The sequence below is a fragment of the Salmo trutta genome, chromosome 3 (assembly GCF_901001165.1).
Source record: "Salmo trutta chromosome 3, fSalTru1.1, whole genome shotgun sequence".
NCBI lineage: Eukaryota > Metazoa > Chordata > Actinopteri > Salmoniformes > Salmonidae > Salmo > Salmo trutta.
Window position 1 is genome coordinate 22,911,277 of NC_042959.1, and position 232,352 is coordinate 23,143,628.

The 232,352-nt window shown below is 44.3% G+C and overlaps 1 protein-coding gene across 1 annotated transcript; it reads right to left on the reverse strand.

The window, feature by feature from the left end:
• Window positions 1-67,294: 67,294 nt before the first annotated feature.
• LOC115170583 (rap guanine nucleotide exchange factor 2-like) lies at window positions 67,295-220,300 on the reverse strand. The gene is given in 35 exon segments (XM_029726850.1): window positions 67,295-67,826; window positions 68,482-68,784; window positions 71,953-72,088; window positions 72,090-72,377; window positions 72,379-72,466; window positions 72,788-72,993; window positions 76,211-76,380; window positions 77,307-77,333; window positions 77,336-77,443; window positions 77,446-77,478; window positions 77,723-77,801; window positions 77,804-77,948; window positions 79,216-79,239; window positions 79,742-79,865; window positions 87,972-88,183; window positions 88,481-88,864; window positions 89,213-89,453; window positions 90,855-91,012; window positions 91,451-91,569; window positions 91,824-91,990; window positions 92,847-92,955; window positions 93,817-94,020; window positions 94,647-94,754; window positions 96,632-96,796; window positions 96,939-97,091; window positions 98,007-98,165; window positions 103,594-103,730; window positions 105,197-105,374; window positions 108,362-108,493; window positions 133,090-133,257; window positions 143,585-143,660; window positions 153,286-153,369; window positions 166,550-166,606; window positions 167,114-167,184; window positions 219,618-220,300. Coding segments are annotated over 35 exon segments (4,908 nt in total). The 5' UTR covers window positions 219,687-220,300; the 3' UTR covers window positions 67,295-67,800.
• Between the last annotated feature and the right edge of the window lie 12,052 nt (window positions 220,301-232,352).

The following is a 232,352-nucleotide window of genomic DNA, read 5'->3' on the forward strand; positions in this document are numbered from 1 at the left end:
CAGTGATGCAACCAGTCAGGATGCTGGTGCAGCTGTAAAACCTTTTGAGGATCTGAGGACACATGCCAAATCTTTTCAGTCTCCTGTGGGGGAATAGGTTTTGTCGTGCCATCTTCACAACTGTCTTGGTGTGCTTGGACAATGTTAGTTTGTTGGTGATGTGGACGCCAAGGAACTTGAAGCTCTCAACCTGCTCCACACATCAATGCTCAATAGGAAATGCTAGCAGCCATGACTGAAGCGATTCGATTTTCTGGCCCGGGTTACCCCAGTAGGAGGAGTTTGACAGGGTGAAAAGTGATTGGACTTGTTTTGGAACCGGGCTGCCTCCCCATGCAAAGCCCATGGCGAACTCATCTCAAAACAAAAGTGACGTAGCCAAGGCTAGATTAAGCATGTGGAGTAATGAGTTGGATTCTGTTTTCACATGCAAAAGTGATTGTTTTTGATAAAAACCCTAATCTGCCCTGCCAAGAAAACTAGTTCAAAAAATGAAACATATATTTTACGGAAAAGAGATGTATGTTTCTGAACAATGCAAGATCCTGCCTTGTTGTGCCAACATGACAGAGTGGCACAGATTACTGTTCAACTTGAAAGGGTGCTCCTCCCTCACCGCTTTGTCCCGTTCACATCACGGGCCGCAGACCGGTGCACTCAGGTTAGTAGAACTCCCTCACTGAAGGCAAACAAGACTTGTGGGGGTGTGGTTTGATGTGGGTGATTCTTGGGGGTGTCTTTGCCATTCCCTCGTAATTTTTCTATGGCTGGCCATGCATTCCACCTGGCTACCCCTACCCCTGTCAATATCTCTGCACCCCCCACAGCAACTTGCCCAAGCATCCCCAATTTCTCCTTCACCCAAATCCAGACAGCTGATGTTCTGAAAGAGCTGCAAAATCTGGACCCCTACAAATCAGCTGGGCTAGACAATCTGGACCCTCTCTTTCTAAAATTATCCGCCTAAATTGTTGCAACCCCTATTACTAGCCTGTTCAACCTCTCTTTCGTGTTGTCTGAGATCCCTAAAGATTGGAAAGCTGCTGCGGTCATCCCCCTCTTCAAAGGGGGTGACACTCTAGACCCAAACTGTTACAGACCTATATCTATCCTATCCTGCCTTTCTAAAGTCTTCGAAAGCCAAATTAACAAACAGATCACCGACCATTTCGAATCCCACCATACCTTCTCCGCTATGCAATCTGGTTGCCGAGCTGGTCATGGGTGCACCTCAGCCACACTCAAGGTCCTAAACAATATCATAACCGCCATCGATAAAAGACAATACTGTGCAGCCATATTCATCGACCTGTTCAAGGCTTTTGACTGTCAATCACCGCATTCTTATCGGCAGACTCAACAGCCTTGGTTTCTCAAATGACTGCCTCGCCTGGTTCACCAACTACTTCTCAGATATAGTACAGTGTGTCAAATCGAAGGGTCTGTTGTCCGGACCTCTGGCAGTCTCTATGGGGGTGCCACAGGGTACAATTTTCGGGCCAACTCTTTTCTCTGCATACATCAATGATGTCGCTCTTGCTGCTGGTGATTCTCTGATCCACCTCTACGCAGACGACACCATTCTGTATACTTCTGGCCCATCTTTGGACACTGTGTTAACAAACTTCCAGATGAGCTTCAATGCCATACAACACTCCTTCCGTGGCCTCCAACTGCTCTTAAATACAGGTAAACCTAAATGCATGCTCTTCAACCGATCGCTGCCTGCACCTGCCCGCCCGTCTAGCATCACTACTCTGGACGGTTCTGACTAAGAATATGTGGACAACTACAAATACCTAGGTGTCTGGTTAGACTGTAAACTCTCCTTCAAGACTCACATTAAGCATCTCCACTCCAAAATTAAATCTATAATCAGCTTCCTATTTCGCAACAAAGCATCCTTCACTCATGCAGCCAAACATACCCTCGTAAAACTGACTATCCTACCGATCCTTGACTAAGGTGATGTCATTAACAAAATAGCCTGCAACGCTCTACTCAGCAAATTGGACGTAGTCTATCATAGTGCCATCCGTTTTGTCACCAAAGCCCCATATACTACCCACCACTGCGACATGTATTCTCTCGTTGGCTGGCCCTCACTTCTATTCGTCACCACACCCACTGGCTCCAGGTCATCTATAAGTATTTGCTAGGTAAAGCCCTGCCTTATCTCAGCTCACTGGTCACCATAGCAACACCCACCCGTAGCACGTGCTCCAGCAGGTATATTTCACAGGTCACCCCCAAAGCCAACTCCTCCTTTGGCTGCCTTTCCTTCCAGTTCTCTACAGCCAATGACTGGAACGAATTGCAAGAATCACTGAAGCTGGAGACTTATATCTCCCTCACTGACTTTAAGCATCAGCTGTCAGAGCAGCTTACCGATCATTGCACCTGTACATAGCCCATCTGTAAATAGCCCACCCAACTACCTCATCCCCATGTTGTAATTTTTTTGCTCCTTTGCACCCCAGTATCTCTACTTGCACATTCATCTTTGCACATCTATCACTCCAGTGTTTAATTGCTAAATTGTAATTATTTCACACTGTGGCCTGTTTATTTTCTTACCTCCCTAATCTTACTACATTTGCACACACTGTATATAGACTTTTCTATTGTGTTATTGACTGTACATTTGTTTATCCCATGTGTAACTCTGTATTGTTTGTGTTGCACTGCTTTGCTCCATCTTGGCCAGGTCGGAGTTGTAAATGAGAACTTGTTCTCAACTGGCCTACCTGGTTAAATAAAGGTGAAATAAAAATGTTAAATCAATCACAACAAACAAGGCCAGTAGTGAGTACAGCGAGGTAAGCTAAGATACAATAGCTTTGCTTTGGAGAGAACAACATTTTGAAATGTAGAACTTCTCCTGACTGACTGGCCATCTCAAGATGGTCAGCTAATTCAGTTCTATGTGTAGGCTAAAGCCTGCATTGACCTTGTGTTTAGCCAAGCTGACAGCAGCTAGTTAGCATAGCTTGGTGATAGCTGCAGCTGGCTTTCCTATCTAATAGATATTTCTGTCAAATCAGTTATGGCAAGATAGTAAGAGCCAGTGTCTGGAATGTTTTTCATAAGACACTTGTTCTACAACACCTTGCTACGAAATTAACTTTCAACTTAGTTTCAACGTTTCGACACCTCATGTAAATTCAACTGCAAGTTGAGAAAGGTAAAGGGGATACCTCGTGAGTTGCGCATCTGAATGCATTCAACCTAAATGTCTCTTCAGAATTTAACCCAACCACAAATTAATTATCAAGTAATGTATAACCAAAGGTAGCTACTAGCTAGCTCATACCAGCTATCTACTAGCTAAGGCACTCACCAACACCAGTGGTTTGATTGTTGAGGCAGCTGAAGTGACCTTGTCTGTTGTAATCCATTCCTGCCTATCTGGTAATATTGTTAAAATGCATTGGAAGTTTGAACCAACTTTATGAACGCCCATTTTCACTCCTATTTGCCGAGCAAAATGTGTGTGCATTGCACTCATATGCAGACTTAAAAACAAATGGAAGCTGTGGGAGGACCACAACATGTTGTCTCTGGGCAATTGGGCATCATTGGCGTAAGTGGGCATGTAAGTAATCCATACTCAACCCTCCAGTAAGCCGTGACAAACTCACTTACAAAACTCAGTTTTGGACGAGACTGACTATATGACCAAAATAATCCTATTAAACTTTGTAGTCATTTTGACACTAGAATGGATGTTTCTGAATCATATTGCCACATAGGCTGTTTAAAACCAGAGAAGTTGGTTCTAAGGGGCAGTTGACCTGTAACTCAGAGGAGCTTTAAAAAACCTGGTGTTACAACAGAAATTCAAGCAATGATGACGGTTTGGATTCGGCGTCAACTCTCCTGAGACGCCAGCTATGTGAAGGGGCTTTCGTAGCTCCTCCTCCTCCTCCTCATTTGTCTTTCTCTGGGAGCATCCAGATGTTATCTTTGAGGGATCCCAGGCAGAAGCCTGATTGAAGTGCAGGGCTAGATAAAAAGCACACACTGAAGATTGATGGCTGAAAGACAGGTTCAGTCTGCTTGATGACAACTGATCAATTATTTTCTTCAGAACTTTTTTCATTGTACTGAGTAATAGCAGAAGTTCAACTAGAAGGGGTGCATTGTGAAGATGAAACTTTTCCTGTACTTTAGGCAATGAAGGACAGGAGGATGATATTCACATCCTAAACTTGAGTTTAGACATTTAAACATTTCAAAGAGCATGGGAAATTGGCAAGCCTCGTGCACCTAAACATTATTCAGTTTTGAAACAGGTGTACCTAGCTAGTCAACACGTATACACAGTACCTCCCCCTAAACTACTTTATACCTCTTTTCCCCTGGTGTCAAATGTGGATATAATTTAATTGACATACTGTAAGTTATGTCACAGTTAATACCGTCACAAATGATTGACCATTTGGAAGTGGGCCTTTTAAAGTATGAAATCATGGCATTGACGCTATGTCATTGTAGTGTAGCCCAGTTTCACAAGTACACTCTGCTTTAAGCTCAACCTTGCATAAAATGACATGTTGAAAATTCATTATGTGAAGCTTTTGAAGTCTTATCAATTGCTTTCTATTCCTAACCCAGAGACTCAGTTTAAGGCTTTCATTTAATTAACATTTCAACAAATATGCTTAAAAACGTAATAATTGTATTGTGCTTGCCTTCTGGTGTAGGCCTATTTTTAAAGCTGAGTGTCACGTGCGCTCCCTCTCCGGCCTCTAGGTCACCAATCTGCTTGTCATGGCACACACCATAGTAACGCGTAATCGCATAGAATGACGACTCACCAAAGGGAAGTATGAGGAAGTTTTTTTTGCTTGTTTTTGTTTTGGAGGCGATGTCGGGTCCGGGTGTCTGGGCCAGAGCTACCTGGGAAGCCTCAGCCGGTTTGTCGGATTTCCATGCCTCGGTGTGTTCGACGGGTTCTCGTGCCTCGACCGAGGCAACTGGGGAGGTCTCAGCCGGCTCATCAGGCTCTCATGCCTCAGCCGGTTCATCAGGTTTCTGCACCTCAGTGGAGGCGACCGGTCCGCTCATCATCCCTGGGATCGTCCCTGTGGTTGGCATCCTGCGGCTGGAGGGGGGGTACTGTCACTTACAGTATGCTCTCTCTCAGTTTGACACATACAACAACACAGAGTTACACATGGAGTAAAACAAACATACAGTCATAGTAGAAAAATAAGTCTAAATACAAAGTGAGCAAATGAGGTGAGATAAGGGAGGTAAAGGCAAAAAAGGCCAGGGTGGCGAAGTAAATACAAAATAGCAAGTAAAACACTGGAATGGTAGATTTGCAGTGGAAGAAAGTGCAAAGTAGAAATAGAAATAATGGAGTGCAAAGGAGCAAAATAAATAAATAAATACAGTAGGGGAAGAGGTTGTTGTTTGGGCTAAATTATAGATGGGCTTATGTACAGGTGTAGTAATCTGTGAGCTGCTCTGACAGCTGGTGCTTAAAGCTAGTGAGGGAGATAAGTGTTTCCAGTTTTAGAGATTTTTGTAGTTAGTTGCAGTCATTGGAAGCAGAGAACTGGAAGGAGAGGCGGCCGAAGGAGGAATTGGCTTTGGGGGTGACCAGAGAGATATACCTGCTGGAGCGCGTGCTACAGGTGGGTGCTGCTATGGTGACCAGCGAGCTGAGATAAGGGGGAACTTTACCTAGCAGGGTCTTGTAGATGACCTGGAGCCAGTGGGATTGGCGACGAGTATGAAGCGAGGGCCAGCCAACGAGAGTGTACAGGTTGCAGTGGTGGGTAGTATATGAGGCTTTGGTGACAAAACGGATGGCACAGTGATAGACTGCATCCAATTTATTGAGTAGGGTATTGGTGGCTATTTTGTGAATGACATCGCAGAAGTCGAGGATCGGTAGGATAGTCAGTTTTATGAGGGTATGTTTGGCAGCATGAGTGAAAGATGCTTTGTTGCGAAATAGGAAGCCAATTCTAGATTTAACTTTGGATTGGAGATGTTTGATGTGAGTCTGGAAGGAGAGTTTACAGTCTAACCAGACACCTAGGTATTTGTAGTTGTCCACATATTCTTAGTCAGAACCGTCCGGAGTAGGGATGCTAGACGGGCGGGCAGGTGCAGGCAGCGATCGGTTGAAGAGCATGCATTTAGGTTTACCTGTATTTAAGAGCAGTTGGAGGCCATGGAAGGAGTGTTGTATGGCATTGAAGCTCATCTGGAGGGTAGTTAACACAGTGTCCAAAGAAGGGCCAGAAGTATACAGAATGGTGTCGTCTGTGTAGAGGTGGATCAGAGACTCACCAGCAGCAAGAGCGACATCATTGATGTATACAGAGAAAAGAGTCGGCCCAAGATTTGAACCCTGTGGCACCCTCCTAGAGACTGCCAGAGGCCCTCCGATTTGACACACTGAACTCTATCAGAGAAGTAGTTGGGGAACCAGGTGAGGCAATCATTTGAGAAACCAAGGCTGTTGAGTCTGCCGATGAGGATGTGGTGATTGACAGAGTCGAAAGCCTTGGCCAGGTCAATGAATATGGCTGCACAGTATTGTTCCTTATCGATGGCGGTTAAGATATCGTTTAGGACCTTGTGCGTGGCTGAGGTGCACCCATGACCAGCTCTGAAACCAGATTGCATAGCGGAGAAGCTACGGTGGGATTCGAAATGGCCGGTAATCTGTTTGTTGACTTGGCTTTCGAAGAGTTTAGAGAGGCAGGGTAGGATAGATATAGGTCTGTAGCAGTTTGGGTCAAGAGTGTCCCACCCTTTGAAGAGGGGGATGACCACAGCTGCTTTCTAATCTTTTGGAATCTCAGACGACACGAAAGAGAGGTTGAACAGGCTAGTAATAGGGGTTGCAACAATTTCGGCAGATAATTTTACAAAGAAAGGGTCCAGATTGTCTAGCCTGGCTGATTTGTAGGGGTCCAGATTTTGCAGCTCTTTTAGAACATCAGCTGACTGGATTTGGGAGAAGGAGAAATGGGGAAGGCTTGGGCGAGTTGCTGTGGGGGGGTGCAGTGCTGTTGACCGGGGTAGGGGTAGCCAGGTGGAAAGCATGGCCAGCCGTAGAAAAATGCTTATTGAAATTCTCAGTAATAGTGGGTTTATCGGTGGTGACAGTTTCCTATCCTCAGTGTAGTGGGCAGCTGGGAGGAGGTGCTCTTATTCTCCAAGGACTTTACAGTGTCCCAGAAGTTTTTTCAGTTTGTGTTGCAGGAAGCAAATTTCTGCTTGAAAAAGCTGGCCTTGGCTTGTCTAACTGCCTGTGTAAATTGGTTTCTAACTTCCCTGAAAATGTGCATTTCACGGGGGCTGTTCGATGCTAATGCAGAACACCACCGGATGTTTTTGTGTTTGTTAAGGGCAGTCAGGTCTGGAGAGAACCAAGGGCTATATTTACGATGGTGAGAAAGGCATTTAAAAAAAATAAAGGTCGATTAGAACGGCCTGTTCGCTGAAGTGTTTCAGGGATCGTTTGACAGTGATGAGTGGAGGTCGTTTGACCGCTGACCCATTACAGAGGCAGGCAATGAGGCAGTGATCACTGAGATCTTGGTTGAAAACAGCAGAGGTGTATTTAGAGGGCAGGTTGGTTAGGATGATATCTATGAGGGTGCCCGTGTTTACGGCTTTGGGGTGGTACCTGGTAGGTTCATTGATATTTTGTGTGAGATTGAGGGCATCAAGTTTAGATTGTAGGATGGCTGGGGTGTTAAGCATGTCCCAGTTTAGGTCACCTAGCAGCATGAGCTCTGAAGATAGATGGGGGCAATCAGTTCACATATGGTGTCCAGAGCACAGCTGGGGACAGAGGGTGGTCTATAGCAAGAAGCAACGGTAAGAGACTTGTTTTTAGAGAGGTGGATTTTTAAAAGAAGAAGTTCAAATTGTTTGGGTACAGAACTGGATAGTAGGACAGAACTCTGCAGGCTATCTCTGCAGTAGATTGCAACACCGCCCCCATTGGCTGTTCTATCTTGTCTGAAAATGTTGTAGTTAGGGATGGAGATTTCAGAGTTTTAGGTGGTCTTCCTAAGCCAGGATTCAGACACGGCTAGGACATCCAGGTTGGCAGAGTGTGCTAAAGCAGTGAATAAAACAAACTTAGGGAGGAGGCTTCTAATGTTAACATGCATGAAACCAAGGCTATTACGGTTACAGAAGTCATCAAAAGAGAGCGCCTGGGGAATAGGAGTGGAGCTAGTTACTGCAGGGCCTGGATTCACCTCTACATCGCCAGAGGAACAGAGGAGGAGTAGGGTCAGGGTACGGCTAAAAGCTATGAGAATTGATCATCTAGGGCGTCCGGAACAGAGAGTTAAAGGTGCAGGTTTCTGGGGGCGATAAAATAGCTTCAAGGTATAATGTACAGACAAAGGTATGGTAGGATGTGAATACAGTGGAGGTAAACCTAGGCATTGAGTGATGATGAGAGAGATATTGTCTCTAGAAACATCATTGAAACCAGGTGATGTCATCACGTGTGGGGTTGGAGCTGAGAGGTTGGATAAGGTATAATGAGCAGGGCAAGAGGCTCTACAGTGCCTCTACAGCTCTACAGCCAATAAGCACTAACCAGAACAGCAATGGACAACGCATATTGCCATTAAGGAGAGGCATGCTTAGCCAAGTATTCAAAGGGGTCCAGTGAGTAGTGAGGTCGGTTGCGGTCACGGCGATTCAGACAGCTAGCCGGGCCATGGGTAGCAAGTTGGCAGAAGATGGTCTGTTATTAGCCACCTCGTGCGTTTCCGTCGGTAGATTACTGGCATTCCGTGTGGTAGAGGGGACCAATCCAATTGGCAAAATAGTTATAGTTATAGTAGCCCAAGGAAATTGGCCGATAGACCTATTCACATAGCAGCCGATAAGACAACTAACGATTAGCTGGCCGCAGATGGGCGTTCAGGTTACGTCGCGATGGAGGGGCCAGTTGGATAACTCCCTCGGGCAGATAACGTCGGTAGTCCAGTCGTGAAGGCCCAAAGGGGCTCCGCATCGACAGTAAAACGGGTCCGGATAGGTGTGTGTAGCCCAGGAGTGGCTGATGGAACTCTTCAGCTGGCTAGCTCCGGAATAATTGATGTTAGCTCCGGGACCGACGTTAGCCAATAGTCACTCGGATAGCAGCTAGCTAGCTGCAAGATCCAGGTGTAAATGGCCAGAGCTTGCGGTAGAAATCCGGGGATATGGAGAGAAAATAGGTCCGGTATGCTCTGGTCTGAGTCGCATTGTACAAAACTGCCAATAGCTTTTCGAGCTAAGGGATAGCTGATGACCGCCAACCATTGTTAGCTGAATTCTAACATTAGCTAGTGAACTGGCTAACTTCTGGCTAGCTTCTGTTGTGGATTTCAGATTTGAGGTAAATAATACTTTTTTAAATTGGTGAGGCGGGTTGCAGGAGAGTGTTTTGAAGTTGAGTTTTTAGAAAAAAATATATAAATATAAATATATAAATATATATATACACGGGACACAACAAGATGAGGACAAAGGACGTCTGACTGCTATGCCATCTTGGATTGGAATGAGTTTAAAAAAAATAGAGTTAAGAAAATATTTACTAAATAAACTAAAGTAAAAAACAATAATAATAACACAATAAAATAACAATAATTAGGCTATGTACAGGGGGTACCGGTATCAAGTCAATGTGCAGGGGTACAGGTTATTCGAGGTAAATTGTAAATGTAGGTAGGGGTAAAGTGACTATGCATAGGCCTTCCTGTGTTTAGACCATGATAGTTTGTTGGTGATGTGGACACCAAGGAACTTGAAACTCTCGACCTGCTCCACTACAGCCCTGTCGATGTGAATGGGGGCGTGTTCAGCCCTCCTTTTCCTGTAGTCCACAATCATCTCCTTTGTCTTGCTCACGTTGAGGGAGAGGTTGTTGTCATTGCACCACACTGCCAGGTCTCTGACCTCCTCCCTATAGGCTGTCTCATTGTTGTTGGTGATCAGGCCTATCACCATGGTGTCGTCATCAAACTTATTGATGGCGTTGGAGTTGTGCTTGGCCATGCAGTCATGGGTGAACAGGGAGTACAGGAGGGGACTAAGCACGCACCACTGAGGGGCCCCCATGTTGAGGATCAGCGTGGCAGATGTGTTGTTGCCCACCCTTACCACCTGGGGGTGGCACGTCAGGAAGTCCAGGATCCAGCTGCAGAGGGAGGTGTTTAGTCCCAGGGTCCTTAGCTTAGTAACAAGCTCTGTGGTGTTGAACGCTGAGCTGTAGTTAATGAACAGCATTCTCACGTACAGTGCCCTCCAACTTGGTAAATATGAGCAAAACGGGCTGTGAAAAAAAATATGTATTGTTTATCCTCGTGGTCTTTCATTCAAAATATTCACAAAAATCTAACCTTTAATAAAGTAAAATAATAAATTCTTAAAACAAATATTTTTCTCAAATACAGTGGCTTGCAAAAGTATTCACCCCCTTGGATTCTTTTCCTATTTTGTTGCCTTACAACCTGGAATTAAAATAGATTTTTGGGGGGAGGTTGTATCATTTGATTTACACAACATGCCTTCCACTTTGAAGATGTAAAATATTTTTTCTTGTGAAACAAACAGGAAATAAGACAAAAAATAGAAAACTGGGGCGTGCATAACTATTCATCCCCCCCCCCAAAAAAGTCAATACTTTGTAGAGCCACCTTCTGCATCAATTACAGCTGCAAGTCACAAGGCAAAACTGCTCCAGCTCCTTCAAGTTGGATGGGTTCCGCTGGTATACAGCAATCTTTAAGTCATACCACAGATTCTCAATTGGATTGAGGTCTGGGCTTTGACTTGGCCATTCCAAGACATGTAAATGTTTCCCCATAAACAACTTGAGTGTTGCTTTAGCAGTATGCTTAGGGTTATTGTCCTGCTGGAAGGTGAACCTCCGTCCCAGTGTCAAATCTCTGGAAGACTGAAACAGGTTTCCCTCAAGAATTTCTCTGTATTTAGCACCATCCATCATTCCTTCAATTCTGACCAGTTTCCCAGTCCCTTTTGATGAAAAACATCCCTACAGCATGATGCTGCCACCACCATGCTTCACTTTGGGGATGGAATTCTCGGGGTGATGTGAGGTGTTGGATTTGCGCCAGACATAACGTTTTCCTTGATGGCCAACAAGCTCAAATTTTAGTCTGATCTGACCAGAGTACCTTCTTCAGTATGTTTGGGGAGTTTCCCACATGCCTTTTGGCGAACACCAACCGTGTTTGCTTATTTTTTTCTTTAAGAAATGTGTCACATCTGCTCCTGCTATGCCCTTTGGTGTTCATCCGGTGTCTTCTTGACCTGCAGTTACTCCCCCTGTACACTCACTCTCTCTCCCTCTCTGTGTGATTGTGTGGTTGGAGACAGGTATGCTGGAGTCAGAGCAGATCCCTACCAGCTGCAACTCGTTCCATAATCAAGACCTCTACAAATACTCAGTCCTGCCACTTCCACTCTGCCAGATCGTAATATCTGCTCAGTCAGTTCATGATTCTAGCCATTTATGATTACTCAAGATCCTGTTACTCTGCTGTGCCTGTTTCCCTGCCTGACACCATTTATCTTCCAATTGCAGTTACCGCTTTGTCTCTGGCTCCGGTCTACTATTCCACATCTCACCACCCAACTACCTTGCTCTGGATTTTACTCACCACCACTACCTCGGATTCCCCTCAGGACCTGTTTACCCTATTCTACTCAGCCAATTCCAACCTCAGTCTCCACATCTGTTTTTTCTCCAACTCATCCTATCTTCCCCGGATCTGCACTCCATATCTCTCTGTGTAACAATAAATATTTTGGTTCATTCATCCCTGTTTCCTCATCTGAGTCTGCTCTTGGTTTACCTGTGTCACTCCGCTTAACACAATGGCTTTTTTTCTGGCCACTCTTCCGTAAAGCCCAGCTCTGTGGAGTGTACAGCTTAAAGTGGTCATGTGGACAGATACTCCAATCTCCGCTGTGGAGCTTTGCAGCTCCTTCAGGGTTATCTTTGGTCTATTGGTTGCCTCTGATTAATACCATCCTTGCCTGGTCTGGGAGTTTTGGTGGACGGTCCTCTCTTGGCTGGTTTGTTGTGGTGCCATTTTTTAATAATGGATTTAATGGTGCTCCGTGGGATGTTCAAAGTTTCAGATATCTCTTTATAACCCAACCTTGATCTGTACTTCTCCAAAATTTTGTCCCTAACCTGTTTGGAGAGCTCCTTGGTCTTCATGGTGGTGTTGCAGACTCTGGGCCCTTTCAGAACAGGTGTATATATACTGAGATCATGTGACAGATCATGTGACACTTAGATTGCACAAAGGTGGACTTTAACAAATTATGTGACTTCTGAAGGTAATTGGTTGCACCAGATCTTATTTAGGGGCTTCATAGCAAAGGGGGTGAATACATATGCACGCACCACTTTCCATTAAAAAAATTTTTTTTTTTTGTTGAAACAAGTTATCTTTTTCATTTCACTTCACCAATTTGGACTATTTTGTGTATGTCCATTACATGAAATCCAAATAAAAATCCTTTTAATTTTCAGGTTGTAATGCAAAAAAATAGAAAAGAACTCCAAGGGGGATGAATACTTTTGGCAAGGCATTGTACATGTGTGCCACAATTATTGGCACCCCTTCATTCTATACTTTGTGCAAATCCCTTTGCCAAGATAACAGCTCTGAGTCTTCTCCTATAATGTCTAATGAGGTTGGAGAACACATGGCCAAGGATCTGAGACCATTCCTCCATACAGAATCTCTCCACATCCTAAAGATTCAGAGGTCCACGCTTGTGGACTCTCCTCTTCAGCTCACTCCACAGGCTTTTTATGAGGTTTAGGTCAGGGTACTGGGATGGCCATGGCAAACCTTGATTCTGTGGTCAGTGAACCATTTTTATGTTGATTTTGGATCATTGTCCTGCTGGAAGATCCAACCAGAGCCCAGTTTAACCCTTGTGTAGTCTTAACATTCTCTATCTTCAAATTGTATTGGTCACATACACATGGTTAGCAGATGTTAATGCGAGAGTAGCGAAATGCTTGTGCTTCTAGTTTCAACAGTGCAGTAATATCTAACAAGTAATCTAACAATTCCCCAACAACTACCTAATACACACAAATCTAACAAGTAATCTAACAATCTAATGAGAATATGTACATATAAGTATATGGATAAGCGATGGCCGAGCGGCATAGGCAAGGTGCAGTAGATGGTATAAAATACAGTATATACATGTGATATGAGTAATGTAAGATATGTAAACATTAATAAAGTGGCATTATTTAAAGTGGCATTGTTTAAAGTGACTAGTGATCCATTTGTTACAGTGTCCAGGAATTGGGTCTCAGTGTAGGCAGCAGCCTGTCTGAGTTAGTGATGGCTATTTAACAGTCTGATGGCCTTGAGATAGAAGCTGTTTTTCAGTCTCTCGGTCCCCGCTTTGATGCACCTGTACTGACCTCGCCTTCTGGAAGATAACGGGGTGAACAGGCAGTGGCTCGGGTGGTTCTTGTCCTTGATGATCTTTTTGGCCTTCCTGTGACATCGGGTGCTGTAGGTGTCATAGAGGGCAGGATGTTTGCCCCCGGTGATGCATTGTGCAGACCGCACCACCCTCTGGAGAGCCTTGCGGTTGAGGGCGGTGCAGTTGCCGAACCAGGCTGTGATACAGCTCAACAAGATGCTCTCGATTGTGCACCTGTAAAAGTTTGTCAGGGTTTTTGGTGACATGCCACATTTCTTCAGCCTCCTGAGGTTGAAGAGGCGCTGTTGAGCTTTCTTCACCACACTGTCAGTGTGGGTGGATCATTTCAGTTTGTCTGTGATGTGTACGCCCAGCAACTTAAAACCTTCCACCTTCTCCACTGCTGTCCATTCGATGTGGATGGGGGGTGCTCCCTCTGCTGTTTCCTGAAGTCCACGTTCATCTCCTTTGTTTAGTTGACGTTGAGTGAGAGGTTGTTTTGCTGACACCCCACTCCGAGTGCCCTCACCTCCTCCCTGTAGGCTGTCTCGTCATTGTTGGTGATCAAGCCCACTACTGTTGTGTCATCTGCAAACTTGATGATTGAGTTAGAGGCGTGCATGGCCACGCAGTCATGGGTGAACAGGGAGTACAGGAGAGGGCTGAGCACACACCCTTGTGGATGGGTCAGCATAGTGGAGATGTTGTTTCCTACCTTCACCACCTGGAGGCAGCCCGTCAGAAAGTCCAGGACCCAGTTACACAGGGAGGGGTTGAGACCCAGGGTGTTGGTGTTGAATACTGAGCTATAGTCAATGAACAGCATTCGTACATAGGTATTCTTTTTGTCCAGATGGGATAGGGCAGTGTGCGGAGTGATGGCAATTGCCTCATCTGTGGACCTGTTGGGGCGGTATGCAAACTGAAGTGGGTCTAGGGTGGCTGGTAAGGTGGCGGTGATATGATCCTTGACTAGCCTCTCAAAGCGCTTCATGATGACAGATGTGAGTGTTATGGGGCGGTAGTCATTTAGTTCAGTTATCTTTGCCTTCTTGGGTACAGGAACAATGGTAGCCATCTTGAAGCATGGGGGGACAACAGACTGGGATAGGAAGTGATTAAATATGTCTGTAAACACACCAGCCAGCTGGTCTGCACATGCTCGGAGGACGTGGCTAGGGATGCCGTCTGGGCCAGCAGCCTTGCGAGGGTTAACACGTTTACATATTTTACTCACGTCAGCCACTGAGATGGAGGGGGGGAGGTGCAGTCTTTGTTAGCGATCCGCTACGGTTTCACTGAATTATCCTCAAAGCGGGCAAAGAAGGTGTTTAGTTTGTTTGGAAGCGTGACGTTGGTATCCGTGACGTGGCTGTTTTTGTTTTTGTCTCATGTCTGAGCCGTTGAATTGCGACTCCACCTTGTCCCTGTTCTGGCATTTCGCTTGTTTGATTGCCTTGCGGAGAGAGTAACTACACTGTTCATATTCAGCCATATCTCCAGACCTCTTTCCATGCTTAAATGCGGTGGTTCGCACTTTCAGTTTTAGGCGAATGACACCATTCATCCACGGTTTCTGGTTAGGGTAGGTTTTAAATGGTCACAGTGGGTACGACATCTTAAATGCACTTATTTATAAACACACTCACTGAGTCAGCGTATAGGTCAATGTTGTCCTCTGAGGCTGATTGGAACATATTCCATTCCGCGTGATCAAAACAATCTTGGAGCGTGGCTTCTGTTTGGTCAGACCAGCGTTGAATGGTTCTCGTCACTGGTACATCCTGTTTGAGTTTCTGCCTATAAGCCGGGACGAGGAAGATGGCATCGTGGTTGGATTTGCCGAAGGGGGGGCGGGGGAGGGCTTTGTATGCATCGCGGAGTTAGATTAGCAGTGGTCGAGAGTATTAGCCCTACGTGTCGTGCAATCAATATGCTGATAACATTTAGGTAGCATTGTTCTCAAATTTGCTTTGTTTAAATCCCCAGCTACAATAAATGCAGCCTCCGGATATACAGATTCCAGTTTACATAGAGTCAAGTGAAGTTCCTTGAGGGCCGTCTTGGTGTTCGCTTGAAGGGGGATGAACACAGCTGTGACTATAGCTGACGAGAATTCTCTTGGTAGGTAGAATGGCCGACATTTGATTGTAAGGAATTCTAGGTCGGGTGAGCAGAAGGACTTGAGTTCCTGTATGTTGTTATGATTACACCAAGAGTTGTTAATCATAAAGCATACATCCCCACCCTTCCTCTTCCCAGAGAGGTGTTTATCTCTGTCAGCGTGATATATGGAGAAGTCGGGTGGCTGAATCGATTCCGACAACAAATCCCGAGAGAGCCATGTTTCCGTGACACAGAGAATTTTACAATCTCTGATGTCTCTCTGGAAGGCAACACTCACTTGAATTTCGTCTACCTTGTTGTCAAGAGACTGGACATTGGCGAGTAGTATACTCGGGAGCGGATAGCGATGTGCCCATTTTCGAAGCCTGACCAGAAGACCGCTCCGTCTGCCCCTTCTGCGTCGCCTTTGTTTTCGGTCAGCTGCTGGGATTAGACCCATTGTCCTGTGTGGTGGTCCGAAGAGAGGATCTGCTTCGGGAAAGTCATATTCCTGGTAGTAATGTTGGTAAGTTGACGTTGCTCTTATATCCAACAGTTCTTCCCGGCTGTATGTAATAAGACTTAAGATTTCCTGGGGTAACAATGTAAGAAATAATACATTAAAAAAAAATACTGCATAATTTCCTAAGAATGTGAATTGAGGCAACCATCTTTGTCGGCGCCATCTAAGGGTCCTAAGGGTCAAAAATGACCCGCCTTCACTAAACCCCTAAAATAAAGCAACTGATTAATTGAACTTTAATCCCCAAATCTTTTTTGCATGAAGAAACAACCTGTCATTCATCACAAACTTTGTGAATATCTGGGTTTTCCCTCTTCACAATGCAGAAAGAAAGACTGCACCACTCGTTTTTATTACAACACACCTGTCATAATTATTTTCTTTAATAATAATAAACCTCTACTTTAGTATTATTACTGCTAAAGGTACTGTGTGGTTGTAAAAAAAAGTAGCAGAAATGTGCAGAAAGTAGTTTTGAATGCATTTTATTGAAGGGAAACAAAAGTAACTTTTTTTGGAAACAGTGATTTGTTCTTATTTATATAGTGTATATATGAGGAATGCAACTACAAAATACTAGTCTTCTCCCATTTTTTAAACCATTGCCCCCACCCACAAGGTGTATAAACAACACCAATAAATAATAATAAAATAAGATAATAGATACAAAACAAACATGTGAAGAACATACAGTTGAAGTCCGAAGTTTACATACACCTTAGCCAAATACATTTAAACTACATTTTTCACAATTCCTGACATTTAATGCTAGTAAATATTCCCTGTCTTAGGTCAGTTAGGATCACCACTTTATTTTAATAATGTGAAATAGCAGAGAGAATTATTTATTTCAGCTTTTATTTCTTTCATCACATTCCCAGTGGGTCAGAAGTTTACATGCACTCAATTAGTATTTGGTAGCATTGCCTTTAAATTGTTTAACTTGGGTAAAACGTTTCAGGTTGCCTTCCAGAAGCTTCCCACAATAAGTTGGGTGAATTGTGGCCCATTCCTCCTGACAGAGCTGGTGTAACTGAGTCAGGTTTGTAGGCCTCCTTGCTCGCATACGTTTTTTCAGATCTGCCCACAAATTTCCTTTAGGATTGAGGTCAGGGCTTTGTGATGGCCACTCCAATACCTTGACTTTGTTGTCCTTAAGCCATTTTGCCACAAATTTGGAAGTATGCTTGGGGTAAATGTCCATTTGGAAGACCCATTTGCGACCAAGCTTTAACTTCCTGACTGATGTCTTGAGATGTTGCTTCAATATATCCACATAATTTTCCGTCCTCATGATGCCATCTATTTTGTGAAGTGCACCAGTCCCTCCTGCAGCAAAGCACCCCCACAACATGATGCTGCCACCCCCATGCTTCACGGTTGGGATGGTGTTCCTCGGCTTGCAAGCCTCTCCCTTTTTCCTCCAAACATAACGATGGTCATTATGGCCAAACAGTTCTATTTTTGTTTCATTCGACCAGAGGACTTTTCTCCAAAAAGTACGATCTTTGTCCCCATGTGCAGTTGCAAACCGTAGTCTGGCTTTTAAATGGCGGTTTTGTAGTAGTGGCTTTTTCCTTGCTGAGCGGCCTTTCAGGTTATGTCAATATAGGACTCGTTTTACTGAGGATATAGATACTTTTGTACCTGTTTTCTCCAGCATCTTCACAAGGTCCTTTGCTGTTGTTCTGGGATTGATTTGCACTTTTCGCACCAAAGTACGTTCATCTCTAGGAGACATAACGCGTCTCCTTCCTGAGCGGTATGACGGCTGTGTGGTCCCATGGTGTTTATACTTGCATACTATTGTTTGTACAGATGAACGTGGCATTTGGAAATTGTTCCCAAGGATGAACCAGACTTGTGGAGGTCTACCATTTTTTTCTGAGGTCTTGGCTGATTTCTTGTGATTTTCCCATGACGTCAAGCATAAGAGGCAGTGAGTTTGAAGGTAGGCCTTGAAATACATCCTCAGGAACACCTCCAATTGAGTCGAAGGATGTCAATTAGCCTATCAGAAGGTTCTAAAGCCATGACAGAATTTCTTTCTGTAATTGTCCAAGCTGTTCAAAGGCACAGTCAACTTAGTGTATGTAAACTTCTGACCCACTGGAATTGTGATACAGTGAATTATTGTCACGGTCGTCGTAATGGATGGACCAAGGCGCAGCGGGTATGTGAATGCTCATTTTATTTAACACGAAAAAAACAAGAAAATGATGAACAGGTGACAAACAGCCTTGTAGGCTCACACAGCAGTACAAAGAACAATCTCCCACAATCCCCAAAACAAACAAACTCCTAATTAAAGGACCTTCAATCAGAGGCAACGATAACCAGCTGCCTCCAATTGAAGGCCCCAATCCCAAATACTAAACATAGAAATAAACACCCCAGAAACAGACATAGAACTGTACAACATAGAACTAAACCAAAAACCCCGGAAACATAAATAAAACGACCCTCTACATAAACACACACTCAAAACCATATAAAACAAATACCCCCTGCCACGTCCTGACCAACCTATAATAACAAATAACCCCTTTACTGGTCAGGACGTGACAGTACCCCCCCCCCCCCATAGGTGCAGACCCCGGATGCACCTGACAACAAAAATACCCACAAAAAAAACCGCTAAACTAAAGGGAGGGAAGGGAGGGTGGCTGCCATCACCGACGTCTCCCGTGCTACACCCCCCCTCCCCAAACCTCCTACAGTGGAGGTGGCTCAGGCTCAGGCCTTAGTCCCCTACCTGACCAGTCCACCCCCACTGAATAGCTCTGCCTGAAGCCTGTCACTGTGGACCCTGGACTGTACTCTGGGACCTCCAGACTGTAGGACGACTCTGGGAGCTCCGGACTGTAGGACGACTCTCTTGGTTCCGGACTGTAGGATGACACTCTTGGTTCCGGACTGTAGGACGACTCTCTTGGTTCCGGACTGTAGGACGACTCTCTTGGTTCCGGACTGTAGGCCGTCTCCCCTGGTTCGGAACAGTGGGCCGTCTTTCTTGGTTCCGGACAGTGGGCCATCTCTCTTGCTTCCGGACACTCTGGACGAGGCACTGTTGCCGGACACTCTGGACGAGGCACTGTTGCCGGACACTCTGGACGAGGCACTGTTGCCGGAAGTTCTGGACGAGGCACTGTTACCGGACACTCTGGACAAGGTACTGTCGTCGGAAGCTCAGGACTGGGCTGACGCACTGGAAGCCTGATGCGTGGGGCTGGTCGTGGAGGTACCAGACTGGGGACACGCACCTCAGGGCTAGTGTGGGGAGCAGGAACAGGACGTACTGGACTGGGCTGATGCACTGGAGGCCTAGTGCGTGGGCTGGTACTGGAGGTATCAGACTAGGGACACGCACCCCAAGGCTAGTGCGAGGAGCGGGAACAGGACATACTGGACTGGGCTGACGCACTGGAAGACTAGTGCGTGGTGCTGGTAGTGGAGGTACCAGACTGGGAACACGCACCTCAGGGCTAGGGCGGGGAGCAGGAACAGGACGTACTGGACTGGGCTGATGCACTGGAAGCCTAGTGCGTGGGGTTGGTACTGGAGGTATCAGACTAGGGACACGCACCCCAAGGCTAGTGCGAGGAGCGGGAACAGGACGTACTGGACTGGGCTGACGCACTGGAAGCCTAGTGCGTGGTGCTGGCTTAGGACACGCACCTCAAGGCTAGTGCGAGGAGCGGGAACAGGACATACTGGACTGGGCTGATGCACTGGAAGCCTGGTGCGTAGTGTTGGCTTGGGATGTGCCAGACTGGAGACACGCACCTCACAGCTAGTGCGAGGAGCGGGAACAGGATACACTGGACCGTGAAGACGCACTGGCGGTCTCGAGCGCAGCACTGGCTCCACCCTTACTGGCTGGATGCCCGCTTCCCCCTGGTAAATGCGGGGCGCTGGCACCGCGTCCCCCGGCCTGTAAATACTTGGCCTTGACGCCGTGCGCATTTCTCCGAAGCACGGGACCTGTCCAGTAATAGGTTGCCTCCAAAAAGCACGGGGATTTCGCTTGGGGCTTAATCCTGGCCCTGCAAAACTAACCGTGTGCCCCCCCAAAAAAATGATTGGGGCTGCCTCTCAGGTTTAAACGCCAACCGTGTACTCCTGTAACATTCCCGGTCCTCTTTAACCTTCCTCCATGGGCCCTCTCCGGCTATAATCTCCTCCCAGGTCCACGACTCCCGATAGTCCACCTGCTGCTCCTTCCTCCGCTGCTTGGTCCGTAGTTGGTGGGAGATTCTGTCACGGCCGTCGTAATGGATGGACCAAGGCGCAGCGGGTATGTGAATGCTCATTTTTATTAAACACGAAAAAAAACAAGAAAACGATGAATGGATGACAAACAGCCTTGTAGGCTCACACAGCAGTACAAAGAACAATCTCCCACAATCCCCAAAACAAACTCCTAATTATAGGACCTTCAATCAGAGGCAACGATAACCAGCTGCCTCCAATTGAAGGCCCCAATCCCAAATACTAAACATAGACATAAACACCCTAGAAACAGACATAGAACTGTACAACATAGAACTAAACCAAAAACCCCGGAAACATAAATAAAACGCCCCTCTACATAAACACACACTCAAAACCATATAAAACAAATACCCCCTGCCACATCCTGACCAACCTATAATAACAAATAACCCCTTTACTGGTCAGGACGTGAGAATTATAAGTGAAATAATCTGTCTGTAAAAAGTTGTTGGAAAAATAACTTGTGTCATGAACAAAGTAGATGTCCTAACTGACTTGCCAAAACTATAGTTTGTTAACAAGACATTTATGGAGTGGTTGAAAAACGAGTTTTAATGACTCCAACCTAAGTGTATGTAAACTTCCGGCTTCAACTGTAAATCAATCAACTCTAATTAGCACATGTAGGACAGTATGCAAGTGTGTGTGCATGGACTTTGCAAATGTATTTCTCACATGTGCAGCACATAGTATTTGTTTTACAGTCCTTCTTTTGGGGCCAGAATTGGCATCTCCTCCTCTTGCCTGCCCCAGCTGCAGCCTCAGGTGGATCAGGACAAGATTCAGCCCCCTGAACAGCTTTCACAAGTGGTGCAGAGGCTGCTGTGCGGGGGAGGCGCTCCCTTCTTTGGGGTCACAAGTGCCTTTCCCAGCTGCTCCAGGAACACCCTCCTCTTGTTCCGCTTATCAGGCATCCAGGTAGGGTTGATCTTGTTCCATATCACGAAGGCATTGTATAAGGACACATCAATGATGTTATGGAAGATGACCAGGGGCCAGCGGGCAGTCATCCTCCTGCAGCTGTAAGTTTCAATCACCTTGTCCAGGTTGTCCACACCTCCTTTGTTGTGGTTGTTGTCCAGGATGCTGGCTGGCTTCCTGTCCTCACAATCACTGATCTCAGCCATTTTGTGCAGTGTGCTCAGGAGGACCAAATTCTTGTTCTTCTTTGGAAGGTAAGAAACAAGAGTGGTGGTGAAGGCAAACTTTGATGAGAAGGCCTCTCTCCCCCTTGTTGCTAGGAGTGCAGGGTAGAGCTCAGGCTTGTTCTTCCTAACTGTGCCAACCATGGTGATCTTCCTCTTCACGAGCTGCTAGCTGAGTTTATAAGAGGTGAAGAAATTGTCACACGTGACATTGTGCCCCCTCAGTCCATCTGTTACATCAAGCACAACCCGCATCCTCTGGTTCTTCCTATCTGGGCCTCCACTGGTCGGCTTCCCTGTGTAGACTTGCATCTTCCAAGCATAGCTGGATTAGGTATCACAGGCCACCCTTATCTTGATGCCATACTTTGCTGGCTTGCTGGACATATACTGCCGGAAAGGACAGCAACCTTTTGACAAAATAAATTACTATCAGTAGTTAGTATCATTGTCACAGAAAACAATCACATAAATCAATGATATTACAGCAATGCATAATCAAATTAACAGTGAAAATCACTTACATTACAGATATGAAGGTAAAAATGTACCTCTGAATGGAACCAATTGCTCATCCTCTGTTACTTCAGACCCAGGTTTGTAGAGGTATGGCAGACGCTCCACCCACTTTTCCCAGACCTCTCTTATGGTCGCCAGTTTGTCTCTCACACGTCCTGCAGGTCAAATCGTAGCATTCTTGAGAAAGTGTGAAAGACTTTCAGTGGCATCGTGGCACGGAAAATCGCCCTTCCACTCTGCATTTCAGAGGCTACATGTAGCCTCGCCTCGGGACCTATACACACTCACTAAGATTAGCAGCCCTGTGTGGGCACGCAGGTCAATCAATCAAATGTATTTATAAAGCCCTTTTTACATCAGCCTATGTCACAAAATACTATACATAAACCCAGCCTAAAACCACAAACAGCAAGCAATGCAGATGTAGAAACACGATGGCTAGGAAAAACTCCTTAGAAAGGCAGTAACCTAGGAAGAAACCTTGAGAGGAACCAGGCTCTGAGAGGTGGCCAGTCCTCTTCTGGCTGTGTCGGGTGGAGATTATAACAGTACAAGGCCAAGATGTTCAAATGTTCCTAGATGACCAGCAGGATCAAATAATAATAATCACAATGGTTGTAGAGGGTGCAACAGGTCAGCACCTCGGGAGTAAATGTTAGTTAGCTTTTCATAGCCGATCATTCAGAGTTAGAGACAGCAGGTGCGGTAGAGAGAGAGAGTCGAAAACAGCAGGTCCGAGACAAGGTAGCACGTCCGATGAACAGGTCAGTGTTCCATAGCCGCAGGCAGAACAGTTGAAACTGGAGCAGCAGCATGACCAGGTGGACTGGGGACAGCAAGGAGTCATCAGGCCAGGTAGTCCTGAGGCATGGTCCTAGGGCTCAGGTCCTCCGAGAGAAGAGAAAGAGAATGAGAATTAGAGGGAGCATACTTAAATTCACACAGGACACCGGATAAGACAGGAGAAATACTCCAGATATAACAGACTGACCGTAGCCCTCTCACACATAAACTATTGCAGCATAATTACTGGAGGCTGAGACAGGAGGGGTCGGGAGACACTGTGGCCCCGTGCGACGATACCCCCGGACAGGGCCAACCAAGCAGGATACAACCCCACCCACTTTGCCAAAGCACATCCCCAACACCACTAGAGGGATATCTTCAACCACCAACGTACTACCCTGAGACAAGGCAGAATATAGCTCACAAAGATCTCCCCCACGGCACGAACCCGAGGGGGGCACCAACCCAGACAGGAAGAACATGTCAGTGACTCAACTCACTCAAGTGACGCACCCCTCCTAGGGGCGGCATGGAAGAGCACCAGTAAGCCAGTGACTCAGCCCTCGTAATAGGGTTAGAGGCAGACAATCCTAGTGGAGAGAGGGGAACTGGACAGGCAGAGACAGCAATGGCGGTTCGTCGCTCCAGTGCCTTTCCGTTCACCTTCACACCCCTGGGCCAGACTGCACTCAATCATGGGACCTACTGAAGAGACGAGTCTTCAAATAAAGACTTAAACGTTGAGACCGAGTCTGCGTCTCTCAAATGGATAGGCAGAGCATTCCATAAAAATGGAGCTCTATAGGAGAAAGCCCTGTCTCCAGCTGTTTGCTTAGAAATTCTAGGAACAATAAGGAGGCCTGCGTCTTGTGACCGTAGTGTACGTGTAGGTATGTACGGCAGGTCAATCTCATCCATCATTTTTCCAGTTGTCTCCATATTTACGGAAACCCTTCAAATTTGTCATCTCTAGGATGATTTTGCGATGGCTGGTGTGATGAACATGTAGAATGTTGAGGCGACGTCCTGGGCATGGGCAACTGCATGTCTTGTGGGCCCTGTGGTCATCCTTATGACATTTTGTGCTGCCATCCGTGGTTGTCATATGGTGACACGGACCATATTATTTTGCTGTTCTTTGACAAACATGTCTCTCTTTCAGCTTGGGGGATTTCTTCTTCATCTGAAGTTGATGCATCATGCTCTGGGTTGTATTCTTCCCCATCTTCTTTAGATACCGCCTCCACTTCTAAATCATTGTTCTCTTGTTCCTCCTGGACATCTGAAAAAAATCTGATCTACGACCTGTTGGGCACTGAAACGTACACTTATGGCTTCAGCAAAGAGAGAACTGGGGGGACTGTCATCTGCAGCACCTTTATGGCCTCTGACTGCATTCCCCAATAGTCAACAATTCTTTCAAGAAATGTTTATTTTCTCTGAAATGTTGTTTATTTAGTCTGTGAACTTGAGTCATGTGTGGCGTCGTGGAGGGGAGATGCTGCACATGCACAAGAAAGTTTTCAATCAGTAGCACACAATCTCAATTTCTCATTTTGTGTGTGTGTGTGTGTGTGTGTGTGTGTGTGTGTGTGTGTGTGTGTGTGTGTGTGTGTGTGTGTGTGTGTGTGTGTGTTTTGTGGTGTGTAAATGATTTTATAACTGCCGGGTCAAAAATGACCCTAAGACAATCGTTGTACCTTGATGGTGTACAGCTTCCACTTACGGCTTTGTTTCACTTTTTCTAATGTTGGGGTCACTCTAGGAACAATCATCAAATTTCAAGTTGAAAAAATATTAAGCTTCTTAGCAGAGGCCGTCAGGATTTGATTTAATATCTGCTGGTACTTGATAGAGTCCATTATACCATGTATCCTTACAACTTGACCAGGGCCTTTGGAAGAAAAACAGCCCCACAACATCAAAGATCCACCACCACACTTCACAGTGGGGATGAGGTACTTTTCTGCATGGCTATCTTTCTGTTTACGCCAAACACACCTCTGGTGTTTATTTTCAAAAATATCTATTTTGGTTTCATCTAACCATTGAACCGGTCCCATTGAAAGTTCCAGTAATGTTTGGCAAACTGTAGGCGGTTGAGTTTGTTGTCTGTCTTTTTATGGCAACCCTCCCAAACAACTTGTGGTTATGTAGGTGGCGTCTAATCATAGTTTTGGAGACTTTCTGACCCCAAAACCCAACTAACATTTGCAATTCTCCACCTGCGATCCTTGGAGATTTTTTGGCTACTCGAACCATCCTCCTCACTGTGCGTGGGGTCAATATAGACACACGTCCTCTTCCAGGCTGATTGTTAACATCTCCAATTGCTTTAAACTTCTTAATTATTGCCCTGATAGTGGAAATGGGCATTTTCAACCATTGAGCTAGTTTATTATAGCCATTTTCTGATTTGTGCAGCTTAATAACCTTTTGTTGCACATCATTACTGTATTCTCGGGTCTTTCCCCATAGTGATGGATGACGATGGGAACTTGTCCTGTGTGTCACATATTCATACGCCAGTGAAACAGAAAGTCATGGTTTACCACTTAAGTGTTCCTAATCATGCAGGTGAACTTAAACATGTAATATATGAATGGGAACGGTGAGGGGAACGGAGCTGTGAGGGGAACGACACCTCCGTACCTTCAGGCTCTGATCAGGCCCTACACCCAAACAAGGGCACTGCGTTCATCCACCTCTGGCCTGCTCGCCTCCCTACCTCTGCGGAAGCACAGTTCCCGCTCAGCCCAGTCAAAACTGTTCGCTGCTCTGGCACCCCAATGGTGGAACAAGCTCCCTCACGACGCCAGGACAGCGGAGTCAATCACCACCTTCCGGAGACACCTGAAACCCCACCTCTTTAAGGAATACCTGGGATAGGATATAGCAATCCTTCTAACCCCCCCCCCCCAAAAAAAGATAGAGTGGTTGTAAAGTGGCTGTTCCACTGGATATCATAAGGTGAATGCACCAATTTGTAAGTCGCTCTGGATAAGAGCGTCTGCTAAATGACGTAAATGTAAGGTAAACATATAGGGCCAGTTTCCCGGTCCTAAATCTACTCATGGAATGCAAAGCATGCTCAATGGAGAATCTCCAGTCCGGGAAACTGGCACTGTAATATGTTAGCCAGTGCTTGGCAGGGTCATGTGGGGGCTCTCATCCCTCTTGTGAAGTGACCAAATAGAGGACAGAGGTGGGGGACACAGTAACTCCTGGAACACAGTCAAGCCTTAATAGGCAATGAAGACTACCTGAGGCAGCTGCATCGAGTCATTGTATTCAGGCCTGTCCATCTGCTAGCTGAGGCAACTGCATCAGAATACATGAGGAGCAAGGGGAGGTTGACTGTAAAAGTGACAAATTGAAAATATAGGCTAGTCATTGACCTTAAACATCACTATGTTTGCCAATTCATTGCACATAGAATACGAACTGGATTGAAATCAGAAGGCTGTTGTACTGCTTAGGCATGTCTTACTGACTTCTCACATTAAAAAGTAAACAGCTATGCTATGTCAAGAACAGAACCATTCAAATCATTGTTGCAGGGCAGGTTGAGGTACGTTCTCTGCTTAGCTGTTGATCAAAGAGGATCCTCCCTTGTCCCAATGTAAAAAATGTGCAGGTATTACTGACATGGTCAGGGAAAATACACTGATATTAAGTATTTATTGAGTATAACATTCACAATACACAGCATATTGATAAAATAATTTCTGCCTCCGTCTCTCATTCTCTCTGTGAAAAATCCTCACGTGAAAAAGCCAACAATCCGAAGATGGACGCCAAAATCTTTCTTTCTAATTTATTCTGCAAGTCTCAGGGAAGACAAGACACATTATGAGGCCACTCCGACAGATGACAGGTTGCACAAAGTCAGCACTCCATCACCAGGAAAGGAGGCAGCAAGCAAATGGCATAGATTTGATATTATTTATTTATATATTTTTGTATTTTGAGACACTGGCAAGGATATGAGCTGTGGTCACCCAGACGGTAAATCTGAGAGGGGGGGGGGGGTGAGAGAGAAGGGGAGAGAGAGTCCACAGTTCCTGGCTGTAAGTAATATGGATGCTATATGAGGATGGGTTTTTTCATCTGTTTTGGCCCCGCCCCCTGGCTTCCTGTCTTATCTCAGCACATTTTCAGGTGCTTTGTCACAGAGGGACCACAGTGCACTTCAGTCAGAGAGCGGGGTTGGGAGAATGGGAATTAATCAGCCTGCTGTCTTCTTGTTGTCAGTACCTTCAGACAAATGGACCAGAAGATACTAGCTTTGAGGATATTATCAATGATGAGGAGGGTAAAGGTGGGAGTGATGGTGGAAATTATGATTTTGTTGTTGTAATACTATTGTGGGAGCAGTATTGTAGCTTTGCCATTACAATTAAATATTATACATTCAAATATATAAAGTCATCTCTGCACCCAGACCCAAACCAGCTACTCGATTGAAACATTTTAACGTCAGTCTCATAAGAGACTACACATTAAGTAAAGCTCTGTGTATAATAGATGTATTGCCTTTGTCGTTTATTTCGCCACATAAACCTGAAATGTAGCCTTGTAGCCAGTATACCTTTTCTTTGTAGCCTATTTTTACATTCCATGACTACATTCCTTCTCTATTAGGCCTTCAGACAGAGCCTGGTGAAAGGACGTGACATCTCCACTCTCCTCAGCTCTGTGCCAGTGCTGCCATCTTAATCAAATTTAGCATGAACGGTTCCCAGACATCCCATTATATTGCCCACAGTATGCCTATTGAACACAGTCGACAATGCTAGAGCCCAGGCTTTACACACATAACTGGCCATTGCTCTGCAGAGTAATGTGGATGTCTGGTGCTTCATGATAAGGCCTGCTGGGAGAGGGAGAGATCACTCACCCAGACAATATTTACTGGGAAACAGTGACTCCATGTGGTGGGGAGTACACACTCAATTTGGAAAATAGGTAGTAAATCTATGCAGTGTCTTTCTGAATACATCAGGCCTTGTACCCAAATAAGAGCAAAACTGAATTGCAATGGGTTCATATTGAATGACCCTGTTAAAACATGTCCACATGCATGGTTCGTGTGCAGTAGTTGGCACTGGTATTCAAAGGTCTTCATGTTGCCTAGGAAACAACGGTTGGGGTTGCAAAATATTCTGTCAAAATACATGTGGGACTCACATATCAGGTTAGATCATCGAAGCTGACAAAATGAGTAAGCTCTTCGTATACAGTACCAGTCAAAAGTTTGGACACAAACTCATTAAAGGGTTTTTCTTTATTTTTACTATTTTCTACATTGTAGAATAACAGTGAAGACTATGAAATAACAAGTGTTAAACAAATAAAAATATATTTTATATTTGAGATTCTTCAAAGTAGCCACCCTTTGCCTTGATGACAGCTTTACACACTCTTGGCATTATTTCAACCACCTTCATTGGAAAGCTTTTCCAACAGTCTTGAAGGAGTTCCCACATATGCTGAGCACTTCCTGGCTGCTTTTCCTTCACTCTGCAGTCCAACTCATCCCAAACCATCTCAATTGGGTTGAGGTCGGGTGATTGTGGAGGCCATGTCATCTGATGCAGCACTTCATCCCTCTCCTTCATGGTCAAATAGCCCTTACACAGCCTGGAGGAGTGTTGGGTAATTTTTCTATTGAAAAACAAATGATAGTCCCACTAAAAGCAAACCAGATGGGATGGCTTATCGCTGCAGAATGCTGTGGTAGCCATGCTGGTTAAGTGTGCCTTGAAAAAAAAATCTCAAATTTGGAGTCATCAGACCAAAGGATAGATTTCCACCGTCCATTAGTGTCCTTTAGTAGTGGTTTCTTTGTAGAAATTCGACCACGAAGGCCTGATTCACGCAGTCTCCTCTGAACAGTTGATGTTGAGATGTGTCTGTTACTTGAACTCTGTGAACCATTTATTTGGGCTGCAATTTTTGAGGCTGGTAATGAACTTATCCTCTGCAGCAGAGGCAACTCTGGGTTGTCCTTTCCTGTGGCAGTCCTCATTAGAGCCAGTTTCATCATAGCTCTTGATAGTTTTTGCAGATTAACTGACCTTCATGTCTTAAAGTAAAGATGGACTGTAGTTTCTTTTTGCTTATTTGAGCTGTTCTTGCCATAAAATGGATTTGGTCTTTTACCAAATAGGGCAATCTTCTGTATACCAACCTTATCTAGTCACAACACAACTGATTTGCTCAAACACATTAAGAAGGAAAGAAATTCCACAAATGAACTTTTAACAAACACACCTGTTAGTTGAAATGCATTCCAGGTTACTACCTCATGAAGCTGGTTGAGAGAATGTGAAGAGTGTGCAATGCTATCATCAAGGCAAAGGGTGGCTACTTGAAGAATTTCAAATATAAAATATATTCTGATTTATTTAACACTTTTTTTGGTTACTACATGAGTCCATGTGTTATTTCATAGTTTTGATGTCTTCACTATTATTCTACAATGTAGAAAATATTAAAAATAAAGAAAATCCATTGAATGAGTATGTGTGTCCAAACATTTGACTGGTACTGTATTTCGTTCTATTTATTCTGTCAGTTTTACAAGGCTGTCTCCAATTGATACAAGAAGAGAGCCAGAATGACAAACCAACAACTTATATGTTCATCAAACAGCACACACTTTGTCCTTGGATATAGAGTTTAATAGAAATCTATAGCCCCAGAGACCAAACACCTATTTCCCCACATCTTCCCTTATTTACTTTCAACAGTCTGAAACAAAAGATCTCTATCGACAGTATATTCATAATGTTTCCTTTAACTACACAGAGGTTGGAGGAGTGGAGAACGTTTTTAATTACTGACTAAATAGACTTTGCCAGATGGGTTCTGTCTCACTCTCGCACACACACACAAGCAGACACACACACACACATTGTTCACTCTCCCACAATTTCTCCTCCAACTCCCTCTCTTCATCTGGCTCCTGTTATTCACTGTCTACTCCCAACACACCACCATCCTGATTAGCTCCCATTATGTACCCACTCCAACACACTCCACACACACTCTCCTCCAACACGCCCCACTATCCGACACAATTACAACAGCTACCCACATTCAAAATTACACACCCACGCATGCACCCCTGCACACAAAGGCCCACAATCAACTCACTCAATGCCATAGTCTCCTGGCACAACCATGGTTGAAATGAAATGAGACGGCAATGCGACAACAAAGAGAGAGGCCTGAGGACAAAAACAAGTTGTTTGGCAACCTGTGTGTCACGAACGTCAAAGGCTGGGTTTGAAGCAAGACCTTAGGGAGGATATCATGTTTATTAGTGTCACGAAATCACATCCCCCTTCGTAGATGTGACGGAGCCAAATAGTCAGTTGGACACACAATAACTAGAAAGTAGCTGCTACAGCTAGTGTTATTATGGAGATGGTACTTAACGTCTATCCTTCAACACCACAACTAAGAGTAACAATGAGGTTTTGTGGACGGCTTTAGAAGTAAAACACAAGGGAACTACACATATTAATTTGAGAACACCATTTTTTGTGTTCAAGATGTGGCCTTGTATTGGCAATTGAGGAATGAAGGTACTATTATACACTGGGTTTAACATCACAATACAAAATAGCATTGCAATAGAGAACAGCATTGCAATAGAGAACAGAATTACAATACAGAACATTATTACAATACAGAACCAATTTATAATACAGGACAGATGTAAAATACAAAGCAGAATCACAATACAGAACAGCATTACAATACAGAACAGATTTACAATACAGAACAGATGCACCGCTTATGGTTTTGGAATGTTTTACCGAAGATCACAAACACAAAAGAACAACTCCAATTCCAGCATAGGGGTGTTTGTTATTATGTACTTCATGGTTACTGGCAGGATCTAACCTAAATGTAGCTCAAGTATTATTTTGTAAATTGTACATTTTATGTCAAGGCAGCTATTCAGTGTTGATGAAGTTTGCGTGAAAAAGGAACTCTAGAAACAACAAAGAGGCTTACACATTAAGGTTTCAAGCAGGGCTGTTTAATTCCATTAATGGAGGGCCGAAACAGTTCAGTTTTTTGTTTCTACCTGATAGTTAATTGCACTCACCTGATGTTTGGGCTCCCGAGTGGTGCAGTGGTCTAAGGCACTATAGTCTCTGGATCGAATCCAGGCTCTATCACATCCGGCCGTGATTGGGAGTCCCATAGGGCGGCGCACAATTGACCCAGCATTGTGAATAACAATTTGTTCTTAACTGACTTGCCTAGTTACATTTTTAAAAATGTTATTTTACATATAAGTCCCAGATCTGAATTAGTCCCTTATTAGGAGAGAAGAATCGTAAATGTTTTGGCCCTCCATGACCGACATTGAACAGCCCTGGTTTAAAGGAACTGAACAATTATGGTTTACCACAATATCAAAACAAGGATAATGAGAACAAACTCAAAATAATGTTATCTTGTTATGTCACTCCAAAATAAGTTTCTGCAGTACTGATATGTTGCTGCTGATATGTGTTCTCATATTCCAGGTCAAAGAGTTGATGTTTTCCGCTCATACTAAACTCCCACATAGACTATCCACATTTCCTGGACTGACACCTCCACCAGTTCTAGGGGTACAGAAGGCAAAAACAGGCTCACAGACTCTCATTAGTGGCATAACAGCAACTCATTTCAAATGGCAGGTGTGTGTGTGTGTGTGTGTGTGTGTGTGTGTGTGTGTGTGTGTGTGTGTGTGTGTGTGTGTGTGTGTGTGTGTGTGTGTGTGTGTGTGCGTGCGTGCGTGCGTCAGATGGGGAACCAAGGCTATCTAGCATATTTTCTTAATGTAGAATAGGAATGTCTAGTTCAGAGCTACAGGGTAACTGAAACGAAGGAGACCAGTCAAAATGACTAAGCCCTATAGCCAAGCTAGTACTCTCCATATTGACACTTCCCTCAGAGTATGCCGTTATTTCTTAACTCACAGAATGACAAACTTTGACTCAAATTATTCAGAATAACAAGTTAATAGTCACAACTTGCAGACTTGTTTACGCTGCTGTGCGTTTTTGTTGCCGATCTTACTTTGCTACCTAACGGTTTTTACTTTTTCATTACCGTATATTTTTTACTTTTTACCCTCACTCAACTTTTTTCATTCAACTTTCTTACCCCGGAGGTTTTATCTGGACATGGTTCGTCAGGACTTCAAACAGCCGAAGCTAAGTAACATTAACATGATGCCTTCTAATTGCAGTCGTTGTACTTATAATATACAGGAGAACGATCGCCTTACGGCAAGGATAGCTGTGCTGCAAGCCCAGCTTCAGACGCAATCGTTAGGCAAGGGTAATTTCAGTGTAGGAAAGGATGAAACAGCGTCTGTGCCACCAGCAAGTACAGATAGTAACGTTAGTATAAACCCCCTCGCACGGTCCCCGCAGCCGGAGAACTTTCTCATGGCTTCTGGAGGGAAACGCTGTAGGAATGCTCAACCGGTGTCGCTTATTCAGCCGACAGAAACTTTCAACCGGTTCTCCCCATTAAGTGAGTCGGAGTCGGAGGCCGAGACTTCTCTGGTCTCTACTCCTCCCGCTGTGGGGTCTGAGACGCCGACGGCTCCCACCATTAGCTCTGACAAATTGAAAACCCTAGTCATTGGCGACTCCATTACCCGCAGTATTAGACTTAAAACGAATCATCCAGCGATCATACACTGTTTACCAGGGGGCAGGGCTACCGACGTTAAGGCTAATCTAAAGACGGTGCTGGCTAAAGCTAAAACTGGCGAGTGTAGAGAGTACAGAGATATTGTTATCCACGTCGGCACCAACGATGTTAGGATGAAACAGTCAGAGGTCACCAAGCGCAACATAGCTTCAGCGTGTAAATCAGCTAGAAAGATGTGTCGGCATCGAGTAATTGTCTCTGGCCCCCTCCCAGTTAGGGGGAGTGATGAGCTCTACAGCAGAGTCTCACAACTCAATCGCTGGATGAAAACTGTGTTCTGCCCCTCCCAAAAGATAGAATTTGTAGATAACTGGCCCTCTTTCTGGGACTCACCCACAAACAGGACCAAGCCTGGCCTGTTGAGGAGTGACGGACTCCATCCTAGCTGGAGGGGTGCTCTCATCTTTTCTACGAACATAGACAGGGCTCTAACTCCTCTAGCTCCAGAATGAAATAGGGTGCAGGCCAGGCAGCAGGCTGTTAGCCAGCCTGCCAGCTTAGTGGAGTCTGCCACTAGCACAGTCAGTGTAGTCAGCTCAGCTTTCCCCATTGAGACCGTGTCCGTGCCTCGATCTAGGTTGGGCAAAATTAAAAATGGCGGTGTTCGCTTTAGTAATCTCACTAGTATAAAGACCTCCTCCATTCCTGCCATTATTGAAAGAGATTGTGATACTTCACATCTCAAAATTGGGTTACTTAATGTTAGATCCCTCACTTCCAAGGCAGTTATAGTCAATGAACTAATCACTGATCATAATCTTGATGTGATTGGCCTGACTGAAACATGGCTTAAGCCTGATGAATTTACTGTGTTAAATGAGGCCTCACCCCCTGGTTACACTAGTGACCATACCCCCCGTGCATCCGGCAAAGGCGGAGGTGTTGCTAACATCTACGATAGCACATTTCAATTTACAAAAAAAAACAATGACGTTTTCGTCTTTTGAGCTTCTAGTCATGAAATCTATGCAGCCTACTCACTCACTTTTTATAGCTACTGTTTACAGGCCTCCTGGGCCATATGCAGTGTTCCTCACTGAGTTCCCTGAATTCCTATCGGATCTTGTAGTCATAGCAGATAATATTCTAATTTTTGGTGACTTTAACATTCACATGGAAAAGTCCACAGACCCACTCCAAAAGGCTTTCGGAGCCATCATCGACTCAGTGGGTTTTGTCCAACATGTCTCTGGACCTACTCACTGCCACAGTCATACTCTGGACCTAGTTTTGTCCCATGGAATAAATGTTGTGGATCTTAATGTTTTCCTCATAATCCTGGATTATCGGACCACCATTTTATTGCGTTTACAATTGCAACAAATAATCTGCTCAGACCCCAACCAAGGAGCATTAAAAGTCGTGCTATAAATTCTCAGACAACCCAAAGATTCCTTGATGCCCTTCCAGACTCCTTCTGCCTACCCAAGGACGTCAGAGGACAAAAATCAGTTAACCACCTAACCGAGGAACTCAATTTAACCTTGCGCAATACCCTAGATGCAGTTGCACCCCTAAAAATTAAAAACATCTGTCATAAGAAACTAGCTCCCTGGTATACAGAAAATACACGAGCTCTGAAGCAAGCTTCCAGAAAATTGGAACGGAAATGGCGCCACACCAAACTGGAAGTCTTCCGACTAGCTTGGAAAGACAGTACCGTGCAGTATCGAAGAGCCCTCACTGCTGCTCGATCATCCTATTTTTCCAACTTAATTGAGGAAAATAAGAACAACCTGAAATTTATTTTGATACTGTCGCAAAGCTAACTAAAAAGCAGCATTCGCAAATGGAGGATGGCTTTCACTTCAGCAGTAATACATTTATGAACTTCTTTGAGGAAAAGATCATGATCATTAGAAAGCAAATTACGGACTCCTCTTTAAATCTGGCTATTCCTCCAAAGCTCCATTGTCCTGAGTCTGCACAACTCTGCCAGGACCTTGGCTCAAGGGAGATACTAAAGTGTTTTAGTACTATATCTCTTGACACAATGATGAAAATAATCATGGCCTCCAAACCCTCAAGCTGCATACTGGACCCTATTCCAACTAAACTACTGAAAGAGCTGCTTCCTGTGCTTGGCCCTCCTATGTTGAACATAATAAACGGCTCTCTATCCACCGGATGTGTACCAAGCTCACTAAAAGTGGCAGTAATAAAGCCTCTCTTGAAAAAGCCGAATCTTGACCCAGAAATTATAAAAAACTATCGGCCAATATCGAATCTTCCATTCCTCTCAAAAATGTTAGAAAAAGCTGTTGCACAGCAACTCACTGCCTTCCTGAAGACAAACAATGTATACGAAACGCTTCAGTCTGGTTTTAGACCCCATCATAGCACTGAGACTGCACTTGTGAAGGTGGTAAATGACCTTTTAATGACGTCAGACCGAGGCTCTGCATCTGTCCTCGTGCTCCTAGATCTTAGTGCCGCTTTTGATACCATCGATCACCACATTCTTTTGGAGAGATTGGAAACCCAAATTGGTCTACATGGACAAGTTCTGGCCTGGTTTAGATCTTATCTGTCGGAAAGATATCAGTTTGTCTCTGTGAATGGTTTGTCCTCTGACAAATCAATTGTAAAGTTCGGTGTTCCTCAAGGTTCCGTTTTAGGACCACTATTGTTTTCACTATATATTTTACCTCTTGGGGATGTCATTCGAAAACATAATGTTAAATTTCACTGCTATGCGGACGACACACAGCTGTACATTTCAATGAAACATGGTGAAGCTCCAAAATTGCCCTCGCTAGAAGCCTGTGTTTCAGACATAAGGAAGTGGATGGCTGCAAACTTTCTACTTTTAAACTCGGACAAAACAGAGATGCTTGTTCTAGGTCCCAAGAAACAAAGAGATCTTCTGTTCAATCTGACAATTAATCTGGATGGTTGTACAGTCGTCTCAAATAAAACTGTGAAGGACCTCGGTGTTACTCTGGACCCTGATCTCTCTTTTGAAGAACATATCAAGACTGTTTCAAGGACAGCTTTTTTCCATCTACGTAACATTGCAAAAATCAGAAACTTTCTGTCCAAAAATGACGCAGAAAAATTTATCCATGCTTTTGTTACTTCTAGGCTGGACTACTGCAATGCTCTACTTTCCGGCTACCCGGATAAAGCACTAAACAAACTTCAGTTAGTGCTAAATACGGCTGCTAGAATCCTGACTAGAACCAAAAAATTTGATCATATTACTCCAGTGCTAGCCTCCCTACACCGGCTTCCTGTTAAGGCAAGGGCTGATTTCAAGGTTTTACTGCTAACCTACAAAGCATTACATGGGCTTGCTCCTACCTATCTTTCCGATTTGCTCCTGCCGTACATACCTACACGTACGCTAAGGTCACAAGACGCAGGCCTCCTTATTGTCCCTAGAATTTCTAAGCAAACGGCTGGAGGTAGGGCTTTCTCCTATAGAGCTCCATTTTTATGGAATGGTCTGCCTACCCATGTGAGAGACGCAGACTCAGTCTCAACCTTTAAGTCTTTACTGAAGACTTATCTCTTCAGTAAAGATTAAGTGTAGTCTGGCCCAGGGGTGTGAAGGTGAACGGAAAGGCACTGGAGCAACGAACCGCCCTTGCTGTCTCTGCCTTGCCGGTTCCCCTCTTTCCACTGGGATTCTCTGCCTCTAACCCTATTACAGGGGCTGAGTCACTGACTTACTGGTGTTCTTCCATGCCGTCCATGGGAGGGGTGCGTCACTTGAGTGGGTTGAGTCACTGACGTGGTCTTCCTGTCTGGGTTGGCGCCCCCCCTTGGGTTGTGCCATGGCGGAGATTTTGTGGCCTATACTCGGCCTTGTCTTCGGACGGTAAGTTGGTGGTTGTAGACATCCCTCTAGTGGTGTGGGGGCTGTGCTTTGGCAAAGTGGGTGGGGTTATATCCTGCCTGTTTGGCCCTGTCCGGGGGTATTATCGGATGGGGCCACAGTGTCTTCTGATCCCTCCTGTCTCAGCCTCCAGTATTTATGCTGTAGTAGTTTATGTGCCGGGGGGCTAGGGTCAGTCTGTTTCATCTGGAGTATTCTCTTGTCTTATCCGGTGTCCTGTGTGAATTTAAATATGCTCTCTCTAATTCTCTCTTTCTTTCTTTCTCTCGGAGGACCTGAGCCCTAGGACCATGCCTCGGGACTACCTGGCATGATGACTCCTTGCTGTCCCCAGTCCACCTGGCCATGCTGCTGCTCCAGTTTCAACTGTTCTGCCTGCGGCCACGGAACCCTGACCTGTTCACCGGACGTGCTTGTTGCACCCTCGACAACTACAATGATTATTATTATTTGACCATGCTGGTCATTTATGAACATTTTAACATCTTGACCATGTTCTGTTATAATATCCACCCGGCACAGCCAGAAGAGGACTGGCCACCCCTCATAGCCTGGTTCCTCTCTAGGTTTCTTCCTAGGTTTTTGGCCTTTCTAGGGAGTTTTTCCTAGGGAGTTTTTCCTAGCCACCGTGCCTCTTTCACATGCATTGCTTGCTGTTTGGGGTTTTAGGCTGGGTTTCTGTACAGCACTTTGAGATTTCAGCTGATATACGAAGGGCTATATAAATAAATTTGATTTCATTTCATTTGATAGTAACTTACAGCAGTGTAGGAATCAAATCCATTTTATAGTAGGCCTAATAGTAGTACTGGTAGCAGCAGCAGCAGCAGTAGTAGTAGTAGTAGTAGTAGTAGTAGCAGCAGTAGCTGCAGTAGTAGTAGCTGGAGTAGCTGCAGTAGTAGGAGTAGTAGTAGTAGCAACAGCAGAAGTAGTAGCAGCAATAGTAGTAGTAGTAGAAGTAGCAGCAGTAGCTGCAGTAGTTGCAGTAGTAGGAGCAGGAGTACTAGAAACAGCAGCAGTAGCACCAGTAGTAGTAGTAGTAGCAGCAGCAGTAGTAGTAGTAGCAGCAGCAGCATCAGCAGTAGTATTAATAGTAGCAGTAGCAGTAGTAAAAGCAGCAGCTGCAGTAGTAAGAGCAGTAGTAATAGTAGTAGTAGTAGGAGTAGTAGCAGCTGCAATAGTAGGAGCAGCAGTAGTAGTAGAAGCAGCAGTAGTAATAGTAATAGTAGCAGCTGCAGTAGTAAGAGCAGAAGTAGTAGAGTAAGTAGTAGCAGCAGCAGTAGTAGTAGTAGTCGTAGCAGCAGTAGGCCTAGTGGTATTAGTAGTAGTAGCAGCAGTAAAAGTAGTAGAAGTAGTAGTAGTAGTAGTAGTCGTAGCAGCAGTAGGCCTAGTAGTAGTAGCAGCAGTAAAAGCAGCAGTAGTAGTAGTAGTAGTAGTAGTAGTAGCAGCAGCAGTTGTAGCAGGAGAAGGACTAATGCAGCAGCAGTAGTAGTAGTAGTAGAAGCAGCAGCTGCAGTAGTAGGAGCAGTAGTAGTAGAGTAAGTAGTAGCAGTAGCAGCAGTAGTAGAAGCAGCAGCTGCAGTAGTAAGAGCAGTAGTAGTAGTAGTAGCAGTTGTAGAAGCAGAAGGACTAGTAGCAGTAGCAGTAGTAAATGCAGCAGCAATAGTAGTAGAAGCAGCAGCTGCAGTAGTAGGAGAAGTAGATGTAGTAGTAGTAGTAGTAGTAGCAGAAGCAGCAGTAGTAATAGTAGCAGCTGCAGAAGTAGTAGAGTAAGTAGTAGCAGCAGCAGTAGTAGTAGTAGTCGTAGCAGCAGTAGGCCTAGTGGTATTAGTAGTAGTAGCAGCAGTAAAAGCAGCAGCAGCTGCAGTAGTAGCAGCGACTGCAGTAGAAGTAGTAGTAGTTGTAGTAGTCGTAGCAGCAGTAGTAGTAGTAGTAGTAGTAGTAGTAGTAGTAGTGTTAGCAGTAGTAGTCGTAGCAGCAGTAATAGCAGCAGCAGTAGCAGTAGTAGTAGCAGCAGCTGCAGAAGTAGGAGCAGTAGTAGAAGTAGTAGTAGCAGTAGTAAATGCAGTAGTAGTAGTAGAAGCAGCAGCTGCAGTAGTAGGAGCAGCAGCAGTAGTAGTAGTAGTAGTAGTAGTAGTAGCAGTAAAAGCAGCAGCAGTAGTAGCAGCAGCTGCAGTAGAAGTAGTAGTAGTAGTAGTTGTTGTAGCAGCAGTAGGCCTAGTAGTAGTAGCAGTAGTAAAAGCAGCAGTAGTAGTAGTAGCAACTGCAGTAGTAGGAGTAGTAGTAGTAGCGTTAGCAGTAGTAGTCATAGCAGCAGTAGCAGCAGCTGCAGAAGTAGTAGTAGTAGTGTACGTAGTAGTAGTAGTAGCAGTAGTAACAGCAGCTGCAGTAGTAGTAGTAGTAGTAGTAGTAGTAGTAGTAGCAGCAGCTGCAGTAGTAGTGGGAGCAGTAGTAGTAGTAATAGTAGTAATAGTAGAAAATTCATCAGCAGCAGTAGTAGTAGTACTAGTAGCAGTAGTAGTAGTCATAGCAGCAGTATGCCTAGTGGTAGTAGTAGAATATGTAGGAGAAGTAACAGCAGCAGCAGTAGTAGTAGCAGCAACTGCAGTAGTAGTAGTAGTAGTAGTAGTAGCAGCACCTACAGTAGGAGGAGCAGTATAAGTAGCATTAGTAGTAGCAGCAGTAGTAGTAGCAGTAGTAGCAGCAGCAGCAGCTGAAGTAGTAGGAGCAGTAGTAGTAGCGTAAGGTGTTGTAGTCACAGTAGTAACAGTAGCATTAGTAGTAGAAGTTGTGGTGGTAAGAGCAGCTGCAGTAGTAGGAGCAGTAGCAAAAGTAGTAGTAGTAATAGCAGTAGCAGCAGCAGCAGCAGTAGTAGTCATAGCAGCAGTAGGCCTAGTTGTAGTAGTAGTATTAGTAGTAGTAGCAGTGGTAACAGCAGCAGCAGTAGGAGAAGTAGTAGCAGCAGCTGCAGTAGTAGGAGCAGTAGTAGTAGCAGAAGTAGTAATAGTAGTAGCAGCAGCAGTAGCAGCAGTAGTAGTAGTAGTAGTACTCGTAGCAGCAGTAGGCCTAGTAGTATTAGTAGTAGTAGCAGTAGTAAAAGCAGCAGTAGTAGTAGCAGAAGCAGCAGCAGTAGTCGTAGTAGTTGTATAAGTAGTAGTACTCGTCGCAGCAGTAGGCCTAGTAGTAGTAGTATTAGTGGTAGTAGTAGTAGTAGTAGAAGCAGTAGTAGTAGCAGCAGTAGCAGCAGCATCAGATGTAGTAGTAGTAGAAGTAGCAGCAGCTGCAGTACTAGGAGCAGCAGTAGTAGTAGTGCAAGTAGTAGTAGCAGCAGTTGTAGTAGTAGCTGCGGTAGAAGTAGTAGCAGTAGTAGTAGTCATAGTAAAAATAGCAGTAGTATTAGTATTAGTAGTAGCAGGGTGTTTGTTTTGTGTGGTTCGAGTTTTTTGGTTTATGTTCTACATTTTCTATTTCTATGTGTTCATCTAGATTTTCTATTTCTATGTTGGGATTTTGGTAGGACCTCCAATTAGAGACAGCTGGTTGTCGTTGGAGGCCATATTTAGTTGGGGTTTGTTTCACTTGTGTTTTGTGGGTGGTTGTTTCCAGTATAGTCTGTGCACCTTATTGGACTGTTTTCGTCGTTTGTTTTGTTTAAGTGTCTTTCCTTTAATAAATAAGAAGATGAGCACTTTACCCTGCTGCATTTGGGGGGGGGGGGGGGGGCACACGGGTAGGTTGGCTGGGTCAGGGGTGAGTAACGGCCCACAGTCCGGAACCGGCAGAGACGGGCCACAGTCCGGAGCCTGCAGAGACGGCTCACAGTCCGGAGCCTGCAGAAACGCTCCTCAGCCCTGAGACTCCAGCGACGCTCCTCAGCCCGAGGTCTCCAGCGACGCACCTCAGCCCGAGGTCTCCAGCGACGCACCTCAGCCCGAGGTCTCCAGCGACGCACCTCAGCCCAGAGCCTTCAGCAGTGGTCTACAGCTCTGAGCCTTCAGCGGGGGGTGGGCAGGTTAGAATGGGGACTAAGGCCGGAGCCAGAGCCACCTCCGTAGTTGGAGGATTGGGGGGGGGTGTAGCACGGGAGCCGTCGTTGACGGTGGCCACCCTCCCTTCCCTCCCTTTAAGTTTGGGATTATTTTTTGTTGGTTTTTTGTTTTGAGGTGCATTCGGGGTCTGCACCTTGGGGGGGGGGGGGGGGGGGGGGGGGGGGGGGGTTCAAATAAACCTACCATTAAAATTATAGACTGATCATTTCTTTGTCAGTGGGCAAACGTACAAAATCAGCAGGGGATCAAATACTTTTTTCCCTCACTGTAGTTGTTTTTACCCAGTGTTCTCTGCAGGCTTGAGACTGAAGCTCAGCTGGTTCTCAACATGCTGCTTACCAGGTCACTGAGCTCTCTGTGTCCCCTGAGCTCTGAGAGAGCCTGAGAGAGAGAAAGAGAGGAGGAAATACTGTATGTTAACAATATTAACACTGGATGGTGTTGGAAGGGATAACCACCGTTTTATGTTCTATTTTGTGTTTTATTGTGCTGATTAACTTTTTTGGTATATAATGTTTCTGCCAATCGTTTCCTATGACAGAAAAGAAGAGGAGAGAGATGAGAAATAAATTGACAGTTTGGGTCGGATGTAGCCCTGGGTAGATTTAGGCTATGCCATGTTGCCTTCAGGAGATTTTCTGTTTAATATATTTCTTTCACATTAGCTGATGTAAGTCAGTGGAACAATTCCTATTCCTTATGATGGGCTATCATATTATAGGATAATTAGTGTGCCTGTCAGCAAGAACAGTACTGTTATTCCTCATTCTTGTTTTATTTTTCCACTTCTTCCCAATTTTGCTGTCGTAACTACTTATTTGAAATCTAATATGCCTACTTGTGTCTTTGAAAATAAATCACAAGAAGCTATGCATTTTTTTGTAGTCATTCATGTAAGTAGTCTATGTCATAGACATGTTGACTAAGTCATAAAATGAGTATAGGCTATATTGGAATTTGCTTCTTCCCTCAATTATTTTGTCATTTTAGTAGTGTGCACAAGCAGATATACAATAGCAGTGTGTACAAGCAGATATACAATATATTGTGTGTGTACATATGGAATAATAATGTAATAATTAAATTATTCAATCAATAAGTTAAAATAAATATTGTATTTAGGGTTGCAAAAGTCTGGTAACAATCCCCAAATTGTTCAATTTAACACCTCTTGGGTGTTTTGACAACATGGATACTTATTGTAAAAGTAGAGGAAGCTTGCGCAAGAGGTAAAACAGATTTTTTTTATTGATGATCATTTGGGAGTTTGAGTGAGAGAGCGAGAGAGAGAGAGAGTGTGAGTGAGTGTCAGGGCAATGTCTGACCAACACAGGAGAAAGAACCAGAATACACATACCAAAAATTATATATTTTTTTATTTTTGTAATATGGATAAGAGCGTCTGCTAAATGACGTAAATGTAAATGTAATACAAAAATTCATTAGAAATCACATTGGAACCCAAACAAGAGAGGGAGAAAAAAAGAGGGGGATAAATAAAGGAGAAATGAAAAAAAAGCTAACCATAAACATTTGCCACTCATACTGCACTCCAGGTAACTTTTTGACCTCTTGTCACCATGAGCCACTTCTTCTTCTTCTTTAAGTTTTATTGGTGAATCGCAACCAACTTACAGGTGCATACACCGTCGTCTACGGTACTGGAGTGTGAGGCCGGTCACAACCTATTTATACTACTATATTCTCTTAACTGTGAATTATTCCCATCACTCCCACCCAAAATACCACTCACTCCCCATTCCCGTCCAAACAACCTCTCTCTTTCTACATCATACATTTCACAAAATAATAATACATGTTCAACCGTACAGCCATTACACATTCCAGTACCATGTTTCCCGATCAATTTCAAAGATGAATTCAATCCCATATGCCCTAATCTCATCCTACACAACATCTATCTCAAGTACAGATTTCCTTGTACTATAAAAATGTCTGCCCTTACTACTTTCATCCCATTGTCTCTGCCAGCAATCTAACCTATTTTCAGAATCAATGTTAATTTCCCCTCTACCCAACTGCACCTGTATATCCACAATATTATTTTTCACTGCTCTTTATGCTATTATATCTACTAAATAATTTCCATAAACACCTGTATGAGCCGGAATCGCACAGAACTGAATTTCAATACCATTTCTTTGTAACCCAAAAACAGCATCATTATTTCTACTCCTAAATCCTCACGTTCTGACTTTCCAGATCTTAAACTACACAAAACTGATTCAGAGTCAGAACATATTACTACTCTTCATGGTTGCACATCCTCTATCCATTGCAATCCAACAATTATCGCAACCATTTCTGTTGAACATAGAAATAAATCATTTGTTAGTCTCTTGCATAGATTAACATCGAAATCAGGAATAAATATACCTGCTCCTGTCTTCCCATTTATGGGATCCTTTGAACCATCTGTACAGTCGTGGCCAAAAGTTGAGAATGACACAAATATTAATTTCCACAAAGTTTGCTGTTTCAGTGTCTTTAGATATTTTTGTCAGATGTTACTATGGAATATTGAAGTATAATTAGAAGCATTTCATAAGTGCCAAAGGCTTTTATTGACAATTACATGAAGTTGATGCAAAGAGTCAATATTTTCAGGGTTGACCCTTCTTTTTCAAGACCTCTGCAATCCACCCTGGCATGCTGTCAATTAACTTCTGGGCCACATCCTGACTGATGGCAGCCCATTCTTGCATAATCAATGCTTGGAGTTTGTCAGAATTTGTGGGTTTTTGTTTGTCCCACCCGCCTCTTGAGGATTGACCACAAGTTCTCAATGGGATTAAGGTCTGGGGAGTTTCCTGGCCATGGACCCAAAATATCGATGTTTTGTTCCTCGAGCCACTTAGTTATCACTTTTGCCTTATGGCAAGGTGCTCCATCATGCTGGAAAAGGCATTGTTCATCACCAAACTGTTTCTGGATGGTTGGGAGAAGTTGCTCTCGGAGGATGTGTTGGTACCATTCTTTATTCATGGTTGTGTTCTCAGGCGAAATTGTGAGTGAGCCCACTCCCTTGGCTGAGAAGGAACCCCCCACACATGAATGGTCTCAGGATGCTTTACTGTTGGCATGACACAGGACTGATGGTAGCGCTCACCTTGTCTTCTCCGGACAAGCTTTTTTCCGGATGCCCCAAACAATCGGAAAGGGGATTCATCAGAGAAAATGACTTTACCCCAGTCCTCAGCAGTCCAATCCCTGTACCTTTTGCAGAATATCAGTCTGTCCCTGATGTTTTTCCTGGAGAGAAGTGGCTTCTTTGCTGCCCTTCTTGAAACCAGGCCTTCCTCCAAAAGTCTTTGCCTCACTGTGCTTGCAGATGCACTTACACCTGCCTGCTGCCCTTCCTGAGAAAGCTATGTACTGGTGGTGCCCCGATCCCGCAGCTGAATCAACTTTAGGAGACGGTCCTGGCGCTTGCTGGACTTTCTTGGGCACCCCCCTGAAGCCGTCTTCACAACAATTGAACCACTCTCCTTGAAGTTCTTGATGATCCGATAAATGGTTGATTTAGGTGCAATCTTACTGGCAGCAATATCCTTGCCTGTGAAGCCCTTTTTGTGCAAAGCAATGATGACGGCACGTGTTTCTTGCAGGTAACCATGGATGACAGAGGAAGAACAATGATTCCAAGCACCACCCTCCTTTTGAAGCTTCCAGTCTGTTATTCGAACTCAATCAGTATGACAGAGTGATCTCCAGCCTTGTCCTCGTCAGCACTCACACCTGTTTTAATGAGAGAATCACTGACATGATGTCAGCTGGTCCTTTTGTTGCAGGGCTGAAATGCAGTGGAAATGTTTTTGGGGGAATAAGTTCATTTGCATGGCAAATAGGGACTTTGAAATTAATTGCAATTATTCTGATCACTCTTCATAACATTCTGGAGTATATGCAAATTGCCATCATACAAACTGAGGCAGCAGACTGTGAAAATGTATATTTGTGTCATTCTCAAAACTTTTGGCCATGACTGTATACACTGCATGACAAGAATATAACTGGTTACTAATATATTGATCCATTATTGTTCCTACATTATCTTCTTCACACCACTGTTTCTTTTCTTCGATCAGGCTAAGAACAACATGTGGTCTTGTATAAAACCGCAGTGGCATGTTTCCTATCGACACAGATGACCCTATAACAATATCTCTAAATCCATATTCATCAACCCTTTTTTCCAATCTCTCAGCCAAATCCCCTCTTCTGATATTGTTCACATTCCCAACAATCTTCTAATACAGTCAGTGTATGATGATCTACCGTACAACCCTTCTGTCTGACCCAGTATGCCAGGGCTAGCTTAACTCTAAGGGATAGTGGCATTTCTCCAGTATCTACTTGTGAGCCTCAACCGGTGTAGTTTTCTATCATCCTATCAAGGCACAACAGTGATGTAAAAGCCGCAGAACCATATACAAAGTACTCAATCTATTAACGAACTCATCAAAATATGATAAATATTCAGTAAAGATTGCCTATCTGCCCCCCAATCATACCCAACTATTGCCTTCATAAGATTTAATACTTCTTTACAATTTGTCTCAATACATGTAATCACCGTGGGCAGTCTTCAGCTGACCTTTTAAGGAGCTCTTTTGATTGGCTGAGACAGAGCCCAAGCAAAGAGAAAGCAATGAGGTATTGACCAATTCCAAATTGGGATGAGTCACAACAAGATGGCAGGTACGCCCAAATGGTTGCCGGACTTGGAGATGGAGTCAGGGTAACCCATAGAGGTCGGTAAGAAGGCAGGCAAGAAAAAAAGGAAAACATATTAATAGAAAATATGGAGTGCTGCAGAAGGAAATTGAACATGACGAGAGTGAGGATGAATTTACTGCGGTGGCAGGTGCGGTGAAGAACGTTGAGTTTGAGCTTCCTCCTGATGGTGATAGATGGTTTTCCCCAGTGGGAGTGAGATTTTTGGAGAGAATGGGTCCTTGAAGTGAAAGTGACTCGAAGTGGAATCGTGTGGATTTGTTTTGTCTCTGCCGTCCTGAGCGTGCGCTCTGCACCACACAACTGGGGAACTGTGACTTGCTTCCCTCTCCAGAGCAAGGCAGCGTTGAAAGGAATGATAACTGGAGTGGCATTAAAGGAGAATTTCACCCTGGGGGAATCTGGGATTTTTTTCATAATGTCCGAGGCATTTCTAGGTCAGTGAGATGTGTGTGAGATGACGTTTTAGGCTAAATGGGACAATTCACTTGGAATAGCTTTCAGGAGGATTTTGTGATTGTAGGGGCTCAAACTATGTGTATTAAGGGGGGGGGCGGTACAGATGGTAGTCCTTGTTCGATAGAGCCATTGGACATCTTTCAGCGATCAGCGGATTCATTGCTAAATATACAAGCTGACAAATGTTTTCTAATCTCTGAAAGACAACTCGTGTGGGGCGGTCTTTCGTGCTCTGGCCCGTCCCTCCCCCAAGGCAGGGAGGCGGACACTAACTAGACAATCCTTTGCAGGGTTGCCATGTCTGCAGTTTTGCTAATTGTTATTTTATTTATTTCACCTTTATTTAACCAGGTAGGCCAGTAGAGAACATGTTCTGAACAAGTTCTCATTTACAACTGCGACCTGGCCAAGATAAAGCAAAGCAGTGCGACAAAAACAACACAGAGTTACATATGGGACAAAACATACTTACAGTCAAAAATACAGTAGAAAAAGTCTATGTACAGTGTGTGCAAATGTAGTAAGATTAGGGAGGTAAGGCAATAAATAGGCAATAGAGGTGAAATAATTACAATTTAGCATTAACACTGGAGTGATAGATGTGCAGATGATGATGTGCAAGTAGAGATACAAAAGAGCAAAACATTTTAAATAATATGGGGATGAGGTAGTTGGGTGTGCTATTTACAGATGGGCTGTGTACAGGTACAGTGATCGGTAAGCTGCTCTGACAGCTGATGCTTAAAGTTAGAGAGGGAGATATACGTCTCCAGCTTCAGTGATTTTTGCAATTCGTTCCAGTCATTGGCAGCAGAGAACTGGAAGGAAAGGCGGCCAAAGGGGGTGTTGGCTTTGGGGATCACCAGAGAAATACACATGCTGGATCTCGTGCTACAGGTGGGTGTTGCTATGGTGACCAGTGAGCTGAGATAAGGCAGGGCTTTACCTAGCAAAGACTTATAGATGACCTGGAGCCAGTGGGTTTGGCGACGAATATGTAGCGAGGGCCAGCCAACGAGAGCATACAGATCGCAGTGGTGGGTAGTATATGGGGCTTTGGTGACAAAACAGATGGCACTGTGATAGACTGCATCCAGTTTGCTGAGTCGAGTGTTGGAGGCTATTTTGTAAATGACATCGCTGAAGTCAAGAATTGGTAGGATAGTCAGTTTTACAAGGGTATGTTTGGCAGCATGAGTGAAGGAGGCACTTCACTGAAAGGTCTACACCTGTTGCATTCGGCGCACGTGACAAATAAACTTTGATTTGATGTGAAATAAGAAGCCGATTCTAGATTTAATTTTGGACTGGAGATACTTAATGTGAGTCTGGAAGGAGAGTTTACAGTCTAACCAGACACCTAGGTATTTGTAGTTGTCCACATATTCTAAGTCAGAACCGTCCAGAGTAGTGATGCTGGGCGGGCGGGCGGGTGCGGGCAGCGATCGGTTGAAGAGCATGCATTTAGTTTTATTAGCATTTAAAATCAGTTGGAGGCCACGGAAGGAGTGTTGTATGGCATTGAAGCTTGTCTGGAGATTTGTTAACACAGTATCCAAAGATGGGCCAGAAGTATACAGAATGGTGTCGTCTGCATAGAGGTGGATCAGAGAATCACCAGAAGCAACAGCAACATCATTGATATATACAGAGAAAAGAGAGTCTGCCCGAGAATTGAACCCGGTAGCACCCCCATAGACACTGCCAGAAGGCCGGACAACAGGCACTCCAATTTGACACACGGAACTCTGAGAAGTAGTTGGTGAATCAGGCGAGGCAGTCATTTGAGAAACCAAGGCTACTGAGTCTGCCGATGAGGATGTGGTGATTAACAGAGTCAAAAGCTTTGGCCAGGTCAATGAATACGGCAGCACAGTATTGTTTCTTATCGATGGTGGTTATGATGTCGTTTAGGACCTTGAGCGTGGCTGAGGTGCACCCATGACCAGCTCTGAAACCAGATTGCATAGCGGAGAGGGTGCGGTGGGATTCGAAATGGTTGGTAATCTGTTTGTTGACTTGGCTTTCGAAGACCTTAGAAAGGCAGGGTAGGATGGATATAGGTCTGTAGCAGTCTGGGTCTAGAGTGTCTCCCCCTTTAAAGAGGGGGATGACCGTGGCAGCTTTACAATCTTTGGGGATATCAGACGATACAAAAGAGAGGTTGAACAGGCTAGTAATAGGGGTTGCAACAATTTAGGCGGATAATTTTAGAAAGAGAGGGTCCAGCTTGTCTAGCCCGGCTGATTTGTAGGGATCCAGATTTTGCAGCTCTTTCAGAACATCAGCTGTCTGAATTTAGGTGAAGGAGAAGCGAGGGGGGGGGCTTGGGCAAGTTTCTGCAGGGGGTGCAGAGCTGTTGGCCGGGGTAGGGGTAGCCAGGTGGAAAGCATGGCCAGCCATAGAAAAATGCTTATTGAAATGATTGATTATCGTAGATTTATCAGTGGTGACAGTGTTTCCTAGCCTCAGTGCAGTGGGCAGCTGGGAGGAGGTGCTCTTATTCTCCATCGACTTTACAGTGTCCCAAAACTTTTTGGAATTAGTGCTACAGGATGCAAATTTCTGTTTGAAAAAGCTAGCCTTAGCTTTCCTAACTGACTGTGTATATTGGTTCCTGACTGCCCTGAAAAGTTGCATATTGTGGGGGCTATTCAATGCTAATGCAGTTCGCCACAGGATGTTTTTGCGCTGGTCAAGGGCAGTCAAGTCTGGGGTGAACCAAGGGCTATATCTGTTCTTAGTTCTACATTTTTTGAATGGGCATGCTTATTTAATATTGTGAGGAAAGCACTTTTAAAAAGATCAACCAGGCATCCTCTACTGACGGGATTAGGTCAATATCCTTCCAGGATACCCGGGCCAGGTCGATTAGAAAGGCCTGCTTGCTGAAGTGTTTAAGGGAGTGTTTGACAGTGATGAGGTATGGTCGTTTGACAGCGGACCCATTACGGACGCAGGCAATGAGGCAGTGATCGCTGAGATCCTGGTTTAAGACAGCAAAGGTGTATTTTTGAGGGCAAGTTGGTCAGGATGACATCTATGAGGGTGCCCATGGTTACGGATTTAGGGTTGTACCTGGTAGGTTCCTTGATAATTTGTGTGAGATTGAGGGCATCTAGCTTAGATTGTGGGACAGCCGGGGTGTTAAGCATATCCCAGTTTAGGTCACCTAACAGTACGAACTCTATTGGGATACTTGAAAACAAGGTTGCATGTTAAAATGAAGTGGTCGTGGGTTGCAGGTTTTTGGGCTATTTCTAAGTTGCACCACGGCCGCCATGGCGTTTCTCTTCAAAATATATTTAACTCTGACCTGCTGCTGACTGTCAGGTGGTTGCTGTTGCCGAGTGAGTCCTGACAACTTTTTATCAGGTGTATGTAGGCTATTTAGATTGTCATTATGGAGACACATATTTCCATTCCTTTTTCCATAAAACATTAACACGCTAGAACTGATGCACATCAATAAATGATAGAGACAAAGCACTGGAAAACGACTTGGACGCACTAGAGCGCCTTACATAAATTCACTCGCAGAGGTGGTTTTAACTGCATTCTAATGTTGACTATGCAAAAAAGAAAACGGTATCAAGGAAGTGTTTTATGCAAACTGACATTTAATGTGAAGAATGATACATTTGCATCTGTTAGCCATTAAGTAGCCTATTAATTTATATGCCATTGTTGGCTACCATTTATTGTATGTTGACATGACGACATCACTGGAGTATTTGCAAATCGATTTGTGCCACTTGTGCAGCCTACCTGGAGCTAGCAAACCGATTTAATAAATAGTCTACAACTTCAGTTTTTGTTGTCGTTTTGTGTAATTATGCAATTATTAATGACCATGTTTACTTAATTAAATGGGAAGTTATCAAAATTATTGAAATTGCGGATCAGTTGTTAGAACGCATTAGATTGACGGTATCAGTCAGATTATTCTAAAGCTAAATTAATAAATATAAACTGGATGTTGTTGACAAGCATATTCAGTTCATATACAGTTGAAGTCGGAAGTTTACATACACTTAGGTTGGAGTCATTAAAACTCGTTTTTCAACCACTCCACAAATTTCTTGTTAACAGACTAAAGATTTGGCAAGTCGGTTAGGACATCTACTTTGTGCATGACACTAGTAATTTTTCCAGCAATTGTTTACAGACAGATTATTTCACACATAACTCACTGTATCACAATTCCGGTAGGTCAGAAGTTTACATACACAAGTTGACTGTGCCTTTAAAACCTCTTACATCTAGATGTTCCGCTAGCGGAACGCCTCGCCAATATCCAATGGTAGAGCGTGGCGCGAATTACAAACTCCTCAAAAATCCAAAAACTTCAATTTTTCAAACATATGACTATTTTACAGCATTTTAAAGACAAGACTCTCCTTTATCTAACCACATTGTCCTGTTTCAAAAAGGCTTTACAACGAAAGCAAAACATTAGATTATGTCAGGAGAGTACCCAGCCAGAAATAATCAGACACCCATTTTTCAAGCTAGCATATAATGTCACAAAAACCAAAACCACAGCTAAATGCAGCACTAACCTTTGATGATCTTCATCAGATGACACTCCTAGGACATTATGTTATACAATACCTGCATGTTTTGTTCAATCAAGTTCATATTTATATCAAAAACCAGCTTTTTACATTAGCATGTGACGTTCAGAACTAGCATACCCACCGAAAACTTCCGGTGAATTTACTAAATTACTCACGATAAACGTTCACAAAAAACATAATTATTTTAAGAATTATAGATACAGAACTCCTTTATGCAATCGCGGTGTCTGATTTTAAAATAGCTTTTCGGTGAAAGCACATTTTGCAATATTCTGAGTAGATAGCCCGGCCATCATGGCTAGCTATTTTGACACCCACCAAGTTTGGCACTCACCAAACTCAGATTTACTATAAGAAAAATTGGATTACCTTTGCTGTTCTTCGTCAGAATGCACTCCCAGGACTTCTACTTCAACACCCAATGTTGTTTTGGTTCCAAATAATCCATAGTTATATCCAAATAGCGGCGTTTTGTTCTTGCGTTCAAGACACTATCTGAAGGGTGACGCGCCGGCGCGTATCGTGACAAAAAAATTCTAAATATTCCATTACCGTACTTCAAAGCATGTCAAACGCTGTTTAAAATCCATTTTATGCTATTTTTCTCGTAAAATAGCGATAATATTCCGACCGGGAGACCTTGTTTTCGTTCAAACACTGAAAATAGAAAATGGAGTCTTCACATGCGCCCGTGTCATTGTTCTCAGATCAACCACTTTCCAAAACCCCTACTGTTTTTCGCCCAGGGACTGCAGAGTCATCATTCCCCATTCTGGCGCCTTCTGAGAGCCTATGGGAGCCTTAGAAAATGTCACGTTACAGCAGAGATCTTCTATTTTCCATAAAGAGGCTATAGAAGGACAAGAAATGGTCAGAGAGGGCACTTCCTGTATGGAATCTTCTCAGGTTTTGGCCTGCCATATGAGTTCTGTTATACTCACAGACACCATTCAAACAGTTTTAGAAACTTTAGGGTGTTTTCTATCCAAGTAAAATAATGATATGCATATTCTAGTTTCTGGGCAGGAGTAATAACCAGATTAAATCGGGTACGTTTTTTATCCGGCCGTGAAAATACTGCCCCCTATCCTAAACAGGTTAAACAGCTTGGAAAATTCCAGAAAATTATCTTATAGCTTTGAAGCTTCTTATAGGCTAATTGACATAATTTGAGGTGTACCTGTGGATGTATTTCAAGGCCTATCTTCAAATTCAGCGCCTCTTTGCTTGACATCATGGGGAAATCAAAAGAAATAAACCAAGATCTTTGGAAAAAAATTGTAGACCTCCACAAGCCTGGTTCATCCTTGGGAGCAATTTCCAAACACCTGAAGGTACCACGTTCATCTGTACAAACAATAGAACGCAAGTATAAACACCATGGGATCACGCAGCCGTCGTACCGCTCAGGAAGGAGACGCGTTCTGTCTCCTAGAGATGAACGCACTTTGGTGCGAAAAGTGCAAATCAATCCCAGAACAACAGCAAAGGACATTGTATCTATATCCACAGTAAAACGAGTCCTCTATCGACATAACCTGAATGACCGCTCAGCAAGGAAGAAGCCACTGCTCCAAAACCGCCATAAAAAAAGCCAGACTACAGTTTGCAACTGCACATGGGGACAAAGATCGTACTTTTTGGGGAAATGTCCTCTGGTCTGATAAAACAAAAATAGAACTGTTTGGCCATAATGACCATGGTTATGTTTGGAGGAAAAAGGGGGAGGCTTACAAGCCGAAGAACACAATCCCAACCGTGAAGACCGGGGGTGTCAGCATCATGCTGTGGAGGTGCTTTGCTGCAGGAGGGACTGGTGCACTTCACAAAATAGATGGCATCATGAGGAGGAAAATTATGTAGATATATTGAAGCAACATCTCAAGACATCAAGTCAGGAAGTTAAAGCTTGGTCGCAAATGGGTCTTCCAAATGGACAATGACCCCAAGCATACTTCCAAATTTGTGGCAAAATGGCTTAAGGACAACAAAGTCAAGGTATTGGAGTGGCCATCACAAAGCCCTTACCTCAATCCTATAGAAAATGTGTGGACAGAACTGAAAAAGTGTGTGCGAGCAAGGAGGCCTACAAACCTGACTCAGTTACACTAGCTCCGTCAGGAGGAATAGGCCAAAATTCACCCAACTTATTGTGGGAAGCTTGTGGAAGGCTACCCGAAATGTTTGACCCAAGTTAAACGATTTAAAGGCAATGCTACCAAATACTAATTGAGTGAATGTAAACTTCTGACCCACTGGGAATGTGATGAAAGAAATAAAAGCTAAAATAAATCATTCTCTCTACTATTATTCTGACATTTCAAATTCTTAAAATAAAGTGGTGATCCTAACTGACCTATCACAGGCAATTTTTACTAGAATTAAATGTCAAGAATTGTGAAAAACTGAGTTTAAATGTATTTTGCTAAGGTGTATGTAAACTTCCGACTTCAACTGTACATGTTAATAATTCTTAATTCAGTGATTGATATGTAGCCTTTTCCAGCAGGCTATTAGGAAACACAAGCACTTACCTCTTAATCGCCTGGATATTCATGTAGAATAAATGTGTCATTTCATTTGAATTTGTCAGGTTACATCTTGCACACATATTGCCTAGGCTACTGTAGCATATCTGAAATGAGATGTAGGCCTATCAGAGGTTATAGGCTATCTGCATTTATCTAAGCAAGCTATGGCAATATTGAATTACATTCATAAACCCAGATTTTAGTCTGTAGCCTATGCCTATTGAAATGACAAGTCAATCTCGCAAATGGGCCATTTATAACGGTTTGAATTCCTTAACATCGACACATAATAAAAGCACAATTGACTGAAAATAGCCTAACATTAGTTTAAGATCATCCAAGTGTCTCTTGCTCAGAGATTGAAATCCGCTGTCCAACTTTCATCACTCAAACTCTCCTATAAGATTTATCTACAGTGCATTCGGGAAGTAATCAGACTCCTTCCCTTTTTCCCCATTTTGTTACCTTACAGCCTTATTCTAAAATTGATTAAATAAATGTTTTCCCTCAATCTACACACAATATCCCATAATGATAATGCAAAACAGGTTTTTATAAATTGTTGAAAATGTATTAAAAATAAAAAAACATACCTTATTCACATAAGTATTCATACCCTTTGCTATGACACTCAAAATTGAGCTTAGGTGTATCCTGAAATGTTTATACAACTTGATTGGAGTCCACCTGTCGTAAATACAATTGATTGGACATGATTTGGAAAGGCACACAACTATTTATATAAGGTCCCACAGTTGACAGTGCATGTCACAGAGCAAAAACCAGGTCGAAGGAATTGTCCATAGAGCTCCGAGACAGGAATGTGGGGAAATGGAAGAGTTTTGGAACCACCATTTTTAAATGGAAGAGGTTTGGAACCACCATGACTCTTCCTAGAGCTGGCCGCCCAGCCAATCTGAGCAATCGGGGGAGAAGGGCTTTGGTCAGGGAGGTGACCAAGAACCCAATGGTCACTCTGACAGAGATGGAGATTGGACGACCTTCTAGAAGTACAACCATCTCTGCAACACTCCACCAATCAGGCCTTTATGGTAGTTGCCAAACAGAAGCCACTCCAATACATTTTTATAGAAAGTTAGCAAAAATAGATAAGATCTTGCTACCATGGAAAGGAAAATACCTGTCTATTTGTGGAAAAATCACCCTGATTAACTCTTTAGTCATATCAGTTTACCTATTTGCTTATGGTTTTTGCTACACCTAGTGACCTGCTTTTTAAATTATATGAAAAAAAATATTCTAATTTTATTTGGAACGAAAAGCCAGACAAAATTAAAAGGGCCTATTTCTATAATGAATTCGGAGGGCAGAAATGATTAAATATTAAAGCATTAGACCTCTCACTAAAGGCATCAGTCATACAAAAGTTATACTTAAATCCAAACTGGTAAGAATGTCTCATCCTATGTTCAAGAGGGCCTTTTTCCCTTTATTCAGATTACACCTGCTCACTTTCGGTTGTTTGAAAAGGAAATAATCTCCAAAATATCGTTATTTTTTAAACAAGACTTAGAAAGTTGGTTGCAATTTCAGTTTAATCCACCTGCAGAACAAATAATACAACAAATATTGTGGTTAAACTCAAATATAGTAATTGATTAAAAAAAAAACATTTTTTGAAGAAATTTTTAAAAAAAAGTATAATTTTAGTGAATGATATCATAAATAGGACTGGTGGAGTTGTCACACATACAGCTAACACAGATATATGGAAATGTCTGCTCTACCCAAAATTACAACCAATTAATTGCAGCATTACCACAAAAAATGGAAGAGGCAAGTAGAAGGTTAAAAAAGTAAGGAACTTGTATGTCGGCCCTGTATTAAAGAACATACATGGTTAAAGAAAAGTGTGATATACCAATTTCATTTATGTTTTTATTTAAGGACCAAAAAACTGACAGTTGTGCCATATAAATTGCAAAATAGTTGGGAAGAGATTTTTGATGTACCCATTCCATGGCACATGGTTTATGAATTGATACGCAAAACAGCGCCGGATTCAAAACTTCACATTTTTCAATTTAAATTACTATACAAAATTCTTGTAACCAGTAGAATGTTATATACATTGGGGATACAATCATCCCAGCTCTGCAGATTCAGCTGTGAGGAGGCCGATTCATATGTAGCTCGTTTTTGGTCACAGGTCCAGGAATGGCTGAAGAATTGCAACATTTGCCTAGAACTAACGCTGCAGATAGCAATACTGGGTGATTTGAAAAGCCATAGTCAATCAATCAATAAATAATATAATAATTATTTTAGCAAAAAAACTTCTTTTTTTTATTTACAATCTGTAGAAGCTATGAGAATAGAAAGGTTCAGTAATTTTGTGACGCATCACAGCACAGTTGAAAATAAATGGCAAATAGAAATCCAAAATGGATGGTGTTGAGAGATAGATGAGAGGGATTGAATGGAGCTGAAGGGTGGGACTAATAACAAGATAACCAATGTAAAACATACGGGGTCTGTAAAATGTATATAGGTTCAGAAATTTGGTGAAATAGCACAGTTACAAATATAAATCAAACTGGATGGACATCAGAAATAGAGGAAGGACTAAAAACAAACAAAATATAACTATTGTAAAATTGATTGTGTCTGTAAAATGTTTATAAGATGTATAAACTGAAGGTAGAAGCCTAAGTGTTTATTAGTTTACTCCAATTGGGGGAAGGGTGGTAGGGTTTGCGGGGAATAATAAAGGTATATTCTTAAAAAATATGTATGTCTATATAGGTATGTGTATGTATATATGTATGCATATATATATGCATATGTGTATGCATACACACACATACATATACACACACATACACATATATATATATATATACACACACATGCATATACATATATATACATATATATACACATATATACATATGTATATATACATATATATACACATATATACATATGTATATGTATATATATATGTATATATGTATATGCATACACATATACATACCTATATAGACATACATACTTTATATATATATATGTATATGTGTATATATATGTATACACACACACACACACACACACACACACATACATACATACATACATACATACATATATATACACACACACACACACACACACACACACACACACATACACACATATATATATATATTTACCCCAAAATATATGGGGGATTGGAAATGATGCAGACAATTACATTGATGGAAGCAACAACCTTTCCGCAATATTAAGATGATCCACCCCTTAAAAAAAAAGTAGTAGTAGTATGTTCAATAGGAAAGGAAAATTAATAAGCGCGCGCACTCTGTGGTGGTTCATTTCTGCATTACCAAATGAGGAGAGTTACAAACTTCACACACCAGTCAGAGTTATACTTAAACTACATCTTTAATAATAAGAGCTTTGCAATAGCACTGACATTCAGTGATGCGCCATTTCTAATGAACCATTGAAAGTGACAACACAAAAGTACAAAGATCTTTTATTGCCAAGATAAACCCCTCTCAACCTACATGACGAACCATAGATCTTAGGAACAGTTCACAAAGAAAGACTTTTACTTGAGAGAGGAGTATCCCATAGCCAGATAGCATTCGCTATAAATTATCGTTCAGTTTGGTCCCTAAGACGAGGTTCTAATCCCGTTCCTGGTACTTCATAGCACAAAAACACCATCTCATCCAATGGCATAAATCAATTGTCAACTCTAGATACTCCCATCTCAAGTAAACCCCCTCTTGACACCACTCATGGACTAGCTCACTGAGGGGAGTGAGCCTCTAGGTCATACACTATCCCAGGATAAGTGCAACATCAGAGAGGACATACAATGGTTCCAGACACTGCCATACACCTCCCCCCAATGCCAAAGGAGGGAGTTACTTGCGCACAGACATTGTGGAGACAAGTAATTGGTTCCCCGTTAATCACGCCATCCCTTCACATGGTTTAACAGATACATTCCCATATGAAGACAATGTTCCATCCTGTCCTCTTCCCTTTCTGATATTCTGCATAGCACCAGGGATATGTGAAAGACAAGCCTGACCTCTCCCCTCTCTGGGCCCCAAGTGACTGAGCCCCAGCTGAAGGAAGAAATGCAACTGCCAACACTAGAGTCTATTAGAAATACATTCTAATAGACACATATATCACATAAACATATTATGCAATACAAGCATTATAACATAATCTTGCAATTTTCCACGACACCTCTCCCTACCGCGCCAAAAGAATGATATTGTTCCGGTGCTCTTCTCACCAAAAAACAAGCCTGAAACCTTGAACAAAGACTGTTGACATTAGTGGAAGCCATAGGAATTGCAATCTGGGAGACGGATTTACATAGAAACAATAGGTTTCCATATCTGGGACCCAAAAAAATAAAAAATTATTCTTCGGATTTTCACCTGCCATATCAATTATGTTATAGTCTCAGACATTGTTTTAACCGTTTTAGAAACGTCAAAGTGTTTTCTGTCCAATGCTACCAATTATATGCATATCCTGGCTTCTGGGTAGTTTACTTTGGGCACATCAGTCAGGCGGAAATTCAGGAAACTAGACCCTATCCCAGAGAGGCTAATGTCCTCGGCCACTAGGAGCACCACCTCTGGATGAGCGTTTTCCTGTTTGCTTATGGCCGTATACAGCTCATTGAGTGCGGTCTTTGTGCCAGCATCGGTTTGTGGGGGTAAATAGACAGCTACGAAAAGTATAGACGAAACCTCTCTTGGTAAAAAGTGTGGTCTATAGCTTATCATGACATACTCTACCTCAGGTGAGCAAAACCGAGACTTCCTTAGATTTCGTGCACCAGCTGTTTACAAATATACATAGACAAATATACATACACCCCTTGTCTTACCAGAGGCCGCTGATCGATCCTGCCGAAAGAGCTTAAAACCCGCCAGCTGTATGTTCTTCATGTTGTCATTCAGCCACGACTTGGTGAAACATTTTCCCGTTGGTAGGATATACACAACCATTCAAAAGTTTGGGGTCACTTAGAAATGTCCTTGTTTTTGAAAGAAAAGCACTTTTTCTGTCCATTAAAATAGCATCAAATTGATCAGAAATACAGTGTAGACTTTGTTAATGTTGTAAATTACTATTGTAGCTGGAAAATGGCTGATTTCTTCTGGAATATCTACATAGACGTACAGAGGCCCATTATCAGCAACCATCACTACTGTGTCCCAATGGCAGGTTGTGTTAGATAATCCAAGTTTATCATTTTAAAGGGCTAATTGATCATTAGAAAACACTTTTGCAATTATGTTAGCACAGATGAAAACTGTTGTCCTGATTAAAGAAGCAATACAACTGGCCTTCTTAGACTATTTGAGTATCTGGAGCATCAGCATTTGTGGGTTCGATTACAGGCTCAAAATGGCCAGAAACAAAGAACTTTCTTTAGTCTATTCTTGTTCTGAGAAATGAAGGCTATTCCATGCGAGAAATTGACAAGAAACTGAAGATCTCATACAACGCTGTGTACTACTCCCTTCACAGAAGAGCGCAAACTGTCTCTAACCAGAATAGAAAGAGTGGGAGGCCCCGGTGCACATCTGAGCAAGAGGACAAGTACATTAGAGTGTCTAGAAATGGGATGGGTCAAAGAACCCACACTGGACAGAGGAAGATTGAAAAAAAGTGTTATGGACAGACTAATCTAAGATTGAGGTGTTCGGATCACAAAGAATGACATTCGTGAGATGTAGAAAAAAATTAAAGATGCTGGTGGAGTGCCTGACACCAACTATCAAGCATGGTGAAGGCAATGTGGTGGTCTGGGGGTGCTTTGGTGGTGGTAAAGTGGGAGATTTGTACAGGGTAAAAGGGATCTTGACGAAGGAAGGCTATTACTCTATTTTGCAACGCCATGCCATACCCTGTGGATGGTGCTTCATTGGAGCCAATTTCCTCCTACAACAGGACAATGACCCAAAGCACAGCTCCAAACTATGCAAGAACTATTTAGGAAAGAAGCAGTCAGCTGTCATTCTGTCTATAATGGAGTGACCAGCACAGTCACCGGATCTCAACCCTATTGAGCTATTGTGGGAGCAGCTTGACCGTTGACAACTAGAATGCCAAAGGTCTGCAAGGCTGTAATTGCTGCAAATGGAGGATTCTTTGACAAAAGCACAGTTTGAAGGACACAATTATTATTTCAATTAAAAATCATTATTTATATGGTTTTAGACCCCATCATAGCACTGAGACTGCACTTGTGAAGGTGGTAAATGACCTTTTAATGACGTCAGACCGAGGCTCTGCATCTGTCCTCGTGCTCCTAGATCTTAGTGCCGCTTTTGATACCATCGATCACCACATTCTTTGGAGAGATTGGAGAACCCAAATTGGTCTACATGGACAAGTTCTGGCCTGGTTTAGATCTTATCTGTCGGAAGATATCAGTTTGTCTCTGTGAATGGTTTGTCCTCTGACAATCAATTGTAAATTTCGGTGTTCCTCAAGGTTCCGTTTTAGGACCACTATTGTTTCACTATATATTTTACCTCTTGGGGATGTCATTCGAAAACATAATGTTAAATTTCACTGCTATTGCGGGACGACACACAGCTGTACATTTCAATGAAACATGGTGAAGCTCCAAAATTGCCCTCGCTAGAAGCCTGTGTTTCAGACAATAAGGAAGTGGATGGCTGCAAACTTTCTACTTTTAAACTCGGACAAAACAGAGATGCTTGTTCTAGGTCCCAAGAAACAAAGAGATCTTCTGTCAATCTGACAATTAATCTGGATGGTTGTACAGTCGTCTCAAATAAACTGTGAAGGACCTCGGTGTTACTCTGGACCCTGATCTCTCTTTTGAAGAACATATCAAGACTGTTTCAAGGACAGCTTTTTTCCATCTACGTAACATTGCAAAAAATCAGAAACTTTCTGTCCAAAAAATGACGCAGAAAAATTAATCCATGCTTTTGTTACTTCTAGGCTGGACTACTGCAATGCTCTACTTTCCGGCTACCCGGATAAAGCACTAAACAAACTTCAGTTAGTGCTAAATACGGCTGCTAGAATCCTGACTAGAACCAAAAAATTTGAATCATATTACTCCAGTGCTAGCCTCCCTACACTGGCTTCCTGTTAAGGCAGGGCTGATTTCAAGGTTTTACTGCTAACCTACAAAGCATTACATGGGCTTGCTCCTACCTATCTTTCCGATTTGGTCCTGCCGTACATACCTACACGTACGCTACGGTCACAAGACGCAGGCCTCCTAATTGTCCCTAGAATTTCTAAGCAAACGGCTGGAGGTAGGGCTTTCTCCTATAGAGCTCCATTTGTATGGAATGGTCTGCCTACCCATGTGAGAGACGCAGACTCAGTCTCAACCTTTAAGTCTTTACTGAAGACTTATCTCTTCAGTAGGTCCTATGATTAAGTGTAGTCTGGCCCAGGAGTGTGAAGGTGAACGGAAAGGCTGGAGCAACGAACCGCCCTTGCTGTCTCTGCCTTGCCGGTTCCCCTCTTTCCACTGGGATTCTCTGCCTCTAACCCTATTACAGGGGCTGAGTCACTGACTTACTGGTGTTCTTCCATGCCGTCCATGGGAGGGGTGCGTCACTTGAGTGGGTTGAGTCACTGACGTGGTCCTTCCTGTCTGGGTTGGGCGCCCCCCCCTTGGGTTGTGCCATGGCGGAGATTTTGTGGGCTATACTCGGCCTTGTCTTCGGACGGTAAGTTGGTGATTGTAGACATCCCTCTAGTGGTGTGGGGGCTGTGCTTTGGCAAAGTGGGTGGGGTTATATCCTGCCTGTTTGGCCCTGTCCGGGGGGGTATCATCGATGGGCCACAGTGTCTTCTGATCCCTCCTATGTGCCGGGGGGCTAGGGTCAGTCTGTTTCATCTGGAGTATTTCTTGTCTTATCCTGTGTCCTGTGTGAATTTAAATATGCTCTCTCTAATTCTTCTTCTTTCCTCTCTTTCTTTCTTCTCTCGGAGGACCTGAGCCCTAGGACCATGCCTCGGGACTACCTGGCAATGATGACTCCTTGCTGTCCCCAGTCCACCTGGCCATGCTGCTGCTCCAGTTTCAACTGTTCTGCCTGCGGCTACGGAACCCTGACCTGTTCACCGGACGTGCTTGTTGCAACCCTCGACATACTACAATGATTATTATTATTTGACCATGCTGGTCATTTATGAACATTTTAACATCTTGACCATGTTCTGTTATAATATCCACCCGGCACAGCCAGAAGAGGACTGGCCACCCCTCATAGCCTGGTTCCTCTCTAGGTTTCTTCCTAGGTTTTTGGCTTTTCTAGGGAGTTTTTCCTAGCCACTGTGCCTCTTTCACATGCATTGCTTGCTGTTTGGGGTTTTAGGCTGGGTTTCTGTACAGCACTTTGAGATTTCAGCTGATATACGAAGGGCTATATAAATAATTTGATTTGATTTGATAACCTTGTCAACGTCTTGACTATATTTCCTAATTTCATGTATGTTCTCATGGAAACAAGGACATAGTGTACGTAGTGTACGTGATCGTAGTCCATCTATTTTATTTTCCATTGATTTATGTTGGCTAATAGAACCGATGGTAAGGGAGATTACCTGCTCGCCGCCGTATCCTTACAAGGCATCCGGACCTTCGTCCCAGATAATCTCCATCTCTTCTCCAGTGAATGACGGGGATGAGGCCTTGTCGGGCATCTGAAGTATATAGAAATATATAGAAGCTTTTCCGGGTCATAAGTACACAGTGGCAGAAACATTATGTACAAAATAAGTTACAAATAAACGCAAAAAAAACACCACAGTAGCACAATTAGTTAGGGGATTGTAAAACGGCAGCCATCTGTTCCCGCGCCATTTTATATGTTGATCAGATTCAAGTCTGGGCTCTGGCTGGGCCACTCAAGGACATTCAGAGACTTGTCCCGAAGCCACTCCTGACGTTGTCTTGGCTCTGTGCTTTGGTTCGTTGTCCTGTTGGAAGGTGAACCACCCCACTCTGAGGTCCTTAGTGCTCTGGAATAGGTTTTTCATCAAGGATTTCTCTGTACATTGCTCCGTTCATTTTCCCTTGATCCTGACTAGTCTCCCAGTCCCTGAAAAACATCCCCACAGCATGATGCTGGCAACCACAATGCTTCACCGTAGGGATGCGGCCAGGTTTCCTCCAGACGTGACGCTTGGCATTCAGGCCCGAGTTTCAATCTTGGTTTCATCAGACCAGGACTCTGTTTCTCAAGGTCAGAGTCCTTTAGGTGTCTTTTGGCAAACTCCAGTGGGCTTATCATGTGCCTTTTACTGAAGAGTGGCTTCTGTCTGGCCACTCTAAACCAAAAAAGGCCTGTTTGGTGGAGGTGCTGCAGAAGATGGTTTGTCCTTCTGGAAGGTTCGCCCATCTCCCCAGAAGAACTCTAGTGCTCTGTCAGAGTGACCATCGGTTTTCTTGGTCACCTCCCTGACCAAGGCCCTTATCCCCCGATTGCTCAGTTTGGCTGGGCGGCGAGCTCCTTGGAAAAGTCTTGGTGGTTCCAACTTGTAATTTAAGAATGACTTCAATGCTGCAGACATTTTTTGGTAGCCTTCCCCAGATCTGTGCCTGAACACAATCCTGTCTCGGCCGCTTTACGGACAATTCCTTCAACCTCATGACTTGGTTTTTTTCTCTGACATGCCACTGTCAACTGTGGGACCTTATATAGACAGTTATGCTTCCAAATCATGTCCACTTATTTGAATTTACCACAGGTGACTCAAAATCAAATTGTAGAAACATCTCAAGGATGATCAAATGAAACAGGATGCAGCTGAGCTCAATTTCAAATCTCATAGCAAAGGGTTTAAATACTTATGTAAATAAAGTATGTTTTTTATTTTAAATAAATGTGTTAATTTCTAAAAACCTATTTTCGATTTGTCGTTATGGGGTAGTGTGTAGATTGATGAACTTTTTTTTATTTAATCCATTTTAGAATAAGGCTGTAATGTAATCTCGGAGTCTGAATACTGTACATGGTGACATTCAACCATACATGTTTCTACCGGAATATATATATATATATATATGTATATATACACCACACAACACACACACACGATTCCAAACCAAGTATTGGATTTAGCTAGAAACTCAGCTATAGCCGATGCCAGCACCAAGAGTGCAGATACGGTGGCCGGGGTGGGGGGGTGGGGGGGGGGGGGGGGGGGGGGGGGGGGGGGGGGGGGGGGGGGGGGGGGGGGGGGGGGGGGGGGGGGGGGGGGAATCACATAACTTTTGTTTGCTAACTTAGGTAGCTAGCTAGTTAGCTAAACAATGGCAGGTAGCCATATCTATGACTGAAAATAGAAGAGGTTTTACAATCGGAGATCTATTGCATCTACCTACCTGACCTACCTATCCAACCTACCTGCCCGTGTTGTGAGCTTATTTCAGTCTTAGTGGCTGCATTGGCTACACTTAGGTCACACAGGAGGAAGGATGGGCATGTCAGAGCCTTCCTTCCCACTACATGAGGGGCTCCGAGCCTTCCATTTAGACTTTGGCTGGTCTGAAGTCAACTCATACCTCCATAGCTTGCTTCTGGATCTTCTGCCCTGGTCCTATCTGTTTCTGGTCCTGTCCCCGAGGTAAAGAGTTTTAAAGAGGGATTGAGCATGGGCCTACTCCAAGAGACAGTGTGGACAAATTACCACGTGTGATTTACATAAACCAGACCTGGACACTGGATCACCTTGTACAGACTTGGAAGGCTGTCTACTTGGCTCTAACCGCAGCCTAAAACATATCATTTATGTATTACTGAAATAAATGAAAACCAGCTATTTATGTGAAACTGATTTTAATAAATAGTAACAATTTTAAAGTTTGCTCATTCACAGTGGATAACATTTAACCAATGTCTAATAAAAGGGTCTGAATGTACTCTAATATCAAAGAAACAAGGGGGTTTCAAGAAGCCTTGAACATATTACATTGCTAAGGCTGGCTTCAGTCAATGTCCATGAACAGTTTTAGTTCTGAAAAGTTTAAGGCGTTGTAGAAAATATTTGTGAAATAAATATGATCAGTGAAGATAAAACGTTATCTCCTGGTGTAAAAACCTGGCTAACTATACCTTACATTGCTGTATGGTATCACATTTTAGTAATTATTATTCCAACAAAAAATGACAAAAGTTAAAAAAGAAACAAGTGGAGACTTATATTTTATTAATTCTGACATACACTGTTGTCATTAGAAAAGTATGAGGGTTACACAGTTCAAGTTACTTCCATGTCCTTATCTTGTGCAAACACTAGATGGGGCATAGGAGAGGTCTTGGAAAGGAACAATATTCAAGAGACGAAAACCTCCAAATGCAGGAAAAAAATAAGTGCATTTAAACCTATGAAGTGATAACTTTTGTAGTATTATGTGATTTCCCAGCTTCATACAAACTGGATGTTGAGGCATAAACATAGTACATTTCAACAAAAATATAACCAATATTTACAATATTGTATTAAAAATACAAAAAAAAACTACTGATACTTACTCCACCAATGTCTTTTTAAAAGACATACAGGTCAAAGTAGTATAAGAAAGTATGAGAATCATCACCAGTTAAATATACCTTCTCACTTGACATCACATCAAACCGAGTAGCAGTTCTACCTACTACAATTATCTTTATGCTTGTACATTGTTGTGCAACGTTTTGTTTTTCGAAATAGGACTTGGTCTGCTAAGAGTTGAAGGAAAGTGAATGATGATGATGCATGTTACCACTGAATTACAAACGCATTAGACAATCTATTGGCAGCCATAGAAAAAATTTATCATGAACAAAAAACATGAACAAATGATTATAGTGTAATGACAAACCACAGTGAAAAAACACTGCACTCGTTTATTTCTACTTCTCAGTCTATAGTTTCTAACTACTGATCAATGTGATCAGCACAACTCAGTGATAAAATAAGTGACACTTTCACAATTTGATTACTAATAATCTGATTAGCAGCCTTCAAAGTTAATTATTTAATCTAGGTAACTTCCCCACTGGAGTCAAAAAACAAACATATTCAATAACCTTCTTCAGTCAATTCCAATGATGTTGCGAAACAGTGGAAAACAGGTTGTTCTACTAGCCTAGCACTGCCCTAGTCATATACACATCCACTATTCTTGATGCCTGTAACAGTGAAGGACTTCTCCAAGTGGCTTTGCAATGAAGAGGAAGGGATGTCTCCAACAGCAGGTTGGAGAGAAGGTTTATTTTAGTTAATTCTCGTGTATTCTAGTTCAGTTTAAAAGGACAATCCTTAGTTGAAACAATAAAGCATTCACGCCGCCTCTGTTTTGCTACAAAGTTGACGGGTGGGCCTGGAGAAATGTAACCACTCAAATTAATAGACGGGATATGCATGCAGGACTGACCAATCAAGATATCAAAATTAGTTTAAGCGTGTTTTTGAGGCTATACAAGTCTGTTTACATTTACAAACATTGAAGTAAACAGATTCTATTTTGGGGTATGATGGGGTGTGACAGTTGAACTAAGCTCATGAGGCATTTATAAGTTATATTCTTCAAGAATCATGGAATATATCATTAATTTATAAGTCCAAAATGGACATAGCAACAGCAGATTGCTCCTTTACATGTGTGACAAACCCAGGGAAAGAGTTTGTTATGCAGCACCACTAAAGTACCGAGACTCCATTACCTATATAGGATTCAAGCCTTTGGGGTGCATAACTCAAACACGTCCCCAAGTTGGTTCATTTTAAAATCAGGTATAAATCACCTCTGTACTTATCGTTCAACATCACCATTAGGGACAAGACTAAGCCAATATAAATCTCATGTAGTTGTCCAAAACATACTGTCTAAATATAGAATGAATATAAGTCACCAAGTGACCTTCCAGTTAAAACCTGGATGTTCCTATCAGCGGATTCATTGCTAAATATACAAGCTGACATTTTTTCCAATCTCTGAAAGACTAAAAACGTGTGTGGGCAGTGCTTCCCTTCTCTGGCCCCGTCCCTCCCCCAAGGCAGGCTTTTTGAAAGGGAGGCGGGACAGTAAACAACACAATCCTTTGGGCAAAATTCAAAAAAATTGACCAGACCACAAAGGCTTCAAGTGATTCCTCTCATCAACACGAATTCAAAGATGGAGCATTTTTGTTACCCTACATGATGACTTCAGCCATACAAGTTTCAACCGGAATATAGCGAAGAGGATTCAAAACAAAGAATTTGATTAGCTAGAAGCTCAACTACAGCCGATGCCAGCACCAAGAGGGCAGATGACAAACACGGTGGCTAGCTCAGTATGTTATATTTCCTGCAAGCCACCCTAGCTAGCAAGCAAACTTAGTTAATCTACTGAAACATGTATTGCTGACTATCATACTACTTACTGTGTTACAGTGGGGGGGGGAAATCATTTTTTTCTGTTTGCCAACTTAGGTAGCTAGGTAGGTAGGTAGCCAGCCTAGCTAGCTAAGTTAGCTAAACAAAACTATAGGCAGCCATATCTATGACTAAAAATAGAAGAGGTTTTACAATTGGAGATGGGACCCGGCCGACCAGCTAGGTCCAGCCAGATGGGAGCCGGCTGGACAGGTAGGGCCACTGCTACGCCTCACACCGTTAAAACTGTACATTACCATAATTTCCGGACTATAAGCCGCAACTTTTTTCCCACGCTTTGGACCTCGCGGCTTAAACAATAACGCGGCTAATATATGGATTTTTCCCACTTTCAATTTTTTTTTGAAAGGAGGATGACTTCAGTGGTTTCAGTGCACAGGAGGAGGAAGATAGTGACCAATGACTGTTCTTGGTAGGCTACTGTTTACTGCAATTTTTTAATTTTTGTTACAAGCTGTGTTTTCGTTAAAGCCTATTTATTTTTGTTACAAGCCGTGTTTCATTAAAGCCTGTGTAAAGTTCATTTGTTTCAATGTACCGGTAGGCACCTGCGGCTTATAGACATGTGCGGCTTATTTATGTTCAAAATAATAATTTATTTAATTCAGTGTGGGTGCGGCTTATATTCAGGTGCACTCAATAGTCCGAAATTACAGTACTGTATATGACCTAGAACTTACGATGTGGCTGGGTCGTATTGGAAAAAGAGACCGATATCCAGGCCAGGTTTGGGAATGGAGGGTGTGTACTAAAACTTAAGGTTTTACTGAAAAGTGCTGGAGCCAAACTGCCAGTGTGTCAGTACATTAGATTATGAAGGTGCATGTTGGTTACGCCAAATGATTTCTCTCATTGTGACTGTCCAGTTAGCAGTGGGGTGGAGCCACCACTAGGTCATGTCTAATATGTGAATGACCAGATAATACTGTAATTGTGGAATAAAACACCCTTCTGACAGATTTTTATTCCGAGTCCATAGATATGAGACGTGGGTATAGTCTCTTTTACCCCCATAGTGCAATAGTTCTGGAAAGAAAACCCCAAAAACCTAGCAGGAATTTGAAAATCCTTAAGAGTTCAAAATCGATCAATGTTCTTTTATTAAATCAGCATTGTCCGTTTTGTTCACGTTTATAAAGTAGAAAAAGAAAAAGTGCAGACAAAGCTCAACACGTCATGATGCTGTGTGTAAAGTGAGGTGGGGTTGGGATAATAGTCCTGGAAAGCTGTTCCAGGACAGCTGTGTGTTTGTGTGAGCGTGGTTGTCACGCGTCGCCGTAGGTTTTTCCAGCAAAACAGTTTCACTTGTTTTTCTTTTTTCCAAAGTGCCAGGTATTGTATCTTTCTTTTCTGTCTCTCCTTCTTCTACTTCTTCACAGTATTTTTCAAGCAGGGTTATTCAACCCCTGATAATGCGTTAAGGCAGGGGAGGGAGATGAGGCAGAAGGAGTCTACCAATCAGGAGGGAGAGTCCGACGGAGGAGGCAGGCACGTACGTACTGGAGTTGCTTTGTGCCGGCCATCAGTGTCTTTTTTTTACGGCTCCATGGAAGCGACGTCAAGTCTTCTAGCAGAAGACTGTTTCTCTCTCAGACTGCTGATACCTGTTCATCCTCTGAAGAGAGAAAGAAAAAAAATAGCCATGTTGGTTACAAAGATGTTAAAACCCTGTGAAAGAATTAGAGGCAGAAAGCCCCCCACAACATCACTAACTGGTCTCTATGTGAACTTACTGTACCATGGTCTACTATCAAAACATGAACATTAAGTGAGAAAAACACTGCTGGGGATGTAAGAGCATGTGTGCAAGCATTGACACAAATAAAAATAAAAATGGGTGAGCAAACCTAACAACTTGTGCCCCCAGATGAATGCCATTCAACACAGAGTGAGGAGCTAATGCCTGATAGCTTGGTCAGCTTTGGTCCAAGCATGATGACATCATGCACATGAGATGCCATGGTGGGTTGGTGCTAGCCCTGGTCCCAGATCTGTTTGTGCGGTCTTGACATCTCCTCAATGCCCATTCCGCATAGAGTTGGCAAGACAGTACAAACAGATCTGGGACCAGGCTAGGTTTGCAGTGGAATATGAGGGTAGTCTGTTGTTCCTGGTGGGCATGCATGTTATCATTGGTATAAATCAGTAATTTACCTCAGCCTGGGGGGGGCTGCCCTTTAAACCCGTACACTCATCTCAGGGCCTGGTTGTCTCGGTGTGTGTGCCACTGTCTTCCTCAGAGCGACTAGTTTGGGAGACAAGGACTCACCCCTCTTTCCTCCTCCGGCTCTTCATCCTCGCTGGCGATCGGGTGCGGTGGAGCCCATGGCGCTTTGTGGTTCCGGAACCTGGGTGTTGTTGGGACTGGTGGTGATGCTGGGAGTCGGGCGACTGGGTGACCATGCGCGAGCGCTGCAGGGCCGTGGAGTAGTCGGGTGGGCGGCGGCCAGAGTGGGACGGGGCCGTGGGCGGGGGTGGCGACTGCGTCTGGCCCTCACTGAAGTCAGAGATTGTCAGGGCGGTGTAGCCTGGCGGGGTGGGAGGGGGCTCGCGGTACCGGCTCTCCTTTCGTGCTAAGGGGGTGAAAGATGGTGGGGAAAAACGCAATTAACATTTTAACTGCATCTGCACCACACACTCCATCCAGAAAAAGTGTTGGCATGGAGATCTACATGCGACATAATTCAGAGGACATGCACTTCTCTCCATGGATGTGTCATGACGTTGGCCTGTGGGTAAGGTTTATGACCTCCCCATAAATAACCTTTCTCCTTCCCTCTCTCTCTCTCTCTGACTCTACTGAAGGACTCTTGAATAGCCTTTGTTAAACATAGAGAGTCTGGAACATCAAACAAGTGGGGGAAAGGAACCATATTTCGGTAATAGAACCAGTTGAAAATATGCATTGGTACTTAATGAATATGATGTCTGTTCAGTTGTCATCTGAGACATTATGACTGATGACAGCACGACATAAACTGTATGTGGGAAAGTCTACACATTATAGTTATCAGATTCACATGGAATTGTTGTTCAATTAAATGCAATTTAAATGAAACTATTTGTGAAAAGATTAAATGTAATTTTAGCTTCCAAATGAGAGAATTGGGTTTTCATAAGGTTAGAGCCCTGCTCAATCAGTGGCCCGTCGCTGTGAAGAGACATGGGTTATAAACTATGAAACACACCCTTCTCTCCCTCCACTATATAAGCCCTTGACGAAAATGTAACCTCCTGTTCCGAGGACGATAGGACGACGGTCCATACGTTAAAAAGGATTAACATGTCAACTACAGAACTAAGCCAACCTCAGCTTGAGCTTTGGTTGTGAATGGTATGAACTTTGAACTCTTATTCACTAAAGAAGTGAGACATCCTAGCCGTTGAGTTAGCAACAGCAGCTGTAAACGTGGGCTAGGAAAGGACGGAACGACGTATCCAGTCTAACACACAACGAAGATACTACAACGTATCCAATTTACCACCAGAGACATCTTCCTGTCCTCGGAAGAATCTCTGTTGCCAACACGGCCAGCATCTACGACCAACCTAGCGAAGCGCAGCTCAGAGTAAATATTTATTGCATTTTCCTTTTCCAAATGGGCGGTCATTTAGGAATGCATAAGATACTGTATTTACAATAGCACAGCTTCTCCCTTTGTTTCTCAGTCTTCCCGCTCTTTCATTCAAGCCCAACCCCCTCTCTCTGTCCCCCAGGGACGTTTTCTGTATGACATTATCTGCATTCTGTGTATATGTATTCTGTGTGATTAGTTAAGTATTTAGTAAATAAATAATTAACACCAATTTTGTATGTGATGATTCAACTTGGTTAGGCAGGGTTCATGAAGATAACCAAGAATGTATAACTTTCCAGATGAGACTGAAATAAGGTGAAGATTAATATTGACTGCTATTAATGTAAAATATTACTAGGTCTTTCAGAGTTTATTCGGAAGATAACAGCTCTATAAACACTTCGTGGTGCCCCGACTTTCTAGTTAATTACATTTACATGATTAGCTCAATCAGGTAATATTAATTACAGAGAAAGGATTTTATAGAATAACATGTCATATCACTTAACCTGTTTAGGATAGGGGGCAGTATTTTCACGGCCGGATAAAAAAACGTACCCGATTTAATCTGGTTATTACTCCTGCCCAGAAACTAGAATATGCATATATTGTTTGACTTAGATAGAAAACACCCTAAAGTTTCTAAAACTGTTGAATGTGTCTGAGTATAACAGAACTCATATGGCAGGCCAAAACCTGAGAAGATTCTATACAGGAAGTGCCCTCTCTGACCATTTCTGTGGCCTTCTATAGCCTCTTTAATCGAAAACAGAGGATCTCTGCTGTAACGTGACATTTTCTAAGACTCCATAGGCTCTCAGAAGGCGCCAGAAACGTTGAATGAGTGACTCTGCAGTCCCTGGCTGAAAAACAGTAGCGCATTTGGATAGTGGTCGATCTGAGAAACAATGAAACGGGTGCACGCGTGCACGTGAAGACTCCATTTTACATTTTCAGTCTTTGAAACGAAAACAAACGTCGCCTGGTCGGAATATTATCGCTATTTTACGAGGAAAAATTGCATAAAAAATTGATTTTAAACAGCGTTTGACATGCTTCGAAGAACGGTAATGGAATATTTCAAAAAAAAATTGTCACAATATACGCACCGGCGCGTCACCCTTCGGATAGTGTCTTGAACGCAAGAACAAACGCAGCTATTTGGATATAACTATGGATTATTGGAACCAAACAACATTTGTTTGTTGAAGTAGAAGTCCATTCTGACGAAGAACAGCAAAGGTAATCCAATTTTTCTTATAGTAAATCTGAGTTTGGTGAGTGCCAAACTTGGTGGGTGTCAAAATAGCTAGCCATGATGGCCGGGCTATCTACTCAGAATATTGCAAAATGTGCTTTCACACGAAAAGCTGTTTTAAAATCGGACATAGCGGATTGCATAAAGGAGTTCTGTATCTATAATTCTTAAAATAATTGTTATGTTTTTGTAAACGTTTATCGTGAGTAATTTAGTAAATTCACCGAAGTTTGCGGGGGGTATGCTAGTTCTGAACGTCACATGCTAATGTAAAAAAGCTGGTTTTTGATATAAATATGAACTTGATTGAACAGACATGCATGTATTGTATAACATAATGTCCTAGGCGTGTCATCTAATGAAGATCATCAAAGGTTAGTGCTGCATTTAGCTGTGGTTTTGGTTTTTTGTGACATTATATGCAAGCTTGAAAAATGGGTGTCTGATTATTTCTGGCTGGGTACTCTCCTGACATAATCTAATGTTTTGCTTTCGTTGTAAAGCCTTTTTGAAATCGGACAATGTGGTTAGATAAAGGAGAGTCTTGTCTTTAAAATGGTGTAAAATAGTCATATGTTTGAAAATTGACGTTTTGGATTTTTGAGGAGTTTGTAATTCGCGCCACGCCCTATCATTGGACATTGGAGCGGTGTTCCGCTAGCGGAACATTTAGATGTAGAGGTTAATCCGGCATAGCCAAAGACACGACAGATGTACACAAATCATAAAAATGCATACACGTGAGCAGGGTTTGGCATGTTCAGACATTCTAAATCCGACCTTTCATCAGGAACCTGTTAATTTGTTGAGGAACAGGTATGGACAACCCTAACATTAGCCTATGAGGACAGCTTAACCCTTCCATCAACACAACAGACAAACAAACATGTCAGAGGTCAACTCACTGATAAGACCCTTGTTGCCGGCGGTGATGGGCGATGGCCTTCCGTGCTGCTTGGCCTCGTCAGACCCCATGGACGTGATACTACTCGTCTCTGGGTCAGCGTTCACGTCTTTCCCGCCTCGGCGTTTAATCGTGCCCAGTGTCACCCTCTGAGTCCTCGCCCCAGTACGCTGCAGAGGAAGATGAAGAAGAGGCCGATGCCCAGCTCCCTCTAGCCTGAGATGCCCACAGTCCAAGGGGACCCCTATAACGCTTCAGGCCCCCGGGAGGATGGACACCCATGCTGACCACACCACCCGGCCCGAAGGCCAGGGTCTCCCAGCTGCGTCCCTGCTGCATGGTCTGGATGTTGTCGTGGGAGCCCGAGGAGCACGAGGTCCAGGAGCCGCGGCCACTGTCTGCAGCATCCAGGGAGACACGGTCCCCCTTGGTCCTGGGTCAGCTCTTCAGAGCTGGGAGATAGCACCGTGGCACAGGTATACAGACCCCGGCAGTCCTGCATGGACGAGTAGGAACTGTTTGTGGGGTTGGGGGGGGCAGAGAGTTAGAGACAAGCTATAACTTTACAATTGGGGGTTAGCGATTAGAGGCAAGCTACACATTTACAATTGGGGTTTCCACTCATCAAGTGGAAAAATAAAGGGTTGGGATTGGATCTCTTCCTTTTTCCATTTTGAAATTAAAGCTCATCACTGTCCTTAGCTGTTAAAATAGGATGTGTACCAAATACTACATTTCAAGTTAACCACTCAACAATTTTATAACTAGGGTACATTATCCCTTTAAACAAAGTTTTTGGGATGATGATCATTAGAATGGGCAGTGTTGGTTCCTACCCGAGGCTGTACTGGTCCGGGTCTGTCGTAGCCCTCCTCTCCAGACGCACCCCTCCAGCGTGGGGGTCTCCCACCCCTCCGGAGTGCCTGAGCCCCCTCCTTTCCTCCTGGGCCATGTCAAAGGAAGAGTTGCTGACCAGGCTGGAGCGCGATGAGATCTCGCTGTGACCTGAGTCTGAGTAGGCATCTCCTGTTCTGGGGGTAGCCTAGAGAGTAGGGGGGTGGTCTATTAACTAACTGATCAATCATTATTAAACCCTTTTCAGATCAGCAGATGTCACACAAAGTGCTAAATGATTCCAATCTACTCGTCCAGGGGTTGTGTTCAGAGGGTTGAATCGTTTAGAACCTCCTAACATGGATTTACAGCAGGTTGGATAGGAGAACACATAGGTTCATAGGCTCACTGCAAGAAACTTCTCTTTCTAACTGCACCTCGAAAACAAAACCTCTAACCTCTCAAATCCCTACCATCACTCTGCACGCCAGATAACTTACAGCTTGAACACAGTCATACTCTGTGACCTACAATGAAAGGAGAAATTAAGATTCAAGGAAGCCACTACACAAGCCCACAATCACCTAATCAGCCTAATAAAAGGATTGGGGAAATACACAGCAAGTCCTAACTTTACAACAAAACTCAGAACGTGCAGTGATTCAACCAAAAAAAATGAAGATCCTCACACCTTTAGTTTGGAGTCACAGAAGGACTGACATTTCAAAGCAATCCCCATTCACACACACACCAATACCCTCATCTCAAAGCCAGAAATCTCATCAAATGACTGCTCTCTAACATTCTGGGCACAAGTAATTGGAAATTGAGTGTTCTGTGACATTAAATCATTGGCAAACCAACCGCGAGCTACCATTCAGAAAATGGAGGATTGCTCTTCCAAGTCAGATAGCCTAGCGTCAAGTCAGTTCCTGAAACCCATCCAATAATAAGTGAATTAGTTTTCACCGGTGGACCGAAGGGCTTCTACCGGCTTCTAAACACACAGACATGAATCAAGCGGAGTAGTGGATGTCGGTGAAGCAGCAGCATCTGAGCCCATCTATCTTCTGAAGCAACTGTCATACTACGTGTAATGCTACTAGACATCCCAGCAGCAACCCCGCTACTAAGACAAGTGGGGCGACAGACAAGCCCGCAGGACACCCTATATACACTGAACAAAAATATAAATGCAACATGTTAAGTGTTGGTCCCATGTTTCATGAGCTGAAAGATCAAAGAAATTTTCCATATGCACAAAAAGCTAATATTTCTCAAAAATGTTGTGCACACATTTGCTTACATCCCTGTTAGTGAGCATTTCTCCTTTGAAAGATAATCCTTCCATCTGACAGGTGTGGCATATCAAGAAGCTGATTAAACAGCATGATCATTACACAGCTGCACCTTGTGCTGGGGACAATAAAGGCCACTAAAATGTGCAGTTGTCACACAACACCAACAAGTTTTGAGGGGGCTGCAGGGATGTCCACCAGAGCTGTTGCCAGAGAATTGTATGTTAATTTCTCTACCATAAGCCGCCTCCAACGTTGTTTTAGAGAAATGGCTGAACGTCCAACCGAACTCAGAACTGCAGACCACATGTATGGCGTTGTGTGGGCGAGCGGTTTGCTGATGTCAGCGTTGTGAAGAGAGTGCCCCATGGTGTGGGCGGGGTTATGGTATGGGCAGGCATAAGCTACGGACAACGAACACAATTTTATTTTATTGATGGCAATTTGAATGCACAAAAATACCGTGATGAGATCCTGAGGCCCATTGTGAGGCCCATTTTGTCCCACATCTGTATTCCCAGTCATGTAAAATCCATAGATTAGGGCCTAATTTATTTATTTAAATTGACGTATTTCCTCACTTGAACTGTAACTCAGTAAAATCAAGGAAATTGCATGTTGCATTTTTATTCAGTATATATACAGGTCCCAACCACTTCGTACTTGTAAGATCCAACTGGGTCGTGTTCATTAGGGCATGCAACATAAAACATTTTGCAATGGAAAATGAAATGTAATTTCTTAGGTTTCAAGTTTTAATGTCACATGCACAAGTACAGTGAAATGCCTTCTTGCAAACTCAAAACCCAACAACGCAATAATCAATAATGTATTACTAGAAAAAAAGCACACAAGGAATAATAATATAGAAAGTAAGTAAGCATACTATATACAGGAAACACTTAAAGTAAATCCCAATACTATATTTACATGTGCAGGGATACTGGAGTGATAGAGGTAGATATTTATAGGGATAAGGGGACTAGCCAACAGGATATAAGATAAACAATAGTAGCAGCAGGTTGTATGTGAGTGGTGTACGGGTGTGTAGAGTCCGTATAAATGTATGTCCATATTATGTGTGAGTGAGCAGATGATGGAGTGAGTGTTTGTGTGCGTGTGTGTTTGAGTGACAGCATGTGTGAGTGTGTAGGGCCCTGTGAGTGTACATAGAGACAGTGCAAATACTGAAATAAAAGGTCTAGGCCAGCAGCGTCTGTTTAGGTCTAGGGCCGGTCTGGGCCAGTCCCAGTTTACCTGTGGCTGTCTGTTTACTGGTAAAGGTAACCTTCCGGACACTTTGGCCCTTCAGTGTCCCGAGCCCTGCGTGCAGCAAGGCAAAGAGACATCACACACAGATAGGACACAGGACAGCATCACAGTATGTAAGGAGTGAGGTAGTTGGGATAGGAGGTAGGGGTGATTGATAGCTGATTCCAATATGGAACAGTGTAGACTAGGCAGTCTAGGCAGACACATTGCATATGCTCAGAACGACAAAATGGAACCCTTTACATAGCCTTTCTCCCTTGTCTATAGGAGACTCACGCTGTTTAAATTTGATTAGACGTTCACAAATTTACAGATTTGACTATCACTAATGTGATGACATGTTTGTAAAGTAATAAAGGTGAAATATCTTGGGTAGATGTTCCTAAAACAGATTATAACTATATATGGACATATATGGCGTAATCATTAATATTATTGATCATAACATCATATTTGTATATGTTTTATTATACTTTTATTGTGTACTAGATCATATCGGTTGAAAAGTGTTTTTTCTCAGACATAAATAAACTATTCAGGTGAAAGCCAAAGGCCATAGCTTTCTGGGGGGGGGGGGGGCACCTACTACATGTATAAATATTGCCCTCCTGCTAGATTGATGACTAAAACCATAGCGAAACACTGCAAGCTCCGTCAGCTCAACTTTCCTTTTTCATGGGTCACAAGAAAACTCTGTGTTCCATGGCCCTAAAAACCTTGAGTAACCGTTGCTACATCAGTATTATTATGACATCACAGGAGGCTGAACTGGTAGTTTCACTATGACCACCAGGTGTCAGCAGTAATCTTCTAAATCTCTGTGTGAGTGAGAGGGGCACTGGGCTGAGGTTAGACTGATGGGATTATTAGCTTACCCTTCTTGGGCGAGCTCTGTGGTGAGGTGGGCGGGGAGGAGAGCTGCGAGGTGGTGTTGGATACAGTGTCCTCAGTCTGACGCTTGTGACGCTCGCTGGCCTCCTCTGACAGTGACAGGATCTTCTTCAACGACTGAGGGGAACTCGTGCCTTCAAAACAAAACAATAGCCAAAATTAGCGTTGTGGAGTGAACGTCAATGGGTGGGGTTTTAAACGTAGCCATAGCCTACATTGTCTGGTGAGTTTTTAATCCTCACTTGGCCAGACGGCCTCTAGGTGGTGCTCAAGTCACAGTGAAAGGAGAGGTAGTACTACAGAGGTTTTATCTATTGTCTAAGAATTTAAATGGATGGAGAAAAACAAACTTGGCAGAGTGGATACTACTGTAGCAACACAGTGAAGCACAGCTACATGAGCTAATGTCTCCCTCCAAAGCAGGTTCTTCAAGAAATAGTTCCCACTTCCCACAGTCTTCTTGAATCCTGAACTACGCGTAAAGATGGAATCCTCAGTAGCCACCCCACCACCGCTGGTCGCCCTACCACTATTGTTATAGTTTTTTGTTGTTGAGCTAAGGAGCGTCGTGCAGCATGGTAAAAAATATTGCTGTACATATTGTGCTCTTCTACCGCGCGTACAATAATGTCTGAGGGGGAAAAAAACGGTTTGTTGTTTGCAGTAACTTCTTTGTTGTTGTAATATCACATCGGACGTGGCTGATTCACCATTAAGGATTCCAGCTTTAACCCTCAACCTAACCCATGTTTAGAGTAGGATAAAACTTCAGCAAAGGCCGGTTTCCCAGATGCAGATTAATCCTTAGAATCTCCATTGACAGTGTTTTCAGTTCAGGAATAAACTTAATCTGGGTCTTTGGGAAACCTGCTCATAGCGTCTAACTAGCGTAATGCCACACTAGAAGCAACATTGTGATCAGGTGCGCTTTACCTGAAATTGAAATAAATCTGTTTTCCTGAAAGGAGAAACACAGATTTGTGTGGTGTCAGGAAAGAAACAATGTACTATAACGTATATTTTCAAGTATATTTTCCCCCTTACTTGTTCAAGTTCTTACCGAATGGTGGCAGGTCCTTGACGGGTACTTCTTGCGTGAGGGGTAGAGGGCTACGGCGGGCACCTGGAGGGCCTGGTTGCCCTTCTGCAGATGGCTCCTCTGCTGGCTGGCAGCCCTGGACACCACCGGAGACCGTGTCTGGCCTCTTTACTGCCACCAGCATTCTTGGGCACTGAGAAAATGGTTGAGGAGAATGTGGTACTGAACAACAAATACTACCAGTGAGAAACCGAGTGTTGCTGCTAAGCCCAAAATGGCCACCTGGACCACTCATGTGTGCATCAATCACATGTTGATGGAGGGCTCATATTGCAGTTAGATATCGCAAGGGTATGTACTCCCACACTAAGTGCGAGACAGCGAACACAAGCAGTGTGTGTGTGGTGTCCACAGCATGTACTCTCTCCACCACTTACGTGTGTTGATGGAGGGCTCACACTGCAGCGAGAGGGTCTGCAGCGCCTCTTCGTTGGTCTCCAGGCTGAGGTTTGGACAGGAACCTGCTTGACCCTGCGGGCCATTTGGGCATCCTCATACAGCTTCTTGGCGTTCAGGAAGGAACTGCGCCTCACCCGCTTCTTGTGCCCGCCCGTCTGGGTGACGTCTAGCACCGCCGCATTGGCACTGCCCTGGCTAAGTGAACTGGTCACACACGCGCGCACACACGGGCGCATACGCACACACACACACACACACACACACACACAGAGAGAGAGAGACAGAGAGGGAAGATAGTGACCACCATCAGACTATGACCGTGTGTGTACTACTATTTAGGTAACTGTGTGTGGGGGTACTATTCCTGGAATGTAGTTCAGAGGAGGGCCGTTTGAGAGGCAGACATGCAGAGACTGAGGCTTTGGGGGCATTCCTCTCAGCTCCAGAACATTACATGCATTCCAAGGAAGAAGGGGAGGGAATAGGGGCCAAGGGGTCAAGAAGCAGGGGAGGTGTGTGTGTGTGTGTGTGTGTTGGGGCATTTCTAGTGATGATAGTCAGTTAACATTTCTGTGGTCTAAAACCAAAGTAGCTGCAGTGAAATGCCTTTTCATCAGAACCTATGGTACATCCAGAGTACATGTATAGTGTGGTGGAATTGAACACAATAATTGTTCTGTAAACTACCTCCTTGGCCTCTGATGTAGACCAGGGGTTCCCAAACTCGGTCCTGGAGACCCACCTGGGTGCATGTTTTAGGTTTTACCCTGGAACTACACAGCTTTCAAATAACCAAAGCTTGATGGCGAGTTGGTTGTTTGATTCATCTGTGTAGTGCTAGGGTAAAAAACAAAAAACATGCACCAGTGGGGGACCGAACAGGACCGAGTTTGGGAAACCCTGATGTTAAGCATGACTAGTTTGGCTGTCCTTGTAGCACACTATACACTTTCATGTTGAAGAAAATATGTTTAGTCTGGAGACTGATACACAGAATAAATCCACACTATGACAAACTAATAGAACTGAAAACAAGATGGAAGTTGGCATGCTGTTTTTGTTAAGTAGGTGGGAAGACAAAGTAATCCCTTTTTCTAGTTCATGGATTGTGAATTGAATGGGATGCAAATTGCTATATCAGTTTTAATGAGTAATTGAGAAATATTTTGGGCAGAATAAAGAAATGTGACTTGAAACTAGCAAAAGTCATGTTCATTTCCATTTCTAAAGAACGTTTTAGCAGAGCCAAGCAGTGTTAGAAGGGTATGAAACCAAACGGGTTAGTTAAATCACCACTAAGTAACAGGTTAGTTAAATCAGCGCTAAATAAAAGGTTAGTTAAACCAGCACCAAATAACAGGTTAGTAAAATCAGCACTAAACCAAACAAACGAGGCGTCAGAAATGAGGGAGAGCGCATAAATTGGCCAGAATAAAATAGCATCGAAAGATCGTAGGTCACCAAAACTTACCCTAAACTCCTCCATTTCTTCTTCCTAGAAGGGATAGCCATGAACAGTGAAGCGTGGAGGGCAAAGAGTGGACGGAGAGAGAGAAAGGAGGGAGACAAGCTTAGACAGGATAGACCACTAAGAGCCACCAAGATCAGCAAGGTTACCAGAGGCCCACAATTGAGAGAAAGAGAGACAAACATTGATAACAAACAGACACCCAAAAATGACATGGCAGCATGGTGGACATGCAAAGTCTCACACACTTTCACATGGGCACTGTGTGGTTTCACATGAGCACTGTGTGGTTTCTACGCCAACAATAAGTAGACAGTACAGGAAACAGCTGGGTTGCCCGGAGAAACGTCTGCTCAAGAAAAAAGCCTTGTAGCGGGTAATATTGACAATCTACATGTAAACAATCAATCAATCAATCAATCAATCAATCATCGACAATCCACAGGGATTTGATTGGACCTAAAAGGGGATGGTGAAGCATTGTTAGTCTTCCGGGAATATTGGATTTCCGTGTTTTTCCCGATGTTACCTGGTTCTGAACATGAGCGCTGGGTCCATGTTGACGGAGGCCATGCGGCCCACGTGGCGGATCTCTTTGGCGATCATCCGCAGCTTCTCAAAGTTCACCAGGCCATCCACTTTAGAGTCATTCCCTGGGGAAAGACAAGTGACTATTAGTTATAACAGATTGATTAAGATGCCTTATATATATATATTTTTTAACCTTTGTTTAACTAGTTAAGTCAGTTAAGAACAAATTCTTATTTTACAATGACAACCTACACCGGCCAAACCTTCCCCAGACAACACTGCTAATTGTGTGCCGAACCTACGGGACTCCCAATCACGGCCGGTTGTGATACAGCCCGGGATCGAACCAGGGTTTGTAATGATGCCTCTAGCACTGAGATGCAGTGCCTTAAACCACTACGTCACTCTGGACAATAATAGTGCAATATTGGCATACAATTTAACTTAGTGCAACATCGTATACAAAAATGGTAGACCCAGCCAATGTTTTGCTGGTCTCTTGTCAAATCAAATTGCATTTGTCACATGCGCCGAATACAACCGTGAAATGCTTGCTTACAAGCCCTTAACTCATATTTTTCTTAACGGCACTGTTGGTTAAGAAAATATTTACTAAATGAACTAAAGTTTGAAAAAGTAACAAAATAACAATAACGAGGCTATATACAGGGGGTACTGGTACCGAGTCAATGTGCGGGGGTACAGGTTAGTCATGGTAATATGTACACAGTACCAGTCAAAAGCTTGGACACACCTACTCATTCAAGGGTTTTTCTTAATTTTTTACATTGTAGAATAACAGTGAAGACATCAAAACTATGAAATAACACATACGGAATCATGTAGTAACCAAAAATGTGTTACACAAATCAAAATATATTATATATTTGAGATTCTTCAAATAGCCACCCTTTGCCTTGACAGCTTTACACATTCTTGGCATTCTCTCAACCAGCTTCATGAGGTAGTCACCTGGAATGCACTTCAATTAAATAGGTGTGTCCTGTTAAAAGTTAATTTGTGGAATTTCTTCTCTTCTTAATGCGTTTGAGCCAATCATATGTTTGGTGACAAGGTAGGGGTGGAATACAGAAGATAGCCCTATTTGGTAATAGACCAAGTTCATATTATAGCAAGAACAGCTCAAATAAGCAAAGAGAAACGACAGTCCATCATTACTTTAAGATATGAATGTCAGTCAATCTGGAAAATGTCAAGAACTTTTACAGTTTCTTCAAGTGCAGTCGCAAAAACCACCAAGCGCTATGATGAAAATGGCTCACGTGAGGACCGCCACAGGAAAGGAAAACTGCAGAGGATAAATTCAAATAAAATTAAATCTTATTGGTCACATACACACGGTTAGCAGAAGTTAATGTGAGTGTAAAGAAATGCTTGTGCTTCTAGTTCCGACTATGCAGCAATATCTAACAAGTAATCTAACAAATTCACAACAACTACCTTATACACACAAATGTAAAGGGATGAATAGAATATGTACATATAAATATATGGATGACCGATGGCGTGTGGCATAGGCAAGATGCAGTAGATGGCATAGAATATAGTATATAGATATGAGATCAGTAATGTAGGATATGTAAACATTATTAAAGCGGCGTTATTTAAAGTGACTAGTGATACCTTTATTAAGTCCATTTATTTAAGTGGCCAGAGATTTGAGTCTGTATGTTGGCAGCAGCCTCTCTATGTTAGTGATAGCTGTTTAACAGTCTGATGGCCTTGAGATAGAAGCTGTTTTTCAGTCTCTCGGTCCCAGCTTTGATGCACCTGTACTGACCTCGCCTTCTGGATGATAGTGGTGTGAATAGGCAGTGGATCAGGTGGTTGTTGTCCTTGATGATCTTGTTGGCCTTCCTGTGACATCGGGTGCTGTAGGTGTCCTGGAGGGCAGATAGTTTGCCCCCGGTGATGCATTGTGCAGGCCGCACTACCCTCTGGAGAGCCTTATGGTTGAGGGCGGTGCAATTGCCATACCAGGCGGTGATACAGCCCGACAGGATGCTCTCGATTGTGCATCTGTAAAAGGTTGTGTTTTAGATGACAAGACAAATTTCTTCAGCCTCCAGAGGTTGAAGAGGTGCTGTTGCGCCTTCTTCACCACACTGTCTGTGTGGGTGGACCATTTCAGTTTGTCCGTGATCTGTACGTCGAGGAACTAAAAAACGTTCCACCTTCTCCACCTCTGTCCCGTCAATGTGGATGGGGGGGGTGTGCTCCCTCTGCTGTTTCCTGAAGTCCACGATCATCTCCTTTGTTTTGTTGACATTGAGTGAGGTTATTTTCCTGACACCACAATCCAAGGGCCCTCACCTTCTCCCTGTAGGCTGTCTCGTCGTTGTTGGTTATCAGGCCTACCACTGTAGTGTCGTCTGCAAACTTGATGATTGAGTTGGAAGCGTGCATGGCCACACAGTCATGGGTGAACAGGGACTACAGGAGAGGGCTGAGAACGCACCCTTGTGGGACCCCAGTATTGAGAATCTGCGGGGTGGAGATATTGTTTCCTACCTTCCCCACCTGGGGGCGGCCCTCAGAAAGTCGGGTCTCAAGCTTAATAACGAGTTTGGAGGGTACTATGGTGTTAAATGCTGAGCTGTTGTCAATTAACAGCATTCTTACATAGGTATTCCTCTTGTCCAGATGGGATAGGGCAGTGTGCAGTGTGATGGCGATTGCATCGTCAGTGAACCTATTGGGGCGGTAAGCAAATTGGAGTGGGTCTAGGGTATCCGGTAGGGTGGAGGTGATATGATCCTTGACTAGTCTCTCAAAGCACTTCATGATGACAAAAGTGAGTGCAATGGGACGATAGTGATTTAGTTCAGTTACCTTAGCTTTCTTGGGATAGGGATTGCTTGAATATGTCCGTAAACACACCAGCCAGCTGGTCTGCGCATGCTCGGAGGACGCGGCTAGGGATGCCGCCTGGGCTGGCAGCCATGTGAGGGTTAACGCGTTTAAATTTTTTACTCACGTTGGCCACGGAGAAGGGGAGCCCACAGGCTTTGGTAACGGGCTGTGTCAGTGGCACTGTGTTGTCCTCAAAGCGAGCAAAGAAGTTGTTCAATTAGTCTGGGAGAAAGACGTCGATGTCCGCGACGGGGCTGGTTTTCTTTTTGTAATCCGTGATTGACTGTAGACACTGCCACATCAACTCAGCCAAAAAAGAAGCGTCCCTTTTTCAGGACCCTGCCATTCAAAGATAAGTATATTTGGATTTTTACGAATTCACAGATCTTCATTGTAAAGGGTTTAAACACTGTTTCCCATGCTTGTTCAAATAACCATAATTAATGAACATGCACCTGTGGAACGGTCGTTAAGACACAGACCGCTTACAGATGGTAGGCAACAAAGGTCAGAGTTATGAAAACGTAGGACACTAAAGAGGCCTTTCTACTGACTCTGAAAAACACCAAAAGAAAGATGCCCAAGGTCCCTGATCATCTGCGTGAACGTACCTTTGGCATGCTGCAAGGAGGCATGAGGACTGCAGATGTGGCCAGGGAAATACAGTGCAATGTCCGTACTGTGAGATGCCTAACACAGCTCTACAGGGAGACAGGACGGACAGCTGATTTTCCTCGCAGTGGCAGACCACGTATAACACATGCACAGGATAGGTACATCCAAACATCACACCTGCGGGATAGGTTCAGGATGGCAACAAAAACTGCCCGAGTTACACCAGGAATGCACAACCCTCCATCAGACTGTCCGCAATAGGCTTAGAGAGGCTGGACTAAGGGCTTGTAGGCTTGTTGTAAGGCAGGTCCTCACCAGATATCACCAGCAACAATGTCGCCTATGGGCACAAACCCATCGTCGCTGGACCAGACAGGACTGGCAAAAAGTGCTCTTCACTGACGAGTCGCGGTTTTGTCTCACCAGGGGTGATGGTCGGATTCGTGTTTATCATCGAAGGAATGAGCATTACACCAAGGCCTGTACTCTGGAACGGGATCCATTTGGAGTTGGAGGGTCCGTCATGTTCTGGGGTGGTGTGTCACAGCGTCATCGGATTAAGCTTGTTTTCATTGCAGGCAATCTCAACGCTGTGAGTTACAGGGAAGACATCCTCCTCATGTGGTACCCTCCAGCATGACAATGCCACCAGCCATACTGCTCGTCCTGTGCATGATTTCCTGCAAGACAGTGTTCTGCCATGGCCAACGAAGAGCCCGGATCTCAATCCCATTGAGCACATCTAGGAACCTGTTGGATTAGAGGGTGAGGGCTAGGGCCATTGCCCCCAGAAATGTCTGGGAACTTGCAGGTGCCTTGGTGGAAGAGTGGGGTAACATCTTACAGCAATAACTGGCAAATCTGGTGCAGTCCATGAGGAGGAGATGCCCTCGAGTACTTAATGCAGCTGGTGGCCACACCAGATACCGACTGTTAATTTTGATTTTGACCCCTCCTTTGTTCAGGGACACATTATTCCATTTCTGTTAGTCACATGTCTGTGGAACTTTTTCAGTTTATGTCTCAATTTTTGAATCTTATGTTCATACAAATATTTACATGTTAAGTTTCCTGAAAATAAACGCAGTTGACAGTGACAGGACATTTCTTTTTTGCTGAGTTAACATCTCGTGTTTGAGCCATTGAATTGCGACTCTACTTTGTCTCTATACTGACGCTTTGCTTGTTTGCCTTGCGGAGGGAACAGCTGTACTGTTTGTATTCGGTCATGTTTCCGGTCGCCTTGTCATGATTAAATGCGGTGGTTTGCGCTTTCAGTTTTGCGCGAATGCTGCCATTAATCCACGGTTTCTGGTTAGGGAAGGTTTTAATAGTCACAGCGGGTATGACATCTCCAATGCACTTGCTGATAAACTCGCTCACCGAGTTAGCGTACACATCAATGTTGTTGTCTGAGGCTATCCGGAACACGTGATCGAAGAAATCTTGAAGTGTGGTTCGATTGGTCAGACCAGCATTGTATTGACCTGAGCACGGGCCTTTCTTGTTTTAGTTTCTGTCTATAGGCTGGGAGCAACAAAATGGATTCATGGTCAGATTTGCATGCATCGCGGAAGTTTGAGTTGCAATGATCCAGAAATCTTCCAGCTCGTGTCGTGCATTCGATATGCTGATAGAATTTAAGGAGTATTGATCTTAGGTTAGCTTTGTTAAAATCCCCAGCTACAATAAATGCAGCCTCAGGATGTATGGTTTCCAGTTTACATAAGAGTCCAGTGAAGTTCTTTCAGGGGCGACGAGGTATCTGCTTGGGGGTGGATATACACAGCTGTGACTATAATCGAAAAGAGAATTCTCTTGGAAGATAATGTGGTCGGCATTTGATTGTAAGGAATTCTAGGTCAGGTGAACAAAAGGACTTGAGTTCCTGTATGTTGTGATTACACCTTGAGTCGCAAATCATAAGACATACACCCCCGCCCTTCTTCTTACCAGAGATGTTTCTGTCGGTGCGATGGGTGAAGAAACCGGGTGGCTCTACTGACTCTGACAACGTATCCCGAGTGAGCCATGTTTCCGTGAAACAGAGAATGTTAAAATCTGTGAAGTAGCTCTGGAAAGCAACTCGTGCCCTAATCCCTCATCCATCTTGTTATCTAGAGATTGGACATTGGCGAGTAATACGCTAGGAAGCGGTGGATGGTGTGCTCGCCTTCTGAGTCTGACCAGTAGGCCGCTCCGTCTGCCTCTCCTGCGGAGACCGCGTTGTTTTGGGTCGGCCTCTGGGATAAGATCGCATGTCCAGGGTGGAGGTTCGAACAAAGGATCCGCTTCGGGAAAGATGTATTCCTGGTCGTAATGATTAAGTTGACATTGCTTTTTAAATCCAATAGTTTTTCCCGGCTGTATGTAATAACACTTGTGATTTCCTGGGCTAATAATGTAACAAATAGTATATAGAAAACTATGCAGTTATTTCTTTTTTTAAGTACCTGAAGCAAGGCGACCATCTCTGTCAGCGCCATCTCATTTACCCGCCTCAAATTGCAGCCAAAATAAATGCTTCACTGAGTTCAAGTAACAGACATCAACTGTTCAGAGGAGACTGAGTAAATAAGGCCTTCATGGTCGAATTGCTGCAAAGAAACCACTACTAAAGGACACCAATAAGAAGAAGAGACTTGCTTGGGCAAAAAAACACGAGCAATGGACATTAGACCGGTGGAAATCGGTCTTTTGGTTCTGATGAGTCCAAATGTGAGATTTTTGGTTCCAACCGCCGTGTCTTTGTGAGACGCAGAGTAGGTGAACGGATGATCTTCGCATGTGTGGTTCCCACCGTGATGCATGGAGGTGATGGTGTGGGGTTGCTTTGCTGATGACAATGTCTGTGATTTATTTAGAATTCAAGGCACACTTAACCAGCATGGCTACCACCCCATCTGGTTTGCGCTTAGTGGGACTATCATTTGTTCTCAACAGGACAATGACCCAACACACCTCCAGGGTGTGTAAGGGCTATTCGACCAAGGAGAGTGATGGAGTCCTGCATCAGATGACGTGGCCTCCACAATCACCCTACCTCAACCCAATTGAGAGGGTTTGGATCGCATAGTGAAGGAAAAGTAGCCAACAAGTGCTCAACATATGTGGGAACTCCTTCAAGACTGTTGGAAAAGCATTCCAGGTGAAGCTGGTTGAGAGAATGCCAAGAGTGTGCAAAGCTGTCATCAAGGCAAAGGGTGGCTACTTTTAAGAATCTCAAATATAAAATATTTTTGATTTGTTTAACACTTTTTTGGTTACAACATTATTCCATGTGTGTTATTTCATAGTTTTGATGTCTTCACTATTATTCTACAATGTAGAAAATGGTAAAAATAAAGAAAAACCTTGAATGAGTAGGTGTGCCGAAACTTTTGTCTGGTACTGTACATGTAGGTGGTAGGGGGGGTCCAATGTAAATAGTCCGGCTAGCCATTTGATTAACTGTTCACCAGTCTTATGGCTTGGGGGTACAACCTGTTAAGGAGCCTTTTGGACCTAGACTTAGCACTCCGGTACCGCTTGCAGTGCAGTCGCAGAGAGAACAGTTTATGACTAGGGTGGCTGGAGTCTTTTTGGAAGCTAACCATTATTTCATCCCTACGTTATATCGGCATTGAACAAGTCACCCTCCCTTGGAGAGGGGGTGACCTTGACAATGTATTGTTAAAACTAGAAGCTGCCTGGATATTTCATTTAAAGACCATTGCTACCTTCAGTCTCAACGTAGACTTTGTTCTGAAGCCACTCTTGTGATTTTGCTAGGCCTATGTAGCCAAATTCTATCTATCTATGATCGTATGCTATCCATTCATGTTTTGTATGTGTTCTATTTATATCTGTAAATTAACCAATGACACCAAGCCATACCTGGCCATGATTACAGACAACTGTGTGTCCTTTGAAACTATATAAACTAGTGACCTGCAGTGTTTGTCATTATACCCTGATGAAGACAGCTTGTCTGTCGAAACGTTGGTTATTAGGTTATTAAATTATTGTATCTGAGCTCCTAAAGTGTACGTCTCTCCTTTTCTTTTTCAAGTGTTCTACTCCGTTAGCCAGCACCTCGCCTAAACAGGTGTATCTTTCTTTCACCTCCAGATGGCTGGAGTCTAACAATTTTTAGGGCCTTCCTCTGACACCGCCTGGTATAGAGGTCCTAGATGGCAGGAAGCTTGGCCCCAGTGATGTTCTGGGCCGTATGCACACCCCTTTTCTCCTGAGGGGGAATAGGCAACACTTGCTGAATCTGACATAGTGGAAAGGGAAGAGGAGAGGCTGGGGATGAGCTTTGGCAGAAGCTTTGAGAAGGGCAATGGTTTTTCTTCCTTCAAATCCTACTCCACTCTCCTTTTCACCTCATTTAACACCTGATTTACATAACAAAAGGCAAATCTCAATAGGTGATCCAGGTATCATGTCATGGCACAAGTGTGAGGTTGGGCCTATCCTCTTTTGCTCCACTATTGTTCTTCAAGTAAGGGGGAGGCCAATGACATCAGAGGGCACCATCAGCCCAACTCCTTGAATGACCTACTACATTAAGTTTTGCTCAAAAACATTTTTTTTTACCCTTAAGTGTGTGTACATTACTGTATTTATACGTGGGATATTGTTTTTCAACGGGAAAAGTTAAAATATAGCTGGAGTGAGACAGCTTTGGATGTGGGTTCCAAGATTGTTTGGAACACATTTTGTGATCCAAAATGACTAGGTGTGTGGCTGCCTACCTTCGTGCAGGAAGGTGAGGTCCTTCTTGATGACGGGGAACAGGGGGATGATGGGTGGCTGGAGGTTCTGGTTGTTGAGCACGTTGCGATACTTGGCCATGTTCCTGGATGGATCAAACAGGTCTTGCAGGTCCCCGAACAGCTTCTCGTACTTACTGGGCAGCTTCTCCCACGTGCCCCGGAGTCTAGATACTGGGGCCAGGTTCAGACCACTGTTGGGGGGAGGACCACAGAAAGACAGTGAAGTTAGAATACTGAGAGTGTAGAGAAGGGGGCTAACTCTGGTTCCAGGCTTTTGTTCCAACCCCACACAAACACACCTGATTCAGATAATTACATTTCAGTGGGCAGCTGTTCAGTAGAATCAGGTGTGCAAGATTATGTTTGGAGTGAAAGCCCGCATGCCTAACTGCTGAATTTGGTTTAAAACTCTTCCAAATCGGTTTAACCCATCTACATCACAACATGGCCGCTGGGTCTCCTCTCGTACTTCTCTTCTCCGACCTCACCTAATGATGGAGAACATGGAGTTGAAGTTCTTGCACTCTCTACAATGGAGAGCTATCTTGATGAAATGCTTGACCGTCTTCATGCGCTTGAGCTGGTTGGGCTCCCGGGTCACCTCCGACGCCACCCAGAAGGTTTCTTGGTTGATGATCTCCTCGAAGCGCTTGAGGCAAAACGAGCCCGTCTTGGACTTGAGCTTGAACAGGTCGTCGATGTACTCGGTGGGCTCGATGGCGCAGAAGAGTTCAAAGGCACGCATGGAGAGCTGCGTGGCTACTTCCATAGTGGACAGCTGGAGGAGGGAGATCTGGCCTTCACGAAGGAGGTCCTGGGCGTCCTCGTCTGAACAGAGGGTCTCTGTCTCCATGTTGCTCTTCAGGTAGTATCTAGAGAAGAGCAGGGAGTTTCTTTACTATTCGCTCACATACACACAGGTATTCTATTGTACATAAATAAATGGTCTATCTCCATTTTGCTTCTCAAAACAAAGCACATATTTAAAATAGGTGTTTTTGTTGTTGGAGTTATTCATCAAGTTGAGTAACTTAACAAACACCTGATGTACTGTGACTTAAGTAAAAGTAGAAAAAGACAAGGTCTTTAATAAGAGGTGGTGATTAAGATGGGTATGGTCAGGAGAACATCAGCACAAGAGAAGGGGACTTTGCTATCTCTTGTAAAAGAGATGGGACTAACCTGTATAAAAAAATGTGATCAATAAAACCAGTCCTTACCTGCCACTGAGCTGTATCCTGTCTGCCAGCTTGGACAGTTGCTCCGGGAGCCGGCGTTGCTTGATGACGCCTTCCGGTGTGATGGACACCTCACACAGCGAATAGGCTTCGGGTGCTGCGGTCAGGGCGAACTCCCGGATGGCCTGGGCCACCACCTCTTTGGCCGTGGTGTCCTTACCGATCATGATGTATCGACTTTGCTGGTCTGCCTTGAACACCCGCAGCACCTGGTCTGACATGTCTGGATGGGGTGGGGGAATATAGTTACAACGTCAACACAACATTGGACAAACATTAAGGGCAGAATCCTCACTTTGGATATGGAGATTAAATAGGAATTACCCACACAATTCTCATGTCAGCAATTTCTTTTATTTTTTTTACCCCTTTTTCTCCCCAATTTCATGGTATCCATTTGGTAATAGTTACAGTCTTGTCTCATCGCTGCAACTCCCGTACAGACTCGAGAGAGGCGAAGGTCGAGAGCCATGCATCCTCCGAAACACAACTCAGCCAAGCCGCACTGCTTCTTGACACAATGCCCATTCAACCCGGAAGCCAGCCGCACCAATGTGTCGAAGGAAACACTGAACACCTGGCGACCTGGTCAGCGTGCACTGCGCCCAGCCCGCCACAGGAGTCGCTAGTGTGCAATGAGACAAGATATCCCTGCCAGCCAAACCCTCCCCAACCCGGATGACACTGGGCCAATTGTGCGCCGCCCCATGGGCCTCCCGGTTGCGACAGAGCCTGGACTCGAACCCAGAATCTCTGGTGGCACAGCTAGCACTGCGATGCAGTGTCTTAGACCACTGTGCCACCCGGGAGGCCAGAATTCAGCAATTTCATCATGGACAGTCACATCATTCAAGTACCATTGCTTTTTTTTACCCAAGGTTACAAAATCGTGGCATCCCCACAACTTTTTGAATTCACCATACCACCCAAAACATACCAAAATTAGAATGAATGAGTCACTGCTAGCCACTTACCCTCTCAAAAGTTTACAGGATCAATTAGTTTCAAACTGTACTCCAAACATTTCAACAAAAAGGTCAACAACTGATGTCTGCTAGAAGCCACGCTGACATGCTCAATGATCTACGGTGAGTTTGCGTAACTCATTTAGCCGACTACAACATTGAAAGACAGAGGGGCTGACTGACAGCATTGACAAGGACATGATTGTGCTTTCTACAGCCAAGTTAGATTCAGGCCTACGTAACCCATTAAAACACACTGATTTGCAGGCTGCTGTTATCAAGACCAACAAGCCCAGACCATAACCACAGTTAGAAAACATTAACCCTTAAGACCCCAGATTTAGAAACACCATAGGAAGCTTGTGAAAGAAACAGCAGTTAGCTTGCAAAGAGGACAAGCGTTGCGTGGGCAGAACAAAAGCAGACTGATACTCACTTGTCACGACTGGGGCTGAAGGAACACAAAGAGTATGTGTGGGAGAACATTAAAACGTGGGTCAAACATCTGGCGAAGAATTTCCCCGGTTAGCAATGTATGAAAATAAACTGCCTCAAGAGAGATGAAGACAGCCAAGTGGTGCTTATAGATGTGTAATGTATGCTTTATAATATACAGTTGTATATAAAAGGTTCAAAGAAGAGTGTGTGTTTGTCCTCACCAGGCGGGTTGTTGAAGTCCAGGATGCGGTGGTGGGACTGCAGCAGGTCAGGGTTGCTGGACGACAGGCTGCCGCTGACTGGCAGCGCGGCCGGAATCTGTTTGGACTGCTTCAGGCCCACGATGCTGTCGTCCTGCGACTGGCCCACACCCACGTCGCTACGGAAACAGAGGGAGGGGTTGGAAAGTTCCACTTTCAGAGGATAGAGGGCAATGTTTTTACAGTAAAGTATATCAGTAATAGAGGTTACACTGCTCAATACATCAAATTACATTTTATTTTTCACATGCACCAAATACAACAGGTGTGTTTCACCTTACCGTGAAATGCTTACTTACAAGCCCTTAACCAACAATGCAGTTTTAAAAAAAAAAGTTAAAATATTTACATTAAAAAAATAAAAAATAACCGGCATTGTAAATAAGACTTGCCTAGTTAAATACATTTGTTATAAATAAATCTTCATAAGAGGTTACACTGCTCAATACATCATCAATGCAACACAAAAAACATGAATAAGTCAAACCGATTTTATTCCACACTCCTCTCCTCTAACTTTGAAGCAACCTTTTCCATTGGTCTCTGACGTCTCTTACTTGTATGGTTTTGGGGGCAGGATGCTGGTGAGCGTCTTGTCAAAGATCTTCTTGAGCTTGTTTCTTCCCCCCACCGTGTTGGCTTTGGCCTTCTTGCTGGCCTTCTCCAGGCCCATCACCTGCATTGAGGAGGAGACGGGACACCATTACATTAGGCTTTAGGAACATCTTTACAAAGATAAAACCAGGGACATATTCATTAGGGCACACCATAGCTAAATGTTTTGCAACAAAAAATAAAAACAAGCATTTCTGATTGGACAATGTCAGGTAGTACCTTCCTGTTTCAGTCTGTTTAGTGCCTAATGAATACATCCTTGATAACATACACAAAACAAAGCATTATGGGTACTGTAGTCCATCATAACATCACCTGCTCAACATCCACCGCCAGGTCAGGGATGGAGTATCGCGAGCCCTTCTTGATATCCCCGATCTTGGGCAGGTGTGCCGGGGCGCCATTCTTGCGGTCCACCTCTGGCGTCTCCTCACCCTCTGCCTCGTGGTCGTGCTCTGGTCGGGCTAGGAGCTCCTTGAACACTGGGTGGATGAAAGGGGTGAAACGCTATCAACAAGGCAGGTCCTACAGGCCGCTAGTTTTGTCGCACCTGGTCTACTGTTCAGTCGTGTGGTCAGGTGCCACAAAGAGGGACTTAAGAAAATTACAATTGGCTCAGAACAGGGCAGCACAGCACAGCTGGCCCTTAAAAGTACACGGAGAGCTAACAATGATATGCATGTCAATCTCTCATGGCTCAAAGTGGAGGAGAGATTGACTTCGTCACTACTTGTTTTTGTAAGAAGTGTTGACAAGCTGAATGCGCCGAGCTGTCTAAACTACTAGCGCACAGCTTGGACACCCATACATACCCCACAAGACATGTCACCAGAGGTCTCTTCAGAATCCCCAAGTCAAGAACAGACTATGGGAGGCACACTGTACTACATAGAGCCATGGCTACATGGAACTCTATTCCACATCAAGAAACCAATGCAAACAGTAGAATCAGATATAAAAACACATAAAAATACACCTTATGGAACAGTGGGGACTGTGAAGAGACACACACAGGTACAGACACGCATTCGCCCACAAATGCTAGCACACGAACTCTACACAAACGTACATTGTAATATTGCTTTATGTTGGTATTATATATTTTGTATTGTAGATATGTAGTGGTGTAATAATGTTATATGATGTACTGTTTTTTATTATGTTTTATGGGTAATGTAAGCATCTTAATGTGTTTGGACCCCAGGAAGAGTATCTGCTACCTTGGCAAGAACTAATGGGGATCCTTAATAATTACAAATACTGTGTGGAACATAGTGTTACTGTTACTTATATTCTTCTATTAGTATTAAATTCATAGTTAGCCTTAATAACTCTTACCTAAAAGATTCGTTTTCACAGAAATTGACAAGTGGGTGTTGTTCCTCAGGATCTCATTGGCTTTCGTGAGCTGGACATTCTCAAAGTTCTGCCCGTTCACCTCCAGAATCTGTTCAAAGACAAAGATACCACAACATTACATACTTTATCAGCCACATGCTCAATTCTTTTAATTCAAGCAGAAGTCAAATCCACAGCTCTGATGTAAGCACCAAAACGCCAACCAACTGAGCGATGTGAACTCCTCTATGACATGACACTCATACCATCCCCCCTTCTCTTCTGTTCCCATCTCCCTAACCTCTACATTACTGGTCTCCATCCCACTTCTCTTCTGTTCCCATCTCCCTAACCTCTACATTACTGGTCTCCATCCCACCTCTCGTCTCCCTAACTTCTACATTACTGGTCTCCATCCCCCTTTCCCTCCCATCTCCTTAACACTACTGGTCTCCATTTCCTGTTAGCTGCCTTATGAAAGCTGCTGACTTGTCATGAGAGGGGAAGGACTTCTTGTTTACACATGAGCCTGCCACTGAGTTTTCCTCTGAGTGAACCAGGAAGTGAATGGTGATCCCATTCTTCCTCTGCAGTCATTTGAGCCACTTATTGAGAAGGTTAGACAAGAGTATTGCAAGAGCAAACATACTTTGCAAGATGTTATGGTTCACATTTCCTTTGGGAAGCAGCTGCAAGAAAGAGTAAGTTTATGCCAAAACAAAGGACAGCAGAGCAGGGTTTTCAAGCTGGCATCCTGGATTTAACATAGGATCTTTGCCACCCTTGATCTTTGCCACCCATCGTGGTAGCTGTCTGATGCGTGGTGAGCTTTCAGATGCAAAACATTGCCCTGGCATCAATCAGGTGGGTGCTACACTGCTAGGGGATGAGGGAAGTTTCCCATCCTATGTAATGCATTTTGAACATATGAAAAAACGCTATATAAAGAATATCATTCTCGTTACTTCACCTGGTCTCCTCGTTTAAGGCCGGCCTCCGCGGCCTTGCTCCCGGGCTCCACACTGTCGATGAAGATGCGAAAACCCTTCTCGGAGCCCCCCAGCAGGGTGAAGGCTAGCGGGGCCTCCCTGGACGGCTTGGTCAGTGTCACTAGTCGCAGTTTGGCTTTAGCAGCGCAGGCAATGTTTAACAGTCTAAGGTGGCCGTACATTTTCTGTAAAGGAAAATTATGTTTAGTACCGGTATATTGCTTAATTCAGGGTTTGTGTATCTCAACATTGTTACTATGTGGAATGAAATGAAAATTATAAATTAAATAATCTATAGCATTTTAAATTGTGAAATAAGAGGCTAGCACAAGGCAAACATTTGGACAATTTGAATGCTTTGACTGAATGTATAATGAGGGCAAATTAGGAGTAATGTTGAAACTGGATATGAAACACGCTGTAATGTTGAAACTGGATATGAAACACACTAATGTTGAAACTGGATATGAAACATGCTGAAATGTTGAAACTGGATATGAAACATGCTGAAATGTTGAAACTGGATATGAAACAAGCTGTAATGTTGAAAATGATATGAAACATGTTGGAACTGGATATGAAACACGCTGCAATGTTGAAACTGGATATGAAACATGCTGAAATGTTGAAACTGGATATGAAACATGCTGTAATGTTGAAACTGGATATGAAACAAGCTGTAACGTTGAAAATGATATGAAACATGTTGGAACTGGATATGAAACACGCTGCAATGTTGAAAATGGATATTAAACATGCTGTAAAGTTGAAACTAGATATGAAACATGCTATGCTTAACTGAGACACGGACCTCTCTCTCCAGATTGTTCTCAAACTCTTCAAGAAAGTGAGTCATTGCAGGGTCGCCTTCAAAGTCATTGAAGTGATTGTTCACCCACAGCAAGACTACCCGTGTAACCTGGGGATGCAAGAAGAAAGTAATCAAGATTCATTCAAAGTAAAAAATAAGTGGATGAGCATGGGCTTGGATTGAATGTTAGCTTGTTATATACATTTCTTCACATGAAGTTGTGTGTGTGTGTGTGTGTGTGTATGTACACTACCGGTCAAAAGTTTTAGAACACCTACCTCATTCAAGGTTTATTTTTTATTTGTAATATTTTCTACATTGTAGAATAATAGTGAAGACATCAAAACTATGAAATAACACATGGAACAATGTGGTAACCAAAAAAGTGTTAAACAAAAAATATTTTATATTTGAGATTCTTCAAACAGCCACCCTTTGCCTTGATGACAGCTTTGCACACTCTTGGCATTCTCTCAACCAACTTCATGATGTAGTCACCTGGAATGCATTTCAATTAACAGGTGTACCTTCTTAAAAGTTCATTTGTGGATTTTCTTTCCTTCTTAATGCGTTTCAGCCAATCAATTGTGTTGTGACAAGGTGGGGGGGTATACAGAAGATGGTCTTTTAACAGATAGGGCTTAGTCCATATTATGTCAAGAACAGCTCAAATAAGCAAATGGAAACAATCGTCCATCATTACTTTAAGACATGAAGGTCAGTCAATACAGAACATTTCAGGAACTTTGAAAGTTTCTTCAAGTGCAGTCGCAAAAACCATTAAGCGCTATGATGAAACTGGCTCTCATGAGGACCGTCACAGAAATGGAAGACCCAGAGTTGCCACTGTTGAAGAGGATTTTTATTTTTGTATTTATTTTTTATTTTATTTCAGGATAAGTTCATTAGACTTACCAGCCTCAGAAAGTGCAGCCCAAATAAATGCTTCACATAATTCAAGTAACAGACATCTCAACATCAACTGTTCGGAAGAGACTGCGTGAATCAGGCCTTCATGGCCGAATTGCTGCAAAGAAACCACTACTAAAGGACACCAGTAATAAGAAGAGACTTGCTTGGGCAAAGAAATACGCGCAATGGACATTAGACCGGTGGAAATGTGTCCTTTGGTCTAGAGTCCAAATGGGAGATTATTGGTTCCAACCGCAGTATCTTTGTGAGACACGGTGTGGGTGAACGGATGATCTCCGTAAGTGTATTTCCCACTGTAAAGCATGGAGGTGGTGGTGTTACGGTGTGGGGGTGCTTTGCTGGTGACACTGTCTGTGATTTATTTAGAATTCAAGGCACACTTAACCAGCATGGCTACCACAGCATTCTGAGCGATACGCCAACCAATCTGGTTTGCGCTTAGCGGGACTATCATTTGTTTTTCAACAGGACAATGACCCAACACACCTCCAGACTGTAAGGGCTATTTGAACAAGGAGAGTGATGGAGTTCTGCATCAGATGACCTGGCCTCCACAATCCCCCGACCTCAACCAAATTGAGATGGTTTGGGATGAGTCGGACCGCAGAATGAAGGAAAAGCAGCCAACAAGTGCTCAGCATATGTGGGAATTCCTTCAAGACTGTTGGAAAAGCATTCCAGGTGAAGCTGGTTGAGAGAATGCGAAGAGTGTGCAAAGCGACATCAAGGCAAACGGTGGCTATCTGAAGAATCTCACATTTTATTTTATTGGTTTAACACTTTTTTTGGTTACTACATGATACCATATGTGTTATTTAATAGTTTAAGTCTTCACTACTATTCTACAATGTAGAAAATAGTAAAAAAAAAAATCTATGAGTAGGTGTTCTAAAACGTTTGAAAGTTAGTGTATGTAAGCATGCATGCATCTGTGATATTTTCTATGCTTTAGCTATTACTGATGTTAAGTACCGTCTAGCTTCCATTACAATAAAATTACAAAAAAGACTTATCTGAAAAAGGATAGTAAAGTGTTTGAACTGGGATCTGACCTTGTCCCTGAGGCTTGGGTCGTGGAACCACTCGAGGAGCTTGTTGCCCACGACCATGGGGCTGGAGAGGAAAGTCCTGTAGGTCAACAGGAAGTCCTCGATGTAGGTGGGGTCCACCACAGAGTGCTCCTCTACCAGGTGCATAGTCAGACGCTCCTTCGTGCCCTATAGGAGATGGTGTATAATCCTTTAGATAACACTAAACGTCATATACATGGGCATTCATAACACCTAATATGTCATGACATCTTTATTAGGAAGATGTGGTTTGGAGTCTAAAGGCTTACTCAATAATGAATTAACTCACCTTGATGACGATGTGTCCCTTCCGGGTGCCGGTGCGGTCCAGCTCACGGTGCTCCTTGACCATGACGATCTCGCCCTCCTCCTCCACCTTCTGCATGTTCTTCTCCACCTGGTTGAGGATGCAGCAGTAGTCCTGCTGCGCTATGCACACAAACTGGAACAGAGGTGGAGGGAGTGAGGGAGGGAGAGAGAAAGTGAAAGAGCGGAGTAGTTAGCTTGGGGACATAATGCTTTTTAGACCAACATGGCTGAGAGACATTTTGAGCGAATCTATTTTAAGACACCAATGAAATAAACACTCTCAGTGAATTAACCCCAGCGTCTTCATTTAATTGGTTGGTACCTACTGGACAATGTATACTGAACAAAAATATAAACGCAACATGTAAAGTGTTGGTCTCATGTTTCATGAGCTGAAATAAAAGACCGTCAAAATGTTCTATACACTCAACAAGCTTATTTCTCAAATTTTCACACATTTGTTTACATCCCTGTTAGTGAGCATTTCTCCTTTGTAGCATATCAAGAACATGATTAAACAGTATGATCATTACACAGGTACACCTTGTGCTGGGGACAATAAAAGGTCACTCTAAAATGTGCAGTTCTGTCACACAACGCCACAGATGTCTCAAGTTTTGGAGGCAGAGTACAATTGGAATGCTGACTGCAGGAATGTCCACCAGAGTTGTTGCCAGAGAATTTAATGTTAATTTCTCTACCGATGTCGTTTTAGAGAATTTGGCAGTACATCCAATCCGGCCTCACAACCACAGACCATGTGCAACCACGCCAGCACAGGACAGGACCACAATTGGCCCAGTGTCGACTGGGTTTGGCCAGTGTAGGCAGCCATTGTAAATAAAAAAATGTTTTAACCGACTTTCCTATTTTAAATAAAATAAAACATATTTAAATGTCAAGCCTGCATTAAAATGCAACAGACTAATTGAGTAAGTAACAGGGGTGGAGTATATAACACTGTTCAATATATGGGAGAGAAGGCCCATATCACAGGCCAATCAACCGATAGTCCATCATAATAGCCAGTCTCAGTGCTGAGCCTTACCTGACAGTCGTCCACCTTAGTCTTCATCACTCCCTTCATGTACTCCTTCTCTATGGTGGGGGAGACCCCGAAGCTGTTGCCCATACACAGGATCTCAGGCCTGCCCTCAGGGTACGTCACCTCCACCGAGCCATTCAGGATCACTGACCACGAGTCCAGCTGAGTGGGGAAAGACCACAACCACAAAAAGTTAACATTCAGAAATACTCAGTTATCATTCAGTGGACAATGGTTTAATACAGGGACAGGAAACTGAAGTCCTCTGGGGACGTAGTGGTGTCACTTTGTCCCCATCCCGAGTGCAAAACAGCTGATGCATTCTAAAGTGAAGATCATGATTAGTTGATTATGGAGTCAGGTGTGTTAGTTGGGACTGGGGCAAAAGTGTGACACTAATCAGGCCCCCGAGGACTGGAGTTGCCCATCCCTGGTTTAATATCAGGCTAGGATCAAATGTTAGTGGAAAATAAAGAAAGCTATGATGCTTTAAATAAATGGTTTAATATCAATTAGACTTAAGCAACTAGTTAGCCATTTGCGATTAGTTAGCCGTTAGTTAAATCAAATCAAATTGTATTAGTCACATGCGCTGAATACAACAGGTGTAGACCTTACAGTGAAATGCTTACGTATGAGTCCCTAACCAACAACGCAGTACAGATAAGAAATAGAAGTAACATGTAATTAAAGAGCAACAGTAAAATAACAAAAGCGAGACGATATACAGGGGGGTACTGGAGCAGAGTCAAAGTGCGGGGGCACCGTTTAGTCAAGGTAATTGAGGTAATATGTACCGTAAATTCCGGACTATAAGCCGCAACTTTTTTCCCAGGCTTTGAACCCCGCGGCTTAAACAATGACGCGGCTAATATATGGATTTTTCCCGCTTTCAATTTTTTTTCTTCCAAAAAAACACATTCTGTGACGTGCTCAGTTTTTTGGCGGCATGAAGCTTTCATTAGACCAATGAAATTGCCGAACGTGTTAAGGTCAAACAACTTTTTTGTTTACTGTTTAGATTAAATCGAGCGCTCTCAAACTTCATCATTCTGATTACGGTAGTCATTTTGTCACCCTCATCATGGCAAAGACACGGAGAAATGCATATGATGCAGCTTTCAAGTTGAAGGCGATTGATCTGGCTGTTGGAAAAGGAAATAGAGCTGCTGCACGGGAGCTTGGTCTTAATGAGTCGATGATAAGACGTTGGAAACAGCAGCGTGAGGAATTGACTCAGTGCAAAAAGACAACTAAAGCTTACTGCTAATTTTTTATTTTTTGTTACAAGCCGTGTTTCGTTAAAGCCTATTTATTTTTGTTACAAGCCGTGTTTCGTTAAAGCCTGTGTAAAGTTCATTTGTTTCAATGTACCGGTAGGCACCAGCGGCTTATAGACATGTGCGGCTTATTTATGTTCAAAACAATAATTTATTTTAAATTCAGTGGGTGTGGCTTATATTCAGGTGTGTTTAATACGGTACATGTAGTTTGGGTTATTAATATGTACAGTTGAAGTTGGAAGTTTACACACACTTAGGTTGGAGTCATTAAAACTTGTTTTTCAACCACTCCACAAATTTCTTGTTAACAAACTATAGTTTTCGCAAGTCAGTTAGGACATCTACTTTGTGCATGACACAAGTCATTTTTCCAACAATTGTTTACAGACGGATTATTTCACTTATAATTCACTGTATCACAATTCCAGTGGGTCAGAAGTTTACATACACTAAGTTGACTGTGCCTTTAGAACAGTTTGGAAAATTCCAAAAAATGATGTCATGGCTTCAGAAACTTCTGATAGGCTAATTGACATCATTTGAGCCAATTGGAGGTGTACCTGTGGATGTATTTCAAGGCCTACTTCTAACTCAGTGCCTCTTTGCTTGACATCATGGGGAAATCAAAAGAAAAAAGTCAAGATCTTAGAAAAAACATTGTGGACCTCCACAAGTCTGGTTCATCCTTGGGAGCAATTTCTAAACACCTGAAGGTACCACGTTCATCTGTACAAACAATAGTACACAAGTATAAACACCATGAGACCACGCAGCCATCTTACCGCTCAGTAAGGAGACGTTAGTCTCCTAGAGATGAACATAATTTGGTGCGAAAGATGCAAATCAATCCCAGAACAACAGCAAAGGACATTGTGAAGATGCTGGAGGAAACAGGTAAAAAATATCTATATCCACAGTAAAACGAGTCCAAAATCGACATAACCTGAAAGGCCGCTCAGCAAGGAAGAAGCCACTGCTCAAAAAGCACCATAAAAAAGCCTGACTACAGTTTGCAACTGTATATGGAGATAAAAATCATACTTTTTGGAGAAATGTCCTCTGGTCTGAAGAAACAAAAATAAAACTGTTTGGTCATAATGACCATTGTTATGTTTGGAGGAAAGAGGGGCAGGCTTGCAAGCCGAAGAACACCATCATGTTGTGGGTGTGCTTTGCTGCAAGAGGGACTGGTGCACTTCATAAAATAAATGGCATCATGAGGTAGGAAAATTATGTGGATATATTGAAGCAACATCTCAAGACATCAGTCAGGAAGTTAAAGCTTGGTCGCAAATGTGTCTTCCAAATGGACAATGACCCCAAGCATACTTCCAAAGTTGTGGCAAAATGGCTTAAGGACAACAAAGTCAAGGTATTGGAGTGGCCATCACAAAGCCCTGACCTCAATCCTATAGGAAATTTGTGGGCAGAACTGAAAAAGCGTGTGCGAGCAAGGAGGCCAGCTCTGTCAGGAGAAATGGGCCCAAATTCACCCAACTTATTGTGGGAAGCTTGTGGAAGGCTACCCAAAACATTTGACCCAAGTTAAACAATGTAAAGGCAATGCTACCAAATACTAATTGACTATGTAAACTTCTGACCCACTGGGAATGTGATGGAAGAAATAAAAGCTGAAATAAATAATTATTTCTACTATTATTCTCATTTCACATTCATTAAAATAAAAGCGGTGATCCTAACTGACTTAAGACGGGGAATTTTTACTAGGATTAAAAGTCAGAAATTGTGAAAAACTGAGTTTAAATTTATTTGGCTAAGGTGTATGTAAACTTCCGACTTCAACTGTACATGTAGGTAGGGGCGGCAGGTAGCCTAGTGATTAGAGCGTTGGGCCAGTAACCGAAAGGTTGCCAGATCGAATACTCGAGCTGACAAGGTAAAAATCGGTCGTTCTGCCCCTGAACAATGCAGCTAACCCACTGTTCCTAGGCCGTCATTGTAAATAATAATTTAAATAAAAGGTTAAACAATATGTATATATATTTTTTTTATTACAGTGACTATGCATCGATAACAACAAAGAGTAACAGCGGTGTAAAAGAGGGGGGGGGGGGGTCAATGCAAATAGTCTGGGTAGCGATTTGATCAGACGTTGAGGAGTCTTATGGCTTGGGGGTAGACGTTGTTTCGAAGCCTCTTGGACCTAGACTTGGCCCTCCGGTACCGCTTGCCGTGTTGTAGCAGAGAGAACAGCCTATGGCTGGAGTCTGACAATTTTTAGGGCCTTCCTCTGACACCGCCTGATGGCAGGAAGCTTTTCCCCAGTGATATACTGGGCCATACGCACTACCCTCTGTGACGCAACCAGTCGGGATGCCTGTCGGGATGCTCTCAATGGTGCAGCTGTACAACCTTTTGAGGATCTAAGGACCCATGCCAAATATTTTCAGTCTCCTGAGGGGGAATAGGTTTTGTCGTGCCCTCTTCACGACTGTCTTGGTGTGCTTGAATCCTTGTTAGTTTGTTGGTGATGTGGATACCAAGGAACTTGAAGCTCTCAACCTGCTCCACTACAGACCCATCGATGAGAATGGGGCGTGCTTGGTCCTCCTTTTCCTGTAGCCCACAATCATCTCCTTTGTCTTGATCACATTGAGGGAGAGGTTGTTGTCCTGGCACCACACGGCCAGGTCTCTGACCTCCTCCCTATAAGCTGTCTTGTCGTTGATCAGGCCTACCACTGTTGTGTCATCGGCAAACTTAATGATGGTGTTGGTGTCGTGCCTGGCCGTGCAGTCATGAGTGAACAGGGAGTACAGGAGGGGGCTGAGCACGTACCCCTGAGGGGCCACTGTGTTGTGGATCAGCGTGGCGTATGTGTTGTTACCTACCCTTACTACCTGGGGGCGGCCCGTCAGGAAGTTCAGGATCCAGTTGCAGAAGGTGGTGTTTAGTCCCAGGGTCCTTAGCTTATTGATGAGCTTTGAGGGCACTATGGTGTGGAACGCTGAGCTGTAGTCAATAAACAGCATTCTCACATAGGTGTTCCTTTTGTCCAGGTGGGAAAGGGCAGTGGAGTGCAATAGAGATTACGTCATCTGTTGATCTGTTAGGGCGGTATGCAAATTGGAGTGGGTCTAGGGTTTCTGGGATAATGGCCTTTAGCGGTTAGCCAGACGTTAGCCAGACGTTAGCCAGACGTTAGCCAGACGTTAGCCAGACGTTAGCGGTTAGCCAGACGTTAGCGGTTAGCCAGACGTTAGCAGTTAGCCAGACGTTAGCAGTTAGCCAGACGTTAGCGGTTAGCCAGACGTTAGCGGTTAGCCAGACGTTAGCAGTTAGCCAGACGTTAGCGGTTAGCCAGACGTTAGCGATCTGAATGGGGCTTGGATCGATGTTTAATCACTATTTCTGGCCAGAAAATCAAACTGATGACCATCACATTCTTTAACAGGTGATATTCTTAATCATTAGTCACAAATGGTTCAATAGTATATAATGCCCCCATTTTTACACTAATAATAACTACGATTTTACCCTTTTATTATGGATATAAAAAGATAGCAAATCTTATTTTACAGCAAGGCATCGCTTTCTCCCTTATAGCATCATCAACAACACATTTGACAATGCACTGAGGCAGTAGTGGACATACTTCTAACACACACCAGCTCAATAGGATGTTATTCCACATTGACTGGACTGCCCTTGAAGTGAACTGGACTTAAGGGTATGGCTCTGCACTCTATTGTTTGGGTGCATCGCAGCGAAAAAATGACCAAAGTGGCTTAATTCAAAAACCAGAGCCTGTCCAGACTGTTGAGACAGTACAAGTGATCTCTCTACTGGTCCCCTTGGGGAATGTTATGATGCTGGGAGATGGCCGTCATTCGTGCTTAATAGAGCAGGAAAAAAAACAAAATGGAAAAAGAGAAACCTGCATTGGCAATGGAAAGGGCAAACTCCAAGTCACAGGCCATAGATGTGCAAACCCAGACACATTCAAGACACACACAAGACCAATATAAGAGACAATGGAAATTCCACCCCAAACTTTTTTGTTATTTGTTTCTTTAGTCCATTGTTGATATAGTCCCAAAATGTTTCGCCTGTCAGCAATCAAGTAATCAAAAGTATGTTGCATTTTGATGCAAAATGCATCATACCGGCTGTATTTCTGTATTTTAAAAGTGATATATCTTGATTACTTGATTGCTGACAGGCGAAACATTTTGGGACTATATCAACAATGGACTAATGAAAGAAATACCAAAAGATCATTTTGGATTGGAGTTTTCCTTTAAGACCGACTCATTCACGGCACACCCCTCCACATACAAACATACCTCTTCCCCGTCATTGAGTACGATGGTGCCGGCCCGCTCGACCACGGCAAACACCATGACGGCACACAGCTCCCTCCTCACAGACATGGTCATGTTGGCAAACGCTGGCAGCTGATGCATGAACTCCAGTAATTGCTCTGTGGAAAGGTTGGAGAGGGGGAGTAGAGAGGGAGCGGTGGTTAGGAAGGTCTTCACACAGAGGAGAGAGAGGACGAGCGTAGGAGGACTTGGCAGTCCTTCACTCTTCCTTCACCCTCTGCGTGGCTTTGGATGAAAAAAAGGGCACAGCGAGAAGGTGCATTAAATTCAACCCCACAAGTGATGAGTACCCAACAATGGGATGATTATCTGAAGAACACTAAGGCAAACTACCAATTTAATTTTCATAGACAGAAAAAACTGCATGAGCATAAAAGGAAAAGCGACCTTTTGCATTCACTTCTAAGTGGGTCAACATTAATCAAATCTCATTTGGGGCTTCAGCTTGGCTGTATAGGGCATTGCCTGTCCTGATTCCTGCCCCATGCATTTTTTTGGCTCCTTGAAATAGCTCGTTGCGGGAGCCAGGGAAGGACTCCATCCCTGTGCTAGGCGCCTAAAGTAAGTCTGGGGTGCGGGCTGACCTGTGCTTGGCATGGCAACAGTGTCGTGTGGGAATCCTGCGGAAGCACTGAAACTTTAATGTGCCGGGAGAAGAGAGGCGAGGACGTGCGACGTTGACCTAGAAAAGCCTGTCGGCAGAGAGAGCAGGAAGGGGAGGGGTGGCGGGGGGGTTGTGGGGTAAATCGAGGGGAGGAGAGGGGGACTGGGGTACTCGCTCACTCTCTTTCTACATTTGCATCCACTAGATCATCCACACATCACATCTACAGCTAAGCTTTATATGTGAGTAAATGTGAACTAATCTCTTCTTTTGGCTCCCTATCATTGTAGCTGTACTGCTGCTAACAGGCCTACGATATCACAGTCTTCGTATGGCACAGAAAGAATAGAACTGAGGGCTAAAATAAATTCACCTAACGAAAGCATTGAAGCACGAAGGCCTACAGATGGACACATAATTCACGGTAGCTAGCTAATACAGAGGGGCAGGGTTGAGATACACCAAGGGCGGGGCACTGGGAGAGGGGGCGTCGCTGTGGATTGTTTGATTAAAATCGTGAATGCTTGATTAAACTCTGATGAGTCTACAATGGGGACTCAGATTAGGATTTCCCCTTAGTGAACAAAGCCAAATCTAATTGGCTCCCATTGCTTTTCCAAATGTCTTGCCAGAAAACAGAAAGCACTCACATACAAGGTCTTTTTTAGCAGTAATAATAGGCATTATAACCGTTGTTTGTAGATTTTAAGAGTTTAACGGTGGTGTGGAATAGTCACCCCCTTCTGTGTAATAGGAGCCAGGAAGCAACATAGCAAAGAAGGGGAGGGAAGTGGGGGGCACCCTGCCTAGTGCCTACACAATGGTAGGGGAAACACTGGCAGGCCACAAGTAAATACATTTTGGTTCCCAGAACATTGTGAGTAGGTCACTTTTTAATCAATCAAAGGGGAACCTTGAGGGAATGTTAGGGGAACATTCTGTGTGCTAGCAAGGACTCACCTATGTCGTCATCGGTACGGTCCATTGGGTCCTTCTCCAGGCAGTCCCGCACGATGTCGCGGCTCATGAGGGGGTCCGACGATCGCTCAATGTCCTCCTCGTCATCGTCCTCCTCTGAGTCGACGGCAGTCTCGGGCAGGCCGCTGAGGTCCATGTCGCCTGGCTCGTTTTCCGTGGCCTGAGGGTCAGAGGAGAGGATGGATGTCAGTCAGTCATCACGGATCAAGTCATCCAGGATCAACAAAAACACAACGGCTTTCTCCATCATAAGCACCACCATCAATCTTAGTTTTAATAACATGAGTGCAGGAAAATGGTCACTGGTCCATACTAAGCATGTCAGCTCCATCCATCTACTCCAAGTAGTAACAGCTGCACACTGGTGGGCTGAGATGAGGTTGGTAAATCTAAATCAGGGTTTTGGTGCACAAACTTCACATAAGGGCTGGTAAACAAAACAGCGGCAAGAAGCAGACCCTGTTTCAATTCAATGCTTCAAAAGCGACAACAATGTCTGAACATCTAGCCTGTTTAGTGAGAATGATAGGTCTGAGAGAGACACATCAACACTGCATACCAAAGCACCCTGCTATGCATAAAACACCCAGCTAATTATCTCACATCTCTCCCTCTCCGGGCTCCCCATTTCCCTCTCCGGGCTCCCCATTTCCCTCTCCGGGCTCCCCATTTCCCTCTCCGGGCTCCCCATTTCCACTTAGAGACTGATAACCTCTGAAAGAGTGATAAAATATGTACGTAGCAAAGAGAGAAAAACAAACAGAGAGGGAGCACTAGTAACGCAATTGACAATGTCACACTGATATTAATAGAGATCTTGGCACTGTGCATCCATCAAGGCTTCTCACATACTAGAAATATCGCTGAGAGGCCATATTGTGTGTTTCATGCTCTCAACACGAGCCTCTCCTCGGAACGAAATCCAGGCACAAAACACAGGGAGATGAAAACTAAAAACCCTCCCCTCCTGTTGAGTGCTAACCGACTCCTCTTACCTGAATAAGGTGCCGAAACTCCAGCCTTTTCACTGAGAGAGACGAAAACAATGTCGCCTTCGCAAACTGCCTGCAGCAGCCTAGTCCAAGACGCATCTTTACCGCCCGAGCTGCCAGTCGTGTTTAAATTTTTCAGAGATTCAAAGAGTCCCTGTCTCTCACCAAACGTAGCCCTATGTCATTTATCCTTAACCATCATGTGCAAATGTCTCATTAATGATTCAGGGTGCTGTCTGACTAGCCACTCAGGCGTCAGGAGGTCAGCGAAGTAGGAGGGGCAGGGGAGGGGCCTGATGGGGCGAGAGAGCAAAGGGGCGGGGTTATTATGTTGGGCAAGGGGTTGGTACGGTGTGGACTTGGAGTGAAACAGCGGAAAATCTGAAGATTGAGGTATGTCGGTTCCCTATGCGACAGGGAATAACTGAGGTGGTGAGATGGAAAATCCTAGAAAACTGTCTTGAACTCATCTGGAAATCTCGGCAGCAGTGAAAACAGAGAAAACAGCCATCAGTCTTCAGCTTGATATGAAAGTCAATGTCTACTGATGCCGAAACCCGGTAGAACACACAGCTATATTCCACATGAACAAACATTGTTGGCATGCTCCAAATCTCAGGAGACAAAAAAAGTAAAATGTCCTAAAATAGCAGACCCTATTACTTATCTACAGTAGGAGCTAGGCTAGTTCTCTCACAGAAGCATTCATTTACTAATATCGCTGTCAATTCCATATTACCACCCACCTAGATCTATGAACCAGTCTTATAATAAACGAAATAGTCGAGATTAGTGCGTCGATCATCATTTAGAAGTGTGTGCCTCGGGAGGTTGCAACACCTTCGGATTTGATTCGGACATCATTTCCACTGAGTTACACAATGTTAGACAGTCCAGTGGGAATGCTGAACCATTAAAAATGTCAAATGTTCTCGAAATACAGAGCAAGTCAGAACCCCTCTGTGTGTGATCCGGGGTGTGGGTGGTTAATATTTCAACAGGGCTATTCTTGGATCAATGCTTTCAAGCCTCCTTCTGAAGAAACAATTTCATGATTTATTCAGAGGCAAAACAGTCTGCCATGTTTGCCAGGCAGTGACAGAGGATGCAGCTCTATTCTTCTCTCCGGGAGGAGAGACAATGGGGCACTCCAGCTGACATGGCTCGTGGATGAGAGGACTCTGACGAACAAGGGGCATCATCGCCAAGTGCTTTACCCTGGTAGACGTCCATCTTTGAATAGATTTTACACACACAGTCCTGTGATTTGGGTTGTTCTTAATATTATCAAATATATATGGTGCTATCCTAGAGGCTGGCACAACAAATACAGATCGGCTGCTAAAACATCTGATTGAGTCCATTGATATTGTTATTCACTGACTACAAGTTCCTGTGTTTTTACGTTGTACCAACCCTCTTTCACTTGATGCTCTAGCCATTATAACAGATAAACCCAAACATGCTTGTCCTGAACTACTACTGGTTCAGCCATTTTCTATAAGCTTTGAAGACGAAGTGGGCCTGGATCGTCTCTATTAGTAAGACCGAATAGATAGAGAGAGAGTAAGAGAGAGTAAGAGAGTGTGAGTAGATGAGGGATTTAATGGAGGCGCTACAGCAGACCTGTTAATGAGGACCTAGCAGATGGCCCCAAGACTGGATCAGGGCCTGGGCACAGTAGAGCTTGTTCACAACCTGTCCCCACCCCTCCACATGTACATACGCGTGCAAGCGCACACAATATTTACTCTACACAGATTGTGCGTGTGCACACACACAAACGGCAACAGACTGACACAGACTAATGCGCACACACACACACAAATGCACTCACAGATACACAGACAGCAGGTCACGACGTCGGGAGCCAATGGGGTGCCTGCGTGTGGTAAGAGGATTAGGTGTGATTGGCTATGGGGCCTGACTACAGTCACGGGGCGGGGGGACTGTTCTGTTATATTGGCATTTAAAGGGGGTTGAGGGGGGATGTTGGTGGGACATTGTTGGGAGGTTATGGGCCTGCTAACCTAGTAGGCTGCTTCTTCCAAAGTGTGTGGGGGAGGGGGGCTTCTCCATGGGCATTTATTGGACTTTATGGGGAAGTTGGGAGTAAGTTATGGGGGACGTTGTGGGGAAAGGGGCCTGCGCTTACCTGATATATGTCTGACAGGCTGCTGCTTCCAGAGTCGCTGGTGATACTACATCCTGAGTGGCTGGAAGACACGTGGGTCACCTGTGGGTGCAAGCCGTCGGCCAGGTGGAGTCGGCTGAAGTCTGCGGGGAGCTGCACACACACGCCACACACGCACACAAACAGACAGATGGTCAGTTTCACCAGTCTCAACCCACTCACACCACCCACGCATGGCTGTCAGGCATTTAAAAGGCACTTGGCTACATGGTGGGTGCAACACTTGTTTAGCCCTGACCAAAACATTGTCTATATTAGATATTAGCATTGCGTAGATGTTTGCATGGCATGTGTAGCATTTTGCCTCTGAAGGGCACAGGTGGAGTTGGGGAACTAGTTCCCAAGTGAAAATCTAGAAATGAAGTGGCAGTGGGTGAGTTGAGATCCCAGGGGGATTCTCGATTCTAGATGTAATTTATTAATCTTCTTCAGTTCATTTGATGTCCCTCTACATTAATTTAATTTAAATTAAAAATGCCTTAACCCATCTCATTCTCCTGTGATTACTTACATAGCCGTCTTAATAGAACATACGTGAACAAATTTTAATGAAGCCTGCTCATTAAACACTAAACTATTTCCAAATAATTAATAAATCAAACTAGCAGCTGTTAATTAAATTTCCCACTTTTATGGCATCCGTGGAGAACATTTAAAGAGTTTAACACAATCTAAGTTTTAGTCCGAAAACAAGAGGTATTTATTTAACATGACGTAGCTCAACATTTTAAGCCCCTCTGTAATAGCACCAATTACCTGTTACTTATAAGTGCATACAACCAAGATCAATTCAATTTGAAATTGCGGGCGGTTGGTTGGCAAACCTTGCCGTTCTGTTTCCTGTCCATATTTACTGAGCTCCTCGTGTGTATGGAAAGTAGCCGGGGCAGTTGGGTAGCCCCAGACCAAGCAGCCGGGGCAGTTGGGTAGCCCCAGACCAAGCAGCCGGGGCAGTTGGGTAGCCCCAGACCAAGCAGCCGGGGCAGTTGGGTAGCCCCAGACCAAGCAGCCGGGGCAGTTGGGTAGCCCCAGGCCAAGCAGCCGGGTAGCCCCAGGCCAAGCAGCCGGGTAGCCCCAGGCCAAGCAGCCGGGGTAGTTGGGTAGCCCTAGGCCAAGCAGCCGGGGCAGTTGGGTAGCCCTAGGCCAAGCAGCCGGGGAAGTTGGGTAGCCACAGGCCAAGCAGCAGGGGAAGTTTGGTAGCCATAGGCCAAGCAGCAGGGGAAGTTGGGTAGCCCTAGGCCAAGCAGCAGGGGAAGTTGGGTAGCCCTAGGCCAAGCAGCAGGGGTAGTTGGGTAGCCCTAGGCCAAGCAGCAGGGGTAGTTGGGTACTGAGTCTTGCGTGCTGATGTGACCGACTGGGGTTCAAACCCGGGTCCCGGCATTTCCAAGATTGTGTTAGCCCGTTGAGCTAAAACCTTGATAAGACTTCAGTACCAATGGCAACAAGCATGTATAATTACCAGACTCCAAGATACACTGTGGTGTTGTCACACAGACTCATTCCTAGCTATATGAAGATAACTAAGCAACACACCACCACAAGTCCCAGGGCAGAATTAGCATTAAAAAAGGTTGAATCCGCAGTTGCTACATCCACTTTTGGACGTATAAATTAATGATTTGCACCCATTGATTTTTGAAGAATATAATGTATACATGCCTCGAACATAGTTCAACTGTCACACTCCATGAGAACCCAAAATAGAAGTTTGTTTATATTTACATTGGAGTAAAACAAACATTGTATTGCCTCAACCTGGTTAAAACTATAATTTTGATTTTATGGATGCCATCCTTGCATCCATAGCTCTGTCTATACATTTGAGTGGTTACATTTCTCAAGGCCCATCCCTCAGCTTTTTACAAAAACAGAGGTGGGGTGTCCACTTTGTTTCAAGTGCAGATTCTAGCTTTAAAGCTAATGGTGCAAAATCTCAACTTGTCTAACTAGTCTAGCAAAAGAACAACAATGACAACAACGACAAGTGCTATTCGCAACCTGGAGCATGAATCCACAAGCACATCTATCCAAACTGACCCAAGCCTATGTTAGAAGTGGAAATACCATTAGGTTAAATGTATCAAAAGAAGATATAGGCTACTCCAAGAGGCATAGTTGAATATGAATATTTGAGTGTTTTAATGTTTAATTTATTACCACGCTCAAAGCTTTAAAGGAGGCAGTTGCTCCTTACAGCCAACCCCCTGGCCGCGACACAGGCATTGATTTCTATTTAACCTTTATTTTGACATGGAGTCATGCATTAATATTTTAATCTTCACACCTAAAAGCCAAGCGCATGTGATACAAATCATTTTGCTCTTTATTTAGCCATCTTACATATAAAACCTTATTTTTTCATCAAAAATGGTGAATAACTCACCACAGCTTAATAAGAAGGGTGTGCTTGAAATGATGCACATAACTCTGCATTGTTGGGTTGTATTGGAGAGAGTCTCAGTATTACAATCATTTCCCCCACACAGTCTGTGCTTAGTTTTCATGCTAAGGAGGGCCGAGAATCCACTCTCACATAGGTATGTGGTTGCAAAGGGCATCAGTGTCTTAACATCGCAATTTACCAAGGCAAGAAACTCTGAGCGCAGCCCAATCCAGAAATCTGGCAGTGGCTTCTGATTAAATTACATTTTCACAGAACCGCTTGTTGCAATTTCGATGAAGCTCTCTTGTTCAGATATCGGTAAGTGGACTGGAGGCAGGGCAGGAAAGGGATAATGAATCTAGCTGTTTGTGTCGTCCGTTTCGGGAAAGTACCTGCATAATGGCGCACCTAGCTCACTCATGTGCTTCGCTATATCACATTTTACATTGTCCGTAAGCTTGAGTTCATTTGCACACCAGAAAAGAATACAATGATGGAAAGACCTGTGTGTTGTCCTTGTTAAAACCTCTTAAGGATGGGACCCTTTTATTCCATTTTCGCCTAAAATGACAACCAGATCTAACTGCCTGTAGCTCAGGACCTGAAGAAGGATACGCATATTGTTCATACAATTTGAAAGGAAACGCTTTTGAAGTTTGTGGAAATGTGAAATGAATGTAGGAGAATATAACATTAGATCTAATAAAAGTTAATACAAAGGGGAAAAAAACATGCATTTTTTTGTATCATCATCTTTGAAATGCAAGAGAAAAGCCATAATGTATTATTCTAGCCCGGGCAATTTAGATTTTTGGCCACTAGATCAGGGTGTCGCAGCCAGAAAGAAAATGTGAGAAGCAGAAACTAGAACTGGAGAATAGTACTGCTCCAGATACTAGGCATATACTCCTAAACATGCTCTTCACCACCACCAAGAACATGTGAGCAGGTAAACAGTCACGAAACATTAAAAGTATCATCCAAAATGAAGTTTTCCACAAATGATTGTTTGAATTTAAAATCAGCACTATGTTGCTGATGGATTATGAGGAAACACCTCCAATGAGAGACATTCTGGAGGTCTCACATGGTTCACAAATGGAATAGATGTGGAATACATTTGGAGGTTCATTTGATACTAAATCAGTTTGACTCGACATGTCCCTCGATTCGTGTTCATAGTAAATCTCAGACTCCATGTGGAGGGGTGGAGAGAGGCTGAGGAGGAGGGGTAGAGAGAGGCTGAGGAGGAGGGGTAGAGAGAGGCTGAGGAGGAGGGGTAGAGAGAGGCTGAGGAGGAGGGGTAGAGAGAGGCTGAGGAGGAGGGGTAGAGAGAGGCTGAGGAGGAGGGGTAGAGAGAGGCTGAGGAGGAGGGGTAGAGGCTGAGGAGGAGGGGTAGAGAAAGAATGAGGAGGAGTGGTAGAGAGAGGCTGAGGAGGAGGGGTAGAGAGAGGCTGAGGAGGAGGGGTAGAGAGAGGCTGAGGAGGAGGGGTAGAGAGAGGCTGAGGAGGAGGGGTAGAGAGAGGCTGAGGAGGAGGGGTAGAGAGAGGCTGAGGAGGAGGGGTAGAGAGAGGCTGAGGAGGAGGTTAGAGAGAGGCTGAGGAGGAGGGGTAGAGAGAGGCTAAGGAGGAGGGGTAGAGAGAGGCTGAGGAGGAGGGGTAGAGAGAGGCTGAGGAGGAGGGGTAGAGAGAGGCTGAGGAGGAGGTTAGAGAGAGGCTAAGGAGGAGGGGTAGAGAGAGGCTGAGGAGGAGGGGTAGAGAGAGGCTGAGGAGGAGGGGTAGAGAGAGGCTGAGGAGGAGGGGTATTAACATTGGTTGTAATGACTCAACAGCTTTTTAAGGTGGGAAAAGTGACGATACTGTTCTGCTCCTGGAATAAACACTTCCAAATTCTCCGGAGAATGTTTCTGGTTACTAAATCACGCGTCAATATTCCTCACTTACAGAAAGCTATATAAATGTTTTAAACAGGAACGACCACAGAATTGTAGATTAGGCATATTATGAGCAGTAGTAGAGAGCACACCAGGTCAAGGAATTTAAATAGTTGGTGTAGCACTTCGAAACAGTGACACGTTATTCAACAGACAAAGCCAAACCAACAGCTTAAATTGGTCTTCTCAATCAAAGCAGAGGCTGTGGTGTGCATGTGTGTACGCATGCATGCGTGTGTGTCTCTGTGTGTATACACACGCAAGTGTGTGTGTCTCTGTGTGTGTAGCCCACACCCCCAATACATTCACACCCAAAAGACCATTGTGAATGAGATGTCATTACAGTGTATCAAAGATGGCCGTCCCATTTCATTAACTGGCTCAGTGCACAGAATCAAATGATTCACCAGGTGGGCTAGAGCCAAAACCAGGCCACAAGCCCCTCATCTGGTCACAACCCCTCTGAACCCCCTTCAGCAGAGTAGAGACACACTATTAGTGGACCCTGAATGGTGTACAATGATGAAGATCTTATACAATTGCAGTCTGCATTGAACAAACTGAATGACATTCCTTTGCACTATGTATTTAGTGGAGATATCATCTTACATGACTGGACACTGAATTGATACACAACTACAACTGTAGTCTGTTTCGGACATCATTGATATTTAATGGCACTATAGAACATGGGGCAATGTTATTATATTTTCATTTCATGAAGACTAAAATCAATGCTGCCTATAAACTGGGGCACGTTATTGTCCTGTTCGATAAGAATGCTGGGTGCAGAAATCAATGCTACCTACAGACTAGCCTGAGATGGACTGCATTTTGAATGTATGGTGGAGCAGATTGCCGATTCCACCCTGATGTAGACTTGCATGGTGGATAAACAGAACGATTAGGACCGGGACGATAACGGTACTGCGAAACTCGTTAGTATTGTGGCAAGGAAACAAACCACAAAGTAAAGTGGGTTTAACTTCTTTAGGTAAACAGCCCAAATGTTGGAAACAAACATTATGTTGTCATCCACAATACTGTACATACAGCAGGTTTTTTTTTAAATAGCAAAGAGTGGGCTGCTTCGTGTTTTCATTTTTGCCATGGAAAATATATTGCGATACTGGTATCACAGCCTTAGCAGCGATGGGAGCTTCATCAATATTGGCGTGTGTGTTACCAGACGTTGGGAGTAGTACACACATGGTCGATAGCCACGTCAATAGCAATATCCTGGCTGTAACCCTACCCACCCTCAACCTGGGTGGTCCCCCTCCTCTACTGTCCCTTCTATGCCCTCTCAACCCCACTCGCTCTCCTTCTCTCCCAATTGAGGTCATCATCTATCCAGCCGTCAGTCAGTCAAGGCAGCGCGCAACTCATTCCAGGAGCATTGGGGTTAAATGGCCTTCTGTTCATTGGCATGGCCAGTTCGGAGAAAATGGATGCTAACAACAAAAACATCCGCAAACAAAAACATCCAAAACACACAATTCATCTATATGTAGGCCCCGTGTGACCCTCCCTTCTGATCTAGATATTCTGGGAACAAATCTAAATAATGAAATCAGCTTTCCGGGGCAGAGCCCAAAATATTTACAATCAGATGGTCATGAGGGGATTAAAGCAGTAGCATCATCTAACACTAGAGCCACAACACTGCATTCATTTGTGCCTTCCATGGTGAGCAGATGTGGAGCTCGCTCCTCAAATTACACTGTAGACCTAATGACCTAGATAGCCGCACTGGCGGCTGCCCCGTGGATGTGGATGGAAGTGCTGGGCTGGCCGCGACTCAACCCAATTATACAGTACAGGGTGGACCGTGAAACTAGGTCTGGGACTGTCGGACTTGGATGAACTAGCCGGGGAGGCTATTCCTTCAACCTGGAGACTGTATAGAGGCTTAACCAAGGTAGATGATAAGGTAGAAAAATGGTGATGTTGGAGGACCAGATACGGCGGGCGCTATCCCAGAGTTCCCCCTGGCCAAAGACCTTGGCGGTGGGGCGTCTCGCTTTCATGAACTGGGCAGGTCAAGAGATTAAAGCTGTTTGTGCTAGGTGTCCGATTAAACGGGCCGGATATTCTCTCTGCCAAGGCTTACTCACCCTACCTTGTGATACTACTCTACTCTACACAGCCGGAGCACATTTACTGACACACAACATGGCTGGCATGGCACAGAGATATGAGAGAGAGATAGAAACAGTCTTACCAACACACAAGCCATCTATTATAATATCACTTTGCTGCTGACAATCACCTAATACTCATATTGCAATCCAAAATCAAAAACTGGGGCATTGTCCAGAGCTTTTAAATGGACAGGAATTATACTGAACAAAAATATATATCACCATTCAAGAATTTCAAACATTTTACTGAGTTACAGCTCATATGAGGAAATCAGTTAATTGAAATAAATTCATTAGGCCCTAATCTATGGATTTCACATGACTGGGAATACAGATATGCATCTGTTGGTCAGAGTTACCTTAAAAGAAAAGGGCCTCACAATGGGTCTAAGGATCTTGTTACTGTATTTCTGTGCATTCAAATTGCCATCGATAAAATGCAATTGTGTTCGTTGTCCGAAGCTTACGCCTGCCCATACCATAATCCCACCGTCACCACGGGGCACACTGTTCACAATGTTGACATCAGCAAACCGCACACCCACATGACGCCATACACGTGGTCTGCGGTTGTGAGGTCGGTTGGATGTACTGCCAAATTCTCTAAAATGATGTTGAGGCGGTTTATGTTATTCTCTGGCAACAGCTTTGGTGGGCATTCCTGCAGTCAGCATGCCTATTCCACGCTCCCTCAAAACTTGAGACATCTGTGGCATTGTGTTGTGTGACAAAACTGCACATTTTATTGTCCCCAGTACAAGGGGCACCTGTGTAATGATCATGCTGTTTAATCAGCTCCTTGATATGCCACCTGTCAGGTGGATGGATTATCTTGGCAAAGGAGAAATGCTCACTAATAGGGATGTACACAAATTTGTGCACAAATAAGCTTTTTGTACTTATGGAACATTTCTGGGATCTTTTATTTCAGCTCATGAAACATGGGACCAACACTTCACATGTGTTTATATTTTTGTTCAGTGTATATCACACAGAGACAGAGAGACAGACAGAGGCAGGTAGAGAGACAGAGGCAGGTAGAGAGACAGGTAGAGAGACACAGAGACAGTAACAGAGGTAGAGAGACAGAGAGAGAGAGAGACAGAAAGAGAGAAGCAAATAGATAAACTAACTCATAATAGCCATGCCTCTATGACAACCACCTACTCTCACTAAATAGACATGTAATTTCCACATATTAGTCATGGGCATGTCACTGCTCCAGAAATATGATACGTTTGAGAGACAGAGGCAGGCAGAGGTAGGCACGCAGAGAGGCAGGCAGAGGTAGGCACGCAGAGAGGCAGGCAGAGGTAGGCACGCAGAGAGGCAGGCAGAGGTAGGCACGCAGAGAGGCAGGCAGAGGTAGGCACGCAGAGAGGCAGGCAGAGGTAGGCACGCAGAGAGGCAGGCAGAGAGGCAGGCACGCAGAGAGGCAGGCAGAGGTAGGCACGCAGAGAGGCAGGCAGAGGTAGGCACGCAGAGAGGCAGAGGCAGGCAGGTAGCGAGACAGAGGCAGGCAGGTAGCGAGACAGAGGCAGGCAGGTAGCGAGACAGAGGCAGGCAGGTAGCGAGACAGAGGCAGGCAGGTAGCGAGACAGAGGCAGGCAGGTAGCGAGACAGAGGCAGGCAGGTAGCGAGACAGAGGCAGGCAGGTAGCGAGACAGAGGCAGGCAGGTAGCGAGACAGAGACAGGCAGGTAGCGAGACAGGGGCAGGTAGCGAGACAGAGGCAGGTAGCGAGACAGAGGCAGGTAGCGAGACAGAGGCAGGTAGCGAGACAGAGGCAGGTAGCGAGACAGAGGCAGGTAGCGAGACAGAGGCAGGTAGCGAGACAGAGGCAGGTAGAGAGACAGAGGCAGGTAGAGAGACAGAGGCAGTGACAGAGGTAGAGAGACAGGTAGAGAGAGAGAGAGAGAGACAGAAAGAGAGAAGCAAATAGATACACTAACTCATAATAGCCATGCTACTATGACAACCACCTACTCTCACTAAATAGACATGCAATTTCCACATATTAGTCATGGGCATGATGTCACTGCTCCAGAAATATGATGCTCTTATGTTTGCGAGACAGAGACAGACAGAGACAGCTAGGTAGGTAGAGAGAGACACAGAGACAGGTAGGTAGGTAGAGAGAGACACAGAGACAGGTAGGTAGGTAGAGAGAGAGACACAGAGACAGGTAGGTAGGTAGAGAGAGACACAGAGACAGAGGTAGGTAGAGAGAGACACAGAGACAGAGGTAGGTAGAGAGAGACACAGAGACAGAGGTAGGTAGAGAGAGACACAGAGACAGAGGTAGGTAGAGAGAGACACAGAGACAGAGGTAGGTAGAGAGAGACAGACAGAGACAGAGGTAGAGAGAGACACAGAGACAGAGGTAGAGAGAGAGACAGAGACAGGTAGAGAGAGAGACACAGAGACAGGTAGAGAGACAGACAGGTAGAGAGAGAGACACAGAGACAGGTAGAGAGAGAGACACAGGTAGAGAGAGACACAGAGACAGGTAGAGAGAGACACAGAGACAGGTAGAGAGAGAGAGAGAGAGACAGAAAGAGAGAAGCAAATAGATACACTAACTCATAATAGCCATGCTACTATGACAACCACCTACTCTCACTAAATAGACATGCAATTTCCACATATTAGTCATGGGCATGATGTCACTGCTCCAGAAATATGATACTCTTATGTTTGTGCTCTCCCACTGTTTCACTAATTAATATGTGCATTATATTAATATTACAAACTAGCCTACTGCTTGCTTGCTGAGGAGGAGATAAAAGGGATGGAGGAGAGAGAAAGAAAGAGGGGAGAGAGAGAAGGCTAAATCTGTGTGCTTGATAGATGTAACTTACCCTCCCCAATCCGTCTCTCTCTGTGACTTACAGCTAGGCAGGAGGCCTCGGAGGGTTGAGTGATGCCAGCGGTTGCTGACAGCTGATCAATTCACCTACAGCTCAAGTGCAGATCGCTCAGTAGCCTACAAACGTCTGCCTGATCGCTGTCTCAAGTCTGGCTGTCACTACTAGCACCATGGACAGCAGCCCACACGAAGGCTGCCCCATCAACCCGCACGTCACAACACACCCAACCTCGCAAAAACGAATCTACGATACATGTTGGCTACTGCATTTGCACAAGAAGTTGGCTAGTCTTTTTTCTAGGAGCACATCATGCAGAAAGATACAATCAAAGTATTGTATCCTAAGTGCATCATAAAAATGTATGAGGAACACAGACACTCCGGAGTCATGGTCGTAAACCCCTCCACCCTGCCTTGCGACGAGAGACTGTGCTACGAGCACATGGCGACTAGCCTACACCACTACTGCTTCTAAATAAAGGTTGTGATTCAGTGAGTCCATGCTCCGGTCTTGCGCTGGGTTATAGTGGGCTGGGCCCTGCATATTCATTAATCTTGGCGCGGCTCGAAAGAAACCCGACGCGCAGCCATTATAGGGTACATAATCATATCCAGAGAGTGGGTCATAGAGCAAAATAAATGCGCACGTCGATACTTACCAGGTTTTTATCTTGCTGGCTCGGGACTCCATGGCTGGTTGATGCTGCTAATGGTTTCATAATGATACAATATACGCTGGGCTAAAATGTAACATTCTTTATCCAGCTATCTATACGGCAGCGCGCCTCTCCCCCATCTTCCTTCCCTCTCGGCTATCCACCGGGCTCTCGCTCTCTCTCTCTGGGAAGAGAGGGGGTGATGCTCAGGGAGTATCTGCTGAAGCTGGCCACGGTTTCAGACGCACCAGCAGCCCTGTATCGGGGGTTAACTCCAGCGAGAGGACAGCCCAGCTTGCACAGCCCCCGCTATGGTCTGCCAACGCAAGGATGCAAAAAAAGAAAGATCTGACTACCCAAGAGGATGCTGGTCGTGCCTTCTTTCTTTTGATACTGATGCCAACAAGGTAGATTCCTCCTCCAATGAGCTCTGGTGTGTGGATCATAAAGCCGGGGGAAAATGTTTAAAAAGAAAATGGCTAAAATGGCTGACAGCACTTTCACTCACGTTCGCTCCCTCATCCTACCTCTCATTTTCTCCCTCCCTCCCTGCTCTGCTCTCTGTCGATGGTAGGCTGGCTGTACATACACACACGTCCACTGGCTGTACACACAAACGCGCACACACCGACTCGCTCACTAGGCTTCACGCACCATTAGATTAGTCTGAAATGTAGGAGCCACCGCCCCCGTGATGCTTTGTTAACACTACTCCTGGTTCATTTGTCGACCAAAGCAGGGGGACGTGTATATGTCAGTGTGTGTATTGGGGAGGGGTGAACGGGGGATTGAATAGGGACCTCCCTCACTGAGGCTGAGAGAGCAGCCGCTGGTGCCTGCTGTTCTACACAGCTTAAAAAGAGGAGAGAATGATAGAGAAACAGAGAAAAGGAGAGACTGAGGGAGGGGTGGATGTAGGGAGAGGAACGAGGATGAATAGGCTGGTTAGAAACAGATAATAAACAGAGAAAATAGGCAGGGAAGAGAGGATGCAAAGGAGAGCAACACACAGAAATCAAAAGGGGTCAATGGAGAGAAGGGGAGAGAGGAGCCCAGAGTGAGTAATGCCATTATCACTCTCACTTCAGCAGTCAACCACGGCTGCAGCCAGTTGGCATGGCAACGGAACCAGGGAAAGCCATTTCCTGGGCGCACGCACACACAGAGAGACAGAGAGAGAGACAGAGAGAGAGACAGAGAGAGAGAGAGAGACAGAGAGAGAGAGAGACAGACAGAGAGAGAGACAGACAGACAGAGAGACAGACAGAGAGAGAGCCAGACAGAGAGAGAGACAGAGACAGAAAAGAAGGGCCCTATTCAGACAGCATGTAATAAAACAAAAGAGGAATATGGATTTGGAGACAAATGGTGTTGCTTTGAATCGCTTTAAATCAGTATGACAATGTCACCGCTGGAGTATAGTAACCACAGCAACTGAGCATGACCTGCCCCCGCGGGGTGTTTGTTGGTTGCTGTGGCGACAGAAGCATAGGGACACAACAAGATTTAGGGAGAGTGTAAGAGTGAGAGCGAGCGAGAGAAGGGGGCACACGTGTGTCAGAGAGAGTAGCAGTCTGGTCACTGACCCCTCCATCACATCACATCACAGGCAGGGCTGTGGTATCACAGTACAGGCAGGGCTGTGGTATCACAGTACAGGCAGGGCTGTGGTATCACAGTACAGACAGGGCTGTGGTATCACAGTACAGACAGGGCTGTGGTATCACAGTACAGACAGGGCTGTGGTATCACAGTACAGACAGGGCTGTGGTATCACAGTACAGACAGGGCTGTGGTATCACAGTACAGACAGGGCTGTGGTATCACATTACAGACAGAGCTGTGGTATCACATTACAGACAGGGCTGTGGTATCACATTACAGACAGGGCTGTGGTATCACATTACAGACAGGGCTGTGGTATCACATTACAGACAGGGCTGTGGTATCACATTACAGACAGGGCTGTGGTATCACATTACAGACAGGGCTGTGGTATCACATTACAGACAGGGCTGTGGTATCACACACATTACAGACAGGGCTGTGGTATCACACACATTACAGACAGGGCTGTGGTATCACATTACAGACAGGGCTGTGGTATCACATTACAGACAGGATTAGAGGTCGACCAATTAATCGGAATGGCCGATTAATTAGGGCCAATTTCAAGTTGTCATAACAATCGGTATTTTTGGACACCGATTTGCTGATTTTTTAAAAAGTATAATTTTTTTACACCTTTATTTAACTAGGCAAGTCAGTTAATAACACATTCTTATTTTCAATGGCGGCCTAGGAACGGTGGTATGACTGCCTTGTTCAGGGGCAGAACGACAGATTCAATCTTGCAACCTTACGGTTAACTAGTCCAACGCTCTAACCACCTGCTTTACATTGCACTCCACGAGGAGCCTGCCTGCTACGCGAATGCAGTAAGAAGCCAAGGTAAGTTGCTAGCTAGCATTAAACTTATCTTATAAAAACAATCAATCATAATCACCAGTTCACTACACATGGTTGATGATATTACTAGTTTATCTAGCCTGTCCTGCGATGCATATAATCAATGCAGAGCGCATTCGCAAAAAAGGACTGTCGTTGCTCCAACGTGTACCTAACCATAAACATCAATGTCTTTCTTAAAATCAATACACAAGTATATTTTTTTTACCTGCATATTTAGTTAATATTGCCTGCTAACATGAATTTCATTTAACTAGGGAAAATGTGTCACCTCTTGCAACAGAGTCAGGGTATATGCAGCAGTTTGGGCCGCCTGGCTCGTTGCAAACTGTGTGAAGACTATTTCTTCCTAACAAAGACAGCCAACTTCGCCAAACGGGGGATGATATAACAAAAGCGCATTTGCGAAAAAAGCACAATCATTGCATGAATGTACCTAACCATAAATATCAATGCCTTTCTTAAAATCAATACACAGAAGTATATATTTTTAAACCTGCATATTTAGCTAAAAGAAATCCAGGTTAGCAGGCAATATTAACCAGGTGAAATTGTGTCACTTCTCTTGCGTTCATTGCACACAGAGTCAGGGTATATGCAACAGTTTGGGCCGCCTGGCTCGTTGCGAACTAATTTGCCAGAATTTTACGTAATTAGAACATTGAAGGTTGTGCAATGTAACAGGAATATTTAGACTTAGGGATGCCACCCGTTAGATGAAATACGGAACGGTTCCGTATTTCACTGACAGGAAAAACGTTTTGTTTTCGAGATGATAGTTTACGGATTCGACCATATTAATGAGTTAAGGCTCGTATTTCTGTGTGTTATTATGTTATAATTAAGTCTATGATTTGATAGAGCAATCTGACTGAGCGATGGTAGGCACCAGCAGGCTCGTAAGCATTCATTCAAACAGCACTTTCATGCGTTTTGCCAGCAGCTCTTCGCTGTGCTTCAAGCATTGCGCTGTTTATGACTTCAAGCCTACCAACTCCCAAGATTAGGCTGGTGTAACCGATGTGAAATGACTAGCTAGTTAGCGGGGTGCGCGCTAATAGCGTTTCAAACATCACTTGCTTCGAGACTTGGAGTACTTGTTCCCCTTGCTCTGCATGGGTAACGCTGCTTCGAGGGTGGCTGTTGTCGATGTGTTCCAGGTTCGAGCCCAGGTAGGAGCGAGGAGAGGGACGGAAGCTATACTGTTACACTGGCAATACAAAAGTGCCTATAAGAACATCCAATAGTCAAAAGGTATATGAAATACAAATCGTATTGAGAGAAATAGTTCTATAATTCCTATAATAACTACAACCTAAAACTTCTTACCTGGGAATATTGAAGACTCATGTTAAAAGGAACCACCAGCTTTCACGTTCTCATGTTCTGAGCAAGGAACTTAAACGTTAGCTTTTTTTACATGGCACATATTGCACTTTTACTTTCTTCTCCAACACTGTTTTTGCATTATTTAAATCAAATTGAACATGTTTCATTATTTATTTGAGGCTAAATTGATTTTATTGATGTATTATATTAAGTTAAAATAAGTGTTCATTCAGTATTGTTGTAATTGTCATAAAAAAAAAATAAAAATGCAAAAATCGGCCAATTAATCGGTAGCGGCTTTTTCGGGCCTCCAATAAATCGGTATCGGTGTTGAAAAATCATAATCGGTCGACCTCTAGACAGGACTGTGGTATCACATTACACAGCACTGTGGTATCACATTACAGACAGGACTGATATAACCATCAAATGACCACACATGTGCTGTATGCCTGGTGTGTGTGTGTGTATACTGTATGCATGCATGTACAGTATGTGCATGGAGTGTATAACTGTGTCCAGGGTACACCCATACCCCTAGGAAGGCTTCTGGTTATTGGAAACACAAAGAGCCCCAGTCAAATATGAGGCCAGTGGGCCAGGCTTGCTGACGGACACTGAGATGTGAGAAGAACAGTGCTTTAAATGATAAAGCACAGCGAACAATGGCTGAAAGGGTATTTCAAGGCCACGTCCCAAATGTATGTATTCTCTACATAGTCTGTATAGTCCCTGGTCAAATGTAGAACACTATATAGGGAATAGGGTTGGTGCTCAGCTGATATTTTCAAATTGCACAATAAGAAACTGCCAATTTGGGCAAATAGGAAAACCCAGCGGTGTTCCTACAATGACAGTCAAAAACAAAAGCGCTTTCTTACACAGACAAAATATGTGTTGCCACCATGCTGCCTTTCTTCAACATCAGATTTCCTTCCATTAGCAAGTGATCTACGGTGGTTCTTGTTATTGCAGGGTTGGATAGGAAAACAAATTCTGATCAAAATGATATATAGCGAACAGACATATACAGTATGTCTATATATGGCTCTGATGCAGATATTCTGTTCTATATTCTATATTGATAGGGTCAACAGAATAGTAATGTATTGAGTCGTTCTGGAAAGGGCTATTTGTTCACGTACTCACTGTATAGTTATTATGTTAAGAGAATACCTCGAAAGCAGGGGTTGTATTTATCGTCGGCCGGCCTCCAGCCAACCAATAGGACATGAAGACCCACTATGACATGAATCCCGTCACCCTCTCCACCCCCCGCGATGATGTAATGCATCGCCAAGCTCAGGTGCTTTCTTCTGGTGCTGATGGCCCGGTCATTAGCATTGTTGGCAACAATCGCTAGGGGCGTCATTATATCATTACATCACTGTGGTGGGGATCGAGTCTGGGGACAAGAGCCAGAAACTCTAGGTCACCCTTTAATGGTTCCCTTTAATGGCATCCTATTTCATACATAGTGCACTAGCTACTTTTGACCACTACTACTTTTAGTGCACTATGTAGGGAACAGGGTGCCATTTGGGATGTAGACTATGGGGTTGACATTCTGCTGAACAATCTCAATCTAAATACAAAGGAAAGGCAGGGGCGCATTGATTGTAGTTGATTGTGACACTGATGTGACAGTGCTAATGGAGAGTAACATTAATGCAGTCACAGATTCAGTTGAGGGGGGCGGTGAGCCTTTCGACGTCAGCCCTTTCTAATGTTCCCTGCTAACCACTATGCCTATAAGTATGTTCCATGCATTATGGGCTTGGATCACGTGATGCTGTTTGCCTGCTGATGCATAGCATTTGGGTCGTAAAAAGCTCATTACCACGGTAAGGAAGATAAAAGCACACAGACACTCTCATACCGTATGTACAGAGACATGCTGTAGGGGGTCATACAAAGCACATAAGCTTTTTTCTCTTAATGTGGCTTTTTCAGTTAAAGCATTTACAGTCAGTTGTATCATTAACAATGTGCACACTGACAAACATTTTTGGAAAAGTAGGCTTTATTTTTTTTTCTCTTCATGATGAGTAAAAATGTTTCAGACTTTTACTTCCCCATTCAGACAGTACAGTAGCTGGTCATACTACCAGTACGAAGACGAGGCTCCTCAGCTAAAACTCAACGCCAGTACAGACACTGCCAGCTAAACACTAAAAGTACACATTTCAAAGGTTAACCAATGCAAATGCTCTTATCACTGAATAACATTGGCTACTTAAGAAATAGAGAAATAGCATACAAGACTAGATCTATTACGGATGGCTTTAAATCTAAGGCTTAGCTTGACTGTAGTTTTGCAAATGGTTGATTATTCCAACTAATATAAAACCTTGCTAACAACTGGTTAGCGATTGGCATCCGTCAAACTAACAAAAGCGACTAGAACGGATGCTACCACACTGCCAGTATCGATCTTGACGTTGCAATTTCTACAGTACATTATGCATGCTACCTTAGCTAATTAGCATGCATGAGAAACAGTCTTGAGCCTTGTTAAATAGCAGACTGTGCATATCAATAAGGGGCCAGGCCCGTGACTTATAGAAGAAAAAATATGAATACACTGCTACAGTCTGCTCCTCTAGGGTTGACTTCCTGTCAGAGAACACAAGAGGCTCATGCCTCTTTCCTGACTACCGTTCCCACGCCACCTGTGCGACTTCAAGAGGTGTCAGGGTATTGTGCTTCTGTTGGCACGTGTTGGCAGGTGTTGGCGTGGGCGCGTTTCCTTTTCCGGGCAGGAAGTGGAGAGGATTTCCTAGCCAAACACGGAAAGGAGTGGCCCACTAGGAGGAGGGGAGGAGAGGGTGAGGAAGAAGCTTTTGAAACAATAGTCCAAGACTCCTCCCAAGACGTAGGGCAAGTTAGCAGGAGAAAAACATTCAGAAGTATAGGAGTAGACACCCGTCTTTACTAAGATGTGTGTTAGGAACACACTAACGTGTTCGGACATTGAACAGATACACTCAGTCCGCAAAATTGATGAAAGTGGGTCTGAGCATTGTGCAAACAAGACCAACAGTGACTTGTGTTTAACCCTACAAATGAACAGGGCTTGGTAAAGACCACCAAATACTACACTACACCATTAGATCAGCAACAAAACATTTCATCTTTGCTGCGTGTGACTGTGTGACCAACCGAGGGACTACATGAGATTGAGTAAGGAGATGAAGAGTATCGAGACAGTTCCAAATCGGGTTAAAGGATTGCTATGGAAGGTCACCAACTATGACTTGATAACACTCTGTCACCAACTATCTTAAGGTAAGCCAGGCACCATGTCTCCCACACCTTCCCCCAGTCTCCCTGATAGGAAACAGGAATATGAAAAAGAGAGGAGGGAAAGTGTACACACTGTCCCAGCCAGGCATACCCTGCTTGTGACAACAGGACAGCCATGATGTCATTGTCCAATGTTGACAGAGATGGGACAGTGAGAGAGATTAGATGGCCTGATATGACCCCCACTAGAGCCCATTTCCCTCCACAGGCCTACTTTTCTTTCTACTGATCTTCAAATGTCTAAGTATAGTAAAGAAAAGGAAGATGAAATGAGAGAAGGAAACACTTTTTTCTCTGGTTAGTCCCTGGTCAGTCATTACAGTAGTCCTTGGATCTGTCTCCCTGGTCAGTCATTACAGTAGTCCTTGGATCTGTCTCCCTGGTCAGTCATTACAGTAGTCCTTGGATCTGTCTCCCTGGTCAGTCATTACAGTAGTCCTTGGATCTGTCTCCCTGGTCAGTCATTACAGTAGTCCTTGGATCTGTCTCCCTGGTCAGTCATTACAGTAGTCCTTGGATCTGTCTGTGTCTCTGGTCAGTCCCTGGTTGGTCATTACAGTAGTGCATGGATCTGTCTCTGGTCAGTCCCTGGTTGGTCATTACAGTAGTCCATGGATCTGTCTCTGGTCAGTCCCTGGTTGGTCATTACAGTAGTCCATGGATCTGTCTCTGGTCAGTCCCTGGTTGGTCATTACAATAGTCCATGGATCGGTTTTTGGTCAGTCCCTGGTTGGTCATTACAGTAGTCCATGGATCTGTCCCTGGTCAGTCCCTGGTTGGTCATTACAGTAGTCCATGGATTTGTCTCTGGTCAGTCCCTGGTTGGTCATTACAGTAGTCCATGGATCTGTCTCTGGTCAGTCCCTGGTTGGTCATTACAGTAGTCCATGGATCTGTCTCTGGTCAGTCCCTGGTTGGTCATTACAGTAGTCCATGGATCTGTCCCTGGTTGGTCATTACAGTAGTCCATGGATCTGTCCCTGGTCAGTCCCTTGTTGGTCATTACAGTAGTCCATGGATCTGTCTCTGGTCAGTCCCTGGTTGGTCATTACAGTAGTCCATGGATCTGTCTCTGGTCAGTCCCTGGTTGGTCATTACAGTAGTCCATGGATTGGTTTCTGGTCAGTCCCTGGTTGGTCATTACAGTAGTCCATGGATCTGTCTCTGGTCAGTCCCTGGTTGGTCATTACAGTAGTCCATGGATCTGTCCCTGGTCAGTCCCTGGTTGGTCATTACAGTAGTCCATGGATCTGTCTCTGGTCAGTCCCTGGTTGGTCATTACAGTAGTCCATGGATCTGTCTCTGGTCAGTCCCTGGTTGGTCATTACAGTAGTCCATGGATCTGTCTCTGGTCAGTCCCTGGTTGGTCATTACAGTAGTCCATGGATCTGTCTCTGGTCAGTCCCTGGTTGGTCATTACAGTAGTCCATGGATCTGTCCCTGGTCAGTCCCTGGTTGGTCATTACAGTAGTCCAGGGATCTGTCTCTGGTCAGTCACTGGTTGGTCATTACAGTAGTCCATGGATCTGTCTCTGTTATAGTGTAAATCCTTTAAACCTGAGGCTCTTGTGTCCGTGCAGCAGCTGAACCTAGGTACAGAACAGGCCTTCACAAAAGACAGCTCTAAAAATAGGACCCCTGCTTTTCCACGGGAGCGTCTGTCTAACAGGTTAGTCTCACTCCTCTCTTTAGTTTTGGGCCCGGCTCACCTAGCTCCTATTCTTCACCCTCTCCAATCCGATTCCATCCGGCGCAGGCAGCATCCTGGAGCCAAATCGGAATATGGGGATATTGTAGTATCGGAATATGTGATATGTGATAGATAAAGTCTGAGGATACTATATTTAAGGAGTGATACTCAATCTAAAGCAATAGCCAAAAAAATGTAGAACTGCCCAGACAGTGCACTAGAAAATATATATTTTGTCAAAGTTCACAAACCCAATTATTAGTTTGGATTGAATCAGGAGCTTGTACGTGACAATAAAACATCTTGGGGGGGGGGGTTCTTGTTCTCCAAACCCACTAATGACGTTGTTCAGCAGATGAGATTAGATGTTCCTCCAACAGCTAAATTACACTCATTATATCATTTCATAATCCTTTTAAGAGGTACAGCAATCATGGTTATCATGCTCACTGCACTGTAGGCTACATGATTACCTGTAGGCTGTGTGACCAGATTCCATTTCTGCTTTATATCTCTAACTCAGTGTTCCCAAACTTTCACTCAGGCCCCCCTTCCAGCATTTGGGAACATCTCTATTCATGTTGCCATGTCTAACGTGTATTCATGTGATACGAGTGACTTGAATGTTACTACAACATCTATGGGATAAAAAAAACGTTAGCTGACATGGGCTAGTTGTTCTGGACATTTCTGACAAGTTATAAATAGCTCTCTAATGTATGCAATGACTGACATGACAAGAGGAAAACTGATGATGCACTACCCAATTTCGAAATTGCACCTCGTGCATTCTACTATTACAACTTTCAAGAGTCAGCTGAAAGCCAGACTTTTTTTTTTAGAGGACCCCACAGTTTGGGAACCACTGCTCTAACTGAACATATTTACATTTGCTATCCATATCAGGATAGTTGAGTCATTTTCAGATGTGACATTGTAAATCTCTATACAACCACAATAGCTTTTCAATTCATGCCCCAATAATATAGCTAGAAGTAAAAGTATTTTTTTAGCACAATGCATTTGACTGTTAGGAGTAAATGGGAAAAACACCTTTATCATTTCAGACACCATCAAATGAAAAGGTCTGTCTGAGTGTCTATAATTAACAAGGTAAAACTACGTACAGTCATGAGTGAGACAGACACCCACCCTCACCAACACTGTTAACAGATACAGTACCTGAGCTTTAATGCATTCCTGGGAGCATTCAGGATGAAATGAAAAGCATGAAAAGAAAAAGCAGAGGAAGATGAGTGTTATCAAACATGCCACATGTCACTCAGGGAGGAAGAGAGAATTAGGCCTGAAGCTTCAGCAGCTGCAATGAGCGGCTGTTAAAAAGCCTTACTCTGCACCAGTTGGGCAGGGTAGGGTTTGAAATACACAAACATGTACATTATTCATTGAGCCAAACACTCCCATCCTCCTTTTCCTGTTTCACATGACAACTGAGGAGCTAGCTGAAGAAACTCTTTCACTGGTTGGGCATAAAAGAGACCGTATACACCAAGACTCACTAAGCCTCAACACACACACACAATTGAGAAAAGGCAAGAAAGCCCTTATTGCGTTCAGTGAGTGCCCATATTGTGAGACAAAACGGTTTCGGGAATCATCATTAAAAGCAATAACTTTGGTCAACTCTGTGGAGTTTACATTTTATATAGAAACAATTAACACCAATCACGGACGCAAATGAGCACATGGTTGGTTGGATACTAAGATGGAGGTGGGAGGGGAGGTTGAACTGAGGGGCATTGATTCGATGAGGCTGCCGCCGGCCACGTGCGTTGCACCATGGTAATTAGGGAACAGCTGCTCAGGGCCTCGGCAAGAACCTGGCGGCCACTGGGCGGACCCAGAAGAAAGAGATTACTCATCCGTTCTGGTGGCGATGGAAAGATTCTAAGATAGAGAGTGATGAAGAAAAATTTAGAGAAAGAGAGAAACACCATCAGAGATAAAACTTCCATCCAAAGGCCTCCTGTGTAGCGCAGTGGTCTAAGGCACTGCATCACAGTGCTAGCTGTGCCACTAGAGAACCTGGGTTCAAGTCCAGGCTCTGTCACAGCCGGCCGCGACCGGGAGACCAATAGGGCGGCGCACAATTGGCCCAACGTCGTCCGGGTTAGGGGAGGGTTTGGCCGGCAGGGATGTCCTTGTTCGATCGCGCACTAGTGACTCCTGTGGCGGGCCGGGCGCAGTGCACTCTGAAACGATCGCCAGGTGCACGGTGTTTCCTCCGACACATTGGTGCAGCTGGATTCAAGGGTAAGTGGGCATTGTGTCAAGAAGCAGTGCTGCTTGGTTGGGTTGTGTTTCAGAGGACGCACGGCTCTCAACCTTAGCCTGTCGCGAGTCGTTACGGGAGTTGCAGCGATGAGACAACACTAACTACCAATTGGATACCACGAAATTGGGGAGAAAAAAAGGGTAAAAGTAAAAAAATGAAAAATAAAACATCTAACCACACTGTTGACAAACTCATTGAATGGACATGAATTACATCATATCATGACAGAGAGAGAGGGAGAAATAGAATAAAGAGAGCCAGAATGAATAGGAGCTGACCATTCTGAGGACAGAACAAGGGGGTCAGTCAGTGTAGCCGACCTCGTCTGAGCGCGTGCGTGCGGCGTGTGATGCATTCTAAGATTTCACAGTTTGCCTAACCCACAATGGACAACCATTTTTAAGGATATTTTACTGCATCTTCATTTGGAACTTGTCCTTTATCATGGCTAGTGTTTCAGTAGCTACGAGCCTTAGCCTCATGTCACCGCCAGGATTGTAGGCTTTTCATTTGGAACATTTTTGCTTTCTGGGATTTCTGAGGTAAAATAAATGTCTGGCAAGTGGTAACAATCCTTTATTTATTCAGCTACTTGCCCTTGGGAGCGTCTTTTTCAAGGGAAGACCAGGACATTGGGCTACACACAGAACCAGAAGTCCCAAGGAGACCACCAGTGCTAGGTTAGCACGCCATTGGCAATATCCCAGTTACAATTTTGTAGGACATAGTAGATGTTGGTCAAATCAGGTCCACTGTTGGGGGAACAAAGTCTTGGCACTCTGCCTGGAGGGCCTTCAATTGTGATGGTCCACACTGAGGGAATGCCCATACTTAAGAGGATCCTATATATTGCACATTATAAAGCAAATTCCTAATCAACCATAGATGGCAATAAGGATATATTTAAGAAGAAAATTTGAAAGTAGGGACAGAGCAGATTGATTAGAAAAGACATACCTTAAATGAAAGGCCCCTTGTGTTAAAGGGAATCCCGACAAAATAAAACGTATAGACAAGACCAATGTCCCCGTAATACACACACTCTGTCTACCAAGTCAGATTTTAAGGGCCTTAAATGTGAGTGAATCCTTTAGCTTCCACCGCTGCTCTCTCGCTCTCCCTATTCCCCACGTCAAAAGTTTCTCTCTGCAGCATTTTTTACCTCTAAAAGCACCTTAGGGTTTGGGAGGAAAATCCCAGTCTCATCTGAAGTTGCTCCCTCTGCACTACTGTGCTTAAAGCGCACTCCACCAATGGCCATTCGGGACTACTTGTTACCATGGCACCTAAGTATTCTTCCCACAGAGTCTCTGAGGAGAACTACAATTTTGTGACAGGCGACATCAGGCCATGTGAAAGTTCAGGGTGTGTTTTTATGTCAGAGTCATTGTAAAATTAGGGGGTGGTTTGGGAGGGTTGGATGATGTCTGCCGTGTTTCTGCTTTGTATGGCAAACCCAGACTTTCAATGGTATTTCAAACAAGCCAGGGTACTCTTGTCGACACCATCCCTTGAGAATGCCAGGAATGGGAGGAATGGACTGAAATAGGGCAGAACTGGGGCTTAGGGAAAATAACAACATGGCCCAAGGGATGTGTTCACATCATTAGTGAACATTTAGTGCACTTCCATGGGTTCCCATGAATAGCAATATGGGGTGCGTTCACATAATTGTAATGCATATACAGAGTGCAAAAAACATTAAGAACACCTTACTAATATTGAGTTGCACCCCCTTTTCAGAACAGCCTCAATTCGTTGGGGCATGGACTCTACAAGGTGTCGAAAGCATTCCACAGGGATGCTGGCTCATGTGGACTCCAATGCTTCCCACAGTTGTGTCAAGTTGGCTGGATGCCCTGGATTATTTTTGATACACATGGGAAACTGTCGAGCGTGAAAAACCCAGCAGCTTTCCAGTTCTTGACACAAATCGGTGAGCCTGGCAACTACTACCATACCCCGTTCAAAGGCACTTTAAATATTTAGTCTTGCCCATTCACCCTTTGAATGGCACACATACACAATCCATGTCTCAATTGTCTCGAGGCTTAAAAATCCTTGTGGTTGTAACAGGTGACATCAATAAGGGATCATAGCTTTCACCTGGTCAGTCTGTCAAGGAAAGAGCCGGTGTTCCTAATGTTTTGTAAGTGAACACTTCATTATAGTTAATATGGGTTCCCATGAACAAGGCACACTTTAGGACCCCTCTCAGGCACTGCTGTGGCCACCTCAGAGGACTGTGGGCTGTTCCATTGGAAAATAAGAGACTCCGTCTCCACACATGCTGCCCTTTTAGAATGTGGGGGGTGGGCAGCTATGGGACCACATGATGAAAAGGGCCCCTGTTCCGTTTTCCACATTGACTGCTCTTTTCCCCCTTCCCTCTCTTCCCTCCTTTCCAGTCCTCCTCTTGCTGATTTTCCTGGAGAAACTAACTGGTTCTACAATAACCATCCATATCAACTCCTAGTGGGTGACTCAACACAGTGTGTGCCTTGAACTACATGCAGGGAACTCCTTAAGCTATACTGTGTAGAATAACAGCCGCCCTGACAGACTGCGCAGAATAACAACAACCACCCTGACAGACAGCGCAGAACAACAACAACCCCCCTGACAGACAGCGCAGAATAACAACAACCACCCTGACAGACTGCGCAGAACAACAACAACCACCCTGACAGACTGCGCAGAATAACAACAACCACCCTGACAGACAGCGCAGAATAACAACAACCACCCTGACAGACTGCGCAGAATAACAACAGCCCCCCTGACAGACAGCGCAGAATAACAACAGCCCCCCTGACAGACAGCGCAGAATAACAACCACCCTGACACAGACTTGAGCAATAGGGGACACAGTAAATATGCACTTGGGGTTATGGAGTGAAGGAGACATGCACATTGAGTAAAGGGAATGAGTAAAGGGTATAGGGGGTGTTGCAAAGGGACACTAGTTCTAGAGAGAAAGGGTCCAAAGATGACTACACAGGAGGTTATAGCCTTTAAAAGGGCTAACAGTGAGGGTGCAGATAAAGGTATATAAGGTAGCCTACAGCAAAAGAGTGCACAGCATGGAACAATGCGTTTTGAGAACAGGTAGCCAGGAGGGTAGAATTATAATACCAGGGTGAAACAAGGCACAGCAAGCCTACAGCAAACACAATACATTGACAACAACATAAATACAGACCTCAGCAAAGCAGTAACAAGGGTGTACACAGACCAGGCTATAAGGTACTAACTAATAGGCTACACAGACCAGGCTATAAGGTACTAACTAGTAGGCTACCCAGACCAGGCTATAAGGTACTAACTAGTAGCCTACCCAGACCAGGCTATAAGGTACTAACTAGTAGCCTACCCAGACCAGGCTATAAGGTACTAACTAGTAGGCTACCCAGACCAGGCTATAAGGTACTAAATAGTAGGCTACACAAGTTAGCATCCGACCAGCTAAGGCAAGGACTAAGTTAAGCCAACACAGAAACTCAAACTACACAATCTGGACGCTCCATCTTCGCGCCACATGCGTGTCCAGCAATACACAACACCCTAGTTGCTAACTAAGACAGAGGAAGAGCCAGGTAGCTAAAAGGGACTCACCGTGTGATATCCCCTGACTACGGGCGGCTTGCCGGTGGGGTACGGGTCCACCGTGTCGATGATGGTCTGTCGCTCGCCTTTCTGGTTGATCTTGCGGAACCTGCGGCGGGACTGTCGGTGTGATGCTTGCCTCTGGAAGTACTCCTCATTTTCCTCCATATAGTCCACCTGGGGAAACAGGGTAGGAGGAAAGAAAGGAGTGACTGGCTCTTCTTTTCCTTGCCCCCTCCTCCCCCTCCTCCCTCCCCTCTCACTGCGTAAAAATAGCAACGTTTGTGGGCTGCGCATCAACACTCCTCTCCGACATCAACGGGAGCTTTCACAACTCCAGGAGAAGGGGGAAAAAGAGAGAAGGATGTGTGTGTGAGAGAGAGAGGTACAGAAAGAATGGGCAAGGGAAGGGTGTGAACGAAAGACAAAAACAGAGTAATAGATCAAGAGATCAAGAGCGGGATGGAGGGGGAGAGAGAAAAAGGGAGAGGGAGATACCTTGCCCTGATGTGATTCAGATTGAGTCAATCACAGTCAGTGCCAGCCAGCCAGCCTAAATCAGTCAGTCAGCCAGCCAGCCAGTCAGCCAGCCAGTCTCAGTCAGTCAGCCAGTCTCAGTCAGTCAGTCAGCCAGCCAGTCTCAGTCAGTCAGTCAGCCAGCCAGTCTCAGTCAGTCAGCCAGCCAGCCAGTCTCAGTCAGTCAGCCAGCCAGCCAGCCAGTCTCAGTCAGCCAGCCAGTCTCAGTCAGCCAGCCAGTCTCAGTCAGCCAGCCAGTCTCAGTCTCAGCCAGCCAGCCTCAGTCTCAGTCAGCCAGCCTCAGTCTGCCAGTCTCAGTCAGCCAGCCAGTCTCAGTCAGCCAGCCTCAGTCTCAGTCAGCCAGCCAGCCAGTCTCAGTCAGCCAGCCAGCCAGTCTCAGTCAGCCAGCCAGCCAGTCTCAGTCAGCCAGCCAGCCAGTCTCAGTCAGCCAGCCAGTCTCAGTCAGCCAGCCAGTCTCAGTCTCAGTCAGTCAGCCAGCCAGTCTCAGTCTCAGTCAGCCTGCCAGCCACAGTCTCAGTCTCAGTCAGCCAGCCAGCCACAGTCTCAGTCTCAGTCAGCCAGCCAGCCAGCCACAGTCTCAGTCAGCCAGCCAGTCTCAGTCAGCCAGTCTCAGTCTCAGTCAGCCAGTCTCAGTCAGCCAGTCTCAGTCAGCCAGCCAGTCTCAGTCAGCCAGCCAGTCTCAGTCAGCCAGCCAGTCTCAGTCAGCCAGCCAGTCTCAGTCAGCCAGCCAGTCTCAGTCAGCCAGCCAGTCTCAGTCAGCCAGCCAGCCAGTCTCAGTCAGCCAGCCAGTCTCAGTCAGCCAGCCAGTCTCAGTCAGCCAGCCAGCCAGTCTCAGTCTCAGTCAGCCAGCCAGTCTCAGTCAGCCAGCCAGTCTCAGTCAGCCAGCCAGTCTCAGTCAGCCAGCCAGTCTCAGTCTCAGTCTCAGTCAGCCAGCCAGTCTCAGTCAGCCAGCCAGCCAGTCTCAGTCAGCCAGCCAGTCTCAGTCAGCCAGCCAGCCAGTCTCAGTCTCAGTCAGCCAGCCAGTCTCAGTCAGCCAGCCAGTCTCAGTCAGCCAGCCAGTCTCAGTCAGCCAGCCAGTCTCAGTCAGCCAGCCAGTCTCAGTCTCAGTCTCAGTCAGCCAGCCAGTCTCAGTCTCAGTCAGCCAGCCAGTCTCAGTCAGCCAGCCAGTCTCAGTCAGCCAGCCAGTCTCAGTCTCAGTCAGCCAGCCAGTCTCAGTCTCAGTCAGCCAGCCAGTCTCAGTCTCAGTCAGCCAGCCAGTCTCAGTCAGCCAGCCAGTCTCAGTCAGCCAGCCAGTCTCAGTCAGTCAGTCAGCCACAGTCAGTCAGTCAGCCAGCCAGCCTCAGTCAGTCAGTCAGCCAGCCTCAGTCAGTCAGTCAGCCAGCCAGTCTCAGTCAGTCAGTCAGCCAGCCAGTCTCAGTCAGTCAGTCAGCCAGCCAGTCTCAGTCAGTCAGTCAGCCAGCCAGTCTCAGTCAGTCAGTCAGCCAGCCAGTCTCAGTCAGTCAGTCAGCCAGCCAGTCTCAGTCAGTCAGTCAGCCAGCCAGTCTCAGTCAGTCAGTCAGCCAGCCAGTCTCAGTCAGTCAGTCAGCCAGCCAGTCTCAGTCAGTCAGTCAGCCAGCCAGCCTCAGTCAGTCAGCCAGCCAGCCAGTCTCAGTCAGTCAGCCAGCCAGCCAGTCTCAGTCAGTCAGTCAGCCAGCCAGCCAGTCTCAGTCAGCCAGTCTCAGTCAGCCAGCCAGTCTCAGTCTCAGTCAGCCAGCCAGTCTCAGTCTCAGTCAGCCAGCCAGTCTCAGTCTCAGTCAGCCAGCAGTCAGTCAGCCAGCCAGTCAGTCAGCCAGCCAGTCTCAGTCAGCCAGCCAGTCTCAGTCAGCCAGTCTCAGTCTCAGTCAGCCAGTCTCAGTCTCAGTCAGCCAGTCTCAGTCAGCCAGCCAGTCTCAGTCAGCCAGTCTCAGTCAGCCAGCCAGCCAGTCTCAGTCAGCCAGTCTCAGTCTCAGTCAGCCAGCCAGTCTCAGTCTCAGTCAGCCAGCCAGTCTCAGTGTCAGTCAGCCAGCCAGTCTCAGTCAGCCAGTCTCAGTCTCAGTCAGCCAGCCAGTCTCAGTCTCAGTCAGCCAGCCAGTCTCAGTCAGCCAGCCAGTCTCAGTCAGCCAGCCAGTCTCAGTCTCAGTCAGCCAGCCAGTCTCAGTCTCAGTCAGCCAGCCAGTCTCAGTCAGCCAGCCTCAGTCTCAGTCAGCCAGCCAGCCAGTCTCAGTCAGCCAGCCAGCCAGTCTCAGTCAGCCAGCCAGCCAGTCTCAGTCAGCCAGCCAGTCTCAGTCAGCCAGCCAGTCTCAGTCTCAGTCAGTCAGCCAGCCAGTCTCAGTCTCAGTCAGCCTGCCAGCCACAGTCTCAGTCTCAGTCAGCCAGCCAGCCACAGTCTCAGTCTCAGTCAGCCAGCCAGCCAGCCACAGTCTCAGTCAGCCAGCCAGTCTCAGTCAGCCAGTCTCAGTCTCAGTCAGCCAGTCTCAGTCAGCCAGTCTCAGTCAGCCAGCCAGTCTCAGTCAGCCAGCCAGTCTCAGTCAGCCAGCCAGTCTCAGTCAGCCAGCCAGTCTCAGTCAGCCAGCCAGTCTCAGTCAGCCAGCCAGTCTCAGTCAGCCAGCCAGTCTCAGTCAGCCAGCCAGCCAGTCTCAGTCAGCCAGCCAGTCTCAGTCAGCCAGCCAGCCAGTCTCAGTCAGCCAGCCAGCCAGTCTCAGTCTCAGTCAGCCGGCCAGTCTCAGTCAGCCAGCCAGTCTCAGTCAGCCAGCCAGTCTCAGTCAGCCAGCCAGTCTCAGTCTCAGTCTCAGTCAGCCAGCCAGTCTCAGTCAGCCAGCCAGCCAGTCTCAGCCAGCCAGCCAGTCTCAGTCAGCAGCAGCCAGTTCATCTCAGTCAGCCAGCCAGTCTCAGTCAGCCAGCCAGTCTCAGTCAGCCAGCCAGTCTCAGTCAGCCAGCCAGTCCAGTCAGCCAGCCAGTCTCAGTCTCAGTCTCAGTCAGCCAGCCAGTCTCAGTCTCAGTCAGCCAGCCAGTCTCAGTCAGCAAGCCACAGTCTCAGTCTCAGTCAGCCAGCCAGTCTCAGTCTCAGTCAGCCAGCCAGTCTCAGTCAGCCAGCCAGTCTCAGTCTCAGTCAGCCAAGCCAGTCTCAGTCAGCCAGCCAGCTCAGTCAGTCAGTCAAGCCAAGCCTCAGTCAGTCAGTCAGCCAAGCCAGTTCTCAGTCAGTCAGTCAGCCAGCCCTCAGTCAGTCAGTCAGCAGCCGTCCAGTCAGTCAGTCAGCCAGCCAGGTCTCAGTCAGTCAGTCAGCCAGCCAGTCTCAGTCAGTCAGTCAGCCAGCAGTCTCAGTCAGTCAGTCAGCCAGCCAGTCTCAGTCAGTCAGTCAGCCAGCCAGTCTCAGTCAGTCAGTCAGCCAGCCAGTCTCAGTCAGTCAGTCAGCCAGCCAGTCTCAGTCAGTCAGTCAGCCAGCCAGTCTCAGTCAGTCAGTCAGCCAGCCAGTCTCAGTCAGTCAGTCAGCCAGCCAGTCTCAGTCAGTCAGTCAGCCAGCCAGCCTCAGTCAGTCAGCCAGCCAGCCAGTCTCAGTCAGTCAGCCAGCCAGCCAGTCTCAGTCAGTCAGTCAGCCAGCCAGCCAGTCTCAGTCAGCCAGTCTCAGTCAGCCAGCCAGTCTCAGTCTCAGTCAGCCAGCCAGTCTCAGTCTCAGTCAGCCAGCCAGTCTCAGTCTCAGTCAGCCAGCCAGTCTCAGTCAGCCAGCCAGTCTCAGTCAGCCAGCCAGTCTCAGTCAGCCAGTCTCAGTCTCAGTCAGCCAGTCTCAGTCTCAGTCAGCCAGTCTCAGTCAGCCAGCCAGTCTCAGTCAGCCAGTCTCAGTCAGCCAGCCAGCCAGTCTCAGTCAGCCAGTCTCAGTCTCAGTCAGCCAGCCAGTCTCAGTCTCAGTCAGCCAGCCAGTCTCAGTGTCAGTCAGCCAGCCAGTCTCAGTCAGCCAGTCTCAGTCTCAGTCAGCCAGCCAGTCTCAGTCTCAGTCAGCCAGCCAGTCTCAGTCAGCCAGCCAGTCTCAGTCAGCCAGCCAGTCTCAGTCTCAGTCAGCCAGCCAGTCTCAGTCTCAGTCAGCCAGCCAGTCTCAGTCAGTCAGTCAGCCACAGTCAGTCAGTCAGCCACAGTCAGTCAGCCAGCCAGCCAGTCTCAGTCAGCCAGCCAGTCTCAGTCAGTCAGTCAGCCAGCCAGTCTCAGTCAGTCAGTCAGCCAGCCAGCCTCAGTCAGTCAGTCAGTCAGCCAGCCAGCCAGTCTCAGTCAGTCAGTCAGTCAGCCAGCCAGCCAGTCTCAGTCAGTCAGTCAGTCAGCCAGCCAGTCTCAGTCAGTCAGTCAGTCAGCCAGCCAGTCTCAGTCAGTCAGTCAGCCAGCCAGCCAGTCTCAGTCAGTCAGTCAGCCAGCCAGCCAGTCTCAGTCAGTCAGTCAGTCAGCCAGCCAGTCTCAGTCAGTCAGTCAGCCAGCCAGCCAGCCAGTCTCAGTCAGTCAGTCAGCCAGCCAGCCAGTCTCAGTCAGCCAGCCAGTCTCAGTCTCAGTCAGCCAGCCAGTCTCAGCCAGCCAGCCAGTCTCAGCCAGCCAGCCAGTCTCAGCCAGCCAGTCTAAGTCAGTCAGCCAGCCAGTCTCAGTCAGCCAGCCAGCCAGTCTCAGTCAGTCAGCCAGCCAGTCTCAGTCAGCCAGTCTCAGTCAGCCAGTCTCAGTCAGCCAGTCTCAGTCTCAGTCAGCCAGTCTCAGTCAGCCAGCCAGCCAGTCTCAGTCAGCCAGCCAGCCAGTCTCAGTCAGCCAGTCTCAGTCAGCCAGCCAGCCAGTCTCAGCCAGCCAGTCTCAGTCAGCCAGTCTCAGTCAGCCAGTCTCAGTCAACCAGTCTCAGTCAGACAGTCTCAGTCAGCCAGTCTCAGTCTGTCAGCCAGCCAGTCTCAGTCAGCCAGCCAGCCAGTCTCAGTCAGCCAGCCAGCCAGTCTCAGTCAGCCAGCCAGCCAGTCTCAGTCAGCCAGCCAGCCAGTCTCAGTCAGCCAGCCAGCCAGTCTCAGTCAGCCAGCCAGCCAGTCTCAGTCAGCCAGCCAGCCAGTGTCAGTCAGCCAGCCAGCCAGTCTCAGCCAGCCAGTCAGCCAGTCAGCCAGTCTCAGCCAGCCAGTCTCAGCCAGCCAGTCCCAGCCAGCCAGTCCCAGCCAGCCAGTCCCAGCCAGCCAGTCTCAGCCAGCCAGTCTCAGTCAGCCAGCCAGCCAGTGTCAGTCAGCCAGCCAGCCAGTCTCAGCCAGCCAGTCAGCCAGCCAGCCAGCCAGTCTCAGCCAGCCAGTCTCAGCCAGCCAGTCCCAGCCAGCCAGTCTCAGTCAGCTAGCCAGCCAGTCTCAGTCAGCCAGCCAGCCAGCCAGCCAGTCTCAGCCAGTCAGCCAGCCTCAGCCAGCCAGCCAGCCTCAGCCAGCCAGCCTCAGTCTCAGCCAGCCTCAGTCTCAGCCAGCCTCAGCCTCAGCCAGCCTCAGCCAGCCTCAGCCTCAGCCAGCCTCAGCCTCAGCCAGCCTCAGCCTCAGCCAGCCTCAGCCAGCCTCAGCCAGCCTCATCCTCAGTCAGCCAGCCAGCCAGTCTCAGCCAGCCAGCCAGTCTCAGCCAGCCAGCCAGTCTCAGTCAGCCAGCCAGCCAGTCTCAGTCAGCCAGCCAGCCAGTCTCAGCCAGCCAGCCAGTCTCAGTCAGCCAGCCAGTCTCAGTCAGCCAGCCAGCCAGTCTCAGTCAGCCAGCCAGCCAGCCAGTCTCAGTCAGCCAGCCAGTCTCAGCCAGCCAGTCCCAGCCAGCCAGCCAGCCTCAGCCAGCCAGTCTCAGTCAGCCAGCCAGCCAGCCAGTCTCAGTCAGCCAGCCAGTCTCAGCCAGCCAGTCCCAGCCAGCCAGCCTCAGCCAGCCAGCCAGTGTCAGTCAGCCAGCCAGTCTCAGCCAGCCAGTCTCAGTCAGCCAGCCAGCCAGTGTCAGTCAGCCAGCCAGCCAGCCAGTCTCAGCCAGCCAGTCCCAGTCAGCCAGCCAGTCCCAGCCAGCCAGTCCCAGCCAGCCAGTCTCAGCCAGCCAGTCTCAGCCAGCCAGCCAGCCAGTCTCAGTCAGTCAGCCAGCCAGTCTCAGTCAGCCAGCCAGCCAGTCTCAGTCAGTCAGCCAGCCAGCGTCAGCCAGCCAGCCAGTCTCAGCCAGCCAGCCAGTCTCAGTCTCAGCCAGCCAGTCTCAGTCTCAGCCAGCCAGCCTCAGTCTCAGCCAGCCAGCCTCAGTCTCAGCCAGCCAGCCTCAGTCTCAGCCAGCCTAAGTCTCAGCCAGCCTCAGTCTCAGCCAGCCTCAGTGCCAGCCAGCCTCAGTGCCAGCCAGCCTCAGTGCCAGCCAGTCTCAGCCAGCCAGCCTCAGCCAGCCAGCCTCAGCCAGCCAGCCTCAGCCAGCCAGTCTCAGTCAGCCAGTCTCAGTCAGCCAGTCTGTTAGCCAGCCAGCCAGCCAGCCAGTCTCAGTTAGCCAGCCAGCCAGCCAGTCTCAGTTAGCCAGCCAGCCAGTCTCAGTCAGCCAGTCTCAGTCAGCCAGTCTCAGCCAGCCAGTCAGCCAGCCAGTCTCAGCCAGCCAGCCAGCCAGTCTCAGCCAGTCTCAGCCAGCCAGTCTCAGCCAGCCAGTCTCAGCCAGCCTGCCAGCCAGTCTCAGCCAGCCAGCCAGCCAGCCAGTCTCAGCCAGCCAGCCAGCCAGTCTCAGCCAGCCAGCCAGCCAGTCTCAGCCAGCCAGCCAGCCAGTCTCAGCCAGCCAGCCAGCCAGTCTCAGCCAGCCAGCCAGCCAGTCTCAGCCAGCCAGCCAGCCAGGCTCAGCCAGCCAGCCAGCCAGGCTCAGCCAGCCAGCCAGCCAGGCTCAGCCAGCCAGCCTCAGTCCCAGCCAGCCAGCCTCAGTCCCAGCCAGCCAGCCTCAGTCCCAGCCAGCCAGCCTCAGTCCCAGCCAGCCAGCCTCAGTCCCAGCCAGCCAGCCTCAGTCCCAGCCAGCCAGCCTCAGTCCCAGCCAGCCAGCCTCAGTCCCAGCCAGCCAGCCTCAGTCCCAGCCATCCAGCCTCCGTCCCAGCAAGCCTCCGTCCCAGCCAGCCAGCCAGCCTCAGTCAGCCAGCCAGCCAGTCTCAGCCAGCCAGCCAGACTCAGTCTCAGTTAGCCTCAGCCAGCCTCAGCCAGCCAGTCTCAGTCAGCCAGCCAGCCAGTCTCAGCCAGCCAGTCTCAGCCAGCCTCAGTCTCAGCCAGCCTCAGTCTCAGCCAGCCACAGTCTCAGCCAGCCACAGTCTCAGCCAGCCACAGTCTCAGCCAGCCACAGTCTCAGCCAGCCACAGTCTCAGCCAGCCACAGTCTCAGCCAGCCACAGTCTCAGCCAGCCACAGTCTCAGCCAGCCACAGTCTCAGCCAGCCACAGTCTCAGCCAGCCACAGTCTCAGCCAGCCACAGTCTCAGCCAGCCACAGTCTCAGCCAGCCTCAGTCTCAGCCAGCCTCAGTCTCAGCCAGCCAGCCAGCCAATCTCAGCCAGCCAGCCAGCCAGCCAGCCAGCCAGCCAGTCTCAGCCAGCCAGCCAGTCAGCCAGACTCAGCCAGCCAGTCAGTCTCAGTCAGCCAGCCAGTCTCAATCAGCCAGCCAGCCTCAGTGTCAGCCAGCCAGCCAGCCAGCCAGCCAGCCCGCCCGCCTCAGTCTGTCAGCCGGCCTCAGTCTGTCAGCCTCAGCCGGCCTCCGCCTCAGCCGGCTTCCGCCTCAGCCGGCCTCCGACTGCCTGGGCCTGCCTGCCTGGGCCTGCCTGCCTGGGCCTGCCTGCCTGGGCCTGCCTGCCTGGGCCTGCCTGCCTGGGCCTGCCTGCCTGCCTGCCTGCCTGGGCCGGCCTGCCTGCCTGGGCCGGCCTGCCTGCGACTGCCTGGGCGGGCCGGCCTGCCTGCGACTGTCTGGGCCGGCCTGCCTCGGCCTGCCTGGGCCGGCCTGCCTGGGCCTGCCTGGGCCGGCCTGCCTGGGCCTGCCTGGGCCGGCCTGCCTGGGCCTGCCTGGGCCGGCCTGCCTGGGCCTGCCTGCCTGGGCCTGCCTGGGCCTGCCTGCCTGGGCCTGCCTGCCTGGGCCTGCCTGCCTGCCTGCCTGCGACTGCCTGGGCCGGCCTGCCTGCCTGCGACTGCCTGGGCCGGCCTGCCTCGGCCTGCCTGCCTGGGCCTGCCTGCCTGCCTGCCGGCCTGCCTGCCTGCCTGCCGGCCTGCCTCGGCAGGCCGGCAGGCCGGAAGGCCGAGGCAGGCCGGCAGGCCGAGGCAGGCAGGCAGGCCGGCAGGCCGAGGCAGGCAGGCAGGCCGGCCCAGGCAGGCCCAGGCAGTCGGAGGCAGGCAGGCAGGCAGGCAGGCAGGCCGGCCGAGGCAGGCAGGCAGGCAGGCCCAGGCAGTCGGAGGCAGGCAGGCAGGCAGGCCGGCCGGCCGGCCGAGGCAGGCAGGCAGGCAGGCAGGCCGGCCGAGGCAGGCAGGCAGGCAGGCCGGCCGGCCAAGGCAGGCAGAAAGAAAGCTACTTTCATGAGGCATGGGCTATTGGAAGACAGAAAGACATGTACAAAATCTTGCAGCAACACATTTTCTGTGATCACGAAAAGCCTTTTAACAACTTGATACTTAACAGTCGTGTGCAGTAGCCTGGTGACATATGCCTGGTCCTAGAATAACACATTTAAGGCCTTTACAGTTGGCACACTGTCCTCCATCGCCAGCTTCCTTACTGCGGTTTCACATTTCATAGCACTTAGCCTTTGGGATTACACATCAAATCTCTCTGCCTCACTCTGCCATACCAACTGCTGCTATGGCAACGGCAGGGGAGCCGTGGTGGATGACAGAGCTGTGTATGAGAGAGGAGAAAGAACAAGAGAAAGTGCATGTGATGTGTATCAGTTTGTGTACGTGTGTATTGATTTGGTTTGAGTGTGTGTGCGCGTACGAGTATCGGTTCGGTTTGCGTGAGAGCCGCTGGTGTCTCGGTATCATAGCACTCCAAAGCCATTCTAGTAATTCTAGGGAGTTTGTTGCTCCCATAATAGCCGAGGACCATGCCAGGAAGGGGTAATGATCAACAGCAGGACAGAGAGAAGGCTATTAGAAGAGCTGGAGCTTAGCTGTTGGAGACACATTTAACAAAAAGGCACCACCTATATGAATATTATTAGAGACATCCATAGGACACTGATTACTAAGAAGATATCTTAGTTGCAACCATACTGTATGGGAGATGGTGGTTAACACATAGGTTAAGTATGACTGCTCTATTCAAATAGAGCAATAGGAGATTTATGTGTGATTAAATTGGTGTCAAATTGTAGCATGTGTGTGTGCTCGATTATGTGTGTGCGCATGATTATGTGTGGTGTGTGCCTGCACACGTCAGAGAGAAAATAACAGTGGGCTTTCATATCTTTAAAGATCTAGCACACTTCCAAGGCCTACTGTTCCACTGCAGATTGCATTGTGCCTCTACTTTTATGTCCTGGTAAAGCTGGATTGATTGGTTTTTAACGTCGCTTTTTATAAAAGTTCTGTGTCAAGTGGGTCAAACGTTACATCACAGACTGTAGCCTTCGACTGGAGAGTGAAAAATAACTGGAAATTACTGAGACACTATATATTCATTACATTTAAGTATGTGAGTGAGCAGTGAACAAGAAAACTGCTGCACGTACTATAGCTGAAGCCATGTCAACAGAAGCACTAGCATTACTTGTAGTTGATATTACGTCGCAACAAAAATAAAATAAAAGGCCATTAAATATAACTTACATTGTGGGCGCATCATCTAAATTAGATGGGGTGTAAAAGTCCTCATAAAACATGTTAGGTCATTGCTAAGTCCTGTCCCCATAAGCTAGCCCTAAATCGCCTTTATAAACCCCCGTCCCAGTATATTACTATATGAAGCGGTGTGCTGTTGCCCGATGTGACGTCTCTGTGGTAAAGTTGGCAACGCTGGCGGGACTCACCACAATCATCTCCGAAGGTTCCAGAACGATGCACTCACATCCACGTCTCAGGCTCCCTGCAGAACGCTTTCCAAAACTGGTGAGAGAGAACAAATGACAGACAGAAAAAAGAAGAGTTTAGGGAAAACAACTTTTAATACATTTTGCTTGGCATCGGTGGGATTCAATCTGGAATTCTGTTATTCCTGTTCAAATGATAGACAAACATTCCTTCTTGAACGGCTTGTAAGTAAGCATTTCACAGTAAGGTCTACACCTGTTGTATTCGGTACATGTGACAAATACAATTCGATTTGAAGTTGGATAAGTCGTCAGAGTAAAAATACACTTCAAGTGGAAAATTCCTGGATGAAGAATGAAGACCGCAAGAGTTGTATGATGCATTCAGTCCCCAAAATGTGTGTTGATGTGACTCCCAAATACACTATTAGGGAGTCACATAACAGTACATAAAAAAAAAGTATGTTGTGTAAATTCCCCCAGTGTACATACATATACAAAAGTACATGGACATCCATCAAATTAGTGGATTTGTCTATTTCAGCCACACCTGTTGCTGACAGGTGTATACAATTGAGCACACAGCCATGCAATCTCTATAGACAAACATTGGCAGTAGAATAGTCCGTACTGAAGAGCACAGTGACTTTCAACGTGGCCCCATCATAGGATGCCACCTTTCCAACAAGTTTGTCAAATGTCTGCCAAGCTAGAGCTGCAGCGGTCAACTGTAAGTGCTCTTATTGTGAAATGGAAACATCTAGGAGCAACAACGGCTCAGCTGCGAAGTGGCAGGCCACACAAGCTCATAGAATGGGACCCCCGAGAGCTGACGCGTGTAGTGTAAAAATCGTCTGTCCTTGGTTGCAACACTCACTACCGAGATCCAAACGGCCTCTGGAAGCAACGTCAGCACAATAACTGTTCTTCGGGAGCTTCAAAAAATGTTTTCCATGGCCGAGCAGCCACACACAAGCCTAATATCACCATGTGCAATGCCAAGCATCGGCTGGAGTGGTTTAAAGCTTTCCACCATTTGACTCTGGAGCAACATAAATGTATTCTCTGGAGTGATGAATCACGCTTCACCATCTGGCAGTCCGACGAACGAATTTGGGTTTGGCAGATGCCAGGAGAACGCAACCTGCCCTAATGCATAGTACCAACTGTAAAGTTTGGTGGAGGAGGAATAATGATCTGGAGCTGGAATTTGTGGTCCTAGCAACTGGACCTTTTTTTGAACACCATAATGTTTGTCTTACTGAGATTTACAATTAGGGCCCAGGTCTGACAGAATCTTTGCAGAAGATCTAGGTGCTGCTGTAGGCTGCTCTCAGTTGGGGACAGAAGCACCAGATCATCAGCAAACAGTAGACATTTGACTTCAGATTCAAGTAGGGTCAAGCCGGGTGCTGCAGACTGTTGTAGTGCCATGCCCTCGCCAATTCGATGATATACATGTTGAAGAGGGTGGGGCTCAAGCTGCATCCCTGTCTCACCCCACGACCCTGTGGAAAGAAATGTGTTTTTTTGCCAATTTTAATCACACACAGTGTACATGGATTTTAGAATGTCATGTCGTTTTTGTTTATATAAATGCTGCAGTTGCCACTCAAGTTTTTTCTTCCAATTGTAAACAGTATGAAATAACTAGCTAGTTAGCGGTGTGTGCTAAAAGTGTTTCAAATCGGTGACGCCACTTGGTCTGAGACCTTGCAGTAGTTGTGTTCTTTGCTATGTACGGCCATGGCTTTTGTGTAACGATGCTTCAAGGGTGACTGTTGCTGATGTGTTCAGAGGGTCCCTGATTCAAGCCCAGGTTGGGGCGAGGAGAGGAATGGAAGCAACACTGTTACATTGATGCTGTGGACCCGAATCACTCGGTTGGGCTCTGACTTGTGTTTGCTGCAGAAAATGAGAAGTGCAAAGGGGGTGAGTGTAACCAGTGTAAAATGGCTAGCTAGTTAGTGGTGCACGCTTGTAAAGTTTCAAATCTATGAGGTCAATCGGTGTGAGACCTTGAAGTCGTTGTTACCCCTGTGGCTTTTGTGAAGCGATAGGTAATGATGCTTCATGGGAGGCAGTTGTTGATGTATTCAGGGGGTCCCTGGTTTAAGCCCAGGTTGGGGCAAGGGGCAGGAAGGAATAAAAACTGTTACACATGTGACTCTATCAATGCTTCTTTCACAATCCTGTTTGTTCCCATTAGTCGTAAATTATAGTATTTCAAGGTTATATTTGATGACTGACAAGATTTTTTTTTAAAACATGTCGTCTAACCGTGTTCTAAAAGAAGGACTGATGTGCAGGGCTACTACAATATGTTGAGTGTGTTAAGCTGTGTGGGGTTAATGCCAATCATTACTGTTTGACTTGACCGGTGATGAGACTGCCTGCGGCTTATGCACTCTTAGCTGTGAGACCACCAAATAGCGTGTTCAATCATGCCCTTCCATTTACATTCCTTTCCATAAGTACTCCGACACGCCATTTCATAGTGTTCTTTCTGAAAATGCCACAGTATATGAGCTAATAAGGTTATGTATGAAGAGAGGGTATAGGGGGAAGGGGGGTTGACTTCCACATGTGGGACTTGTTTAGGCGTCAATACACTACAACTTCCCCCACCTGGCCAGACGAGTCATAGCAATGCTATAGGTTTACGGTTTGGGAATGTAAATCAGAAGATGGAAACAGTAAAAGGTTACAAGTTCAAATTGCTTTTTTAACAGACAAAGATTAAACCCCTGGTTATGCAAGATTTTTGCTGCTTGGAGGTGGTGAAGCCACAAGGAGGTGGGCGGAGAGAGTGCCTCAGGGGTAATCAAAGTCAATGCAAACATAACCGGGAAACGAATGGTTTAAGGTCTCCAACCAACACCAACCGACCAAAGGCTAAACAGACAGTCAGATGGTTAGAGGGCATCGAAAGAGTGCAGAGCATTTGATGCCTTCTCGCCCATCCAACACAAACACAAACAAATGCCATTCGGGCACATGGTAAGCCTTCCTGAACTGTAAATAGAAGCCGACATCCAGGCAAAGAATTCACAAGTGACTTGTGACTAATGACTCATACATTTTACTTCCCGATATATAACTTGATGCTTCAATGACGCTGAAATAGGGTGGAGTGCATCCATTTTGGGTACACGTCAGGTGGAGTGCATCTGAAAACATCAAATCATGCCTAGTGTCTACTCTCATATATTTCCCCACAAATTCAAAAGCACAAAGGTAAAGGTAGTGTTAGTTCAGTTGCCAAACGGATATATAACCTCAACCCAACAAATCTTTCTGCTGAGCTGATCTGGAGGCACAGTGTTCTCGCTAACAATACCAAAATAATAATTTAAAAAACATGCCTTGCATTCCTGACATCTTTCATATACTCTAATCATTCAACCCACCAGCTCCCTTGCTGGAGAAAATGTATCATTTCAGTTACAACCTACCATTGTGCTACTGTGTGCTGGTCCTCCTAGGGAAAACATGTCACAGACTCACGCCTAGTGCCTGGAAGTAAAGAAAAGCTCAATGAACTCATACCTGTCAGAGGTCTGTCATCTGGTATGTATATCCTCTCAAAGTCCTTCTAGGTAGTTGTAGACTGAGGAAGAGTACATCCAGTTCGGGAAAGTTCTGATCAATCGCAGCATTTCACTCCGCTCATAGTTGCACCCTCCTGCTGGTGTTTGAGTGAGTGAGTGTGTGAGGGTGTGTGTGTGTGTGTGTGTCTGCCTGTCTCTAGCTACGCTGTGCGTACTCTGGCCAACATTCCAGTGCATAGCTCACTTCCTGCAGGCCTGGGAGCGTACAGGCCAGGGGTGGGGTGGTGTGAGTGAGAGGGTGACCCTTACTTCCACCAGTCGTCCTCTGCAGATCATATACATTAACTCTATGACGCAACAGGCTACAATTTTGACTAGTGGGGAGTGTCTGAATATGCTATATTGTGCTGTCTAAGTATCTTGTGCAATACAGCACTGTTTTGGTCCTGTTTTTTGTCTTATCCAATTATTCAACCCACAAACAGCGCTTGATTTACAGGTTCAATTCAACAAGCATTCTTATAATTGTGAATTTGAGCTTGGACGTTCAGTGTTAACAGCATGTCTCAAAACAAGGGTTGGACAACAACATTGGCATAGTGAGGAACAATTTAAAAAATATGATTGTTATTATGCATCTCACTATGGCATACCCCATTTAATCGACTCGTCGATTGTTTGGTCAATAGCCTGTTGGTCGACCGAGATTTCTTTAGTCGAACAGTCGCAAAAATAAATTCTCTCTTCGTGGTGCACAAGACAACCGTCTGATTCGTGCCCGTCTCAGTGGACTAATCCATCGTGGAGGCCACAGGGGTGGCACAGTTCATCACTTTAAGACATGTGATACTGAAATTGTATATATATTTTTTATATGTAAAAATAATGGTGCAACACTAATAAATCTAATATTATAACAAGTGTGCTTTCTCCCACGTTGGATACGGTCGCTTTCCACAGTTCTGAAAGAATCTTCAGTGCGCAGGAGAATTACCGCCTTTCCCTATGTTGCTATGTGCATAATAGCAAAGTTAACCAGCATATTGGAATTGACAACAATGCGGCGGAGGCAGCAGCAGAGACGAGGAAACAGCCCTTGCCTTGGCCTAATTGTCAAAAAAAATTGGAGGAGAGAGGAAACCAATTTAATTAGGTCTATAATCAATAGCTTAACTGTTAAAATATACCTGGCTTATAAATCTATATAGATCTATGGAAATAAGACTGATCTTGCTTCTGTTCCCTGTGAGTGTTTGACAGCATACTGATTCCATGACCACCAAGCCTCAAGCAACGGCAAAATGTCGGATAAAGCAATTTCACAAATTCGGCTGTTTTTAATCTTTACTATGCTGTAATATAGTCGTTACAATTTGTTTTTGTTAGAACATAAAGGGTATTATTTATTTAGTGTTGTTTACACTGTTCCACACAGATAGAAAAATAATACTCTAATGTAAGCGCACCTGTTAGTCACACATAATATCCACGCAGCTCTCACTCCTATACCATCCCTTTTTTTGATCTCCTTACTGTTACTACAATTATTATTATGATGATTATCATTATAATAAGTAATGTAGTTATCATTAGTAGGCTTTGTATAGTATCCTTGTATAACCACCATCGAGCTGTAGGCCTAAGAACGTATCCTGTTTAGTATTAATACCGTAACGTACTTAGGCCTATATTTCAATATATAGACTACTGTATCAATCAATTAACCATTCATTCGTTCATGCCATCACACGAGACATTCATGCTTTGAAATGCAATCAAGCATTTTAGTTTTAAAATTCAATAACAAAATGAGCTTTGAATAAATAGCCTGAACAATAAATAAACCGGCATTCACAAATGCATGCAACTGTTTTTAGTCTGCTGTAAGGCAGTAGTTGACTTAGTTGTGTCAACTACTGGAGATCAAGATAAAGGAGGGTATAGGAGCAAGTGTTGCGTGAGTATTGTGTGTTAAGTTTTTTTTTTTTATCTTACCATTTGGAACAGTGTAAACAACAGTAAATAAATAAATAAAACAAATAAATAAATAAATACACACACACACAACCCCCCCCCCCCCCCCCCCCCCCCCCGTTACAACAGACTTTCTGGTACACATATTTATTTAGTGTTGTTTACACTGTTCCAAATGGTCAGATTAAAAAAAAAATGTAAAAAAAATATTCAAACACATAATACTCACGCAACACTTGCTCCTATACCCTCCTTTATCTTGATCTCCAGTAGTTGACACAACTAAGTCAAATCGATCAGGGCTCCCGAGTGGCGCAGCGGTCTAAGGCACTGCATCTCAGTGCAAGAGGGGTCACTACAGCCCCTGGTTTGAATCCAGGCTGAAAAACATCTGGCCGTGATTAGGAGTCCCATAGGGCGGCGCACCATTGGCCCAGCAGTCATTGTCAATAAGAATTTGTTCTTAACAGACTTGCCTAGTTAAATAAAGGTTAAATAAAAAAAATTAAAAAAATGGAATAGGGAATGTTTTTCGTAAACAAATTAGGGATTTCGGGAACAGAATTTATCAATCAGAAACAAGTAAGAAACTAAATGGCGTTTCAGCTTCAGCACGGACAGAGCAAAAAAACAAAACAAAAAAAAAACAAAAAAACACTTGCTGTGCTGTGGTGCCTTTTCACGACAGTAGGGAGGAGAATGAGACAACGTGTACCAGTCACACAGGGACTCGCTGTCATTTTTGTTAGTGTGAGTATCGGGATCTTTCTGGATTATTTGTGTTAGTTATTTAATCAAACAGTGTGCTTAAAGCATCACACAAGCTCAGTGCATATATAGTTGATTTTATTCAAACAAATAGGGTCTATATATGTCTATATATGAACGAAGAAGGTTAAACATAGACCAAACGATTGGTCGAAAGAACAGAACGAATCTCGGTCAACCGACATTTTTTGGGGTCGGGAACAGCACTACAACTCACACAACAGCAAAAATGTGCAGAGACCTTTCCTCTGTCACAGAAATGCCCTTGTACGTCTTACAGAGGCTTTACAGAAGTTCATTAGACAACGGCACAACTTGTTTTCATCAGGAAATGACAGCAGTTAGAGTTAGTAAAGGGTTAGGTCCCAAATGGCTTCCTTTTCCCTGTGGGCCCTGGTCAAAACTAGTGCACTAAGGAATAGGGTGCCATTTGGAACAAAGACAGGAGTCAATTTTCACATGGCAATTAGGTTTATATTCCTATAAAACTGGACCCAGGCTTGCTGGGAACAGCTGACGAATGGTTGTGGTTACCATTAGGCAAGAAGATCAGGGAGGTTTCTTCAGGCGAAGTGTGGGCGATCAGCTAGGCTCAGTGTAATGGTGATAATAATGAAGACAAATTAAAGGGAAAGTGTGTGATCAATAAAGGGTTAATACAGGGCACTACCTCCATTAACCCTTTTCTAGCCCTGCTGACTGGGACTAACCATGTTATATTAATGAAAATATACAGTTGAAGTCGGAAGTTTACATACACATTAGCCAAATACATTTAAACTCAGTTTTTCACAATTCCTGACATTTAATCCAAGGAAAAATTCCCTGTCTAAGGTCAGTTAGGATCACCACTTTATTTTAAGAATGTGAAATGTCAGAATAATAGTAGAGAGAATGATTTCTTTCAGCTTTGATTTCTTTCATCACATTCCCAGTGGGTCAGAAGTTTACATACACTCAATTAGTATTTGGTAGCATTGACTTTAAATTGTTTAACTTGGGTCAAACGTTTTGTGTAGCCTTCCACAAGCTTCCCACAATAAGTTGAGTGAATTTTGGCCCATTCCTCCTGACAGAGCTGGTGTAACTGAGCCAGGTTTGTAGGCCTCCTTGCTCACACACGCTTCTTCAGATCTGCCCACAAATTTCCTATAGGATTGAGGTCAGGGCTTTGTGATGTCCACTCCAATACCCTGACTTTCTTGTCCTTAAGTCAATGTACCACAACTTTGTAAGTATGCTTGGGGTCATTGTCCATTTGGAAGATCCCATTCGCGACCAAGCTTTAACTTCCTGACTGATGTCTTGAGATGTTGCATCAATATATCCACATACTTTTCCTGCCTCATGATGGCATCTATTTTGTGAAGTGCACCAGTCCCTCCTGCAGCAAAGCACCCCCACAGCATGATGCTGCCACCCCCATGCTTCACGGTTGAGATGGTTTTCTTTGGCTTGCAAGCCTCCCCCGTTTTCCTCCAAACATAATGATCGTCATTATGGCCAAACAGTTCTATTTTTGTTTCATCAGACCAGAGGACATTTCTCCAAAAAGTACGATCTTTGTCCCCATGTGCAGTTGCAAACCGTAGTCTGGCTTTTTATGGCAGTTTTGGGGCAGTGGCTTCTTCCCTGCTGAGCGGCCTTTCAAGTTACGCTGATATAGGACTTGTTTTACTGTGGATATAGATAGATACTTTTGTAACTGCTTCCTCCAGCATCTTCACAAGGTCCTTTGCTGCTGTGCTTGGATTGATTTGCACTTTTCGCACCAAAGTACGTTCATCTCTAGGTGACAGAACGCGTCTCCTTCCTGAGCGCTATGAAGGCTGCGTGGTCCCATTGGGGTTTATACTTGCGTACTATTGTTTGTGCAGAAGATCGTGGTACCTTCAGGCGTTTGGAAATTGCTCCCGAGGATGAACCAGACTTGTGGAGGTCTACAATTTGGAGGTCTTGGCTGATTTCTTTTGATCTTCCCATGTTGTCAAGCAAAGAGGCCCTGAGTTTGCAGGCAGGCCTTGAAATACATCCACAGGTACACCTCCAATTGACTCAAATGACATCAATTAGCCTATTCCAAGCTCCTAAAGCCATGACATCATTTTGTGGAATTTTCCAAGCTGTTTAAAAAGGCACAGTCAACTTAGTGTATGTAAACTTCTGACCCACTGGAATTGTGATACAGTGAATTATAAGTGAAATAATTTGTCTGTAAACAATTGTTGGAAAAATGACTTGTGTCATGCACAAAGTAGATGTCCTAACCGACTTGCCAAAACTATAGTTTGTTAACCAGAAATTTGTGGAGTGGTTGAAAAACGAGTTTTAATGACTTCAACCTAAGTGTATGTAAACTTCCCACTTCAACTGTACATTATCTTTCCCTTCATGTATTGTAAAGATTGGGCTGAAACAGCACAGGTGATATGATTATCTGTCAGTGTACTGTGTATTATTCCAAAAACAGATGGGTTAATATTAAACCCATATAGCTCCTCCTGCACAACTAAGTGGGCTAATATTATACCCATATAGCTCCTCCTGCACAACTAAGTGGGCTAATATTACACCCATATAGCTCCTCCTGCACAACTAAGTGGGCTAATATTAAACCCATATAGCTCCTCCTGCACAACTAAGTGGGCTAATATTATACCCATATAGCTCCTCCTGCACAACTAAGTGGGCTAATATTAAACCCATACAGCTCCTCCGACACAACTAAGTGCCTCCCTGTGTGCCTGCATCATACGCTGAGCAAACATTTTCAGACCCCTTATCCCTAGTGGTTGTCTCTCAAGCATTAAAGTCTAATCTGCCAATATCCTCAAATCCCTCTCAAGGAGACACACTTTCACCTTGGAAAGGGGAAAGGTTCAATTTGAGCGTGGGGAGCGGCTGTCCGATTCTTGGCATTTTTCAGATGGAGTGGAACGCGGGACTGTGGCAACGATGCTCCAGACATGCATATGAGCTATGAGTGTTACTGACCCTGAGATATGACAGAATAATTAGAGCTAAGCTTCTTAAGTCACTGTGCTTCGTATTGCCAATTTTTTACATAAAGGAGCATTGTTTCAAGACACCCACAGTCGGGAAAGCGAATCCCGCATGCAAGTCTGGATTTCATCACTGCGTTTATTAATTGAGACTAACATTTTAGTCTGCTAGACAAATAATTCAGTCGGGGGGGGACGAATAATTCAGTCAGTGAGCCTAACATTTCAGTCATGAGACTAACATTTCTGTCAGTGACATTAATCATAGTTTTATTCACTTGTCTGCACCTGTAGTCCAATGCACATATAGTCCTACTCTGACATAAGAGACCCTTGGGTCAAAAATGTGATTACAAAATGGCCGACAATTTGATCAAATCCAGTCCCAACTTGCTGTTGTTCGTACCTGCTTCTTGGCAGGAACATGGACTCCTTGATGAAGACGGACCCGGACAGTAGGATATACCAGCAGCTTCCGACGTCATCCGGGCTGTGAAAGAGGAGAGAATTGAACTGGTGAATCGCAAATTCAAACCTGCACACACACCCAAGTGAAAACACAGACAGCGTGCTACACGTCACAGACAAACTCACACTAACCCTGAGCAGTACAACAGAGTGGATGACACACACAAAGTTGTCCAGCTTCCGAATAGAAAACTCCCTAGTTGGCAATTCCAGTGACGATAATGTCAGATTTGCTGTTTATAGTAGCCAGAAGAAGCAGAGGACTACAGTACAATGAGGGCGGATTCAATAGTCCATTGAGAGGGTTTTCTGATAGAGAACCATGGCTTGCCAAGAAAACTAATCAAATAGATCTAACATAAAACAGCCCATTGATAGTTCAGATCTAGGAGGAAATACCAGTACCGACACATTACAGTGTCTCTACTGATGGCACCGACACATTACGGTGTCTCTACTGATGGCACCGACAGACATGGTCGCTCTGTTTCTAGCTCCGAGTCAACTATGCAGTATTTTTGTGTGCGTGTTATTTCATACATTACTTGCTCAGAACGTTTCTTGCATTATTGACAAAAGCCCAAATTAATTGGTGGCTATAAGATCGGCAATTAATCAACAGCGTTTCAACCAGAAATTTGATTTCCCTAAATTGGATCCTTTGTTTGAACACCCCGAGGCAGTTCCATTCATCCCGGGGGCTGCTCCAAAACGCCGCCGCCGGAGAAGAGGAATAAAGAGTGGGCTTCTCGTCAGAGGAGGCATGCATAACATCCACCACTTCCGAGTATATTGCTCGCTAATATACAGTCCTGGACAACAAAGTAGACAAGCTCAGGGCAAGGATTTCCTTCCAGACTATCGTTCTGTTTTATGGAATCATGGCTCTCTCAGGAAATACTGTCTCTGTCCATTCAGCCAGTGGGGTTCCCCAATAACTCTCATTGAAAAAGAAAGGTGGAGGTGTACGTTTCATGATTAACTACTCATGGTGTGATTACGGTAACGTGGAGGAACATTTGGTCTCCCGACCTGGCAATTAAGGTCACAATTATGAAAACTTAGGCCTCTTTAGTGTCCTATCTACTGACTTTGAAAAACACCAAAAGAAAGATACCCAGGGTCCCTGATCAACTGCGTGAACGTACCTTAGGCATGCTGCAAGGAGGCATGAGGACTGCAGATGTGGCCAGGGCAATACATTGCAATGTCCGTACTGTGACACTCCTAAGACAGCGCTAAAGGGACACAGGACGGACATCTGATTGTCCTCGCAGTGGCAGACCACGTGTAACAAGACATGCACAGGATCGGTACATCCGAACATCACACCTGTGGGACAGGTACAGGATGGCAACAACTGCCTGAGTTACACCAGGAACGCACAGTCCCTCCATCAGTGCTCAGACTGTCCGCAATAGGCTGAGAGGGGCTGGACAGAGAGCTCGTAGGCCTGTTGTAAGGCAGGTCCTCACCAGACATCACCAGAAACAACGTCGCCTATGGGCACAAACCCACCGTCGCTGGATCAGACAGGACTGGCAAAAAGTGCTCTTCACGGACGCGGTTTTATCTCACCGGGTGTGATGGTCGGATTCGCGTTTATCGTCGAAGGAATGAGCGTTACACCGAGGCCTGTACTCTGGAGCGGAATCGATTTGGAGGTGGAGGGTCTGTCATGGTCTGGGTCAGTGTGTCACAGCATCATCGGACTGAGCTTGTTGTCATTGCAGGCAATTTCAACGCTGTGCATTACAAGGAAGACATCCTCCTCCCTCATGTGGTAACTCGTCAGTCTATTCTTGTTCTGGGAAATTGAGTCTATTCCATGCGAGAAATTGCCAATAAACTGAAGATCTCATACAACTCCGTATACTACTCCCTTCACAGAACAGTGCAAAGTGGCCCTAACCAGAATAGAAAGAGTGGGAGGCCCCAGTGCACAACTGAGCAAGAGGACAAGTACATTAGAGTGTCTAGTTTGAGAAACAGTCGCCTCACAAGTCCTCAACTGGCAGCTTTATTAAATAGTACCCGCAAAACACCAGTCTCAACGTCAACAGTGAAGAGGCGACTCCGGGATGCTGGCCTTCTAGACAATAATGTACTTGTCCTCTTGCACAGTTGTGCACCGGGGCCTCCCACTCTTTCTATTCTAGTTAGAGTCAGTTTGCGCTGTTCTGTGAAGGGAGTAGTACACAGCGTTGTACGAGAATCAGTTTCTTGGCAATTTCTCGCATGGAATAGCCTTCATTTCTCAGAACAAGAATAGACTGACGAGTTTCAGAATAAAGTACTTGGTTTCTGGACATTTTGAGGCTGTAATCGAAACCAAATGCTGATGCTCCAGTTACTCAACTAGTCTAAAAAAGGCCTGTTTAATTGCTTCTTTACATCAGAACAACAGTTTTCAGCTGTGCTAACATAATTGCAAAAGGGGTTTCTAATGATCAATTAGCTTTTTAAAATTATAAACTTGGATTAGCTAACAACGTCCCATTGGAACACAGGAGTGATGGTTGAAGATAAAATGGGCCTCTGTACGCCTACGTTGATATTCCATTAAAAATCAGCCACTTCCAGCTACAATAGTCATTTACAACATCAACAATGTCTACACTGTATTTCTGATCAATTTGATATTATTTTAAAATGGACCAACATTTTTTTGCTTTTCTTTCACAAACAAGTAAAATGTCTAAAATGACCCCAAACTTTTGAACAGTAGTGTGTGTGTGTGTGTGTAATATATATATACACTCTAGTCAAAAGTTTGGACACCTACTCATTCCAGGGTATTTTACATTTTTACATTGTAGAATAATAGCTAAGACGTCAAAACTATGAAATAACACATGGAATCATGTAGTAACTAAATTAAAGTGTTAAACAAATCAAAATACATTACATTTTTGATTCTTCAAAGTAGCCACCCTTTGAACACTCTTGGCATTCTCTCAACCAGCTTCACCTGGAATGCTTTTCCAACAGTCTTGAAGGAGTTCCCACATATGCTGAGCACTTGTTGGCTGCTTTTACTTCACTGCGGTCCAACTCATCCCAAACCAACTCAATTGGGTTGAGGTTGGGTGATTGTGGAGGCCAGGTCATCTGATGCAGCACTCTCCTTCTTAGTCAAATAGTCCTTACACAGCCTGGAGGTGTGTTGGGTCATTGTCCTGTTGAAAAACAAATGATATCCCATCTGGTTTGGGCTTAGTGGGACTGGCGTATGGCTGCAGAATGCTGTGGTGGCCATGCTGGTTAAGCGTGCCTTGAATTCTACATAAATCACAGACAGTGTCAGCAGCAAAGCACCCCCACACCATCACCTCCATGCTTCACGGTGGTTACTACACATGCGGAGATCATCCGTTCACCTACTCTACGTTTCATGACACAGTGGTCGGATCCAAAAATCTCCAATTTGGACTCATCAGACCGAAAGACAAATGTGTCCATTGCTCATGTTCTTGGCCCAAGCTAGTCTCTTCTTATTAATGGTGTCCTTTGGTAGTGGTTTCTTTGCAGCAATTCGACAATGAAGGCCTGATTGATGCAGTTTCCTCTGAATGGCTGATGTGGCAATGTGTCTGTTAATTGAACTCTGTGAAGCATTTATTTGGGATGCAATTTCTGAGGCTGGTAACTCGAATGAACTTATCCTCTGCAGCAGAGGTAACTCTGGGTCTTCCTTTCCTGTGGCAGTCCTCATGAAAGCCAGTTTCATCATAGCACTTGATGGTTTTTGCAATTGCACTCGAAGTAACTTTCAAAGCTCTTGAAATTTTCCCGAGTGACTGATCTTCATGTCTTACAAGTAATGGACTGTTGTTTCTCTGTTTATTTGAGCTGTTCTTGCCATAATATGGACTTGGTCTTTTACCAAACAGGGCTATTTTCTGTATACAACCCCTATCTAGTCACAACACAACTGATTGGCTCAAACACATTAAGGAAAGAAATTCCACAAATTAACTTAAGGCACATCTGTTAATTGAAATGCATTTCAGGTGACTACCTCATGAAGCTGGTTGAGAGAATGCCAAAACTGTGCAAAGCCGTCATCAAGGCAAAAAGTTGGCTACTTTTAACAATCTCAAATATAATTTGAGTAACACTTTTGTTACTACATAAGTCCATATATGTTACTTTATAGTTGATGTATTCACTATTATTCTACAATGTAGAAAATAGTAAAAATAAAGAAAAACCCTGGAATGAGGTGTATTCAGACTCCGACTTTTTCCACATTTTGTTACGTTAGACTTATTAAAAAAAAAATCATGACACACAATACCCCATAATGACAAAGCAAAAACAAGTTTAAAAAACAGAAATACCTTATTTACATCAGTATTCAGACCCTTTGCTAAATTGAACTCAGATGCATCCTGTTTCCATTGATCATCCTTGAGATGTTTCTACAACTTGATTGGAGTCCACCTGTGGTAAATTCAATTGATTGGACATGATTTGGAAAGGCACACACACCTGTCTATATAAGGTTCCACAGTTGACAGTGAATGTCAGAACAAAAACAAAGCCACGAGGTTGAAGGAATTGTCCATAGAGCTCCAAGACAGGATTGTGTCGAGGCACAGATCTGGGGAAGGGTACTAAATCATTTCTGCAGCATTGAATGTCCACAAGAACACAGTGGCCTCCATCATTCTTAAATGGAAGAAGTTTGGAACCACCAAGACTCTTTCGAGAGCAGTCCACCCAGCCAAACTGAGCAATCAGAGGAGAAGGGCCTTGGTCAGGGAGGTGGCCAAGAACTCAATGGTCACTCTGACAGAGCTCCAGAGGTCATCTGTGGAGATGGGAGAACTTTCGTCGCAGGAGTAAAATAATACTGCAGCAGGAGGATTTGATTATTAAAAAATAAATGCATTCAAACGGGAAATCAGTTTTGATAGGACCTACAGTAGTAGGACATTTATTCTGTCTGGTGCTGTAGAATTTGAGCGAGCGAGGAAGACCACTGAAGTGAATTGATGTCAATTCTGTGGCGCAGGGAAATTCTCTGCGACAACAGAGTGAACAAATAAAGATACAATACCTCTATAAGTTCAATGGCCAAGTGTTTCACTTTGCTATGGGTTTACTCATCTAGTCTCTACCAAATCACACTATAACAAGGACTAAACTGCTTCATCATCGTAGTTCAGTCTTACACTAACTACAGAGCAGATTGCTGTGGCTGCACACCCTGTACATGCTGCAGGTGCTATTAAAGTGTTGTCTTGTCATTGGGTTCCCTTTAAATCTAGTGCTAATCGGCCAGTCGTGTGTAATTATTGGTCAGCATGTTCATCGAGTCCCACCAGCAGAGAGCTCTGAAAGGTAGTCCGGAGGAAACCCATTCGATGGCAAATATGGTACACCCAAGGTTTGTGTCCCACTCACATCTAGTGGTGGGACGGATGGGGATGAATGCATGGCCAAACAAACAGACAAGTTCATACACACACACACACACACACACACACATATAAAGACAGAGCGAGAGATTATACTGAGTGAGAGTTTCTCATCAGAGTACAAAGTAATCCCCCCCACCCCCTTCTCTCCACACCTTCACTCTGGAGATAATAAGGCTGAGTATAGCACACCCTACTGATGCAGTGTGAATCCTACTTCCCTCCCCCTCCCCATCTCTCTCCTTCACCGTTTTCCCTCCTTTCCCCTGATGCACTTGTTCCCCCCAATATCGTCCTCATCTCCTCCCTCGCAGTCCAAATGAAATGTTCAATTATTAATCGCTGGCACGCAGAGGCACTCGCTCCCTTGCACATCGCTAAGGAGGAGAGGAGCACAGAACACAAAGTAGTAGGAGACAGAAGAGCCTTATGCGCCACGACAGCTTGACTGAACTGGGTCATGAGCATTTTCGGAGAAACAATCGTCTGAGAAGCGCTCAGCAATGACAAGCCCGAACACCACATCTCATCTTCAGACAGGATGTAAGGTAGGAGAGGAGCTGAGGGTCTCTGGGTGTGTTAGAAGCTGGAGTGGAACTGTTTTCTTTTAATGAACATCAATATTCTCATGAGACACTTTATAAAATGATGATCAAATGATGTTGGAGTGGGTGGGGGACAGCCCAAGCCTATTTCCAAAGGGGTGTGTCTGCTAAACTACAGTATACAGTGCATTCAGAAAGTACTCAGTCACCTTCCCTTTTTCCACATTGATTAAATAAAAAATCTTCAATCTACACACAATACCCCATAATGACAAAGCAAAAAACAGTTGTTTTTTTTTAAATATGTTTGCAAATTAAAATAAAACAGAAACACCTTATTTACATAAGTATTCAGACCCTTTGCCATGAGACTCGAAATTGAGCTCAGGTGCACCCTTTTTCTATTGATCATCATTTAGATGTTTCTACAACTTAATTGGAGTCCACCTGTGGTGAATTATATTGATTGGACATGATTTGGAAAGGCACACCTGTCTATATAATGTCCTACAGTTGACAGTGCATGTCAGAGCAAAAACCAAGCCATGAGGTTGAAGGAATTGTCCATAGAGCTCCGAGACAGGATTGTGTCGAGGAACAGATCTGGGGAAGGGTACCAAAAAAATTCCTGTAGCATTGAAGGTCCCCAAGAACACAGTAGCCTCCATCACTCTTCAATGGAAGAAGTTTGGAAACACTAAGACTCTTTCTAAAGCTGGCCGCCCAGCCAAACTGATCGGGGGAGAAGGGCCTTGGTCAGGGAGGTGACCAAGAATCCGATAGTCGCTCTTGAGTTACTCTGTGGGAGAACCTTCCAGAAGGACAATCATCTCTACAGCACTCCACCAAATCAGGCCTTTATGGTAGAGTGGCCAGACAGAAGCCACTCCTCAGTAAAAGGCACAACAGTCCACTTGGAGTTTACCAAAAAGCACCGAAAAAGGACTCTCAGACCATGATGAAACCAAAATTGAACTCTTTGCCCTGAATGCCAAGCATCACATCTGGAGGAAACCTGGCACCATCCCTATGGTGAAGCACGGTGGTGGCATCATGCTGTGGAGATGTTATTCAGCAGCAGTAACTGGGAAACTATTCAGGATCCGAGGGAAAGATGAACGGAGCAAAGTAAAGATAGATCCTTGATGAAAACCTGCTCCAGAGCGCTCAAGACCTCAGACTGGGGGAAAGGTTCACCTTCCAACTGGACAATGACCCTAAGCACATAGCCAAGACAATGCAGGAGTGGCTTGGGGACAAGTCTTTGAATAGTGGCCCAGCCAGAGCCCGGACTTGAACCCGATCGATCATCACTGGAGAGACCTGGAAATAGCTTTGCAGCGACGCTCCCCATCCAACCTGACAGAGCTTGAGAGGATCTGCAGATAAGAACATGAGGAACTCCCCAAATACAGGTGTGCCCAGCTTGTAGCATCATACCCAAGAAGACTCAAGGCTGTAATCGCTGCTTCAACAAAGTACTGAGTTAAGGGTCTGAATATTTATATAAAATGTGATTTTTGTTTTTATACAATCGCAAACATTTCCCAAAACCTGTTTTTGCTTAGTCATATGACTGTCCTGTGAGAATCAGAATGGGCCAGATGAGACTGGCGGGGGTTGACAGTAACCAGGCCCCTCTCTCTCACTTCAGGGGTGGGGGGGGGGGTAGCTGCTGGATGGTCAACAATTCACACCCTGTTGTAAATTACAGGAGGAGGAGACTTTCTTTCCCTCTTTTAGTATCAACCAAAGGAATGTATTTGTTTCACAGACAGTGTTTTTGCCAAAACTCTCACACGGTCAAACGTGGATACTGGAACAATATTTGTAACAATGTGGGGAATGGTCAGTGGGGAGCTATAGAAAACTAATGTCACATGGGTTTTCATTTTGTGATGTCATTAAAAATTGTATGAACGAAATACTGTAACTTGGAAAGTCTCTCCCATTTATGTCAAGTTTCCATCCAATACGTTGTGCATAAAGTATGAAAAATGCAGAAAGTATTTTTGTTAAAATATGAATGTGATTTTAAGAGAATCTCTCCATAGTTAGTAGTCACGCCCCAAATGAGGTCAGAGACTGTCAGAACAATCCCCTTTTGACTACAGTACATAAAAGTATTGCCATCTAAATTAACCCCATACCAGGAAACTTGGTGATAGCTACATGTTTTGAAATGGTTGGCAGAATTAAGTCAAACTCTAACTTGGACACTCAGGAACATCCACGGTCATCTTGGTAAGCATTTCCAGTTGAAATTAGGCTTTGTGTTTTAGGTTATTGTCCTGCTGAAAGGTGAATTCCTCTCCCAGTGTTTGGTGTAAAGCAGACTGAAGCAGGTTTGCTCTACCATTTTCCCTGTGCTTCGCGCCATTGTTTCTTTTTATCATCCTGAAAGGGTATTTGCTGATGTCAAGCATACTCCTACCATGATGCGGCCACCAGCATGCTTGAAAATGTAGGCCAAAAAGTGTATTCCTTTGCCATGTTTTTTGCAGTTAGTGCCTTGATGCATACAAGACACGTTTTGGAATATTTGTATTCTGTATATTTATGTTCATCTTTTCACTCTGCCATTTAGGTCATTATTGGGGAGTCACTACAATGTTGATGCATCCTCAGTTCTCCCTTCACAGCCATTGAACTCTGTAGCGGTTTTAAAATCACCAATGGCCACATCCCTGTGCAGTTTCATTCCGGCCCTGCAGCTCACTTCAGAAGGACAACTGTATCTTTGAGGTGTCTAGTGGTTTAATAACATAAGTAACTTGACCATGCTTACAGAAATATTAAATGTCTGATTTGTTATTGTTACACATCTACCAAATCACTGCCCTTTTTATGATGCTTGAAATTCAATACATGGAGGGACCTTACAGATGTTGTATATATGGGGGACAGAAGGGTAATTTCTAAATCATGTCAACTGCTATTATTTTTGTACATGTAACTTTGTGATTTGTTAAGCCAAATTTTACAGCTTTACTAACTTAATTTTGCCTAAAAAAAGGGGCTGAATACTTAGCATGCAACGACTACGTTTGTTATATTTTTTCTTAATCTTAAAAAAAACAACAATTAAAATGTCCAACTTTGACAGAGTATTTTGTGTATATTGTTGACAAAAAATGACAAATCTATTTTAATCCCACTTCATAACACAAAATGTAGAGAAATCCAAGGGGTCTGAATACTTTTGCAAGGCAAAAGTTAGTGGCAGTCGGTGGCCTTAGTTCTATTACAGCATATTGGATGACTGAATGGAATATGAATGACACTCAGCTCAATGTAACATCGATAGGTTTAAGTGACTACATGATACTCAAATTTGCCCTATACACATCACGAAGTCGCTAAAACCTAGCCTACAAATGAAAGTTTATAACGTAGGTGCACAGATACAGAGACAAATTGGAGTAATCAAGGTGACAGTGACATATTCAATACCACCTTGCACACTCTTGCCAGCATCTAGTCGATCTAGGGTGTAATCATTAATCCAAACAGTTGCTAACATTTTGCAACAAAACTAAGAGTTTCTTTTGGACAAATTTAGGTAGGTCCAGCCCCGTTTGCTTCCATTTAAGAAACATTTCGCAAAACAGAATTAGCGGAATGAATACACCCCTGATCACTGGCACACAGTTCATACAATTTTGAAGAAATTAATTTGTTTAAAACCTTTCAACTAGCATCTCACTGAGTCACTTTTGATTGGATGGACAACATGTCAGTTCATACTGCAAGAGCTCTGATAGGTTGGAGGACGTCCTCGGGAAGTCATAATTATTATAGTAAGTCTTTGGAAGGGGGTGAGAACCATGAGCCTCCTAAGTTCTGTATTGAAGTCAATGTACACAGAGGACAGAAAATAGCTGTCCTCTGGCTACACCAGGGTGCTACCCAATTGAGTGTTGTTGAGGCTACTGTATACCTTCATTGCAAATCCGTTATTTGGTGACATAAAACGATACTAAATATATACATATCTAAAAAATGTGTAATGTTTCACTATTTTGAAAACATTCACTGAGTAGTATGGTCCTCCCCTTCCTCATCTGAGGAGCCTCCACTGTTTGCAGTGTTTTATATGATGGTTTTTACTACAGAATATTGCTAACCCCAATACTGACATGACACTCCCCAATTCCTACAGAGACCATCACTCATTGCCATCAGCCAGTATAGCCTCAGCTGACACATTGAATCAACAGTACGGTGTGTTTTGTCCATTGGAGTGGCGTTTCTCATAGTAAACAAAACTCTACTCAATCTAGATCTGCACATTCAGAAGGATGGAAATGCAATGTTCCCTAAGCGTTGTTTGGATGGGACATGTTATTTCTCCCAGTTCTTTTCCCAGATCAGATGACCTTGTTTCCAGAAGCGAGCGGGCACATTCCCAGCTGATTACAGTAGGACCCTATTGTGAGTATGAGATGGTGAGGGGAAAACTTTCCATCAGCTGCGTGCGAGTGCTACACACACACACAGGGGACGCTAGGCACACAGGGGACGCAAGGCACACAGGGGACGCAAGGCACACAGGGGACGCAAGGCACACACACACACTGGTAAGGGGAAACCTTTCAATGAGCTGGGTGCGAGCACTGCACACACACATACCAGGGAAGAGGGAAACCCAGAGATGAGGACTGCTGGAGGGTATAATCAATTCCTGTCAAGTGAAATACTCTTGGTTTATAACCTGATGTACTAAGATGGCAGTGTATCGCCTGTAGCACACACACTATCAACCTCACTTTGGGATTTCAGGTTTGGACAGAATTGGAGTAAGATAAGAGTTGCTTAGCCTTGTAACAATTGACTGTCCACCTCCCTATGCATAATGTGCTGTCTATGATTGACAGTACACCATCCTATCCAAAATGTACTGCCTATGATTGACAGTTCTTCTGTCTATGATTGAGAGTCCTTCACCTCCCTATCCAAAATGTGCTGTCCATGCTTTAATCTCAGGAACTGTGTTTACCTTAAAAAGGGTCCATCAGGATTTCTAACAGTCTGGTTGTAACGCCTCATAGTGCCCAGGTAGTCAGAACTCATTGTAAAAAATAGAAAAAAAGGTAAAGGGCACCACTACAGCTAAAGATCCTTAATCAGATTCTCCACAGGGGGAGACTGCATCTTATTCTCCCACTGTCTGCTCCCAGCACTTATCCAGGAAGAGAACCACAGTATGAATGTCTACAAGAGGAATCCCCTACCCTGGGCCAAAATATTCATGCATACATACATACTACACATGACCACAGGCAGACGAGTGCACACACACACACACACACACACTGACTGCTGAAAGTGATGTCACACTAGCCCTAAGCTACCAGCAGGGTACCAGACACCACCACCGCCCCCCCCCCCCCCCCGCTACTTTTGTCCAATGGGAGCAACTCTGTGTGTGTGTGTGTGTGTGTGTGTGTGTGTGTGTGTGTGTGTGTGTGTGTGTGTGTGTGTGTGTCCTCTGACTATAGGGCATTCTGGAATAGCCCTGCTCTCATCTAAATGAAGCAAGTCCTCTAATCAGTTCCCTCTTTAAAAAAATTCTTAAGGATCAGACCCTTTTTTTAAATTTTCACCTAAAATGACAAATCTAACTGTTTGTAGCTCAGGACCTGAAGCAAGGATATGCATATTATTGATACCATTTGAAAGGAAGCACTTTGAATTTTGTGGAAATGTGAAAATAATGTAATACAAACAGAAAAAAAATCTTTTTTTTGTTCCATCTTCTTTGAAATGCAAGAGAAAAGCTATAATATTGCATTTTAAGCACAATTTAGATTCTGGCCACTAGATGGGAGCAGTGTGTGTGCCAAGTTTTAGATTGATCCAGTGAAGCTTTGCAATACTGCACAGTATTTTGTATCAAGTCTGCCCAAATGTGCAGAATTTGTCAATTGATCCATTTTCAAGTACATAACTATTGGTAACATACAAAAATGATATGGTAATACAACATTTAAGTTTACACACTCACAGGAATGTCATATATGATGGATCATTAGTTTATTCACCAACTTTCACACATCTAGATGGCCGGGCGGGGTGGGTGTGGAGCAAGAGGCATCAGGGGTTCAAACTGTGGAACCCAGTTCGTACATTTGAATATAAAAATGTATTTTATCAAACAAAACTATACTACATTTTATCTCTAGGACCCTCAGGATGACAAATCAGAGCAAGATTACTGAATGAAAGTATATTATTTACCTTCACAGGTGAATGTCTCAAACCAGTTGCCGTGCAAATTTTTGTTTTTGGTACACATTCCTCAAACAATAGCATGGTATTTTTTCACTGTAATAGCTACTGTAAATTGGACAGTGCAGTTAAATTAACAATAATTTAAAATTTCTGCCCATATAAGACATGTCTAGGTCCTGGAAAGTTTGTTGTTTATTACAAAGTCATTCTAGTCACATTAGCGCAAATTAGCATCAACCGTCCCAATATTGGGACACCGATCTCGTAGAGGTCAAATCAGATGAACTTCCGTCTCCTGCACCTATATGTGCGTGTGGACACGGTTTTCTATAAATTTAATTATTTCTCGTCAGATATGGATGACAACAGCAAAACCTCTTCTCAAGTGTGTGTGTCTTCCAGTCAGTGTGTGGATATCCAGGAGGGTCTCAGGCTCTTAGCATCATAACAGGATGTCTTGGGGCGGAACAATGGAGTGGACGGTGCCAACGGGAGAACTAAACTACAGAGTCGCGCAACAAGCGTTTTCAACCCTCTCAAGACACACCACTATCTTTTTATCTGTCTGAATTGGAAGACAACATACAGAGGCTTACCTCAAAATGGCTTAGTTAGCCAGGAACTAACCATCAAAACAAGGTTTTGGTAGCCATTAAAGCTTAATTTTGTTATCAACCACAACTCAATGACTTGTCATGTAGGCCAAATTTAATTGTTCCGGACTAACTTGCAGGTCTCTCTGCTTCAGTGGTTTAGATTCACTCCTAGGCAGCACAGAGGGTATCTGGTGACCGTGCTGATGCGCACAGCCATTTGTTTTCGAAATCATTAATTTCGCTGTGCGTCATTAACGGGGCATAATCGCAGCTTGTCAATAAGTTGGACTCTGACCATGTCTTGTGTAAAGGCTTCCGGCAGAGAATATCTAGATATGATTTATTATTAAGAATGGATGCATTAAGAATGTGTACCTACATACACACATAAGGGTACTTACTAATAGAGCACTTCATTGGCTTCGTGTCTTTCATAGCGCACTGTCTCACACATTATCCTGTAGGAGAGAGGGGGAAGGACAGAGGAGGGGGGGGTGAGAGGGGGGGGAAGAGAGGAGACAACAGTGACAGCAAAGTTAAATACAATAGAACAAATGGATGGTTGGGTTCACTAAGTTTAGTTTATTGAGTTTGTAGAAGCTCTCTACTGGGTTTCCCTTTATAAGAGGAAGGAAATGTCAGTATTTTAAAAAGTAACTCATGCGCCTTGGCATTTGTGAAACTTTCTTAGTAAACAGCGATATCAAAAAAACAAACTCCAAAAAAACAGCCCAGAGCATGTCATGCATATTGTTGCTCAAGGATTCAAAACAAGCAGGAGAAAAACAAGTCTCTGAGAACTAGCTACCGCAGAGGAAAACATTCCTTTAAGGTGTTACAGTTTAATAATAGTTTTAGTCTCATCAGGGTATTGTACAACTGCTAATCACAGATCATCCATGTAATTAAGTATAAATTCATGTGTAATTCATTTGATCAATCTGAATCAATGTGGGAGCGCTCACCTCAGCTGGTGTTCTCTGAGGTTAGACAGGGCCTCCATCCCATGCAGATAGGAGTAGACTATCTCCAGGTCCTGTGTGAATAGAGGAGACGCGTCAGTATATTAGCATTTTAACATTCCGATTTTACCGGGTGCAGGGTGTTGGAATATCATGGGAAAAAGGTCAGCGTGTTAACAGTAGACAGACATGAAGGGTCAGCAGTTCTAAGAGCCAAACAACCATTCTAAAATGGCCAGTGCTGTCCCTAACACATACAGTACCCGTCAAAAGTTTGGACACCTACTCATTCAAGGGTTTTTCTTTATTTTTACTATTTTCTACATTGTAGAATAATAGTGAAGACACCAAAACTATGTTATAACACACAGAATGATGTAGTAACCAAAAAAAGTGTTAAACAAATCAAAATATATTTTAGATTTGAGATTCTTCAAAGTAGCCACCCTTTGCCTTGATGACAGCTTTGCACGCTCTTGGCATTCTCTCAACCAGCTTCACCTGGAATGTTTTTCCAACAGTCTTAAAAGAGTTCCCTTATATGCTGAGCACTTGTTGGCCGCTTTTCCTTCACTCTGCGATCCAACTCATCCCAAACCATCTCAATTTGGTTGAGGTAGGGTGATTGTGGAGGCCACGTCATCTGATGCAGCACACCATCACTCTCCTTGGTCAAATAGCCCTGACAATCTGGAGATGTGTTGGGTCATTTTCCTGTTGAAAAAGAAAAATTATAGTCCCACTAAGCACAAACCAGATTGGATGGCATATCGCTGCAGAATGCTGTGGTAGCCATGCTGTTTAAGTGTTTCTTGAATTCTAAATAAATCAGTGTCTCCAGCAAGCACCATCACACCTCCTCCATGGGAAGCACACATGCGGAGATCATCTGTTCACCTACTCTGTCTCTCACAAAGACACAGCAGTTGAAACCAAAAATCTCAAGCAGTCTCCTCTAAACAGTAGATGTTGAGATGTGTCTGTTACTTGAACTCCGTGAAGCATTTATTTGGGATGCAATTTCTGAGGCTGGTAACTAATGAACTTATCCTCTGTAGCAGAGTTAACTCTGGGTCTTCCTTTCCTGTGGCAGTCCTCATGAGAGCCAGCTTCATCATAGCGCTTGATGATTTTTGCAACTGCACTTGAAGAAATGTTCAAAGTTCTTGAAATTTCCCGGATTGGCTGACCTTCATGTCTTAAAGTAATGATGGACTGTCGTTTCTCTTTACTTATTTGAGCTGTTCTTGCCAAAATATGGAATTGGTCTTTTACCAAATAGGGCTGTCTTCTGTATACCAACCCTACCTTGACACAACAGAACTGATTGGCTCAAACACATTAAGGTAAGAAATTCCACAAAATAACAAGGCACACCTATTAATTTAAATGCATTCCAGGTGATGACCTCAAAGCTGGTTGAGAGAATGCCAAGAGTGTGCAAAACTCTCAAGGCAATGGGTGGCTACTTTCAAGAATCTCAAATATATTTTGATTTGTTTAACAATATTTTGGTTACTACATGATTCCATGTGTTATTTTGTAGTTTTGATGTCTTCACTATTATTCTACAATGTAGAAAATAGTAAAAATAAAGAAATAACCTGAGACACGTAGACAGACACACCTCTGCCATTCAAGGCAGCGGCAGGTAGCCTAGTGGTTAGAGCGTTAGACTTGTAACCGAAATGTTGCAAGATCGAATCCCCGAGCTGACAAGGTAAAAATCTGTCGTTCTGCCCCTGATCAAGGCAGTTAACCCACTGTTTCTAGGCCGTCATTGAAAATAAGAATTTGTTCTTAACTGACTTGCCTAGTTAAATAAAGGTAAAATAAAATAAATAAAAATAGTACACACTTAGAGGCCCAAAGAAAATGCCTGCGCAAAGCACCTAATCTAAGAAAGACACATTTTAGAGACCAAAAAGAAAACAGTGGTGCTTCCCTTCATTTGTCTTGACTTTGTCAGCTGACACCGTCTGACACCAAGGGGAATGAATGGAGAGGTCAACCGGTTTGAAGCACCTCAGGTTAGAGGTCAAAGTTTGAGAAAGGGGAGGTGGTGTTTGGTAAAAATGACCTGTGGGTCGTACCAAAGTGTGAGTTACTACAAACACAAGACCATAGATCAAACACAAGATGTTGAGCAGATCAAAGCTGAAATGTGATCTTTTGAAAGTTATTATTAGAACAATCACACATGAGTTTATAACGTATGCACATTGAACAGACAAGGGCTATAGGCTATTATGCAAAGTTAGAATTGCTAATATGATATCAAATATACACCTTATGTCCCATCAAAATACACTACATGCATGCAATACAAAACTGTTCAGACCGTTGGCTGTTGGTTGAATTAGAACTAAAACGTAAACTAGCTTGGCCTTCAAAGGTCCATCGACTGGGTTACCTCGCCCCATGTTACATCATGCAGTGATATCCCCAGCCTAATAGACTAGGTTACCTCGCCCCATGTTACATCATACAGTGATATCCCCAGCCTAATAGACTAGGTTACCTCGACCCATGTTACATCATGCAGTAATATCCCCAGCCTAATAGACTAGGTTACCTCGCCCCATGTTACATCATACAGCAATATCCCCAGCCTAATAGACTAGGTTACCTCGCCCCATGTTACATCATGCAGTGATATCCCCAGCCTAATAGACTAGGTTACCTCGCCCCATGTTACATCATGCAGTGATATCCCCAGCCTAATAGACTAGGTTACCGCGCCCCATGTTACATCATACAGTGATATCCCCAGCCTAATAGATTAGGTTACCTCGCCCCATGTTACATCATACAGTGATATCCCCAGCCTAATAGACTAGGTTACCTCGCCCCATGTTACATCATACAGTAATATCCCCAGCCTAATAGACTAGGTTACCTCGCCCCATGTTACATCATACAGCGATATCCCCAGCCTAATAGACTAGGTTACCTCGCCCCATGTTACATCATACAGTGATATCCCCAGCCTAATAGACTAGGTTACCTCGCCCCATGTTACATCATACAGTGATATCCCCAGCCTAATAGACTAGGTTACCTCGCCCCATGTTACATCATACAGTAATATCCCCAGCCTAATAGACTAGGTTACCTCGCCCCATGTTACATCATACAGTGATATCCCCAGCCTAATAGATTAGGTTACCTCGCCCCATGTTACATCATACAGTGATATCCCCAGCCTAATAGACTAGGTTACCTCGACCCATGTTACATCATGCAGTAATATCCCCAGCCTAATAGACTAGGTTACCTCGCCCCATGTTACATCATGCAGTGATATCCCCAGCCTAATAGACTAGGTTACCGCGCCCCATGTTACATCATACAGTGATATCCCCAGCCTAATAGATTAGGTTACCTCGCCCCATGTTACATCATACAGTAATATCCCCAGCCTAATAGACTAGGTTACCTCGCCCCATGTTACATCATACAGCAATATCCCCAGCCTAATAGACTAGGTTACCTCGCCCCATGTTACATCATACAGTGATATCCCCAGCCTAATAGACTAGGTTACCTCGCCCCATGTTACATCATAGTGATATCCCCAGCCTAATAGACTAGGTTACCTCGCCCCATGTTACATCATAGTGATATCCCCAGCCTAATAGACTAGGTTACCTCGCCCCATGTTACATCATACAGTGATATCCCCAGCCTAATAGACTAGGTTACCTCGCCCCATGTTACATCATACAGTGATATCCCCAGCCTAATAGACTAGGTTACCTCGCCCCATGTTACATCATACAGTGATATCCCCAGCCTAATAGACTAGGTTACCTCGACCCATGTTACATCATACAGTGATATCACCAGCCTAATAGACTTGGTTACCTCGCCCCATGTTACATCATAGTGATATCCCCAGCCTAATAGACTAGGTTACCTCGCCCCATGTTACATCATAGTGATATCCCCAGCCTAATAGACTAGGTTACCTCGCCCCATGTTACATCATACAGTGATATCCCCAGCCTAATAGACTAGGTTACCTCGCCCCATGTTACATCATACAGTGATATCCCCAGCCTAATAGACTAGGTTACCTCGCCCCATGTTACATCATACAGTGATATCCCCAGCCTAATAGACTAGGTTACCTCGACCCATGTTACATCATACAGTGATATCACCAGCCTAATAGACTTGGTTACCTCGCCCCATGTTACATCATAGTGATATCCCCAGCCTAATAGACTAGGTTACCTCGCCCCATGTTACATCATACAGTGATATCCCCAGCCTAATAGACTAGGTTACCTCGCCCCATGTTACATCATGCAGTGATATCCCCAGCCTAATAGACTAGGTTACCTCGCCCCATGTTACATCATAGTGATATCCCCAGCCTAATAGACTAGGTTACCTCGCCCCATGTTACATCATAGTGATATCCCCAGCCTAATAGACTAGGTTACCTCGCCCCATGTTACATCATACAGTGATATCCCCAGCCTAATAGACTAGGTTACCTCGCCCCATGTTACATCATACAGTGATATCCCCAGCCTAATAGACTAGGTTACCTCGCCCCATGTTACATCATACAGTAATATCCCCAGCCTAATAGACTAGGTTACCTCGCCCCATGTTACATCATAGTGATATCCCCAGCCTAATAGACTAGGTTACCTCGCCCCATGTTACATCATACAGTAATATCCCCAGCCTAATAGACTAGGTTACCTCGCCCCATGTTACATCATACAGTGATATCCCCAGCCTAATAGACTAGGTTACCTCGCCCCATGTTACATCATACAGTAATATCCCCAGCCTAATAGACTAGGTTACCTCGCCCCATGTTACATCATAGTGATATCCCCAGCCTAATAGACTAGGTTACCTCGCCCCATGTTACATCATAGTGATATCCCCAGCCTAATAGACTAGGTTACCTCGCCCCATGTTACATCATACAGTGATATCCCCAGCCTAATAGACTAGGTTACCTCGCCCCATGTTACATCATACAGTGATATCCCCAGCCTAATAGACTAGGTTACCTCGCCCCATGTTACATCATGCAGTGATATCCCCAGCCTAATAGATTAGGTTACCTCGCCCCATGTTACATCATGCAGTGATATCCCCAGCCTAATAGACTAGGTTACCTCGCCCCATGTTACATCATACAGTGATATCCCCAGCCTAATAGACTAGGTTACCTCGCCCCATGTTACATCATACAGTAATATCCCCAGCCTAATAGACTAGGTTACCTCGCCCCATGTTACATCATACAGTGATATCCCCAGCCGAATTCTAGCCTTATGTTCTGTTCTGATGTCACTCACTGATTTGTATACTGTGTGGGCCTGATAATTCTGTTTGGAAACTGGCTAGGTTCTGGCACCATCTACTGTACAAGGACAGGACAGGGCAATTTATTTGGGATTTAACATAACAAAATGGCACAGTACATTGAAACAAATTATCCAGCAAGCTGCTATGAACCAAAATAAGACATATTGACATTCTTATAGTTGTGACTAGATGTAGGCCTAGTAAAATATGAGAATATGACTACAAAAGGTGCTATACAATAAATTTAAGCAAGACAAATACTGCCAATGCCATTTTTGGGTGGGATAATCTGGAGTCATTATGCCTCAATGTTGCTTACATAGAATGAACCGTGAACATGCTGACTCACACGGGACAACAAGGCCCTGTTGAAAGCTTAGGTGACATTTTTTTGTCTTAAAGTAGGCTTAATCACAGATTTGAGAGGTTGGTAGGTGATTAAGGTTGAAAACTTGCTTTGACTTATCCAATCACCTACAGTAACAGACTATAACCTAAAGGAAAGGTTGTAAGGAAGATTCAAAACACCAGCGCACAAGTCTAATTTCCCATTGCCATACATGGAAGCAGACCTTACCAATAGCGACCACTAGGTGACATGCTACTGGTGTGTTTTCCCATAGGCCTACTATAGCACAGTGTGGGAAAGAGCACCACTCTTAAGCCACTCAGGAGCTCCAATGAGAGAGACAAATATGCAGAACCATCAATTGTGGCTTTGGTCTTAAATATTTCAGATTGACGGAAAGAATGCGAGGGACACCATTTTTCCACTGCCTCTCGCTACCATGCATTTTCATTTTCCGGTTTTGTGTTTTTGGATTGGATAACGTTTGAGATGTTGGGGCCAAACGCAAAACACTGGGGGGGATATGTCAAAGTTCATCTGGTATTGCATATTGACGGCAATGACTGTATAGACTCAAGGTAGGGAGTGGGATAAGAGTCAAGCAATGTCAAGTTAGATGTGTGTGTGTGTGTGTGTGTGTGTGTGTGTGTGTGTGTGTGTGTGTGTGTGTGTGTGTGTGTGTGTGTGTGTGAGACAGCGAAAGAGAAAGAAAGCAAGTATTTGATGAGGGTGATTAATAACAGTGCTATTCAAGCACATTTTTGAAATACCAGATGTTAGTCTTTATGGGGTCTGGGACATTTTTCTCTGTTACCATCCAATTCCTGCTTAATTCCTTAGATCAGGGGGATCTAATGTATCACTACACCTCTGGATCTGAGTCAGACAGTAGCAGTGTAGCGTACCATACTGTAGGCAAACTATCAGAGGTATTTTCTCCCAGGACATTAGGGCATTAGCCAACAACGATAGCCTTGTGTTCATTGTTTTGGGGGCCAATATGACCAAGGCTGACTCTCCAGTCTCCATTATCTATGGTTTGTTGTGTAACTGCATGGGCAGTAGGGTACAGAACAGGGCTCTGGGCCAACGTGTAAATAGACATGACAATCAGTTGAGCGGAGAGAGTTCAAGGAGGAAATGAATGTTTAGCTAAAACCATGCACGTCCACTGAGATCCTGGATTCAAGTTAAGAGGCCTATAACATGATCATTTAGATTCAAGTTATGATCGGAACTAAGCCTAAAACATGATAACTTAGTATATAACGTCATTCTGAGGGTGAAGAATTTACAACATTGTCATAAAACATTTTAGAGATTCCAGTCAGCAATCGCAGACCTCAAATCGCTCCCTTTCACTTTCAATAAAATGGGAAGGACATGAACAACAAAGCCTCATTTACATTCTAAAACGACAGCCACTCCTCATCTCAAATCCACTGATGTGTCTGCAACAAGATAGGGAGCTTTTATTGTCCGCTCCTTTCATTGGTCTGAATGAGTATTTGGTACATTCATTTTGGTCAGCGTGAATGCAAACCCCCCTGCATCTTATCACACTGACACACCCTTAAAGACCTGTGGGGAAGGTAAACTTGGACTTACAAAGAGGACAGCAGGTAGTCTAGTGGTTAGTGTTGGACCAGTAACCGAAAGGTTACTGGTCCAATCCTCAAGCAGACAAGGTGAAAAATCTGTCAATGTGCCCTTAAGCAAGGCACTTAACCCTAATCGCTCCAAGGCCACCACTGATAATACAAGCACCCACAAAATTATGATTCATTACCATTTTAAACCTCATTGTCTTAGCTAAGAGACGTCCAATGTTGTAACATATGAGCCTATATATTATAATGATACAATATCTGTGAGATTGCTGTGAGAATTTTAAATGTGAGATTGGCAGTTGTGGTTAATGTGGCCTTTGGTTTCCACAGGATATTAAAATTATATGACATGTTATTGGCCATAAAACTCGCCATGGGATGAGTGTAATGAGCACTTCATTGGATGCATTGACCTTACAAAGGGAAGTTAACCAATGACAGGAGTGGGTATTATGTAAGACAGTATTACTATCATAATCTCGATCATTCAGTCAACAGTAGCATTCAGTCAACAGTAGCAGCCTCCAATACATCGTAAAATATAGATTTTAAACAGCTGATAGTCAATGGTGATAGTAGATGGCGATAGACCGCTGATAGTCTCTTCAGCAGATCAGTGATCACCTTAAAGGAAAGAACAAAGGATGTACTTTAAAAGTATTCCTCAAAAGTTTATCAGGAGATAGTCACAACTACTGGGCATACGTGACAGAGATATACCAACAGTAAGGCCACGTGTGGGAAAGCATGGGTCTGTCACTGATGAGAAGTTGTTGCCAACATCAAGTTCTATGAGCTACATCCTGTTGGCGCCTTGTGTAACTAGTCCGGTTCTCTGCTCCATCAAAACAATGGGTCATCGACCAGTTAGCTCAGTCCATTAACATGTCTTCGCCTTAAGACGCCGGTGTCCCCGATCCCTGGCAGGCAGGCACGTCAAGAATTGGGCTTTTAAATCTGGGACGCTTCGCACAAAGATTGTTGTTCTGTTTCGGGGAAAAGCATAAAACAATCTCCTGCGACTCAGAGCCGAGCCGAGCTAGATTCACAACAAATCTCTAACTTGTCACCTGCTGAGGGTGATGATTTCACCATATCTTCAGAGGGCAATGAGATGTGGCAACAAGTTCATAGCTCGACCTAGCGATCGGTGACACGGTGGAACAAAAAAAGAAAGAGAAAAACACCCCCATTATCAGTATGATTGCCGCCATTTTGATTTCCGACCTTGATCCTTAACCAGGTTAGGCCTCTAATCTGATCGTCCATCCCACCAAGCAGAGTCCCAGTGTCAATGGATCCCCTTACCGTGACAGTAGAGGGGCCATCTTATGTGTCAGCCAGGGGTGAGGATTGCATTCCTCAGACAAATAACACTATGCTATGCCCTCCACCGCTCCCTAACCTATGGAAGGTATGACATGTCGGGAGGAAGAGGCATCTGGGTCATCCATTAGTTAGAACAGGTCTTGTGCCTGGATACATTCTGGTGCTAGCCAGAGACAGCTCACTGTCAAATCTTACAGCAAGACTCCTGAACAGCTAATCAAATGGCTACCCAGCCTATTTGCATTGCCCCCCCCCCCCCACTCCTGCTGCTACTCTGTTATTATCTATGCATAGTCACTTTAATAGCTCTACCTACATGTACATATTACCTTGACACCGGCACAATGACTGTACCTGCACCCCCTGTCTATTGTTATTTACTGCTGCTCTTTAATTATTTGTTACTCTTCCCTCTTACTTTTTTAAAGGTATTTTCTTAAAACCGCATTGTTGATTAAGGGATTATAAGTAAGCATTTGTTGTATTCTGCGCATGTGACAAATACAAAAAATTGCTAATGTCAAATTGTAGATTTTTTTATTTAACTAGGCAAGTCAGTAAAGAACAAATTCTTATTCACAATGACGGCCTACCCCAGAAAAACCCAGACAACAGTGGGCCAATTGTGCACCGTCCTATGGGACTCCCAATCACGGCCGGATGTGATTCAGCCTGGATTCGAACCAGGGACTGTAGTGACAGCTCTTGCAGTGCCTTAGACGGGTGCGCCACTCATTTACATTACATTTTACATTTTAGTCATTTAGCCGACGCTCTTATCCAGAGCGACTTACAGTAGTGAATGCATACATTTCATACATTTTTTTTTTTTTCTGTGCTCGGGAACAGTGAGAAGAACAACCTGCCAAACGATGCTCATATGCTCCACATACATATTTTTCAAAAGGCATATTCTGCAATATGTCCTGCTGTACAAGTATAATTTATATGAATGCCATTGGGCTGAAACACAGAATTAAAATTGAGGCTTTAATGTAATCAGTATTTAGTAAGGCAGCTGACTGGAAGGAGGGTATGAGCGTATAGAGAGAGGCAGAGGACAGACACACACAGACAGTGGTGAAGGTCACCAGGTCAGTGTTGTCTACTGTCAAGTATGTGCAAATGGCACATAGTAGGTTTATACTGTCAGTTCAGCACAAACACACCCCAGCCCCCATCGGTGTCAGTGTGCCAAGCAGGACTCATGAGGCTCCCAGCCATTCAAAATAGCAAGGACAACAGTTTATCCAAAATGTTGTAGGAGACACGTACACCTCAGGCAGGCAGGCAGGCAGGCAGGCAGGCAGGCAGGCAGGCAGGCAGGCAGGCACATAATGCTTGTGCAAGTGTGTGTCATTGTGGAAGTAACATCAATAATGTGTGCAGTGGTATGTGTGTATTCCTGTGTGCCTGTGAGTGAGAGGACATTGACTGCTGTCCTTGAATATCTATTGACAAAGAGTGTGGGGCCTGAGGGATATTTTTATCAATTGCCCAGTGCGACCAGACAGCAGGTGGAACCTTTATGTAGGAGGGCAAGGTCACAGAGTAGCTGGGCGCTACACACAGTATCAGTGGGTGTCCTGACTCCTGGCAAAGAGAAGGCCAACGGTCTTGTTTTCAAAACTCCATGTGCACTACACTATGGTAGGAATGTTGGTGTGGGGCAACACTTGTTTCCCCCTGGTGCTACCTTGAAATTATTAGCCAAGGCTGGCACCAACACACATTACACAAAGCTAAGTAGCAGCATTAGTATTGCTGTGCTAGCTAACTCCAACAAGCTAACACAGCACACAAACATACCGGAAATTAGAAGAAAAACAATGTGGTGCAATGGAAAAAGTAAACCATTGCTAATGCTAATCGATAATTTCAAGGAAACCCAATCTCTAGGAGTGCTTCGCACCCTGTTTGTGTGAATTGTGGGAGGGGGGTGACATGGTGGATTTCAGTAACAGGAATCTAGGAGGCATGTGAATGAGCTTAGCACCCTCCACTTGAGCTGCCAGGATAAAGACTAAGAACAATAGCACAGTGAGATTCCTTAGGCATGCAAATAGGATGCATGCTAGGCTAAAATGAGCAGCTGGTGGTATGCACTCTTTGGACTACAATATTTCTTAAAATCAGAATTGTCTACCCTGTGTTCTAAATTGCAATTTACAGGTAGGAATCTTCAATGTATTCATTTATAATATGACAATACATGGGATCAATAGGGTGTACAGGCATCGACTATTCTTTTTTTTATTTCACCTTTATTTAACCAGGTAGGCCAGTTGAGAACAAGTTCTCATTTACAACTGTGACCTGGACATGATAAAGCAAAGCAGTGCGACAAAAACAACAGAGTTACACATGGAATAAACAATCGTACAGTCTGATGACCACCGCACTAGATATTATGCTAATGCCAACGCACTGCTAATATTGATGAACATTGGTGACCACTGCACTAGCTATCATGCTAACACACTGCTAACATTCAATGTAAGCTTCAAAAAAGGCTCAGGACTGGTACATTTCACCATTACACTGCATTCATTCATCAGAGAGCATGGAAAACCAGAGAAGTTAAAAAAAAGTACTAAAAATAGACAAGTTTGGAAGCACTGACGCTCCGGACCTTATGAATATGCATATTGACTGCAGGGCGGGTTCAGTGAGCACGGCTGTTGAAGCAGGAGCCTTCAGGCCACGTCACGTGCGGAGGTCCTTATTAGGGTCATTATTGTTGGTTATGAGCAGGGTGAGGGGGTGCGGAGTCAAAGGATTAAAACTAGAAAATAGTCCCCTCACTGTGCTTCGTTACAGGTCGTTATTTCCAAACCCAAGTGAGTGAACAATAAATGGGGCCCGTTTCTAAGGCTACCTTATAACCTACAGTATCGCAGCTACAGTACTAATACCAGGCTGTAGTCAATACTACCTAAATGGGACTAAATTCATGTATCACAATCTTAAACATGATCTCATAACGAGATAGCAGTAAGCTGCTGGCTTGAAACGTGTCTGAGGGAAAGTAACCAGAGGAGCTTCAGTTATCAACAAGGCTAATCACTTGTTAATGTGTAAGAATTTGATAAGATGGCTTCACTGTTAATCTGTCAGACCCTCAGGTAGGCAACTAGGGGATAGGAACTTTAAATGAGACTGGATTTCTGCCTGTGCTGGCATAACTTACTGTAGAATCATTCCTTTGGCTTCATTCTATTGGGGTTAGTTGCATATTTGCAACGGTTGTCGTCAGCACAGAGAAATATTTTGCATAACTAGGCTAGTTATTTTTGTAAGAACTACTATTACTGAATTATTCTTATTGAAAACAGCCAAGACAATTCCATGTACAATATCATAAGGTACTGACAAAACTCAAAATGTGCAATTTTTTTCTCGTTCAGGAAGCTAAATTCAGCCACTGTTATTGTAGTGGGTTTTTTTCTCCACAAACTGCAACCCTCTGGCAAAAACCAAGCAACTGATATCTTCTGAATAATTAACGTGGTAAATAAAGATGTATGCATAATTCATGAGTATGTTTACCTTTCCTCAGGTTGAATCCTCAGAGAGGTAATCAAGATGGCAGCGACAGTCTCGTTTGTGAGCAAACATTCAACAATGTTATTTTGGGGGAATATGGGGATACGGCAATGTTACGCCTACGACTATGTATAGATAACGGAATTATGGGGAAAAACTGAAAATCGTGAAGGAAATAAATAACTTCTGAAAAAGCTTTTCATAAGGATAAGAAATATGGAGCAAGCAAGTTGGTATAATACCAGCGAAAAGTGTATCCATGTTGAATAATGCAGCATGTGGACGCGGCGCTGAATATCAGATTATGCATTGTGAGGACAAGACATTGTAACCCTGCTACGCCTCTGGGTGCGAAAGAGCCAATCGGTCTACGCTAAATGAGCATTAACTTGCCCGCAGGCTTTCAGTCTGGTGTTATTTTAACGTTATCCACACAACATTAGTCAAGCGACATCGATACAGGATCTCAACAGACATCTAATTAGCACTGCATTTTATGCTTTGAGCAGGGCGTGAATAACTATAGATCACAATTATGCCAGCATGGGTAGACATGGCAATACATCAAAGTTAGCCAATCAAAACATTGAAACTAGACCAAAAAAAGTTACCGCTTAACTAACCACAGCAGGCTATTCAAACATTACCGGTACAAAATGGTGCTACACAAGGATGAGTGTTGACCAAACCCCAATGACCTCACCACACAGCCTCCAAGTTCAACTACAGTGACCACAATCACCTGGACTAACAACAAACTGACTCGCATTCAAACAATCACCATGACTCTTCTTAGCAACTCCACAGCTTCTAGCCACAACTTCTGACCACAGATACTGTTAAACGTACAACCAACCATGACTTTGTCCACAACCTCTTAGCATGCTTCATAAATGCAACACAACCATTGCCCCCCGACTCCAACCCTCTAACCTAACCACAATGGCCCAGTATGGATTTAACCGTGGACTCTGAACACTCGTTTCAACAAAAGGATAATTCAGCACTGTCATTCAACCAGGTTGTAGCAGGTCCCAGCCGGGAACAAAGCCAACTGTCGGGTAAAATGAAATACGCTCCATCTCGCCCAAATAAAGCCTTCAAAAGAGGTGCGGGATAATCAAAGTTACAGAACATCCCATAAAGAGCAATTCATGCTAATCCACCCCAAAATGAAGCAAAATGGGTAGAATTATATTAAGGTGAATTTGACCAAACAAATGATTTGCTGTATGGGGACAAATATCCCAAAATGTATTGTATTGTTTTTCTGTCTAATTAAATATACAAGCATGGCAGGGCTGGGGGCCAAGGTCATGAATCATAAGTAGTTGGGATGATAATAGCAAGTCAGGTCTGGCTCTAATGGGCTTCGATACAGTGCCGCTTTAAAAATCAGCCATTCTCTCTGCTCCTGTGGCCATTAATCCTCAACATATCCACCAGTGCATATTTTCAGGCCTCCACTTCGGTATTTATGGAAACCAATAATCAATCTCCTTACAATTTCTCCCCTCAGCATTCTCTGAAAGGCAATTCCAGCCATGGGTTATGATGACATCGTTCCCTGGTTGTTAGGGAACAACCAGTCAAAACGGCTTTGCTACGAGCATGGCTTTCGTTAGGGGGGAATATTTTGGGCTCCAAGGGTGTAAATCCCCCCCCCCCCCTCACCAGGTGAGCATGGAATGTTGGGTGGTAGTAAATCTAAGGTGGCAAATGGTGACATCTTTAGATTGATGAGAGGTGAGCTCCTCTCTCATCTTGATTGGTTTTCAATGACAGGGGGGATTTAGAAGGACTTGTAAATCATGATATCCTTTATGATATGCAGGTCGACTGCTCACAACTGGGCATTTCTCTTCTTTAGAGAAGGAATGCACACATGCGTCACCCTCGCAAATCACGCCACACACACACACACTCCACCAAGCCACACACACAGCAAATCCTGAACACCAACGCTGAATAAATGCATTTGTGGCTCTCTAGCAGTACATAGAGCCATTGAAATGCCCCTATCTTCCGAGTCAAGGTTACTTCCCCTCGTCACTAGCCATGTGTTTAGCATGATTCAAGAGGGGCTTTGATATCTGGAGGTTATTTGTGCAGGGAAAACATGTCCCCAGTCATCTGGGAGCAGGCCAGAGGCGAAACACCTTTGTTAGTAACCAGATGACAGAGTCAATAACGTTCCTTGAACGTGTCACCAGTAATGGAGCTGTGAGTCACCAACACCGCTTCAACGTTGCAGTGATAATGGAGATGGATCTCTCACCAGTCTGTTTCACCTCTTCTATATACCGTCAGTATTAAGAGACAATGGCACTTCTGTTCTCAGTCTTTAACCCAGTCTCTAAGCCCTGTCTTAGTCAGAGGGGGGGGGGGGGTACTACTAAGCTATATGGAATTGTTTTAAGGTCATACCAAGGATCATTTAACTATTTGATTTTACATTTTAAATTCCCCTTAAAGTTAAGTACCAAAAACATTTTAGAATTTTATTTGGGGGGGCCTTACTGATTCAGCCCATACAAACGCATTGAATAACAGATTTACTACATGGAACATAGTGGTCATAATAGTTTGTAGGCCAAACCGGTCGGACTCTACACACGATTTCGTGAGAAGACCGATTTTCAGGATGTCTCATGGTCTGACAAACACCGCTCTAGCTCTTTCATCGCAGATGCGAAAGTGCGATATTGGCGGATGCAGTGGATTGAGATGCATCCAACGCAACAAAAACAATAACATCTTTAGCTTAAACTGAGATTTTTATGGCTTTGTTTTTATGATGCTAATTAGATGTATGCGGGAGCACGGACATTGACTCTGGGGGTTAAAAAAATGTTACTCATTGTATGCTGATGGTGTATTTGGTTGAAGTGTGAGTGTCATTTGGTTGACATGGATACAGGAGCTCCCATGACCAAGAGACATTTAATACTAGGTCTACTAGACTATGTGTCAGTGTGATGTCCTGGCAAGGTAATGGTCCATTCAGGTGCCACAATGAATTAAGACATATAACATGAGGGCATCTGTTATTTAGTACAATTACTTAGTATGTAGACTACTACAAATCAAATGTATTAATGTTTAGAAAAAAAGCCCTGCTCTTGGAAATAGGAAATCAGTGTTTATCAGATAGCCTTTCAAATGTTCCTGCACTTCCTGTATACAAAGTAGCCTTAGGATCCCACCCAATGACCTAGCGCCTCACTACGTCTAAAAAACTGCCCCAACTACAGACGGTGGTATTTCAAGCTATATCCTGAGGATGTTGTTTAACAAAAGAAACAGAGGACTGATTTCACTATTGTTATCTGGCGGGCCCCAAGTCACAAGTGTAGGCTTCCTCAGGGCAATAACTCACCAAACCTAATCATGTTACAAAAATAAAAAGAGTGGATTTTTCCATTCGAGGGTAGTTCTCAAAGCTTAGAGGATTTGGAAAATGAAAACCCCTGGATATTGGGGTATTCTGCTGGTGTGGTATGGAGAGACATCCATTTCAGTAGGTGTTGCTGCAAATGTAGGCCTACTTGACTCTAAAAGGTTTTTCCAACGAGGCTAAGCGTTACAAGTTGACTAGGCCTAGGCTATAATATATATATATTTGGCATGGGTACAACTACAGTTTTATGTATGCATGTACAGTACCAGTCAAAAGATCGGACACCTACTCATTCAAGGGTTTTTCTTAATTTTTACTATTTTCTACATTGTAGAATAACAGTAAAGACATCAACACTATTAAATAACACATATGGAATCATGTAGTAACCAAAAAAGTGTTAAACAAATCAAAATATATTTTAGATTCTTCAAAGTAGCCACCCTTTGCCTTGATGACAGCTTTGCACACTCTTGGCATTCTCTCAACCAGCTTCATGAGGTAGTCACCTAGAATGCATTTCAATTAACAGGTGTGCCTTGTTAAAGGTTCATTTGTGGAATTTCTTTCCTTCTTAATGCATTTGAGCCAATCAGTTGTGTTGTGGCAAGGTAGGGGTAGTATACAGAAGATAACCCTATTTGGTAAAAGACCAAGTCCATATTTTGGCAAGAACAGAAAATAAGCAAAGACAGTCCATTACTTTAAGACATGAAGGTCAGTCAATCTGGAAAATGTCAAGAACTTTCAGTTTCTTCAAGTAGTCACAAAAACCATCAAGCGCTTAGATGAAAATTGCTCGTGAGGAACGCCACAGGAAAGGAAGACCCAGAGTTACCTCTGCTGCAGAGGACAAGTTGATTAGAGTTACCAGCCTTAAAAATTGGCAATTAACTGCACCTCAGATTGCAGCACAAATAAATGCTTCAGAGTTCGATTAACAGACACATTTCAACATCAACTGTTCAGAGAAGACTGCATGAATCAGGCATTCATGGTCTAATTTCTGAAAAGAAACCACTACTAAGGACGACAATAAGAAGAGACTTGCTTGGGCCAAGAAACACGAGCAATAGACACCAGACCGGTGGAAATTTGTCTTTTGGTCTGATGAGTCAATTTTTGGTTCTAACAGTTGTCTTTGAGTCGCAGAGTAGGTGAACGGATGATTTCCGCATGTGTGGTTCCCACCGTGAAGCATGGAGGTGTGATGGTGCTTTGCTAGTGACACTGTCAGTGATTTATTTAGAATCCAAGGCACACTTAACCAGCATGGCTACCACAGCATTCTGCAGCCATACGCCATCCCATCTGGATTGCGCTTAGTGGGGCTATCATTTGTTTTTCAACAGGACAATGACCCAAAACACACCTCCAGGCTGTGAAAAGGCTATTTGACTAAGAAGGAGAGTGCTGCATTAGATGACCTGGCCTCCACAATCACCCAACCTCAACCCAATTGAGATGTTTGTGATGAGTTGGACCGCAGAGTGAAGGAAAAGCAGCCTTCAAGTCCTCAGCATATGTGGAAACTCCTTCAAGACTGTTGGAAAAGCATTCCTCATGAAACTGGTTGAGAGAATGCTAAGATTGTGCAAAGCTGTCATCAAAGCAAGAATCTCAAATATAATTTTGATTTGTTTAACACTTCTTTGGTTACTACATGATTCGATATGTGTTATTTCATAGTTTTTATGTCTTCACTATTATTCTACAATGTAGAAAATAGTAAAAACTAAGAAAAACCCCTTGAATGAGTAGGAGTTCAAACTTTTGACTGGTACTGTACTCATACATGTCCAGTATTCCAGCACATTGTAAATATGTACTTGAACGGACCCTGTATAAAGAAAGCTTAATTACTTTATCATGTTCTTATTTTTTGTTTCTGTTCTACCTTGTTATTTTTAGTATTACATTATTATTGATTACTGAATTGTTGGGGTTAGTACAGTGAAAGGAATTTCACTGTACTTGTGCATGCGACACAAAAACTTGTAGTTGGGTTACTCCCAGTGTGGCAACAAGCTAATTACACTGATCTTGATGGCTTTTGACAAGCAGAAATTGGTTTCAACAGGGAATGTGAACATTGTGCCACACGTCAGCAAGTTGAGTGACTTATAGCGCTTTAATTAACCTTATGTAATGTATAGACAAAACACAACTGACATACCCTTCACCAAAACATGGCCTTGGTAATAGGCTACCCATGAGCACCAGCATGAAAACAATACAAGGCGAGACACTGATGTAAATCCAACAAATGTAAAATAAATCAATTAAACAAATGTCTACCTGATAACTCGAGCTGTTTACTGAAGGCAAACAAATATTGGATCAGTGCACACTTCAAACAAGTTATTAGTTAGACAATAAAGCCCCCAGGACTACCACTAACCACCAACTGCTGCTTCAAAATACTAACACTAAGTAAAGCCCCCAGGACTACCACTAACCACTAACTGCTGCTTCAAAATACTAATACTAAGTAAAGCCCCCAGCACTACCACTAACCACTAACTGCTGCTTCAAAATACTAACACTAAGTAAAGCCCCCAGGACTACCACTAACCACCAACTGCTGCTTCAAAATACTAATACTAAGTAAAGCCCCCAGCACTACCACTAACCACCAACTGCTGCTTCAGCATACTAATACTAAGTAAAGCCCCCAGGACTACCACTAACCACTAACTGCTGCTTCAGCATACTAATACTAAGTAAAGCCCCCAGCACTACCACTAACCACCAACTGCTGCTTCAGCATACTAATACTAAGTAAAGCCCCCAGCACTACCACTAACCACCAACTGCTGCTTCAGCATACTAATACTAAATAAAGCCCCCAGGACTACCACTAACCACCAACTGCTGCGTCAGCATACTAATACTAAGTAAAGCCCCCAGGACTACCACTAACCACCAACTGCTGCTTCAAAATACTAATACTAAGTAAAGCCCCCAGGACTACCACTAACCACCAACTGCTGCTTCAGCATACTAATACTAAGTAAAGCCCCCAGCACTACCACTAACCACCAACTGCTGCTTCAGCATACTAATACTAAGTAAAGCCCCCAGCACTACCACTAACCACCAACTGCTGCTTCAGCATACTAATACTAAGTAAAGCCCCCAGCACTACCACTAACCACCAACTGCTGCTTCAGCATACTAATACTAAGTAAAGCCCCCAGGACTACCACTAACCACCAACTGCTGCTTCAGCATACTAATACTAAGTAAAGCCCCCAGGACTACCACTAACCACCAACTGCTGCTTCAGCATACTAATACTAAGTAAAGCCCCCAGGACTACCACTAACCACCAACTGCTGCTTCAGCATACTAATACTAAGTAAAGCCCCCAGCACTACCACTAACCACCAACTGCTGCTTCAGCATACTAATACTAAGTAAAGCCCCAGGACTACCACTAACCACCAACTGCTGCTTCAGCATACTAATACTAAGTAAAGCCCCCAGGACTACCACTAACCACCAACTGCTGCTTCAGCATACTAATACTAAGTAAAGCCCCCAGGACTACCACTAACCACCAACTGCTGCTTCAGCATACTAATACTAAGTAAAGCCCCCAGGACTACCACTAACCACCAACTGCTGCTTCAGCATACTAATACTAAGTAAAGCCCCAGGACTACCACTAACCACCAACTGCTGCTTCAGCATACTAATACTAAGTAAAGCCCCCAGGACTACCACTAACCACCAACTGCTGCTTCAGCATACTAATACTAAGTAAAGCCCCAGGACTACCACTAACCACCAACTGCTGCTTCAGCATACTAATACTAAGTAAAGCCCCAGGACTACCACTAACCACCAACTGCTGCTTCAGCATACTAATACTAAGTAAAGCCCCAGGACTACCACTAACCACCAACTGCTGCTTCAGCATACTAATACTAAGTAAAGCCCCCAGGACTACCACTAACCACCAACTGCTGCTTCAGCATACTAATACTAAGTAAAGCCCCCAGCACTACCACTAACCACCAAATAACGCCACAGAACTGTCCCCTTGTATCATGTCGCACTTAAAGGAACTTGACAAAGTACACAAATGGGTGGTCCCGCACCCCCCTCCTTGTTTGCAAATTGGGTCACGCCCATGTAATTACTAATTCACTAGACTGACCACCACTAGTCTGTGCCTGACCTGGGCAATATGCAAATGACCTGATAAAAACAAGCTTAGGTTTATTAAGTTCATTACATATAGGGGATTAGGCCAGAAATAGGTCTACACAATGGTACCTAATGTGACAGGGCAAAGCCTGGCAGTCCAGATTAGGCACTCCAAAAACAACCTCCAAATCTGGAAACAGATTGCAGCACAGTTAGAGAGCTGAGCCAGCTAAATACCACAACACCAAAGCTCAGCAACCTCCTTTCTTTTCAAATTACAGTGCATTCCAAAAGTATTCAAACCCCTTGACTATCTCCACAGCATTATTCTAAAATTGATTCATTTGTCCCCCTCCCCATCAATGTACAAACAATACCCCATAATGACAAAGCAAAAACAGTTTTTTTGAAATTTATACAAATGTATTAAATATAAAAAAAGGAAATATCAAATGTACATAAGTATTCAGACCCTTTACTCAATACTTTGTTGAAGAACTTTTGGCAGCGATTACGGCCTTGAGTATGACGCTACAAGCTTGGCACACCTGTATTTGGTGAGTTTCTCCCATTCTTTGCTGAACCTCTCAAGCTCAGGTTGGATGAGGAGCGTCACTACACAGCTATTTTCAGGTCTCTCCAGAGATGATTAGCCTATTGTCAACTAGAGGTCGACCGATTATGATTTTTCAACACCAATACCGATACCGATTATTGGGAGGACAAAAACCCCGCCCGCTGCCGATTATTATTATGATTTTTTAATATATGTACACACACACACACACACACACACACACACAGAGCTCTGAAGTGGCAACGATACTGAAGAGTCTGCTTAGGAGACAAATACTCTCAACTGTTTGAATAATAAAAATAGAGTTTAAGTCACCTGTGATGAATGCTGAAAACAAAAACTAATTTCTATATGCAGGAAATCCTATTTTAATAATGGGCATGGTAAGAATTGACTACCAAAGTGCGAGTCATAATTCCCATGACACCTTCTAGCAAAATCTGAAAAGCGGTTCCTTCATTTATTCCATAGGATATTTTTAGATTAACTAAAAATAAGGTCTGTGTTTGGTTTAGGCTTACACCACCTTGCCAATTTTATAACTGTGTAGATATCCATAGGATATAACTCTGATCAATATAAGCGTAGATCATTTTTTTTGTGGAGTGGATTTATGAAAATATGTTGATAAACGTTACCTAGTGAGATTTACACGGGTATCAAAACGCCGAGGCAGTTTAAGCACAAAACACAGACCTTATTTGAAGTAGATCAAGACATTCTCTATGGAAGACATGAACGGTAAAATAACGAAGGAACCCCTTTCAAGTTCAGCCGCAAGTTATTACAGGAATTATGACGCGTCGACTATTTCTCTAAACCATATACCTTTGACAATTACGAGCCTGCTGCTGCCTACCACCGCTCAGTCAGACTGCTCTATCAAATCATAGACTTAACTATAATATAATAAACCTTAGGTCAATAATATGATCAAATCCGGAAACTATCATCTCGAAAACATTATTCTTTCAGTGACATACGGAACCGTTCCGTATTTTATCTAACGGGTGGCAACCATAAATCTAAATATTCCTGTTACATCGCACAACCTACAATATTATTTCATAGTTCCGTAAAATTCTGGCAAATTAGTTCGCAACGAGCCAGATTCTGTATACCCTGATTCTGCGTGCAACGAACGCAAGAGAACTGACACAATTTCACCTGGTTAATATAGCCTGCTAACCTGGATTTCTTTTAGCTAAATATGCAGGTTTCAAAATATATACTTCTGTGTATTGATTTTAAGAAAGGCATTGATGTTTATGGTTAGGTACAGTCGTGCAACGATTGTGCTTTTTTTCGCAAATGCGCTTTTGTTAAATCATCCCCGTTTGGCGAAGTCTGCTGTCTTTGTTATTTTTTTATTTCACCTTTATTTAACCAGGTAGGCAAGTTGAGAACAAGATCTCATTTACAATTGTGACCTGGCCAAGATAAAGCAAAGCCGTTCGACAACATAAAAAAACAGAGTTACACATGGAGTAAAACAACTTACAATCAATGATGCAGTAGAAAAAAAAGACTATATACAATGTGAGCAAATGATGTGAGATAAGGGAGGTAAAGGCAAAAAAGGCCATGGTGGCAAAGTAAATAAAGTATAGCAAGTAAAACACTGGAATGGTAGATTTGTAGTTTGAAGAAAGTTCAAAGTTAAAATAATATGGTGCAAAGGAGCAAAATAAATAAAATAAATAAATACAGTAGGGGAAGAGGTAGTAGTTTGGGCTAAATTATAGATGGGCTATGTACAGGTGCAGTGATCTATCTGGGAGCTGCTCTGATAGCTGGTGCTTAAAGCTAGTGAGGGAGATAAGTGTTTCCAGTTTCAGAGATTTTTGTAGTTCGTTCCAGTCATTGGCAGCAGAGAACTGGAAGGAGAGACGACCAAAGGAGGAGTTGGCTTTAGGGGTGACCAGAGAGATATACCTGCTGGAGCGCGTGCTACAGGTGGGTGCTGCTATGGTGACCAGTGAGCGGAGATAAGGGGGAACTTTACCTAGCAGGGTCTTGTAGATGACCTGGAGCCAATGTGTTTGGCGACGATTATGAAGCGAAGGCCAGTCAACGAGAGCGTACAGGTCGCAGTGGTGGGTAGTATATGGGGCTTTGGTGACAAAACGGATGGCACTGTGATAGACTGCATCCAGCTTGTTGAGTAGGGTATTGGAGGCTATTTTGTAAATGACACTGCCGAAGTCGAGGATTTGTAGGATGGTCAGTTTTACGAGGGTATGTTTGGCAGCATGAGTGAAGGATGCTTTGTTGCGAAATAGGAAGCCAATTCTAGATTTAACTTTGGATTGGAGATGATTGATGTGAGTCTGGAAGGGGAGTTTACAGTCTGACCAGACACCTGGGTATTTGTAGTTGTCCACAAATTCTAAGTCAGAACCGTCCAGAGAAGTGATGCTGGACAGGCGGGCAGGTGCCGGCAGCGATCGATTGAAGAGCATGCATTTAGTTTTACTTGTGTTTAGGAGCAGTTGGAGACCACGGAAGGAGAGTTTAATGGCATTGAAGCTCGTCTGGAGGGTTGTTAACACAGTGTCCAAAGAAGGGCCAGAAGTATACAGAATGGTGTCGTCTGCGTAGAGGTGGATCAGAGATTCACCAGCAGCAAGAGCAACATCATTGATGTATACAGAGAAAAGAGTTGGCCCAAGAATTTAACCCTGTGGTACCCCCATAGAGACTGCCAGAGGTCAGGACAGCAGGCCCTCCGATTTGACACACTGAACTCTGTCAGAGAAGTAGTTGGTGAACCAGGCGACGCAATCGTTTGAGAACCCAAGGCAACTGAGTCTGCCGATGAGGATGTGGTGATTAACAGAGTCAAAAGCCTTGGCCAGGTCAATGAGGCCAGGTTATGAAGAAATAGTCTTCACAGTTCGCAAAAAGCCAGGCGGCCCAAACTACTGCATATACCCTGACTCTGTTTGCAAGAGAAGTGACACATTTTACCTAGTTAAAACAAATTCATGTTAGCAGGCAATATTAACTAAATATGCAGGTTTAAAAATATATACTTGTGTATTGATTTTAAGAAAGACATTGATGTTTATGGTTAGGTACATGTCGGAGCAAAGACAGTCCTTTTTCGCGAATGCGCACCACATCGATTATATGCAATGCAGGACAGGCTTGATAAACTAGTAATATCATCAACCATGTGTAGTTAACTAGTGTTTATGATTGATAGTTTTTTTATAAGATAAGTTTAATGCTAGCTAGCAACTTACCTTGGCAACGTAAAGCAGGTGGTTAGAGCGTTGGGCTAGTTAACGTAAGGTTGCATCCCCAAGCTGACAAGGTAAAAATCTGTCGTTCTGCCCCTGAACAAGGCAGTTAACCCACCATTCCTAGGCCGTCATTGAAAAAACTAATGTGTTCTTTAACTGACTTGCCTAGTTAAATAATGGTTTAAAAAAATAAAAAATATTTAAAAAAATATATAAAAAAAGGCAAATCGGTTGCCAAAAATACCGATTGTTATGAAAACTTGAAATCGGCCCTAATTAATCGGCCATTCCGATTAATCGGTCGACCTCTACTATCAACACATCACATTGGATGTGGATCATAAAATAGGAAATTGCAGTGCGCAAGAAATATGGAACATGAGCTGGGAGAGGATGAATGTTATGATTTCAGAACAGTCTGAAGCAATGTTTTCATACCAATGAGGGACTAAACTGCAATGTATTACTTAATGAATAAAAATGTTTGACTACATGCTAGAAGAGCACTTAAAAGGAAGAGTATTCTAAGCAACGTGTTCTAAATTTGCTTCATGGAGACTCCTGAGTGGCACAGCGGTCTAAGGCACTGCAGTGCTTGAGGCGTCACTACAGATCCGGGTTCAATCCCGGGCTATGTCGCAGCCGGACGCGACTGGAAGGCCCATGAAGCGACGCACAATTGGCCCAGCGCTGTCCGGGTTAGGAGAGGGTTTGGCTGGCCGGGAAGTCCTTGATCCATCGTGCTCTAGCGACTCCTGTGGCGGGCCGGGCACATGCACGCTGACATGGTCGCCAGTTGTACAGCGTTTCCTCCGACACATTGGTGCGGCTGGATTCCAGGTTAAGCGAGCAGTGTGTCAAGAAGCAGTGCGGCACGATTGTGTTTGGGAGGTCGCATGGGTCTCGACCATCGCCTCTCCCGAGTCCGTACGGGAGTTGCAGTGATGGGCCAAGACTAACAACCAATTGGATATCACGAAATTGAGAAAGGGGTCAAAAAAATTTATAATAAAACAAAAAGAGTAGTGCACGACCCTAGGGTGGCAAATTCTAAGTGATTTCAATGGGGCTTTCGCCATTCTTATTGTTTTACACTAGGTCACCAACTGGTTGATCTCCAAGACATTCCTAGTTGATCACCAAACATTTCTGTAAAATGCGTTCCTATTTTTTTTTTAAATTCCCCGTGCCGCTGCCGGTAGGTGCACTTGACTCCGCAGCCCTAGTGCTGGGAAGTCAAAGTGTTCCAATTTTTAACCATTTAAAGTATCTGAAAGAAGAACTCTGCCTACTCGGCCGAGAGAGCAAATCAAGTGCACCTATAGGCCTACCGCTGGACAATCAGATAGCTCAGACCACCGTGTCTGCACAGTTTCCTCGAGCTATAGACTGTAAAAAGAAGCCTGGAATGCACAGCAAAGTTGATACTGTGAGATTTCCTAACCATGACTAGAGACTCAATGACCAGCAAAGAGCTGCTGTTTTTATTGGTTAATGTTGCATTGGTTTACATTTTAAGTCATGTTTTAAAATCTGAGCAGTAGATCTCAGCTTTGACTCAGAAAGTGATATTGACTAAGAAAAAGGATGGTGGCAACTGTTTTACACTGTTCAATCAAACCTCAACCAACATTTCTATTTGTAACAATTTATGCATTTGCTGCACTTTTGAGAGATCATTTCCACACTACCAGGTAGGGCTGCATGATATTCAGTGTTGCCAAGTAGATTTAGCGAGTTCAGACCGCTGTTGCGACTTTTATTGGTAAAAGAGTATTGCGACAAATTCAGCTACTTTTTATTAAGATTGCCCCAGCGACTTCCCTGCTTGTGTGCCAGCTTGGCTGAGCTGCTCTGCTCCCTCTCCGAGGCTCCGCCTGCCGTGTTTTGCACCGATCACTTGGCCCCTTCTCCTGCCTCTCTCCGACTATCTCTGCTCTAGCCTCTGTCCTCTCCCTGCTGCAGCTAGTGAAGTGAATTTACAAAAAAAAAAAAAAAATGGGTTCCTTGTTAAAATGACAAAGCTCTCCAAGGCATAAATAAATTTAGTTTCGACCTGTCACCAAATTAATATAGGTGGTTCAGAGTTTGTTTTGATATCTCAACCTGCGTGTCCTGATGGCATCTGGTATGGATGGACAAAATCAACATGCTCACAATGGCACACGCCCAGTCTTGTCAGCATGTAAGCATAACATACAAATTATTTAATGTGCATGCGACAAATGGCGCAACCAACAGCTACTTTCCTTGAAAAATATTTGGCAACACTGATATGGGAAAAATAAATTAAATAGAGGCCTTATTTTTAACCAAATATTGCAATAGCGATTTGACTTGCGATTTAGATCAAAACACATGGGTAAACTGTTGGAATCATGGATATAGAATGATTATTCTAATTCTATAGTAATATGATAGTGGGCAGGTAACCTAGCGGTTAAGAGTATTGGGCCAATAACCGAAAGGTCGCAGGTTCAAATCACCAAGACGACTACGTGAAAAGAAATCTGCTGATGTGCCCTTGAGCAAGGCACTTAACCCTAATTGCTCCTATAAACATGCTAAGATGGCACTGACGGATGGCGCCTCGCCTCGAGTTCCTACAATAGATTGCAGGTTTCTACTTTCATAGTGTTACTATAATTTTCCCCTATCACCGAGCATACACCTCGCCAATGTTCAAATCAGTGAATAAATAAAATCAGAGCGAGGATCTCCTTCCAGAGGGACATCAGATTCTGCAACATACTGTTTTTCTGAGACTGGGTTTTCTTGCGACATCCAAATGAATTATACCCAACCAGCAGGTTTTACAGTTCATTGAGCGTATAGAAAGAGGGCTCTGCTTTATTATCAATAACAAGTGGTGCGACGGGGGAAACGTACAGGAACTTGCAAACTTCTGCTCTACCGACTTGGAATACTTGGTCATCAAATGACGCTTTTTTTAGCTTCCGAGAGAGTTCTCAGGGATTATCACCATGGCTGCATACAAGCTGACACCAAAAATGCTCTGAAAGATCTTAATTGGACCCTCTCACGGTGTAGTGCCTGGTGAACAACCTCTCCAATGTCATCAAAACAAAAAAGGAGCTGATTGTGGACTTCAGGATGAACCAGGCTGGACACGCCCACATCCTCAATGCAGCCGCCATGGGGACTGTCAAAAATATCAAGTTCCTCGGCGTACACATCTCAGAGGAGCTGAAATCTTCAAACCACACAGACACCGTGGTAAAGACACGACAACGACCCTAACCTCAAAAGGCAATTTGTTTTTGCCTGTCTCAGGAGGGCCCTCACAGTGTTCTACACGAGCACCATTGAGAGCATACCGTCGGGCTGCATCACAGCCTGGGACGGCAACTCCACCACCGCGGACCGCAAGGCTCGACAGTCGAACGCACCATTAAGTGCACAGTGCCTGCCCTCCAGGACACCTTCAACACCAGGTGTCGCACTAAGGCCAAGAAGATCATCAGGGACCTCAGCCACCCGAGCCATGGCCTGTTCTCCCCGCTTCCATCATTCGGACAAGGCCAATACAGGAGCATCATGGCTGAAACTAACAGAGGCCAATAGCTTCTACCTCCAGACCATCAGGCTGCTGAATAGATGAGGAAAAACAGTACCAACTCCCAATACTAAATATGGAAGAGCTAAAACCAAGAGTGGCAGTCTAAACTAGTAACGGTCACAGCAAATTAACTTTCCTATTTCATCAACACAATCAATTACAGGTATATTAAGGTTATACTATTGTAGCGAACAATGTAATTATTAATCGTATGCAATTTAGAATGACAGTTTTTGCCCAAAGTTTTGATCATTTCATAGCACCCTTTAGAATTTCCCTGTTTTTCCTCGACATTCTAGAGCAGTGAGTGAACACTCTATAAATTAAGAAGCAAAGTGGATAGCAGCATCGCTGTCATCAACATCTTGTTGCATCTGCTGCATTGACCATGCAGACTGAAGAATGAACGGCAAGTGGTCTCGTGGTCAAGCAACAACTGCACTTTCTTGAGTGATAGTGGGAGGGGCTTGGTGTGTTCGGAAAGAGGCAGAGACTCAGGTAGCAGAGTAAATTATGAACTATAGAAACAGATGTTACACACAGAGGAGTGGCCTATCACATTTAACAAACCAAACATTGGAAATACCGTTACACAAGTAAAAAAAAAAAAAACGATCCATGTATCAATACCAGTAAATTGTACAATACGGTATAGTGCTCAGCCCTACAGCAGAGGGCATAATAGTGGAGCAGCTGCTGCGCATCTCTGTAGTACACATTGCCCTTAAGACAGGGAGACAGCAACACCAGGTGTCTGTCTAGTTAAATAATAGAACAAAAAAACAATATTCAATGTTATTCTGAAGTAGAGCACAAAACATCTACCAGGAAGAAGCACCACTAATATGGTATTATGCAAGACAACATTCTTAGCTGTTAGGCCATATTGCATCAACAATGTATGTACCACATAGGCAATATGAATATTAATGATTAAAAGATGAGTTATGCAAAGCATTTGTTCTCAGCAGGAACAGTTTAAATGCAAAGGAGATTCCAGGCCATTTGGGAGAAACCTGGCAATGGATGGCAGTTTGAGGTCAAGCCAGTCAATTATCTAGAACTCGGTCTATCACAAAATATGTCAATGCTAAAAAATATGCCTTGTAATACATCATGCAGTTTACAGTGCATCACATATGCTTCCTGACCTCTGAACTAAAAGTATAGCGGGAGGGAATCTTTAAGTGATGTCAGAGGCACTCAAAATCAAATGTTGACTTGGAGATGGTGTCATTACAAGAATATGACACATTATCTAACAGATACACATAACCGGTCAGAAATTAGCAATAGCATACTGCCAAGGCTTCCAGCAAGTCAATCTCAGAAGTAAATGTCGTAAGAAGCTGGCTTGTAAAGACACACTGGTGCACAGTGTGAGGAAAGAGTGGCCGGCTAATCTTGAGGTTCCCAGTCTGGTAGCCGAGGCTTGAGCCGTTTAGAAATAATCTAGCCGGAAGTCCAGCCGAGGCAAGGCTCTACCAGAGATAATGACCCTTTTTCCCAAAAGAGGGAAAGGGGGAAAAAAAAAAGAAAAAAAAAAAAACCTGCCTCGGACATTTAAGGCAGAATTGGATTAGGATCAAGCTGGCAAGCAACGGACATTTTTCTTTGATAGGCAGAAGAGGGACAGGGTCTTGGATACGTGACCAGCCACAGGTCAGACAATCCCTCGGGGACCAATTACACAGATAGGTGCAGTGTGTCCCTCTATTTGAAACCCTCAATTCCAATCTGCCAATCTGTACATGAAATCATCAGGACCGCAGGAACAAGTCGGAATTTGTCATTGCTCATTAAATAACAATGTTGTACCTAGTTACTGGTTTACTACTGCAATTGGAGTCTAAATAACAAGGGTAGGCAATTTGAAGACAATTTAAAAACAAAATGTTAAAAGGCAGATTACTCAGAAGTGGACTTCATAGTTTTACATTTTGCAAAGGAGCATACATAACTCCAACAACAATAAGCGATGTAGGCATATATTTTCATTATCCAGTTGTTTAACTCAATAAAATGTCAAAACCTCCTTGTTGATTGTTCCTGCATGAGACTCAGGCCAGTCACAATTACGTGTTGGCCACACAGATGTTTTGTTGGCCTCTATGAATAAAGACAGCTGTTCTTGCTTATGTCATTTTTATTTCACCTTTATTTAACCAGGTAGGCCAATTGAGAACAAGTTCTCATTTACAACTGCGACCTGGCCAACATAAAGCAAAGCGACAAAAACAACAGAGTTACACATGGTATAAACAAACATACAGTCAATAACACAATAGAAAAATCTATGTACAGCGTGGGCAAATGTAGAAGAGTAGGGAGGACCGCTAGCAGTGGCTAACTGACTACTAGCTAGTTAGCCGGCTAGCTCTGATGGGGGTTCCGGTTCTAAAGTATAAAAATAGCTGATCCGTACCACATTGGGTGAGGCGGGTTGTAGGAGAGTATATTCAGTTTGTAGATGGAAAGTGAGACTAAAATATATACGAAGAAAACAATATATACACGGGACAAGACAAAATACATGTCCGACTGCTACGCCATCTTGGATCTTCTTCTAAAGGGATATCTGTCATAAAGGGTTATGGATCAGCTATCTCTGTTCACATGTCAAGCAGTAACAGCATCCCCAGCACAGCAGCTACAACACTTTGCCCATGTTAACATATGGATTGACAAGATAAATTAATTCATTTAGACTAGGTCTCAAAGCCCTTTACATTGTCTGGGAAGAGTAACTCCCCCACCATCCAACACTGATGTCTAGCGACCCCCTGGGTGATTCACTGTAGCCATCCTGCGACAGAATCCTCACCACAGATTGCCTATGAAGGTAGATGGATGATGAGCGATTGTGATCATTTTAAGTTTGGGACAACTAGATGGTTAACGTCACCACTTTGGAGAGATTGTCAACGGGATGCAAAAACTGATGAGCTTTCACTTACTTTCTATAATACAAAAGGAAAGCATACTTAATTATAGAAAGTAAGGGAAAGCAGACTATTATAAGATAGCGGGGCTACCAATCTATGCCCTAGTTTAGCATAAAGAGAACACAAATTGAAATCTTTAAGCAAGTAGGCAGAGGGATGAAGGATGAGCAAGAATTTTGTCCCAGTGTTTGTTTAGACACTGATCATTCAAATACACTAAAAAGCATTTGAGAGTGAGAGGAGATAGGATACATCCTGACAGTATAGCCTGTCACCAGTGCTAGAGTAGCTTATCTAAATCATGAGCCTTCTTGAGCCAATAAGTGATGGGTGGGCATCTGGCAAAGGTTTCTGATATTGCAACAACTGGAAAGTGGCAAATGGCCAAGGTGACCCTGGTTGGCCACAAAGGGCAGAAGTCAAGACAAAAACTGGCCAATACAATTTCACGTGCCCAGACGATGACCCCTGTTGTGGCAGACACACAGCCCACTAACACTAAGACCTTTGTAAACAAGCATTAAGTCTGTATAGTGGACTACAGCATTGTTGGATTAACAGACTCCTAATCAGTTCACCGTTTTATCCACTTCATGTCTGGCCAGTTCAAGAACAGGAAGGATTACCCTGTGCAGTAGGAATCGAGGCCAAAAGGCAATTTTCACTCATAAGCAATTCTGGTGCTTTTGTTTCTCTGGCGCCATACCGTTATGCATCAGATTTAATGCGAAGCACAGTGTGAGCTGTGTAATACAATAGCATAAACATATATATTGTGTGTCTGGGCAAGAGGATGGTTTATTCTGTATACCAGTGGAGGAAGGGGAGGACTTTATCTTTTTAGATAAAACTACACTAAATATATTCACGTCACCAAATAACTGATTAAAACACTTTTTTGCAATGAAGGTCTGTCTACAGTAGTCACGGGCTTGACAATATATTGAATTACACTGTACAAAAATAGAAATGCAACATGTAAAGTGTTGATCCCATGTTTCATGATCTGAAATAAGATCCCAGAAATGTTAAATATGCACAAAAAGCGTATTTCTCAAATTTAGTGCAAAAATGTACACTGCTCAAAAAAATAAATGGAACACTTAAACACCACAATGTAACTCCAAGTCAATCACACTTCTGTGAAATCAAACTGTCCACTTAGGAAGCAACACTGATTGACAATAAATGTCACATGCTGTTGTGCAAATGGAATAGACAACAGGTGGAAATTATAGGCAATTAGCAAGACACCCCCAATAAAGGAGTGGTTTGCAGGCGGTGACCACAGACCACTTCTCAGTTCCTATGCTTCCTGGATGATGTTTTGGTCACTTTTGAATGCTGGCGGTGCTTTCACTCTAGTGGTAGCATGAGACGGAGTCTACAACCCACACAAGTGGCTCAGGTAGTGCAGCTCATCCAGGATGGCACATCAATGCGAGCTGTGGCAAGAAGGTTTGCTGTGTCTGTCAGCATAGTGTCCAGAGCATGGAGGCGCTACCAGGAGACAGGCCAGTACATCAGGAGACGTGGAGGAGGCCGTAGGAGGGCAACAACCCAGCAGCAGGACCGCTACCTCCGCCTTTGTGCAAGGAGGAGCAGGAGGAGCACTGCCAGAGCCCTGCAAAATGACCTCCAGCAGGCCACAAATGTGCATGCGTCTGCTCAAAACGGTCAGAAACAGACTCCATGAGGGTGGTATGAGGGCCTGACGTCCACAGGTAGGGGTTGTGCTTACAGCCCAACACCGTGCAGGACGTTTGGCATTTGCCAGAGAACACCAACATTGGCAAATTCGCCACTGGCGCCCTGTGCTCTTCACAGATGAAAGCAGGTTCACACAGCACATGTGACAGACGTGACAGTCTGGAGACGCCGTGGAGAACGTTCAGCTGCCTGCAACATCCTCCAGCATGACCGGTTTGGCGGTGGGTCAGTCATAGTGTGGGGTGGCATTTGTTTGGAGGGCCGCACAGCCCTCCATGTGCTCGCCAGAGGTAGCCTGACTGCCATTAGGTACCGTGATGAGATCATCAGACACCTTGTGAGACCATATGCTGGTTCGGTTGGCCCTGGGTTCCTCCTAATGCAAGACAATGCTAGACCTCATGTGGCTGGAGTGTGTCAGCAGTTCCTGCAAGAGGAAGGCATTGATGCTATGGACTGGCCCGCCCGTTCCCCAGACCTGAATCCAATTGAGCACATCTGGGACATCATGTCTCGCTCCATCCACCAATGCCACGTTGCACCACAGACTGTCCAGGAGTTGGCGGATGCTTTAGTCCAGGTCTGGGAGGAGATCCCTCAGGAGACCATCCGCCACCTCATCAGGAGCATGCCCAGGCGTTGTAGGGAGGTCATACAGGCACGTGGAGGCCACACACACACTACTGAGCCTCATTTTGACTTGTTTTAAGGACATTACATCAAAGTTGGATCAGCCTGTAGTGTGGTTTTCCACTTTAATTTTGAGTGTGACTCCAAATCCAGACCTCCATGGGTTGATAAATTGGATTTCCATTGATTATTTTTGTGTGATTTTGTTGTCAGCACATTCAACTATGTAAAGAAAAAAGTATTTAATAAGATTATTTCATTCATTCAGATCTAGGATGTGTTATTTTAGTGTTCCCTTTATTTTTTTGAGCAGTGTATTTACATCCCTGTTAGTGAGCAATTCACCTTTGCCACAAAAATCCAACCACCTGACAGGTGTGGCATATCAAGAACGTTGTATTGGGGACAATAAAAGGCCACTAAAATTGGCATTGTGTCGTGACAAAACTGCACAAGTTGTGGGAGCATGCAATTGGCATGCTGACTGCAGGAATGGGTGTTGCCAGATAATTGAATGTTCCTTTCTCTACCATAAGCAGCCTCCAAATGTCATTTTAGAGAATTTGGCAGTACGTCCAACCGCCTCCCGACCGCAGACCACGTGTAAGAACGCCAACCGTGTTCCTCCACATCCGGCTTCTTCACCTGCGGCATTGTCTGAGACCAGCCACCCAGACAGCTGATGAAACTGTGGGATTGCAAAACCAAAGAATTTCTACACAAACTGTCAGAAACTGTCTCAGGGAAGCTCATCTGCGTGCTCGATGTCCTGACCTGTCTGCAGTTTGGTGTCGTAACAGACTTCAATGGGCAAATGCTCACCTTCGATGGCCACTGGCATCCTGGACAAGTGCGTTCCTTCACAGGTGAAATCCCGGTTTCAACTGTACCGGGCAAATGCCAGACAGCGTGTAAGGCATTGTGTGGGCGAGCGGTTTGCTGAAGTCAATGTCGTGAACAGTGTGCCCCATGGTGGTGGGGTTATGGTAGGGGCAGGCATAAGCTACGGACAACAAACACATTTGCATTTTATTGATGGCAATTTGAATGCACAGATATACCATGAGGTGAGCCTGAAGTTCATTGTCGTGCCATTCATCTGCCGCCATCACCTCATGTTTCAGCATGATAATGCACGGACGGCCCCATGACGCAAAGATCTGTACACAACTCCCGCAAGCTTATAATGTCCATGGCCTGCATACACGCCACACACTGAGCATGTTTGGGATGCTCTGGATCGACGTGTACAACATTGTGTTCCAGTTCCCGCCAATACCCAGCAACTTCGCACAGCCATTGAAGAGGAGTTGGACAACATTCTACAGGCCACAATCAACAGCTTGGTCTATGCGAAGGAGATGTGTCTCGCTGCATGAGGCAAATGGTGGTCACACCAGACACTGACAGGTTTTCTGATCCCCAACCTTGTTCTTAAGGTACAGTTGAAGTCGGAAGTTAACATACACTTAGGTTGGCGTCATTAAAACTCGTTTTTTAACCACTCCACAAATTTCTGGTTAACAAACTATAGTTTTGGCAAATCGGTTAGGACATCTACTTTGTGCATGACAAGTCATTTTTCCAACAATTGCTTACAGACAGATTATCAATTCCAGTGGGTCAGAAGTTCACATACACTAAGTTGACTGTGCATTTAAACAGCTTGGAAAATTCCAGAAAATTATGTCATGGCTTTAGAAGCTTCTGATAGGCTAATTGACATAATTTGAGTCAATTGGAGGTGTACCTGTGGATGTATTTCAAGGCCTACCTTCAAACTCAGTGTCTCTTTGCTTGACATCATGGGAGAATCAAAAGAAATCAGCCAAGACCTCAGAAAATAAATTGTAGACCACAAGTCTGGGTCATCCTTGGCAGCAATTTCCAAACACCTGAAGGTACAAACAATAGAACTGTACAAACAACAGTACGCAAGTATAAACACCATGGGACCACACAGGTGACATACCGCTCAGGAAGGAGATGCGTTCTGTCTCCTAGAGATGAACGTACTTGGGTGCGAAAAGTGCAAATCAACCCCAGAACAACAGCAAAGGACCTTGTGGAGATGCTGGAGGAAACAGGCACAAAAGTATCTATGTCCACAGTAAAACAAGTCCTATATCGACATAACCTGAAAGGCCGCTCAGCAAGGAAGAAGCCACTGCTCCAAAACCGACATAAAAAAGACAGACTACGGTTTGCAACTGCACATGGGGACAAAGATCGTACTTTTAGGAGAAATGTCCTCTGGTCTGATGAAACAAAAACAGAACTGTTTGGCCATAATGACCATTGTTATGTTTGGAGGAAAAAGGGGGATGCTTGCAAGCCCGAAGAACACCATCCCAACCATGAAGCACGGTGGTGGCAGCATCATGTTGTGGGGGTGCTTTGCTGCAGGAGGGACTGGTGTACTTCACAGAATAGATGGCATCCTGAGGGTGGAAAATTATGTGGATAAATTGAAGCAACATCTCAAGACAATCAGTCAATAAGTTAAAGCTTGGTCGCAAATGGGTCTTCCAAATGGACAATGACCACAAGCATACTTCCAAAGTTGTGGCAAAATGGCTAAAGGACAAGAAAGTCAAGGTATTGGAGTGGACATCACAAAGCCCTGACCTCAATCCCATAGACAATTTGTGGGCAGAACTGAAAAAGCATGTGCGAGCAAGGGAAGCTTGTCGAAGGCTACCTGAAATGTTTGACCCAAGTTAAGCAATTTAAAGGCAATGCTACCAAATACTAATTTAGTGTATGTAAACTTCTGACCCACTGGGAATGTGATGAAAGAAATAAAAGCTGAAATAAATCACTATTATTCTACACTTCACATTCTTAAAATAAAGTGGTGATCCTAACTGACATAAGACAGGGAATTTTTACTATGATTAAATGTCAGGAATTGTGAAAAACTGAGTTTAAAATGTATTTGGCTAAGGTGTATGTAAACTTCCAACTTCAACTGTATCTGTGACCAGATGCATATCTGTATTACCAGTCATGTGAAATCCATAGATTAGGGCGTAGTTTATTTAAATAGACTGACTTCCTTATATGAACTGTAACTCAGTAAAATCTTAGAAATTGTTACATATCGCTTTTATATTTTTGTTCAGTGTAATTCAAATTAATGTTTTTGCATGATATTCCAAAGGCCTGCTTCTCAAAAATCATGTTTTTTGTTTTTATGAATGTTTATGTCCGCTTGTTCTCATGCGTTTTTGGTCTCGTCTCCTTCACTTCTTCTGTGCACCTTCCCATTTACACCAGAGATCTGTATATAATGACGATGCGCATGTCTCTGCCCTAACAATGGGAGTCGTTGTCCCAAAGGAGGGAAGGCAGGTGACAAGCTTAGATTCAAAATAAGCCCACAGAAGCGCACTGGGCTTATTTTGTACAGATTTGTAGTGAGGGTGAAACCTCTTGCTTCACCTCTTACTCTATGGTTTATACGCACACACCAAGCCCCTGCCACTCAAAGTTTAGACTTCACATCTTCCTTTCTGACAAGTAGGTTGAACAAAATTGGTAATTTGGACACAAACACAGACATTATTTTACTGTAATAGAGAAGTTAACCTTTCTAACGATACTCATTTTGTGTCTCAACTACTGAAATTGTGCTCAGAGCAGACACTACTAAAACAAGAGTATCAATTAACGTTGATTCTGGAAAATGAATGCTCAGTTTGTTGTGCACAGCATTTTAGCCAAAGACTGTTATACTAGCTGTCCAGTCTTTTATAAAACGTGCAATAAGCATAAAACAATTATATAAGGAACTGGCAACTGGTTCTCATGCTGAGAAATAAACATCTGAACAAAGTGGATAGGCTAGCATGCTGTTCAAACAGTTGAACAGCATGCTAGCTCTTTTGTCCAGAGATGGACAGAAGAATGTGTTCATAACAATTAAACTGTTCTGCCTTGTTATCTAGCAAACAGATCCAAGTTGGCTAAACTTGAAATATAAAGATTAGCTGGCTACTCACTAGCACGTGGGCTTGTGCTTGAGAGATTGTTTATGAGACCGGTGTTAATTCTTTATAGTTTAATGCCTGCTACAACAAATTAGTCATTATTAGTGAATGTCTATTATGCATGGTTCTGGTTATATATTTCTTTTAAATGGCATTTTCATAGACAGACTTTAAAGCCGGATCAGTGATTGCAAAACAAATATTTTGATGATATAATCAAATTATTAGTTGGTCTTATGGTTGTGGAAGGCTTATATTTAACCCAGGTATAATTTCACAAACCCTGAATTCATTACATTTTGCTGATTGTTTGAAATAGTGTTTTTGACCGTTAAAACTGTAGAACGCCTAATCAGAGAAACACACATTTTTAAAATCAAAATATGTAGTGTTTATCACCCAGAAGTTTAAAATAAAAATATTCATTTTATGCCATGTCGCCAAACTCTACAGTAGCCTTAACAGCACTCTGTAGGGTAGCACCATGGTGATTACAATACCTAGGAGGCTCGTGGCTCTCACCCCCTTCCATAGACTTAGTCATTATGACGTCCTCCAACCCGAGCTCTTCCAGCATGAACTGACATGTTGTCCACCCAATCAAAGGATCAGAGAATGAATCTAGTACTGAAAGCATAAGCTACAGCTAGCACTGCAGTTCATAAAATGTGGTGAGTAGTTGACAAAAGAGAAAGACAATAGTACAGTCTTGAACAAATGTTCCCTTTGAGAAGCAAAGAGATATTTAGTTAAAGAAATAAACTATTACTTTCACTTAGCTAGCTAATGCAGCTAGCTAATTTAGCCTACTCAACAACCTGACTCAGAGAGGAATAATATTTTTGTTAGCTAGCTGGTTAAGGCTAACATGCTGACCAGACCGGACACGTCGCGTGCGTCGCAAAATAAATGTAGAAATCCATGTTATTCAATTATTGCACCCACACTGCTCGCGCGTGCCACGAGCGTCTGCGATGCCAAGGGCTAAAATAGAACTCCTTTCCCTTTCTGACGCAGATCGCGCTGCAAGTCCTGCCTCTCCCATCTCATTGGTTTATAGGAGCAGGTACCCACATGCCATCTCCTCATTGGTTATACCCACGTGGGTGATTGAAAGACGAACTGTTTTGCCGGTTGTCGTGGTAATACTATGAAAGTGTAGATGCATCACCATATAAAGTTCAAAGATGAAAAAGCCTGGAAGGAGGAGAGATGACTAGAAACGATTCAGTTGGCCGTTTTATGTGTGGATTAATTTTCGGAGTAGAGGACCTTGTGCATTTCAGGTAAAATAACAACTCAATGATTATATCCCAGGACAAATTAGCTAGCAACAGCAAGCTATCTAAATAGGACAAATTAGCTAGAAAGTGCAAGCTAACTAGCTAAATTGCCATACATGTTTAATGCTTTCGACCTGTCCCCAAATGAATGTCATTGGTTCAGAGTTTGTTTTGATATTTTAACCTGCGTGTCGTGGTCGCGTTTCGTGGTCGCGTTTCGTAGGGGGACAAAATAAATATATGCACGACAGCGCACGATGGCGCCCGCGCGCAGCCAGTTTGGGTTCCGTGTAACACTACAACTCTTCCAAGTCAAGGTAAGCTTTCGGTTTTATAAATGTATTGCCACCGGAGCCTGCTGGTGTAAATGCTACACTGCTTGTGTGACACTGTACTGTGTGAATGTACACATGGATTGGATTGTGGGTTTACGAAAGCATTAGTTAAAAAAGCTATGTTGAATATGGGGTGGCAGGTAGCCTAGTGGTTAGAGCGTTGGGCCAGTACTAGGTATTCCCCTTTCCCTTTGATGTTAGCTAATATGGTGACAATGATGTAGGCTGTGTTAGCGGTAATGGTATGGAGAGGTTTCAGCCTGTGCACAAAAGGAGAGCGCATTTGTATGGCTGCTATGAAAGTGAACTGTGTGGGTGATCAGGGGTGTATTCATTCGGCCGATTCTGTTGCAAAATGTTTCTTAAACGAAAGCCAACGGAACAAAACAGGGATGGACCTACCTGAATCTATCCAATAGAAACTCATTTGGACTAATGATCACACCTTAGATCAGCTAGAATTGTGCTTGAGGGGATGGCAGCTGTTTAAAGGGCTACTAACGAATTGTGCCATTTTGTGTTTCTGTGCATTGTTTGTAACTTATTTTGCATAATGTTTACAAACGTCTCTTATGACCAAAAAGAGATTGCGGATATCAGAACAGCGATTACTCACCTCAAACTGGATGAAGATTTTTTTCTACCTTCTGTCCGATTGGTCAACGTGCAATCAATTAAGAATAAACTGGATGAGCTCCATTCAAGACTATCCTACCAAAGGGACATTAAAAACGGTGTACCTTGTGTTTCACCAAGTCGTGGCAGAACGACGACATGGATAACAGTTGGCTGGGTTTCCCGTGCATCGGCAAGACAGAACAGCTACCTCTGGTAATACGAGGGGTCTTTTTTGTCAATAACAGCTGGTGTGCAACCTCTAACATTAAGGAAGTCTCATGTAGAGTACCACATGCTAAAGCTCTAGACCACACCGTTTACCAAGAGAGTTGAACTATATTTTTCGTAGCTGTCCATTTACCACCACAAACCGATGCTGGCACTAAGACATAGAGCTCGTTGAGTGCTAAGGCCATAAGCAAACAAGAAAACAAGAAAGTGATGCTCCTAGAGGGCGGGAACTTTAAAATGCAGGAAAAGTTTAATCCGGTTAACCTCATTTCTACCAGCATGTCACGTGCAACCAGAAAATAAAAATAATATTTAAAGAAAATCACTTTAGACCACCTTTACTCTACACATTCTTTAAAAGCTCTCCCTGGCCCTCCATTTGGCAAATCTGACCATTATTATATCCTCCTGATAACTGCTCACAAGCAAAAACTAAAGCAGGAAGTACCAGCTACTCGATCAATATGGAAGTGGTCAGATACATTTTAGTCATTTAGCAGACGCTCTTATCCCGAGTGACTTACAGTAGTGAATGCATACATTTCATACATTTTTTTCCCCCCCGTACTGGTCCCCCGTGGGAATCGAACCCACAACCCTGGCGTTGCAAACACCATGCTCTACCAACTGAGCCACACGGGAAACCCAGACATGAGCTGGCCAGTGACGTGAGCCTACCAGACGGCCTAAATTACTTCTATGCACGCCCCCATTCACATCGACGGGGCTGTAGTGAAAATGGTCAAGAGCATCAGATTCCTTGGTGTCCATATCACCAACAAACCATCATGGTCTTCACAAGACAGTTGTGAAGATGGCACGAAAACGCCTATTCCCCTTCAGGAGAATGAAAAGATATTGGCATGGGGAGGGTAGAGCATACGGCCCACCATATCACTGGGGACACGCTTCCTACCGTCCAGGACCTATATACTAGGCGGTGTCAGAGGAAGGCCCTAAAGATTTTTAAAAACTTCCAGCCACCCAAGACAGAATGACCTCTGTGCTACCGCACGGCAAGCGGTAACGGAGCACCAAGTCTAGGTCCAAAAGGATCCTTAACAGCTTCTACCCAAGCATAAGACTACATTGGACCCCTTTTTTAACGCTGCTGCTACTCACTGTTTATTATCTATGTATAGACACTTTACCCCGACCTACAGTTGAAGTCGGAAGTTTACATACACCTTAGCCAGATATTTAAACTCAGTTTCACACAATTCCTGACATTTAATCCTAGTAAGAATTCCCTGTCTTAGGTCAGTTAGGATCACCACTTTATTTTAAGAATGTGAAATGTCAGAATAATAGTAGAGAGAAGGATTTATTTCAGCTTCTATTTCCTTCATCACATTCCCAGTTGGTCATAAGCTTACATACACTCAATTAGTATTTGGCAGCATTGCCTTTAAATTGTTTAACTTGGGTCAAATGTTCCGTGTAGCCTTCCATAAGCTTCACACAAAAAGTTGGGTGAATTGTGGCCCATTCCTCCTGACAGAGCTGGTGTAACAGTCAGGTTTGTAGGCCTCCTTGCTCACACACTTTTTCAGTTCTGCCGACAAATTTTCTATAGGATTGAGGTCAGGGCTTTGTGATGGCCATTCCAATACCTTGACTTTGTTGTCCTTAAGCCATTTTGCCACAACTTTGGAAGTATGCTTGGGGTCATTGTCCATTTGGAAGACCCATTTGCAACCAAGCTTTAACTTCCTGACTGATGTCTTGAGATGTTGCTTCAATATATCCACATAATTTCCCTACCTCATGACGACATCTATTTTGTGAACTGCACCAGTCCCTCCTGCAGCAAAGCACCCCAACAGCATGATGCTGCCACCCCCGTGCTTCAAGGTTGGGGTTGTGTTCTTCAGCTTGCAAGCTACCTCCTTTTTCCTCCAAACATAACGATGGTCATTATGGCCAAACAGTTCTATTTTTGTTTCATCAGGCCAGAGGATATTTCTCTAAAAAGTACGATCTTTGTCCCCATGTGGTGCAGTTGCAAACCGTAGTCTGGCTTTTTTATGGCCATTTTGGAGCAGTGGCTTCTTCCTTGCTGAGCGGCATTTCAGGTTATGTCGATATAGGACTTGTTTTACTGTGGATACAGATACTTTTGTACCCGTTTCCTCCAGCATCTTCACAAGGTCCTTTGCTGTTGTTCTGGGATTGATTTGCACTTTTCACAACAAAGTACGTTCATCTCTAGGAGACAACGCATCTCCTTCCTGAGCTGTATGACGGCTGCGTGGTCCCATGGTGTTTATACTTGCGTACTATTGTTTGTACAGATGAACGTGGTACCTTAAGGCATTTGGAAATTGCTCCCAAGGATGAACCAGACTTATGGAGGTCTACAATTTCTTTTCTGAGGTCTTGGCTGATTTCGTTTCATTTTCCCATGATGTCAAGCAAAGAGGCACTGAGTTTGAAGGTGGGCCTTGAAATACATCCACAGGTACCCCTCCAATTGACTCAAAATATGTATAATTAGAAGCTTCTAAAGCCATGACATCATTTTCTGGAGTTATCCAAGCTGTTTAAAGGCACAGTCAACTTAGTGTATGTAAACTTCCTACCCTCTGGAATTGTGATACAGTGAAATAATCTGTCTAAACAATTGCTGGAAAAATAACTTACGTCATGAACAAAGTAGATGTCCTACCTGACTTGCCTAAACTATAATTAGTTAACAAGAAATTTGTGGAGTGGTTAAAAATGAGTTTTAATGACTCCAACCTAAGTGTATGTAAACTCCCGACTTCAACTGTACACACACTACCAAAAGCATGTATGTGGACACCTGCATGTCAAACATTGCAAAAACATGGGCATTAATATGAAGTTGGTCCCCCCTTTGCTGCTGTAACAGCCTCCACTCTTCTATGAAGGCTTTCCACTAGATGTTGGAACATTCCTGTGGGGACTTGCTCTCTTCAGCCACAAGAGCATAAGTGAGATTGGCACTGATTTTGCGCAATTTGTCATGGCTCGCAGTCTGCGTTCCAATTAATTCCAGTGTTCGATGGGGTTGAGGTCAGGGTTCTGTGCAGGCTAGTCATGTTCTTCCACACCAATTTTGACAAAACATTTGTATGGACCTCGCTTTGTGCACGCGGGCATTGTCATGCTGAAACAGGAAAGGGGCATCAAACTGTGGCCACAAAGTTGGAAGCGCACAATCGCCTAGAATGTCATTGTATGCTGTAGCGTTAAGATTTCCCTTCACTGGAACCAAGGGGCCTAGACCAAACATGAAAAAACAGCCTCAGTACATTATTCCTCCTCAACCAAACTTCACAGCTGGCACTATGCATTGGCACAGATAGAGTTCTCCTGGCATCAGCCAAACCCAGATTCATCCATCAGACTGCTAGATGGTAAAGCATGATTCATCACTCCATTTCTACTGCTCCATGGTCCAATGGCGGCGAGTTTTACACCACTCCAGCTGATGCTTGGCATTGCGCATGGTGATCTTAGGCTTGTGTGCAGCTGCTCGGCCATGGAAATGCATTTCATGAAGCTCCCGACGAACAGTTATTGTGCTGATGTTGCTTCCAGAGGCAGTTTGGGTGTCGCCTCCAAGGACAGACGATTGTTGAGCACTACGCGTTCCAGCGGTTCCATTCTATGAGCTTGTGTGGCCTAACACTTCGCGACTGAGTCGTTGTTGCTCCTAGACGTTTCCACTTCACAACAACAGCATTTACAGTTGACCCGGGCAGCTTTAGCAGGGTAGAAACTTGACTTACTGACTTGTTAAGGTGGCATCCTATGACGGCGAAACTTTCAAAGTCACTGAGCACTTCAGTTATGCCATTCTACTGCCAATGTTTGCCTATGGAGATCAGGGTGTGGCTGAAACAGCCAAATCCACATACAGTACACCAGTCAAAAGTTTGGACACACCTCATTCAAGGGTTCTTCTTTATTTGTTCTATTTTCTACATTGTAGAATAATAGTTAAGACATTAAAACAATGAAATAACACATGGAATCATGTAGTAACCAAAAGTGTTAAATCCAAATATATTTCATATGACATTCTTCAAAGTAGCCACCCTTTGCCTTGACAGCTTTTTACATGCTTGGCATTCTCTCAACCAGCTTCTTGGGGTAGGCACCTGGAATGCATTTCAATTAACAGGTGTTCCTTGTTGAAAGGTAATTTGTGTTATTTCTTTCCTTCTTAACCTGTCTAGGACCGGCGGGACGAATTCGTCCCACCTACGTAACCGCCAGTTGAATCCTGTGGCGCGATTTTCAAATACCTTTGAAATGCTATTACTTCAATTTCTCAAACATATGACTATTTTACAGCTATTTAAAGACAAGACTCTCGTTAATCTAACCACACTGTCCGATTTCAAAAAGGCTTTACAACGAAAGCAAAACATTAGATTATGTCAGCAGAGTACCCAGCCAGAAATAATCAGACACCCATTTTTCAAGCTAGCATATGTCACAAAAACCCAGAAGACAGCTAAATGCAGCACTAACCTTTGATGATCTTCATCAGATGACACACCTAGGACATTATGTTATACAATACATGCATGTTTTGTTCAATCAAGTTTATATTTATATCAAAAACCAGCTTTTTACATTAGCATGTGACGTTCAGAACTAGCATACCCCCCGCAAACTTCCGGCGAATTTACTAACAATTTACTAAATTACTCACGATAAACGTTCACAAAAAGCATAACAATTATTTTAAGAATTATAGATACATTACTCCTCTATGCACTCGATATGTACGATTTTAAAATAGCTTTTCGGTGAAAGCACATTTTGCAATATTCTAAGTAGATAGCCCGGCATCACAGGGCTAGCTATTTAGACACCCACCAAGTTTAGCCTTCACCAAAGTCAGGTTTACTATTAGAAAAGTTTGATTACCTTTCCTGTTCTTCGTCAGAATGCACTCCCAGGACTTCTACTTCAATAACAAATGTAGGTTTGGTCCAAAATAATCCATAGTTATGTTCCAACAGTGACGTTTTGTTTGTGCGTTCCAGACACTATCCCAATGGTAAATAACGGTCGTGCGCACGGCGCATTTCGTGACAAAAGATTTCTAAATATTTCATTACCGTACTTCGAAGCATGTCAACCGCTGTTTAAAATCAATTTTTATGCCATTTTTCTCGTAAAAAAGCGATAATATTCGGACCGGGAATCTGCAATTAGGTAAACAGCCGAAAGAAAATATATCACTGGGTCGACTCGGGCACGAGCCTAAGCCCTTTGTCCTCTGATGGGCCACTTGGCAAAGGCGATAATGTGTTTCAGCCAGAGGCTGCCTCGTCATCGTTCAGGTTTTTCCCGGGCTCTGAGAGCCTATTGGAGCCGTAGGAAGTGTCACGTTACAGCTAAGATCCTGACTCTTCAATAAACAGAAGCAAGAACAACAACACCTTGTCAGACAGGCCACTTCCTGCATGAAACCTTCTCAGGTTTTTGCCTGCCAAATGAGTTCTGTTATACTCACAGACACCATTCAAACAGTTTTTGAAACTTTAGGGTGTTTTCTATCCAAAGCCAATAATTATATGCATATTCTAGTTACTGAGCAGGAGTAGGAACCAGATTAAATCGGGTACGTTTTTTATCCGGCCGTGTCAATACTGCCCCCTAGCCCTAACAAGTTAATCAGTTTGTGCTAATCAGTTGTGTTGTGACAAGGTAGGGGTGGAATACAGAAGATATCCCTATTTGGTAAAAGACCAAGTCCATATTATGGCAAGAAGAGCTCAAATAAGCAAAAAGAAACAGCAGTCCATCATTACTTTAAAACATGAAGGTCAGTCAATCCGGAACATTTCAAGAATTTTGAAAGTTTCTTCAAGTGCAGTCGCAAAACCATCAAGCACTATGACGAAACTGGCTCATGAGGACCGCCACAGGAAAGGAATACCCAGAGTTACATCTGCTGCAGAGGATAAGTTCATTTGAATTACCAGCCAAGTAACAGACTTCTCAAAATCAACTGTTCAGAGGTGAAACAGGCCTTCATGGTCGATTTGCTGCAAAGAAACAACTACTAAAGGCCATCAATAAGAAGAAACTTGCTTGAGCCAAGAAACACATTAGACTGGTGAAAATCTGTCCTTTGGTCTGATGAGTCCAAATTTGAGATTTGTTTTCTACCAAAAAAATGGCCTCCACAATCACCCGACCTCAACCCAATTGAGATGGTTTGGGATGAGTTGGACCGCAGAGTAAGAAAAGCAGCCAACAGGTGCCAGCATATGTTGGAAGTCCTTCAAGACTGTTGGAAAAGCATTCCAGGTGAAGCTGGTTGAGAGAATGCCAAGAGTGTGCAAAGCTGTCATCTAGGTGGCATTTCAAAAATTTCACACCAAATGATGTTTCATACTATTTGTTACTACATGATTCCATGTGTTATTTCATAGTTTTGATGTCTTCATTATTATTCTACAATGTTGAAAATAGTAAAAATTAAACAAAAACCCTTAAATGAGTAGGTGTCCAAACTTTTGACAGGTAGTGTGTGTGTGCGTGAATACACACACACACACACACACACACACACACACACACACACACACACACACACACAGTGTATTACCTCAAATAAACCTGTATTGAATTTGTCACTTTAGGTCACCTTGATAACTCCAATTTGTCTCAGACTGTGCAAATATGTTAGAAACTTTCGTAGGCTAGGTTGTAGCAACCTCATGATGGGTATAGGGCAAATTTTAGTATCAGTAGCCTAAACCTATTGATGTTACATTGAGCTGGGTGAATGGAATATGAATGATAGTTATTCAATATGATGTAATAGAAATAAGGCGAGCCATAAAACAAATAAAATCGCCACTGGTCTCTACCCTTTGTACAATGCCAAGGATTATATGCACAATATGTAAAGCGTGTAGTGTTTAGTAATCTGTTGATCACTACATTCTGCAGTGAAGAACAATGGAATCTATAGTGTGGAGCCTTGACTTGTCTGAAGTTGTTTCCTTTAATAAATATGTCATGATGCATAAGGAACCGAAACATGCATTTGCCATGAGATGAGGGCGATTCATCCGACAAATGTTTGACCGTCAAAGAAATATCCCGATCCGTCTATATTCCAACAGATATAGGGCGAGAGAGCAATGCACCTTGAGGAAACATGCAGTGCGAGGAAAGCAGTTTTCCCTCCAAGCGGCGTGAGAACACAGAGAAACGGGCTACGTCTTTGTACTGCACTGAGTATGGCGGCAGATCAAAGTGTACAATCTATGGAAGCAGATCACAGGAACATGTTTTGCAATGTGATAGAAGGGAGCGGGTAGCCAAGCAACACTTCAAAGCAGCTACTGTGTGGACGGGCATTACCCATAGCGTAGTCAGAGCATAGCATTAGACCACAAGATAAAATAAAGTACAGAGGGAGCACTGGATGGTCAGCTTTTAGTCCTTTGTATGAAAGTTGTTGAATATTCCTGTTTGATTTGTACTTTCCCTTCTCCAAAAAGATTACTGTATCTGAACAATATCTATGAAACACAGAGAGCAATTATTTAGATTTAGCCTACTGTGTAGGTAGCCTAGATATTTCATAATTCACCACATTGGATTTTCCTGCCTTAAAATGAGACCAATGGATCGTGATCTTACCTTTGTTATGAACAGAGTAGAAACAATTAACTTCCAACAGATTGTAATGCAGAGATGGAAATATACAGAAGCCTGTTATCAGAGAGGTACATACACTAATGAGCAAGGTAGTGACGATTTCAGCAGACAGTCCAGTGTGGTTAAATTGTGCAACGGCTTGTGACCATTTGTTTTTGTACAGTCTCAGTAGCGGATTTGAATTTAGAGGATAGGCCTACCTCATTGGCCTTCTCATTATTAGATTTGCTTACTAACAGACAAACACTAGCACCGTGGCACACAACATCCTGGTATTCCAATGAGGTGTTCCAGTGGCCTGTAATTCAAATGCAGGCACACAATTCAAACCAGGCAATCTGAGGAATTCAACTATTTTTTCCCTGTCCTCCATTGCTACGGTCTGCTACAGAAAATGAAGGACTGCCCACTAGGTCACAGATTTCACAAATTTAAAACAGCAATCATTGACTAACTACAACTCTGGTAAACTACATCAATATTTCTAATGTACTGTGGCCCAATGCAACCTGTCAATAATAAAGAATTGTTCCATCCCCCCCATTATCTCAAATGTCATTATGAGCTGAAATACAGCCAATGTGGGACTGGATAAGAAAACCCCCCAAAACCAGCTAATCAAGGGCTTTGCCAAAATAGTGTGCTCTGAGCGAGTGAAGGCATCATTAATTTTGTGCTTTTCTTCCCTTTTTCCCTTGAAATACATAGCTTCTGTATTAATAATGTGATGAATACGTAACTGTAACCGCCATGTGTGTAAACAGTTAAGCCAGAGCTCGGCCTCCACTTTCAATACAAGAATAACATGTGACATCACTTAAGTTCCACAGGGTTAGCGGCGCGAGGAGAGGCCAAAGAAAGTTGCTTTTGTGCTTATGGACTGGGAGTTTGAAGCATTTAGACTATATTAGCTCATTTTATATGGGCAAATTAGAATGTTCCTGCTTGCAAAAGCATAAGACAAAGTTCTTCACAATCCATTTTATTTCTCAATCAAGCCTGTCTCGCATGCTTCTGTTCTGACTGTGACCAAAATAGGACAGATGTCAGACCAGAAACGACACAAACAAGCAGGATGAAAACAAGCAGGATAAAAACAGTCACTTCAAAAATGTCTTCTCATCTGAGTCCGTCTTACCATCAGCCCTTCCTTCCTGCTGGCTTGGTTCAAAAAGCATTCTGACTAGAGAGAGAAACAAGCAATGTCTGTCTCTCTGGGCTTCCTGGGCTCCTGTCTTCACCTTCTCCTCACTGCCTTTTCACTTAGATATTACTAGCCACTGTTTGACTACTATGCTAATCCCATGCTAAGTTCAGCACACAAGGACACTGTCTGAGCTCTGAGGTAGGCCTGGCATTTGAGCTGTGATTCACTGGCAGCTAGAGGTCTTGATGACTGTGTGTGACTGTTCATGGCCTTTGCCTTTTTGCACCTGCCTAAACAATTACAAGGAGCTGACAAGTCTGACTCATTGTCCCTTCTTGGATGGCTGCTGCATCTTAGACACTAGCGCCGGCTGTACAGCCGATTAGAGACTCATTCAGCCAGGTATTTTTTCAACTTAAATTAACCAGGCTACTTTTCTATAGAGCTCGCCAGCTTGTAGTCCTAAAAGACAGATGAGTTACCTCTGGTTCATTCAGCCATTCCTATGGAGAAAACGAATGGGGAAAGAATAGGATTTTGGGATAAGGTCTGAGGTTAACACAGACTTAGGAGATCTTATATATGTTTTGTTCTATGAGACAATTAGTCAACATGACATCAGTAGTCTACCACCTAACCCAATATTGGACTAAAGGAGCCTAATGTTACTCCTTAGCCCAAGAACCTTACATGTTCTGTTTATAGGGCTCTGGAAGCCAAAACAGCGAAATACTCCATCAAACCGGCAAACGATTCTCAATTGCCTTTCGTGAACTAACACTCGCATTTGACTTGACGATCCCCACCCCCCAACTTTTCTGACAGCTAGTTTGAGAACATTTTTTACTTACTATGACTGTTATGTGGTTGTCTCACCTAGAAATCTTAAGATGCACCAACTAAGTTGCTCTGGAAAAGAGCACCCTGCTAAATTACTAAAATGTAAATGCAAAATTGCAGTACAGTTCTAGAAACAGAAATCCCTCTACTTTCAATCACACCAAAATAATGTAATAAATACTAAAATACACACTGTGCACTGTTTTAACAGTTGCAGCAGACAGTACTTTTCACTAACAACACGTTCGTGGCATCTGTCTTCCGTTTACACAGATGTTAGGAGACGCAAATAGTTAATTACCACAGGTAGTCAGTCCACTTCTGTTTTCCATAAACAAGCGCTGTAACATGGAAATATGGCTGTGTGGGAAGCCTAACAAGGTGTGTATCAATTTAACTTTTAATTATTATTCCTCGCCACCAGTCAGAACCAGATGTTGATGATTACAAAGCTTTGAAACCTAGGCTAATACCAAGAGGGAATGCCATCTCCAATAGGACGAACACAGTCAGTTGCGTAAGGGGGACACTACCAGCTGAATATTTAAATGAGTGACAAGTTAAAATTCCGAAACAAAAGTGCAAAGATGTGCCTAGTAAAAATTTGAAAAAGTTCCGGACATCTTTCAAGGAGAACTTGTGGGGACTGTGGTAGGTCCACATTTGTCAAATACTTGTTTCCTCATATAAGCGTCAACGTCTATTTTTATTTCTAGCCAGCTTGCCTTTAATGCTTACAAATACGGTCTTGCAGAATTTGGATCTGCACGTGCATAGTGGGATAACGGATTTCACAGTCAACACTATGTAATTACTAGTTTATGAGGCTTCCATTGTGAAGTCAGGCAAACAGCACAGTGCGTACGAAATAACAAGCATATCTATGACAGATACACAAATCACATTTTATTGGTCACATACACATATTTAGCAGATGTTATTGCGGGTGTAGCGAAATACTTGTGTTCCAATCTAACAATGCACACAAATCTAAAAGTAAAATAATGGAATGAAGAAATAGAGAGAGTACCAGTCAAAAGTCAAAAACACCCACTCATTCAAGCGTTTCTTTATTTTTAGTATTTTCTACATTGTAGAATAATAGTGAAGACATCAGAACTATGAAATAACACATATGGAATCATGTAGTAAACAACAAAAAAAGTGTTAAACGAATCAAAATATATTTTATATTTGAAATTCTTTAAGTAGCCACCCTCTGCCTTGACAGCTTTGCACACTCTTGGCATTCTCTCAACCAGCTTCACCTGGAATGCATTTCCAACAGTCTTGAAGGAGTTCCCACATATGCTGAGCACTTGTTGGCAGCTTTTCCTTCACTCCGCGGTCCAACTCATCCCAAACCATCTCAATTGGGTTGAGGTAGGGTGATTGTGGAGGCCAGGTCATCTGATGCAGCCCTCCATCACTCTCCTTCGTGATAAAATAGCCCTTAGACAGCCTGGAGATGTTGGGTCATTGTCCTGTTTAAAAACAAATGATAGTCCCATGCTGTGGTAGACACACTGGTTTAAGTGTGCCTTAATTTCTAAATAACTCTAAGAGTGGCATCAGCAAAGCACACCTCAATGCTTCACGGTGAGAACTACACATGCAGAGATCATCCCTTCACCTACTCTACATTTCACAAAGACAGCGATTGGAACCAAAAATCTCAAATTTGTACTCAGACCAAAGGACAGATTTCCACCGGTCTAATGTCCATTGCTCGTGTTTATTGGACCAAGCAAGTCTCTTCTTATTGGTGTCCTTTAGTAGTGATTTCTATGCAGCAATTCGTAAGTCGCTCTGAATAAGAGCGTCTGCTAAATGAAGTAAATGTAAAAAATTTAAATGAAGGCCTGATTCACAGCATCCTCTGAACAGTTGATGTTGAGATGTGTCTTTTACTTGAACTCCGTAAAGCATTTATTTAGGATGCAATTTCTGAGGCTGGTAACTCGAACGAACTTATCCTCTGCAGCAGAGGCAACTCTGGGTCTTCCTTACCTGTGGCGATCGTCATGAGAGCCAATTTCATCATAGCGCTTGCTGGTTTTTGCAACTGCACTTGAAACTTTCAAAGTTCATTCAGTTCTTGGAAGAGTCTTAGTGGTTCCGAACTTCTTCCATTTAAGAATGATGGAGGTCAGTGTTCTTCAGGACCTTCAATGCTGCAGACATTTTTTTTGGTACCCTGCCCCAGATCTGTTACTTGGCCCAATACTGTCTCGGAGCGCTACAGACAATTCCTTCAGCCTCATGGCTTGGTTTTGCTTTGACATTCACTGACAACTGTGGGACCTTATATAGACAGATGTGTGCCTTTCCAAATTATATCAAATCAATTGAATTTACCAAAGGTGGACTAAAATCAAGTTGTAGAAACTTCAAGGATGAACAATGGAAAGAGGATGCACCCAATTTCAAGTCTCATAGCAAAGAGTCTGAATACTTATTTAAAGGAGAAAGGGGGATACCTCGTCAGCTGTACAACAATGCAGTAAACTGAAATGTGTCTTCCGCAAGAGAACTGTTGGTTAACGGCCTTGCTCAGGAGCAGGACGACAGATTTCTACCTTGTCAGCTTAGGGATTCTATAAATAAGGTATTTCTGTTTATTTGTAATAAATTTGCAAACATTTCCAAAAACCTGTTTTCGCTTTGTAATTATGGGTTATTGTGTGTAGACTGAGGAATGTATTTTATTTAATCAATTTCAGAATAAGGATGCAATGTAACAAAACGTGGAAAAAGTCAAGGGGTCTGAATACTTCCCGAAAGCACTGCATGTAATGGGATGTAAAGACATTATGAACAGTATGTGGACAGAATATGGTGGCTTGGTTGACGGACTTAGTAAACAGAAACACTGACACACCAATAGGTGTAGTGTGACATGGCTATAAAATTGTTTTTTTAAACTCTACAGGGCTCATTGTTTCCTAAAGAGCTATGGAGATGAGAGCGACAGGCATGATGCCATATTCATTTATTGTTATGTTGTACTAATTTATTACAAGCACAGATGACTAGAATGGTATGCTCCACTATGAAAAAATGAAATGTGTAGACCTACTAGCACACGGTTAACGAGACATCAATGACAACACGTGACAGACGTTTAATTGTTTCCTCAATATCAGATACATCAGCATGTGGCAGTGTCACTATCAGCATGTGGCAATGTCACGATCGCCTCTCCCACTATTTTAAGTGGTCTATCGATTTTCTAGGCCATCGTTGTGCGTATCTCTTGCTGCTAACAAACCGCAGGGCCCATTGCCTGATGGTTGAAATGTACTGGAAATAATTACCCTTGCAATAAACAATAACATGTGGAAATTTAACCGATATAGTCCACTGAACTTGATTATTGCCAACTGTCCCATGCAGCCAATTCAAGCGGCTACAGATAAGGAGTCCTGATTATTTAAGTCACTTCTAGGAGAGGCTTAAAGTGTACAGCTGAAACAGTGTCTTTTAATCAAAACATGTCCATTCAAGCTCAATATGCCTAATGACACACATTTAAGGTTTGTTTGAAATTGGTTCAGGCCAACAGCATTATTGTAATGTTTTGTATGCCGTTTAAAAACAAATTGAGCAAATTCGTAGCCTATTTCACTGTCTGGGAAACAATATAGCCGGTTTACATTGCCGTTTGGAAAATACAGGAAACGTTCGCTCTGATGTGCTCTGAAGTCTGAATATGTTCGTGACATAAGTGGCTGGGTTACTATCCAATCCTGTTATGTAAACTAGCTGGAGATTATCTCCCAATGATTGAGTTTTACCGGGATGTAGTCAGGAAACGTAACACTGTAGCCGCATGGCAGCAGAAACAAAGAATGTAACAATTTAGCGAAGGAGTGGCAGCGGGAAATTATAGAACACTGATAGTAGCAGAGAGGTTTCACAAATTACAACATTTTGAGATTAGCATCACTGAAGGCTAATCAAATAATTATACTGACCTGTTGCGTTCTTTCCGCCGGATTCATCATCACAGCTTGACGAAAACTGTTATCCACATAAGACGCCATTGTTTTGAAGACGCGTTAAAAACAATTAAATTGCTTATCTTGTTGACAATTTTCGAATGTTCGCGGTCTGGGTATGCACAGACCAAGCCACAATCTCTGTTCCCACTTTGTTATCTACTAAGAGAACTCCAGTGTGCTAAAAATGGATAATTAGTCCCCCCGGCCAGGCCACAATGTGAGCCTCGGGGTTTATTCTGTCCCCAAACCGACACCAGAAGGCTGCCACCGGTCCAAACAAACTTCCTATCAAGGCGCGGCTCGAAAAATCCAGAATCCAACTCACAGTAGATCTGTTGCAGTACAATTTGTATTATGGTAAAACGGCTCCTTTATCTAAACCGACACTAAAAGCCAATCCATTGATCTTCAGCATTTTTGCGTTTGCCACAATTTCATGTATCCGCCTTCAAAGAAAAAAGTAGAACTCTATCCTGACAGTAACCGGTTGTCCATATTTTTTTTTTTAAATAAACCTATACATGTAGAAAGGCAACCTTTAAAAAATCATTATGATAGGTTTAAAAGTGACGATGAGGCCACAGCTTTCTGCTGTATGCCGCCATGGTGACTGACACAAGGGAAAGCTCATGGGCGAGTCCATTTACAAAAATAGAGCCGGGGGACAATGCATTGTGGCCTACAAAGCTATCCTTTGTCGCCATCCAATGACAGAACCTGGAATAAAACACACAGATAGGCTACCGAAGAGGCAAATACTTATTATGCACATTTGGGAACAATGAATTGTTATGGACCTTAACGATGTGAAAATATCAGATTTTTTTGTTCTATTTATTGACAACATGAAACTCTATTTGACTGGAATTTCATTCTGCTTTGATATATGGAGGAAAATATCAAGTGTAGAAGTAGGAAATGGGGAAAAAGTTATATCCAATTCCATTTAATTATATTATATTTCCTTATTCTAACCACGTGTTATATTTGTATGCTTCAGTGCTGTTCAAGCTCTTCTATTCAAGAAAAATCTGTGGCCAATGGTACATTTACATTTTGTAAAATTGGAGAAGTTCAAAACTACAGGGAAATCTCCGTTTTCCAACTTCGGAACTAGGAAACTCGGAAATGTACGAATTGCTAACTGGTTGAACTCAACAGGTGTATAACTACAATACAGGAGGCTGCTGAGGTTTGGGAGGCTCATAATAATGTCCGGAACGGAGCTAATGGAATGGCATCAAACACCTGGAAACCGTGTGTGATGTATTTGATACCATTGCACTCATTCCGCCCTAGCCATTACCACGAGTCTGTCCTCCTCAATACCTGTGCCACCAACCTCCTGTGAACTACAACCAGTTAGCAAGTCGTACATTTCCGAGTTTCCTATATCTTACTAGCACAAGCACACAAAAAAAGAAGACTGGTAAAAATACTTTTGAACCATCATCCAACTCGGAATTCCAAGTTTCGACTTTTCGACCTAAAGATCAATGATGTTATGATTTTGTTTTTTTACAAGTCACCAGATGTACAGGGTCTTATTTCACTGATTCCGAAGCCTGATAAAGACCCTTCTCTCATTGACAATTGGAGACCAATTACTTTATTAAATATTGATTACAAATTGATTGCTCTGGTTTATGTCAAAATATAAAAACATAAATAAAAAAAGAATAGATACCATTATAAATTAGACTCAAACAGGATTTAGGAAAGGCCGTCATATATACTCCGATATTCGTTTAGTCTTGGACCTTTTAGATCATTCAGATGAAATGGACTCAAATGCTGTTGTTTTATTTTTGGACTTCTGTAAAACCTTTGACACAATTGAACATTCATTTCTCTATCGGTCTCTTAAACTTTTTGGTTTCGGTGAAAATGTTATCGAAGTCATTTGCATGTTTTACAAAGATATAAATAGTTACAAATACAAAGATTCAGTATCAACAGAAGTGTACGACAGGGATGCCCATTTTTGCCCTTTTTATTCATTTTGGTAGTGGAACTTCTATCTCTAGATATTATGAATAATGCAAATCTGCATGGTTATCCATTTTTAACAGAGAAATCAAAATTCCCCAACTTGCAGACGATACTACTCTTTTTAAAAAAAGATAAAGACCAGGTTTCCCATGTCCTTAATGCTATCACTGCATTCTCTATTGCATCTGGATTAAAACTAAATGTTTCTAAATGTGAAATCTTATGTTTATGACTCAGAGGATAAAGAAATAGAAAATATTCCTGTAAAGGACTGTGTTAAATATTTAGGAATACATCTATCAAAAAACCACTTAGTCAGACAACATATGAATTTCTCTCCTAAAATTAAGAAAACCAAGAATATATTTAATAATTGTCTACAAAGGGATCTTTCAATAATTGGGAGAGTGCTTCTGTCCAAGGCAGAGGGACTGTCTCGCTTTGTGTACCCCTCATTATCTTTATTTGTAAATCTCTCTACCTGTAAAGAGATCAACAAGACATTTCTTGACTTCATCTGGAAAAGTAAGTCTCACAAATTAAAAAGTCAGTCCTCTCAAATAAAAAATCTGAAGGTGGTCTGCAAGTGTTGAATTTTGTTGACATAAATAACCCTTTCAAGATCAATTGGTTGAAAAGATGTTTGCTCAATACATCATTAATTTGGTATTTAATTCCAAACAATGTGTTTAATAAATTGGGAGGTCTTCAATTTTTACTGAAATGTAATTATATTCCCCAAAGATTACCCGCTAAAGTTACTAGGTTTCACCAACAAGCTTTAATGTCCCGGAAAAGATGTTTCCTGCACAATTTTTCCCAACATAAAACTCTTTTGTGGAATAATTCAGACATAACTGTAAGGAATGAGTCATTGTTCTACCCTAGCTGGCATGAGAGGAATATTTACTTTGTTCATGTTTTTGACAACACGAGTAATATTCTTTCATCTGACCAATTTATGACATTGAATGAGTTTCCAATACCTTTTCAGGTTATTTATGTGATCAAAGCCATTCCCAGTGGTCTATCTACAATAATGAAACTCATCTTAGCTTTGGTGATGATCACAGAGCTTATCCAGAACTCAGTTTGGAAGGCATGGGTGTCACACCCTGATCTGTTTCACCTGTCTTTGTGATTGTCAACACCCCCTCAAGATGTCACCCATCTTCCCCATTATTCCCAGTGTATGTATTCCTGTGTTCTCTGTTTATCTGTTGCCAGTTCTTCTTGTCTTGTCAAGCTTACCAGCGTGTTTTTCCGAGCTCCTTTTTTTTCTAGTCTTGGTTATTCTAGTCCTCCCTGTTCTGACCTCTTGCCCGCCTTGAAACTAAGCCCGCCTGCCTCATCATTCAGCCTGCCCTGAAATCGAGCCTGCCTGCCGCCCAGTAACATTTGGAACTCTGAACTGGTTTATGAACTTTTGCCTGTCATCGACCTGCCTCTTGTCTGCCCCTTATTGTTCAATAAATATCAGCGACTCGAACCATCTGCCTAATGTTGTCAGGCGGTGGGTGTAGCTGGTGCATGAAGTCAGGCGCAGGAGAGCAGAGATGAGTGAATAACGCAGTTTACTTAATAAATAGCACAAAGTAAACATGCCAATGTGCGAACACCGGGGCCTCACTGCGGTGACGGTCTGCGCTGGATTTCTGGCGCAGCACGGCTCGCTGAAGGTGAACATGAGCGGCATCCCATGTCTCCTCCGCGCGCCTGAACCAGTCGTCCACCTCAAGAGCCTCGATCTGGCTCTGATGCCAAGGCGCCAGAACCGGCTAGTACTCCAGTACACACTGGAAGGGGGAGAGGTTAGTAGAGGAGTGGCGGAGAGAGTTCTGGGCCATCTCTGCCCAGGGCACGAACGCCACCCACTCCAAACCTACCCACCTACCCACATCCTGGTTCACTCTCTCCACCTGCCCGTTACTCTCGGGGTGAAAATCCGAGGTAAGGCTGACTGAGACCCCCAGACGTTCCATGAACGCCCTCCAGACCCTGGACGTGAACTGGGACCCCGATCAGACACTATATCCTCAGGCACCCCGTAGTGCTGGAAGACGTGTGTAAACAAGGCCTCTGCAATCTGTAGGGCCGTAGGGAGACCAGGCAAAGGAAGGAGACAACAGGACTTAGAAAAACGATCCACAACGACCAGGATCATGGTGTTCCCCTGTGAGGGAGGAAGATCGGTCAGGAAATCCACCGATAGGTGCGACCACGGCCGTTGTGGAACGGGTAAGGGTTGTAACTTACCTCTGGACAGGTGCCTAGGAGCCTTGCACTGGGCGCACACCGAGCAGGAGGAAACATAAACCCTCACGTCCTTAGCCAAAGTGGGCCACCAGTACTTCCCACTAAGACAGCGCACCGTCCGACCGATACCAGGATGACCAGAGGAGGGTGACGTGTGGGCCCAATAGATCAGCCGGTCACGGACAGCAGACAGAACGTACAGACGCCCAGCTGGACACTGGAGGGGAGCGGGCTCTGTATGTAACGCCTGCTCAATGTCCGCGTCCAGCTCCCACACGACCGGCGCTACCAGGCAGGAGGCCGGGAGTATGGGAGTATGATCCATGAGCCACTCCTTTTTGTCATACAGCTGGGACAGTGCATGATAGTGCAGACCTGGTCTGTAGGACAAGGTAAACACAAAGCGGGTAAAAAACATGGCCCACCTTGCCTGACGAGGATTCAGTCTCCTCACTGCCCGGATGTACTCCAGGTTGCGGTGGTCAGTCCAGATGAGAAAAGGGTGTTTAGCCCCCTCAAGCCAATGTCTCCACGCCTTCAAGGCTTTCACCACAGCCAACAACTCCCGGTCCCCCACATCATAGTTCCTCTCCGCCGGGCTGAGTTTCTTCGAGAAGAAAGCACAAGGGTGGAGCTTCAGAGAGCACGGCTCCTATCCCAGCCTCGGACGCGTCCACCTCCACTATGAGCGCCAAAGAAGGATCCAGATGGGCCAGCATGGGAGCCGAGGTAAACAGAGCCCTTAGGTGACCAAAAGCCCTGTCCGCCTCAGCCGACCACTTCAAACGTACAGGACCCCCCTTCAGCAGTGAGGTAATGGGAGCCGCCACCTGCCCAAAACCCCGGATAAACCTCCGGTAGTAATTGGCAAACCCTAGAAACCGCTGCATCTCCTTTATCGTGGTGGGAGTCGGCCAATTACGCACGGCTGAAATGCGGTCTCTCCATCTCCACCCCTGAGCTGGAAATGCCCATGCCCAAACAGTGCTACATTGGAGGGGTGGGATGGGGCATGCAATATCACCAGCAGCTGAACAGTAGGACTCCGCTCAGAAATATGCAAATTAATGTGAAGCCCAAATGAAGCCTGTGAGCTGGATGTTATTTAGATTATTAATAAAGGAGGGAGTTAGGCGACCTTGATGAACATTTAGTAGATTAGCCGCATCATATATTTTATTGTGGTGTGACATAAAGCGAATGCAACATATGCTAATGTAAGCTTGTCTTATCTAGACCTATATCAGTATTGTGTTGAAAAGTCATTCAGCATGTTTAAATGGTTCATGGTAACATTGTTGATTTGACCTGCCACAATGGTAAGAATGTTGTCATAAAACAATACTATAATAATGATGTCATAATGCTCACCTGTCACAATAGTCAAAATGTTGTCATAAGGCAAAACTGTAATCATATGATTCTCAACAAATTATGTCACAATTGTCCATGTCACAATGCTCAGAGTGTTGTAAGAAGACAATACTCTAATCACGATTCCCAAAGTTGTCATGGCTCATGACCCTATTCTTACACATACTTTCATTCTGATGACAGCATTACATGGGTATTAAGACAAAGCCACTTCAATTGTGACATTTTTATTCAGCCATCCATTTAACTGTTATAACATAGAAGTTTTGAAGTGACTCAGACCATGTTGTTCCTGTAGAGAGCTGAATTCCGCTCCGGCCTTGAGGACAGAGTCACCAACAGATATCAAAACCCATGGTAGGCCCCACATGTGGTAACCCATACTTTATTGAATGTATTTTATTTTCAGTCAGTCAGAATCATTTTACCTGCGCTCTGTGCACATTTCCAATGGGAAAGTGATAGCACCAAAGCAGGCATGTTGAGTGAATGTAGGTGCATTGTTCTCCAACCATTATTCACCACTTCCACTTTTGCAGGCATTCACCACCCCACTTTCTAGATAAGCAATCTGTTGAGGTCCGCAGCAAATTCGTTTGGGCGCACAACAAGTATGACAATTACAGCCAAGACAACAACAAATATGTTCTTCTCAACAGTAAGTCATTAACTCTAGGAATGTGAAATTTCCTCCCTTACCAAAGAATGTAGGACACATTTCATAGCCGGATATATGCTATACAGTGCATTCGGAAAGTATTCAGACCCCTTGACTTCTTCCACATTTTGTTACGTTACAGCCTTATTCTAAAATGTATTAAATCGTTTTTTCCCCCTTATCAATCTACACACAATACTCAATAATGACAAAGCAAAAACAGTTTTTTTTAAACATTTTTGCAAATGTATATATATATATATATAATTTTTTATTTTTTAAAACACAGTTACATAAGTATTCAGACCCTTTACGCGCTACTTTGTTGAAGCACATTTGGCAGCGATTACAGCCTCGAGTCTTCTTGGGTATCAAATCAAATCAAATTGAATTTGTCACATGCGCCAAATACAACAGGTGTTATTAAAGTTATTAAAGTGACTGCATAGATAATAACAGAGAGTAGCAGCAGCGTAAAAGAGGGGGGGAGGGGCAATGCAAATAGTCTGGGAAGCCATTTGATTAGATGTTCAGGAGTCTTATGGCTTGGGGGTAGAAGCTGTTTAGAAGCCTCTTGGACCTTGACTTGGCGCTCCGGTACCGCATGCCGTGCGGTAGCAGAGAGAACAGTCTATGACTAGGGTAAATGGAGTCTTTGACAATTTTAAGGCCTTCCTCTGACACTGCCTGGTACAGAGGTCCTGGATGGCAGGAAGCTTGGCCCCAGTGACGTACTGGGCCGTATGCACTACCCTCTGTAGTGCCTTGCGGTCAGAGGCCGAGCAGTTGCCATACCAGGCAGTGATGCAACCAGTCAGGATGCTCTCAATGGTGCAGCTGTAGAATCTTTTTTGAGGATGTGGTGGATGTGTTGTTACCTACCCTTACCACCTGGGGGTCGGCCCGTCAGGAAGTCCAGGATCCAGTTGCAGAGGGAGGTGTTAAGTCACAGGGTCCTTAGTGATGAGCTTTGAGGGCACTATGGCGTTGAACACTGAGCTGTAGTCAATGAATAGCATTCTTACATAGGTGTTCCTTTTGTCCAGGTGTGAAAGGGCAGTGTGGAGTGCAATAGAGATTGCATCATCTGTGGATCTGTTGGGGCGGGATGCAAATTGGGGTGGTCTAGGGTTTCTGGGATAATGGTGTTGATATGAGCCATGACCAGCCTTTCAAAGCACTTCATGGCTACAGACGTGAGTGTTACGTGTTGGTAGTCATTTAGGCAGGTTACCTTAGTGTTCTTGGGCACAGGGACTATCGTGGTCTGCTTGAAACATGTTGGTATTACAGACTCAGACAGGGAGAGGTTGAAAATGTCAGTGAAGACACTTGCCAGTTGGTCAGAGCATGCTCAAAGTACACGTCCTAGTAATCCGTCTGGCCCTGCAGCCTTGTGAATGTTGACCTGTTTAAAGGTCTTACTCACATCGGCTGCAGAGAGCGTGATCACACAATCGTCCAGAACAGCTGATGCTCCCATGCATGTTTCAGTATTACTTGCCTCGAAGCCAGCATAGAAGTAATTTAGCTCGTCTGGTAGGCTATTGTCACTGGCTCTCGGCTGTGCTTTACTTTGTGGTCTGTAATAGTTTGCAAGGCCTGCCACATCCGATGAGCATCGGAGCCGGCGTAGTAGGATTCGATCTTAGTCCTGTATTGATGCTTTGCCTGTTTGATGGTTCGTCGGAGGAAATAGCGGGATTTCTTATAAACATCCGGGTTGGAGTCCCGCTCCTTGAAAGGGGCAGCTCTACCCTTTAGCTCAGTGCGGATGTTGCCTGTAATCCATTGCTTCTGGTTGGGGTATGTATGTACAGTCACTGTGGGGACGACGTCATCGATGCACTAATTGATGAAGCCAGTGACTGATGTGGTCTACCCAATGCCATCGGAAGAATCACGGAACTTATTCCAGTCTGAGCTAGCAAATCAGTCCTGTAGCTTAGCATCTGCTTCATCTGACCACTTTTTTATTGCCCGAGTCATTGGTGCTTCATGCTTACATTTTTGCTTGTAAGCAGGATCAGGAGGATAGAATTATGGTCAAATTTGCCAAATGGAGGGCGAGGGAGAGCTTTGTATGCATCTCTGTGTGTGGAGTAAAGGTGGTCTAGTGTTTTTTCCCCCTCTGGTTGCACATTTAACATGCTGGTAGAAATGAAGTAAAAAGGATGTAAGTTTCCCTGCATTAAAGTCTCCGGCCACTAGGAGCGCCACCTCTGGATGAGCGTTTTCCTGTTTTCCTGCTTATGGCCGTATACAGTTCATTGAGTGCAGTCTTAGTGCCAGCATCGGTTTGTGGTGGTAAATAGACAGCTACGAAGAATATAGATGAAAACTCTCTTGGTAGATAGTGTGATCTAAAGCTTATCATGAGATTCTTTACCTCAAGCAAACAAAATCTCTAGACTTCCTTAGATATTGTGCACCAGCTGTTGTTTACAAACATACATAGACCGCCACCCTTTGTCTTACCAGGTTGCTGTTCTATCCTGCCGATACAGTGTATAACCCGCCAGCTGTATGTTATTCATGTCGTCGTTCAGCCACACCTTGGTAAAACATAAGATATCACAGTTTTGAATGTCCTGTTGGTAGGATATACGTGCTTTCAGTTCGTCCACTTTATTATCCAGCGATTGTACTTTGGTGTCACAACTTTTGCCTTAGTCGGTTCCTCTCCTTGTTTGGGTGGCATTCGGCGGTCGACGTCACCGGTCTTCTAGCCATCGCTGATCCACCTTTCATTTTCCATTTGTTTTGTCTTATTTTCCCACACACCTGGTTTACATTTCCCTCATTACTTGTCGTGTATTTAACCCTCTGTCCCCCCATGTCTGTATGTGTAATTGTTAATTGTCAAGCTGGCACTCTTCCAGCTGGTTTGCGCCAGGTTATATTTTACACCCGTGCTTTTTGACAGCCTGTACTTTGTACTTTGTTTATTTTTGCACTTAGTGCTGCCTCACTTGTTCTGAGGGCATTTGTTTTGTGACGCGGTTGCGTTCTATTCATATATTGCCTCAGTAAAGTGCCTTGTCCACTCATCTCTGCTCTCCTGCGCCTGACATCCAATGCACCAGCTACACCCACACCTTGACAGAAATACACACCCACAAGATGGAGTCAGCAGGAGCAGGTGCCCCTGGTATAGGGGTCGAGGACCGCGTCCAGGAGCACACGGCAATTATTCACCGCCTCGGCGCCGCCATGGACCGCGTCGTCCAGACGATGGACCACTGGGAGAGACAGAGAGTCCCTCCAGGGCCTTCCCCAGCACCATCGGGGTCTCCACTGCTCACCCCCTCCACACCCGGGTCCAGTGGGATTCGTCTCGCATTTCCCAGGGAATACGACGGGATGGCTGCACGCTGCCAGGGTTTCCTGTTACAGCTGGACCTTTACCTGACAACCGTCCAGCTGGCTCCTTCGGGCCGTGAGAAGGTGTCTGCCCTCATCTCATGCCTCTTGGGAAAAGCCCTGGAGTAGGCCAACGCCATGTGGGGAGAAGAAGATACGACGTTGGACCATTTCAAGGATTTCACCTGCCGCTTCTGGGCGGTCTTCGACCACCCGCCCGAGGGAAGAGCGGCAGGTGAACGTCTCTTTCATCTGAGGCAGGGGACGAGGAGCGCCCAGGAGTTGGCTTTGGACTTTCGGACCCTGGCCGCCGGCGCGGGATGGAACGACAGGGCCCTGATCAACCACTATCGCTACAGTTTGCACGAGGACATCCGTCGGGAGTTGGCCTGCAGGGACACCACCCTCACCTTCGACCAGCTGGTGGACCTGTCCATTCGGCTGGATAACCTGCTGGCCACCCGCAGACGTCCAGATGGGGTCTGTCGGTTCCATCCCCCAGCACCACCGCTCCGATGCCCATGGAGCTGGGAGGTGCTGCGCTCAGGGAGACCGGTGGAGGTTCCTTCACGTGCACCATCTGTGGCCGCAGAGGTCACACTGCCGGTCGGTGTCGGGTTGGTTCTTCTGGGGGTCGAGGCAGCAGGCAGGGCACTCTGGCATCACCCCAGGTGAGAAGGCACCATTCTCACCCAGAGCCCTCTGTTGCACACATGTTTTTGTTTGTTACTTTTCCTGAGTTTTCCCTGCATAAGGCGCTCATCGATTCAGGCACGACTGGGAATTTTATAGACAGATCATTCGCCCATAGTTTAGGGATCCCCATCATTCCAGTGGTTATGCCCTTCTCAATTCAAGCTTTGAACAGTCAACCATTAGGGTCAGGGTTGATTAGGGAGGCCACCGCTCCTCTGGGCATGGTGACGCAGGGGGGTTACAAGGAGAGAATCAGTCTCTTCCTCATTGACTCTCCTGCGTTTCCCGTGGTGCTAGGCCTACCCTGGTTAGCTTGTCATGACCCCACTGTTTCATGGCAACAGAGGGCTCTCACTGGGTGGTCCTGAGAGTGCTCGGGGAGGTGTTTAGGGGTTTCCGTTGGTGCTACTACGGTGGAAAGTCCAGACCAGGTCTCCACCATGCGCATTCCCCCCAAATATGCCGATTTGGCTCTAGCCTTCTCCAAAAAGAAGGCGACTCAATTACCACCCCATCGACGGCGGGATTGTGCGATAAATCTCCTGGTAGACGCCACACTTCCCAGGAGTCACGTGTATCCCGTCACAGGCAGAGACGGTTGCTATGGAAACATATGTCTCCGAATCCCTGCGTCAGGGGAACATTCGGTCCTCCACTTCACCCGCCTCCTCGAGTTTATTTTTTTTGTGAAGAAGGAGGGAGTTCTGCACCCGTGTATTAACTATTGAGGCCTAAATCAGATCACTGTGAGGTACAGTTACCCGCTGCCTCTTATCGCCACTGCGATTGAGTCAATGCACGGGGCGCGCTTCTTCATGAAACTAGATCTCAGGAGCGCTTACAACCTGGTGCGTATCCGGGAGGGAGATGAGTGGAAGACGGCGTTCAGTACGACCTCAGGGCATTATGAGTACCTCGTCATGCCGTACGGGTTGATGAATGCTCCATCAGTCTTCCAAGCCTTTGTAGACAAGATTTTCAGGGACCTGCACGGGCAGGGTGTAGTGGTGTATATGGATGACATTCTGATATACTCCGCTACACGCGCCGAGCATGTGTCCCTGGTAAGCAGGGTGCTGGGTCGACTGTTGGAGCATAACCTGTACGTCAAGGCTGAGAAATGCCTGTTCTTCCAACTTTCCGTCTCCTTCCTAGGGTATCGCATTTCCACCTCAGGGGTGGAGATGTAGAGTGACCGCATTTCAGCCGTGCGTAATTGGCCGACTCCCACCACGGTAAAGGAGGTGCAGCTGTTTCTAGGGTTTGCCAATTACTACCGGAGGTTTATCCAGGGTTTTGGTCAGGTAGTGGCTCCCATTACCTCACTGCTGAATGGAGGACCGGTACGTTTGCAGTGGTCGGCTGAGGCGGACAGGGCATTTGGTCACCTGAGGGCTCTGTTTACCTCGGCTCCCGTGCTGGCCCATCTGGATCCCTCTTTGGCGTTCATAGCGGAGGCGGGCGTGTCCGCGGCTGGAATAGGAGCCGTGCTCTCTCAGCGCTCGGGTACGCCACCGAAGCTCCGCCCCTGTGCCTTCTTCTCGAGGAAGCTCAGCCCGGCGGAGCGAAACTATGAAGTGGGGGACCGGGAGCTGTTGGCTGTTGTCAAGGCCTTGAAGGCGTGGAGGCATTGGCTTGAGGGGGCTAAACACCCTTTTCTCATCTGGACTGACCACCGTAATCTGGAGTACATCTGGGCGGCAAGGAGACTGAAACCTCGCCAGGCAAGGTGGGCCATGTTTTTCACCCGTTTTGTTTTCACTCTTTCTTACAGACCAGGTTCCCAGAACGTGAAAGCAGACGCACTGTCCCGGCTGTATGACACAGAGGAGCGGCCCAGAATGACAATGCCCCCGTGCACAAAGCGAGGTCCATACAGAAATAGTTTGACGAAATCGGTGTGAAAGAACTTGACTGGCCTGCACAGAGCCCTGACATCAACCCCATTGAACACCTTTAGAATGAATTGGAACGCCGACTGCGAGCCAGGCCTAATCGCCCAACATCAGTGCTGAACTCACTAATGCTCTCGTGGCTGAATGTACGCAAGTCCCAGCAGCAATGTTCCAACATCTAGTGGAAAAAGCCTTACCGTAAAAATGGAGGCTGTTACAGCAGCAAAGGGGGGACCAACTCCATATTAATGCCCATGATTTTGAAAGGAGATGTTAGACGAGCAGGTGTTCACATACTTTTGGTCACTAAACTCAATTGTACACACACTCCTATTTCTGCACAGGCCTTGTTCTCAGGGTGTAACTGACCTCTCATTTGCTATATCACTTCTTAGAACTATTATGAAACTATATTCACAGCATTTGAGGAATTCGATGCAAATGCATTTAAAGTTCAAAAGGGCCATGCATGAT